The sequence below is a fragment of the Anomaloglossus baeobatrachus genome, chromosome 2 (genome assembly GCF_048569485.1).
Source record: "Anomaloglossus baeobatrachus isolate aAnoBae1 chromosome 2, aAnoBae1.hap1, whole genome shotgun sequence".
Classification (NCBI taxonomy): Eukaryota; Metazoa; Chordata; class Amphibia; order Anura; family Aromobatidae; genus Anomaloglossus; species Anomaloglossus baeobatrachus.
In genome coordinates this window covers 365,448,068-365,736,425 of record NC_134354.1, presented here as the reverse complement: position 1 = coordinate 365,736,425, position 288,358 = coordinate 365,448,068, and the positions used below count along the sequence as shown (strand labels likewise).

At 48.0% G+C, this 288,358-nt stretch overlaps 1 protein-coding gene across 3 annotated transcripts; it reads left to right on the top strand.

The window, feature by feature from the left end:
* The first annotated feature begins 73,132 nt into the window (after window positions 1–73,132).
* On the top strand, window positions 73,133–270,659 carry ZMYM4 (zinc finger MYM-type containing 4). 3 transcript variants are annotated; one of them, XM_075336019.1, is made up of 27 exons: window positions 73,287–73,371; window positions 95,602–96,093; window positions 124,022–124,083; window positions 129,005–129,166; window positions 129,357–129,435; window positions 132,904–133,168; window positions 159,011–159,176; window positions 161,045–161,257; window positions 161,493–161,643; window positions 170,208–170,323; window positions 170,441–170,746; window positions 172,459–172,609; window positions 172,728–172,900; window positions 196,197–196,347; window positions 220,027–220,173; window positions 220,360–220,397; window positions 220,531–220,675; window positions 221,113–221,228; window positions 222,043–222,214; window positions 233,002–233,181; window positions 245,040–245,131; window positions 245,297–245,468; window positions 245,544–245,695; window positions 259,046–259,157; window positions 259,259–259,507; window positions 265,389–265,515; window positions 269,001–270,659. In XM_075336019.1, the coding sequence occupies exons 2-27, from the start codon at window positions 95,610–95,612 to the stop codon at window positions 269,203–269,205; spliced, it is 4,386 nt and encodes a 1,461-aa protein (XP_075192134.1). In that variant the 5' UTR covers window positions 73,287–73,371; window positions 95,602–95,609; the 3' UTR covers window positions 269,206–270,659. The 3 variants fall into 3 exon arrangements, with proteins under 3 accessions (XP_075192133.1, XP_075192134.1, XP_075192132.1); XM_075336018.1 differs by lacking the exon at window positions 73,287–73,371 and adding an exon at window positions 73,133–73,151 and having other exon boundaries at window positions 245,297–245,695; XM_075336017.1 differs by having other exon boundaries at window positions 245,297–245,695.
* Window positions 270,660–288,358: the final 17,699 nt, after the last annotated feature.

The following is a 288,358-nucleotide window of genomic DNA, read 5'->3' as shown; positions in this document are numbered from 1 at the left end:
AGTTCATACAATTAAATTGAGTCTAACCAGAAATATTTGTGTTTATATATATATATATATATATATATATATATATATATATATAAAAACTGTGTGCATACTAAATTATTTATCACAGAACAGATCGATCACTGACAAGGATATATATATTATTAAATAATTTATTAAAATCTATTTATATTTGTAATTAATATATATTTCTTATTAACCCCTCGTGTCCCTTGTTGTATTAAAGTGGAACTCCTTTGGAAATTTTATTATTGTATGTATTAATATTTTTTGATATTTGAAATTAAAATTATTTTAATGATTTATTGATTTCTATAGCTTCTTTTGGTTTGGGAATTGGTTTTAACCAAACCACAGTGTTTTGTTTTAAATTACTCAAGGAGTCTAATTTCCAGGTGTTTTTGTTTTTTTTTAACTTCATTTATTAACAATTTCAAACATGGTACAACTGACATTTGCCATATAAAGATAGCTCAGTATATAGATAGTGATATTTAAATATAACAATAAACAGTCATATAAAGTCCATATCTTTAGCAGTTAAGATAGAACAATGTTATTATCCATACTACTTATCATTTGCATATATATCTAATTTTATATTGAGCATAAGAACAGCTCTAACTATCATGACCATATTTTGAAAACAAGATAGAAAGAGGAATAGAAAAAGGAAGAAAGAAAGAACAACAACAGCCACATTACATTATTATACCTCAATATACCATTGGACAGTGTTTCATATCCCAACATCTAACGGGAACCACCATTATCCGCATAATCTCCCTCAAACCTCCGCAAGTGTGAGAGAAACCAAGGAAAAAATTGTGAAAAAATACCCTGCTGTAACTAAATAAAAGCATAGTGCATATAAACATAGGGTACTTAGTAAACACTGTTTTTGATCAAAAAAAGCATAAAGCTATCCCACCAACGCCAAGGTGTACCCAGTTGGGATAGTACCTACACTCTCTAATATTAAAACCTTACCATGGGTCTAAAATAGGCCTCAATGTGGCTAAGGGCTGAGAGCGACCGGGTCCCAACAGGACACACACAGTCAGGGGGATTCACAGAATGAAATGTCCAGCTCGCTGAGAAGGGGGCCACTCCCTGTTTGTACTGAATACAAAAAAACTACATAAAAACAAAAAAGTGAGCCGGAGTATGAGATGGTATACATGGTACTTGTGAGACCATGTTCACACTGGCCATGAGACAAAGAGAAACCAAGGAAAAAATTGTGAAAAAATACCCTGCTGTAACTAAATAAAAGCATAGTGCATATAAACATAGGGTACTTAGTAAACACTGTTTTTGATCAAAAAAAGCATAAAGCTATCCCACCAACGCCAAGGTGTACCCAGTTGGGATAGTACCTACACTCTCTAATATTAAAACCTTACCATGGGTCTAAAATAGGCCTCAATGTGGCTAAGGGCTGAGAGCGACCGGGTCCCAACAGGACACACACAGTCAGGGGGATTCACAGAATGAAATGTCCAGCTCGCTGAGAAGGGGGCCACTCCCTGTTTGTACTGAATACAAAAAAACTACATAAAAACAAAAAAGTGAGCCGGAGTATGAGATGGTATACATGGTACTTGTGAGACCATGTTCACACTGGCCATGAGACAAAGAGAAACCAAGGAAAAAATTGTGAAAAAATACCCTGCTGTAACTAAATAAAAGCATAGTGCATATAAACATAGGGTACTTAGTAAACACTGTTTTTGATCAAAAAAAGCATAAAGCTATCCCACCAACGCCAAGGTGTACCCAGTTGGGATAGCACCTACACTCTCTAATATTAAAACCTTACCATGGGTCTAAAATAGGCCTCAATGTGGCTAAGGGCTGAGAGCGACCGGGTCCCAACAGGACACACACAGTCAGGGGGATTCACAGAATGAAATGTCCAGCTCGCTGAGAAGGGGGCCACTCCCTGTTTGTACTGAATACAAAAAAACTACATAAAAACAAAAAAGTGAGCCGGAGTATGAGATGGTATACATGGTACTTGTGAGACCATGTTCACACTGGCCATGAGACAAAGAGAAACCAAGGAAAAAATTGTGAAAAAATACCCTGCTGTAACTAAATAAAAGCATAGTGCATATAAACATAGGGTACTTGGTAAACACTGTTTTTGATCAAAAAAAGCATAAAGGTATCCCACCAACGCCAAGGTGTACCCAGTTGGGATAGTACCTACACTCTCTAATATTAAAACCTCCGCAAGTGTGTCTGGAGAAGAATTCCACAAACCCCAGATTTTGTTAAATTTTCCCAGGCACCCCCTATTATAATATACCACCCACTCATAGACTATGGTTGCATTGACTAGTTTAACCCAGGACCGCACAGTTGGATTCGAATCTCCCATCCACCTCAGAGCTATTAATTTCCTAGCCAGAAACAATGCCTCTCTGAGGAATATTGTCATGTAATGATCCCAGGACTCTTCCTCCACCACCCCAAACAGGCATATCAAAGGGTCACACAAAACAGGAATCGACACAATCGATGTCAGCAGAGATGTCACTCCCCGCCAGTACGAAGATATATTGGGACAGCTCCAGATCATATGTATGAAATTTGCCCCTGAGAGATGACACCTCGGGCACTCCGATGTACGAGAACGGCCCATACTAAATAATCGAGTTGGAGTAAGGTATGCCTGGTGGACAATGTAGCATTGAATCAACTTATTATTAACCGAAGGGGATACCGCAGTCGGAGATTCCAATATCTCTTCCCATTCCTCTCCCTGTAGAGAGGGAATTAGAGATTTCCATCTATCCTGGGCTGGCAAGGGGTCCGACTCCACCCCCACCGACAACAGGTAAGTATATATAGCTGAGATGAGGCCTCGAGGTCCTTGTGATTTTAGAATACCTATCATAGGAAGTGATGATATCAATTTCCTCACTCCAATTTTCTGTATGTGGGATTGAATCGCTGTGCGAATCTGCAGGTATCTAAAAAACTGTGATCTTGGAACATTATATTCAATCTGGACTTGTTCAAAGGACTTGAAGGTTGTGGTTCCCGGGACAAAAAGATCACCTAATGCACTGACGCTGTGAGTGGCCCAGAATTGCGCCGAGGGGTGATCTCTCAGAGTATGGAAGTAGCTATTCCCCCATAATGGGAGTTCCGCCACCACCCCTTCGAAGTGTACCACCCTCTTGGCTTGTCGCCAGACTAATCTTGCCAACCTGAGGAGGGGTAATTGCCGTGGTGTTCTCAGTCCTTCTGATTCGAGAAAACCCACTAAACAATCAGTCCCAGCCGCGTGTGCCAAGTGACTCTCAGAGTTTGGCAGCTGACATCCAGGCATCCAAGTCTCTAGTGCCCTAAGCTGTCCCGCGAGGTAGTAGAGGAAGAACTCCGGTAAAGCCATCCCTCCCAGTCTTTTGGATCTCTGTAAAATGGATAACCGTAGTTTGGGTCTGGATTTCCCCCATATGAAAGAGGTAGTAAGCGAGTTCAACATTGAGAAGAAGGATTTGGGTACTGATACTGCACTATGTTGTAGTGTACAACTAAGCTTTGGAAGTAATATCATTTTGATTAAATTTATTCTGCCAACCACTGACAGAGGTAGCTTGCTCCACAAGTTATATTTAAGTTTAACGTGCTCCAGAAGTGGTGTTATACTCGTCTGCAGGTCTAGTGTATGGTCTTTCTGTATGTGTATTCCCAGGTATTTAAAGCTAGTTACCACTTGCAAAGGTGACCTACCCTCCATTGAAATTCCAGACCCATGCATTAATGGCATCAAAGCCGACTTATCCCAGTTGATGCGTAGTCCCGAAAACTCCCCAAATGTATCTATAGTATCTATAACCACCGGTAGAGTCTCTTGCACTCGATCTAAGAAGACAACCATGTCATCCGCAATCCTATTTGATCTGTTCGGTCGGCTATAGTGATTCCAGTGATCTGTGGATGAGAGCGGATTCTAATTGCCAAAGCTTCAATAACTAGTGCAAACAATGCTGGAGACAGAGGGCATCCCTGTCTTGTGCCCCGATTCAATGCGAAGGGTGTAGACATAGCACCATTGACTAGTATCCTGGCTGTCGGGGACCTATACAACATATGAATCCAGTTACTGAATTTAGGCCCAAAAGCGAATCTCTGGAGGCAGGCAAATAAAAATGGCAATTCTACCGAGTCAAATACCTTGGCCGCGTCCAGCGAGGCCAAGGCCCACTCGCTCTCTTGGACCAGTGTGCTATATTGCACTATGGACTGGACCCGTCTTATATTTATAGAGGTGTTTTTCCCAGGCATAAATCCGGTTTGATCTTGGTGAACTATACTCAATATGACTGAATTAAGCCTGGACGCCAGTATTTTGGTAAAGATCTTGTAATCCACGTTAACTAGGGATATAGGACGATATGAACCGCAGTCTAGTGGGTCTTTACCCTCCTTCCTCAGCACAACTATATGTGCTTCGTACAAGGAGGCAGGTAGAGAGTCGCCGGCTGAAAATTGTGAGAAAACCTCTAAAAGAATCGGGGCCAATACGTCACAATATTTACTATAGAATTCTATGGGAAGGCCATCTGGACCCGGAGATTTCCCTCTAGCCATATCCGAGATGGCAGTAATCACTTCATCCAGTGTGATGTCCGCCTCCAGAGACTCCCGTTGTGATTCACTCAAAGTGGGAAACTCCAAATCCGACAAATATGTCACACAACTTTGAACTCCATGAGGATTTCTAGATGTGTATAGGGTTTTATAGTATTCACAAAAGCACTCTAAAATATCCTCAGGGGATGTAGCTATTGAGCCATCCATCCTTCGTATACCCAATATTGTATTTGAAGTGTTGTGTTGCCTAACCATATATGCCAATAATTTACTCGATTGATTTCCAAGCTCAAAATATGATTGTCGGGTAAAGAACAATTTGCGTTTGGACTTGGTCTCAGAGTGCTGCATATATAACCTATATGATTGCATCCAGGCCGCTCTATTTCCATCGGTTGGGGCTGATATATATATTGCCTCTAAGTCCCTAAGTCTCCCCTCTACTATATCATCCTCAGTTTTAGTCACTCTTTTAAGATATGTTATGGTTGAAGACAAACACCCTCTAAGGTAGGCTTTAAGAGTGTCCCACACCAAGTTAATATTCCAGGGTTTAGGGTGTGCTTCCAGGAAATCCTCTATTTGGGACAGAGTTCTATCACTCTGATCTATTAGTTTCAGCCAAAAGGGGTTTAACCTCCAAAAGGGTTTACCAACACCTTGGTTAGTCTTCATAGTAAGAATCACTGGGCTGTGATCTGATATGCCCCTGACCCCGTGTACCACGTCATCCACCCAGGTTGCGATATTGCTCGACCCAAAAATATAATCTAGTCGGGACAGCGTGCGTCTAGTAGAAGAATGACATGTATATTCTCGGGTGTTAGGATGCCGGAGTCGCCTAAGGTCAATCCACCCACCTCCCTCCGCGCATTGCTGCAAATCAGTCAAGTGTGTGGCCGAATGTTGTCCCCCTCCATCCATCCGAAACCTGTCCTGCTCCTCATTCATCACAAGATTAAAATCCCCCACACATAACACATACGCATCTGGATAATTGAGGGCAAAGCTCATTGCTTGTTTAAGAATGGAGATGCGAGCTGGCGGGGGGTTGTAAATACATAACAGCACATAATCTCTAGAGTTTATAGACGCATATATAAACACAAATCGCCCCTCCGGGTCACGCCTCACCACCTTCACTTCCCAACGGATATGTCTATGGACCAATAGAGAGACACCCCTGGAGTAGCTGGTGTGGAACGCATGTGCCGACCATTGTACCCACGGTTTGTTTACTAGTCTGGCTGTGTCCCATGTGAGGTGAGTCTCTACCAGTACCACCAGTTGGGCCTTGACTTGCTTAATTTGGGAGAATACCTTAATACGTTTTTTGGGCGATTTAAGGCCTCTGACATTCCAGGTCATAAATATTAGCTCTGACCCCATATCACATAGATCTTTTTATAGAACCAGGATCCCAGGTATAAGACGCTTTCTGCCCTGCAATTAAGTGTGGTTAACCCTCCAACAGTAATAAGCCTGTCCCTGCAAAGAAATAAAGTTAATGCAATTGCAGCTGTAAACATATAGAACCAATATCGAACTTCAGGACCTTTCCGATAAGTTCTGTAAAACATTTCAAACATCAATGGGGATACCACCACTGAATACAGTGTCCTGGTATAGGTGGTATAAGGGTGCACAAGATAGGGCTCCCATTTCACAAGAACCAATTCCTGGCCAATTCCTCCATCACTCTAGGCACGGGGAAGTCCCATCTGTCTCCAAAGGGGTCTTCAAACAACCATGGAAGAAGAGGGTCGCCAGGGGGCACAGAAAATGTCACTTAGGAAAGTAATCTCATGGCTTCTGCCCCTTAGGTTTCGGGTGTACCTGTAGCCAGTCCTCAGCCTCAGCAGGTGTAGTAAAAAACAGAGTCGAACCTTCATGCACTATGCGGAGCCGGGCAGGGTACAGCATAGAGTAGATGATGTTCCGCTCCCTTAATTTCTTCTTCACCTCCATGAAGTGGGCCCTCTGTCTCTGGAGGTCCACCGAAAAGTCCGGAAAGATCGAGAGGGCAGCATTATTGAACTTGAGTGGGCTCTTCTGTCGGGCCAGACGGAGTGCTGTGTCTCTATCTCTGTAGTTGAGCATCTTTGCTAAAAAGGGACGTGGTGGCGCGCCTGGAATAGGAGGCCTTGTTGGAACTCTGTGCGCCCTCTCCACCGCAAATGTCGAGGAGAACTCATCTCCGAGATTACATTTCAGCCACTCCTCCAGGAATTGTTCCGGATGCTGACCTTCCGAGCGCTCTGGCAGTCCTATGATTCGTATATTGTTTCGACGCATGTGGTTCTCCAGATCGTCTGCTTTCTGGCGCCATGCATTTGCCGATCCGGCCATTGTGGTCATTTTTGTTTTGAGTGTTACAGTTTGATCCTCAAGTTCAGACACTCGCGTCTCGACTTCCGCTGTTCGGGCCCTCAAGGATTGCATGTCCTGACGCAGGAGGCCCACCTCTGAATGTACCTGCTCAATTTTCCCTGTGAGGGAGCTGTTGCTTGTAGAAATTGCTTGTAGAAGCTGTTCATACACCTGCCTCAGGGTTAAATCATCTTTATCCTCTGACCCGTCATCCAATAGTGCCTGACCTTTTGGGGTGGCATTTCTCTTGGCTTTAGGGGCATCTGCCTGACCACCCCTTGCGAACTCCTTAAGTTTGTCAATAGCTCCACTTTGTTTAGGGGGACTCATATTGATACACTAGGGATTTGCTGATTCTGCACCCCTCTCTTATCGTGCCCCCGTGCGTCTGAATCTGTGCCTTTATAATGTATATTTAGTAATATGTCTGTCTCCACTTCCTCACCACGTCCAGAGAGCCAGAAAACAGCCACTTATATGGTGGATAATAAGAATCAAGGGAGTCCCAGGGCAGCACAGCACTCAGGGTGTATTTATCAGGATGATGCAGGCCTGTGCAGCGTGGGGACTTCAATATGTGTCACTTATTTGTTTTCATGTGTCAGGAAAAATCTGCAAGGCCCGTTTTTCAAGGCACACACTCCAGACCCTCCAGCACTCTATGGGTTAAAGTCTTCCACACTGCAGCCGGCCCCACTAATGTGCTGCACACTGACTGCCAGTTACACAGCTAAGGGAGAATTAACTTCCCTGTGCTCACCACTCCTGGGTCTTCACCTCTGGCCATAAATCTGTCACTCCTCACTGCTCTCCGGAGTCATGCTCTGCTGCTCACTGTGGAAATGCATGCTGTAGGGAAGATGGCTGCTGCTCCACACTCTCCAGCCTCAGGAGATCCAGCAACGCCGTGCAGGAGTCAGAGAATAGCTCCAGTGGGAATCTGCAGCCTCCAGATGGTGTCTCCTGTCACAGCAGCAGGTCAGTGAGTAAATGGATCAGGTAACCGGGTGTAAATGGCCAGGATAAGATCAGGATTATAGGAGCTCTCTTCCCATGCGTCCTCTCTGGTTGGCTACATCGCCCCGCCCCCTAATTTCCAGGTGTTTTGCTAATTTTTTGCATGAATCTGTAGTGTACCCAGTTGAATAATGTTGCTCATGAAGTAGTTGCCAGTTACATTGTAAATGAGACTTCCGGATCAGGCATACAGTGAGAGGTTCAAAGAGTCTGAAGAGCAGTGATGTCACTGAGAATAGGAGCAGAATGAAGCTGGATCCGGGAGAAGATGATGGCAGGTGAGTATATTAACACATACACACTACATTATATACACATGTACACAAATTTATTAAAAAAAAAACTTAATAGGAGTGCTTCTTTAATAGTTGCCGTCATTGGCTGTTTCCAGGTGTGTTCCGGCATCACAAGATTCTATTTTGTGACTTACCAAATCACATAGCATCTGCTGTGTGGAGCATATGTTACTTTTTACATTTTCTCAATGCAAGTCTAAGAAACTCAGAATAAAGCTCTGTAGCATCATTCTGCATCTCACAGACTTACACTGAGATAGGGAGTTCCTTACCATACAGCAAACGGTGTGATTCGACAGGTCAAAATGGCGGCCACGTGACGTTGGACGCTCTGAAAATGGCCACTAAATATTGCAATACACTCTCTGCATTCACATTACTATATGATCAAAAATGGGAAAATAATAAAAATCAACGAAGTGCTCCTTTTTAAGGAGTAAATGTCTCCAGACTTTATGTTTGCTTGGCATTGGTACATTGACAGTTTGGACCAACACCATCTTTCCGTTGCTAGACTGCCATGAAGCTTTTAAATCACAAATAAATTCATGTCACCACTGAAATAGGAGTCAAAATATATATGTGAATGTTATAACTTCTCAGAATCTGGGCTAAAATTTCTTTATGTAGACCTGCCCTAAATCTTGTCTTCATGACCTGTCCCTCTTTTCACCTCCATTTTTCACGTATGCATTCTACCCATTGAAACAAAACATAGCCATTGTAGTCTATATTTCTGCTCACGTCTATGCTTTTCTGCAGACCGTGTGTCCGCAACAAAAAACATTACGGAGACTTGTTCATTTTTTTTATCAATGTCATGGATAAAAATCACCCTTAAAAGTCTATGGGTCCATGAAAATCACCGATACCATCAGTGTGCAGTCCATATGCTGTCCATGATTAACACTACAAAGTGAAAAAGAATATTTGCAAATTATTTATTCATTTTTCCATAAGTGAAAATCACTGGTGAATAAGAGACAAGTAAAAAAAATGACTTGATGGCACATCCAAACTTTCTAATGTGAACAGGTGCAAACTAAATATGAAACATAGTAACAAAAAGGAGATAGTTGCACTCTGTAGTGCTAAGATATGTAGAACAATGAATATAGGAATATAGACATGCATTAATGCTATGAAAAACATGTACATTTTCAAAAACCAAAAAAAGGGGGGGTTTGTCATTCCCAAAACCAAGCATGCCACAATTCTAATATCATCCTTCAATCTAGAAATTGGTTCAAAGACAGTAAGAAACCTAGCTGGGTAAATATGGAAGGGAACTTTATTGGACATACCCCATTACCCTCATTGATCCTAGTCCATCTGCTTGATCCCTCCCTCCCTATACCTACCCACCCAACCATAAACGCTACAGTTTTAGCTTAGAACAAATTATATAAACTAACTCAACATAATATGAATTTCAGCTGGAAAAGATTCCTATCTCGATTTTCCAGATCGCCCTCCCCAATTTTCCAGTATCCAAATGGGAAAAATTAGGTATCAATAACTGTTCCAAAAAAACTTATTTGCTACAAATGGAAATCAACAGAAATTTCTTTAATCACTAACATTATAGAAGTTGTTTATACTCATAATTTATTTGAACTGGTCATCGCCTTAAAGAATAATATTAAAAAATACCATGCTAGGTGGGCTTCTTGGAACTCAATTTTCCCATTGAATATTCCATGTTAGTAATAAACCTCAGTTTTTGGGGTTTTTTTTGTTTGCTATTTTATCAACCACTGTGCATATATTTAAAATCTTTTGATTTTAGTGACTTTTTGGACTTAGATGATCTTTTATTCTCTCAAAGTTCCCCCCTTCTTCGCCTTGTTTCTTCCCCCTTTTGCCCTTTCTTTCCTTATCTTTCTCCCTTGTTGTCTAGACCTTCCCTTTTTCCTTTTAGGTAGTTATTGCTATATGAATTGTTATATTTAGACACTTGGAAAGGGTATTAATACTGTTGGTATTTTTTTACTTTTTATTTTCCCATGTTCCCAGTATCCCCCTTTCCCAGTTATTGTTTAAAATCCTTCAATAAAAATACTTCTGAAAAAACATGTAAAAATTGAGATACTTAGCAAAAAATTGGCCAGATTTTATGTGAGCCCAACAGCCAGCGGCAAGACGACTTCATTGTTGGGTTCCTATCAAATGAAAGCCTCTTTTTGGGTTAAAAAACCCCTACAATTTATGGGCGGACAGGAACCTGCAAATGGAGAATTAAAATTGCCTGAATACCATTTTTTGTGTTCGTAAAAAATCACCGATGTCTTAATGAAGTTTTAAGCTGCATTTACAAAGAACAATTGTTCGAAACACCAACAGTTAAAGTAGTTACTTTGTTTAGAAAGTTAAATCTATATTTGTAATTGCTGAACTAAAGTATCACAGTTGAACATGAAGGAATTGTAGCAATAATTGGACACAGTAAACAGGCCTTTATATCTAATACGAGATCTTCTTCAACAGCTTCATTTTTTCTTTCTCTCGGTCTCAAACACACAAAAGCAGCATCTGCTATTTTGTGAACTTCGGCTGACCTTCAAAATGAACAGTCTTTGTGTGAAGGCTAAAAGGATACACAATCCCATATGCCACTTTCCTGTCTTCTAACCAGCATCATTTTATAGTTTGTTGATGTTCTTTGTAGATCCAAATGTTTAATGTGAAGAAAGTGGTTCCCATAAACCTAGATTGCACATTTCTTTACACATTTCTATGCATACACAATAGATTCACATATATTCATATGGAACTCATATGCACCAATTTATTATTTGCTTTTTAAGTCCCTTTATATTTTGTCTTGTGGTATTAGTTACAGTTTATGCCCCAAACATTTTCATAATGGCGCATGTAATTCATAAATTATGCGCAAAGTAAAAAATGGTCTTTATTTTTATCTTTACAGTGAACCTGTCAGGTGGAATATGAACCCAGAACCACAAGCACGTCTGGGTACATACTGTATTTCTTCTTCCTACCTAACCGTCCCTGTATACACTATCATAGATAAAGAGATCTTTAGAAAAAGTATTTCTAAAGATCTTTTATTGTATGCTAATGAGTGAGGGGACTAGTCCCCTGGGCATTAGTTCCCCTGGCTAGTCGGCCCCATTAGCATGTTAGTACACCCCTGTGGGCATGCTAACATGCTGAAGAATGCGCAGCTTCAGAGGATGGTCGCGCTCACCTATCCGCTGCCATCGTGTCCGAGTCCTGGATTTCAGCTCAGTGCGCATGACCCTGGGGTTTCGGTCATGCGCTCTACATGGGTTTGAAGACAGGACTCGTACACCCGGCTTCATAGTGCGCATGCCCGCTGGGTATATGAGAAACCTAAACTCTACTGACAATGGAAAACTACAAAAAAAAAAAAACACACAAAAAGCTGAAAGCAGACGAAAAACACTCAAAACTAGACATAAAGAAAAGGTAGAAAAGTAATAAATCAGCCCCATTATTCTCTCATATTTCCTATGCTTTGAGAGATGAGTTTTCCTATGTTAGGCCACATGAACGCATTAAATATCTGGTGAGTTTCTTACCTCAGTATTTGTAAGACAAAACCAGGATTGGGTGTAAAAAGGAAGTGGTTGTCGTGTTTCTATCATACTTTCTATTATACTTTTCCTCTGATTATTCCTCTCCTGGGTTTGGCCTTACAATTACGGAGGTAAAAATTTCACCAAATACTCAACATGCACACATGGCCTTACAAATACTGAGGTAAATACTCACCAAATACTCAGCGTGTGCAGGTTCCCTCTTTCAGAAAAGCCTTTGCTTTTTATACTACCTGTAATTTAATTTCTGTTTTAACTGACACATATACAATTTCAGGCTTATGCAACAGGAGGAGGGTTCGGCGATCTGCAGGGAATAGATCTGGAGTGACAGATACTTAAGATCTATAGACTCATTTGTATATGAATTCAATTGCTGATTTCCCAGTAACAGAGGAACAGACTGGTGTAAGGTCCTGGTGGTGGAAACGCTGGGCCGTGAACCGGACTCCTCCAACGGAGCAACCCAGAGCTAACCCCTATACAGGGACTGTCCGGTCACCCCGTCAGAGGACCTTGATGCACGGTAGCCGAAGCACTAGCTGTGTGGGCACAGTCCGTTCCGGAAGGAGGAAGGAAGATGTCCCTGAGGTCACAAGGCTCCAGATGGTAGTCCCAACAACAAGGCTCTGGTTCCGGTGCCGGGTGGAGATGACAGGTGGAACCGGATCCAGCTGGACGAGAGGACGGGGGTCACCATGTGGTGTTGGGGATCGGAGCCGGGTCCGGACTGAAGAAGATGGTGGAGTCCTCAGCCGACAACCCCCGACACGAATTACGCAGCAGTCGTGGTTAGGACCAGATGGCGTGGCAGGACGGGCTCTGCGAGACAGACAAGGGTTAATACGGAATAAGGCAAAGGGGGACCTGAACTCCAAGCCTACTAAACACGTAGAACAGGCCCCGCCCACCTAGAAGAAGAATCCTCTTATACCCTGTACCTGCAAGCCAATATCCTGTTTCTGGACACTGGCCCTTTAAGAAAGGGTCAATGACCGCACGCACCCTAACGTGCATGCGCGAGGCCTGAGTGCCTGAGACCAGGGAAGGAAGCGGCGCCAAGGAAGCAGGAGTGCCGGGCAGAGTGTCCTGCGATGCAGAGGGGCGCCTGGAGCGGGAACGCCTGGAGGATACCGGCGAGAGAGAGGGAGCAGGAGGACTGGGAGCAGGAGTGGTGAGCGGAGCACGCCGTCGGGAACCGGGGAGCGTGCCACGGGAACCAGGGAGCGCAGCACGGGAACCGGGGGGCGCAGCACTGGGACCGGGGAGCGCAGCACGGGGACCGGGGAGCGCAGCACGGGGACCGGGGAGCGTGTCAACTGGTCATATAAAGATGTTGATGGACTTATCTTTGAAAGAGTTACATAAGCATTTGGGGGGAAAAAATCTTGCTGACAGCTTCTCTTTAATGACTACTGCAGTCTCAGAATTATTCAATTCCTTGGTTTGGCTTGGTGTCAGAAGAACTCCTGGAAGAGTCCGGAGTGGCTGTCAGTCATCTGACTTGAACTCCATGGAAAATCTTTGAAGGGATTTGAAGAAGGCAGTTGCAGTACATAAATCCCAAAATATTAGTGAACTGGAAGCTATTGTTCATGACGAATAAGTTAAGATTTCTCAGGAATGCTGTCTGAAGCTGGTGTCTTGCTGTGCATCACGTATGTGGAAATTCATAACAGTCAGAAACTTGCCATGATGTGGATGTATCATTTGCAAACTGCTATAATCATTAAAAGTCTTATTTTGTGTGGAATTTGGAGAAACTACTTGTTATTAGTTGTATACAATAAAAAAACCTTTTTTTCTGATATTTCCTTAGAATTTCTTTCTAATGGGAACCTGTCAGGTCCAATATGCATCCAGAACCATGAGCTGTGGGTGCATAGTACTAATCCCTGCCTAACCGTCCCTGTATACACTAGCATAGATAAAGAGATCTTTAGTTAAAGTATTTCTAAAGATCTTTTATCATATGCTAATGAGCGAGGGGACTAGTCCCCTGCGCGTTAGTTCCCCTGGCTAGTCGTTAATATGTCCCTGTGGGTGTGCTAACATGCTAATAAATGCACAGCATCACAGGATGATCTCTCACCTCTCCACTACCATCGCATCCAAAGCTGGATTTCGGCTCCTTGCGCATGACCCCAGAGTTTCGGTCATGCGCACTACTTCAGTTTGAAGCCAGGACGCGTACACCCGGCTTCAGAGTGCACATGACCGAAACTCCGGGGTCATGCGCACTGAGCCAAAATCCAGTGTCGGGCGGTGATGGCAGTGGAGAGGTGAGTGAAACCATCCTCTGACGCTGCACATTCATTAGCATGTTAGCCCGCCCACAGGGGCATACTAACATGCTAATGGGACCGACTAGCCAGGGGAAGTAACACTCAGGGGACTAGTACCCTCGCATGTTAGCATACGATAAAAGATCTTTAGAAATACTTTTTTTTAAAGATCTCTTTATCTATGCTACTGTATACAGGGACAGTTAGGCAGGGATTAGCAATATGCACCCACAACTGCTCGTGGTTCTAGGTGCATATTGGACTTGACAGGTTCCCTTTAATTGTTCAATAGAATTCCATTAAAATATATTTGTCAAGATGAGTGAACAATTCATATTAACGTGTTTCAACTGACATGACTTAATCGTAACATGATCTGCTCATACAATGAAATGTTTAAAAATTATAAGAGCCTCCCATTTCATGATGTCATAAACGGTATCACATGATAATAAAAGGAATTACATCAAAATCTGAAAACAAAATCTCTGGACATTTCAATGTATAGGAAGCCATGGTCAGGTAATGCCATATTGGGAGCTGACAGTTCTCACCCGAAACATATTGTAAATTCGATACCATATGGTGAAATGGTGAGAGCCAGCTGGATCTGTTCCATCCCGGATTCTTTCTCTGATCAGTGTTTGTATAATCAAGTGTAGACTACACCAAATGGGTTATAAGAATAAACTGATTGAAGAGGCTGAGAACAAGGTACTTGAAATCCCTAGAAAATAATTTTTATATTGGGATAAACGTAAAAAGGAATCTTAGATTTTATTTAAAAATAAAATTAATTTTGTCACAGCTTATAGTGATCAGTTCAATAATATCAAGGGGATTATCCTTTTTTTAAAAAAAATTCTTTATCTAATCGTAAACATGGAAACTTTCCAAACTGAATCAATTGCAATGCATTTCACATCCATTGTATGACAACCAATAACAGACTAACTGTGTCACATGAAAATTTCAACACTTTGACCCCTCCATGTTTACCTGAAAATTTTTGTAATACGGGAATACCAGGGTAAATTAAGAATAAGAGAAGAAAGAAATGAGTAAGACAAGAAAGATTTGACAAGTGACGAGTAAGAGAGGGAAGACACAAAAGGAAGAAGGGGAAGGGAAGAGGGAAACACTGGGACTCAAACAGACACAAAGCAGGGATCCACCTTCTAAGAACACCTCCGTCCCACGGCATCAGTAGGCCCACCTCAATCAGAGGGTATCCAAGTGCCGTAGTCATTAGAGTATTTAAACTCGATCCAGGAGAACCATGTCCCGTGAAAGACCTCATGTCTGTCATGAAGAGACGCCGTCAAGTCCTCCATGTACAACAGTTAAATTCACCCTGTTTACCCATATTGATAACGTCGGCGGGGAGGAGGATCTCCACTTCAGAGGGAAGCACGTCCTGGCGGCCAACACCAGAAAGCTTACCAGAGACCCTTTGTATGCACGGACAGAGGACTCATATAATTGGAGCAGGAAGAGTTCCGGGCCCAGGGTCTGCGTATATCCAGTCACATGCCTCATCACTCCCCGTACCCCCTCCCAAAACTGCTGTAACACTGGGCACTCCCAAAATATATGCAAGAAGTCTTTCTCCCCTGCAGCACATCTCCAACAACCAGAGTCTACTGCTGGGAACATCATGTGGAGTTTTGTTGGGACCCTATACCACCGAGAGATGCATTTGTAGTTGGCTTCTTGAAGTTTTGAACTAATAAATGCTTTGTGAGCGAGTGACAGCACCTTGTTTCTCTCCGTGGCCGAAAGCGTGAGGCCCAGGTCCGACTCCCACTTCAAGAGGAACCTAGGAGGAGGCAGATCCATGGAGTTGTTTAGCATGGTATGTGAGATGGCCAATGAGTGTCTAAGGATCCCCCCTCCATGCATAACTTCTCGAATTCGGTGAGGGGTCTGTCAAACTGACTATAGTCTGGTAGAGAACAGAAAAAATGTCAAAGCTGCATAGAACGCCACAGGCCCAGAGGTCCGCGGACCCGGTAATTCCGAAGTTCCTCTGTCGTTGGCCAATGCCCCCCAACTCCAATTTGGTGTGACCGAAATCTATTTCGAGAAATCCACAAGCGAAACACCGGGTCAGATAGACCCGGGGAGAAATCTGGGGTGACAACTATCGAGGAAAGGGGAGAGGGTAAAGGAATTAGGGATCTCCGGACCACCTCTTGAGAACAACAAGATAGCGTGGCGCCAATCGTGGGATGGGTTCTGAGTTCTGTGCCTATTGGGGAAATCACCCATGGGAGCGCCGCCAGTGGAATATCAGTGAAGCTCTGCTCCACCGTCACCCATGGTTTGGCCTTAGAGTGCCTGCAGCAGTCCACCACTCTGGCTAAGTGAGTGGCTACGTAGTTTGTCTTGAGATCCGGGAGACCCAAACCACCCCGGATTCTAGGTCTACACAACAGCGACCGCGCCAATCTCGCCAGCTTGTTTGCCCACAGGAACCTCGTTTGCATGTAAGAAACTTCTTTAAAGAAGGGCTTGGGGATCACAATGGGCAGGGTCTGGAGGAGGTACAACAATCTTGGGAAGATATTCATCTTAAGGATCGCGGACCGTCCAAACCACATATACGTGCCTTTTGACCAGGTCTTACAATCTTCTTCAATTTTTTGGAGAAGATGAGCAAAGTTCAACTTGAATAAGGAGTTCACATCAGCCGACAATTTGAGTCCCAGATATTGCAGATACTGCGGGGCCCATTGGAGATCAAAGGCTCCCCGCAGCTGCGAGACTACCCCCGAGGGGAGGTTAACGCTTAGTGCCTGCGACTTAGACAAGTTGATCTTAAAATTAGAGAGTAGGGAATAACGTTTAAATTCCTGCATTAGCGCTGGGAGCGAAGTGATTGGGTTTGTAATGAAAAATAGTAGATCGCCCGCAAAGGCCGCTATCTTGTGAGTCGCGCTACCTATATTCGGCCCTCTAATGCCTGAATTCTTCCGAATGTGTCGCAGCAGGGGCTCTAATGTAAGTATAAAAATTAGTGGGGAAAGAGGACAGCCCTGCCGTGTGCCATTGGCGATAGGAAATCTCTCCGACAACACCCAATTAACCCGTATGCATGCCGACGGTGAACTAAAGAGAGATCCTATCCATCTGAGCATGTTTTCCCCCAACCCCAGAGAGGCAAGGACCCCGTCTAGAAACATCCAACCGACTCGGTCGAACGCCTTTTCGGCGTCCATTGACAACAACATAAGAGATCCACCATCTGTCCTAGCCCTATGAATCAGGTTAATGGCCTTCGTGGTGTTATCCCTAGCCTCCCTGCCCAACATGAAACCAGCCTGATCAGAATGCACTATGCCCCCTAACATAGGGGATAGCCGATCAGCTAGAATCTTAGCGAACAACTTTAGGTCCACATTGAGCAGGGAGATTGGACAATAATTGGCACAGCAGGTGGGATCCCTCCCCTCCTTGGGAATGACCACAATGTTAGCCATTAGTGAGTCCCTGGGCAGTGGAGAGGATGTACATGCTGGAATCTTATTGCGGCCAGGAAGTGGGGGGATAATATAGGACCCAACTTCTTGTAATAGGACAGCAGACCATCCGGGCCCGGTACCTTACCCGTGGGGGAGTTCTTTAGAACCGAGGCGAGTTCCATTTCAGATATCAGCGCCTCCAATGTTTCTATATCTTCCGGTTTGAGCCTCGGGAGGCCTGAGGATCTTTTGTAGTCCTGAATACGTTCCCTAGCTGTCTTCCTATCGTCCTCCATCAGGCTGTCGTCAATCGAGTAAAGGGCAGAGTAAAAGTCCCTAAATGCTGAGACTATGTCGCTCGGAAGTGAGGCCCTCTCCCCCGGTTGCTTCTGTATGTAGGGTATGTATCCCTTTAACCTCTGGGTCCACAATGCCTTAGCCAAGGTCCTACTATTTTTGTTTCCGAATTCGTAGAAATGCCTCCGCACTTGCTAGCGAGGCCTTAGCTTTATTAGAGAGCAGCGATTTCAGCTTCTCTCTTTTTTGAATGAGAAGGGTTTTGGCACCGTCATCTAACCGGTCTTTGTGAATCCTCTCCAGGGCGTGTATGTCAGCTAATAGAGATTCCATCTCCGCATTCCTCTCCCGCTTTAGACGAGATCCATGTTTAATAAACAGGCCTCTCACTACACATTTATGGGCTTCCCACGTTACAGCGGGCAAGGTGTCTCCCCCCGCGCAGAGGTTGAAATATTCTTTTACCGCCACCTGCACCTCCTGCATAGTCCCCTGATCACCCAGAAGCGAGGTATTCAATATCCACTGGCCTTGTTTGACAATCGGGCGCAACAGGGATACATTAAGGATTATCAAGGCGTGGTCAGAGAATACAATCTCATCTATTTCAGTATCCAGCAGACAGTGGAGGTCTCTGTGTTTGATAAAGAAGTGGTCCAGCCTTGAGTACGAATCATGGACTGCGGAATAGAAGGAGGAGTCCCTGTCTGCCGGATGCTGCACCCTCCATGTATCTACTAGCTGGTGTTCGTGTAGTCCACGTTTGATCCGGCTATGGGCGGTCCTGGGCATGTTAGAGACCCCCCTCGAAGTATCTACCTCTGGATCCATTACAAAAGTAAAGTCCCCTCCCAGTATCAATGTGCCCTTTGAAAACTCAACCAGGATGTTCAGAAATCGCAGCAGGGCAGTACACTGTCCCATGTTGGGCAAGTAGAGGACCGCGAAAGTGAAGACCTGGGACTGGACCCGACCCTTTATCATAATCAGTCTCCCCTCCTTGTCCGTGCGGGTCTCTATCAGCTCCCATGGCAAAGAGTTCGCAATTAGGATGTTAGTCCCTCTGGACTGTGGATCAAGAGATGGGGAATGGTAGACCGTCGAGTATCTCCGATCAGAAAGCTTGTAAGGTTTGTCTAAACAATAATGGGTTTCCTGTAAAAAGATTACCTGAATTCGCCTTCTCCACAACAGATTCAAGAGGATCTAGCGTTTCTCTGGGCTGTGAAGGCCCTTGACATTCAGGGACCCCACCTTTAGGTCAGGATTGGATACGTGCTTCATGAAGATGATGAGGACCTACAGGTAAACGACAAGGACAAAACAGACAAACACACCACCAGGGGAAACTCGGAGGAAAGTGGGAAGAGGGAGAAGGAAGGAGTGAAACTGAAAGGGTTGTGAAAGAAAGGGAGAATAGAGAAAGGAGAAAAAAGGACGGACGAGATCAAAGAATGGGAGAAGGGGTGGAAAAGCCCCCCTCCCTAGATGAAATGCAGCTAGGAAAGTTTAAGAAATGATAGCACAGCGGGAAAATTAAGAACGAGAAGAAAAGAGGAAAACAGAGAAACAGAAAGGAAAAGCGGAGAAGATAGACAGCTCACGAGGAGCTTGCAGACCTATGGACCAGCCCTAGGCCTACTAGGACACTATCGACGAGGGCGGGTATAGACACTCATATGGAGTCCCCCCACCCACTCACCCTTAGATTAACTTACTACCGCCCCTTCGCACATGCCAGAGGCGATACTTATTTTAAACTCTAACGGCCTCTCCCCCGACACCCCCCCAAACCATGAACCTTCCCATCCCCCCCCACACGTGAGGCAAAGAGGGATACAATCACACAAGCCCCTCTCCCAAATGGTAGACCGGGGGCCCTCTCTAACGCAAATGGACACATTTTAACCTCCCCTGTATCTGGAATCAATGCCGAGCCGACTTTTCAGCCCCATCCCCCAGATGACGCCAAAGCTGGATCCTTTCCTCTCCTCTGCATCGGAGGACCCATGGACTCCCATGATAGCCAATCAGGAATGGTAAGGTCAGGCAGTTCCAGAAATTTGCACAGTCCCGGTATCTCTGCAGGGTGTCTCAGCGCAAATGTGGATGACCCCTTCCAGACAATGAGGTGAAACGGGTGCCCCCAGCGATACGAGGCGTTAACCTCTTTGATTTTGACCAATAGCGGGTGAAGCTGGCGCCTCATGTAGAGTGTGTGACTGGAAACGTCTGGAAAAAGCTTGATAACCGCACCATCCATCTTCACCAGACCGAACTCCCAGGCCTTCCTCAGGATCTGTTCCTTGTCCGTAAAAAAATGTAAGCGGCAAAGAACATCTCTTGCAATGGAGGAATTGGCCCCTTGATTTGCTCTGGCAACTCTATGTACTCTGTCGCATAGGTATGTGGCATCCAATGGTCTGGCGGTGACTTTATTGAAAATTTCTTGCACTTTAAAACGGAGTCACTCTGCGAGCCAGTCCTCTGGGATACCCTTTAACCTTATATTGTTGCGACGACCTCTGTTCTCTTGATCATCCAGCAACAGTGCCATGTCCTTGAACCTGATGTTATAAACCTCACAGTCCTTTTCCAGCCGTGATACTCTGCATTCCAAGAACTCCTGGTCTTGATCACTAGGGCACCTATCTCCTCCCTCACTGAGGAGATGGCCTGTTGGTGAGACTGTTCAATTCTGCAAACCAGTGCATCCAGGTTACTGTTGCTTGGAAGGTCCAGTATAAGCTCCCTCAGTGCCTGAAGGTCAGATGCAGCATGTGAGTGGACCGTTTACAATGAGGAGATGGCTGGGCTGCTCAGGCCCCCCCACCCACAGGGAGGAAGATAGCTGGGATGTCTCTGTCTGGAGACCCCTCGGGCGAGGGCGGGGGCTGCACTCCTTCTCTGGGCTCTGGTGTGGGAGGGACAGTGGCCCTGATAGTGACCCTCCATTCGGGGCCCCCCCTCTGCTCCTCCGGATCCTCTCACCCTCCTCCACGTGGAGCTGCACCTCCCCATCACCATCTTGTGTGCACCGCTGTGGACCTTCTCCATGTCGCTGCCTCTCCCCGTCGGCGGGATCCTCCTCACAGCTTCAGCCCATGGCCTCGCTTCCTCCTGCGGTCTCCCTCCAGCAGCTGCCGGCTTCTGCAGACACGCTGCGTCTGGGGATTCCCCTCCAAGAGGACGCAGCATGGGGGTCTGCGCCATCTTGCCGCTGCTGCCCGCCGCTTGCTTCACAACAGGAGAGGGCCCGCTGAGGAACCGCTCCATTCTCCCTCCTGTTTTCTGGGTCGCTGGTCCGGGCCCCGCGGTGAGTACCCCCTGGGGCTTCTTTTTGGGTGGCATAAGTCGGCGGAGAGGCCGGATTATAGATGTTTTTAGGCAGTGGGTGCAGGAGCTCTGCAAGGAAGCTTCCTTACACCACCATGTCTAGGCCACGCCCCAAGGGGATTATACTTAAATACCTACCCATATTGAACCAGAATGAAATATTTGCCAAGTCCTCAAAAGAGATTGCGTTTTTTCTGCGCATAGAGGCAAATCCTTGGCGGATTTGCTTTCTCTTAGTCTTTTTGTTTTAGAGTAAGAATACTAAAGCTAGGATGTGGCTTTCTTGCACGGGTTTCCACAAGTGTGGTGGAAACAAGTGCACAATATGTTCCTTTTGCATTAAGACTAATACCATCTCATATAGGGATTCCAAGCCTTGTATAGTCTGCTCATTTTGTTAATTGTGACACTTCTTATGTTGTGTACATGATTAAATATGAGGATTACACATTGACATACATAGGCTGCACCACTAGAAAGCTGAAGAGTAGAATTGCAGAGCGCATAGCCAGCATTAGGAAAAAGAAAGTGAGTATAGCACCTCAGGTGCAGCTAAGCATTTTTCCCTGCAGCATAATGATGAGCTGAAAGGCTTTAGATTTGTTGGATTTTTAATGGTTAATAAGCCTAAATGTGGTGCAATTGGAGAAAGGCTCTACTCAAGGCTGAAGCACTTTAGATATTAAACTTTAATACAATGATTACTTTTGGTTTAATTTTTCGTAATGACTTAATGTTTATATGTTGATTGAGTTGTGTTATAATGTATTTGTAATGTATTTGTAACGTCAGAGATTCTTTTTTCTGATTTTGATGTAATTAATTTTGTTATCATGTGATGAAATTTATGATATCATGAAATGGGACTGTCTTATTGTCTTTAAACATTTCATTGTATGAGCAGATCATGTTATGATTAAGGCCGGTCAGTCGAAACGCATTTGATTATATTTGTTGTAACGCCTAATGTTCAAAATGTCATAAAAAAAAATATAAAAATTAGGGGAACTTTTGAAGTCAACAAAGAATAGGTCTGGACAGCGTATGTGACAACCATTAATATCCTGCTAGCAGGGACGTAATGTTCGCGACCATGAGAAGGCTCAGGGACCGCTGATTTCAATACCTGCTTCAGCTGGATGTGTGCCCGAGGGCACAAATACAGCTAAACTGCATCGCAGTGCAGAGACCCATTGGGTCCCTGCATCACAATACATGGTGCGGGCAGAACAGTGGCCGGCAGGTGATGTTAGCGTTACTGTGACTATGGGCACATGACAGTGACATCATGCATTGCTCTAGAACGGACACCGATGTTCGCTGCCGGCCACTGCAGGCTGACAATAGAGGAGGACGCAGCACTATTTGGGAGGCAGGGAAGGTGAGCACAATCGTTTTTTTTTTTCTTGCATTAGAGACAGAATAGAGACATACCAGGAAGGGGACATATTTATTAATGTCGAATGACAGTCGAATCGAATGACAGTCGAAGGTCACAGCATTTGGCTGCGCAAAATACTCCCTGACTTTCTGTTGTTCCTGCTGTTAGTATTCAGTGTACTAGGTAGCTTCCCTGCTGGATTTTCATCTATTCCCCTTTAGGGCCCAAAGTAGCTAAACTTCTGTCCAGCTGCTGATTATCAGTATTCCTCTTGTGCTTAAATACTCCCATCTTCCCTGGACTTGTGCTGGTGATATTATTCAGTTTATTCAAGCTCTGGTTACAAGCAGGTGGCTTGTACTCATCTGTGGTATCATTGCAGAGGCTTTGCTGAACTTCTGCATGAGTCATCTGTGGATAAGTAGTTCATGCATTGCCCCCCATGTATCCTTGTGTCTTCCTTTAGCATTTAGTGGGATTGAAGAAAAGCTCATCTCACCCGTTCCCTATTTAGGGTCCAGAACTAGGGATACCTGAAGTCAGGTATTTGGCTTGGCGCATAGGTGCAGAACCTATCTAGATAGTCAGGGACTAGCAGTAGGTTTGGTCAGGGGTCACCATCTCCCCCTTCCCTAAACATAGGGGTCCCCCTTCCCTTATCTTTTTCTGCTCGCTTGGTACTTCCCTTACCTAGCGCAACACTTTTATACCAGGAGGCGCCCAGGATGGGGACATATATACCAGGATAGGGACATATTCAACAGGATGGGTCATTTTTTACCATGAGGGGCACAGGATGGTGACATATTCACCAGGATAGGGACATATAAAACAGGATGGGGACATATATACTAGGAGGGGCCCAGGATGGGAACATATATACCAGGATGGGGACATATATACCAGGAAGAGGACATAATCACGAGGTTGAGGCTTTTTATACCAGGAGGTGCCCAGGATGGGGACATATATACCAGGATGGGGACATATATACCAGGAAGAGGACATATTTACCAGGACCAGGATGAGGCTTTTTATACCAGGAGGGGAAGAACTTTTATTTCTTTTAACCCCTTAATGATTCGGAAACCGTGAAGCCATTAAGAGAAGTAACCTGTTATTGCAGCATTCATTTGAAGGCTACTCGCCAGTTATAGTTTAAAATCTAAAAAAAAAATGTGCAAGAGGCAGAATTCCTGCAAAAATAATAGCAAATCTGACAGCAAAGTATTTCAGGGAAAAGACTGCATGGATATCTAAGCTACTGCAATATCCTGCACATGAAGTAAGCAATATAGCTAATTAGGAGAACTATACTACATTTCTAATTGAAGGTACGGTACTTCCTTTGCAACAAAACTTTTGATGGTTCTATAATCACGCCCCAATATCTTAGCAATTTCAAGAGTGCTGCATACCTCTGCAAGAACTTTAAAACATTTTTACTGTGCAGTTAGTTGAGTACCTTTTTTGGCCCATTTTAATTGAGGAAGACAAACTGCCAAATAATTCTTCACACCTTGATAGAGTGCTGATATGCTTGAGCCTCACTGTCCGTCATTACATAAATACACATCATCTGATAAGCTTTAAACCAATATGTATTTAAGTTTATATAGTTTTGAGTTGGAAAATGTGCATATAAATGATGACATGATCAAAATACTCACTTGCCTAATAAATGTGCCAACTGTATAAGGCTATGTGAGCACGTTGCGTTCTATTCCGCAGCGTGTAAGTCACTGAGTGCGTCTCAGAACGTAGCCGAAAAAGCTGCGTTCTGAGACGCATTCGGCAGAACGCAACGTGCGCACATTCCTGGAGAGTTAATGCGTTCTGGATGCTTGCTCTGCCATACACAGAGTAGAAAAAGCATCCAGAACGCATATTTTTGACAGTGCGGTCCCACTCGGCTCTGCAGCATCCCCATAGACTTGCAGCAGAGCCTAGTGGGACCACACTGTCAAAAAGAGCATGGCTGGCTGCGAGACTGTGCCGCGCGAACCGAATGAACTCGGATGAACTTCACCCGACTTCATTGTGATTGTGCGGCTCTGTGCGTGTACCGCGGCTTGATTTGCGGTCACACGTGAAGGACTCACTTGTGATCGCAAATCCCCTGAGTGACTGCAGTGAGCCGCGCGATCAGCTGTGCTTTCACTCAGGTTACTCGCGGCCACAGCAGCAGTCCTCCACCTGAGAGCGGTGGCCGCGAGTAACCTCAGTGACAGCACAGCTGATCACGCGACTCACTTCAGTTGCTGCATGGAACTCACAGGAGCAGTGGTGTTCTACTGCCGCTCCTGTCAGCTTCCGATTTAGCAGAGCTGGAAGCGTCGTGGGACCTTATGTGGATTACGTCGGACCTGGAGGTGTTTTTGAGGGATTAATAAAGTGGTGAAAGAGGGTGTTTTTTTGTCTTTCATTACAAATAAAGGATTTTTTGGATGTGTGTGTTTATTTTCTTTAACTTACAGGTTAATAATGGAAGGTATCAAGGGGAGACGCCTGCCATGATTAACCTAGGACTTAGTGGCAGCTATGGGCTGCTGCCACTAACTCCTTATTACCTCGATTGCCACCGCACCAGGGCAAATCGTGATGAGCCGGGTAGAGTCCCGGGACTGTCGCATCTAATGGATGTGGCAATTCCGGGCGGCTGATATTGTTGGGCTGGGGGCTCCCCATAACGTGGATCTCCCCATCCTGAGAATGCCAGCCTTCAGCCGTGTGGCTTTACCCTGACTGGTAACCAAATTGGGGGGGGGGACAGCACGTCGGTTTTTTTTAAAATTATTTATATATTTTTTTTTACTATTTGATATAGACACGCCCACCGGCGGCTGTAATTGGTTGCAGTGAGACAGCTATCACTCAGCGTGGGGGAGTGTCCGACTGCAACCAATCACAGGCGCCGGTGGGCGGAGGAAGCAGTGAATACTAGATGGATTAATGAGAAGAGGAGAAGCCGCCACAGTGTGAATGCCGTGCATCGCCATGCCGGTGATCATGGATCGGTGAGTATGAGAGAGGGGGTGGGGGGGAGAGACCGACATGGACAGAGATAGAGACAGAGAGAGAGACCGACCGACAGACTGACCGGACAGAGAGAGAGACCGAAAGACCTGCATTTGTTATGTTAAAAACACATAAAGATCGCTAGTAAAAAGCAAGTGAAACGCATTCTTTCTAGAAAAATATGCGTTTTGACATTTCTCATTGACTTCAATGTTATTAAAACGCTGCCAAAATGACAAAAACAATTGACATGTTGCTTCTTCAAATGCAGTTTTTGACAAAGTTTAAGCAACTAAAACGCTGCGTTTGTAAAAGCATCGTGCACACAAGAAAGCCCTATTTCCCATAGACTTTGCCAGGAAATCAAAACGCATGCAATTTTGCATTAAAACGCTGCAGCTCAAAATGCTGCAGAAACGCATGAAAAAAAGCAAAGTACGCACATAGCCTAACAGTGGTCGCTCCCATGTGGAAGCTATCATAAGAATTAACTGGTCACTTTTAGCTGCTTTACAGCTTTAGGCCCCCTTCACACGCACGTGCCTCCGGTACGTGTTAGGTCTGTTCCTGCACGTACCGGAGAAACGGGCACACGTACTCCAATGTTAATCAATGTACTGAGTTACACGTTCATTTTTCCATACGGAGCTTGTGTCTGTGTGTGTGATACGTTTATTTGTGCGTTAAACATGGTATCATGTCCGTTTTTCTAACGGAACACGCACACGCACCCATTAGACTCAATGAGTCCGTGAGCACACGTACGTGACACGGATGCATCTCCGTATGGTCCATGTCCGTTTTTTGCAAATATGGCAATGATTGTATCATTTTGGAACAAGTGCATGTGTACCGCCCCGCGGCTGCGACCGCCATGCCGCTCGGGTCCGTGCTCGTACTGCGGGCGGTGGCTCGAGCCTCTCACGGACCCGGGGGTCACTTCGCTCTGCAAGGGGGGGTTGGCGCTACGCGCGGGGGAATGCGGGTGTTCGGTTTTGGGATGATTATTCATGACGCCACCCACGGGTTGGTGATGGTGGGCACCACCGCTGTGGTGAAGGTACGGGGACTCCCGGGAGCGGTGTAGTGGCGCAGCTAGGTGTTGACCCCTCCGTGGGTAGGGGGATGTTGGTCCCGGGGCCCGGTTGTGCGAGGGCCGGGGTACAGGGCGCAGGGTTGCGGTGCGGTGCGGTTCCGGATGGCACTGGTGTACTCACGATTAAACCACACAGAGTCACTGGTAAACCAAACAGAGGGATGGACGGGGCCTGCAGCCGGCTGCAGCTTCCTAGTCGGGTTGACAATGTCCGCCTTTCTCCTGCACCTGTGTTTGTAGTGTGACCATTGTGCCTGGGCACTGGTAGTCCGCTCCCTGGCGTGTATGTGTCGTAGGAGCCCCTTTTGCCCGCAGGCGCTGGCCCTTGGATCTCTGGCCTCCGGCGGTGGCTACTATCCGGACGGGTTGGGCTGTTGCCTTCAATCGGGACTTTGGTGGGAATGAACCCCTGTGGTCCAGACTGCAATCAGTTAATTCGACTATGGTGGTGGCGTATAGCCTAGTTTTGGGGTCTGAGTACCCTGCCTGGTGCTCCGGTATCCTGTTGGCTCCCCGGTTCGGTTCCGGCGGGCCACTACCCTGTCCCGGTCCCTCACGGTTCCACCGGTCTCCTGCAGGCGGCCACTGCCGTCTGCCTGCCTGACTGATCTGGGGTCCTAGGTTCCAACCCAGGCCCCGCGCAGAACCGTACTCCACTGCTCTCCACTCCACTGTACTGCACTGAACTCCTTTGTGCACTGCACTATGTTCCTGCCATAGGCCAGCAGCCTCCTCGGGGGGCGTGTCTTTCTGCCTGACTCTGCCCACCTGGTGTGCCTGTCTGACTCTGAGGGAGGCAATCAGGTCTTTGTGGTTGACGGGTGGTACCTTTCTAGTGTGGGGGTGTGCGGTGAGTGTAATAACCTGTGACCCCTGGGGTCCAGGGCGTCACATTCCCCCTTGGTTTAATGCAGACCGTCCGCGGGCTGCCCGTCTACACCGGTTTTTATTATTTTTTTTTCTGAAAGATAAATAACAGGTACAACATTCAACAGCATTTTTTTCATTTCTTCCCTTGCGGGAGGCACATTACTTGAACCGTTGCAAACGGGAAAACATTTTTTTAATAATATTAACAGGAACGGGTCCATCCGCTTTCCCACCCAAGCAACCTGAACCTTGATGCTGCCCCTAAGAAACAGGCAGCACCCCTTTTCCCCAGTCTGGAAAACGGGAACTGGCCCAGGCCACTCAAGCGGGAATGGGTACGGTGATACGCATCCGGCAGTCACTCAGAGGCCCCACGTCCAAGGGGACCCCTGACCCGGAGGATGGTAACCGTTCCTGATGGTGACCGGACCCCAGCCTGCTCTGCTGCGGGTCCTTCCTCCAACCAGCCTCTCCGGGGACTGGCACTTGCGGGAAGGGGCACTTGGGGACGATTTACAAACCCAAAAGTTTTTGGGTGGCTTGCAAGTTCTCAACCTTGTCTTTGGGGGGGGGGGGAAAGGGGACAACATCAGTCCCAAAGGGGACGGGCACTTCAGTAGCCAACGGGCTACCACAAACACTTTAGGTCCCAACGGGGACTGTAACTGTCGACAACGGGAGTCCGCTGCCTTACTTTAGGTCACCTTCCTCACTCCTCCTCCAGCTCCACATCGGGGCTGTATGGCGGGGGAGGAGACTGGGGCCGTCCATGAATGCCACGGCTCGCCCTCCTTCTGACATCAAGGGCGAACCAGCCCCTCTCCCCGCAGTAGCGGGTGTAGGTGACCAACTCCCCGGCCTTCAGGTCACAATCCGGGTGACCCAGGGGCAGGTGATGATAAACGTCCCTCCTGGAGAAAAAGACTTCGGCCTCCAGGTCCGGTTAGTAAATAAACTCCCATCCACGCCGGGGGCAAAACTGCCGGACCTGGCCCTCGTAGGTCTGGCCCTGCACCCGGTATGTTGCATTCCGGAGATTCTCCTTCTCCCGAATGGTGCGGGCCAGTACCGCGGCCTTCTCCTTTTCACGAGCCTCAATCTCCCGGCCCGTCTGGTTCAGCTGCCGCTCCCAGAATGGGGTTTCCACACGCTCCTCCTGCGCGGGGGTCGGGCCCAGTCGGCACTCCCCGATGCTGGCTACGACTGGCACCATCTGTGTTGGGGATCCCCACTGTGGCGCGGCCTGTCTTGCTGCCTTGCAGCGACAACCCTCCGCTGCCTCAGCCGAGGCCTGGAGCTTGGGAGCGGCCAGCCTTACCTTCCGGTCGGCGTCCATCATTCTTCTGGCCAGGCGGACTGCCGGGGCCTCTTCGGGCGTGGTCCCTTCCAGGACCAGCGGTTCCCCACGGGGAACGGGCACCTTCCAGGGCAACGGGACCGGTGCCGACCGAGCAAGCGGCCGTCCGCGGGCCGCGACTACAGACCTGTCCTCGCGGGCAGGTACGGTGGAATCTGCTGCCGGTGTCGGGGGCAACGGACCGATCGGCGGGGCAGCAGCACGGTGAGCGGGAGCAGACCGGGCCCCTCGGCAGCAGTAGCCGTTCCCTCTGGGACATAGGGACGTGGGTCGCCTACCCGCTCCTCTAACACTGCTTCCAACTCACGTGCCCGCACGGCCGCAGCCACCTCCTCCATCTCAGCCACCCACCCCTCCACGAGGAGCTAGACTTGGGCCTGCAGACGGCGACTCATCTGCACTGTCCGGGCTTCTACCCGCGCCGCTGTTCCAGGCGCGGACTCCGGGGCTTCGGGCTTGCTGGACGGGGCGGACATGTTTCTTGCTTGGGATCCAGGAACAAGACGGGTGCAGAGTCCTGGCGTCCCTGCTTCTTATCCCCAGGATCACATGAGGCCAGCTCCTCGCCCGCCCCTCTTGGTTTTTCTACAGCACTTCTCTCTTTGGGGGTGGGGCTTCACTTTCGCGCCTCCACTGCTCGGGGAAGACGACTCGAGCGGGAAACTTTCGCGCCCAAGATGGCGGATCTTCAGATTTTTCAGCGGAACGCCGCTGACGGGAACCACAAGGCGCACTTCTACTGGTAAGTAGACTGGGTCGATCCTGTTCATGACGCCAGAAGAGTCGATGTGTACCGCCCCTCGGCCACGGCTGCGACCGCCGAGCCGCTCGGGTCCGTTCTCGTACTGCGGGCGGTGGCTTGAGCCTCTCATGGACCCGGGGGTCACTTCGCTCTGCAAGGGGGGGTTGGCGCTACGCGCGTGGGAATGCGGGTGTTCGGTTTTGGGATGATTATTCGTGACGCCACCCACGAGATGTGGTGATGGTGGGCAACACCGCTGCAGTGAAAGTACGGGGACTCCCGGGAGCGGTGTAGTGGCGCAGCTAGGTGTTGATCCCTCCGTGGGTAGGGGGATGTTGGTCCCGAGACCCGGTTGTGCGAGGGCCGGGGTACAGGGCACAGGGTTGCGGTGCGGCGCGGTGCCGGATGGCACTGGTGTATTCACGATTAAACCACACAGAGTCACTGGTAAACCAAACAGAGGGATGGACGGGGCCCGCAGCCGGCTGCAGCTTCCTAGTCAGGTTGACAATGTCCGCCTTTCTCCTGCACCTGTGTTTGTAGTGTGACCACTGTGCCTGGGCACTGGTAGTCCGCTCCCCGGCGTGTATGTGTCATAGGAGCCCCTTTTGCCCGCAGGTGCTGGCCCTTGGATCTCTGGCCTCTGGTGGTGGCTACTATCCGGACGGGTTGGGCTGTTGCCTTCAATCGGGACTTTGGTGGGAATGAACCCCTGAGGTCCAGACCACAATCAGTTAATTCGACTATGGTGGTGGCGTATAGCCTAGTTCGGGGTCTGAGTACCCTGCCTGATGCTCCGGTATCCTGTTGGCTCCCCGGTTCGGTTCCGGCAGGCCACTACCGTGTCCCGGTCCCTCACGATTCCACCGGTCGTATTCCCAGTCTCCTGCAGGCGGCCACTGCCGTCTGCCTGCCTGACTGATCTGGGGTCCTAGGTTCCAACCCAGGCCCCGCGCAGAACCGTACTCCACTGCTCTCCACTCCACTGTACTGCACTGAAATCCTTTGTGCACTGCACTATGTTTCTGCCTCAGGCCAGCAGCCTCCTCGGGGGGCATGTCTTTCCGCCTGACTCCGCCCACCTGGTGTGCCTGTCTGACTCTGAGGGAGGCAATCAGGTCTTTGTGGTTGACTGGTGGTACCTTTCTAGTGTGGGGGTGTGCGGTGAGTGTAATAACCTGTGACCCCTGGGGTCCAGGGCGTCACACATGTGATTAGAAAAGGTCCCTAGGAAATTGCATTTATCTTGCAGGACACAGTGATGGTAAGTGAATTGAACACACTAGCAACATATTATCCCATTCATTCCATGACTTTTTCCAGCTACACGTACTAGCAAATCGGATGGCATACGGATGGAATATGGATTACATACGGACCACAAACACGGACACACGCACATCTCATACGAACATACGGATGACACACGCATCACACACAGAGCCAGAAAACGGACGTTAAAAACGCAGCACGGACATGAAATACGGTACGCATAATACGTACGTGATTTACACGCACATGTGAAGGGGGCCTTAGGCTATGTGCGCACGTTGTGTCGTGTCCCTGCAGAAATTTCTGCAGGGATTTGACAGCACATGTGTGCGTCAAATCGCTGCAGAAACACTGCATAATGGATGCAGTGTTTCTGCACAAAAAAAGCCGATTTCATGTGCTCGGGATGCTGCCCCACCATAGACAAAGCGGGACCTGCATCCAAAGCGCACGGAAAAAGTGACATGTTGCTTTTTAGAGCGCAGCGATTTTGAACAAAATTTTGGCATCCAAATCGCTGCGCTCTCAAACGCAACGTGCACATGGATTATGCACAATCTTCATAGATTGTGCTGGGGATGCAGGTTGCATGCATTTACGCTGCGGTGCAATACGTAGCGTAAATGCATGAAATTCGGCAACATGCGCATGAGCCCTTAGACTTCTGAAGCCATTAAAATGAGTTTGTATTTGGTATGACTTGTATTGCAAATTTTTCTCAGGCCAAAAACATACTTCCGCATAAAAAACGTACGTGTCTCACGTTCCGTTTTTCGGGTCCGTGTTCCGTTTTTTAGGGGCGTTTCTCCTGTACGTATGACATCTGTGTGATGGCGTATGCTCTCCGTGTGTACGTGTGGAATGTCCGTATTGGCATAAAATACGTACGTATGCAATCCGTGTGCCGTCCGTTTTTAGAGGTCCACATTCTTACCCAAATAACATTGTTAATCCTTCATCATAAGATCCTGGTGTTGTTAATTGGTCAATTTCCGTACCTCATCGGTGGATAAGGTTTAAAAACATTTCAAATCATTGTTTTTAGGCTCTTCCACTCATTAGACTGACTCCAAAATGTCTCTCTCCAATGAAGCAACCATGTATTTGCTATGGTTGATATCTAGGAGATTTGGGGTTAGGAGACATATGCTTGAATATGAACCACCTATTGAAAAAAGGATGTGGATCCACCCCCTTGTCAAGCTAAGGAGACGCATGGCCATTTTAATATTCTTTATGGAGAAATGTGCAAATTTCCACCTAAATTTCAAGCTTACTGCCATATCACCATCACGTCCTTTGACAACATCCTTGGCCTAGTGCATCACCAATTGAAGCATCAAGACACCTGTATGCGTCTCAGCATCTCCCCTGAGGAACGCTTGTTGGTTACTTTACGGTAAGTGTTAAAATGTCTACTCAGACATTAATTTGTTGGTTTGAAATGTGTTTCTATTTTAACCCATGCTGTAAATACCCATATGTAAACACATATCTCTATGTATGCTTGTTTAAACCTTTAATATCCCATAATAGCACTTTTTAGTCACATGACATGGTCAGAGTGCTTAAACATCCCATTCTACCATGTAATAGAAAAATGAAACGAGATTCAAAATTCAAACAATCTTGTTTATTAAACAGAAATATAATTAAATTTCCAATATGGAAATAAACGTCTTTTCTTTCTGATTTACCAAAAAAAGCATACAAAATTTGTTACACATTGTATGTATCCAGCCATTGTATTAAACATTAGTTACAAAAACATATACCCCTATAATAAATATACATAGTAATGTCATGTCCTTCTTATTTTTAGTTACCTTGCAACTGGCCAATCCATCAGCAGTCTACATTTTGAATTTTTATTGGAAAGATCGACCATTGGCATGATAACACTGTATACCTGCACTGTGCTATGGGAAACCCTTAAGCATCATGTCATGAAGCAGCCAACAACACAGGATTGGATGCGCATTTCTGAAGAATATTTTGAGAAGACATCATTTCCGAACTGTATTGGCGCCATAGACGGAAAGCACATTAGAGTGAAGAAACCACCTAACTGGTTCTAGATATTTTAATTTCCATAAGTTTTTTTCTGTAATTATTTTGGCTTTGGTAGACACTAACTACTGTTTCCTGTTTGCTGATATTGGTGCCTATGGCAATGCCTCTGATGCTAGAGTTTTCAGAAGCTCACATTTAGCAAGACGATTAATGTCTGACAACCTAAATTTGTCTGCACCCAGACCTTTACCTGGTACTAATGGCCCTAATGCACCATTTGTCGTGGTTGCAGATCAGGGGTTTGCCTTGTCGAGGCATTTGTTGCGTCCTTATCCAAGACGAGGACTGGACAGATCAAAAGCCCAATTTAATAGCACCTTGGCCAGAGCACGTTGCTATGTGGAACGAGCCTTTGGCATTTGGCTTACAGCCATGGATTGTTACTGAACAGGACCCGCTGCCGTCTCCCCTTAGCCTCCTGATGAACCTCTGAAGGGAGAGGAGAAACGCGTTGAGGCCTGGCAGGCCTGGATTCCTATTTCTCAGGGAAGTAATTCATCTTTTCTCCCTGTTATACTATATTATATAGAATATGATTGGAACAACCTTTTCTATTTTGCAGTGTTTGGCAGGGGTGTTTGTATCCCATTTTTCTTTCAGCTCCTGGGGTATAATGGGGAAATTATCTGAGCCCCTTGTGATATGACTCTAGGTGACTGTAATATACTTTTGGGGTATACCACCCTGTAACATATGTGGTTGTAAATAACTCTTATGGATCACTACCTTGCATAAAGATAATCTATTAGGAATAGAAGTCTATACGTCTTGTACAGTGCTAGTATCATGAATAGGAATTCCTGGTTATAGATCAGTAAATTGATACCTTCTTGATCTAAGAAAAACAATATAGGGAGGAGTATTACCATTTGGGAACTCATATATATTGTACTGTGCAAGCACCACTATAGGGCTTTCCATCCCATCCCTATATCAGGGTCAGGGAGAGGGAGAGCCGACGCGGATGCGACGCGGACTCTGTTGTTAGGTAGAGATACACTACCCTTATAGGGCTATATTAGTTTCCCTTCCCTTTCCTAAAGTGAGTGTGTATATAAAACTCCTTGGTTATTTACAAGGATAACGTGATCCATTCTCATTTATATGTTAGTGTGTCTGTTTGTGGGTACATTTTAATGAATATTAATAAAAATTGCACATTTTAAAATAGGGTTGAGATTACATGTTAGTCCCAGATGGCGCATTTATCAAACCACCATCCAGCTCCAACCAACCACCGTCAAGGCTGTCATGAAAGCTACAGTAATATTACATACCGTATTTTTCGGACCATAAGACGCACTTTTTTCCCCCCAAATGTTGGGGGAAAGTTGGGGGTGCGTCTTATGGTCTGACTATAGGGCTGCGGCTGGGAATGAGGGTGCTGCGGGTCATCGGGGGCACGAGCAGGCAGCAGCAGCGCTTGCTCGTGACCACGTGGGCTCGCTCATTACATATGCACGCCCATCCTCCCGCCCATCTCTCAGCCGGCGCTGACAGGTGGGCGGGAGGATGAGCGGGGACGCGCGCATAGTAAAGAGCCGGCATGATCACCCCTGGCAATTACAGCCTGGAGTGATCATGTGCGGCTGTATTCACTGCTCCCCGCGCGTCATTACCAGCGCGGGGTGCAGTGAATCAGTACACTCACCCGTCCCCGTGTGTGGAGCCGCCCCCCTGCTGCACGCGATGACTTCCTGTATGTGCCGGTCAGCTGATCTGTGCTGAGCTGGTCAGCTGATCGGCACATACAGGAAGACATCGCGATGCAGCAGGGGAACGGCTCCACACACACACACACAGATCAGCGTGCCAGAGAGGAAGATGATCGGTGCTGCAGGGAGTGAGGAAAAGGTGAGTATAAACGTTTATTTTTTTCTCTGTGCTATAGGATACAGGCCATATACCAGGATGGTATATGAGCACGATGGGAGTATATGAGCAGGCAGGATGGGGGGGTATGTGAACAGGCTGGATGGGGGGGCATGTGAACAGGCTGGATGGGGGGGCATGTGAACAGGCTGGATGGGGGGGCATGTGAACAGGCTGGATGGGGGGGCATGTGAACAGGCTGGATGGGGGGGCATGTGAACAGGCTGGATGGGGGGGCATGTGAACAGGCTGGATGGGGGGGCATGTGAACAGGCTGGATGGGGGGGCATGTGAACAGGCTGGATGGGGGGGCATGTGAACAGGCTGGATGGGGGGGCATGTGAACAGGCTGGATGGGGGGGCATGTGAACAGGCTGGATGGGGGGGCATGTGAACAGGCTGGATGGGGGGGCATGTGAACAGGCTGCATGGGGGGGCATGTGAACAGGCTGCATGGGGGGGCATGTGAACAGGCTGGATGGGGGGGCATGTGAACAGGCTGGATGGGGGGGGCATGTGAACAGGCTGGATGGGGGGCATGTGAACAGGCTGGATGGGGGGGGGCATGTGAACAGGCTGGATGGGGGGGCATGTGAACAGGCTGGATGGGGGGCATGTGAACAGGCTGGATGGGGGGGCATGTGAACAGGCTGGATGGGGGGGCATGTGAACAGGCTGGATGGGGGGGCATGTGAACAGGCTGGATGGGGGGGCATGTGAACAGGCTGGATGGGGGGGCATGTGAACAGGCTGGATGGGGGGGCATGTGAACAGGCTGGATGGGGGGGCATGTGAACAGGCTGGATGGGGGGGGCATGTGAACAGGCTGGATGGGGGGGGCATGTGAACAGGCTGGATGGGGGGCATGTGAACAGGCTGGATGGGGGGGCATGTGAACAGGCTGGATGGGGGGGCATGTGAACAGGCTGGATGGGGGGGCATGTGAACAGGCTGGATGGGGGGGCATGTGAACAGGCTGGATGGGGGGGCATGTGAACAGGCTGGATGGGGGGGGCATGTGAACAGGCTGGATGGGGGGGCATGTGAACAGGCTGGATGGGGGGGCATGTGAACAGGCTGGATGGGGGGGCATGTGAACAGGCTGGATGGGGGGGCATGTGAACAGGCTGGATGGGGGGGCATGTGAACAGGCTGGATGGGGGGGCATGTGAACAGGCTGGATGGGGGGGCATGTGAACAGGCTGGATGGGGGGGGCATGTGAACAGGCTGGATGGGGGGGCATGTGAACAGGCTGGATGGGGGGGCATGTGAACAGGCTGGATGGGGGGGCATGTGAACAGGCTGGATGGGGGGGGCATGTGAACAGGCTGGATGGGGGGGGCATGTGAACAGGCTGGATGGGGGGGCATGTGAACAGGCTGGATGGGGGGGCATGTGAACAGGCTGGATGGGGGGGGTATGTGAACAGGCTGGATGGGGGGGGGTGTAAACAGGATGGATGGGGGTTTATAGCAGGATCATATACAAGGCAGGAGGATCATTACCAGGATGGGGTACCTTAGTAGAGAATTTGGGGACATTACCCCCATAACAGTGTCAGCAGCAGATCCTCGCCCTATAACAGTGTGTCATGACCACATTTTTTGCTTAAAGTTTTATTTTCCCATTTTCCTCCTCTAAAACCAGGGTGCGTCTTATAGTCCGGTGCGTCTTATAGTCCGAAAAATACGGTAATTACTGTAGATTACATGAAAGAATTGACGATGACATTGACGATGTGCCACCTCTAAATGCCCCATTAGTAGGTAATGGTAGTGGAAGGACCAATTTGGTCACTTCTGTTCTACAAGTGAGGAATCAGTTTAAAGATTATTTTAGTTTAAATCTGCCTAATACTGTCTAATTAGGACATTGTCCTTTAGTTATATCACTCTTTTACATAATCACAAACACATATGTTTCACAAAAGAGAAAATGCCCATACATAGGTATATATTTTTGTTTTTTTGGATTACTTGTATTTTTGTTGTTAAAAAAATAATTTTGAGTTATTGTATTCCCAATTATTACCAAATTATGGGTTTTTGTGTTTGCCAAATTAGTAATGATAAAGAATTATTTTTTTTGTTCAAATATTGTCACAAAACAAAGATTACTGTTTTGCTTATTAACCCCTATGTATGCCTGTTATCTTTTGCAAGACACCCTGTATTCTTTTTATTTTTATACAAAATTTGTTCTGAGACATTATCCCAGACAAACAATATGAAAAACTTTCAGCTCACTCATTCCATGTGCTCAGAATTCCCTCTGCTGCTCGGGCTGCAGGTGCTGTTACCTAAGTATAATGAAGAGGAAAGAGTTCTGCCCAGCGCAAGGAGGAGAGATACGTCAGTAAATTTCCAGGTGCTTTATTTTACTTGGTTTCCAATAAAACGATCATATAAACATATGAACAGTTAAGACATAGTCCTCCGTGGATGTTGACACAACAACCTCTTCATTATCCCAGACAAACCACCATACTGTATTATGCAATAATGTCACGCAAACATAATTTGTTTGACACTATTGGAATACAAGTATGGGACCAGACCATATGCAGATACTGCATATTGGCGGGATTTTTCAATATAGATAAAGGTGTTTGAATGTAAATGTAGTTGGTTATGTGCGTGCATATTTTCCCAGAACACAGTTGTTATAAATGGATGGTCATAACCTCATGTCCACAGCAAGGCAATATTACAACATGCATGTACTGTTTTGAAAGTGATAGAGTAATGTTCTTTAGCATTTTGACCCATTATGAACAAAAAAAACTACACATATGGGCTATGTAATATGTAACATTTTGGAATGTTTTGAGAACAGCCCTAACCAAAAAAAATTCCAAAATGTTATTCTTACAATAACTATATCAAATTATGTGTCAACTAAATCATCTAGGCTAGTGATGCTTTCCTGAGTAGTCTCCATGGCATTGTCACATACTGAATATGTTGGCTGCACAACACTAGATGTTGTAGTAAGTGCCTGAACAGTGTTTACATTAGTGACATTTGTTGTGCTTGGAACAAACATTGCTATAGTTGTTTGGCCAGATGGAAGACCAAGTGTAGGTGGAACATATTGATGTGATGGTAGAGGCTGAGTATGTGGGTATGTGAAGTCGGTAGGGTAAGGCTGACTTTGAAAGTATTGTTGCTGTAGATTAGGTTGCATATGGTAGGATGCTGGTTGATGTACCATTTGTGGTAGTCTATGAACATTACTTACATTACTTGGATAGTTAATAGAGGGTTGCATAGGTGTCTGTTGGGGGCCTTGGTAAAAAGATGGTTGTTGTGATGGCATTTGTGTAAATAACGGACCTGTTTGGTGTGGGATAGTTGTTGGTCTATTTTGTGAATCATTACCCAAAGAAGTAGAGGGCCACTGTATATGTGTTTGTTGAACTACTGTATTTAGTTGAGAATTAGATGTCTGTTCATCAGTTTGGGTTTCAACAGTTAGTTGTGTCATGTGTGTGTGGGCCACATGGATTTGCTCTCCATTGCTCTATCACGTCGAAAACATATATGGGCTCAGGCTGACGTTGGGTATCAGAAATCAGTGTGATTAAGGATGCCCTCAATCTGTCCTGCGTATCAGGTGCAACCAATGCAAGAGAGGGAGTGACAAAATTTCTCTCCATCACTCTCTGGTATCAGTGAATTCATCATGTGTATTATTCTGGTATCAATGATATCTGGCAAGGAACGTAAATCCTCATAACGCCTATGTCTGCGTCCACGGATAGATTGAGCTATTGTGCGCAGGGTATTTGTTGTTGGTCTTGGCTGTGTGCCTACATGTTGTTGTGGACTACTCACTGCAAGAACTGGTGATGGGCCACTTTGATTGCCCTGTAGACTGGCCTGTGATTGGAATAGTGGATTGACTTGTTCCCAAACCCAAATCAGATGACACTTCGTCTGCTTCTGGCTGGATGAAGTTCTGGGTTGTGGTTGTTGATAGGAGGTTGGCTACATCTCGGATGCTGATGTTGCTGTTGCAGTTACGACTGTGGACTGGGCCTCCTCACTGTCTTCTAGATTATCCTTGGAACTATGTGATGAAATGACAATATTAATGTGGGTATAAATAAAAACAATAAATCCATGTGATCACAAACTCTAAACTTACTTTGTAACCTCCATAATTGGCATAAGGTAGCTGAGTCTGTCATAATGGACATATTTTTTCTTCTTGAAAGCTGCAGCTGTGGTAGCCACTGGGTTAAATTTGCAACGAAATTGGTCGCGTGCAGACCGCCAACGCCGTTTAACCATATTCACTGTAACAAATCAACAACAGAATATTTGTAACAAACATAAAATTAACAAATCTATGCCACTAAGTTCTTGTAATGTTCATAAAAAATATATGTCGTTTACAAATCCAGATGAAAACTAAACCATCACCCATGTCTAGCATATAGTGTCATTTTAGACACATAAGCAAGCCATAATAACCCAGTTACCATGCCAATACAAATTTAAAATGTAAAAAAACAGCTTTTCTTTTGTATCTCAAAATCAACTGTTAAGGCATGAATAAACCTTGGCAAAAAGCCATGGTCAAAAAAACAGACATTGCCATATGTGTAATATTTATGTACACAAATCCAACAAAAAGGAAATGAACATTTATATAAACGGTTTGCAAAAAAAAAACAACAAGCAGTCCTATGCAGGTGAAGCAATGAGTATAGGGATGTTGCACAACAACAATGTACTATCTAGGTATGTCATTTTTAAGGCCTGTTGCTTTACCAACATGCTATGTATTTAGCAAATGCATGAAATGCTTTTACAGGCCAAATATCCATTTGTCCAGTCTTACAAAAGCAAAGACTCCACCAAAACCAACAAGATGCACACTTTCCAGTATGTGTGTCACTAGTGTAGCTCAAAATGAGTCAGGCCCATTAATAAATGCCTAATATACTATGAAAATATGAATATAATCTGGCAACAGAATGAGCACATGTAGGTAATGACAGAATCCATGAAAATATCTGTACTCACCATATCTATTTTTCCTGCCAGGGGTGCTTTGAGACCATCCATTTCTGGGGTAGACTTGTTCAGCCACAGACATCCATGCTCTCTCCACCATCAACCTGTCATGGTAGCCATCAACACGTGTGTCCCACAGCTCTGGATGCCTCTCTACTTCTCCAATCAGCCTCTCTGTATCGATCCTAGGCGCCATGATCAGTACCTGTGGTGTTGTCTTAGCTCAGTGTTCCCCTGCAGTGAGAGGACAGGTGCCCAGCTGCCGTCTGGCTTGCAAATGAGACAGGGTATGAGTGTTTGGCGCCAGAATTAATGGCCATCAATTGACCTGATAGATTGGAAACAAGTGTTGCTGATGTTTGGATTAAAAACGCACACGGACGATACGTGCTGAACACGGACATGCTACGTGTGCCGTCCGTGCAGGCACGGACCCATAGACTTTAGCGGGTCCGTGCCTGCGTGTTGTCGGCCAAAAAGGGACATGTCATCCGTGCGGGAAAACGCACACACATACTTATCACACGGACACACGTTCCGTGTGATTTTATGCGTGTGTGCCATCACCCATAGGGTAACATTGGTCAACGTGTCTCCGTGTCTCCGGTACGTGAAAAAACGTACCAAACACGTACCGGAGGCACGGAGGTGTGTTGCGGGTCTCACTTGGGGGGTTTAGATAAGGGAATAGTGGGATGGGGGGAGGGGGTAAAAGGGATGGGCTGTTTTTAGTTATATAAAGAATATTGTGAACTTTGATATATATTGCATTTTAATGATGCCAGAATCTGTTGACAATACTGTGCCTAATAAAATTATAAAATTTGTTTAATTTAAAAAAAAATAAAATAAAAATAAGTAGTTACGAAAGATGGACAAATGCACAGCAAATCGTTAAACTTTGCTGTGCATATGTTCATTTTTTTTGGTGTTTGTTTAGTGTTTTTTTTTTTCAGTCAGAATCAACCTGAAAAACATGTTGAGTGCACAAACCCTTAGGCTATGTCCCCACGGGACTACAGTATGTACCCGTAGATATTTCCGCAGATTTCCCGCAGCAGCTCCCCGGAATCCGCAGCTATCCAATGCTGTGGGATTCCAGCGAAATATCTGCTGTAAACCTGCGGACATTCATGCGACTTACCTGTGGAAGTCCCGGCCTCTATCTCCATAGTGGAGGGCCGGTAATTCCGCAGGTATTTCCGCAGGAATAATTGACATGCAGTTACGTGCGGCTGTGGGACATCCTCAGCATATTCCGCTGCTGCACATACCGCAGCATGGGCAGACACTCCCCATGTCCCATAGGATAACATGGGGAGTGTCTGTACTTGCTAAAACCTGCGGATTTATCTACAAAATCCAGATAAATCTGCAGGTTTTCCGTGGGTACATTGTCCCGTGGGCACATAGCCTTAGGGTATGTGCGCACGTTGCTTTTTACCTGCTTTTTACCTGCTTTTTTGCTGCTTTTTCTTCTGCGCTGTTTAATGCCAAAATGGATGTGTTCTTCTATTCAAGCAAAGTCTATGGGAATTTGGGTTTCTTGTTCACACTATGTTGTTCAAAATGCTGCCTTTTTGTGGCAGAACTTTGGTCAAAAACTCAGCTTTTCAAAGAAGCAACATGTCAATTGTTTTTGCCATTTGGGTTTTGCACTGCAAAGCTGAGTTTTTGACCAAAGTTCTGCCACAAAAAGGCAGCATTTTGAACAACATAGTGTGAACAAGAAACCCAAATTCCCATAGACTTTGCTTGAATAGAAGAACACATCCATTTTGGCATTAAACAGCGCAGAAGAAAAAGCAGCAAAAAAGCAGGTAAAAAGCAGGTAAAAAGCAACGTGCGCACATACCCTTAGACTTCTTACTGGTTGTACTTCATGTATAAAAAATCCATGTGAAACCACTTTGAATCAAACCAAAACTGTTGCAAAAATACCCAAAATATTAAAGAATTTGAATTGCCCGACCAATTTGCAAGCCTAAATATTTATAACTATATGTGGACTTATCTAAACTTAAAGGGGTATTCTCCCATCTCAAAGATCCTATCCCAATATGTAGTAGGTATAATAATAATAATAATAATAATAATAATAATATTAGCAAATATCTCGAGTTAGAAATGTAGTATAGTTCTCCTGATATAGCCATGTCTCTTACTTCATGTGCAGGGCATTGCAACTTAATCCAGCTTTACACGCTGCAATGTATCTTACAATGTGTCGGCGGAGTCACGTCGTAAGTAATACCTTTAGTAACCCTCACGATAACAAGAATCATGCCCTCACGGGCTATATAAACTGCAAAACACGGAATGTGATTTACTGTTTGATATGCCCATGTAATCTGGTATATGTGGGACAGACCACGCAAGAACTCCGCAAGAGAATCCAAAAGCACTTCTCAACTATTAATCTTGCTCCATCAGACATAAAGAAGGGCAAATCCATCACCCCAGTGGCTTCTCACTTTATGATGTACCATCGGAGCAAGGTGTCAGGCACACGTATCTTTGGGCTGCAGAAATACTTTGGAAACGGTAGGGGTGGATCATGTCATAAATGGTTACTCCAACAGGAATCTAAATGGATTTTTAATTTACATTCTGTTTCCCCAGCAGGCCTGAATGAGGAGTTGCTGTTCACAGGATTCCTGGGTTGACATCTCGAATGATGTCCCCTGTGTTATCTTGGATGTCCTGTTTGCACGAACCTGCCACCTATAATATTACGCTTGGACTCTTGTCTGAAATGGACTTCTGGGAGCCACCAAGAATATTACTGCTATAGGAGTACTGACCTAAAGATTTCCTAGGTGGCTGTGGTCACTGCTGCAATTCTCCTCTACAGGCAATTGGTTTGCCAGTTTGCTCATATGCCTTGTTGGATATATGTTCCGGAGTTTACGATGATGGGCTAGCCTTATGGAGTCCCCTTTATAAGTTGGAACTCTGATATTGATGGCCGGACTGTTTCCAATTCTCGACGGCATTTCCCCTACTAAAAGATGGATTCTTCTGGAGACCCTCTGAATGGACTCTATCTTCCTTTTGAATTTGGAACTAATTCTGATACGTTTCTGAGATTCATCTCAGATGCTCCAATAGAATGGGCACCCCAAGACTCATCATACTCGCATTAAAAGACATTGGATGTGTCTATACCATTTCTAAATATGCCTTATTGGTTGTGGGTATGTGACATGGATGTGATATTTTTCATTGGGGGTGGCCCCTAGGCTATTAATCCTTTGGGGGCACATGTACAGGGTCATATGAGATGTGTCCCCATAGAGATATTTGCCGACTTGGCTGTGGATGACACTGTATTAATGGGTTCTTTGCATTGGGAGGGATTGACTGGGGTCTGGTTTAGGGATTCATCCTTGTTCTTGTTATATCCTGTAAAATACATAATATGGCAATACATGAATTTGTGGTGGCATATGTGGCATAGGTACTTGCAGGGCGATTGCACCGAGTCTAATGGGTCTGTCGGGCAGATCGCCTGCATTGGGAATGGGGCTCCCTATCCCACTGGGTGTTGATTCTGGCATTGCCTTTTTGTGGATATGCACTCAGTGGGGGTAATTGCCCTGTATTATATTATATTTTGTTACAATGCATGCTTAGTATGCCGCCACAACGTGTTATTGGGACGGTATCATGATATGGCACACTGCACAACAGGATGTACATATATCCTGAAGGCGCACTCAGCAGGGGCAACCGCCCTGTGTTGGATTGTGTCATAACGCATGCCTAGTATGTTACCATAACGTGCAATCGGGATAGCACTGCGTTAGGGTATAGGGCATAATATGCTGCCACAATGTGCAATTGGGATGGCACTGCATTGCGGCACATTGCATGTTATGCCACCATAATATACAATTGGGATGGCATTGTGTTGCGACATAGTGCTTAGCGGAATGCACATATATATACATAAAATTACTGTTTTGTGTGCGGGTGATCATAATATATTGCTTACTATGCGTGCCTGTGATGTGCGTGTCGCCCACATTTAATTATTTATTAAAGTCGCAAACAGGATACTTCCTATAAGGTATGGGTGAGTGTGAGCGCTTGTGGTTGCGGTTTACTCACACTGACATGCACGCATGCGCCGAGAAATGCAACGCGGTGTCTAACATATGAACTCCTGACTCGCCGTCCAACTCCTCCTGCGCATGCGCCTTGACTCATTATGACGCACATGGTCCGGACCGCGCTGGCGTCATGACTCAGGTGACTGTTTTTACCTTTAAAAACCTGTTAGACTCAATGCACTGCACTAACCTTTCCCTGACGAAGCCGCAGCGGCGGCGATACGCGTGGGGTTCCTGGGCACCCACAATTGCGCCTATGGTTTGTGTCCCACTAATTATCCCATGATCCATGGGTCTTGATGCCAATTTGTTTGGAGCCATTGGTGAGACAGCACTATTGCTTATGCTGGTGGGGGTGAGCGGTTACTTCGCAATTTTGTAGGGGTGGCCAATTGGCTACACTGGCCGCTCTCCCCGCTTCGGGGAAAAACCTTCCTCGATATATAATTTTCCACCTGAAAAAAATCCTGTCTGGTTACATGTCCTTTTTGGAGATTTTGGGTATTGTTATATCTAATTGTACCTTGCACATGTATTCTTGGTCCCTTGGTGACTTGGATAAATAGATACTTTTGGACATATTTTCGTCCCTGAGCAGGGTGCATATATGGTCATGACATGAATTATTGGGGATTGTGGCTGGAATTGTTCAGCTAGGTGACACATGCCTCCCGTAATTGGGTATTGTATAATCCTATTGTATGGATATCCATTGATTGTAGTGCAATATTGTGGGTGCCAGGTTGTTGGAGTTTTCATTTTAATTGGTTTTAATATGTATAAGTGCATTGAATAAAGGTTTTTCTACATTACTATTGGGTTGTGCGGTTATATGCAATGTCTTTTTCCTTTTCGCAATTGTATTCTAGTTCCGTTGCAATTCCAGCACCCCTTGAAGATAATATATATATGTATGCCGCGGTGGTGCACTCTTTCCCTCCCCCTCTTTTCATATATACATGAATTGCCCCTGTTCCAGGGTCTCTTAGAGTTGCACACCATCTATTGTGGTGGCATTGCTATTAGATATTGATTAAATTAACATTATCAGTCACCTGGTTGTGACGCGGCGGTTGATTGCCCATGGATTGGGACTCCCGAGAGGCGGCGTGGCAGGCGCAGTCGGGCAGTGTGTTCCTTGCAGGGGGGCTCTCTCACCAACCCTCAGATGAATTTTCTATCTTGACCTCAGATTTAACCTCGGCCCACAGAACGGGTGTGAGACTATGGTGGAATATACGTAGTTTGGAGGAATATCTAAGAGCCGGCATAGTCCCACGAGGGTTACGGGTTTCTATTTTCCCAGCATGGGAGCCCTCCTTGGCCTTCCAAGATACTTGGGAGCAGGGTCTCCTTAAGTGTTCGGGTATTCTTATAAACATGTTGTTAGAGCATGACAGGACCCTTTTGGCCACTACAAAGACCAATATTAAAGATTTAGAGACAAAGCTGAATAAATTAGACAACCAAACGGCGGTGTTGGAGTTCCAGGGTAAACTCAAGGAGACCATAGACCGCTACGAACAAGAAATCATTGATAAAAAACGAAAGAAGTTCCAAAGGGATCGCACGGACTTCGACAATAAAACCATTTTTAAATGGAAGCACAGGGGTAATGCCCGAAACACCAAATCCTTTAGGCCCTATTCCAACAATCAAGATGATCGTAGGGCTTCCAGGGACACGAGCTCCAGTGATTTTTTGTCAGCTACCGGCAGCGACCTGGATACAGGACCAGAAGAGGGGGCCGTAGGAGGGGTGTTCACAAGAAGAACGACCAGAACTCGCAAACAAACAAACCATTACAGATTGGGTGCGAGACCGAAGGTACGGAACTAAGGTCACCGACGACCACTCAGGAAAACCATGATACCCTACAGGTAATTAATCTATCTGATTATGCTTTATCCCCACATGAAACTTCTGTCTTGAGGAAAGGGCTCACTTTTTCACCCACACATAAGTTGGATAAATTCATATTGATTAAGGACCTGTACCTCTTTTGTAGGAGACTAACGCTTCAAGTTCTCTTCAAGAGACCAGATGCCATAGATTCACTGGAACCAGATGAACAACAGGTGTTTCGTGATCTATTGGAATTATTACAAGAGAATGACAATGATACCAGTAGGGGTAAGTTTCCTTACAAAAATAAATCTAGTGTTACCCCCTCATTCTCGATTGCACCCTCAATCAAATTATTTTTTGAGTTGGCAAAAAATGATTTCTTGAAATTTCCGACTGCCAATCCTAGAGCCCCTAACCTGACTCCATCAGAGAAAAAGGCCATCAACAACCTCAAAGCAAATAGCCAACTAGTCATCAAGGAAGCAGATAAAGGGGGCAATGTGGTGATCTGGCCTATCGATATGTATGTACAGGAGGCCCACAGGCAACTCAGTAATATAGCTTATTATAGCAGGTTGCCATCTGATCCCACTGCCCCCTTCATGGCCAAGCTCCATCGCTTACTAAATAGGGCACAACAGGTTGGCATCATTTCCATGGACGAGAAAAAATTCATGTGGGTGGAGCATCCTATTATTCCAACTTTCTACATGCTGCCAAAAATTCACAAATCTGTTACTCGGCCACCGGGAAGACCTATAGTGGCGAGTATAGGCAGTTTGTGTGAAAAGGCCAGTATCTACATAGATTTTTTCTTGCAGCCCATGACCACCCGCTTGCCTTCTTTTGTGCAGGACACTTCCAATTTTATAGATATCTGTAGGAAAATCATACTCCCACCGCAGGCATTGCTGGTAACCGGCGATGTGGAATCCCTATATTCCAACATAGGGCATGAGGATGGCATGCATGCGGTCTCTTACTTTTTGGACAATCAGACACGTTCAGACCGCATGCATGATTCTTTTCTCATAGATTTATTGGACTTTGTACTTAAGCACAATTACTTCCTATTTGATAGGAATTTTTATAGGCAAATTTCGGGCGTTGCTATGGGGGTTCGCTGTGCTCTGGCCTTCGCAAATCTATTTTTAGGTTGGTGGGAGGCCACACAGGTTTTCCCACTGGACACTTTCCGCAACAAGATTAGTCATTGGTACAGATATATCGATGATATATTTTTTGTATGGTCTGGGTCAAAGGAAGAGTGTGATGAGTTCATCACAACTTTGAATGTGAACTCCTATAATATCTTTTTGACCCATCAGGTCTCAGCTTCCAGAGTGCCCTTTTTGGATTTGTTGATTTCAATTAAAGAAAGCCATCTGTCGACGACCCTATACAGGAAGCAAACCGCCACCAACAGTCTGTTGGAATTCCACAGTTTTCACCCACATCATGTGAAGAGTGGGGTACCAATGGGTCAGTACCTACGCATAAGACGCAATTGTACAGATGAGCAAGACTTTAACCAACAAGCGGCTTTACTCACTAACAGGTTCCGTGCCCGAGGATATCCCAGGAGAGTGCTATCTAGAGCATACCAACGGGCCGCATCTGAGACACAGGCATCCCTGACCAAAACCTCTTCGAAACGCATGGACGGCAAGGTGAGGTTTATTACCACCTTTAATGATCAGTGGGGAGAAATAAGGAGTGTTTTGCAGAATCATTGGTCGGTGTTAACCTTAGACTCACAAACATCAGATATGGTGCATCAGTATCCCCAAACCACAGCCCGACGGGCCCCCAACTTAAGGGATCTTATCACAAGAAGCCATTTGGTGAGACCCTTGACTCGGCTTAACCGTGGTGTGGCTTTGAGAGGGTCGTTTCCATGTGGGGAATGCAATATCTGCAGCTATATGCTTCCCACCTCTAATACTTTTAGTAACCCTCACGATAACAAGAATCATGCCCTCACGGGCTATATAAACTGCAAAACACGGAATGTGATTTACTGTTTGATATGCCCATGTAATCTGGTATATGTGGGACAGACCACGCAAGAACTCCGCAAGAGAATCCAAAAGCACTTCTCAACTATTAATCTTGCTCCATCAGACATAAAGAAGGGCAAATCCATCACCCCAGTGGCTTCTCACTTTATGATGTACCATCGGAGCAAGGTGTCAGGCACACGTATCTTTGGGCTGCAGAAATACTTTGGAAACGGTAGGGGTGGATCATGTCATAAATGGTTACTCCAACAGGAATCTAAATGGATTTTTAATTTACATTCTGTTTCCCCAGCAGGCCTGAATGAGGAGTTGCTGTTCACAGGATTCCTGGGTTGACATCTCGAATGATGTCCCCTGTGTTATCTTGGATGTCCTGTTTGCACGAACCTGCCACCTATAATATTACGCTTGGACTCTTGTCTGAAATGGACTTCTGGGAGCCAGCAAGAATATTACTGCTATAGGAGTACTGACCTAAAGATTTCCTAGGTGGCTGTGGTCACTGCTGCAATTCTCCTCTACAGGCAATTGGTTTGCCAGTTTGCTCATATGCCTTGTTGGATATATGTTCCGGAGTTTACGATGATGGGCTAGCCTTATGGAGTCCCCTTTATAAGTTGGAACTCTGATATTGATGGCCGGACTGTTTCCAATTCTCGACGGCATTTCCCCTACTAAAAGATGGATTCTTCTGGAGACCCTCTGAATGGACTCTATCTTCCTTTTGAATTTGGAACTAATTCTGATACGTTTCTGAGATTCATCTCAGATGCTCCAATAGAATGGGCACCCCAAGACTCATCATACTCGCATTAAAAGACATTGGATGTGTCTATACCATTTCTAAATATGCCTTATTGGTTGTGGGTATGTGACATGGATGTGATATTTTTCATTGGGGGTGGCCCCTAGGCTATTAATCCTTTGGGGGCACATGTACAGGGTCATATGAGATGTGTCCCCATAGAGATATTTGCCGACTTGGCTGTGGATGACACTGTATTAATGGGTTCTTTGCATTGGGAGGGATTGACTGGGGTCTGGTTTAGGGATTCATCCTTGTTCTTGTTATATCCTGTAAAATACATAATATGGCAATACATGAATTTGTGGTGGCATATGTGGCATAGGTACTTGCAGGGCGATTGCACCGAGTCTAATGGGTCTGTCGGGCAGATCGCCTGCATTGGGAATGGGGCTCCCTATCCCACTGGGTGTTGATTCTGGCATTGCCTTTTTGTGGATATGCACTCAGTGGGGGTAATTGCCCTGTATTATATTATATTTTGTTACAATGCATGCTTAGTATGCCGCCACAACGTGTTATTGGGACGGTATCATGATATGGCACACTGCACAACAGGATGTACATATATCCTGAAGGCGCACTCAGCAGGGGCAACCGCCCTGTGTTGGATTGTGTCATAACGCATGCCTAGTATGTTACCATAACGTGCAATCGGGATAGCACTGCGTTAGGGTATAGGGCATAATATGCTGCCACAATGTGCAATTGGGATGGCACTGCATTGCGGCACATTGCATGTTATGCCACCATAATATACAATTGGGATGGCATTGTGTTGCGACATAGTGCTTAGCGGAATGCACATATATATACATAAAATTACTGTTTTGTGTGCGGGTGATCATAATATATTGCTTACTATGCATGCCTGTGATGTGCGTGTCGCCCACATTTAATTATTTATTAAAGTCGCAAACAGGATACTTCCTATAAGGTATGGGTGAGTGTGAGCGCTTGTGGTTGCGGTTTACTCACACTGACATGCACGCATGCGCCGAGAAATGCAACGCGGTGTCTAACATATGAACTCCTGACTCGCCGTCCAACTCCTCCTGCGCATGCGCCTTGACTCATTATGACGCACATGGTCCGGACCGCGCTGGCGTCATGACTCAGGTGACTGTTTTTACCTTTAAAAACCTGTTAGACTCAATGCACTGCACTAACCTTTCCCTGACGAAGCCGCAGCGGCGGCGATACGCGTGGGGTTCCTGGGCACCCACAATTGCGCCTATGGTTTGTGTCCCACTAATTATCCCATGATCCATGGGTCTTGATGCCAATTTGTTTGGAGCCATTGGTGAGACAGCACTATTGCTTATGCTGGTGGGGGTGAGCGGTTACTTCGCAATTTTGTAGGGGTGGCCAATTGGCTACACTGGCCGCTCTCCCCGCTTCGGGGAAAAACCTTCCTCGATATATAATTTTCCACCTGAAAAAAATCCTGTCTGGTTACATGTCCTTTTTGGAGATTTTGGGTATTGTTATATCTAATTGTACCTTGCACATGTATTCTTGGTCCCTTGGTGACTTGGATAAATAGATACTTTTGGACATATTTTCGTCCCTGAGCAGGGTGCATATATGGTCATGACATGAATTATTGGGGATTGTGGCTGGAATTGTTCAGCTAGGTGACACATGCCTCCCGTAATTGGGTATTGTATAATCCTATTGTATGGATATCCATTGATTGTAGTGCAATATTGTGGGTGCCAGGTTGTTGGAGTTTTCATTTTAATTGGTTTTAATATGTATAAGTGCATTGAATAAAGGTTTTTCTACATTACTATTGGGTTGTGCGGTTATATGCAATGTCTTTTTCCTTTTCGCAATTGGGTCACGTCGTAAGTGACGCACATCCGGCATCGTAAGGTACATTGCAGTGTGTAACAGCTACATGCGATTGCGATTGAACGGTAAAACGTTCATCGCATGCACGTCGTTCTTTCCTCATGGATTGAACGTCAGATTGTTCATCGTACCCGGGGTAGCACACATCGCAGTGTGTGACACCCCGGGAACGATGAACAGATCTTACGTCCTGCGGCTCCCGGCCAGCAATGCGGAAGGAAGGAGGTGGGCGGGATGTTTACGTCCCGCTCAGCTCCGCCCCTCCACTTCAATTGGCCGTGGCAGCGTGACGTCGCTGTGACGTCGAACGTCCCTCCCACTCCAGGAAGTGGACGTTCGCCTCCCACATCGAGGTCATATGGACGGGTAAGTACGTGTGACGGGGGTTAATCGTTTGTGCGGCACGTTCAACAAATTGAACGTGCCGCACATACGATGGGGGCGTTGCGAATCGCATACGATATCATATGCGAAATTGCACCGTGTAAAGCAGGCTTTAGGTATCCATGGTTACAACCACTCATATAGTGACAGTTAGTTGCTCGTGGTCATAATCATGGATACCTAAGCTGTAATGTCCTGCACATAAGGTAAGAGACATCACTATATCAGAAGAACTAATTTCTAATTGGAGGTATTTGCTAACATTATTAGTACACCTACTACATATTGGGATAAGATCTTGGATATGGAATACCTCTTTACCAATAGCCTGTAATTCATACCAGCTAAAAAAAAAAAATGAAGAGTGAGAGAAAATTCAAAAGCAAAAACATGAGTAGTGTATCTCACCCAACAACAGATTTTGGCAAGTTGGACCAATGCCTCAGGTGCAGGATGCTGATTTTATAAAATAAATATAATGGGGCACTTCTATTAATGTTGCACAATCAGCAACCGTCTCTTTGTCCTTCTATTGTTCCCACTGCACTGTGCCTAATACTTATACTAATGCCTAATATAGATAGCAGAGATGAATAAAATATTTTCACATCCAAATTTCCCATCTTTGCAGAAATTCTTCTTCAGTTGGTGTGTAGAGATGTGTCTAACATTCAGAGGTCTCCTGGGACTTTATATAAGCGTTCAAACTCTGAAGCAAAAACAGCTTTAGTCATGCCAAAGTGACATATATGGCTATAGGTAAACAGCTGGTAACTAGTCATAATAAATTCCTGTAATAACAACCTGCACAGATAGACATTTTATGCTTTTTAAAATCTAAAAAATGATTTCACCCTTTCTCCCTGGGCGATTTTCCGTTACGTTTTTTGCTTTTATTTACCATGTTCACTATATGGAAAAACTGTCCTAGCATTATGATTCCCCAGGTCAGTATGAGTTTGTAGATACCAAACTTGTATAGTTTTACTTTTATCTAAGTGGTGAAAAAATTAAGAAGTTTGTTTTAAAAAAAAAAAAAAATAGCGCTTTTGGTGCCATTTTTCGAGACCCGTAGAATTCTAATTTTTCGTTATCTGGGGCTTAGCCATGGCTTATGTTTTGTAGCTTGAGCTGAGATTTTTAATTATACCATTTTTGCGGAGATGTGACATTTTGATCGCCTGTTATTGAATTTAATGAATGTTGCGTCAACCAAAAAAACGTAATTCTGGTGTTTCAATTTTTTTTCACACGAAGCAATTTATCGATCAGATGAATTTATTTTATATTTTGATAGATCGGACATTTCTGATATCAGCGATACCAAATGTGTGTATTTTTTAATTGTTTTATTTTCAATGGGGCAAAATGGGGTTGATTTGAACTTTTAGGGGTTTTTTTCCATATTTTTAAAAACTTTTGTTTTTACATTTTTTATTGATTGAATTTATGCCTGTACAGTCTAATTGCTTTGCTGATCAGAATGAAGGGAGTCATGACAGTGGTCATAAGCTGACCCCACGCTGTCATGAGATCCCATTGGCACTCCGTGATCACATCACGGCATCGCCAATGGTGGTTGGGAACAGGGTGATTCCCTTCGGGAGTGTTAGAGCTCACTATCAGAGTTAGACAGCATGATCTAAGGGGTTAACATGCACTGGTGGATCAGAGATCCATTCGCGCCTGTCAGCTGCCCATGTCTGCTGATCAAATCTGCAGACATGTGCAGGGAATAATGCAGGCCCGACGCGCTAGTCCACAAAAAAGGGCCTTACATGAAGAGGTTAAAGATGAACCCTTTCTGCGAACAGATTCCTTTCATAGCACTATCTATATACAGTATATGTGACTTATACAATAGGAGCCATGGCTTCTGACAAGTGGAGGTCCAAAAATTATACCTCTGTGAGGAGCACCAATTGGATTGCTGTTTGGAAGGTGAAAAAACAATGACATTTTAACAAGGCATCCAAAAATTATCTTTTTTTAGATCAACAACAGGTTTGCTGGTAGGAAAATGAAGAAGCAATGTATTTTTAACAAGCAATCTAACAATATTCCTTATTTTGGGATCAGCGGCAGTCTTCCTCTTTTAGAAATGAAGAGCCATCAGCTGTTTAATAAGATGTCCAAAAATTGCCTTTTTAGGGGGAAAAGAAGCAGATTTACTGTTTAGAAAATGAAGAAACAATGGCTTTATAAAAAGAAATAAACAACTGTCTCTTTTCAGAAGCAGTTTCAGCTTTATTTACACAGTGCAGGGTAAAGGTACCATCACACTAAGCGACGCTCCAGCGATCCCACCAACAACATGACCTGGCAGGGATCGCTGGAGCGTCGCTACACAGGTTGCTGGTGAGCTGTCACACAGGCAGATCTCACCAGCAACCAATGACCAGCCCCCAGCCAGCAGCGACGCGTGGAAGCGATGCTGCGCTTGGTAACTAAGGTAAATATCGGGTAACCAACACGATATTTACCTTGGTTACCAGCGCACACCGCTTAGCGCTGGCTCCCTGCACTCCTAGCCAGAGTACACATTGGGTTAATTACTCGATGTGTAGTCTGGCTATGTGTGCAGGGAGCAGGGAGCCGGCACTAACAGCTGAGAGCGGCGGACACTGGTAACTACGGTAAATATCGGGTAACCAAGGAAAGGGCTTCTTGGTTACCCGATATTTACATTGGTTACCAGCGTCCGCAGAAGCCGGCTCCCTGCTCACTGCACATTCAGTTGTTGCTCTCTCGCTGTCACACACAGCGATGTGTGCTTCACAGCGGGAGAGCAACAACTAAAAAATGGTCCAGGACATTCAGCAACAACCAGCGACCTCACAGCAGGGGCCAGGTTGTTGCTGGATGTCACACACAGCAACATCGCTAGCAACATCACTGTTGCGTCACAAAAGTCATGCCTCAGCAGCGATGTTGATAGCGATGTTGCTTAGTGAGACGTGGCCTTAAGATTCCAAGCAATAGTACAGTATATACTGTATCTAACACAATGGACAGGCAGGATATGTGTGGCTGTTAATTGGCAGTTGCAGTAAAATCACAGTATACAACATGGAAGGCAGTAGATATAATGCGGTATAAGGGGCTAGATGGGCAGGCAAGACTGCATATTTCTATTTACAGATGTGCATTGGGTTGCCTAAGTGGCTAATAAAACATCTGGTCCAGCATGTCTTATTTATTGTAATTTCTACTGCCTCAACACCATTGGCGGAAAAGTATTGGCTTTGTGTGTAGAGTATAGGGATTTCCTGGTCAGACATGTGGTCGGCAGGTGTCTGCTCGGTGACAGGATCACTGAGCCAGAAAGACAGTTTATCCTGTTTTTGACTTCCTTTCAGTAGCTGGGAGAAAAAAAGACTTTATTTTGTGATCAAATTGTATTTTAACCCCATGGCGACGGCCTAACGTCTCAAGACGTCGGAAAAACAGGGTACTTATTCTGTTCCGACGTCTTGAGACGTCAGGCCGGAAAAAGCTTGTAGCGCCCCCCAGTGACGAAAAATCTCGGGGGTTTCAGCTACCGGAGGTAGCTGAGACCCCCAAGATTATGAATCGGGGTGTTTTTTTTGGACCCCGTTAATGCGATCGCCGGTATACACCGTATACCGGCGACAACATTAAAAAAAAAAAAATGGCCGGTAAAATTGATTTATTTCTCATCTGACGTGATCAAACATGTCAGATGAGAAATAAATATAATCCTCCAGTGCCCCCAAAGCCCCCGGTATCGGAGAGTCCCCCCACCACCCCTACCCCCCCTCCGGAAAATCCAAGATGGCGCCGACGCGCGCTGAAAACTGCCGCCGCCGTCGGCTCTGCATTCATTTCCCTCCGATCTGAAATGATCAAACATTTCAGATCGGAGGGAAATGTCCTCCCCCTGACCCCTCCTCCGGTACACCGGAGATCTCTGGTCCCCGGAGCCCCCTCCGGTTCTCCAGAGCCGCCTCCCCCCTCTCCCCTCCGGAGCGTGGAAAATGGCGGCCGCATTCATCCTACTCTTTCTGCCGCATGTGACACGTCACATGCGGCAGAAAGTTGTCCCCAGGTCCCCCCGTCACCCCCCGTCACCCCCCCCCCAGCCCCCGGTCATACGTTACCTGGCTGCTGGTGCTCCGGCCCCGCGATCACGCCGCCTCCTTCTCTTGAATGCTGGCGGCGCATGCGCAGACAGCGGCTGTCAGCTGGATCCCTGCAAGCAGGGACGCTGACGTCGCTGCTGCAGTAGGCTGCTTCACTGTGGACCGGGGGAGGGTGAGTGCAGTAATCTGCAGACACACTCCTCACATGGAGAGCCTGCTGTTCTAGAAAATGGGGGTACGTTCTGTGAGCGTGCCCCTCATATTCTAGAATGAGGTTACTGCAGGTCACTCTGCCCTAGGTTGGACCGGGGCAGTGTGAGTGCAGTATTCTCAGATTACTGCACCCACACTGCTCATGGAGAGCTTGCTCTTCCAAAAAATGGGGGATACGTTCCCTGAACGTGCCCCCCATATTCTAGAAGATCCAGAGACGGCGTGGGACCTCAAAAATGGATTACAGCGACCGAAATTTATTTATTTACAATAAATTGGTAAAAGAGGAATGTTTCGGGGAGTTTTTTTTCAAATAAATTTTTTTTTTGTCTTTATTTTTTTCTATTTCTTGACTGGGTTAGTGATGTCGGGTATCTGTTCAGATGCCGTGACATCACTAACCCCAGGGCTTGATGCCAGGTGACATTACAGCTGGTATCAACCCCATATATTACCCCGTCTGCCACCGCACCAGGGCGCGGGATGAGCTGGAGCGAAGCGCCAGGATTGGCGCATCTAATGGATGCGCCACTTCTGGGGCGGCTGCGGCCTGCTATTTTTAGGCTGGGAAGAGTCCAATAACCATGGCTCTTCCCACCCTGAGAATACCAGACCCCAGCTGTCTGCTTCACCTTGGCTGGTGATCTAATTTGGGGGGACCCCACGTTTTGTTTTTTTTTTAAAAAACGCCTGGGGAGCCCTCCAAATTGATCACCAGCCAAGGTGAAGCTGTCAGCTGTGGTTTGCAGGCTACAGCTGTCTGCTTTACCCTAGCTGGCTATCAAAAATAGGGGGGACCCCACGTCGTTTATTTTAATTATTAATTTTTTGGGGGGCTAAATACAAGGCAAGGCACCCTTTAGTGCCACATGAAAGGCACTAAAGGGCGCCAGCTTAGAATGTGCAGGGGGTGGGACGTTATATTTGTTTGACATCTATCCATTCATCCATTGTAGCATTTTAGGCTGTGCGCCCACAATCGGGATTTGCAGCGTTTTGGGCGCAGAGTGTTTTCCCTGCGTCCATAACGCTGCATTGTGCAGTAGAAGCACAGTGGAAGGATTTTTAGAAATCCCATGCCCAATGTGCTTGCCCAATGTACTTCTCTTCTCCGCAGCATAAACCGACCTGTGGCGGCAGCTTCCCGAGCCTCAGCATGTCAATTTATGCTGCGGAGACAAGAGTGTTCTCTACAGGTAGCATAGAGCTCCACAGCAGCCTGAACCCAAATCGTGGGCATGGGCAGCTGCGTTCTCCCGTGGACAACACTCACATCTCTGCAGGAGGCTGACACTGTGTACTAGACGCCGTGTCGCTGGATCATGGCCACATAGCCTAAAAGTGAGACATTTGTTGCTACAGCAACATTTTTGTGAAGTACCTGTGGATTCAAAATGCTTACTATACTCCTGAATAAAATCCAGTTTCCAAAATGGAGTCACTTGTGGGGGGTTTCTAATGTATAGGTACCCAAGGGGCCCTGCAAATGTGACATGGTGCCCGCAATTTATCTCAACTTTTCCAGAATTCAAATGGTGCTCCTTCCATTCCAAGCCCTCCCATTTATCCAAACAGAGGTTTTTGGCCACATGTGGGGTATCCCTGTGCTCATAAGACATTGGATAACAACCTGTTGGGTCCACGGTTTGTTGTTGTCTCTTGAAAAAGTGAGAAATTTGATGCTGAAGCAACATTTTTGTGAAAAAAATGAAAATTTTCAATATGGCAACCTAAGCTTATCAAAATCTGTGAAGTATTCGTGGATTCAAACTGCTCACTATACACCTAGATAAAAGCCTTGAGGTGTCTTGTTTCCAGAATGGAGTCACTTGTGGGGGACAGCCACTGTTTAGGCACCTCAGGGGCTCTCCAAATGCAACCTGGCGTCCGCTATTGATTCCAGCCAATTTTGCAGTCAAATGGCACTCCTTCCCTTCCGAGCCCTGCTGTGCACCCAAACAGTTGATTTCCACCACATATAAGGTATCGCCAAACTCAGGAGAAATTGCACAATAAATGTTATGCTGAATATTTTCCTTTTACTCTTGTAAAAAAAAAAGCTACCTGGTTGAAATAACAATTTTGTGGTAAAATTTTTTTTTTTTTTTTTCATGGCTCAACGTTATAAAATTCTGTGAAGCACCTGGGGGTTCAGGGTACTCACCAAACATCTAAATAAATTCCTTGAGGGGCCTAGTTTCCAAAATGGGGTCACTTGTGCGGGGTTTCTGCTGTTTAGGTACCTTAGGGGTCCTCCAAATGTGACATGGTGCCCGCAATCTTTTTCAGCCAAATTTCCTTTCCAAAGTTCAAATATTGCCCCTTTCGTTCCAAGCCCTCCCATTTGTCCAAACAAAGGTTTCAGATTACATGTGAGGTATCACCGCGCTCATAAAAAAGTGGTTAACAAACCTTGAGGTCAAATTTTTGGAATTACCTCTTGAAAAAGTGAGAAAATTGATGCTAAAGCAACATTTTTGAGAAAATTATTAAAATTTTCAATATGACAACGTAACGTTAACAAAATCTGTGAAGTACCTGTGGATCTAAAATGCTCACTATACCCCTAGATAGAATCCTTGAGGGGTCTAGTTTCCAAAATGGTGTCACTTGTGAGGGATTTCTTCTGTTTAGGTACCTTAGCGGACCTGTAAATGCAACATGGTGCCCGCAATCTATTTCAGCCAAATTTGCTTTCAAAAAATTCAAATATTGCTCCTTCTGTTCCGAGCCCTCCCATTTGTCCAAACAGAGGTTTCTGATCACATGTGGGGTATCAGCGTGCTCATAAGAAAGTGGGGAACAAGTTTTGGGGTCCATTTTGTTGTGTTATTTCTTCTAAAAGTGAATAAATTTGGGTTAGAGCAACATTTTTAGGTAAAATTTAATTTTTGCTTTTTTTCATTCCACATTGCTTTTGTTCATGTGAAGCACCTGAAGGGTTAATAAACTTCTTGAACGTGGTTTTGAGTACTTTGGGGGGTGCAGTTTTTAGAATGGTGTCACTTTTGGGTATTTTCTATCATCTAGGCCTCTCAAAGTCACTTCAAATGTGATGTGGTCCCTAAAAAAATGGTTTTGTAAATTTTGATGTAAAAATGAGAAATCGCTGATAAACTTTGAACCCCTCTAACTTCCTAACAAAAAAAAATTTTGTTTCCAAAATTGGTCTGATGTAAAGTAGATAAGTGGGAAATGTTATTTATTAACTATTTTGTGTCACAGAAATCTCTGGTTTAACGGTATAAAAATTCAAAAGTTGAAAATTGCAAAATTTTCAAAATTTTTGCCAATATTCAATTTTTTTCATAAATAAACGCAAAAAATATTGTCCTAAATTTGGTACTAACATGCAGTCCAATATGTGACAAAAAAACAATCTCAGAATCACCGGGATCCGTTGAAGCGTTCTAGAGTTATAACCTCATAAAGTGACACTGGTCAGAATTGCAAAATTTGGTCTGGTCATTAAGGTGAAAATTAGCTCCGTCACTAAGGGGTTAATGGCACTTATTAATGTACTATTTAATTTAAATAAAACTGAACAAAAATATTTTCCTATTGTTTTTTTGGTTTGCTGAACAGTAAAAATATCTTTATTCTGCAAGTCAGTATTATTAAGGAGATACTAAATTTAGATAGATTTTATGCTTATGTATAATCTTTCTTTATTATAAAACATACCGTACAGAAGAACAAGAAAAAGACTTAGATTTGAATGTTGCATACAAATTTCGCAATAATAAACCAATTCCTTAATAATAATTTAAAATAATCATACTGTATAGAAAAGCCATTTTCTTGTGAATAGTAAAGAAGCAAAAAAATAAAGGGGAAGAAAAGAAGAAGATAAGAGTGTAACATGCCCTGTAATACGCAATTTTATCTACCCCGCACCCTCCCCCTCCCCCCAATCAATATTTGTTTGACTCTACACCACTCCCTCCACATGAGAGAGGGCATTATTTCGGTGAGGAGATGAGAGGGGATCTACACTATTGCCTAACACAAGATCTCATACAATAAGCATGAAGAATGGGAGCTTGTGCCCCCAACCAATGGACAGGGCAACTTAAGACCAAAGTGCTAGATAGTAAAGGGGGGAAAAGAGCTGGATAGCAAAGGTAGAAGCAGCAGAGAGGAAGGGGGGGAAAGGCAGGTTAGGTTTTATGTGTAAATACTTTTACAAAACTAAAAAAAACTTCATACTTTTTAAGGTTCAAAGTAAACTTAAAGGGAATCTGTCACCAGATTTGGCTCCTATAAGCTGTGACCACCACCAGTAAGCCCCTATATAAAGCATTCTAGAATAAAGTATATAAGTGTCCAGGCACCTTTATTATACTCACCTGAAGGGCTGTCGGGTCTGATGGGCATCGCTGGTCTTTGTCCGGTACCTTCTCTCTTCCTTCCATCGCTGTCCTTCTTCCCAGCTCCGTGTGGATGACATTTCCTACGTCATCCACACAGAGGCCTCCACTGTGGTCCTGTGCTTGCATACTTTCTCTGCCCTGCTGAGGGGAGATCAAAGTATTTTAGTGCGCATGTGAGGGCCATCTTTGACCTTTCTCCATGCCTGCACATTACAGTACTTTGCTTTGCCCTCAGCAGGGCAGAGAAAAGAGTGCATGCACAGGAGACCTTTATGTAGATGATTTAGGACGCGTCATCTGCTAGGAGCTATGAAGGAGGACAACGATGGACCGAAAACAGCGACACCAATTAGACCAGGCTGTCCAGCAGGTGAGTATTACAAATTTTGTTTTTTACATTATACAGATCGGCCTGGGCACTTATAGACAACATTCTAGAATGATGTATATAAGTGCTTACTGGTGGTGGCCACAGCTTGTAATGGACAAATCTGGTGACAGGTTCCCTTTAAGTCCATCATCATGTTCAACCCGTAGCCTAACATGTTGATCCAGAGGAAGGTCAAAACCACATGAGGCAGACACCAACCTCCATATTAGGGGAAAAATTCCTTCTCAACTCCACATACAGCAATCAGACTAGTTCCTTGGATCAACACTCAATCACAGAATCTAGTGCACATAACAAGTAATATATTTTTCAAGAAAGTCATCCAGGCCTCTCTTAAATTTTAGTATAGAATCAAACATTAGATTATGTGTCAGAGAGTTTCATAGACTCAATACTATTACAGTATAGCATCTGCGTCTGTGAATATGATTAAACCTTCTTTCCTCTAGACGTAGTGGATGCCCCTTTCTCCCCGTTGCAGGCCTAACTGTAAAAAAAAAATATTAGAAAGTTCTCTGTACTGTCTGTTCATATATTTGTACACTGTAATAAGATCACCCCTAAGCCTTTCTTTTTCCAAACTGAATAACCTAAAGTTTAATAACCTGTCTTTGTATTGCATTCCACTCATTCCCTTAATAACCTTGGTTGATCTTCTCTGCTCCAGCTCTAGTTCGTCCTTCTTATACACTGGAGACCAAAATTGTACATAGTATTCTAAGTGTGGTCGCTCTGGTCACTTGTATAAGAGTAAAACTATATTCTTCTCATGAGCATCTATGCGGCTTTTAACGCATCCCATTATTTTATTAGCCTTGGCAGCAGCTGCCCGACACTGGTCAGTAAAGTTGAGTTTGCCTTTGTAACGCCTGCCTGCATCCACAGACTCAGACAGGCTGTTATGGACAGGCTAGAGGGAAGCCACTCACCAAGCAGGACCCCTAGAACCCTGAAACCCTTAAATCCCTATACAGGGATTTGGAATTACACAGGGCCCAAGGTGATCACTTCCTGTGGAAGGCTGCAGTCCGATGAGAGTAGTAGGCAGGCAGGATTGAACCGGGAAATGCAAAACAGGGACAGAATCAGCAGGCAAAGACGTAATCCGCAAACAAAGCAGAGGTCAAATCCGGATAGGGCAGCGAGGTACATAAACAGCAGGCAGGAGGGTAGTCAGAGAACAGGCAGAAGTCAGAACACAAGAATCACTAAACAGAACAGCGTGGAACAGGAACCAGGAATTCAGAACTATCTCTGGCAGTGGTCAACAGACAGTAGGGGAATTAAGAAGGGTGTGGTGCTTTCCCATTGGTTGTAGCTTAATGATGGTAACTCAAGCTGGAAGAGACATGCCACCTAAAGTCAGCCAGTGGTACTGCAGATCCCAAGGAAACCCGGCCCAGTGGATGAGCGGAGCCTGCGCCCACCGGCGCCGCTGGCATCGACTCCTCTTCTATCACCAGCACTATCCATTGCAGAAACACAGCGTTGCCTGGTGATCGAAGTAGACGTCGCTGGAGCGGACTCCGGTGGTGACGTAACAGCCATCCACCCATACACCCAAGTCTTTTTCAGTGACAGTTTAACCCAGTGTTTTATAATTGAGTACATAGTTATACATTTTATTTCCCCTGCCCAAGTGCATGACCTTACGTTTATCCACATTAAACTTTAATTGCCATTTCTCAGCCCAAGCCGCTAGCCTACACAAATGCCTGAGCAATATTAAATTATTGTCGTCTATATTAATTAGCTTGCTTAGTTTAGTATCATCTGCAAATATTGAAATTCTACTTTCAATGTCCCTACAAGTTTATTATTAAATATGTTAAAAAGAAGACGGCCCAATACGGATCCCTGTGGTACTCTGACCCAGTCCAAGTGTGTTCCAATAATAACCACCCTTTGTTTCCTATCACTGAGACAGTTCTTAACCCAGTTATATATATTTCCCCTATTCCCATTAATAATCTCATTTTATGTATCAGCCTTTTGTATGGCACTGTATCAAACACCTTTGCAAAATGCATATAGACGACACACACTGCATTTCCCTGGTCCAGTCTGGAAGTTACATCCTCATAAAAGCTGATCAAATTAGTTTGATAGGACCGATCCTTTATAAATCCATGTTGATACTGGATCATGAGGTTATTCATCTTGAGATACTCCAAGATGGTATCTCTTGGAAACCCTCAAGGATTGTACCCACAGTAGAGGTTAAACTTTAAGGTCTATAATTACCAGGCTCAGATTTTGTCCCCGTTTTGAATATTGACACCACATTTTCTATGCGCCACTCATGCGATACAGTTCCTGTTATTATGGAATCTGTGAAGATTAAAAATAATGGACTGTCTATCACCGTACTTAATTCCTGCAGTACTTGGGGTGTATGTCATCCATGCCTGGAGCTTTATCTAGTTTAGTGATTTTGAGGCGTCGCCCTACTTCTTGTTGGGTTAAGCAGGGACATTTAATGGGGAATTTGTGGTATTATTGATCATGTCATCTATCATGGGATGTTCTTATATAAATACTGTAAAGAAAAAGGCGTTTAGCAGATTGGCCTTTCCCTCATCTTCTTCCACCATTTCACTTAAATATTTTTTTGCAGGATTCGGTGGCCCATAATTTGTTTTTGTTTTTTTTTGTCAGTGATGAAGCTTTGTCAGCTGAGGTTCCATTTTGGCTGAGGTTTTGGCATACATACAAATTTTTGATAACTTATTTTTAAAGGTGAGGCGAGTAAAAGGCATTAATTCTATCCTGTTTATTTTATTGTGTGTGATACTGTGTTTTCCCAAAAATAAGACATACCACAAAAATAAACCCTAGCAGGATTTTGAGACCTTTTTGGAGTACTCTTCTAGTCCTACTCCAAAAATAATCCCTAGTTACGTACTATACTATAATAGTATCCTGAAAAAGGGCTTGGGCAGCCCTTTGAGGATATGTAACTTTTATTGATGTACATTGCTGTAAGATCCTGAATTTTAAAGTCATATGCCGGCTAGTTAATGGGAAATGAACATTCACCCCTTCCCCCGCCCAACCCTCTGTGCCGATGTCAGTGATTGAAATGTGTGTTAATTGCAAATGAATATTCACCCCATTCCCCCATCCACCCCTCTATGCTGGCATCAGTGATTCAGTCAAACGGTTGTAATACTGCCTGAGGATCGCATCATAATACTCTGACTAACCGGCAGCTCTTCTCATCTGAGAGTTAAAGCTGCATAGAAATACATGCTGACATGCTCTGGTCAGAATAGCCAGTCCGAGAATTGCGATGCGATCCCCGGGCAGTATTACGACAGTGTGACTGAATCACTGATGCCAGCATTGAAGGGTGGGTGAGATTAAGTGTAGGGGAAGTGGATGACTATTAATTTCCATTAACACACATTCCAATCATTGAGGCCAGCACAGAGTGGTAGGCAGAGGAAAGGAGTGAATATTCATTTTCCATTAACGGGTGACCCAATCACAGATGCCAATATAAAATGACATCCTCTGAAAATAAGCCCTAGCGCATCTTTTAGAGCTAATAGTATTATAAGACCCTGTCTTATTTTTGGGGAAACATGGTATATGGCATAATATTTTATTAATATAGACTGTTATGAATGTGGAGATTCGAATCATATTTAGCTTTTCTTGTTAAGATTCTTTATGCAAAAAAATTAGAATAGTGCAATGAATTAAACAATTTAATTTTGTGTTTTAAGAATATTTGAATTTTCTTTAAACTTTGTATACCTTTTTCTTTTCACTTGGGAACATATACCCAGGGCCGGATTATAGGCGGGGCAGATGGGGCTCCCGCCCAGGGGCCCCCACCACAAGAGCTTCTGAGGGGGCCCCCACCACCATCAGTGTGGGCGCCATTTTATTAACGCCGCAGTGTGGTTCAGAACCGCACTGTACCTTTAAAGAATTTCAATCCCGGCCGTCACTTTTCTGCAGACACGCCCACTGCACGCTCTGTGGGCTGCGTCTGCTAGGATGACGTCACCGCGCACCTGTTGCTGCTTCTAAGTTCCTGCCGTAGAGGAGCTTGTGGGAGGACCGGAGGTCTCAGTGGATCCCGGTAAGTATGAGGTCATTAATCATGGTGCCGGCCGGGCAGGAGGCTGCAGTGAGGAGGGAGCAGGACTCCGCTGATAACTCCAGACCGGTTCCATAGTGTCAGCGGCAGCTCTGCCCGGGATCATTGTGAGTTATTGCCGGAGTCTGAACTGCTGCAGATCAGGTCGGGCTGTCAGTGCCGGGTCATCGGCTGCAGCCTCATCTCTCCCTTGCAATAACTCACACTGATCTCCAGCACAGACAGCACTACACAGAATCCTGCACTGATCACATCTGAGCCTGCAGCACACATTACACTATATGGCCCATATTACATATAGAATATGTTACATCCTGTCCTGTAGGCCCAGGTGTGATCAGTGCAGAGGATTGTATATCTGTGTACATGGTATACCGCATCCACTGTGTACAGAGTAGTGTGATATACTGTGTACACACATCAGATGGTATATAATAATGTGTATATTGTATAACATCTGGTGTCTGTATCACAGTAAACCCGGTCAAATTTCAGGGGGCCCACTCGCGGTGGCAGGAGTGGCGTAGCGCTAGTAAGGGGGGCCCGGTGCCCGCGCTGCCTCCCCCCGCCGAGGATCGCGCTTTCAATTGTATCGGCATCGCAGCTGCCGATACAATTGAGAGCAATGATGAGATGGAGCGGCGCGCTCTCTCTCATGATTCTCGCTGTGTCTGTCGGCATTCTGACAGCTCTGCAGCAGAGCGTGGTGACGTGATCACTGCGCGCCTGCTGAGAGGTCAGAGAAAGCGACAGCAGTGGACACGCTGAGGAGACCAGAGGAGCGGGGGAACGAGGAGAAGTGAGTATGTACAATCACTGTGGCCAGACGACCATGGGGGTGCATTAAATGATATGGGGGCTGTATACTACATGAGGGTGCCTAATGCTATCTGGTTCTGCACTGTGCTATATATGGACTGTATACTACATGAAGGTGCCTAATGCTATCTGGTTCTGCACTGTGCTATATAGGGGCTGTACACTATATGAGGATGCCTAATGCTATCTGGGTCTGCTTTTTGCTATATACGGGCTGTATACTACGTGAGGATGCCTAATGCTATCTGGCTCTGCACTGTGCTATATAGGGGATGTATACTACGTGAGGATGCCTAATGCTATCTGGCTCTGCACTGTGCTATATAGGGGCTGTGAACTACGTGAGTGTCTAATGCTATCTGGCTCTGCACTGTGCTATATAGGGGCTGTGTACTATGTGAAGGTGCTTAATATTATTTGGTCTGCTCTGTGCTATATAGGGGCTGTGTACTATGTGAGGATGTCTAATGCTATCTGGGTCTGCACTGTGCTATATAGGGGCTGTGTACTACATGAGGGTGCCTAATGCTATATGGGTGTGCATTGTACTATATGGGGGGCTGCATAGTGCCATGTGGGGGCTGCATAGTGCCATATGGGGGCTGCATAGTGCCATATGGGGGCTGCATAGTGCCATATGGGTGCTGCATAGTGCCATATGGGGGCTGCATAGTGCCATATGGGGGCTGCATAATGCCATATGGGGGCTGCATAGTGCCATATGGGGGCTGCATAGTGCTACATGGGGGCTGCATAATACTATATGGAGGACTATGGGAGCTTCATAACACTATATGGAGGAATATGGGGGCTGCATAATACTATACCCCCAGAGTTGTATGTCCTCTACACCACAGAGCTGTATATCCCCAGAGCTGCATGTCATCCCCCACCTCAGAGCTCTTTGTCCCCCCACCTCAGAGCCACTGCCCCCCTCTAGAGCTGTATGCCCCCCATTGCTATGTACCCCTTTCCTCAGTAATATGGATGTCCCCAGTAATGTGTATGTCCCCAGCCTCTCTTGTGATGTATATACAGCAGTGTTAGTGTTCTCTGTGCGGCCATGTCTGTTAGTGTCAGCCACCAATCAGCGTGGCACAGACACGTGCCCAGGAGGAGCTGGATGGAGACAAGCGGGGAGGTGAATGAGGCTGTTGCCGGCTTCCCAATATTAAAAATTAGATAAAAATATAAAAATTTGTCTGTGTGTGCATGTGTGATGCGTATCTATGTGTCATCTATGTATGTCGGTGTGTATGACTGTGTCTAGATTTATGTCTGTTTATATGTGTTTTTGTGAATTTGTCTTTAAATATATACTGTATGTGTACGTATGCCTGTATGTGTATGTACAGTATCTGTGCATGTCTATGTGTGGATGGGGCCCACTGAGACTTTTTCGCCCAGGACCTACAAAAACATGGAGCCGGCCCTGCGTGTACCAGTCATGTATTTTCCTGTACACTGTGCAGGGGCGTACCTTTGGGGGGCATGCGGCATATTTGTCCCTGCACAGCAATCAGGGGGGCACCATTGGAAAATGTGAGGCAGCAGTATGGTGGGAGAAAATTGTAAGTGGACAGTATTGGGAAAGAAAAGTGTGCGGGGCATAGAATGGAGACTGGGTAGTGGGGGAGGGGGGATAAGCAGTATAGAGAAGGGGCAGTATGGTGGCCAGTGTGAGGACACAGTATGGAGGGCACAGTATGCTGAGGAGAGGGAATGTGAGACTGAGGTGCAGTATAGTGACTGTATAGTGAAGGAGGTAGGTAGTATAGAGAAGGGGCGGCATGGTGGCCAGTGTGAGGGCACAGTATGGAGGGCACAGTATGCTGAGAAGAGGGAATGTGAGACTGAGGTACAGTATAGTGACTGGATAGTGAAGGACATAGGCAGTATAGAGAAGGGGCAGCATGGTGGCCAGTGTGAGGCCACAGTATGGAGGGCACAGTATGCTGAGGAGAGGGAATGTGAGACGGAGGTACAGTATAGTGACTGGATAGTGAAGGAGATAGGCAGTATAGAGAAGGGGCAGCATGGTGGCCAGTGTGAGGGCACAGTATGGAGGGCACAGTATGCTGAGGAGGGGGAATGTGAGACTGAGGTGCAGTATAGTGACTGGATAGTGAAGGAGGTAGGCAGTATAGAGAAGGGGCGGCATGGTGGCCAGTGTGAGGGCACAGTATGGAGGGCATAGGATGCTGAGAAGGGGGAAAGTGAGACGGAGATACAGTATAGTGACTGGATAATGAAGCAGGTAGGCAGTATAGAGAAGGGGCGGCATGGTGGCCAGTGTGAGGACACAGTATACTGAGGAGGGGGAATGTGAGACTGAGGTGCAGTATGGTGACTGGATAGTGAAGGAGGTAGGCAGTATAGAGAAGGAGCAGCATGGTGGCCAGTGTGAGGACACAGTATGGAGGTCACAGTATGCTGCAGAGGGGAATGCAAGACTAAGGTGCAGTATAGTGACTGGGTAGTGAAGGAGATCGGCAGTATAGAGAAGGGGCAGCATGGTGGCCAGTGTGAGGGCACAGTATGGAGGACACAGTATGCTGCGGAGGGGAATGCAAGACTAAGGTGCAGTATAGTGACTGGATAGTGAAGGAGGTAGGCAGTATAGAGAAGGGGCAGCATGGTGGCCAGTGTGAGGGCACAGTATGGAGGACACAGTATGCTGCGGAGGGGAATGCAAGACTAAGGTGCAGTATAGTGACTGGATAGTGAAGGAGGTAGGCAGTATAGAGAAGGGGCAGCATGGGGGCCAGTGTGAGGGCACAGTATGGAGGGCACAGTATGCTGCGGAGGGGAATGCAAGGCTAAGGTGCAGTATAGTGACTGGATAGTGAAGGAGGTAGGCAGTATAGAGAAGGGGCAGCATGGGGGCCAGTGTGAGGGCACAGTATGGAGGGCACAGTATGCTGAGGAGGGGGAATGTGAGACTGAGGTGCAGTATTTATATCTAAATGCTACAGTTCGTGCTCTACTGTTATGGTTAAAATGTTAACGTTATTGGGCCCCCACCAGATTTTCTGCCCAGGGGCCCCCACCAACCTTAATCCGGCCCTGCATATACCTATGATCATTCAGTGACTGGTGCAATATTTTGTAATATTACTGTATTGCAGCCTATTGTCTTGAGAGCATTCTTGTATTAAACGTGTTGTCTGGTGTTGATGACGTCGCGTCTGCACATACTTGCTAGGAAGTGTGGCAATTAGCTGGTATTGTGCACTATTCTACTGAAGGGACAACTTTAAAAAAGTGTTCCCAATAACTTTTTTATTAACTAAGCATGTGTAAAGATGTGTCTTCTGTAGTGTAAGTACGGTCATACTGTATATTCACCGATCACCGTTTTCCCCAATTTCCAACGCAGAATCAGTCTTCTCACTCATGTGACTTATATTCCAACTTGCCTGATCACACTGAGGTGTACATGTGAAGCAGAAGTAGTTTTCACAATGTATGTCTATGGTGTCTCAGACTAAAGCTCCATAGACTTCAAATGTAAATGTCACTTTCGCCTCACATATACGCTGAAGATTAAATTTAAACAACAATGTATAATCACTTTCTTTTTTTCAGAAATAATATAATCTAAATTGATCAACATTTGAAGGTTGTTTGTAAGGGGTGCACCATGCCACTAGAACAGTGTTTTACAAAAGAATCAAAGTTTATCAACATAAAACCTTTATTTTGCCCAAAATGTGATGATCATAATTAGAGAACAGCAATGACTGTAGCACAGAGAAAGATTATAAGTAAATATTCTGAAGGTAACAACAGTCATCAATCAGTAGGAAGTGTACTTTGCTTTGAATGACTTCAGCATATTTGCAACCACAGGACATCACTAGTCTCTCACACTGCTCTGGTGTTATTTTGGACCACTCTTCTTCCAGGTTCTTCCACAGTTTTTTTACTTTTGTGGGTTTCTTGGCTATGAAGTGATGGCCCAGGGGCACCTCTGGCTGTGTAGTCGTGGCACTGGTACTGAGGCAGACCCCTGGTTCCACCACTTCTTTAACTTCGGGGGCTGACTTGAATGTGCAGTGTGGGACGTCTCTTTCACCGGCCGATGCACAAAGAGTCTTCAGGCAAAAGTTGAAATGCATAAAAACTGACATTTATTCAAACACAAAATAACACTCCGGTCAGCAGATTCCGGCAATATTGGTGGAGCTGGGGACAACCTGCCCAAACGCGCCCTCTGGTGGGGATATGCCCTAGATACTCTTCTTCTCCGGGCTCCCACTCTCCGGTCAAGCACGCACTGGACCCACACCAGCGGAATAGACCCTGAGGTTGCGTCCACCTCCTTTGCTCCGGCGTCCCCTGGTGTTCCGCTCACACACTCACACTTGCCGCTGCAGATGTTCACTGCCTGCTGTCCCGGATCCTTCTCTTTCCACACACACACAGACCTTCCCTAGATATCCGGCCGACTCCTCCTCCCCGGTGGGACGGCTGTTGCCACTAGGGGGTGCCCTAATACACAAGATCACATAATAAAACAACACATTTTTATTATTTACAATACCGGGTTTAACTGTACTAGTAGGGGGTAGGCCCACCCACTACAGCTATATGTTTGTTACCAAGGATTTTCCAGAGGTTTTCTATTGGGTTTAGATCAGGACTTTGGGCCTGCCATTTTATTGTTTCAATGTTTTCTGTTTCAAGGAACTGCTTAACCCATTTTGCTGTGTGACAGGGGACATTTTCCTGCATGAAAATTGAGTGATGAACACAAGTAAGGAACCACATGTTGTTGAGGAACATTCTGATACACACTTGCATTCACTCTGACATGTAGCTGTCTGAGAGATCCAACTCCTGCTGCAGAAAACATTCCCCAAACCATGACTTCTCGTCCACCACCTTTCATTGACTTCTTAACACACTTTGTTTCAGTCTTTCCCGAGTTTGTCAATGAACACAATGTTTCCCATCAGACCCAAATAAATTAGACTTGCTTTCATCACTAAACTAAACTGTGGACCACTTCTCCTCTGTCCACACAACATGTTCCTCACCAAAGGTGAGTCTACAGTTTTGATTCTTTCTGCTAATGAGAGGTTTGGTCACTGCAGAATAGGCTTTCAGTCTAAATGCTCTTAAACGTCGTGACACTGTATGACAAGACCAATTCATACCCTGATCAGTGCTGAACTGGCGAGCAATTCCAGCTGCAGTGTTGAAATGATTACCCATTGAGATTTTCTGCATTATCCTGTCCTCTCTTGCATTTGTCTTTCGAGGGCGACCAGCCTTCTTGGGGGACTTGAAAGAGTTTGTGATGTTGTAAAGATGCAATATTATTGAAATCACAGACTTGGAACCACCAACTTCTCTTGCTATGGCTGATAGGGTCACCCCTTTGGCCTTCATCTGGACAACCTGCTGCTGGAGGGTTTCAGTCACTTTGGAATGGCACACCATTTTTGCAAAGTCAGTGCAAACTGGAAAGTTAGGCTGCCAGCTACATAGGGTTTATTAGATAATTAAAGAAATTAGCACCAGGTCCCATATTAACACCAATAACTTTCAGGTATGTGAACGTGTTCTCTAATTTTGATCCGTTTTCTTTTATCTCATTTACAATTTTATTATGTGCTTTAGAATAAATGCAATGTATGAAATATGTTTAAAATACTGCTAGCTTACTCATGTTAGGATTAAATCCCATAGGACTACACTATGACCTTAACATTTAGGAAATTGTGTGTTGTTCTCTAATGTTGACCACCAATGTATACCCCAGTGTGACCAGGCATATTGGATTAGAAGTCACATCAGTCAGAAGAAGACCGGCTCTGCTCTGGAAACTGGGGAAGACGGCAATCGGTGAGTATATGACCGCACTTTCACTATGCTACATACAGTATATATTTAAACCGGTATAGGCAATAAAACGTTTCCTGGGGGAGCTTCTTTAATCCCTTGGGAAAGTGCTAATATGGAAGGCTACCTAACCACGCAGATGCAGTTGAGATAAATTGCTCTGATCTGGTGAGCTGCTGGAGTCAACTGTATGAGGGGCTGCTGATAAGTCTTTGGCTTTGTGATCTTTTTTTTCTATGGTAATGAATGTCACATCACATGAAAGCCTTATGTGTCTAATATATGTTTTCAAAATGCTGTTTGTTGCTTATGGCAACAGTGTTGTACGCACGCGGGAAAACAAAATGGCAGAGTCTAATGCGATATTCACAGCAACTGAGAGCAGGGGAGTGATAAAATTCTGTTTCTGCAAGGAAAGTCCGTGAAGGATATTCATGGTGATATGTCGCAAACATTGGGGGATTAACGCCCTTTATATTCCACAGTTAAGAACTGGGTTGCCAAATTTAAAACGGGCCACTTCAGAACCAATGATGAGGAACGTCCTGGACGACCAAGAGTGGTTGTTGTTCCGGAGATCATCGATGCTGTGCACAACCTCATACTGGAGAATCGATGAATTTTAGCTAAAGCAATAGCAGTCATCATGACGTGTTTGTGTCATTATCCATGAGCATTTGGACATGAGGAAGCTATCTGCAAAGTGGGTCCCCAGATGTTTAACAACAGATCAGAGAAGCATGCGAGTGAAAACTTCCCAATGCATTTGTCAGCGTTTCCGGACTGATAAGAACTTCCTGGATCGACTGGTCACTATGGACAAGACCTGTCTTTTTTTGTATGACCCTGAAGACAAGCAGCAGTCAAAAGAGTGGAGGCACAGTGGTTCTCCTCGGCCAAAGAAGTTCAGAGTGCAAAAATCAGCCATTAAGGTGATGGCGTCTGTGTTTAGGGATAAGGAGGGTGTGCTGCTAGTGGACTACCTTCAAAAGGGTTCCACCATCAATGCAAGGTATTACATTGAACTTTTGGACCAATTGAATGCAGCTCTGAAGGCCAAAAGGTGCAGCAAGCTGTCCAAAAGAATCTTGTTCCTGCAAGACAACGCCACCACTCACACTGCACAAGCGACCACGGCAAAACTGACAGAGCTGGGCTTCCTGCTCGTTGACTGCCCACCTTATTCACCAGATCTAGCTCATTCCGACTATCAGCTCCTTCCAAACCTGAAGAAACACCTCAAGAGTACCAAATTTCACACCATTTCTGATGCCATGGCTGCTATGGATGCCTGATTGGAGGCACAACTGAAATCCTTCTTTTTGCTAGGCTTACAGAGCTTGGAATACCGATGTAAGAAGTGAGGTGACATCAGTGGAGAGTATGTGGAATAAATGTAAAGTTTCATCATCCTATCTTGTTTCTTTCTGGGTAAAGCCCCTCATATAACATACACTCCCGCATGTTGGGAAGGGCCTAGTGTTTACTGATGATGACGACTACCTGATGATCCCACAGGTGTGGGAATTATTAAGGTAAAGTGCTCTCCTCCTTATAAGTTGGAACTCAAGTCACATGACCAGGACAGATTCTAGTATTTTCCTCTCTGGAGGCCTCTGGTTTGTTGCCTGCAAAGATTCTATAAGGAATTTCCATAGAAAGTATGCGATTTAACGTTTTTTCTCCATTGCGGGTGCTGTGAAATGTGACAGAAAAAATGGCGCTATGTGCCGGACTACTCAGTACAGTCCTGTGCCCCGGCAGTGCGCTGTGCTGTTAGTCACACCATGACACCTGCAGATGTTCCTAATGACACACCATCTCCTTGTATTCCATGTTAGTCCCTATCTCCATGTGGTACACTATGCTTTCCTTTATGTCTGTACATTTTGTGCCATACATGAGCAGAAGCTTGTAGCTTCACAATGCAGGCCTCTGAGTCTATGTATCTCTTCTGGGCTGTGAATTACAAATGGCCTGTGACATTAGTAAGGCCGTGTACTTTTAGGGGAGCAAACAAAATGGAAGCAATGAAAATGTGCTGCTGTCTCTTTAAGAGTATGTTGCTGCGAAAATGATGGCACCCAGCGCGCATGTGCAGAACCCACCTCCCCACGCATGCTTATCGCCTTAGTTCCCGCCCTTCACGTGTGCGCCTGCGTCCTTTCCCGGGTCTACGGACTGAACCATCCCATCAATTGGACTGGGGAGATTCAGACCGAGTTTATAAGTGCATGCCATGTTCGCTTGCTTCCGTCTGCCATTTCCTGCATGATTTCTGCGCAGGTAATGTCGTCGACCGACTCCGATGATGACGTTGTGTGGTCATCTTGTCTAAACCGACAGGTGTGTGAGTGAAAGCAAGGAAGTGTACTGTTCCCCTCTCACTGCCGTGGAACTGTCTTGACCCGCCCACCTCTCACCCCCCCTGCGGAGTGTTGCAGTTGGACGGGTCCGGGGCCGACATGGCGGAGCGGCGGGACACAGAACCCGGGTTGGCCGGGGGGTAAGGACCGGTTTCTAGGGAGTGGCCTACCGGGAGGGAATTGGGGCGGTAAAAAGGCGGGGAAGGAAGCCGGGCTCACGTGTGTGACCCCCTCTGCACCCCCACACGCGTGGATTCGGTGCAGTGCTGAGCTCAATGAGTGCTGTGCATGCAGAGTGCCGTGACCACCAGCACACATGGACATGGCTGCCCCTCAGCATTGTCCTCCGGCTGCCTCCGTGTCCGGAGCGCACACATGCAGGACAGCTATCTATTGTGCGGCATAGTCAGGAACTTCGTGTCCTGCTGACCTGGCTACCATTGCTGCTATTGTGGCTACTACTGGGAAGCCTCCATTATTCCTTCCTGATTTCATCTGGTAAACACAATAGGCAAACATTAGCCTGGATATAGCCCAAACTTTGCCCTGGCCTGCAGGAGCCCTCCATCTCTCCATGTTGGGGATTTGTGGCTGACCCCCCCAATGTGGCACAAGTGACTGTATAGTACATGTGGGGGTGACGCTGTCCACATGGCATACATGATATATCCCACGCTGTGCTGGGGGGATTCACACAAAAATCCACCTGAATTTTGTCTAGAATTGATGCCCATTTATGATGATTTCACCACATCTAGACTTGGGCAGTTACATGGTCACCCCCCACCTCTCACGTAGCCGCAAGAGACAGCGGTCAGCCAAACACTCGTTTGTCTGAGGGAGAGCGCCCTCAGAACACAGCACTCGACTCTCAGAACTCCGCCATTAGAACACAGCACTCGACTCTCAGAACTCCGCCATTAGAACACAGCACTCGACTCTCAGAACTCCACCATTAGAACACAGCACTCGACTCTCAGAACTCCACCATTAGAACACAGCACTCGACTCTCAGAACTCCGCCATTAGAACACAGCACTCGACTCTCAGAACTCCGCCATTAGAACACAGCACTCGACTCTCAGAACTCCGCCATTAGAACACAGCACTCGACTCCTAGAACTCCGCCATTAGAACAGAGCACTCAACTCTCACTCTGCCATTAGAACACCGCACTCAACTATCAGAACTCCGCCATTAGAACAAAGCACTCGACTCTCAGAACTCCGCCATTAGAACACAGCACTCGACTCTCAGAAATCTGCCATTAGAACACAGCACTCGACTCTCAGAACTCTGCCATTAGAACACAGCACTCGACTCTCAGAACTCCGCCATTAGAACACAGCACTCGACTCCTAGAACTCTGCCATTAGAACAGAGCACTCAACTATCAGAACTCCGCCATTAGAACAAAACACTCGACTCTCCGAACCTCGCCATTAGAACACAGCACTCGACTCTCAGAACTCCGCTTTTAGCACACTGCACTCAACTATCAGAACTCCGCCATTAGAACACAGCACTCGACTCTCAGAACTCCGCCATTAGAACACAGCACTCGACTCTCAGAACTCCGCCATTAGAACACAGCACTCGACTCTCAGAGCTCCGCCATTAGAACACAGCAATCAACTCTCAGAACCCCGTCATTAGAACACCGTACTCAACTCTCAGAGCTCTGCCATTAAAACACAGCACTCGACTCTCAGAACCCCGCCATTAGAACACAGCAATCGACTCCCAGAACCCCGCCATTAGAACACAGCAATCGACTCTCAAAACTCCGCCATTAGAACACAGCACTCGACTCTCAAAACCCCGCCATTAGAACACAGCACTCGACTCTCAGAACTCCGCCATTAGAACACAGCACTCGACTCTCAGAACCCCGCCATTAGAACACAGCACTCGACTCTCAGAACTCCGCCATTAGAACACAGCACTCGACTCTCAGAACCCCGCCATTAGAACACAGCACTCGACTCTCAGAACTCCGCCATTAGAACACAGCACTCAACTCTCAGAACTCCGCCATTAGAACACAGCACTCGACTCTCAGAACTCCGCCATTAGAACAGAGCACTTAACTCTCACTCTGCCATTAGAACACCGCACTCAACTATCAGAACCCCGTCATTAGAACACCGTACTCAACTCTCAGAGCTCTGCCATTAAAACACAGCACTCGACTCTCAGAACCCCGCCATTAGAACACAGCAATCGACTCCCAGAACCCCGCCATTAGAACACAGCAATCGACTCTCAAAACTCCGCCATTAGAACACAGCACTCGACTCTCAAAACCCCGCCATTAGAAGACAGCACTCGACTCTCAGAACTCCGCCATTAGAACACAGCACTCGACTCTCAGAACCCCGCCATTAGAACACAGCACTCGACTCTCAGAACTCCGCCATTAGAACACAGCACTCGACTCTCAGAACCCCGCCATTAGAACACAGCACTCGACTCTCAGAACTCCGCCATTAGAACACAGCACTCAACTCTCAGAACTCCGCCATTAGAACAAAACACTCGACTCTTAGAACTCCGCCATTAGAACACAGCACTCGACTCTCAGAACTCCGCCATTAGAACAAAACACTCGACTCTTAGAACTCCGCCATTAGAACACAGCACTCGACTCTCAGAACTCCGCCATTAGAACACAGCACTTAATTATCAGAACTCCGCCATTAGAACACAGCACTCGACTCTCAGAACTCCGCCATTAGAACAAAACACTCGACTCTTAGAACTCCGCCATTAGAACACAGCACTCGACTCTCAGAACTCCGCCATTAGAACAGAGCACTCAATTATCAGAACTCCGCCATTAGAACACAGCACTCGACTCTCAGAAATCCGCCATTAGAACACAGCACTCGACTCTCAGAACTCCGCCATTAGAACACAGCACTCAATTATCAGAACTCCGCCATTAGAACACAGCACTCGACTCTCAGAAATCCGCCATTAGAACACAGCACTCGACTCTCAGAAATCCGCCATTAGAACACAGCACTCGACTCTCAAACTCCGCCATTAGAACATAGCATTCAACTCTCAGAACTCTGCCATTAGAACACAGCACTCAACTCTCAGAACTTTGCCATTAGAGCACAGCACTCGACTCTCAGAACTCCGCCATTAGAACAGAGCACTCAATTATCAGAACTCCGCCATTAGAACACAGCACTCGACTCTCAGAACTCCGCCATTAGAACAGAGCACTCAATTATCAGAACTCCGCCATTAGAACACAGCACTCGACTCTCAGAACTCCGCCATTAGAACACAGCACTCAATTATCAGAACTCCGCCATTAGAACACAGCACTCGACTCTCAGAACTCCGCCATTAGAACACAGCACTCAATTATCAGAACTCCGCCATTAGAACACAGCACTCGACTCTCATAAATCCGCCATTAGAACACAGCACTCGACTCTCAGAACTCCGCCATTAGAACATAGCATTCAACTCTCAGAACTTTGCCATTAGAGCACAGCACTCGACTCTCAGAACTCCGCCATTAGAACATAGCACTCAACTATCAGAACTCCGCCATTAGAACACAGCACTCAACTGTCAGCGCTCAGCTACCACAACGATGCGCTCAGCCAGCAGTGCATGCAGTCAGCCATCAGAACATAGCACTTGGCTATCACAACACAGCACTCAGTCATCAGAACTTAGCGCTTGGGCCATCGGAACGCAGCGCTCTGCCTTCAGAACATTGCGTTCAGCCATAGGAATGCAGCGCCTGGCCATCAGATCACAACTCTCAATTATCACAATGCGTCACTCAGCCATCACAATGCAGCATTCAACTATCAGTACACAGCGCTTTGCCATCAGAATGCAGAGCTCAGCTATCAGTACACAGTGCTCTGCCACCATAATGCAGCACTTCGCCATCAGAACGCAGAGCTCAGTCATCAGAACGTAGCTTTCAACCGTCAGTACACAGCACTCTACCATCATAATGCAGTGCTTCACCATCAGAACACAGCTTTCAACCATTAGTACACAGCACGCTACCATCATAATGCAGCGCTTCACCATCAGGACACCACTTTCAACTATCAGTACACAGCGCTCTGCCATCATAATGCAGTGCTTTGCCATCAGAACACAGCTTTCAACCATCAGTACACAGCGCTCCGCCATCAGAACGCAGCATTCAGAACACAGCATTCAATCATAATGCAGCGCTCCGCCATCAGTAGGCAGCGTTCTGCCATCAGAATGCAGCGCTCCACCATCAGAGCGCAGCACTTGGCCAACAAAACCTTCTTGACCTGAACCTTTCCTCCAACATTGGTGCTTTGTCTCCCATCAGTCACTGACCTTTGCAGCTGATCAGTTGCCACCATGTCGCCTTAATGCTGGAACACACAGTGCCAACATTGGAGGAATGGCTCATGTCTAGAAGGTAAGAATCTTGTGGACAATCCCTTTAATGTGTGGGGCTGCTTTTTCATAACACAATTTTAGATGAGATGGCTCTTAAGTGCTACTTTTTGCATTAAAAGGAACGTGTCACCATTTTTTCGGCCTATAAGCTGCGGCCGTCACCAGTGGGCTCTTATATACAGGAGTCTAACATGCTGTATAAGAGCCCAAGCCGCTGTGTAGAATGTAAAAATCACTTTATAATACCCACCTAACAGTCGCGCTGCGGTGGATTCTAGTCAGTTAGGTGTCTTCGTTGACCGGTGCCGGCACCGCCTCTTTCGGTCATCTTTGTCGTTCTTCTGTAGCTGGGGTGCATGACGCGCCCTACGTCATCCACACTTGCCGCCATTGAGGTCCTGCGCAGTGTGTATGATATAGGACGCGTCATGCACACAGGCTTCAGAAGGAGGACGAAGATGGCCGAAAGAGAATGCACCGCAACGGAGAATGGAGATGCCCATATGACTCAACTCCACCACAGCGACCGTTTTTGGTAAGTATTATAAAGTGATTTTTACGTTCTACACAGCGGCCTGGGCTCTTATACAGCATGTTAGACTCCTGTATATAAGAGCTCACTGGTGGTGGCCGCAGCTTATAGGCCTAAAAAATGGTGACAGCTTCCCTTTAAAGGTGTATTTTCAAGATCCTATCCTATATATGTGGTAGGTGTAATAAATTATCAAATACCTTTAATTAGAAATGTAGTATAGTTCTCCTGATTCACTATGTAGCTTACCACATGTTCAAGGCATTGCAGGACCTTATGAATCCATGGTTACAACCACTAGCAACTAACTTACTAGCTGTGACTATATGCATGATCGAAACCATATATACCTAAGGTTCTGCAATGCCTTGAACATGAGGTGAGAGACAGTGAGTCAGTAGAACTATACTACATTTCTAATTGGAGGTATTTGCTAATATTATTATTATTATTATTATTACACCTGCTATATATTAGGATAGGAGCTTGCAAATGGGAATTCCCCTTTAAGCAATGCTGTAGATAATGTGGATGCCAGAGCCATGTGCAAAGAGGTTTTGTATAGTGCAGGGGTCTCAAACTTGGCTGGGTATAAGGGCTGCACAGAAAAAAAAAATCATTTGGGAGGTCGCATTCATTTCATGAGAAAGTGACATTTTTATTGGTGCTAAAAATATAATTTTTTTTTCTTTTTATACAGTTTATACAGTTGTTGAACATCTTCCGTTCGTTTGTTATAACAAATGTGCACTTTTTTTTGTTTAAATATAAAAAAAAACAGCAAAAGAAAACATTTTTGATGGTAAAAAAAATGTCATGCTTTTATTTTGATTTGAAATTTTTTTTTTTTACATTTTATCCCTTTTTAAGTAATACAGTTTTACAATTAGCACCATATGGTAATTTTGGCCAACATCTTGTAGTAATGTGCCCATCCTTGTCCCATTGTAGTAATATGCCCACCTTTGTCCCCATCCTGTAGTAATGTGCCCCATCCTTGTCCCCTTCTTGTAGTAATATCCCCATCGTGTAGTAATGTGCCCATCCTTGTACCCTTTCTGTAGTAATGTGCCCATCTTTGTACCCATCCTGTAGTAATGTGCCCCATCCTCATCCTTGTCCCCATCCAGAAGTAATATGCCCATCCTTGTGCCCATCTTGTAGTAATGTGCCCATCCTTTTCCCCTTCCTGTAGTAATGTGCCCATCCTTCTCCCCATCTTGTAGTAATGTGCCTATCCTTGTCCCATTCTGAAGTAATATGCCCATCCTGTAGTAATATGCCCATCCTTTTGCCCATCTTGTAGTAGTGTGCCCCATCCTTGTCCCATTTTCTTTAGTAATGTGCCCCATCCTTGTCCCCATCCTGTAATAATGTGCCCCATCCTTGTCCCCATCCTGTAGTAATGTGCCCCATCCTTGTCCCCTTCTTGTAGTAATGTGACCATTCTTCTCCCTTTCCTGAAGTAATATGCCCATCTGTTGCCCATCCTGTAGTAATATGCCCATCCTTGTCACCATACTGTAGTAATGTACCGATTCTAGTCCCCATACTGTAGTAATGGGCCCATCCTTGTCCCCATCCTGTAATAATATGCCCATCCTTGTCCCCATCCTGTAATAATATGCCCATCCTTGTCCTTTTCCCATAGTAATGTGCCCATACTTGTCCCCATCCTGTAGTAATGTGCCATCCTTGTCTCCAATGGGCCCATGGAGATCCTCTTCTTGTATTAATGTCCCATATACTGGTCCAACACACACACACACACACACACACACACACACACACACACACACACGCAAAACAAACAACATTCTTCTCACCTGTCCTCTGTTACCTCGGTGTCCTCTTCCCTGCTTCTTGTGGCCTGCAGGCACATGGATCCGGTAACAGCCGCAGCTGTCCGTGCTTCATCTGAAATTCAGATGAACGTTTTGCTGACGCTGAACAGAGTGTAGTTCTCTCTGCACAACTCTTCCAATGACAGCCGCTGGCCAATCAGAGGCAAGCAGCTGAGGTCATACACGTTAGCTGTTGCCTCTGATTGGCCGGCGGCTGCCATTGGAATAGATGTGCAGAGAGATCCAGCAAAATGTTCATCTCATCTGAAATAAAGCGCAGACGGCTGTGGCCCCTGCATCGGCTACGATCGTTACTGGGTCCATGTGCCTGCGTGCCGCAAGAAGCAGCCTGAGGGACCGCGTGTTTGAGACCCCTGGTCTAGTGTCTAGTATTTATATTCTATTCTGCATGCCAAAGTGCAGCAAGAGGAGATTAGCCACAATTTGATTTTTCAAATTTAAGCAAAAACAAATATGAAATTTAATCAGTCATGCAGAGTTAAAGTAAAGTTTTTTTTAAAAGGGGTTGTCCACTACTATTCCCAATTACAATATTCACCCACATAGAAGAAAAACACCTTCTACTCCCCTCCAGTTCTGGATACGGGTCTCCCGGGGCTTGTGAAATGTTAGACCAACATAAGCTCTACAACCAATCAGTGGCGGCTAATGGGCCACTTCATACTCCCTTCCTTACACAAAACTGACATTCGGAGGAAGTGGGAGAGCAACAACAGCTCCCAATTTTTCTGCTTGTTCGTTTCGGCAAAAGGAAATGAGAGTGAAGTGGCCCATGGTCCACTGATTGGCTATGGTGTTCATGTTGGTAACAACATCTCACAAGCCCCAAGAGACCCGTTGCCAGAACTAGGGTTGTTTTTATTCTGTTTGATGGAATATTGTAATTTAGAAGGGGTTGTCTGACTGGTGGACAATCCCTTCAAAATCCTTGAAGTGCCATATTTTGTTAACCCCTTAACGACCCATGACGTACTGGCTACGGGATCGTGTGCAGTTAATCCCCGCCCCCTGCCGCGGGCAGGCGACGGCGATCCGCGCACATATCAGCTGTTTTCAACAGCTGACGTGTGCCTGCTAATCACCCGCCGCCATTAACCCCTTACATCTCGCTGCCAAAATCTGGCAGCGACATGTATATGTGCGCCGCCATGATGGTGACTTACCCCGCCCCCATTGGAAGTCACGTGACATGATCACGTGCCTTTCGGTGGTTGCCATGGTAGCACAGGGTCATGTGATGACGCCTGTAGCTAACATGAGTCACTTCCTCTCAAGGCCGGAATACAGCCGGCATTGAAAGTAAAGCACCAAATCTGCAGTTCTCAGCTCTGTAGCTGTGATCTGCAGATAGGGCAGAGCGATCGGATTGCTGATCGCTATAGCCCCCTGGGGGACTAGTAAAATAAAAAAAAAAGTTAAAAAAAGTTTAAAAAATTATAAAAAAAAAAATAAACCTAAAAGTTCAAATCACCCCCCTTTCGCCCCATTGAAAAATAAAGGGTTAAAAAAATAAAAAATATACACATATTTGGTATCACCGCGTTCAGAAATGCCCGATCTATCAAAATATAAAATCAATTAATCTGATCAGTGAACGGCGTAGCGGCAAAAAATTCCAAACGCCAAAATTACGTTTTTTGGTTGCCGCAAATTTTGCGCAAAATGCAATAACAGGCGATCAAAACGTAGCATCTACGCAAAAATGGTACCGTTAGAAACGTCAGCTCGAGACGCAATAAATAAGCCGTCACTGAGCCATAGATCCCGAAAAATAAGAACGCTACGGGTTTTGGAAAATGGCGCAAAACGTGCACCACTTTTATTGGACAAGCTTGTGAATTTATTTTAACCCCTTAAATACAAGTAAACCTATACATGTTTGGTGTCTACAAACTCGCACCGACCTGAGGCATCACATAGACATATCAGTTTTACCATAAAGTGAACACTGTGAATAAAATATCCGAAAAACTATTGTGCGATCACACTTTTTTTTTGCAATTTTTCCGCACTAGGAATTTTTTTGCCGTTTTCCAGTATACTATATGGTAAAACTTATGGTTTCATTTAATAGTACAACTCGTCCCGTAAACAACAAGCCCTTACAATGCAAGATTGACAGAAAAATAAAAAAAGTTACGGCTCTCGGAAGAAAGAGAGGAAAAAAACAAAACGGAAAATCACAAAATGCCTGGGGTCTGAAGGGGTTAATATTCCAAATTATGGTGACTGTCTCAATTTATTAAATTTATAACATTGCAAAATGCTTGTAAAATCAAGCAACTTTTCAATTTATTTCTTACTCAAAATCCTCTCTGTTCTCCAGAACAACTGTATAGCCCACTACCTAGATTGCTGGCCACTCGGCCGCGGTTACATGAGCTTATGAATCGGATGTGTGCGATGTGAGAAAATCTCTCCTTGCGCTCTGACCAATGTTATTCAACGAGGCAGGGCAGATCTGCAAATATTTTTTACGGCGCGCATAGAGATTGACGTTATAAACCCCCTTTTAAGTACGGTATCTGTTGGACATTTAAATTCTAATGATAATCTTATTAACCCATTACTTGCCAAATTAGACATTTTCATTTTTTTTTTATTAAATGACAGATTTTTAATGAAAAAAAAAATTAAAAATTAAAATGAAATTTAAGCAAAATTAATGAATGTAATGTATAAATTAAATGAATTAATGATTAATTAATTTAATGAATTTTAAGCAAAAGATTAGGAAAAAAAAGGACATTGGTAGATAATAGGTTAATGTCGCTTTTTTCAAATACAAGCTCAATTGTAACGGTATTGTAATTGTAGGATAAGCAACATTTACTGACACCTGTTTTTCATTCCAAAATAGTCTTATCTACTTGTGCATTAAATGGGTTGTCTCATATTCATTAATGATTGCATTTGCTAAGTGCATGTAAAAACAGGTAACTTTTCAATTTCTTTTGATTACAAATCCTCTTGGTTATCAAGAATTAAGGTATATTTAATTTAATAGTTTACTGTTTTCTTTGCCAAGGTTACCGGCCACCACAGAGTGGCTAGTTTTCTAGGCAAGGAGAGCTTGCTTGCAAGTCATTTGATAGTCAGCTTGAAAGCTCCACTGTGAGGCTGACTGGATCCGTGCATCTTGTCCCCCTGCAGCTTTAGTCCCTCTGGGATTCTCCCATACTTTCAAGACTAAGCTGCTGCCTCTGCTGGCATCCTGGAAGATTGCACAGGTAAGACCAGTAGTGCCACCACACCACTAGTCTGAATCTTCAGGTGTGCATCCCTCACACAGCAAGCAGGATACCTGGAGGCAGAAAAGTGGTATGCTCTTCAAGATAAGAGGAGCACACCCATTTAATGGCAGCTCTGTAGAGATTTTTCAGTAGTTCTCTGATTTACATCATGTGCAGCATTACAATGACTGGTAACGCACACACACGCACGTGTATATGCAGTACAGACCAAAAGTTTGGACACACCTTCTCATGCAAAGAGTTTTCTTTATTTTCATGACTCTGAAAATTTTAGATTCACATTGAAGGCATCAAAACTTTGAATTAACACATGTGGAATGAAATACTTAACAAAAAAGTGTGAAACAACTGAAAATATGTCTTATATTCTAGGTTCTTCAAAGTAGCCCCCTTTTGCTTTGATTACTGCTTTGCACACTCTTGGCATTCTCTTGATTAGCTTCAAGAGGTAGTCACCGGAAATGGTCTTCCAACAGTCTTGAAGGAGTTCCCAGAGATGCTTAGCACTTGTTTGCCCTTTTGCCTTCACTCTGCGGTCCAGCTCACCCCAAACCATCTCGATTGGGTTCAGGTCTGGTGACTGTGGAGGCCAAGTCATTTGGCGTAGCACCTCATCATTCTCCTTCTTAGTGAAATAGCCCTTACACAGCCTGGAGGTGTGTTTGCGGTTATTGTCCTGTTGAAAAATAAATGATGGTCAAACTAAACGCAAACCGGATGTAATAGCATGCTGCTGTAAGATGCTGTGGTAGCCATGCTGGTTCAGTATGCCTTCAATTTTGAATAAATCCCCAACAGTGTCACCAGCAAAGCACCCCCACACCATCACACCTCCTCCTCCATGCTTCACGGTGGGAACCAGGCATGTAGAGTCCATGCGTTCACCTTTTCTGCGTCGCACAAAGACATGGTGGTTGGATCCAAAGATCTCAAATTTGGACTCATTAGACCAAAGCACAGATTTCCACTGGTCTAATGTCCATTCCTTGTGTTCTTTAGCCCAAAAAAGTCTCTTCTGCTTGTTGCCTGTCCTTAGCAGTGGTTTCCTAGCAGATATTTTACCATGAAGGCCTGCTGCACAAAGTCTCCTCTTAACAGTTCTTCTAGAGATGTGTCTGCTGCTAGAACTCTGTGTGGCATTGACCTGGTCTCTCATCTTAGCTGCTGTTAATCTGCGATTTCTGAGGCTGATGACTCGGATAAACTTATCCTCCGCAGCAGAGGTGACTCTTGGTCTTCCTTTCCTGGGGCAGTCCTCATATGAGCCAGTTTCTTTATAGCGTTTGATGGTTTTTGCCACTGCACTTGGGGATACTTTTAAAGTTTTCCTAATTTTTCAGACTGACTGACTGACCTTCATTTCTTAAAGTAATGATGGCCACTTGTTTTTCTCTACTTAGCTGCTTTTTTCTCACCATAATACAAATTCTAACAGTCTATTCAGTAGGACTATCAGCTGTGTATCCACCAGACTTCTGGACAACACAACTGATGGTCCCAACCCCATTTATCAGGCAAGAAATCTAACTTATTAAACCTGACAGGGCACACCTGTGAAGTGAAAACTATTTCCGGTGACTAATCAAAGCAAAAGGTGGCTACTTTGAAGAACCTAGAATATAAGACAAATCTTCAGTTGTTTCACACTTTTTTGTTAAGTATTTCATTCCACGTGTTTTAATTCATAGTTTTGATGCCTTCAATGTGAATCTACAATTTTCAGTCATGAAAATATTGCAAACTCTTTGAATGAGAAGGTGTGTCCAAACCTTTGGTCCGTCCTGTATATATGTGTGTGTGTGTATATATATATATATATAATATATATATATAATATATATATCGGCCTAAAATTCAAAGGAAATGTGCAATCTTTAACTGTATGCCTTTTTGAGATCAGTTCATCCTCAATTTGCTTAACTGTTCACAATTACGGTAATTTTGACCAGGGGTTCCAAAACTTTTGCATGCCACTGTAGACCAGTAATATCAAAACATTTGTATGTCCAGAATAAAATCTGAAACATAGGCTGAGTAAGACCTTTAATAGTATAGTGAGCACAAGGCAATGGTGGTTCTTATATGTATAGTAAGCCTGACTAGTGATGGGTGAACTCGCAGATATCTGGCATTGGCAGGACTAATTGGAAAATCAGTTCCTGCCCAGAATTAATCCTGGATGTCTAGCCAGACGCCGGTCCCCATATAAGTCTATGGGGACCAGAATCCGGCCATTAAAAATGGTAGTAGAAAGGATAGGGGATAGGAGCAGGCACCCTATACTTAGCGAGGCTATGGCACAGCTGTACATTGCTCTCGTGGCCACCTATTTACTCCAGGGCGGTTCATTAGGCTAATGCAATGCACTGCTTTCCCCACCCACCTGGGGTCTGTGATTAGTTGCAGTCAGACGCACCCCTACGCTGAGAGTCAGTGTCAGCTGACTGCTTTCAATTACAGGCGCTATGTGCATTTATCGATGCATAAAAATAAATGAAAAAAAAAAAAAAAATTGGCATAGGGTCCCCCTGTATTATGATACCCAGTACAGATAACGCGTACTACTACAGGCTGCAGCCCCCAGCCGTGTGCTTATCTTGGCTGTGTATCAAAATAAGAGGAACCACATGCATGTTTTTTTTTTTTTTAATATTTAAATAAATAATTTAAAAAAAAGATGTGCGGTCCCCCACAATTTTGATACCCAGCTATGATAAAGCCCGACCGCGGGGGCTGGTATTCTCAGGCTGGGGAGACACATTGTAATTGGAAGCCACCCAGTCTAAAATTAGCAGCCTGCAGCCACCATTAGATGTGACAATCCCAGAACTTTACCCAGCTCTTCCCGATTGCCCTGGTGCGGTGGAAATTGGGGGGTAAGAAGGGGTTAATCGCAGCTCACAGCTGCCACTAAGCCCTAGATTAGTAATGGGGAGGGTCTGTGAGACACCCCATTGCTAATCTGTAAGTGAAAGTAACTAAACACAAACACCAAAAAAGCCTTTGTCTGAAATAAGACAAAAAGCACCCTCTTTCACCAATTTATTAATCCCCAAAACATCACTGAATGCCCAACGTAATTCACACGAGGTCCCATTACAATTTCAGCTCTACTACATTACTGAAGGCACAGCTTGTGATTATAGAACATTAGGTTCAGGCAGAGACTGAGCCGGGGTCAGCGGTGACGTCACTCAGGTTAGTTGCAGTCACAGCTGGAGGTTTGCACAGCCCTCCACCTGTGATCGCAGGTAATCTGACTGCAGATGATCTCAATGAACTTTCATTGAGTTCACAGACCTACATCTCTTGGCAGAAAACGGCAATTATTTTTTTTTTTTTTTTTTTTTTTTACTAAGAGATACAGATCTGGTGTTGAAATTTTTACAGCATACCCCTGAACCCAATCTACACCTCCTGGCAAAAAAATAAACCAAACCACATCACTAGCACATGTGGTATGATTACAACACTAAATAGGCCAGATAAATATAAACTCTCAATCAGACAGCACTGAAACCTACAACATATGCCAAATTTAGCCAAATAATAGCTAAAAAGGTGGAGTGATGCCTAAATATTAAAATAAATTATTTTATTTATAACAATTAAAAACAGGAATTGATGCTTCATTCAATGACTAATAAGTAAGGGGACATAAACCCAAAAAAATCTAACCCCCTTCAGCCCCCGGGCACTTTCCGTTTTTGCGTTTTTTGTTTTTTGTTTGCTCCCCTTCTTCCGAGAGGCGTAACTTTTTTATTTTTCCATCAATCTTGCCATATGAGGGCTTGTTTTTTGCGGGACGAGTTGTACTTTTAAATGAAACCATAGGTTTTACCATATAGTGTCCTGCAAAACGGCAACAAAATTCCAAGTGCGGAAAAATTGCAAATAAAGTGTGATCGTACAATAGTTTTTGGGATATTTTATTCACTGTGTTCACTATATGGTAAAACTGAGATATCTATGTGATGCCTCAGGTCAGTGCGAGTTTGTAGACACCAAACATGTATAGGTTTACTTGTATCTAAGGGGTTAAAAAAAAATTCACAAGCTTGTCCAAAAAACGTGGCACACGTTTTGCCCCATTTTCCATAACCCGTAGCGTTCTCATGTTTCAGGATCTGAGGCTCAGTGATGGCTTATTTTTTGCATCTCGACCTGACGTTTTTAACGGTACCATTTTTGCGCAGATGCTACGTTTTGATCGCCTGTTATTGCATTTTCCGCAAAATTTGCGGCGACCAAAAAACGTAATTTTGGTGTTTGGAATTCTTTTACCGCTACGCCGTTTACTGATCAGATTCATTGATTTTATATTTTGATAGATCGGGCATTTCTGAACGTGGCGATACCAAATATGTGTGTATTTTGTATTTTTTTAACCCTTTAATTTTCAATGGTGTGAGAAGGGGGGTGATTTCAGTTTTTTTATTTTTTTAATTTTTTAAATCTTTTTTTTACTTTTTTTTTTTATTTTACTAGTCCCCCTAGGGGGCTATAGCGATCAGCAATCCGATCGCTCTGCACTATCTGCAGATCTCAGCTACAGAGCTGAGAACTGCAGATTTGCTGCTTTACTTTCAATGCCGGCTGTATTCCGGCATTGAGAGGAAGTGAGTCATGTTAGCCACAGGCGTCATCACATGACCCTGTGCTACCATGGCAACCACCGAAAGTCACGTGATCATGTCACGTGACTTCCAGTGGGGGCGGGGTAAGTGACTGTCATGGCGGCGCCCATATACATATCGCTGCCAGATTTTGGCAGCGAAATGTAAGGGGTTAATGGCCGCGGGTGGAAGCGATTCCACCCGCGGCTAGCAGGCACACATGTCAGCTGTTGATAACAGCTGATATGTGCGCGGATCGCGGCCGGCGGCGGGGCTTACTGGCACACGATCCATGACGTACCCAGTACGTCATGGGTCGTTAAGGGGCTAAACTAATCCTTTATTCATTATAAATGGGCTGTGCCCTGTATAAAAGTGTGAAAAGGTAGATTGCACCACTACTAGCTTCCTTAACACATTTATGTGCACAGGTAAAAAGTAGCACGTCCCATCAATATCATGTGATCTAGACATGAGTGAGTTGACACTAACTCAGTTTACCATCTTCCACCACCACTTCTAATTAAAGGTAAAAACCTTGTATTTATTGGTACTCTGGGGATATAAAGTGTATATCTAGTTCTCATTACACTGTTTTCTGATATACCAGACACTAGGCACCTTTTTTTGTTATAAACTGTGGTTCTCTATCTATGCATTCTATATAAAGTAAAACCTTGGATTTACTACAGTAAATCCATCACAAACATGAGTCATGTATGAGGGAGGTGGAGTCAGACTCAGGGAAATTGAGGAGTTGAAGCACTGTTTTTTCCCCAGGAGGGAGATTGCATGCAGGAATATGATGTGAAAATGTCAGCACACAAATCTGCATGACTTGGCAAAAAAGGCACAAAAATGGTATTCACACCGTTTGGGTGCAGTTTTCTACCAGGAGGTGTAAATTTTTTGCCGAAATCTGGTTGAGACATTTCAGCACAAAATTTGCACTTTCTGGAAGAAAACTAGACCCAAACGGCATCAAAACCGTTTTTGTGCATTTTTTTGCCAAGAGATGCAGATCTGGTGCTTTAATTTTTACACCATATTACTGCACCCAATCTACCCCTCCTGGGAAAAAAAAGCTCATCACTACCACATCATACCGCATGCGGTAGTGATATGTTTTTTTGCCAGGAAGTGTAGATTGGGTGCAGGAATGTGGTGTAAAAATTTCAGCACCAAATATGCTTCTTTTGGCAAAAACCCCCCACAGTTTTCTGCCAGGAGATGCAGGTCTGTGGAATCAATGACAATTCATTTAGGTTAACAAACTATGGAAAAAAACAGGTAAAAGACCAAGGGAACTTCAGGCTGTGACTGCAACTAACTTGAGTCACTACTCATTACGGCTCAGTCTCTACCTGGAGCTTACAGTAGGAAGTCATGTACTATGGCGCTCGCTGTGATCTTCAGATGTAGCAGAGCTGGGATCGTCGTGGCACCTCATGTGGATTACATTGGACCTGCAGGGGTGTTTTGGGGGTTAATAAAGTGGTGAAAGAGGGTTTTTTTGTCTTGTATTTCAGTAAAGTATTTTTTTGGTGTTTGTCTTTATTTACTTTGACTTACAGATTAGTAATGGGGGCGGTCACATGGACGTATCTCATTACTAATTTAGGGCTTAGTGGCAGCTGTGGGCTGCCATTAACTCATTATTACCCCGATTGCCACCGCACCAGGGCAATCGGAAAGAGCCAGGTAAAGTGCTGGGATTGTCGCATCTAATGGATGCGGCAATTCTGGGTAGCTGCAGGCTGCTATTTTTAGGCTGGGGGTCTCCCAATAATCATGGGTCTCCCCAGCCAGAGAATACCAGCCCCCAGCAGTCAGGCTTTATCATGCTTTGGTATCAAAATTGTGGGGGACCGCACACTTTGTTTTTCTTTATTTTAATTATTTAATTAAATAATAAAGGAAAAAAAAAAGCCGCATGTGGTTCCTCTTATTTTGATGCAGAGCTAAGATAAACACAAAATGTGCTGGATATCATAATATGGGGAAACTACCCCAATTTTTTTCATTTATTTTTACTGTACTCTATAGACCAGCAGACAGTGTCTGTGATTGGAAGCGTCAGGCTGTCACACAAGCTGGGGGCGCTGTCTGCAACCAATCACATGTGAGTTGATACACACGACACTTCTGGGGTGGGGCTCAAGTAGGGTCCAAAGCCATCTTAAGTAGATGTATAAACTTGGCACTCAAGATAAATGTGAATAGTGTTTTTATTGAAAAGAACTTGTAGAACCAGCATAAGCACAGACGTTTCAGTTAAAGACCTTCATCAGTGTGCATGCAGGGGGTCCTCAAAAAGGTGTAGAAACTGGCGTAGTCAAGTATGATGTGGTGTCCACACTGATGAAGGTCTTTGACCGAAACGTCTGTGTTTGTGCTGGTCCTACAAATTCTTCTCAGTAAAAGACTACTATCCACATTTATCTTGACTGCCAAGTTTCTACATCTATCTGCAACCAATCACAGACTCTTGTCAGCGGGGAAAGCAGTGCATATTCATGAGCCTAATGCGCCGCCCCGGAAGTGAAAGGGCGGCCGCCGGAGCAGTTACAGCTGCGCCGGAGGTTCTGTAAGTATGAAGCGCTGCTTGCTTTATTTTTTTTTCTTTTTCATTTTTTTTGTATTACCCGAATGCCGGACCCCGATCATTAGCTGGAATTCCCTGAGCATTCCAGGCCCAGGTCCAGCACCCAGATACTTTTGAAACCGCGCGGATCTGGACTTCCACCCATCACTAATCCTGACGTCTTTTGAACAAGGGACATCACATTCAATTCAGAATTATTGTTCAAACCAAGTACAGGCGCTCTATGCAATCTGATATCTTCTTCGTTTTTAAGGTTAAAGGTAAGTCTATCAAGTTCAGCCTAACATGTTCATCCAGAAGGCAAAAACTCCATGGGGCAAATGTTACTTTCTGTTACACTAGTTCTTTGGATCAACATCCCATCATAGAATCAACGGTAGTACTTTGTAATATTTTTTTTTTTTCTTTTTTCAAGAAAATCATCTAGGCTTTTTGTAGCAAATCAACCAATGCAACATCATGTGTGAGAGAGGCTTAGCCAAGCATTTAAAAGACCTCTGTCAGCATGGAGTGACTGTTCAAACCAAGTACAGGAGCTTGGTGCACCATGGCGTGGCCAAACATTTAAATGCACCTTACATGTTTTCCCTTTATCTCCATCCCCCTTTTCTTTGATTTACAGCTCTGGCTTCATAGAGCCAGAGAAGGGAGGAGATAGATGAAGAACTAGCAGGTGGGAAGGTATATTTAAATATTTGGCCACACCATGATTCATCAATTTTTTGTCTTATTCCAGTTTTCGAGAGGTGCATTGTAAAGCAGTAGTCCTGGTTCTTTTAAAGGGAACCTGTCAGCAGAAATTTTACACTAAACCTAAAAGATTCCCCCTCTGCAGCTCCTGGGCTGTATTCTGGAGAGGTTCCTGTTGTTTATGTGCCCCCTTTCCGACCAAAATAAAGACTTTATAAAATGGTACATTTTTGTATTCAGATCTTGATAATGGTACACGGGGGCGGGCTCTCTGGTGTCCGTTAGTCTCCCTCCCTGTTGCTTTAGGCCGTCCCACATCGCGCAATTTCAAAGAGGTGACGTGAGGTAAGCTGGCCAGCGCTTGCGCAGAACGGTGGTGGAGGCGGCGGTGAAAGCGCGACCATGAGATAAAGTGGAAAGGTACCACTTTATAAAGTCTTTATTTTGGTCAGAAAGGGGGCACAAGATAAACAGGAACATTGTTAGAATGCAGCCCAGGAGCTGCAGAGGGGGAATCTTTTAGGTTTAGTGCAAAATTTCTGCTGACAGGTTCCCTTTAAGGCATTTTCCATGTGTGATATTTTATTCGGAGTGTTATTTCATTTATTTTTATATATATATTTTTTTTTTTTTATTTGTAACTCCTTTTCAAAATGGAAATTTTTAATGTTTTATGGTCTGTGCGCACTGGGAAATTTGTGGGTTTTTTTTTTTAAAAAAAATCTGCACCCTCTGGCAGAATTCCGCACCCGCGGCAGAAAACGCACCCAAAATCCGCATGTGGTTTTACCACGTTTTGCTGCAGTTTTGGTGAGGTTTTTCTGCGGGTTGGTCCCTGCGTTTTTTTTACCATTATCTATGGCAAAACCGCTGCTTCTTTTTGCTGCAGGGCCTTACAGTTCTAGCAAAGGGGATGGTATTTATACATCATCTCATACCCACTGTGCTTCTTTTTAACTCTTTGTAAACGCACTTGCAGTACTTGTTTCAGATCCACAATAATTTCTCTTGCTGGTACGCTGAATTTCATGTGCAGATTTTTTCCATAGAATTACATAAGATGCAGAAAATCCACAGGAAAAAAATTGCATGTGCGTTTCCGCTGCAGCAATGCACTAAAAACATAGTGTCTTGTGTTTCTTCTGGTACGTGTCACACTGATGTCTCACAGGTCACATCAGTGTGCAATCTGTGTGACATCCTTGCTGCCAGCCAGAAACGGACGTGTCACCGTGTGGAGCACATGGACACTCCACACGGCAGTTTGCGGGCATGGTAACATGCTAAGGCTATGTGCGCACGTTGCGTCGGTGTACCTGCAGTTTATTCTGCACGTTTTCCTTCCCTTGGTTTTTGACCAAATGGCTTTTGACAATTTTTTAGCGCTAAAAACGCATGCGTTTTTACCGCATTTTTAGTGCGTTTTTAGCGCTTTTTACCTGCGTTTTCACCTGCGTTTCTGCAGATGCGTTTTTGAGATCAAGACACTGAGAAATAAAGTTGAATTAGTCAAAAAGAATGAAAAAAGAGAAAAAAAGTATAAAATTAACTTTTAATAAAATTATATGGGAAATTATCAATTTTAACGTAATAATAGTGGTTATGCACATTTTAACAGAAAAATAGCTAAAGTTTATTATTTTTTAACATTTAAATTTTCGGTTATTGTGTGTGTGTAAAGGAACATTAGAACCCATTAATTTTTGGCCAGAAAAGCATGCGTTTTTGGAGCCAAAAACGCAGTTTAAAAGCAGGTAAAAAGCATGAAAAACGCAGGAATTGTGATTTTGGTTGCTTTTTGCCATTTCTCATTGACTCCAATGTTAAGGAAACGCTGCAGAAATGGCAAAAACAACTGACATGCTGCTTCTTTTTCAGCATGGTTTTTGACCACAAATATGCAAATTAAACGCTGCTGAACAAAAAGCAAAGTGCAGACAGGATTTCTGCTTTTCCCATAGACTTTGCTGGAAATCAAAAACGCATGCGTTTTTGCGCAAAAACGCTGCTGCCAAAAACGCTGCAGAAACGCGGTAAAAAACGCAACGTGCGAACATAGCCTAAGAGGGCGAAATGAGCTAAAGAGGGTAACGCCCAGGGAACTAGTCCCTGACCTCATAAACATATCATGAAGGATCTTTAGAAATAGTTTTTCTCTTTATCTATACTAGTATATACAGGGACAGTTAGGCAGAGAATAGTAATATGTACCCAGAATTGCTCATGGTTCTGGGTGCATATTGCACCTGACAGGCTCCCTTTAAATTATTTTATATTTTGATAAATCAGACTTTTTATTTCATTTTGTTTCAAACGACGTCATTTTTTAACATTTCATTTAATATTTTTAAATACTTTTTTTTTTTTTCCCTTCTACTTTTCACTTTATTTTGTAGTCCCTCTATGAGACATAACCCCCGAGCGATTTTCCATTTTTAATTTTTGTTTGTCCTTTCTGCCGAGAGCCGTAACTTTTTTATTTTGCCATTAATATAGCCATATGAGGACTTATTTGTTACTGGGTGAGTTGTACTTTTGAACTACATCATTGATTCTGCCACATACTGTACTGGAAAATGGGGAAAAAAAAAATCAGTGTAGTGAAATTGCAAAAAAAAAGTGCAATTCCACATTTTTACATATTTTTTTTTTTTTTATTTATGCTCACTATATGGTAAAACTAACCTGGCATTATGATTCTCCGGGTCAGAATGAGTTTTGAGATGCCAATTGTATAGTTTTACTTTTATCTAAGTGGTGGAAAAAAATTAAAATTTAAAAAAAATTAAAAAAATTGCACTTTTGTCACCATTTTTCCAGATCGGTAGTGTTCTCATTTTTCAGGATCTGGAGCTCAGTGATGGCTTATTTGTTGCATTGCACCAGATCCCAAAAATACATTATAAAGCCAGCAGAATTTTGTATGTTACTCAAAATTGTACCTCTATAAACCACAGGTGGGCATGCAAAAAGTAAGCCGCCCTCGCAGTGCTCCATTAAGAGAAAAATATGGCAATAAGCATGTAAAATGGAGACAAACAATATTTTTTTATTTTTGTAAAATTTAGACTTTTTTTTTAAGCCATAAAATGATGAAAAAAGAAAAAGATCTGATTGCTTTGGTATTTCCTACTCATCGTACTGACCAGGAGAATCCTGTTGCGAAGACTTTTCTATTGCTGCTGTTAGAATAATAATTGTGTGTGTGTGTGTTACCATTTTATCTCACTAATCTTTTTTCCCCCAATTATATGGTAAAGTGAATAGTGTCATTGAAATCTACGATTTGTCCTGCAATAAACAAGTCCTCATACATTTATATGGACAAAAAAAAATAGAAAGAAACTAATGGCTCTTGGAAGATGGGGAGGAAAAAATGAAAGCACAAAAGTGAAAATTGGCTGCTTCCTTAAAAAGGGTTAAAGGTGTTAAGCCTTGATCACATGGGGACTGTTCAGTGGCATTAGAAGATCAAAAATCGAATGGCACAGGGCATAATAAAGAAGTATTCTCCCCGACCTTATAGGGTACGTGCCCACGATCAGTGTTTGCTGCGTTTTGGATGCATAGTGCTTCTGCTGCATCCAAAATGTTGCGTTGTACAGTACAAGCACAGTGGATGGGATTTCTTGAAATCCCGTGCCCACTGTGGTTGTTTTTTCTGCAGTAAACCCTGACCTGCAGTTCGTCTTTTCAGAACGCAGAATGTCAATTGTTTGCTGTGGATTCGCATGCGTCCTCCGTAGGGAGAACACAAGCGAGAGACCACAACGCACTGAGCCCTGATCATGGGTACAAGCAGCTGCAGTCTACCGTGTTCCCCTGCAGAGGAGACTCGCGGCCCCGCATCAGGACACAGTGAGTCCTGATCGTGGGCACATACCCTTATACGCTATCCTGATCGTGGGCACATACCCTTATACGCTATATGATGAAACATGATGCAGTATTATTACGGACACCCACACACTCCTTTCTAGAACAAAGAAGTCCAAGCGCAGTTATCGGTCATCACCTTCTAGCGTTTTTTGTCTTCAGGAAGCTCACAACATTTTGGGCTACCAGCTGTCTAAAGATGAGCCATCTCTGCAAGTAAAGGCAACCTGTGAAGTGATGACCATCCAAAATTACATGTAAAAAGTGTTATATAAGAGCATCTGTCACAAGAAATTGGGTCTGGATAAAAGGGTGGTCTTCTCAAGGAGGTGGTCTTTTGTAGAGGCTTCACTATATATTGCTTTTTGTTGTAATGTTATAGCAGATTCTAAAGTGACAAAGTAAGACACAAAGCGCAACAAATCTACACTCTGCAATGTACTAGTTACTCGTGTTGGTGTGAACGCAAACATTTCTATCTACTAAGGGTCTATTTTTTCCCTCCTACAGGTTAAAGTATGGATGCTAACATTAATAATGGAGAAGAGCCTGTGATTTTAGGAAACTTTTACAAGAAGCAGACTACAAAGGTACCAGAAGAATCTCTGTTGGATGAAAATTATTTCATGAACTCGGAGGTGCTGACGGGAATTCCAGGTATTGCTATTGAGGATGAGCAGGATTATTTGCTGACGGGCAGCACTTCCTCCCCACTTCATTTCCTACAGAGTATGGAAAAAGATAGGACTACTACTACTACAGAGCCCAAAACAGAAGGTGAAAGGGACATTCAGATCAGTAACTTGAGGCTAACAGATTTCCTCCCTCAACTAAGCAAAGAGTCCATGCTACAGACAGTCGGAAAAGATTTAGGTGCATCCAGAGAAAGAGCTGTCCAGGAACCATACACATCCAAGGAATCACCCCGCGCAGGGATATTCCAAGGCACGTTTTCTAGAGACTCAGATTTCGGCTTAAAAGGATATTTTGAGACAAACCAAGGTAAATGACATTAAGTTTTTAAAGACAAACATTTTTTAGGTATAAAAATGTCACAGGATTATTTTTAAAGGTTTTTACAATATACACAATGATTTAGCTGTGACCTTCCAATCCAGTATTGTATTTAGCAGTGGGATTCCCAATGATGAGACCCTCTCAACATGCCATTGATTAATGTTCATGAAGAAAAATCTGTCAGTAGTATCAATCCTTCTAAGGCCATGTGCGCACGTTGCGTTTTTTCTTGCGTTTTGGTTGCGTTTTAAACTGCACCGTGTCAATGACAAACTGCATGCATTTTGCTTCCCCAACAAAGTCTGAGAAGTCAAAATTTCCATCTGCACTTTGCTTTTATGTAGACAGTGTTTTGCTTCACAAATATTTGCCAAAAGCATTGCAAAAAAAAGCAGCATGTCACTTCTTCATAGCGTTTTGTGAAAATGTTCCACCCATTTAAATGAGTGAGGTGTGTCAAAACGCAACCAAAATGTTTGCACAGTGTTTTGGTTGCATTTTGGATCCGTTCTGGTCAACAAAAATACAGGTCTCTGTCTGTCTTTCTGTCTCCTTCATACTCTCCGATCACCGGCACAGCACAGCTGTCACACTGCTCCCGTGGCCTCTCCTGCTTCTGAAAGTGCCGGCCACTCATTAGGCTCTTCTCATATTCACTGCTTCCCCCGCCCACCGGCGCCTATGATTGGTTCCAGTCGGATGTGCTGCCACGCTGAGTGACAGCTATCTTGCTGCAACCAATCACAGCCGCCGGTGGGCAGGTCTAAATCAGGCAGTACAATAAATAATTAAAAAAAAAAAAAATGGCATGCGGTCCCCTTCAATTTTGATACCCAGCAAATATAAAAGCCACACAGTTGAGGGCTGGTATTCTCAGATTAGGGAGACCCACGTTATTGGGAGCCCCCCAGCCTAAAAATATCAGCCAGCAGCCCCAAGCAATTGCCGCATCTATTAGATGCGACAGTCCCGGGACTTTACCCGGCTCATCCTGAATGCCCTGGTTCGGTGGCAATCTGGGTAATAAGGAATTAATGGCAGCTTATAGCTGCCACTAAGTCCTAGCTTAGTGATGGCAGGCATCAATGAGACACCCCCAATCACTAAACTGTAAATGAAAGTAAATAAACAGGAACACCGAAAAATCCTTTATTTGAAATAAAAGACAAAAAAACACCCTCTTTCACCACTTTATTAACCCCAACACAACCCTCCAGGTCCGACGTAATCCACACGAGGTCCCATGACTCTTCCAGCACTGCTACATCTGACATGTACAGCGAGGGGCCATAGAGCACAACTGGTCGCTGTGAGCTCCATGCAGCAACTGAAGTGAGTCACACTATCAGCGGTGACGTCACTCAGGTTACCCGTGGCCACTGCTGTAGTCCACCACCTGGACAGCAAATCACCCGAGTGACTGAAGTGAGCCTTGTGATCAGCGGTGTCCCCACTCAGGTGATTTGCGGTCACAGCTGGAGTCCATCACCTGTGATTGCAAATCAGGCCGCGACACAGAGACAGAGCTGCGCACTGAGAATGCACTCAGGTGTACCTCTGATGTCACAGCTGTGGGCCCCGCACTACTGCCTGAGTACATTCTCATCGCTCGGCTCTGTTTGTCTGCTGTCAGCGGTCAGTCATGCTCCATGGTGCTGCTTTGACAGAACAGGGATGTAGCAGAGCTGAATCGCCGTGGGAGCGCACTGTCAAAAAGGCATTCAAAACGCATGCGTTTTGGATGCATTTTCTTTGTCAAAAGCAGTATTTACAGTTGTCCAAGTCTGCCAGTGGGTGCATTTTTTTTTTTTTGTCGTCAAATCAAGAACGCAGCGTGCGGAAATACCCTTGGCCTTCTATACTAGCATTTTTTGTCGTATAATCTGCGAGCCAATGTATTATTCCAGAGAAATCCACATTTTTCTTTATGCATACATGAGCTGTTAAGATCTTTGGACCGAACAGACTTCTATGAGAATCTGCCTCCAGAGCTTATTCTAAATGAAAGGGCACATTAGCAGTGTGAGACATGTAGATCAGAAGGGTGGACTGTCAGTCATTACATGTCTCCCACTGGAAATACCCACTTTCATTTAAAATAAGCTGTGGAGGCAGATTCTTAGGGAAAGAAGTGTGGCCCAAAGTTCTTAACCGCTCATTTCCATATTAAGAAAAATGCGGATTTCTCTGGAATAAGACATCAGATCACAGATGCCAAAATATCATTTTATTCAGCTTCCTAGGACCTGCATGGCCCTATAGACGGCTTAGGAGGACTAATCCTACTGACAGATTCTCTTTACTTTCAGTTAGTCCATGTGCTGCTTTACTGTTCCCTAAAAAGCCTGTATAATCTTTTCCCTTGCCCTCATCATCAGTCATTAAGATTTACTCATAAGTTAGCTTACACTTCAGTTGTGGTTTTTTTTTTTTTGGTTTTTTTTTTTGGTTGTTTTTTTTTTATAAATCAAATACTTCTACTGCCTATTAAATAATGATTTAGGAACATCTTTTCTTATAAACTTGCACTGGTATTCCTATGATATCCCTTCTAGAGATGATATGGATATAGTGACATCTGGGTGTATCCCTATACTCTTGGCACATATTGGACGGTGACTGTGGAGGGACACATCTGGTAACACCCAGCTGCTAATTTCAGTCTTAACCTTTAATTTAATAACAAGAACCGTACAAGGAGGACTTGTAATAAAAGTTGCTCCTGGATTGTTAAAGGAATACGTTTATTTAATGAAACAAAAATGACTGAAGAGCTGCTAGATCCACATGGGACAGAAAAGCAGCCGATGTTACCTATGGATTTGTATGTGTAAAATCAGCAGCAGATTACAGTAGCAGATAAGTGCATGACATCTTATCAATCTCCTCCTAGTGTTCAGATGAGAGGCCAACTGGTTTGTGAATAAAAACAAACTTATCCTATGCCTAAATTCATATGGTTAAAAAGCAGACAGATCTCAGACTAACGTTACACTTAAAGGGAACCCAACATCAGGATTTTGGTATATAAGGTGCAGCCAGTGCAGTACTGGCACTATCAGGCACAGGCGGTACATACCATTAGGGGGCAGCTCGGATGTTTAGGCTGTGAAATCCAAGTTTGTGTAGTTTGAAAATTCTTCCACTTTTTGACTGACATGATTCCCAACCCCCCCTCTCTTTCCGCCGCCTGCTCCTCCCTCTCTCTGGCTGTATGCAAAATTTCTCTCTTCAGTAACACGGCGTCGGAGTTGGCGCCTGCGCATGGCGCTTAGCTCCGGCGCCATGTTTTTGAAGCCCGCATTACCCAGTTTTGTGTCTGAGAGGGCGGCGCATGCGCCCTCGCTTCTTCAGATCTTGTTATGACCGCGGTCACTACAGGACTGGAGAACAGCGGATCTTACCGATTAGCTGCAGCAGACGATATCGTAGCTGCAGCTAATCGGGGTATTGCGTGCATATCGGGAATCGCGTGCATAACCCGCCCGGATATTATCTGGAGAAGTGCAAATGTCAGTCAAAAAGTGGCTGAATTTTCAGACTTCATAAACTTGGATTTTCACAACCTAAAAAGACACATGCATGTGCATAAATATAATACAATAAACCTTTCCCGTTTTAGGTCCGTTAGGAACCAAATATATGTATATTTACCAGATGCCAGAATAATGAGAGAGAGGGAGAATGTATTAAGGTATTATTACTTTCTGCAAACTCAAAAGTTTCCATACATTTCATTAATATTTGGTACCATTGCCCTTAAACTGTATGACTTGGGTAAAACATTTTTGATCTCCTTCCACAAGCTTCTCACAATAGCTGGTAGGAATTTGGGCCCATCCTCCTGACAGAACTGGTGTAACTGAGCCGTGTTTGTAGATCGCCTTGCTCACACCTGCCTTTTCAGCTTTGCCCAGAAGTTTTCACTAGGATTGAATTCAGGGTTTTGTGATGGCCACTCCAAAAATTGACTTTGTTATCCTTAAGCCACTTTGTAACCAGTTTGGACATATGCCTCAGTTCATTGTCCATGTGGAAGACCCATTTCCGCCCAAACTTTAACTTCCTGGCTGATGTCTTGAGATGTTGCTTCAATATTGCCACATACCGTATTTTTCGGACCATAAGACGCACTTTTTTTCCTCCAAATTTGGGAGGAAAGTGTGGGGTGCGTCTTATGGTCTGAAGCTGCGGGGTATGGAGCTGTGGGGAGTCAGCGCTATGCAGTGGGATACCAGGAGGCAGGGAGGGTCGCTGCTGCAGGATGCCGGCTGCTGGAGAAACCACGTGTACCCGCTGCTTAAAGTCAGTGAATATTCATTAGCTGCTCCCCGCCCACCTCTCTCTGCAGTCAGACTCAGCGGGTGTGAGGAGCAGCTAATGAATACTTGTTTAATGTAAACAGCGGACACACATGGGAGCTCCAGATGCCGGCTTCCTGCAGCGGCTGGGGAGACTGTTGGGGAGACTGTGTCCGCTGTTTAGGAGGCAGGAGCAGGGTGCTGCTGCAGTCATGTCTCGCCCGGAGGATGTGCAGATCACTGCAGTGTCCGGGCCAGAGCACGGCATACCTTCACAGCACAGCCGCAGTCTCTGTGCTGAGGGCTCAAATTACTTTCACTTTGCTCCTGCTGCCTCTGCTCAGTCTCCCGTAGCTGACAAGGACCTACAGTGATGTAATGCAGAGGGGTGGCCAGAGCAGCACAGAACAGCACAGTGCCCTGCCTCTTCATTACATCACTTCAGGTCCTCTTCAGATATGGCAGACTTTGTTTGTAATGCCAGGACCAAACTGAAGCATGGTGATCAGCACATCAGTAAAAGTAAGGCAATAAATAATATAGTATAGGCATTACTGTACACCTGGATGGGGTTGGATTATATATAATATATATATACATATTATATATATATATATATATATATATTATATATCTCTATCACACACACACACGCTATATAACTATATACACACACAAACACACACACACGCACAGTATATAACTATATATATATATATATAGATATATATAGATATATATCTATATATATATATATATATAGATATATATATATATATATAGATATATATCTATATAGATATATCTATATATATATATATATATATATATATATATATATATATATATATATATATAAAAATATATATACACACACACACACACACACACTATATACACACAACCACACACACACACAGTATATAACTCATATACACACATATATATATATATCACACACACACATCAGATTGGAGGATCACACATATAATGATGGGGAACATACATATTCCACAATAGGGGCCATATATACCTGGAAGGTACCCAGAATGGGGGATAGGAGGACAGAATTTGGGGATATTATTACCTCAGTAACACTGTTAGCAGTAAAATAACAGTGTGTCATGACCACATTCTTTTACTTTAATTTTATTTTTTTTTCTATTTTTTTCTCCTGTAAAACAAGGGTGCGTCTTATATTCCGGTGCGTCTTATAGTCCGAAAAATACGGTAATCTTCTTTCCTCATGATGCCATCTATTTTGTGAAGTGCACCAGTCCTTACGGCAGCAAAACAACCCCACAACATGATGCTGCCACCCCGTGTTTCACTGTTGGGATGTTTTTATTAGGCTTCAAAGCTTCACCATTTTTTCTCCAAATGTAACAATGGACATTATGGCCAAACAGTTCAATTTTAGTTTTGTCAGACCACAGGACATGTCTCCAAAATTTAAGGTCTTTGTTCCTGTGTGCATTTACAAACAATCTGGCTTTTTTATGTTTCTTTTGGAGTAATGGCTTCTTCCTGGCAGAGTTGCCTTTCAGCCCATGATGATACAGTACTTATTTCACTGTGGATAATGACATAATCTTACCAGCTTCCGCCAGCATCTTCCTAAGGTCTTTTGCTTTTGTCCTTGGGTTGATGTGCACATATCTGACCAAAGCACACTCATCTCTGGTACACAGAACCCGTCTCCTTCCTGAGCGGTACGATGGCTGGATATTCCCATCTTGTTTGTAGTTGCGTATAATTGTTTGCACAGATGAATGAGGCCCTTCAGGTATCTGGAAATTGCACCCAAGGATGAACCAGACTTGTGCAAGTCCACAATTTTGTTCCTAAGATCTTGGCTGATTTCTGTTGACTTTCACATGACCCTACACAAAGAAGCAGTGTGTTTCAGGTGTGCATTAAAATTATTATTTTTTATTTATAGAGCACCATTGATTCCATGGTGCTGTACATGAGAAGGGGGTAACATACAGAATACATATAAAAGTTACAGTAGACAGACTAGTACAGAGGGAAGAGGGCCCTGCCCTTGCGGGCTTACATTCTAAAGGAATAATACATCCACAAATGTTTTGAATTAACTCAGATGTTGCCAATAAACCTATCGGAAGCTTCCAAAGACATGACCTCATCACTTGGGCTGTCCCATATTGTTTAAAGGCATAGTACTCTTAGTGTATGTAAATGTTTGACTTTGCAGAAAGTAATAAAAATGCCATAAAACATTCTCTCTCATTATTCTGGCATTTGGCAAATATAAATAATTTTGATTCCTAATTGACCTAAAACGGGAAAGGTTTATTCTGATTTCATGTCAGATAGTGAGAAAAACATGCAGATGTGTCTTTTTAGATAATGTATGTAAACTTCTGGTTTCAACTGTATGTAGGGGACTGTTTTCTTTTCACAAATCGAATTTCCACACTTTTATAAAGTCACAGCATGGACTAGTCATCTCTGTAGCTTCAATGAGATTTGCCTACACTTGTCTATAGGTGCATAAATTTCAACTAACAGATAACCTTGCAGTTCTTTAGAGGAAATATGTCAACAGATTTTTGCTATGTAATGTGCAGACAGCAGCTAGTATAGAGGATGCGTCACACACAGATTTCAGCGACGTGTCACTTAACAGGCTGTGTGCTGTTGTTTTCATACAATGATTGTTTGTATCACCAGTAGGTGTCAATATACAATGTACATACAGAGCCTGGTGTGGGCGCAGTTAAGTTTCTGAGCTCTGCTATTTGCTACATCTAAAATCTTTGATTGTGGCTCAACTGCTGCACCCAATAAACTAAGTAGTACATTGTTGGAATAAGGGTCTCTTCCTAAGTTATACTGCTCTCAGATAAGGTAGCAGAAACCTGGTGACCGTGTCCCTATGAATTCTGTTTAGTGCTTACTGCAAGTTAAAACAGCCAATGTATAAAAAGGGATGACTATACAAATGAAAAATCATCCATTTTTTCTTAATGACTATTGCGCGGTGTACGTGTTTGTGTTTTATATTATATACCCTCATGTCAATATAGCATACCACTGATGGGTGATTTTTTGGACATGGCTTGAACGATTATGCTTCTTTTGGCCCTTAGGCTACTACGTTCCCACAATGAGCTGTCAGTGAGTTTTGGTGTTGCAGCACTTCTGCACCTATTTTGTACATTAAGTTACTTGCCTTTTTCGAGTGAGTTTTTTTTACATATATAATATATATATAAAAAAATCTCTAATATATAAAGCTGAATGTATGTGTGTATGTCCGGGATTGGCATCTGCACCGTCGTAGCTACAGCCACAAAATTTTGCACACTCCTACTTCTGGACTCCGAGAGCGTCATAGGTTATGTTTCGAGGGGAAATTTTAACCCCGCACTTCACAGTTATTCGCCAAAAAACCTGCCTCCATTAAAGCGAATGGATCTGGGAGCCACAGTGCAGCCAGAACTTCAGAAGAATGCGCAGCCACGCCCTTATATGGAATGTTGGTGTGTCACAATGCAGCCAGGGAAAGAGGCAGACACAGACAGGGTAAGAAACAGACATAGGGTAAGAGACAGACACAGACAAAGAGACAGACTGACAGGGAAAGAGAGACCGGTTAAGAGACAGACACAGACAGGTAAAGAGACAGGGAAAGAGGAAAAGAGACAGACGGGGAAAGAGACAGACGGGGAAAGAGACAGACGGGGAAAGAGACAAAGAGATAGAGAGATATATACAGAGGGGAAGACAGACAGAGAATGGGAGAGATATATACAGAGGGGGAGACAGACAGAAAATGGGAGAGAAACAGAGACAGTTACTATCCCGGGCAGCGGATATTGTGTGCAGAATAAATTTTTGTTAATACATTCTATTTTGTTAACAGTTATTAACCCGGGTAGTACAGCTTGTGTGTATGTGTGTGTATATAATATATATATATATATATATATAATATATATATATATATATATATATATATACACAGTATATACACATATATAATATAATGTGTGTGTGTGTATGTATGTGTGTGTGTGTATATATATATATATATATATATATATATGTATGTGTATATATATATACATGTGTGTGTGTGTGTGTATAGATATATATATATATATATATATATATATATATATATATATATATAATATAATATTATAATATAATTTTTATTGCGTTTTTTTGAAGCTGTGTTTTTTTTGTTTTTCGGCTATGTCATGCTTCAAATAAAGCTGCTTTGCTTTTGATACTTTGTTATTTTAGCATTGACAAAACTTTGACATATCAAAACTCATGTAACTCTCACATGACTGTGTGTCTCTGCAGCGGAAACGCACTTAAAACGCCTATGCATTTTTTTCCTGCGGATTCTTCTCCACTAATGCAAGTCTTTGGGGAAAATCTGCACATAAAAACAGCATACAGTTGAGAAATTAACATGCTATGAATTTGAAACATGCACCGTAGGTCAATTTACTCAGAGTAAAAAAAAAAAGAAAAAGCACAGCGGACATAAGCTTTCAATAAAGCCACCCACTTTGCTGGAACTGTAAGATGCTATAGTTTTGGCGCAGCAAAAATATGCAGCCTCATCTGAGAGCAGCATAATGTAGAGACAGAGACCCTGATTCCAGCGATGTGTCACTTACTGAGGTGTTTGCTGTCATTTTGATAAAATCAATGTTTTCTCTGCTGGAGATCTAGTAGTTATACAGAAATCATGAATATGCTGGACTACCTGCAGGACGCCTAGTAGTCCTCTAATGATAATCTACTACTCATTAATTAGTAATTTTAGCAAAACTACACTAAGCAGCCTAGTTAGTTTAACAACCCTGGAATCAGAGTCTCTGCCCCTACTTTCTGCTGTTTTTATCAAGTATGCACAGTAGTTGCATACCACGACAAAAGGGAATGTATCCTCAAAAAAAAGTAACAATTGAAATAATTAACTGTTAAAGTTACAATATTTGTAAAAGAATTAAACTTTATTATGTTATAAAAGATGAGTAATGATTGAAAACGTTTAGATATTATCAGCTTTTAAACACTAGGGGGAGCAGCTGTTCACATTTTGACATGAAAACAAAGTGTAAGGCCGGGGTCACACAAGCGTATGAATCGGACTCGAGCAATGTCAGAAAATCTCTCCACGCACTCTGACCAATGTTATTCAATGAGGCAGAGCAGATCTGCGTGTTTTTTTTTTCATGCCACGTCGGCATGAGAGAAAAATCCCAGCATGTCGCGTTTGGCAGCATGTCTCCCGATAATGCTCACCCGTACAAGTCTTTGGATACTTGTGAAGCATCGGACTGCACTCAGATGTCATCAGATATACGCAGACAGGCAATGGAGAAGATTGGGAGATTAATCTCTCCATCTACTCCATACTTGTGTGTCGATAATCGCATGTGAGAAGATTGCATCACGGTACACTCGGGTCATGCTCTCAGCAGAACGTAAGCCGAGTGTCATTAGCATATCACATCCCATGCTATACAACAATGTGGCTCCATGCTAGCTCACATTACCACTGTAGTAAATGTGGGCAGGATCTCCGGACGTGTGTGACATCGCTCTTCCCCCTCCACATTTGGGTGTTTTCAAAAACAATGGGAGGATAAAGTTTGGGATAACAGTGCAGTGGCATTTTTAATTTTATATTTTCATGGGTCAGATTTTATTTTTTTTTTTGCATGTCCGGTGTTAGGGAAGGGGTATGAATGCAAACACTTTCCGCCTCTGCTCTCTTCCCCCTCCTATGTTTTTAGGCTCTTGGGAAAGCTTGCCACACAGCTTCCAAGGAAAAGGTCCAGCTTTTACCGTGGCTGAAGACCTAATAACATAGGAGTGGTTGTAGGGGGTGTGTAGTGTGTCCTGGTCACCACTCATTGCTTATTACCATATGTTATCCGATTCTTCATCGGTTTTTGGGTCCTTGGGTAAGTTGTTCCTGGGAATGCTTCCCTAAGGGTATGCTCACACACTCAGAATTTGCAACAGAATACTCTGCCGCAAATCCTGATGTGTTGGCAGGAAAAAACGCCTCAAATACACGCGTTTTTGTTGCACTTTATATGCGTTTTGTTGCTGATTTATCCTTACTCATTAGTATGAGTGAAATCTGCTCTAAATGGTGCAAGAATGGACATGCTGCAGATATGAATGTGCTGCAAAACGGCAAGGAAAAAATGAGCAACTTGTGCATGAACCTTCAGGAAGCTTATTAACTTTGCTTCTACTAGGAAATCCTTCAGCTTTTGTCACCAAAACGCAACAAAAACCCAATGTGTGCACATAACCTAATGCTGGATCTGATCACCGCTCAACACTACTTACAGTACTGAGCGTAGCAGTCAAATCATTGCCAGCTGCTGCAACCTGAACACAGTAATTAGCAGTGACCAGGGCCGCCATTTGGGTGGCACCATATACACCGCCACCTTTTAATGCCTTCTCCTATGTTATTAGGTTCTTCAACTGCTGTAAGGCTGGTTTCACACTACGTCTTTTTAACATCCGTTGAAAACGTTATTTTAACGGAAGTACGGATCCTGTGCAAATCCGTTTTCACTTCAATGCATTTTCAATGGACTCGCGTCCACCTGCGTTCGCATGCGTTTGCGTCCGTTAGACGCAGGATCCGTCCTTTTGCGTTATTTTAACATGTTTCAAAAACGCAACATGTAGCGTTTTTTTGCTTTGTCAAAATAACGCATCTCACAGGATCCTTCACATTGCGCCGCGAGCTGCAATGCATTTCAATGAGTGCTGGATCCTGCCTAGCAGAATGCGTTCAGTTGCGTTGTAACAGGATCCTGCTTTTGTACTGAGCATGCCCAGAAAGTACTGAGCATGCCCAGAACCAGTCTCCAGTGATCTGTCTATCTCTCTACTCCCTCCCTCACCCCCTCTCTCTCTATCTCTGTCTTTCCCCCTTCCTCTCTCTCCCACCTGAGAGCTGCGGACACTCGTAACCAAGGTAAATATCGCGTAACCACTTCTCTTAGTTACCCGATGTTTACGTTGGTTACGCGTGCAGGCAGCCCTGCTCCTAGCAGCTGCAGACACTCGTAACCAAGATAAATATCGGGTATCCAAGGCCGATGTTTACCTTGGTTACCAGCGTCTGCAGCTGTCAGAAGCCTCCTCCCAGTCTAGCTCCCCTCACTCCCGATCACATGACTCCAATGCCCGCCCCTAAATATCCAGTGCAGGATCCTGCAAAATAACATGTGCGTTTGCATACGTTATTTGCTGTAAAAGCAGGATCCGTACTTCCGCTAAAAAAACGTTTTCAGCGGATGTTAAAAAGACGTAGTGTGAAACTAGCCTAAGTTGTATCTGTTACAGAGAATGCTGGGTCCGAGAGGAAGCTGTTCCTGGGAAAGCTTGCCACCCGGCTTTTGCCGGAACAAATACAATTAACACCAGTTGAAAATGACATAGGAGGAGGCTTTGGAGGGGAGGCAGTTAACCGGCCCTAGTCCCTGCTCATCGGTACTTGGTGGAGCAGTCAAATCTTTGATGGCTTGAGCCCTCTGATCCAGCCGTTAGAGGTGGGCAGAGGTTTGGGCACCAGGGTTGTGGCTGAGACTTCATCCAGTGACCAGTTCTCACCGCTGTCCTAAGTCACCAATTCAGCCCTGTTGCCCAGATTTGTGCTCACCACTAATTGCGCCTGGTGCTCTGCTCTGATAACAGTAACTGTAACAGAAGGAAATTTTAGTCCAGCATGGGCTCTACCGACAGCTATTTACTGTACATGACAGGAGTGCATAGTTCACAGCTGAGGCAGCTACAGCGAGGTAGGGTCTAACACCTACTGCAGTTTTCTCATGTTACTGCCATATTTTCTGTGTGTGTCATACTCTGACACTTGCACAACCAGGAAAAAAAAATTGCAGCCCCCAGTGGCAACAGTAAATAGCAAATATTATTATAAGATACAGTGGAACCTTGGTTAACGAGAACAATCCGTTCTGGGAGTGTGCTTTTGTTAACCAAGTTACTCGTTCAGCAAAGCAAGATGTCCCATAGGAAATCATTGCAATGCAGACAATTCGTTCTACAACTTGTTAAATGTCCAATCCTGGTCGCCTATTGTGTCATTCCACACACGTACAAACACGTACAAATACGTACAAACACGCACAAACACACAAGCACGCACGTACACACACACATATTATGCTCACCTTACCTTTCGTTCCATCGCCGGTCTCCTGGGACTTGCTGTTCGCTAGTACGGGCTGTGTATCTGGTTACCATCACGAGGAAGGAGGAACTCTGCACCCAGAGCGCTGACCTCAAAAGCAGGAGCCCTGGCTTCCATTGCCGGCCTCCTGGATCTTGTAGTTGACCGCGAGGATTTCTCTCTCATCGCGATGTGCCGTGGAACTACAAGAACCATGAGGCCAGCGATGGAACGGAAGGTAAGGTGAGCAATAATGCTGTATGTGTGTGTGTGTTTGTGCGGACTGCAAGAGCGGGTTAGAGCGCGGTGGATGTACGGAACCGGAAGTGTGTGCGGTGAGGATTTTGCTCGTACAGCAAAGCTTTCTCGTAAACAGAGTTACAAATTTACAGAAAGTTTTGCTTGTTAAGAGAAATTCTCGTTAACTGGGTTACTCGTTAAGCGAGGTTCCACTGTACCCTTTATATAGTTATAAATAAACTTTTCTTCAGAACTATAAGAAAATATTTGAGACCTTCCCTTGAACTCCTAAGATTCCAGTCAGCTGTCTGAAGCCCATTGATTTCTTTACAGCAGTTAGCAGCCCACCTCCCTCTCCCTCCCTGTCAACTCCTGACAGTGCTGCTATTATCAGTCCTGCATAATCACAATACCTGAGCTCCACAGTCTCTACTTCCACCATAGGTCTCCTAACCACTGTTCGAAGTTTCCTGAGCTGTGTAATTGTTCAAATGCACTGTTAGCTCTTTATGTAAATATAATGGTAATGCTGTAGGTTTCAGAAAAATGACAGTAGTTAAAGGAAACTGGCCAGTACTGTCACTTTTGGAGGAGGGCTTGCTCTGCCCATCCCCACAAGAACTAAGTTGGCTGCAGACACTTGTGCTGCTCAAGAAAAAAATTGAGAATGCTTCTTTAATTGATGAAAAAAATATTCTGAATATTGAAAAAAAAAAAATGCTTTATGCCACAATTTTCCAAGACCCATTACATTAGTTTTTCAGTTAATATCGCTGAGTGAGGTCTTGTTTTTTGTGCAGTGAGCTGATGTTTTAATTGATTTCCATATTCTTGTAAATATGATGCTTTGATTGCATATTGTTACATTTTTGGGGGGACTGTGATTTTAGGGAGGTGCAGTTCTGCCAATTTTTTTTTTCTCTTTACAGTCTTTTCCTTAGAGGTTAATTGATTCCAAATTTTAATAGATTAAACTTTTAAGAATACAGCATATATTTCTATATTTGTTTCATTCTTTTTAACCCCTTCACGACCTTGCACAGATCTATCCGTCAAGGATCGTGTCCCGTTAAGCCCCGCCCCCTGCCGCGGGCAGGCGGCGACGGTCGGCACACATATCAGCTGTTTTCAACAGCAGACATGTGTGCCTGCATGTTGCGAGTGGAATCGCTTCCACTCGCAACATTTAACCCCTTAAGGCTATGTGCGCACTTACCGGATTTTGCCGCGGATTTTTTGCGGTTTTGCTGCATGTTTCGCTGCAGAAAATGTTCATAACATCTCTGCAGTGAATCACCAGCAAAACCTATGGGCAAAAAAAATCCTGTGCGCACTAGGCGGAATTTGACAGCTGCATGTTTTGCTGCGGGATTCCCACAGCAAAAACAATTGCATGCCAATTCTTTTCCGCACGTCGCTGCGGGATTTCACTACATTGACTCCAATGTTAATCGTGAAATCCCGCAGGGAATAACACAGGAAGCAAATTCTGTGCGGTTCACTGCGTTTTCCTGCGTTATTCCCTGCGGTATTTCGCGGTTTACCTCCGGTAATGTGCATCTCTTGTCTGCGGTTTTGCAGGGAAGTGATGTCATTACAGGAAGAGGAAGCGGAGCAGAGAGTAAACACACACACATCACAGACACAGACATCACAGACATAGATCACATACACAGGACACATAGAACACACATAGAAAGCAAACGGAAATATAGAAAACAAAGCACGTGGGCTCCGCTGTATATTTACCTTCCAGCCGAGGTAAGCACACAGCGGCGGCCCAGTATTCTCAGGCTGGGGAGGGAGAGGGGCAGGGTTAATGTCCCCCGCCTCACTCCCACCTCCCGCAGCCGAGAATATCAGCCGCAGCTGCCCCGGGACTGTTGCATGCATTATGCGGCAGCACCGGCGTGTCCCCGGCTCTTCCTGCCGCCGTGTAGCAGTGGCAGTCAGGGTAATACAAGGCGTTAATGGTGGTGCATCACCGCCATTAACTCCAGGCTTGATCATGGCAGCGTCTATGAGACAGCTGACATGATCAACCCGTAAGTAAAGTGAAAAAACAGACACCGAAAAATCCTTTATTTTAAATAAAACAAACAAGCCTCGTTCACCATTTTATTAACCCCTCCCGCACCAAAGCTCCGGCGTAATCCACAGGTCCTGCGCTGCTCACATCCAGCCGCGACTGTCACAGACACAGCGCTGAATGAATGCAGCAGACAGCAGAGGTAATTACCGGTCATTTCCCACGGCCGGTAATGTGAACTCACTGCCGACCGTGTGAAATGCAGCGATCTGTCCTCTGTCTGTCTGTCTGTCTGTCTGTCTGTCTGTCTGTCTGTCTGTCTGTCTGTCTGTCTGTCTGTCTGTCTATCTATCTATCCCTCTATCTGTCTGTCTATCTATCTATCCCTCTGTCTATCTATCTACTATCTCAGAATTAAATGACTTTTTTTTTTTTTCTTTTTCAATGTGCCTTATTGCATTGAATGCAATAAAGCACATCCCAACCCGCACGCGGCAATACCGCGAACAATACCGCAGTGAAACCGCGGCAAACCGCATGCGGTTTTCAGGTGCGGTTTGCCACGGTTTTTTTTACCGCAGGTGCGGTAATATTTGAGAGCATGCGGAATTTTCTCAAGAAAATTCCATTTCCCAGTGCGCACATAGCCTAAATCTCGCTGCTAAAGTCTGGCAGCGAGATCTATATGCGCGCGGCCATGTTTTTTACTTACCGCCGCCCCCACCGGAAGTCACGTGAGTGATCACGTGACGTTCGGTGGTTGCCATCGTAGCACAGGGTCATGTGATGACGCCTGTTTCACTTTCGTTTTTCCTTGGCACGGAGCAGAGGGAAACCGGAAGTGACTGAATCTGCTGTTTACAGCTGTATAGCTGTGATCAGCAGATAGATAACAGCGATCGGATTGCTGATCGCTATTGCCCCCTAGGGGGACTAGTAAAGTAAAAAAAAAAGTAAGAAAAAAGAAAAGTTTTAAACAATAAAAAAAAACAAAACCTAAAAGTTCAAATCACCCCCCTTTCACCCCATTGAAAATTAAAGGGTTAAAAATAAATAAATATAAACATATTTGGTATCGCTGCGTTCAGAAATGCCCAATCTATCAAAATATAAAATCAATTAATCTGATTGGTAAACGTCGTAGTGGCAAAAAAATTCCAAACGCCAAAATTACGTTTTTTGGTCGCTGCATGTTTTACCCAAAATGCAATAACAGGCGATCAAAACGTAGCATCTGCGCAAAAATGGTACCATTAAAAATGCCAGCTCGAGACGCAAAAAATAAGCCGTCACTGAGCCATAGATCCCGAAAAATGATAACGCTACGTGTTTCGGAAAATGGCGCAAAACGTACGCCACTTTTATTGGACAAACTTGTGATTTTTTTTTTAACCCCTTAGATACAAGTAAACCTATACATGTTTGGTGTCTACAAACTCGCACCGACCTGAGGCATCACAACAACACATCAGTTTTACCATATAGTGAACACCGTGAATAAAACATCCCAAAAACTATTGGGCGATCACACTTTTTTTGCAGTTTTTCCACACTTGGAATTTTTTTGCTGTTTTCCAGTACAATATATGGTAAAACCTATGGTTTCATTTAAAAGTACAACTCGTCCTGCAAAAAACAAGCCCTCATATGGCAAGATTGACGGAATAATAAAAAAGTTACGGCTCTCGGAAGAAAAGGAGCAAAAAACAAAAACGGAAAGTGCCCGGGGGCTGAAGGGGTTAAAGGGGGGGAAAAATAAATTTTTTTTATATATTGAATCTTTTATTGGGTATATTTTTTTTAAAACTTTTTCCCATTATTTATTAGTCCCCTTAGGCTACATAAACCTTTGATCGCTTACACTATACAGAAAAAATGTCAGTTGTAAGTCAAAATATACAACTCTAGCAAAAATTTAGAGACCACTACAAAATTGTCAGTTTTTCAGATTTTTCTCTTTATATTTTTGAGTAAAATGTAAATTGTTCTTTTATTCTATAAACTACTGACAACGTCTCTGAATTTCCAAGCAATACATTTTCTATTTATTTTCTGAAAATGAGAAATGGTCAAAACAACAAATAAAATGTATTGCTTTCAGACCTCAAATAATGCAAAGAAAACAACTTCATAATCATTTAGAAACAACAATACTAATGTTTTAACTCAGGAAGAGTTCAGAAATCAATATTTTGTGGAATAACCATGATTTTTAATCACAGCTTTCATGCGTCTTGGCATGCTTTCCACCAGTCTTTCACACTGCTTTTGGGTGACCTTATGTCACTCCTGGTGCAAAAATGTAAGCAGAGGTTCTTTGTTTGATGGCTTGTGACTATCCATCTTCCTCTTGATTACATTCCAGAGGTTTTCAATGGGGTTCAGGTCTGGAGATTGGGCTGGCCATGACTGGGTTTTGATGTGGTGGTCCTTTATCCACACATTGATTGACCTAGCTGTGTGGCATGGAACATTGTCCTGCTGGAAAAACAGTCCTCAGAGTTGGGGAACATTGCCTGAACAGAAGGAAGCAACTGTTTTTCCAGGATAACCTTGTATGCGGCTTGATGCATACGTCGTTCACAAAGTTTAATCTGCCCAATTCCAACCTTGCTGAAGGATCCCTAGATCATCATCGATCCTCCACCAGATGTCACAGTGGGTGCAAGACACTGTGGCTCGTACGCCTCTCCAGGTCTCTGTCTAACCATTAGACGACTAGGTGTTAGGCAAAGCTGAAAACTAGACTCATCTGAAAAGATTACCTTACTCTAGAAATTGGGCAGATTAAACTTTGTGAAGGACGTATGAATCAAGCCGCATACAAGGTTATCCTGGAAAAACATTTGTCATACGTACCCCAGTATGGTATAAATAAAAATATTATATCGATGCTTAAAAAAAATCAAGCCTTCACCTTGCTACAAAGACTGAAAAGTAGAAAAAAAGTACAGGTCTCCGAAAATGTCTACATAGAGTATATCACAAAAAGACCCTTCATATTTTTGTAAATATTTTATTACATCTTTCCATTGGACAACACTGAAGATGTGACACTTTGATACAATGTGAAGTAGTCAGTATAGAGCTTATATAACAGTGTAAATTTGGTGCCCTCTAAATACCTCACCACAGCCATTAATCTCTATACATCTGGCAACAAAAGTGAGTACCGTATTTTTCGCTTTATAAGACGCACTTTTCCTCCCAAAAATTTGGGAGGAAAATGGGGGGTGCGTCTTATACAGCGGTACCTGGGGGGGGGTCCTGTCTGAGGCGATCGGGCGGCCGGGTGCCTGTGGCTGCATGCAAGCAGCCGGGTACCCGTGGCTGTGTGCGGGCGGCAGCCGGGTGCTGTGTGGGGTCGGCAGCCGGGTACCTGTGCTTGTGTGCGGGCGGCAGCCGGGTGCTGTGTGCGAGCGGCAGTCAGGTGCCCGTGCGGGCGGCAGCCGGCTGCCGCCCTCACACAGGCACCCGGCTGCCGCCCTCACACAGTCACCCAGCTGCCGCCCGCACACAGCCATGGGCACCCGGCTGCCACCGCACGCAAGCACAGGTACCCGGCGGCTTGTACGCAGGGTGGGCGGGCAGCCTGCTGGCTGCCACTCTGTGCATGCGGGGCGGGCGGCTGTGCAGCATGTTACCAGTTGTCCGCGGTCCCACTTTCAAATTATGGCGCCGGTGGAGCTCTTGGATGAGAGCTCCATCTGCGCATGCGTCGCTCCGGGCGCCATTACTTGAATCGGGACCGCGGACACACTGGGAAAACACTGCATCCGTCTGCTCCACCACTGAGCAGTCCCCGCCGCTCCCACCACTGAGCCGTCGCCGCCGCCACTGCCACCACTGAACCGGGAGTGCGGACACTCACTGCACCAGCCTGCTGCACGGCTCACCCGCCACCGCTGCTGCCGCCACCACGGACCCCACGGCTCCTGCCATCACGGACGCCACCGAGCCTGCAACCACGGACGCCACGGCACTTGCAACCACGGACCCCGCTGCCACTGACCCGCCGCGCCTGCCAGCACAACCTGTGCCTCCTGTGACCCCGCTTCACCACCACTGCTGCCCCCCTCCGGTAAGAGAACACCGGAGTATAAGACGGACCCCATTTTTCTTTTTTTTATGTCTAAGTTTGGGGTGCGCCTTATATTCCGGTGCGTCTTATAAAGCGAAAAATACGGTACATCCATAAGGAAAAATGGCAAAGTTGTGCCTAATTAGCCTTTTTCCCCTCCCTGGTGTCATTTGACTCATTAGTGTTACAAGATTTCAGGTCAAATTGAGGTATCAAAAATGGTTCCAATAAAAACAGCTCGCCACACATTTCGACGAAAGATTAAAAAAAATTATGGGTCTCATAAAATAGTGGCACAAATAAATTGTTAGGTTTTTTTTGTTTGTTTTGGTTATAAAATATCTGTTTTTCAGTAGATTGTATGGAAAAAAATAATTAGTACAATTCCCCCAAAAAAACAAGCACACATTTGAATATGTAGATGCAAAAATAAAAAAAAATGTATGACTCTTGGAAAAATTGAAGGAAAAATCTAAGTGAAAAAAGGACAATTTGTTAATCAGGAACAGGATAAGCCTCAATTCGGAGCAATTTTAACATTTTTAATCTGGATTTTTGGCCTAATTTACACGTCTGTTTTTCACGAACCACTTATATTCGTATTTTCAAACCAAAGAGAACACATATCCATCATAGTCTTATGTGGCAGCTCACACGCCTGTGTTTTTTTTTTTGTTTTTTTTTTTGTTTTTTTTTTTGTGGTCTAAATATTCCTTCTTGATACAAGTCGTGGCTCAAGCTCCGTTATTCATGTTTAAGGCTATGTGCGCACTAGAAAAAGGATTTTTCTCAAGAAATTTCTTAAGAAATTTCTTGAGTGAAGAATTAGCGCACCTGTGTTAAAAAACCGCACCAACAACACACCGAAAAACGCATGCGTTTTTACCGTGTTTTGTTGCTTTTTTTGCAGGTTGGTCCCTGCGTTTTTTAATGCTTCAACCCTAGAACGCGCAAGCAATTCAATCTACCATAGAAAACAAATGACCTAGCAGGCCTGCGAGGCCCCAGGTATGCGTTCTAGGGTTAACAGCAATAAATAATATAGATAATAGATAGATGGATAGATGAATGGATAGATGAATGGATAGATGAATGGATAGATGAATGGATAGATGAATGGATAGATGAATGGATAGATGAATGGATAGATGAATGGATAGATGAATGGATTGATGAATGGATAGATGAATGGATAGATGAATGGATAGATGAATGGATAGATGAATGGATAGATGAATGGATAGATGAATGGATAGATGAATGGATAGATGAATGGATAGATGAATAGATAGATGAATAGATAGATGAATAGATAGATGAATAGATAGATGAATAGATAGATGAATAGATAGATGAATAGATAGATGAATAGATAGATGAATAGATAGATAGATGAATAGATAGATAGATGAATAGATAGATAGATGGATAGATAGATAGATGGATAGATAGATAGATGGATAGATAGATGGATAGATAGATGGATAGATAGATGGATAGATAGATGGATAGATAGATGGATAGATAGATGGATAGATAGATGGATAGATAGATAGATGGATAAATAATGGATAGATGGATAGATAATGGATACATAGAGGGATAGATAAATAGATAATGAATAGGTAGATGGATAGACCGATAAATAGAAAGATGGATAGATGAATAAATAGATAGAGAACAAATCAATCAATCGATAGAGTACCTGTGAGGACACACTGCAGTTCTCGTGAGCGGTAATGTGTTCACATTACCGACTGTGAGAAATGACTTATAGTGACCTCTGCAGCATCGCACACTGAACGAGGCTGCATTGAGTACTGTCAGACGCGGCTGGATGCAAGCGTCGTGGGACCTCGGTGGATTACGCCGGAGCTGTGTGTTGGGGGGTAATAAAGTGGTGAAAGAGGGGCTTTTTTGTTTTATTTCAAATAAAAGATTTTTCAGTGTGTGTGTTCACTTTACTTACGGGTTAATTATGTAAGCTGTCTCATAGACGCTGCCATTATTAAGCTAGGACTTAGTGGCAGCGATGCACTGCCATGAACTCGTTATTACCCTGATTGCCACCACATTACGGCAATCCGGAAGAGGCGGTAACGCGCCAGGGCTGTCGCATAATGGATGCGACATTCTCGGGGCAGCGGCGGGCTGATATTCTTGGCTGCGGGGGGGGGGGGGGGGGGGGCGGTAATAACCCTGGCCCTCGCCCTCGCCCTCCCCAGCCTGAGAATACCGGGCCGCCGCTGTGTATTTACCTCGGCTGGACGGTAAAAATACAGCTGAGCCCACTTCTTCTTTTTTTTTGTCTTCGTTTTTTATTTTTAATATGTCCGTTTGATTTCTATGTGTATTATATATGTCTGTGAGTGTGATCTGTGTGTTTACTCTCTGCTCCGCTTCCTCTTCCTGTCATAATGACATCACTTCCCTGCAAACCGCAGGCAGTGATGAACATTATGTCCCGAAAACGCGACATACCGGAGGGAATAACGCAGGAAAACACAATGAACCGCACAGAATTTGCTGCCTGCGTTATTCCCGGCGTGATTTCATGATTACATTACAGTCAATGGAGTGAATAGCGCAGTTAGCTGCAGAAAAGAAGTGACATGCTCATTCTTTTTCTCAAGAAAATCTACAGAAAGAATTTTCTTGAGAAAAAAACGCATTGTGCGCACAGCTAATTTCTTTGTCGCTCCTAATTGGGAGACCCAGACAATTGGGTGTATAGCTACTGCCTCCGGAGGCCACACAAAGTACTACACTTAAAAGTGTAAGGCCCCTCCCCTTCTGGCTATACACCCCCCCGTGGGATCACGGGCTCCCCAGTTTTATGCTTTGTGCGAAGGAGGCCAGACATCCACGCATAGCTCCACTGTTTAGTCAGCAGCAGCTGCTGACTATGTCGGATGGAAGAAAAGAGGGCCCATACGAGGGCCCCCAGCATGCTCCCTTCTCACCCCACTTTATGTCGGCGGTGTTTGTTAAGGTTGAGGTACCCATTGCGGGTACGGAGGCTGGAGCCCACATGCTGATTCCTTCCCCATCCCCATTAGGGCTCTGGGTGAAGTGGGACTTTACCGGTCTCCGGGCACTGAGGCCGTGCTCCATCCACAGCCCCTGGAGGATCTGCTGGATTCGGAGCGGAGTTTCCTCAGGGACAGGACCCTGCTCCATCAAGGTACTCCGTGTCCCCGTGCTTATCGCACGCACACTGCAGCATTGCTGGGTGTGTTAGTGCGCCGGGGTAAACAGCGCTGCTGCGCTTGTGCCGTTACTCACTACAGCTCTGCTGAGTGAGGTGACTTAGTACGATCGGCCGATCCGGCCGCGGGGGTCAGTTTTTACTGCGTCGCGGCTGGGATTTGTGGTGCGCCGGGGACTTCCGCGCTGGCCGTGCATATATGACGGCCGCGCTAGATTACTACAGTCCCCGGCTTTTGCGGCCTAGTTCGTATCGTTCCCGCCCCCAGACCTGCCAGTCAGGAGGAGGGCGGGACGCTGTACAGACCAGCAGCGCTAAGAGCTGGAGTCTGTTTTACATACTCCAGCCCTCACACTAGGCACAGTGGGACGCAGTTTCCCGCACTTTTGTTTGTGACGCCCACGGTCCGCCCCTCTTCACAGGACGCCGGCAGCCATTCCTGCCTGCACGCTGAGCTGCAGAGGGGAGACGGGGAGACTCAGACAAGGGATTCTACGACCTCACACCCGCTTTCAGCGGGCGGTAAGCAGCCCTCAAGGGCTCTCCCCCACTGGTGCCATAGTGTACTTTGTATTTTGTGCTGGCAATACTTTGCACTGTACAGTCGCTGGTGATTTTCTGCTATATACCCTCCTTAGATTTCTCAAGGAGACAACAGCATGTCGTCCGCAAAAAGCAAAAGTGCCAAGGCACGGACTTTATATGCTGCTTGTACCGCATGTGGGGCTACTCTACCGGCAGGTTCCACTGACCCCCATTGTGTGCAGTGCTCGGCCCCTGTGGCAATTGCTCAGCCGGGGCCGCTGCTAGAGGTGACCCAGGGAGAACCACCTGTGAATGCTGTCCAGGTGACAGGGACGGAGTTTGCAGCTTTTGCTGACAGATTGTCTATGACTATGTCTAAAATTCTTGAAACATTGCAGTCTAGACCAGTAACTCAGACCATGGGCACTGTTGATTCATTGCCAACTTGTCCCCCTCAGCTGGACCACTTCCTAGCTCCGGGGGTGTCACATGCACCCCAGGGTGACGGCTCTGACTCGGACGACAGTCCCAGACAACCTAAGCGGGCTCGCTATGAGCGACCCTCAACTTCATCACACTGGTCAGGGTCCCAGCGGGACGACTCTCTGTGTGATGAGGCGGATGTAACTGATCAGGAGTCTGATGCTTTGGCCGCTCTCAATCTAGATACCCCGGATGGTGACGCCATAGTGAATGATCTTATAGCGTCCATCAATAAGATGTTAGATATTTCTCCACCAGCTCCTCCTGCGGAGGAGGCAGCTTCACAGCAGGAGAAATTCCATTTCGGGTATCCCAAGCGTAAATTAAGCACTTTTCTGGACCACTCTGACTTTAGAGACGCAATCCAGAAACACCACGCTTATCCAGATAAGCGTTTTTCCAAACGGCTTAAAGATACACGCTATCCTTTTCCCCCTGACGTGGTCAAGGGCTGGACACAGTGTCCCAAGGTGGACCCTCCAATCTCCAGGCTTGCAGCCAGATCTCTAGTTGCAGTGGAAGATGGGGCGGCACTTAAAGATGCCACTGACAGACAGATGGAGCTCTGGTTAAAATCCATCTATGAAGCGATTGGAGCGTCGTTGGCGCCAGCATTCGCTGCCGTATGGGCACTCCAAGCTATTTCAGCTGGGCTTACACAGGTCGACACGGTCACACGTACATCTGCTCCGCAGGTGGCACCCTTGACCTCTCAAATGTCTGCATTCGCGTCTTACGCGATTAATGCTGTCCTAGACTCTACGAGCCGTACGGCGGTGGCGTCAGCCAACTCTGTGGTTTTACGCAGAGCCCTGTGGTTGAGAGAATGGAAGGCAGATTCTTCTTCCAAGAAGTGCTTAACCAGTTTGCCTTTTTCTCGTGACCGATTGTTTGGTGAGCGTTTGGATGAAATCATTAAACACTCCAAGGGTAAGGATTCATCCTTACCTCAGCCCAGACAAAACAAACCCCAACAGAGGAGGGGACAGTCTGGTTTTCGGTCCTTTCGAGGCTCAGGCAGGTCCCAATTCTACTCGTCCAAAAGGACTCAAAAGGATCAGAGGGGCTCAGATTCTTGGCGGACTCAATCACGCCCAAAAAAGCCAGCCGGAAGAACCGTTACCAAGACGGCTTCCTCATGACTCTCAGCCTCCTCTCTCCGCATCCTTGGTCGGTGGCAGGCTCTCCCGCTTTGGCGACATTTGGCTGTCACAGGTCAAAGACCGTTGGGTGAGAGACATTCTGTCTCACGGGTACAGGATAGAGTTCAGCTCTTGTCCTCCAACTCGCTTCTTCAGAACTTCTCCACCGCCCGACCGAGCCGATGCTCTGCTACAAGCGGTGTCCGCTCTAAAGGCGGAAGGAGTGGTGACTTCTGTTCCTCTTCAGGAACAAGGTCACGGTTTTTACTCCAATTTGTTTGTGGTGCCAAAGAAAGACGGGTCGTTCCGTCCCGTCCTGGATCTAAAGCTGCTCAACAAACACGTAAAAACCAGGAGGTTCCGGATGGAATCTCTCCGCTCCGTTATCGCCTCAATGTCTCAAGGAGATTTCCTAGCATCAATAGACATCAAGGATGCTTATCTCCACGTGCCAATTGCGCCAGAGCATCAGCGTTTTCTACGCTTCGTTATAGGAAGCGAACACCTGCAGTTCGTAGCTCTACCTTTCGGGCTGGCAACAGCCCCTCGGGTCTTCACCAAGGTCATGGCAGCAGTAGTAGCAGTCCTGCACTCGCAAGGTCACTCCGTGATCCCGTATTTGGACGATCTACTTATCAAGGCACCCTCTCAAGAGGCATGCCAACACAGCCTGAACGTGGCACTGAAGACTCTCCAGAGTTTCGGGTGGATTATCAACTTTTCAAAGTCAAATCTAACCCCGACCCAATCACTAACATATCTTGGCATGGAGTTTCATACTCTCTCAGCGATAGTGAAACTTCCACTGGACAAACAGTGCTCGCTACAGATAGGGGTGCAATCTCTCCTTCAGGGCCAGTCGCACCCCTTGAGGTGCCTCATGCACTTCCTAGGGAAGATGGTAGCAGCAATGGAAGCAGTTCCTTTTGCGCAGTTTCATCTGCGTCCACTACAATGGGACATTCTCCGCCAATGGGACGGGAAGTCGACGTCCCTCGACAGGGAGGTTTCCCTCTCTCAGGCAGCCAAGGAATCTCTCCGGTGGTGGCTTCTTCCCACCTCATTGTCAAAAGGAAAGTCGTTCCTACCCCCATCCTGGGCGGTGGTCACGACAGATGCGAGTCTATCAGGGTGGGGAGCAGTGTTTCTCCACCACAGGGCTCAAGGTACGTGGACTCGGAAAGAGTCCACCCTTCAGATCAATGTTCTGGAGATCAGAGCAGTCTATCTTGCCCTACAAGCCTTCCAACAGTGGCTGGAAGGCAAGCAGATCCGAATTCAGTCGGACAACTCCACAGCGGTGGCATACATCAACCACCAAGGGGGAACACGCAGTCGGCAAGCCTTCCAGGAAGTCCGGCGGATTCTGACGTGGGTGGAAGACACAGCATCCACCATATCCGCAGTTCACATCCCAGGCGTAGAAAACTGGGAAGCAGACTTTCTCAGTCGCCAGGGCATGGACGCAGGGGAATGGTCTCTTCACCCGGACGTGTTTCAGGAGATCTGTCGCCGCTGGGGGATGCCGGATGTCGACCTGATGGCGTCACTGCACAACAACAAGGTCCCGGGTTTCATGGCACGGTCTCACGATCACCGAGCTCTGGCGGCAGACGCCTTAGTTCAAGATTGGTCGCAGTTCCGGCTACCGTATGTGTTCCCACCTCTGGCATTGTTGCCCAGAGTGCTCCGCAAAATCAGGTCCAACTGCCGCCGCGCCATTCTCGTCGCTCCAGACTGGCCAAGGAGGTCGTGGTACCCGGATCTGTGGCACCTCACGGTAGGCCATCCGTGGGCACTACCAGACCGTCCAGACTTGCTGTCTCAAGGGCCGTTTTTCCATCTGAATTCTGCGGCCCTGAACCTGACTGTGTGGCCATTGAGTCCTGGATCCTAGAGGCCTCAGGTTTATCTCATGAAGTGGTTGCCACCATGAGACAGGCTAGGAAGCCATCCTCCGCCAAGATCTACCACAGGACGTGGAGGATATTCCTATCTTGGTGCTCTGCTCAGGGAGTTTCTCCCTGGCCTTTTGCATTGCCTACTTTTCTTTCCTTCCTGCAGTCTGGGTTGGAAAAAGGTTTGTCGCTTGGCTCCCTTAAGGGTCAAGTCTCCGCGCTATCCGTATTTTTTCAGAAACGCCTGGCGCGACTTCCTCAGGTACGCACGTTCCTGCAAGGGGTTTGTCATATCGTCCCCCCTTACAAGCGGCCGTTGGAGCCCTGGGACCTGAACAAGGTTCTAATTGCTCTCCAGAAGCCGCCTTTCGAGCCTATGAAGGAGGTTTCCCTTTCTCGTCTTTCACAGAAAGTGGCCTTTCTAGTGGCGGTCACGTCTCTTCGGAGAGTGTCCGAGCTGGCGGCGTTATCATGCAGATCTCCATTCCTGGTGTTTCACCAGGACAAGGTAGTTCTGCGTCCAATTCCAGAATTTCTTCCCAAGGTGGTATCTTCCTTTCATCTCAATCAAGATATCACTTTACCGTCTTTGTGTCCGCATCCAGTTCACCAATTTGAAAAAGGTTTGCATTTATTGGATCTGGTGAGAGCACTCAGGATCTACATTTCCCGCACGGCGCCTCTGCGCCGCTCGGATGCACTCTTTGTCCTTGTCGCTGGTCAGCGTAAAGGGTCACAAGCTTCCAAATCCACCCTTGCGCGTTGGATCAAGGAACCAATTCTTCACACCTACCGTTCTGCTGGGCTTCCGATTCCATCAGGACTGAAGGCCCATTCTACCAGAGCCGTGGGTGCGTCCTGGGCATTACGGCACCAGGCTACGGCTCAGCAGGTGTGCCAGGCGGCTACCTGGTCGAGTCTGCACACTTTTACCAAGCATTATCAGGTGCATACCTACGCTTCGGCGGATGCCGGCCTAGGTAGACAAGTCCTTCAGGCGGCGGTGGCTCACCTGTAGGAAAGGGCTGTTTGACGGCCCTATCACGAGGTATTCTTTTACCCACCCAGGGACTGCTTTTGGACGTCCCAATTGTCTGGGTCTCCCAATTAGGAGCGACAAAGAAGAAGGGAATTTTGTTTACTTACCGTAAATTCCTTTTCTTCTAGCTCCAATTGGGAGACCCAGCACCCGCCCCTGTTTTCTTAGGAAGTTTGTTTTTTTCGGGTGCACATGTTGTTCATGTTGAACAGTTCAGTTCTCCGAGGTTGTTTCTCGGGTTGAATTTGTATTTAAAACAGTTATTGGCTTTCCTCCTTCTTGCTTTTGCACTAAAACTGAGGAGCCCGTGATCCCACGGGGGGGTGTATAGCCAGAAGGGGAGGGGCCTTACACTTTTAAGTGTAGTACTTTGTGTGGCCTCCGGAGGCAGTAGCTATACACCCAATTGTCTGGGTCTCCCAATTGGAGCTAGAAGAAAAGGAATTTACGGTAAGTAAACAAAATTCCCTTCTTTTTTTCCATAGCTTTTGCTGGGGATTGTCTGCAGAAAGGTTACAACATTTTCTCTAGAAATTTCTGCAGCAAAAACGCAAAAAAACGCAGTGTGCGCACAGGGCCTAAAAACGTCTTTCCTTTGATTGCTTCAGCCAGGTGATGTCAGTGCCGATGTGATTGAAATCTAGCACATATGCTTACATGATCCAGGCCCAGAATGTTTAGATGTGTACATCGCATTACATCATCAAGGACATTGACCATGGTCTATGAAGATTTTATTTATTCTCTTTCAGATCAAATGGAGGATTCCTCGCATGGACAGTTGGCGGCACAAGCCCCAGATAGCAATTTTAGGGTAAGATGCTGCAGTGTATGTGTGCTTAATGGATACTACAGTGAATAGGACATAATCGTCATTAGGTTTGTCAACTACTGTATCTGAGCCATCCAGAAGAGATGGAGAACTGTTTTTCTTTCCTAAGAATCTTGTCTTTGTTTGCTGTTGATGTCCTCCTTTACAATAAAGTTAAGTGAGTTACAATGCAATAAATGACAGCCAATTGTGTTGGCTCCAATGGCTTGTGTTTAAAAAGAAATACAAAAAGTATTCTTTTTAGTTGTCTTATAAATATATATTTATAGGTGCTTGACAAGGATCCTTCCTTTACCTGGTAGAGAGAGATTGGTCAGTAACCTCTACCAGTAGCCCCAATGGCATCTCTCCCTCTAAATAAATTGGTACCACTTACATCACTTACAGTTATGACAAGTGGCTGGGGCTCTAACTTTTATGGCTGCCCACTGTGCACCATTGTGCCAGTTAAGGATTTTCCCTCTCGATGCACAGGCAGTTCCGGCATTGGGAGTTTTTTTTTTTTACCCTTCCGACCTCTGCATTGTCTTGTATTCCAGTTTAATAATTTACACTATATAAACATGAAAGCCCTTATTGTTACATACAAAAATAAGAAGAACCATAAAAGGGGGAACCCCGTTAAAATTTAACTTTTAATAATATAATTAAAAGGTCAAGTGACCAAAAAAACACACACAAGAAAAATGATAGCGTATATACTGACAATAACCAGGTGGGAGGTAAACAATAGACGAACACTGGCCCTAATTGGCCCTAAAGTGTCTCTCCCTACCTGGCAATGGAGGGTATGACGTCCTAGGGTTGTGACGCTCCCATTCAACGACTGGAAGCCCTCACTAGCCCTATTAAACCCTAACACAAGACACCAAATAAACACATAATATCAATATCCCCCATTGCAATGCAGTGGTGGATAATAGAGTACTTATCTGAGATGTAGTTCAGAGGCGCAGTCCCGACGCGTTTCCTCCTAAAGATACCAGGGATTCCTCAGGGGACACAGACCATGGGGTCGATAATAAATATAAAAGTCTTCCCGGAGTATCAGATATATGGTGTAGAGGGGTGGTACCCGGGGAGGCTTTTATATTTATAATCGACCCCATGATCTGTGTCCCCTGAGGAATAATAATGCCCCTTGTCCTGTAATAATGGTCCTACATCATTTACCAATGTTACCCGTACTGGTTCTTGTATTAATGTCCCCATCCTGGTCCACTAGTTGTAGTAATGTCCCCATCCTGGTCCACTACTTGTAGTAATGTCCCCCATCTTGGTCCACTTCTTGTAGTAATGTCCGCATCTTGGTCCACTTCTTGTAGTAATGTCCCCATCTTGGTCCACTTCTTGTAGTAATGTCCCCATCTTCGTCCACTACTTGTAATAATGTCCCCCACTTGGCAGCTCTTTACATACTCATAGAAAAAAAAAAGATTCTTCTCACCTAATTCCACCCTCACTCCCTTGGCGAATAGTGTCCTCTTATCCTCTAAGTCTTGGCAGTGCAAAGCAGTGATGACATCAGCTGCTGGCCTCTGATGGGCCAGTAATTGGTATGGGTATTGTGCAGAGAGCTGATCTCTATGCTGCAATACATTTCAGTTAAATGTGCGTCTGAGGACAAACATTCAGCAAAAAGAAGCGCTGGTATGGGCAGGCCCCTGACTCAGTGTATGCGATTGTCTCATGGTCCTACATTGCAGCCTCGGGGACTGCATGCTGTTCACTGTTTCTGAGTATGAGACCCCTGGACTAGACAGTCTACAGATGTGCCAAATAAACCTAAGTGAGTCACGAAAAAATCCTGTGTATTTTAAGGGGTTGTCCCTTCCAGGAAAATCCCAGTGTCTAAACCCAGTTAAACTTCTTTATTGATATCCTCAGGTCCACTGCTGAGTCTCCGCTGCTCCAAATGTCTGTTATCCCATAGCTGATGTCCGATCCACAGCGTGGCCACCAGTCAGTTGGCTCAGCAGGTCAATCTACGCATGACATCAGCCCCTGCAGCCAATAACTGACACTGAAAGCAACTGCCAAGACTCAGCGCTAGACCTGAGATGTATGAGATGGGTTTTTTAATAACAAATTGCTTCTGGGGACCGGAATTTTCTGAAACTAGACAACCCTTATAAAAGTGTAGTATAAGCTTACACTGACTATAAGTTAAACCGTAAGTTGAGTAACACTGCTCCGATACCATGGTGGCTGCCATGCGTGTACACCAATATTTTACAATGCAAAATGATGCACATCTTCTATAATTGATATATATTATGATTTTTAAAAACTATTAGTCCAGTCAAAATACGAAAAAAAACCCTTTACCCTGAACAAATTCCAAGAAAGCATTTTATTGTTTGTTTTTTTTGGTAGTATTACATGTAGGGAAAAACATACTAAACGTTTACCAAGATAGGGTTACCACAAAGGGTCCAAATGTGACGTCAAAGAATATGGCTGCCAAAGCTGTAAAATGTTAAAGCAAGTACTTTGCAGACCTGTTGCAAGAACTTGAGCAGTTGTATGCTCGGACACTGACAGGGTAGAGTGACTTGAATTCGATCGATTGCTCTCAGTGAGAGAAACAAAATTAAAATTTTGTAGTTGTAATACCTTTTAATGGCTAACTAATTATAGTTAATAGTAAATATTTTAGTTAGCCATTAAAAGGTATCACAACTACAAAATTTTAATTTTGTTTCTCTCACTGAGAGCAATCAATCATTTTTCAACTGGCTAACACGTTACCAAAACCTGTTTCTTTTAACATGAATTCGGTCATCACTTCTACCTGCCTTAGTGAAATTGTCCACCTCTTGTTCACCTAAAGAAACGGATTATCCGCTCACTCTCGCACCAGTAAACTATGGCTGAATTACCAACAGATGGTAGGAATTGCAAGGGAGCTTATCGAGGCCGATCGTACAGGATCCTGGCTGATGCACCTTCATGCTGTAGCCGAATGTTTGCCCATTCTTGCAGCTGCTGGGCATGGGAACCAGGTGAAGGCCGCCTACCTTTTACCTCCAGTCTATAACCACTCTGGAGGATGATATGACATCAGTCTTCCATAGATTTATGAATGGCTTGCATGTTGTAAGGCGTACTGGGCAGGCCTGGGTTGCGACCTAGTCATCGAGCAAGCTCTGATGCGCTCCCTAAAAACTGCAGGAGGACTCACCAGAGGAAATGGAATGTCCGAACATCAGAGGGCCTTGTGGACTCTGTCTGTGCCAGTATCCTCTTCCTACAGTGATGCAATCCAGGGTTTCACTCGCCAGAGCTTTGTCACCAGTGAACAACACAAGGAGGCAAGAACGTCAAGGACGAGAAGAGATCGTGAAGACCTGGAGAAAGTTGCAGATAAACTCGATCTTTTCACCTTTCTCTGATGAAGTGTCTCTTCGCAACATTATCACCGGTGTCAATGCAAATAAGGATGTGAATGTCCATAACCTGTTCACCATTGGCAGAGAAATAGTGGCAACAATGGAGGGTCGGTCACGGTTTTCAGTTAAGTACAAGCGGTCAATGAAAGCCAAGACCCTGGCATCCAGTGAGGAAATGGATGTTGCTAAGGACAAAACAATAGACCCTGCTCTTTTGTTCTGGTGTCTCAAACTGCTAATCTTTCCCTTCATGAGGTGATGGCCTATGAACTTTCACCATACCCACCATTTTCTTCTTTTATTCTTTGAGGCAAAATATCTCTTACGCAAACCAAACAAAGCACAACTGATGGCTGAAAGAACAGAGTTTAAGATGACGCAGTACTCAACGATGTACCAGAAGTGGAACATTATGTTCTTGACGGAGGTTCTCTTCTCCATCGACTAAAGTGGTCAGAAGGAAAGACATATTGTTCAATCGCTGAAGACTATGCATCTTTCACAGTAAAGCACTATGGTAAGGCTACGATAGTATTTGATCATCATCAGCGACGGTGCAAAAATTGAACAAGTAACAAAGATTGCCGAAGGAACGAAATTTGTTGGGGAAAAAGAAGGACTTCCTTTCGAATGTGGAGAACAAACAGTCTCTTATCAATCTTGTTTCACAGCGCATGAATGACAGAGGTTGCCACGTAATACAATCAGAGGGGGATGCAGATGTGAAGATTAAGGCATCAATGTCAATGTCAGCCAACAAAAACACCAGAAACACTTCTGAAAAGAATTCACTGCAATTGTTCTCGTGATTGTAGTACACTTTGGTGCACTTGCAAAAGACTCGGACTTACCTGTTCACGGGTATGCAGACCATGTCAAGAAGGGCATTGTGACAATGAGTGAGAAAGCAGTGTCTGATGATGAAAATAGTGACTATTGACCTGACACGGTTATTCAGTGATGAAGTAGGTCTTAAAATGCACTGTGTATTCTATAATTTCTAGAAATGTACATGGATGTCATGACGTCATTGATGATGTCATGACCTCGCCTGTCCATGTAGTTAGTATAAAACTTTGTATAAAAATTGTTATATGAAAATATATAGTATAAAAAATGCAAACCCTTCTGTAACCTACAGCTACAGCTTTGAAATAGGGAAATATTCGTTATTTTTAGTGCGATGGCTGTCATCGTCTTATGACATCATAGTTAGGACCTTTGTAATGATCAATTTTTGGAAAACTTTTATTATGTTGTTCACCACATATAATAGTAATAAAAAAAAATCATAACGCTTTTTTGGAATTTGTTCCGCGTCAAACTGTATTTTGACTGGACTATATAGGTGTGAAAATTGTCAGGTTTTGATGAAGTGTTTTGCACTTTGCTTAGTATTCTTTCGCCATCGCTGCCCGTCCTGTATTTTCATGGTAAAGACGGCATGAAGTGGACACACAAGAGTCGGGTTATTATGGATTTGTGTCGACTGTTATATTGTTCGGTTTCAGGAGCCTGGTTACAATTACAGCAGCAAGTCACCAATGCGTGAAAGTTTGGGAAACTCATATACTTCAAATGTCAGGATTAAGGAGGAGCCAATGGATGAGGATTATGATCGGGCCCTGGCACCCGCACCCGGCTTTGTCAAAGATGAACCCGACAACTCTGAGGTAAGCAAGTCCTTCCATGATCTCCTTTTCCTCCTTAAATAACATAGTATATGTGGTTACAAAACCGCTTTTTCTGTTGCCCCTCCATCTTTTCCATCTATTCTTACTTTTGTCTCAAGCTGTTCCTATAATTCAGTATCAGTACGTGGCAGCATTATTCAACAACTGCAAATTGCTTTTTACTTTTTAGGAATATTCCCAGCAACCAAAAACTTCTGAAGGGGAGCTGAAGATCAGTGCAGTGTTCTCAGTCAGTGGCAGTCCTTTGGGTAAGTAGTATTATTATTTTTTATGTCCGGACATATTATGCAGAAACTGAAATTTAAACCCTTTCCAATATGACGATTTTTCTCTTCTGTGCTTTTGCTGTTCCCAAAGCCATAGCTTTATTTCTCCATCAATGCAGCCATATGAGGGCATATTTGCTGGATGGATTGTATTTTTGAATGACACCATTCATTTTACCATACAATTTACTTTGAAAAAATTCTATGTGCAAAGAAACACAATCCGCAAATGTTTTCATTTTTACTGCTTTTACTGTTCTGTAAAAATCACCTGACAACCTGAATTTCCAGGTCAGTAAAATTACAGCGATAGATTTCTTTTTTTTTTTTTTTTGCGTAAGTGGTAAAAATAAATACGTAAACATTATTTTTTTTAGTTGTGTCTCCATTTTCCAAGACACACAGCATTTTCATTTTTCCATCAATTGTGTGATGGCTTGTTTTTGCGCCCTGAGCTTACCTTTCTATTCACATGGTTTTGATGGTAAAGATGCCTTTTTGATGGCTTCTTGCATTAATTTTACTCTGTTCTAGCAAAAAGTAACAAAAAAAACAGCAAAATTGAGGCGCTTCGATTTTTTTTTTTTTTCTTCTTTTCTTTTATGGTGTTTACCAATCTGTTTAATTTTAGATTTACATTTAGAGGACTTGTAGCAATACTCTTTATATATGTTTGCAGCATTCAATTATACACAAAAGGTTAACAGGATTGAGCTGTTCAGAAGTAGGTTGGTCTTTTAAGAGAAATCTGTCACGAGTTTGTGCTCCCCCATTTGAGAGTAACGTGTGTAGGGGCAAAAACCCGAATACCAGCGATGTGTCACGCAGTTTTGATAAAATCACTGTTTCATTTGCTGCAGATCTACCAGTTCTCTGAATGCTGAGCTCTATATAACTCTGCCCACACTACTGATTGATTGGCAGCTTTCTATGTACACTGTGCATAGGCAGAAAACTGCCAATCACTGGTGTGGGCGAGGTTATGAACCTCATGAATATTGATGACTACATTGCAGCAGGTTTACTTGTCTTGTAGTGATAATCTACAGTTGAAAACATTGATTTTATCCAAACTACAGGCAGCAGCCCACTAAGTGACAAATCGCTGTAATCCGGGTCTCTGTTTCTACATCATGCCACTCTAAAATTGGGGCAAAAACTTGTTGACAGAGTCCCTTTAATGGAGAAAAAGAGGATAATTTCAATATCTATCTATGTACATATTATATAAATATTTTATAAAACTTATTTTACTTTTAGTGTTATATCTTAAATGTATTTAAAGAAAAGTTTAATCACATTTTTCTTTCCTTTCATTTCAATATCTATATGTTAAAATTATTTTTACACTCGCCTCTGAGATTAATTTAAAGCGTAATCGTTGTTTACATTTTTATTTCAATAGAACACATGAAAATAAGTAACTGTAATGGATCTTATCAGAGAAATCTGCTTCTTTCTCCTCCAGGATTGATCAGTCATTATCAACATTCTCACTTGTTAGGTAAAATCCGTATTCAGTAAAGACTTTTCCATTACTGGGATAGGAGATGGGAGCTGCTACTGATGAGATGCTCTGCCTCTAGCTCCTCCCTCTGCCTCTAGCTCCTCCCTCTGCATCTAGCTCCTCCCTCTAGCCCCTCCCTCTGCCTCTAGCCCCTCCCTCTGCCTCTAGCTCCTCCCTCTGCCTCTAGCTCCTCCCTCTGCCTCTAGCTCCTCCCTCTTCCTCTAGCTCCTCCCTCTTCCTCTAGCTCCTCCCTCTGCCTCTAGCTCCTCCCTCTGCCTCTAGCTCCTCCCTCTGCCTCTAGCCCCTCCCCTCATCCATCATAGAATCTCCTCCGTAACATCTTTCATCTCCTATCTCAGTTATGGGAAAGTCCTCACTGAATACAGATGTTACCTTAAAATAGAGAATTTTGATAATGACTGATCAGTACTGGAGGAGAAAGAAGCAGATTTCATTGATAAGATCAATTACAGTTACTTATTTTCATGTGTACTATTGATTTATGAAATAAAGGGTAACCGTCGTTATAATGTTTAAGTTTCCCACTTCCTGTTGGGCACATCATTTTTTGTATATATGCCTCCTGAGTTTCTAATCTGGTGGTGGGAGCTGTAATATAACCTATTGTGAATTATGGATCCTGTGTGATCTACTGTATTACAGAGATGTGATATTTCATTGTAATCCTCTGTCATAATAATGAGACAACTGAAAAGTCTTCCATACAGATTAGTAGCTGTAAGTCTAGTTTGAGGCCTTAAATTAATAGTGTAAAAATTGCTAGATTTCAGTTTGTTTGTTTTTTTAATATAACAATATGGAAAATTGAAAACAACATCAAATAATTTTAAAAAATACATTTAATATAAAAACCTCATTTTCTGATGACACATTAACTTTAACCCCTTAGCACAATATCCATGCACTTGTATGTGATTGTGTTGGTGATTTTGTGTTGTGAGTGCTCAGTAGCAGTTATTAGTGGCCTATCAAAAGGATAGGTCCTCAGTATTAGGCCGGGGCCACATGGGGACTACTGTGATCCTCGCATGCCAGCTCACGCTGGCAGCACAGCAGGAGCAGAGTGTCATGCGAGTGTCCCCGCCACAGAGGTCCGATCATGCGATTGGACCTCAGCTGCGGGTGCTGGGCCAGTGCTGCAGGGCGCGGGCCGGTGCTGCAGGGGGCGGGCCAACACTGAGGAGGGGAGGGAGGGATCTATCTCCCTATCTCCTCCGTTGCCGGATATTGCGAATCTCGCACTGCAGTCTTGGTACACTGGTGTACCGCGAGTGCAGTGCGATCTTTCTCTCGCCCCATACACTTGATTGGGTGCGATTAGGGCTGAGAAAATAATCGCTCATGGGTGCTGGCACATAATATTGGTCCGAGTGGAATGGCTCCGATTTTCATGCCGAGTGTCTTAGGCCTTAAAGTCTTTGACAATCCCTTTAACCTTACTATTTACAATTAACTGTTCTGTGATCCTTAAGACTGTACAATGCTGTTCATACCTAAAGAATGTTTTCATGGTATTTTTTCCAACTGAATTCTGAATGACAAACCCCGACTCTACCATTCACAGTTTTTGTTTTTTTTGGGGGAGTGGGGGGGTAACAAATTCAACAACCATGTGATATCTTCAAGAACCAATGAACTAGTGAAGCGTTGCGCACATCGGCCTCCGTAAAACTTCCCTGGAGTGCGAAATAAAGGCTATATATATATATATAATATAATATAATATAATATAATATATATATAGAGAGAGAGAGAGAGATAATAAATATATATATATATATAATATAAAATTTCTGTATTGGCTTTTAGATGCAGGCATTAATTGTTAATTTGTTGTATATTTGAACATTTCTGTTTATAGGAAAACCAATTATTGCCACTTTTGAGCTAACCAGTATACTGATTCATGTCTTCTTCAATAGCTCCCCAGCTCACCAGTGGAGTTCAGACACCTGTGAGCTCTACAGGGGCAAGCAAATCTGTCCCAGCAGTTCCTGCTGTCCCTGCACCCTCTGTCAGAGTGTCCTGTTCAGGCTGCAAAAAAGTTCTCCAGAAGGGACAGACGGCATACCAGCGAAAAGGATCTACGCAGCTCTTCTGCTCCACCCTTTGCCTTACTGGCTACTCTGTACCTCCCGCCCCCCAGCCAGTTCCTGCTGCTAAGAAAACCTGCTCCAGCTGCTCAAAGTAGGCTTTAACTGTTATTAATATGTCACAAAGTTTTCTCCACTTTGATCACACCTTTAGTTGCTATCAAAGAAGTTTTCTCATTTTGGTAACAATATTATTAAAGAGGATCTTTCATTAAATTTCTCTTGTTGAAGAAAACATACATTGCAATAGTGGCTACAGAGCTGAATAAACCTTTTTTATTTTGCCTCCATTGCAGAGATATTAGCTATCAAAAGTATTTGGCAGTTAAGGAGTTAACTTTTTCCTTTTAACTTCCAAGTGGGTGTTATCAGAGTTTTCACTGGGGGCGTGTACTTCTACCTGTGTGACCCTGGACAATCATAAGCAGGTAGCATCAGTCAAAGGAAAGAACACACCCTCAACTGGAGCTTAGAGCAGATTTCTCAGTGTGTGAGATGTATGAGAGACAGTTCTAATCTGGTGTAACTTCTGGATGCTTCAAATGTACAAATAACTAAAACCTTTCAGATAAGGTCCCTGAGGGGGAGGGGCAGCACAGCTGAGTTTAGCTGCTCACCTTACAAACCCTATCAGCTCTGCTGGTCACCTCTACTGCACTGCCCCTCCTCCTTACTTCCTGTCTGAGCTGAGTGTCAGTTTCACACTTATATCTGTTGTGCTCTGCTTGTAATTGCTCTGCAGTGTGATCCAAGCAGGGTCTCCTCATATCTCACACAGGATTAGCCCAGAAGACCATTTAATCCTGTGTGAGACATAAGTGCCCTGATCTAACTGTAGAGCAATTACAAGCTGCTAGAGCAAAGCAGGCAGAAGTGTGATTGATGCACTCATTTATAAGAAAAGTTGATAGAATGGTTTGTAATGAGGTACAGCTAAACTCAGTTGCGCTTCCCCTTCCCCCCACACTGACTCATGCAGGAGGTTAGACCAGGATATCAGGCTGTTTGTCACTATACATCCACATGTTGGGAAATCGGCTCTAAGCTATGATGGGGGCGTGTTATTGTTTCCTTTGTTTGCTTATGATTGGTCAGCATCATACAGGTAGGACACGCCCCCAGTGAAAACTGATTTGTAACACCACTTTGATTTGCTAGAAAGTTAACTCATTAGCTACCAAAAACTTTGATTACTAGTATCTCTATAACAGAGAGGCAAAAAAAAGAAAAAAAAGGCTTTGTTCAGGCTTGCAGCAACTATTACTTTGTCTTTCCAGTTTAACATGAAAAATTTGGTGAACGGTCCTTTTAAGACATTTGTTTATACACTCCGTGACATTGAAATTGCAGCACCAAAATGCAAACATTGTTGATTTATGGAAATCACTGGATTGATAGACTGTTAGCTTGCAAGGACTAAAGGACACTTAACATGCTAAGATATCGATATCGCTAGCATGCATACCCGCCCCCGTCGGTTGTGCGTCCCGGGCAAATCGCTGCCCATGGCGCACAACATCGCTAGGAACAGTCACACTGACTTACCTGCCTAGCGACGTTGCTGGCGAACCGCCTCCTTTTAAAGGGGCGGTTCGTTCGGCGTCATAGCGACGTCACTAAGCGGCCACCCAATAGAAGCGGAGGGGCGGAGATGAGCGGCCGGAACATCCCGCCCACCTCCTTCCTTCCTCATTGCCAGTGGACGCAGGTAAGGAGATGTTCGTCGTTCCTGCGGTGTCACACGTAGCGATGTGTGCTGCCGCAGGAGCGACGAACAACCAGCGGCATGCACCACTAACGATATTATGAAAAGGAGCGACGTGTCAACAATCAACGATTTTTGACGTTTTTGCGATCGTTGATCGTCGCTCCTAGCTGTCACACGCTGCGATGTCGCTAACGACGCCGGATGTGCGTCAAACACCGTGACCCCGACGATATATTGTTAGCGATGTCGCAGCGTGTAAAGCCCCCTAAAGTCCTCTCCCCTCTGTATCGGTCTGTCACTGTTATTTTATTGATTGTAATTTTACATATATATTTTTATGTGAACCCTTTTTACATGTACAGCACCATGGAATCAAGGGTGCTCTAAAAACAAATATTATTGTTAATATTCAATTGATGAAAAAATAGAAACAACATTTTTTAAACATTTCAATTTGTTATAAACTATGAACGGCACACACAGAAATACGCATACACATTTTGGCATACAATCAGTGAAGGCATTAATGGTTGTTTGATGAATGTTCTGTCATAAGTGCACTGTGGCTTGCAAATTATCAATATCTGCTACTGACAGCTCCTTTTGCAAATTGCCAACCAATGACGTCTTATGTAAGCATGTGTAAATGTATATATAATGTAGTGTAAGTGCATTAATATACTCACCGATCGCCGTTTTCCAGGGCTTCCAGCTTAGTCGGTGGTCTTCTCACTGACGATGTCTGTTCCCAGTTCACACATAAACCCTAGTGTGATCTGGTAAGCAGAAGTCTCTTTAACAATGTGAGTATTTGGAGTCTTAAGGGTGCTTTACACGCTGCGACATAGCTAATGATATATCGTCAAGTCGTTAGTGACACACATCAGGCGCCGTTAGCGACATCGCAGCATGTGACACCAAGGAGCGACGATCAGCGATTGCAAAAACTTTGCTCGTTGACACTTCGCTCCTTTCCCAAATATCGTTGCTGCTGCAGGTACGATGTTGTTCGTCGTTACTGCGGCACCACACATCGCTATGTGTGACACCGCAGGAACGACGAACATCTACCTCCGGCCAACGGAAAAGAATGAAGGAAGGAGGTGGGCGGATCTTCCGCCCGCTCATCTCCGCCCCTTCGCTTGTATTGGATGGCTGCCGTGTGACGTCGCTGTGACGCCACACGGACCGCCCCCTTATAAAGGAGGCGGTTAGCCGGCCAGAGCGACGTCGCAGGGAAGGTAAGTCCGTATGACGGGTGTAAGTGATGTTGTGCGCCACGGGCAGCGGTTTGCCCGTGTCTCACAACAGGCGGGGGCAGGTACGCTCGCTAGCGATATCGATACCGATATCGCAGCGTGTAAAGTACATTTTAAGGGTGCTTAACACGCTGCGACATCGCTAGCGATAGCACCCGCCCCCGTCGCTCGTGTGACATTTGGTGATCGCTGCCGTAGCGAACATTATCGCTATGGCAGGGTCACACGCACATACCTTTACAGCGACGTCGCTGTGACCGCCGAACAATCCCTCCTTCAAGGGGGAGATGCGTTCGGCGTCATAGCGATGTCACTGCGGCGTCACTAAGTGGCCGCCCAATAGCAGAGGAGGGGTGGAGATGAGCGGCCGGAGCATGTCGCCCACCTCCTTCCTTCCTTCCTCATTGCCGGTGGACGCAGGTAAGGAGATGTTCGTCGTTCCTGCGGTGTCACACATAGCGATGTGTGATGCCGCAGGAACGATGAACAACATCGTACCTGCAGCAGCAACGATATGAAAATGAGCGATGTGTCAACGATCAGCGATTTTTGGCGTTTTTGCGATCGTTGATCGTCGCTCCTTGGTGTCACACGCTGCGATGTCGCTAACGGCGCCGGATGTGCATCACTAACGACGTGACCCCGATAATATATCATTAGCGATGTCGCAGCGTGTAAAGCACCCTTTAGAACGTGGCTCCGTAGGCTTGTATTACAAAAGTGACTTCCACGTCACACATTAAACCCCAGTGCGAGTCAAAATTTCAGTCAAGTGAGTGAGGAAAGGACCGGTGCCCTCAAATCTGCAAAGACTGCAATCAGTGAGTGTATTAAGGCACTTATACTTAATTACATAGACATTTACAGAGGTTTAGGGGATAAAAGTGTGGGATTGTTTTTTTACCTTATCTATTAATCCCTCTCATTTCCATAGTTCTATGACTTTGCATTCTTGGTGTGCAAATTTTAATGTTGAGGAGTGTATATTATATACATATTATATAATACATTATTATCTCATGATGTATAATATTAATACATTAGATTAATAGATCTCATGCAAAAAAATCCATCAAGCGTTCAACATTTTTCTTTATCGTTCCTTTGGGAGACCCAGACCATGGGTGTTTAGCTTCTGCCTCCGGAGGACACACAAAGTACTACACTAAAAAGTGTAGCTCCTCCCTCTGAGCTTATACACCCCCTGGTGAGCAGACCCAGCCAGTTTTATCGCTTTGTGTTCAGGAGGCATACATCCACACATGCATTCTCATATGATTTTTTTCCTTTTGGAATGAGTTTGAAGAACTGTGGGTCCACGTCTGGACCCCCGGCATGTCCCTTCTCACCCCACTGTGTCGGAGGTGTTGTAAGGTTGATTTCCTAGGCTGGAGCCTTACATGCCGTGCTCCTTCACCATCCCTCCTGGGCTCTGGCTTGAAGTGGGAGCCAGCACGGTCTCCATGCCTGGCAGGAGACCGGTCTCCATCCGCAGCCCTTCAGGACCCTGCTGGACCGGAGCACTCATCCCCAGGGACATGGCCCTGCGTCTCAGCAGCTAAGTACCTGAGACGTTTATATTTGGGGGTCCCTGTACTTTATTGTTGGGGGAGAGTGTGCTTATTGTATTTTCTGACATTTCCGGCGGGTTCTCTAGCTGTCGCCCGAGAACCACGCCGATGGTGCCTGCGCGTCGGCCTCGCCGCTCAAATTTAGGCCCCGGCTTCGCCGGAGGCCTAGTTTCCTTTCACTGCCCTAGCATGTCACTCATGCAGAGGGACAGCGCGGCTCCTCCCGGCGGCCGTTCTGCACAGGGGAGGGACACTCCCCACTGCTGTGCGTGTCTCCTCCCCTGTAGGTCTCTATGGCTCTCCAGATCCCGCTCTTTATGCAAGTCCCGCCCCCTCTCTTCGCTCCGGCGGCCATTTTCTCAGAGTTCTCTCAGCGTTGGTCTGCGTTCTGCATCCCTGCTGAGGTGCTGTGTTTGGGGGTCCGGGCTTCGGGATCTGGAGGGCACACAACACCGCTCTGCACAGCACAGCGGTCTGGTAAGCCACAACCGGCTCTGGTTGTGGACCTCTGATATACTCTCTGGGGTTCATTCTCTGGCAGAGCCCCCACTCCAGCAGCATGTCTCACACGAGGAGCAAGGCTCCAAAGCTTTACTCTGTATGCGCTGCATGTAAGCTCCTGCTGCCTGAACCGAGCACCTATCCACATTGTGATGCCTGCTCTACCTTTTTTTAAATCAGATACTTTTTTATTAAAACAGAGTACATACAACAGAATAACAAATCGGCATCCAAATTAAATTTATCACATCTATTACCCCTTTAACTCCCTCTCCCGCCCCCTCCCCCACCCCGGCAGCAACACTTCTCCCCGATACTACATCCCATATAGTACACACTTATAATACCCTTCAACTGTAGTATAGCAACCATCCCGTTGTGCAGGAGGAACAACTAGTAACACAAATAAAACAAAACATACACATCAGAGGTCTCAGACGGCTATCCCCGTCCCATATCAGTTTACTGGTCCATCACTCGTCCTATCCGCATTGTAGCCAAGGAGACCAGAGCTTCTCAAACATTTTAACATTCCCCCTTCTTTCATACACTCCCCGTTCCAGCTGAAGAATACATTTCACCCTTTTAATGTACTCTCCCCTGGTCGGGGGGTCTTTTTTAATCCAGGACCTGGCGATTAGCTTTCTTGCCGCATACAGCAGCCTAGCAATGACAATTTTCATAGTATTTTCCACCTCAAGCTCCTCAACATATCCCAATAGGCAGATCACTGGTTCCCTGGGGAGAACACACCCATATGTTCTTCCTATCTTGTGGATAACCTTAGTCCAAAAGGAGACCAGTCTCGGACAAGACCACATCATGTGAAAAATACCTGCGTCAGATCCCTGACACCTTGGACACTCCGAATTCCTTTTCAACCCCATTTTAAACATCAGTAAGGGAGACCTATATACCCGGTGAATCACGTATAGGTGAGACAGTCTGGCCGGTTCGCTCATGGAAAGTTTAGGGACATACGCCAGGATACTCTCCCACACCTCCTCCGTTATCGGCCCAACTTCCTCCTCCCATTTAGATTTAGTTTTAATTGGGTATTCTAACAGAAAGGTATGTAGTATATCTTTATACGTGCCAGAAATGATCCCTTTAGTGCTTCCTCCGCCCTTACACACATACTCCAGTACCAGGTCAGTCTGTATGGCCACACTTTGTTTAGCCGCTTGGGCTGCAATCGCATGTTTTAATTGTCTGTAGTGGAGCCAGCCGGACGCCGGTAACTGAAACTCACTCTGTAACTGCGGGAACGATTTCACAATTCCTCCATCCAATATCTGATGCATGTATATCACACCCTTGCGTCTCCACTCCTCAATATTCCCCATTTTCTGAATCTCCGGGAGATTACTGTTATCCCAGATAGGTGTAAACTTAGTTAACCGGGTCACCCCTCTCACCCTTTTCAGCCTATCCCAGGTCTTATTTATAAGTGCCATTGTAGGAGATGTTCTACCCAGGAGCCCCACCGCACCATCCTCTAGTCCCATTACCAATGGACTTCTACCCACTATGTATTCCAGTACTTCTTTAATGCCCCCATCTTTCTCTCGATCAGACCAACCCCTGAGGTGTTGACATTGCGCCGCTATATAATACAATTCCGGATTTGGGATTGCTAGACCCCCCTCATCCTTCGGCCTTTGTAAAGTCTCTAATCGCACCCTAGGCTGCTTTTTACCCCACACCAGGTCCCTAAACAGCGAATTTATCCCTTTAAATCTTTTCCTTGAAATACAAACAGAGGCATTGTGCAGTATGTATAGGAGTTTAGGCATTACTACCATCTTTAGTAAATTAACCCTTCCAACAACTGACAAATGTAGCTTGTTCCAGGCATCCACCTTGGTTCTCAATTTTTTAAGGAGCGGCCATAAGTTCACCTGTATGTATTTTTCTACTGGCAGAGATATCTGGATACCTAGATATTTAAATTCGTCCACATTCTTCAATTTGTTAGCCCCAGTATCCTGATTTGTCCAGGCTACTTCCCCATCCACCTTAAAGAGGCTCGATTTAGACCAATTAATGGTCAGTCCCGAAACTTCTCCAAATTTCTCTATTATCTGCATGGCATGATCCAATGAGGCTGATGGATCCCCCAAGAAAAGTAATAAATCGTCAGCATAAAGAGCTATTTTCTCCTCTAAATGCCCATACTTAAATCCATGGATCTCCTTTGTTTTCCTAATGGCCGCCGCCAGAGGCTCTATTGCAATAGCAAATAGGAGCGGCGATAGTGGGCAGCCCTGCCTCGTTCCCCGGTGCAACTCAAACGCTGAGGAGGTCATACCGTTAACTCTAACTTTAGCAGTAGGCCTATTATACAACAGCTGCACCCACTTTACAAACCGTGGGCCAAAACCCATATGCTGCAACATGCCTGCTCTACCTTGGCGGTGCCACAGCCTGGAGTCTCACCCCCAGTGGTCTCTCAGGCTGCTCCTGCTCCTGTGGCTGAACCCCCGGCCTGGGTAGAATCCTTTTCTAGGTCTATCTCCCAGTCTTTTGCTGAGTCCATGGGACTTCTGTCTGTTACGCTCACCGAGGAGCGGCGAACGTCCGGAGGTGGACCCACTGGACCGTGCACCGGACTCCCCTGAGAAGACGGCCAGCAGCGAACCCCTATACAGGGACTGTGCGGCGCCTCCCCAGAAGGCCTAAATGCACGGCAGCCAGGGACCGGAGGTACTAGTCTCTGTACGGCCAGGCGTGGCTCGGGTACGATGTCCGCGACAGGCGGAACACGGAAGTGGCACCGGAGATGTTTCACAGCAGGTGACGTCCACAGCCGGTACGGTACAGATAGTGTCCACAGCAGGTATGGCACGGTGACGTCCACGGTAGGAATGGGTGGTGACGTCCACAGCCGGTACGGTACAGATAGTGTCCACAGCAGGTATGGCACGGTGACGTCCACGGTAGGAATGGGTGGTGACGTCCACAGCCGGTACGGTACAGATGGCACTACGGTGAGACACAGGATTAGAATCAGGTAACAAATGTACGGATCATAAACAATAGCATAGACAGATTAGGACACTGGCAATGCACTAATAGAGGCGTTGCTCGGGCGCCTGCTGCCGGGGGAAGTGAACTTAAATACCTATTAGGCAGCAGGTGACCTCTGAGATCACTTCCAGGATTTGGGGCATGCCACTTTAAGAAAGGGGGCGTGGCCTCGCATGCAGCCTAGAATCACCTACAGCAATTCTGTGTGAGGAGGAAACTGCAGCAGGCCTTGGAGTGGGAGCAACGTCTGCAGAGCCCTGGGGCCGGTAAGTGGAAGGCCTTCTCTGCCTGGGAGTGGGGGCAGGAATGCATGTGGGAGCCATGCTGGGACTGGGCAGATGTGAGGGAGAGCTCCCCCCCCGGGGTCTGGTGGGACCAGGCGTTACACTGTCCAGGACTTTGCTGAATATGCATCAGCCCCCCTCACAGGGTGCCTCTGCTGCTAGGGCTCTCTCAGGACCGGAGCTCACAGAGGATTCATCATCAGGCCCCAGACCCCGTCCTCCTAAGAAGAGACGTAGGGATCCCTCTCCCTCCTCCTCCCGCGGCTCTGATTCAAGAGCGGACTCGCAGGATGAGGAGGATGCCTTTACAGGGGGCTCGGAGGCTAACTCCATGTACCCCATTGATCTGTCCAAAAGTGACTCAGATCTTAGTGACTTGATTGCTTCCATTAATTCTGTTCTGGATCTTAATCCACCAGTATCAGAGGAGCAACCCTCTCTGGCAGAAAAGCACCAGTTTACCTCGCCTAAGAGGGCAAAGAGTGTGTTCTTTAACCACTCCAGTTTTCAGGCCGCTGTGTCCAAGCCCAGGGCCTGTCCTGACAAACGCTTCCCAAAGCGTGGTTCTGATGACCGTTTTCCCTTTCCACCTGAGGTGGTCAAGGAGTGGGCTCAGTCCCCAAAGGTAGACCCCCCGGTGTCTAGGCTCTCAGCCCGGACTGTTGTTGGTGGCTGATGGCACCTCCCTTAAGGATTCCACTGACCGCCAGATTGATCTTCTGGCCAAATCCGTATATGAAGCGGCAGGGGCCTCGTTTTCCCCGACTTTTGCAGCAGTGTGGGCTCTCAAAGCCATATCTGCTTCTCTAGAGGAGATGCATTCCCTCTCCAGGGAATCTCTGCCCGAAATGGTTGCCTTGACTTCCCAAGCTTCAGCTTTTTCATCCTATGCCATGTCTGCCATGCTGGAGGCTTCTCACCGCACTGCGGTGGCTTCGGCTAATTCCCTCGCTATCCGCAGGATCTTGTGGGTTCGAGAGTGGAAGGCAGATGCTTCTTCTAAGAAGTACCTTGCTGGGCTCCCTTTTGCTGGGTCCCGGCTGTTCTGAGAACAGCTGGATGAAATTATTAAGGAAGCTACTGGCGGGAAGAGTACTTCCATGCCACAAACCAAACCCAGGAAACCTGCCCAGGGTAGGAATCAGTCAAGGTTTCGCTCCTTTCGTTCCTCCAACTGGTCATCCTCTAAGCCTTCGGCCTCGTCCACTAACTCAGCCAAGGACCAGAGATCCAACTGGCGCCCAAAAGCGCGTCCACAGAAAACGGCAGGAGGTGCTACCACTAAGGCAGCCTCCTCGTGACTATCTGCCCGCTCCAGCAACGTCCTTGGTCGGTGGCAGGCTCTCCCACTTTGGCGACGCTTGGTTTCAACACGTCTCCGATCAGTGGGTGAGAGATATCATCTCCCACGGCTACAGGATAGAATTTTCTTCCAGTCCGCCAAACAGATTTTTTTCTCTCAACCCCCCTGCTCCAAGGCCGCCGCCTTCTCACAGGCCGTGGCATCCTTGCAGGCCAACGGAGTAATTGTACCGGTGCCCACCCGGGAACGGTTCAGAGGTTTCTACTCAAATCTCTTCCTAGTCCCCAAAAAGGACGGTACTTTCCAGCCCATCCTGGATCTCCAGCTTCTCAACAAGCATGTTCAGGTGTGGCACTTTCGCATGGAGTCTCTGCGATCAGTCATTGCCTCAATGACCCAAGGGGATTTCCTGGCGTCCATCGACATCAGAGACGCCTATCTGCATGTGCCAATTGCAGTCTCACACCAGCGTTGGTTACGTTTTGCAATCGGAGAAGATCATTTCCAATTTGTGGCTCTCCCCTTCGGGTTGGCCACAGCCCCTCGGGTATTCACCAAGGTCATGGCAGCAGTGATTGCGGTTCTGCACCTACAGGGGTTGGCAGTGATCCCTTACCTGGACGACCTTCTAGTCAAGGCTTCATCCAGCACAGACTGTCAGCGGAGTGTCTCGCTCACTCTCGCCACTCTAGCCCAATTCGGGTGGCTGGTCAATCTTCCCAAATCCACCCTGACTCCGACCCAGAGTCTCACGTACCTAGGGATGCAGTTCGAGACTTTGCCGGCACTTGTGAAGTTGCCCTTAGTCAAACAGCAGTCCCTCCAACTGGTAGTGCGCTCTCTGCTGAGGCCCCGCCATTATACCCTCAGGCGTCTGATGCAGGTGCTGGGTCAAATGGTGGCGTCAATGGAAGCTGTCCCCTTTGCCCAGTTCCATCTGCGTCCCCTGCAGCTGGACATTCTCCGCTGTTGGGACAAGCGGCCTTCTTCCTTACACAGGCTGGTGGCTCTGTCGCCACAGACCAGGAGCTCTCTTCAGTGGTGGCTTCGGCCCCTCTCTCTGTCCCAGGGGCGCTCCTTCCTGGCCCCGTCCTGGGTGATCCTCACCACGGATGCCAGTCTATCCGGCTGGGGAGCGGTATGTCTCCACCACAGAGCGCAGGGCACTTGGTCTCCGTCCGAGTCAGCCCTTTCAATCAATGTGCTGGAAACCAGAGCCGTGCTTCTAGCTCTTCTAGCTTTTCACCACCTGTTGGCGGGCAAGCACATTTGAGTCCAGTCAGACAACGCGACAGCGGTTGCCTACATCAATCACCAAGGCGGGACACGCAGCCGCCTGGCAATGTTGGAGGTACAACGCATCCTTCAATGGGTGGAGGACTCCAAGTCCACCATATCCGCAGTCCACATCCCAGGCATGGAAAACTGGGAGGCAGATTATCTCAGCCGTCAAACCGTGGACGGCGGCGAGTGGTCCCTGCACCCGGCAGTGTTTCAGTCAATCTGCCGCAAATGGGGCACTCCGGACGTGGACCTAATGGCATCCCGTCACAACAACAAGGTTCCTGTTTACGTGGCTCGCTCCCACGATCCTCAGGCATTCGCCGCGGACGCTCTGGTTCAAGACTGGTCCCAGTTTCGTCTGTCCTACGTGTTTCCCCCTCTAGCTCTCTTGCCCAGAGTCCTGCGCAAGATCAGAATGGAGGGCCGTCGAGTCATCCTCATTGCACCGGACTGGCCCAGGCGAGCTTGGTATCCAGACCTGCTCCATCTGTCCGTAGAGATGCCGTGGCATCTCCCGGACCGTCCAGACCTTCTCTCGCAAGGTCCGTTTTTCCGCCTGAATCCTGCGGCTCTCAAATTGACGGCGTGGCTCTTGAGTCCTGGATTTTGACGGCTTCTGGTATTCCTCCTGAAGTCATCTCCACTATGACTCGGGCCCGTAAGTCTTCCTCCGCTAAGATCTATCACAGGACTTGGAGAATTTTCCTATCCTGGTGTCGCTCTACCGACCATCCTCCTTGGCCTTTCTCCTTGCCGACCCTTCTGTCTTTTCTACAGTCCGGTCTGCGGCTAGGTCTGTCCCTCAACTCTCTCATGGGACAAGTCTCAGCTCTGTCTGTTCTGTTAAACGTCTCGCTTGGCTGGCTCAGGTTCGCACCTTCATGCAGGGCGCGTCTCACATCATTCCGCCTTACCAGCGGCCCTTGGATCCCTGGGACCTTAATTTGGTCCTCACGGTTTTGCAGAAACCCCCCTTTGAGCCTCTTAGGGAAGTTTCCTTGTATCGTCTTTCACAGAAAGTGGCCTTTCTGGTGGCCATAACTTCCCTCAGGAGAGTCTCTGATTTGGCTGCGCTCTCTTCGGAGTCACCTTTTTTGTTTTTTCATCAAGACAAGGTGGTTCTCCGTCCGACTCCGGACTTTCTTCCTAAGGTGGTCTCTCCTTTCCACCTTAACCAGGACATTACCCTACCTTCCTTTTGTCCGGCTCCTGTTCATCGCTTTGAAAAAGCGCTGCATACTCTGGATCTGGTGCGTGCTCTCCGGATCTATGTGTCTCGCACCGCTGCACTTAGGCGGTGCACTTCTCTTTTTGTGCTAACCACAGGTCGGCGCAAGGGTCTCTCTGCTTCTAAGCCGACCTTAGCCCGTTGGATTAGATCGACCATTTCAGACGCCTACCAGAGTACTCAGGTGCCTCCCCCGCCGGGGATCAAGGCACATTCGACCAGAGCTGTCGGTGCCTCTTGGGCTTTTAGGCACCAGGCTACGGCTCAACAAGTCTGTCAGGCTGCCACTTGGACTAGCCTGCATACCTTTTCGAAGCACTACCAAGTGCATGCTCATGCTTTGGCAGATGCGAGCTTGGGCAGGCGGCTGTCGCTCATTTGTGAAATTAGGTTCTGCCTACTTCTTAGTTTATTCTGTTTATTTCCCACCCAGGGACAGCTTTGGAACGTCCCATGGTCTGGGTCTCCCAAAGGAACGATAAAGAAAAAGAGAATTTTGTTTACTTACCGTAAATTCTTTTTCTTATAGTTCCGTATTGGGAGACCCAGCACCCTCCCTGTTGCCTGTTGGCAATTTTTTCTTGTTCCGCGTGTTCTCACCGGCTGTTGTCGTGGACAGAGTCTCCGGTTGTTCCGGCTCTTGCTCTGTTCTACTTGTGGGTGGCTATTCTCCTTCAGCTTTTGCACTAAACTGGCTGGGTCTGCTCACCAGGGGGTGTATAAGCTCAGAGGGAGGAGCTACACTTTTTAGTGTAGTACTTTGTGTGTCCTCCGGAGGCAGAAGCTAAACACCCATGGTCTGGGTCTCCCAATACGGAACTATAAGAAAAAGAATTTACGGTAAGTAAACAAAATTCTCTTTTTTTAAATGGCATTTTATGTTGTTTTCTTTGTGTTTATGTCAATATTTTCTACTGTGTGAAGGTTCTATGTTTGAGAATGTGGACCACTTGAGTACCTACTGTTTATTACTTAAAATGGCTGTTCTTAGTTCACACGTACTGAGGATTTTCAGTTTACGTTTGCGCACAGAAAACATGCAATGTATTAAAAAGGCGCAAACTGAATGACAGTCTTTCTTTGTCGCTCCATTGGGAGACCCAGACAATTGGGTGTATAGGCTATGCCTCCGGAGGCCGCACAAAGTATTACACTAAAAGTGTAAAGCCCCTCCCCTTCTGCCTATACACCCCCTGTGCTCCCACGGGCTCCTCAGTTTTTTGCTTTGTGCGAAGGAGGCAGACATGCACGCACAGCTCCACAGATTGGTCAGCAGCAGCTGCTGACTATATCGGATGGAAGAAAAGTGGGCCCATATAGGGCCCCCAGCATGCTCCCTTCTCACCCCACTCTTGTCGGCGGTGTGGTTAAGGTTGAGGTATCCATTGCGGGTACGGAGGCTGGAGCCCACATGCTGTTTTCCTTCCCCATCCCCCTTAGGGCTCTGGGTGAAGTGGGATCCTATCGGTCTCCAGGCACTGAGACCGTGCTTCATCCACAACTCCTGTGGAGCCTGCTGGATAGGAGCCGGGTATCGTTCAGGGACATGGCCCTGCTACTTGGAGGTACTCTGTATCCCTGTGGGGACAGCGCACAGCAACACTCCAGCTTTGCTGGGTGTGCTAGTGCACCGGGGACCGCGGCGCTGACCGGGTTAATATGTGCCATTACACACTCAGCGTTGCTGAGTGTGTTTATGCATAGGGACTGCCGCACTGACCGCCGCTGCCATGGAAACACCGCGGCGCGGCTGGGACTTGTAGTGCGCCGGGGACTTCCACGCCGGCCGCGCTTTTACGGCGGCCGCGTTTATTACTAGAGTCCCCGGCTTTTTGCGGCCTAGTTTCTTTTCTTCCCACCCCCAGCCCTGACAGGCAGGGGAAGGGCGGGACGCTGCATAGAACGAGCAGCACTGAGGGCTGGAGCATGCTTTGCATACTCCACCCCCCTCACTGTGCACAGTGCGGGCACCAGTTCCCGCACTTTCTGGGTCACGCCCACGGCTCCCTCCTCTCCTCAGGACGCCGGCAGCCATTCCTGTCAGCTCCTCGGACGCTGCAGAGGGGGACAAAGTCTGGGAGACCCAGGCAGGGACTCTGGTGGCCTCACAACCGCTTTAAGCGGGTGGTAAGCAGCACCTGTGGTGCTAGCCCCATTGTGCAGTAGTGTAACATTATATGTTTATGGTATATATATTTTACACTGTATGGTGCACAGTTGATTTCTGGCTATATACCCTATTGTGTTGCTCAGGGAAGATAATAGCATGGCGCCCACGAAAGGCAGGGGTGCCAAAACACAGGCTTTTTATGCTGCCTGCGCCGCATGTACGACCCCGCTACCGGCAGGTTCCACTGACCCTCATTGTGTGCACTGTTCGGCCCCTGTGGCACTTACTCAGCCAGAGCCTCTGCTAAGAGGGGCCCAGGGGGAGCCACCTGCTGACACTGTCCAGGTGACGGGGACGGAGTTTGCAAAACTCTCTGAGACTATGGCTAAGATACTAGAAGCCTTGCAGTCCAGGCCGGTATCTCAGCACAGGGACTCTGTTGAATCTTTGTTCCCTGGCCCACCTCAGTTGGACCAACAATGTCCTCCCGGGGTATCTCATGGGTCCCAGGCTGAGGGTTCTGACACAGACCCCAGCCCCAGACCGACTAAGCGAGCTCGCTTAGAATTTCCCTCGACATCATCATATTGTGCAGGGTCTCAGAGGGGGGAATCTCTGGTTGATGAAGCGGAGACAGTTGATCAGGATTCTGATCCTGAGGCCGCTCTCAATCTTGATACTCCTGACGGGGACGCCATAGTGAACGATCTTATTGCGTCCATCAATCTAATGCTGGATATTTCTCCCTCAGCTCCTCCGGCGGAGGAGTCGGCTTCTCAGCAGGAGAAATTCCGTTTCAGGTTTCCCAAGCGTACACAGAGTATGTTTCTGGACCACTCTGATTTCAGGGAGGCAGTCCAGAATCACCATGCTTGTCCAGATAAGCGTTTTTCTAAGCGCCTTAAGGATACACGTTATCCCTTTCTTCAGCGCTCTATTGGGAGACCCAGACGATTGGGGTATAGCTACTGCCCTCCGGAGGCCACACAAAGCACTACACTAAAAAGTGCAAGGCCCCTCCCCTTCTGGCTATACCCCCCCGTGGTGTCACGGGTTCTCCAGTTTTCAAGCTTTGTGCGAAGGAGGTCAGACATCCATGCATAGCTCCACAGATTTTAGTCAGCAGTAGCTGCTGACTATTTCGGATGGAAGAAAAGAGGGCCCATATAGGGCCCCCAGCATGCTCCCTTCTCACCCGTTGATGGTGTTGTAAGGTTGAGGTACCTATTGCTGGTACGGAGGCTGGAGCCCACATGCTGCTTTCCTTCCACATCCCCCTGAGGGGCTCTGTGGAAGTGGGATCCTGCCGGCCTCAAAGCTCTGACGCCGGGCTCCATCCACAGACCCATTTGAACCTGCTGGATACGGAGCTGGAGTACCGTTCAGGGACATGGCCCTGCACCATTACAGGTACTCTGTGTCCCCGTACACACAGGCACAGCACACTCCAGACTTGCTGGGTGTGCTAGTGCGCCGGGGACAGTAATGGGTTACAGTCACTGCAGCTTTGCTGAGTGACTTTGTGTTTTGGGAACTACCGCGCCGGACGCTCCGGGAGCGGCGGCGCGGCTGGGACTTGTAGTTCGCCGGGGACTGGGCGCCGACCGCGCTTTTACGGCGTCGGCGCTTATAAATCCAGTCCCCGGCTTCTGCGGCCTAGTGCCGCTTCGTTCCCGCCCCCTCCCTGTCACTCAGGGAAGGGGACAGGCGCTGAGCAATCAGCAGCGCCGAGGGCTGGAGCCTTTTTACATGCTCCAGCCCTCTCACTGCACACTGTCGGACGCCGGATTCCCGCTCTGCCTTGGGGGCACGCCCACGGCCCGCCCCTCCTCACATGAGCTGGGGAAGAAGCCGGCAGCCATTACTGCAGTCCGAGCTCGGACTTTCGGCAACCAGGCAGGACGGTGGCGATCATACACCCGCTTATAGGCGGGCGGTAAGCGGCACACATAGTGCTGACCACATATAACTGCAGTGTGTACATGTGTTGTTTTTAACTGCATAGGTCGCTATATGCCCGCTTGGGGAGCGACACATCAGCAGCAGGAAAGCAGGTGTGCTAAGGCACAGGCTTTCTAGGCTGCTTGTATTGCACGACTGAGGTGTTCATTTGTGTTTATGCTTATGTGCTATACATTGCACTGTACAGTCGCTAGTCTTAGCTATATTCTCCTGGAATGGCTAGACTACAGCAGCAGAAAACCAAGGGTGCTGGGGCACAGGTTTTTTTCTATGCTGCTTGTATTGCATGGGCTGCAGTGTGCATTTGTACTTGTGCTTGTATGCTATACATTGCACTGTATGGTCACTCTTCTGGGCCATATTCCCCTAGATGACTAGTCTACAGCAGCAGAAGAGCTGGGGTGCCAGGGCACAGGCTTCTATGCTGCTTGTATTGCATGTGCTGCAGTGTTCATTTGTACTTGTGCTTGTATGCTATACATTGCACTGTAGGGTCACTCTTGGCTATATTCCCCTAGATGACTAGTATACAGCAGCAGAAGAGCAGGGGTGCCAGGGCACAGGCTTCTATGCTGCTTGTATTGCTTGTGCTGCAGTGGTCATTTGTACTTTATGCCTGTATGCTATACATTGCACTGTACGGTCACCAATCTTGGCTATATACTTCTAGATAGCTAGTCGGTAGCGGCAAAAAAGCAACACAGATTTTCAGTGCTGTTTTTACTACATGGGATGCTGTTCATGACACCGTCCCATTGTGTGCATGCTCCCCTGTAGCACGTCGTCTGCCGGGGTCTCTAGCACTTCGTCTGCCGGGGTCTCTACTAGTTGTGGCCAAAGAAACCACCTGTCAACCCTGTCCATGGACAGGGACGGAGTAGTCATAATATAGAGACTTGCAGTCCAGACAGGCCATGGGCAATCTACTTGACCAAAAGGCAGCTCTTCAGGGCTTTGATACTGACATCGCTATCGATCCGGATACACCGGGTGGTAACGCCATACGGAATGATCCTATACCGTCCATCAATGGAAGGTTGGATCTTTCTCCCTCAGCTCCCCCAGTGGAGATAGGAGACGAACAGGAGAAGTCCCTTTTCAGTATCTCACACAGATATTGAGTATTTTTCTGGCCACGCTGACTTCAGAGAAGCAGTCCAGGAACACCACGCTTACCAGATAAGCGTCTTCTCCAAACGTTTTTAGGATACACGTTATCCCTTTTCTCCTGACGTGGTCAGCGCTGGACCCAGGGTCCAAAGGTGGATTCTCCAATCTCCAGGCTTGCATCTAGAGCCATAGTTGCACTGGGGATGGGGCTTCACTTAAAGATGCCAGTCACAGACAGATGGACTCTGGTTGAAATCTGTCTAGGAAGCTATCGGCGTGTCGGTTGCTCCGGCATCCACAGCCGTATAGGCAACCTAACCTTTTCAGCTGTTCTTGCGCAGCTGGCCTTGAGCACAGGGACATCTGTACCGCAGAGGCGTCCGTAACCCGCAATGTCTGCACTGCGACTTACCCTGTTAATACTGTCCTAAAAGTACAGTCGAGGTTTCGGTCCTTCCCAAGCTCCGGTAGGTCCCAATTGTCCTCGTGCAAAAGGGCTACAAAACCTCAGACGGGCTCAGATTCCGGCCGGGCTCAATCACGCCCAAGGAAGGCAGTCGGAGGAACCGCTACCAAGGCGGTCTCCTCAGGACTCTCAGCTCTCTCTCTCTCTCCGCATCCGCGGTTGATGGCAGACTCCCCCGCCTTTGGCGACATTTAGCTGCCACAGGTCACAGACCGGTGGGTGACGGACATTGTGCTCACGTGCACAGGACAGTGTTCTGTTCTCGTCCTCCGACTCCATTTCCCTGCTGCAGGCGGTGGATGCTCTAAGAGCAGAAGGAGTGGTGATCCCTGTCCCCCCTCAGGAACGAGGGCGAGGGTTTGTACTCCAATCTCTTTGTGGCTCCAAAAAAGGACGGTTCCTTCCGTCCCGTTCTGGTCCTGACACTGCTCAACGAGCATGCGAACGCCAGGCGGTTCCGGATGGGATCCCTCCGATCCGTCATTACCTCAATGTCTCGAGGAGACTTCCTTGCCTCAACAGACATCAAAGATGCCTATCTCCACGTGCCAATTGCTACGGAGCACCTACGTTTTCTACGTTTTGTGATAGGAGACGAACATCTTCAGTTCGTAGCTCTGCCATTCAGTCTGGCGACAGCCCCACGGGTGTTCACCAAGGTCATGGCAGCAGTGGTAGCAGTCTTGCACTTTCAGGGACACCCGGTGATCCCGTACTTGGACGATCTACTCGTCAAAGCACCCTCCCTCGAGGCATGCCAACGCAGCCTGAATGTTACGCTGGAGACTCTCCAGACTTTCGGGTGGATCATCAATTTGGCAAGGTCAAATCTGTCTCCGACTCAATCACTAACGTATCTCGGCATGGAGTTTCATACTCTATCAGCAATAGTGAAGCTTCCGCTGAACAAGCAGCGTTCACTGCAGACAGAGGTGCAGTCTCTCCTTCAAGGCCAGTCGCACCCCTTAAGGTGCCTCATGCACTTCCTAAGGAAGATGGTGGCAGCCATCGAGGCAGTTCTCTTTGCGCAGTTTCATCTGCGCCAACGGCAATGGGACATTCTCCGCCAATGGGACGGGCAGTCAACCTCCCTGGACAGGGAAGTCTCCCTTTCCCAGACGGCCGAGGACTCTCTGCTATAGTGGCTTATTCCCACCTCATTGTCATAGCCCCCATCCTGGGCAGTGGTCACGACAGATACGAGTCTGTCAGGGTGGGGAGCAGTTTGTCTCCGCCACATGGCTCAGGGGACGTGGACTCAGCAGGAGTCCACCCTTCAGCGATGTTCTGGAAATCGGGGCAGGGTATCTTACCCTATTAGCCTTCCAGAAGTGGCTAGAAAGAGAGCAGATCCTCATGTGGGTGGAGGACACAGCATCCACCATATCCGCAGTTCACATCCCGGGCGTAGAAAACTGGGAAGCAGACTTCCTCAGTCGCCAGGGTATGGACGCGGGGGAATGGTCCCTTCACTCGGACGTGTTTCAGGAAATCTGTTGCCGCTAGGGGGTGCCGGACGTCGACCTAATGGCGTCTCGGCACACCAACAAGGTCCCGGCATTTATGGCACGATCGCGCGATCACAGAGCTCTGGCGGCAGACGCCTTAGTGCAAGATTGGTCGCAGTTCCGGCTCACATATGTGTTTCCACCTCTGGCACTCTTGCCCAGAGTACTGCGCAAAAATCAGATCCGATTGCAGCCGCGTCATACTCGTCGCACCAGACTGGCCGAGGAGATCGTGGTACCCGGATCTGTGGCATCTCACGGTCGGCCGACCGTGGTCACTACCAGACCGACCAGACTTACTGTCCCAAGGGCCGTTTTCTCCATCGGAATTCTGCGGCCCTGAACCTGACTGGGTGGCCTTTGTGTCCTGGATCCTAGCGTCTTCAGGATTATCCCAAGGGGTCGTTGCCACCATGAGACAGGCTAGGAAGCCCACGTCTGCTAAGATCTACCACAGAACGTGGAAGATTTTCTTAATCTGGTGCTCTACTCAGGGAGTGTCTCCCTGGCCATTTGCATTGCCTACTTTTCTTTCCTTCCTACAATAGGAGTTAGAAAAGGGCTTGTCGCTCGACTCCCTCAAAGGGCAAGTCTCAGCACTATCCGTGTTTTTTTCAGAAGCGTCTTGCACGTCTTTCTAAGGTGTGCACGTTCCCGCAGGGGGTTTGTCATATCGTACCCCCGTACAAGCGGCCGTTAGATCCATGGGATCTGAACAGGGTTCTAGTTGCTCTCCAGAAGCCGTCTTTCGAGCCTCTGAAGGAAGTTTCTTTTTCTCGCCTGTCACAGAAGGTGGCGTTTCTCGTTGCGATCACATCGCTTCGGCGAGTGTCTGAGCTGGCAGCTCTGTCATCCAAGGCTCCCTTCCTGGTGTTTCACCAGGACAAGGTAGTGCTGCGCCCCATTCCGGTGTTTCGCCCTAAGGTCGTATCCTCGTTTCATCTTAATCAGGATATCTCCTTACCGTCCTTTTGCACTCATCCGGTTCACCGGTATGAGAATGATTTACGTTTGCTAGATCTGGTGAGAGCACTCAGAATCTACATTTCCCGCACGGCGCCCATACGCCGTTCCGATGCACTTTTTTTGTCCTTGTCGCTGGTACGCGCAAGAGGTTGCAGGCTTCTAAAGCCACCCTGGCTCGATGGATCACAGAACCAATTCTGGAAGCCTACCGTTCTGCAGGGCTTCCGGTTCTTTCAGGGCTGAAAGCCCATTCAACCAGAGCCGTGGGTGCGTCCTGGGCACTACGACACCAGGCTTCGGCTCAACAGGTGTGCCAGGCAGCTACCTGGTTGAGTCTGCACATTTTCACCAAACATTCTCAGGTGCATACCTATGCTTCGGCGGATGCCAGCTTAGGTAGAAGAGTCCTGCAGGCGGCAGTGATTTCCCCGTAGGGGAGGGCTGTCTTGCAGCTCTAACATGAGGTATTTATTTACCCACCCAGGGACAGCTTTTGGACGTCCCAATCGTCTGGGTCTCCCAATAGAGCGCTGAAGAAGAAGGGAATTTTGTTACTTACCGTAAATTCCTTTTCTTCTAGCTCTTATTGGGAGACCCAGCACCCGCCCTGTTGTCCTTCGGGATTTTTTTGTTGTTTGCGGGTACACATGTTGTTCATGTTGAACGGTTTTTCAGTTCTCCGATGTTACTCGGAGTTAATTTGTTTAAACCAGTTATTGGCTTTCCTCCTTCTTGCTTTGGCACTAAAACTGGAGAACCCGTGACACCACGGGGGGGTATAGCCAGAAGGGGAGGGGCCTTGCACTTTTTAGTGTAGTGCTTTGTGTGGCCTCCGGAGGGCAGTAGCTATACCCCAATCGTCTGGGTCTCCCAATAAGAGCTAGAAGAAAAGGAATTTACGGTAAGTAACAAAATTCCCTTCTTCCCCCTGACGTGGTCAAAAGTTGGGCTCAGTGTCCCAAAGTGGATCCTCCAATCTCCAGACTGGCAGCTAGATCCATACTTGCAGTGGAAGATGGGGCTTCACTCAAGGATGCCACTGACAGGCAGATGGAGCTCTGGTTGAAATCCGTCTATGAAGCTATCGGCGCTTCTTTTGCCCCAGCATTCGCAGCCGTATGGGCGCTACAAGCTATCTCAGCAGGTCAAGCCCAAATTGACGCAGCCACACGCACGTCCGCGCCACATGTGGCGTCCATAACCACTCAGACGTCGGCATTTGCGTCTTACGCTATTAATGCTGTCCTGGACTCTGCGAGCCGTACGGCGGTTGCAGCCGCCAATTCGGTGGTACTACGCAGGGCCTTGTGGATACGGGAATGGAAGGCAGATTCTGCTTCCAAAAAGCGCTTAACCAGTTTGCCAATTTCTGGCGACCGATTGTTTGGCGAGCGTTTGGATGAAATCATCAAACAATCCAAGGGAAAGGATACATCCTTACCCCAGCCCAAACCGAACATACCCCAACAGAGGAGGGGGCAGTCGAGGTTTCGGTCCTTTCGGGGCGCGGGCAGGTCCCAATTCTCCTCGTCCAAAAGGCCTCAGAAAGATCAAAGGAACTCTGATGCATGGCGGTCTAAGTCACGTCCTAAAAAGGCCACTGGAGGTGCCGCTACCAAAGCGGCTTCCTCATGACTTTCGGCCTCCTCACTCCGCATCCTCGGTCGGTGGCAGGCTCTCCCGCTTTTGCGACACCTGGCTGCCACGGGTAAAAGACCGTTGGGTGAGAGACATTCTGTCTCACGGTTACAAGATAGAGTTCACCTCTCGTCCCCCGACTCGATTCTTCAGGTCATCCCCGCCTCCCGAGCGAGCCGAGGCTCTTCTGCAGGCGCTGGGCACTCTGAAGGCAGAAGGAGTGGTGGTCCCTGTTCCTCTTCAGCAACAGGGCCACGGTTTTTACTCCAACTTGTTTGTGGTCCCAAAGAAGGACGGGTCTTTCCGTCCTGTCCTGGACCTGAAACTTCTCAACAAACACGTAAAGACCAGGCGGTTCCGGATGGAATCCCTCCGCTCCGTCATCGCCTCAATGTCCCAAGGAGATTTCCTTGCATCGATCGATATCAAGGATGCTTATCTCCACGTACCGATTGCTCCAGAGCACCAGCGCTTCTTGCGCTTCGCCATAGAAAACGAACACCTGCAGTTCGTGGCACTGCCGTTCGGCCTGGCAACAGCCCCACGGGTTTTCACCAAGGTTATGGCTACTGTAGTAGCGGTCCTCCACTCTCAGGGTCACTCGGTGATCCCGTACTTGGACGATCTGTTGATCAAGGCACCCTCTCAAGAGGCATGCCAACACAGCCTCGACGCTACCCTGGAGACTCTCCAGAGTTTCGGGTGGATCATCAATTTTCCAAAGTCAAATCTGACACCGGCCCAATCGCTGACATACCTTGGCATGGAGTTTCATACCCTCTCAGCGATAGTGAAGCTTCCGCTGATCAAGCAGCGGTCACTACAGAAAGGGGTACAATCTCTCCTTCAAGGCCAGTCACACCCCTTGAGGCGCCTCATGCACTTCCTGGGGAAGATGGTGGCAGCAATGGAGGCAGTCCCTTTCGCGCAGTTTCACCTGCGTCCTCTTCAATGGGACATCCTACGCAAATGGGACAGGAAGCCGACGTCCCTCGACAGGAACGTCTCCCTCTCTCAGGCGACCAAAGCTTCCCTTCGGTGGTGGCTTCTTCCTACTTCATTATCGAAGGGGAAATCCTTCCTACCCCCATCCTGGGAGGTGGTCACGACTGACGCGAGTCTGTCAGGGTGGGGAGCGGTTTTTCTCCACCACAGGGCTCAGGGTACGTGGACCCAGCAAGAGTCCTCGCTTCAGATCAATGTTCTGGAAATACGGGCAGTGTATCTTGCCCTGAAAGCGTTCCAGCAGTGGCTGGAAGGCAAGCAGATCCGAATTCAGTCGGACAATTCCACAGCGGTGGCATACATCAACCACCAAGGCGGCACACGCAGTCGGCAAGCCTTCCAGGAAGTCCGGCGGATTTTGATGTGGGTGGAAGCCACGGCCTCCACCATCTCTGCAGTTCACATCCCAGGCGTGGAAAACTGGGAAGCAGATTATCTCAGTCGCCAGGGCATGGACGCAGGGGAATGGTCCCTTCACCCGGACGTGTTTCAGGAGATCTGTTGCCGCTGGGGGGTGCCGGACGTCGACCTCATGGCGTCCCGGCACAACAACAAGGTACCGACGTTCATGGCACGGTCTCAAGATCCCAGAGCTCTGGCGGCAGACGCCTTAGTTCAGGATTGGTCGCAGTTTCAGCTCCCTTATGTGTTTCCTCCGTTGGCACTGTTGCCCAGAGTGTTACGCAAGATCAGGGCCGACTGCCGCCGCGTCATCCTCGTCGCTCCAGACTGGCCGAGGCGGTCGTGGTACCCGGATCTGTGGCATCTCACGGTCGGCCAACCGTGGGCACTACCAGACCGACCAGACTTGCTATCTCAAGGGCCGTTTTTCCATCTGAATTCTGCGGCCCTCAACCTGACTGTGTGGCCATTGAGTCCTGGATCCTAGCGTCTTCAGGGTTATCTCAAGACGTCATTGCCACTATGAGACAGGCTAGGAAACCAACGTCCGCCAAGATCTACCACAGGACGTGGAAAATTTTCCTGTCGTGGTGCTCTGCTCAGGGTTTTTCTCCCTGGCCTTTTGCCTTGCCCACTTTTCTGTCCTTCCTTCAATCTGGACTGGAAAAGGGTTTGTCGCTCGGCTCCCTTAAGGGACAAGTCTCAGCGCTCTCTGTGTTTTTCCAGAAGCGCCCAGCCAGACTTCCACAGGTACGCACGTTCCTGCAGGGGGTTTGTCACATCGTTCCTCCTTACAAGCGGCCGTTAGAACCCTGGGATCTGAACAGGGTGCTGATGGTTCTTCAGAAACCACCATTCGAGCCAATGAGAGATATTTCTCTCTCACGCCTTTCGCAGAAAGTGGTTTTTCTAGTAGCAGTCACTTCACTTCGGAGAGTGTCTGAGCTAGCAGCGCTGTCATGCAAAGCCCCTTTCCTGGTGTTTCACCAGGACAAGGTGGTTCTGCGCCCGGTTCCGGAATTTCTCCCTAAAATGGTATCCCCGTTTCATCTCAATCAGGATATCTCCTTACCTTCTTTTTGTCCTCATCCGGTTCACCAATGTGAAAAGGATTTGCACTTGTTAGATCTGGTGAGAGCACTCAGGCTCTACATTTCTCGGACGGCGCCCCTGCGCCGCTCGGATGCACTCTTTGTCCTTGTCGCTGGCCAGCGTAAAGGGTCACAGGCTTCCAAATCAACCCTGGCTCGGTGGATCAAGGAACCAATTCTCGAAGCTTACCGTTCTGCTGGGCTTCCGGTTCCCTCAGGGCTGAAGGCCCATTCTACCAGAGCCGTGGGCGCGTCCTGGGCTTTGACGCACCAGGCTACGGCTCAGCAGGTGTGTCAGGCAGCTACCTGGTCGAGCCTGCACACTTTCACGAAACACTATCAGGTGCATACCTATGCTTCGGCGGATGCCAGCCTAGGTAGACGAGTCCTTCAGGCGGCGGTTGCCCACCTGTAGGAAGGGGCCGTTTTACGGCTCTATCACGAGGTATTATTTTACCCACCCAGGGACTGCTTTTGGACGTCCCAATTGTCTGGGTCTCCCAATGGAGCGACAAAGAAGAAGGGAATTTTGTTTACTTACCGTAAATTCCTTTTCTTCTAGCTCCAATTGGGAGACCCAGCACCCGCCCCTGTTTTTTTGTGTGTACACATGTTGTTCATGTTGAATGGTTTCAGTTCTCCGATATTCCTTCGGATTGAATTTACTTTAAACCAGTTTATAATTCTTTTCCTCCTTCTTGCTTTTGCACCAAAACTGAGGAGCCCGTGGGAGCACGGGGGGTGTATAGGCAGAAGGGGAGGGGCTTTACACTTTTAGTGTAATACTTTGTGCGGCCTCCGGAGGCATAGCCTATACACCCAATTGTCTGGGTCTCCCAATTGGAGCTAGAAGAAAAGGAATTTACGGTAAGTAAATAAAATTCCCTTCTTTTTCAAGTGCTGCAGAAAAAAAATGGTGTAGTTTAAAAGGGAGCCTGTCACCTGAATAAACAATGTTTACCTGCAGATATAAGATTAATCTGCGGGTAAATAGCGTTGAACTCCTATGTAGCTTTCTGCAAGCGCAGCAGCTGCAGGGAGAAAATGAAGTTCTATTCTCCCTGAAGCTGCTTGCTTTTGGATTCTGAGCCCCAATGGGGCAGTGATGATGTCTAAAGCACTGTGGTAATTTCGCTTTATATAAGCAAGCAAAATAAATGAAATTAATCAGGACTTTAGAGGGAATGATTACAGTCACCACTCACTGAGCGCAGCTGTAATCACTCCCAGAACACTGGTTGTCAGTCTGCTCTGCAGTGTTGGGCAAGGGATCCACAGAAGCGCTCATGTTTAGTGAACTTAGTGAGTTGTTATTTTGCCTTATCGGCAGCTGAAAATCTGCAGACATATTTGTGACAAAATGTGTGTTATTTAGTGAGGATTTGCTGCTTCAGATGTTTGCACTTTCTGCCTTGTGCAGAATTTCTATCCATGTGATCATTCTCTTTGATTTTGGCCATGTCTGCCCTGTCACATGACCTCATATTGTTCTATTTGTGTCCTTTTATAGAGTTATTGCAGAACCCAAGGATGTCATTACCGCCCAGTTTGACAACCCCAGTGGCAGTAAGGACTTCTGCAGCCAACCCTGTCTGTCATCTTATGGGAAGGCAACAATTACCATTCACACCAATAGCATTTCTACAAAGTGCAGCGTGTGTCTGAAAAATGCAGTGGTAAGTAGGTGACACCATAAGCCTTACCTAACACTTATGTGTAACTATACATGGTGCTTTAAAATGGGAAAATAACTTCTACTGACTAACTAGAAGTGCTGCTAGTAGTAAAGTTCACCTTCGATATACGCCCTGCTAGATGTAAACAAGCAGACCATAACTAGCTCAGCCGATGTGTAGAATATATCATTTGCCTTAAAGGGAACCTGTCAGCACTGTGTACATATGGGAGTAGTGGTATAGCTGTGAAGATGCTTGCCCCCAATAAAATGGATCCCTTTTTTGTATAGATCCGATGTGTCAGCCTATTCTGCCTGCTTCTTCCAGTTACATTGACAAGCCAGCAATGCACTTCCAACCTGATTTGCATTTGGCTGCTATGCTAGAATTCTCATAAGCAGCATGTCAGATCTCTATAAAAAAAAAGTATCCTGTTTATTGGAGGACGTTCACCCTGCAGCCATGCCACTACTTTCATATGTAACAAGTGCCCTACACAATATCATGTATTTGTATGTGATTCCTGCGGTGATCTCATCTGGAGAGGGCTCAGGAGCTGAACTGTCCACGCAACAGATATTGGATATATTAGATACATGGCATCTGTTTCAGCTAGCCTCCAGCCTAGGCTGTTAACCATTTAAACCCTGCTGTAAATCTCTGGCAGCGGAGTTCAATTGGAATGTGTATCGGCGCTCACACTAACTAGTTCCTTGTGACTTGATCGTGGGATGCCTTCATCAGGTCCCCCCTTCCCCCCTTTCCATCTTGGTACGCCTCTGAAGCTCAGCTGTCTGCTGAGCTTCAATATAGACTGGTTTTCACGATCTACTGCAATACTATGGTGTTGTAGTATATAGTACAAGCGACCAGAAGAATGCAGGTCAAGTCCTCCTAGGGGGACTGAAAAGTAAAGTGTTTAAAAAAAAAAAAAAAATTACCCACTTCCATTAACTAGAATGTAAAAAATGTATTATTGGAGTTTTGAATAAAAAAGTCTGATCTATCAAAATATAAAAATGATTCCCCCATAAAGAGATGATATAACGAGATAAAAAAATCAACAACACAATTATTTTTTTCTGGCCACCGCTTTTCCCTCAAAAAATGCTAAAGTTCATATACATCCCCAAATGGTATCCGTAAAACCGCTAGCTCATTCCGAAAAAATAAACCCTCATACAGCTCAATTGATGGAAAATGAAATATGTTACTTGTCTTGGAATATAGCGACACAAATGAAAGGGGTTTTTTCTCAGTGTGTTTTTTTTTTTCTCAATCTTTTTTATACATAATTACTTAGGTTGAAAAAAAGACCTAGGTCCATCTAGTTCAACCTTCTTTTCAATTATTTTACTTTTTACGTTCAATGAAATATTTTCTATAGGTTTGATACTGCTGGAAAATCCTGATTCAGTAATATTTACCACAAAATGTACTCTGTAGAAATCAAACCCTTAAAACCATGGCAGAATAGCATATCTTCACAAGTCCAGCGCACTTGGAATTTTTTCCCGTTTTCCAGTACATTGAATATTAAAACAAATGGCGTCATTCCAAACTTCATCAGCCTGCAAAAACCAAGCCCTCGTATGGCTATGTCGCCACATAAATAAAAAAAGTTATGGCTGTATGAAGAAAGGACGAAAAAATGTAAAGTTCAAATCTGAAAATTAGTTGTGAAGGGATTAAAGGATTTGCTTGTGATTAGAAACCTTCGTATTGCACCTCGGCTCCTTTATTTTCAGTGGGACTGGGCTGCAATACTTAAACATAGGTCCAGTTCAGAAGCAGCCTACTTTCATACGGGCCGTAAAAGGTGATGATAAGCTTTAACCATTGCCATGACCCCAAACTTTTCTTTTTAGATCCGGCATGAAGTAAACTACCAGAATGTGGTTCACAAGCTCTGCAGCGATGTCTGCTTCTCTAAATTTCGCTCTGCCAACAACCTGACTATGAACTGCTGTGAAAATTGTGGGGGGTATTGCTATAGTGGTTCTGGACAGTGTCACATGATGAACATTGATGGCCAGTGCAAGAAGTTCTGCAGCTCTACCTGTGTGACCGCCTTCAAGCAGGTGAGCGCAACATTCCCCCTACAGCTTTTTATGCTGCCCTGTTTAGTGTCATATAAAGAGTAGGTATCATGAATAATGATTGTAAGCTGTTTGTTTTGTATCTTTCTTTATTTTATTTCTTTTTTTTTTTATTAAATCCCGATACATGATTGATGCTTGTTTGGATGTAGTAAACACATGCCATAAAACTGTTATTTACACTGCTTTTATTATGAGATTTTTTTTTTTTCCCCAGAAATCCGCTAAGATCACACCATGTGCACTGTGTAAAACATTACGGTCCTCAGCAGAAATGATAGAGAACACCAACAACGTTGGCCGCACTGAGCTGTATTGTTCTGTAAATTGCTTGTCTGCCTACAGAGTCCAGAGTGTCACATCATCAGGTAACGTTTTTACAGTCCAAAGGACATGTTTAACAATGAAAGCTTAAAAAATTAATTCTAACAGTAACTTTTGTATGTAGACTTATTTTTTTCACTGACTGGTGGAAGACATTTAGAAAACTTTCTTAAAGAGATTGTCCACTACCCGGACAACTCCTTGTTAATCACCATGGTAAAATGACAACGCGTATACTCCCCTCTGATGTTGGCGCTGTTACAGAAGTGATGGACCTCGCTCTCTAGGGGCTACCGTGACATTGTCACGTCACGCGAGCCCAGCGCCTAATCAGTGCTGGCTTCAGTCTCCCCGCCTTCGGACGTATCAAGCATCAAGAGGCAGTAAGTGGCCAACTGCAGCTCTGACTTCCTCTATATGTTCGATTCTTCCAAAGGAGGGAAGGGTGAGGCCAGCGTGTGATTTAACATCGTCAGAAGAGCCCCGGGGAAAGTGAGTGCCGATGCTGCTGAAATGGCGCCAGTGTAAACATTTACAGTTATTTTAACGGGGCAAACATTGTGATTTGAGAATGGGTTGTCTGAGTAGTGAATAACCCCTTTAACTGCATAGGCTCTGTTCACGTTTGTGTTGGAGTCTCCTAAAAATTAAGCTTGGCACGCTGCTATCGTCTTCACTCAGTGTAACGACATTCTAAGAGGCGTTTTCTGCTCCAGATTATAATGCAGAGACTAAGTATGGACTGGGAAAGAACAATGCTGAGACACTCATGTATCAAGATAGTACTTTCTCCCTCTGAGTTTATTACATCACTTTTTACTTTTTGATACGAGTTGTATTTGCCATTGGTATCTTTTTGAAGTACAGTATATATGTCATATAGTGCCAAGAGACTGTAAGAAAGAATCTAAAACCTTTTACCCCGTTCACGACCGGAACATTTTTTGCTTTCCGTTTTTTTTTCGCCATTCTTCTTCCGAGAGACGTAACTTTTGTTATTTTTCAGTCAATATGGTCATGTGAGGGCTCATTTTTTTAAATTAAACAATAAGTTTTACCATATAGTGTACTGGAGAACGGCAAAAAATTCCAAATGCGGAAAAATTGCAAAAAGAGTGCAATAGCACTATTCTTTTTGAGATATTTTATTCACTGTGTTCACTATATGGTAAAACTGATGTGTGGGTGTGATGCTGGAGATCGGTGCCAGTTCGTACACACCAAACCTGTATAGGTTTACTTTTATCTAAGGGGTTAAAAAAAAATCAGAAGTTTGGCCGAAAAAAGTGGCTCACGTTTTACGCCATATTCCGTGACCCGTAGCGTTCTCATTTTCCGTGATCTATGGCTCCGTGACTGCTTATTTTTTTTCTCGAGCTGACGTTGTTACCGGTACCATTTTCACGCAGATGCTACGGTTTGATCGCTTCTTATTGTATTTAGCGCAAAATTTGTGGCAACCAAAAAACGTAATTTCTTTGTCGCTCCATTGGGAGACCCAGACAATTGGGTGTATAGCTTCTGCCTCTGGAGGCCACACAAAGTATTACACTTTAAAAAGTGTAACCCCTCCCCTCTGCCTATACACCCTCCCGTGGACCACGGGCTCCTCAGTTTTATGCTTTGTGTGGAAGGAGGCACACATCCACTCATGCATTCTCATACATAGTTATGTCGGATGGAAGAAAAGAGGACCCCAATGGGGCCCCCGGCATGTTCCCTTCTCACCCCACTATGTCGGCGGTGTTGTTAAGGTTGAGGTTGCGGCTCTGGGAGAAGTGGGATCCTGAGCGGTCATCCATTTGCTGGGACTGTGCTCCATCCGCAGCCCCTGGTGGAACCTGCCGGACCGGAGCCTCTTCAACCCCAGGGACCGGGCCCTGCAACTTGAAGGTACTCTGTGTCCCCATGGGGGGACTGTACAGGGAGCGCACCTTCTTAGTTGTAAAACTGAGGAGCCCGGCGGACTTCCGCGCCGACCGTGCCTGCTTGTCGGGCGCGGCCTCAAATTTAGTCCCCGGCTTCGCCGCGGCCTAGTCGCGAAAATCCCGCCCCCGGGCCTGCCTGTCAGGGGTAAGGGCGGGATTACCGACATGACGTCGGATGTAAGGGCTGGAGCATCCTGCATGTCTCCCTCCCCCCTCATTGACCACTGTGGGGACCCCAGATTCCCGCTCTTTGCTGGCGCCGCCCTCGGCCCCACTCCTCCCCTGAGAGCTCCGGCGGCCATTTTTTGGCATTCTGCCGGTGGAAGCTTCTCAGTGACACAGCTCTGCAGCTCCGGGGGATCCACGACAATGAATCTGGAGGACACACTCCGCTCGTTAGCGGTCGGTAAGCCACACCGGTCACCCGGTGCTGGTCCCCCTAGGGTGCCGGAATAGATACATATATATATATATATATATATATATATATATATATATATATATATATATATATATAATAGATATATATATCTGTTCGGTCAGGCTGTATACCCTTTTCCCATATACCCTCAGTGGTCACTCTCCTAGGAGACAACAGCTTGTCGTCCACAAGGAGCAAAGCTACTAAGGCACAGGTTTTTTTCGCGGTCTGTACCTCTTGTGGGGCTATGTTGCCTGCGGGTTCCACCTACCCTCACTGTGAGCAATGCTCGACTCCTGCCTCGCTTGCTCAGCCGGAGCCTCGGGCACTTGTGGGCCCCTCGGCTCATGTAGATCCCCCTGCTCCCCCTGAGCAGGCTGCAGGGACAGAGTCACCGGTGTTGGCCTCTTTCGCTGAGAAACTCTCTCAGTCACTTTCTCAATCCATTGCACAGTCTATGGACAAATGGTCATCTAAGCTCCTTGAGGCATTGCAGTCCAGACCGGGCCCTTCACAGGCCCCGGCCCCTGTTAGCTTGTCTCCTCCAGGCCCCTATCGGTCCGCGCCGCAGCGCGCTCCCAGGTTAGCCCCTAGGTCTCAGGCGGAGGACTTCTGCCCGGACCGCAGTCCCAGACCGGCTAAGCGGCCTCGCTGGGACTCTTCCCCGGCCTCCTCACGCTACTCGGGATCCCAGCTTGAGGACTCTCAGGAAGACGAGGCGGACGTGGGAGCTCAGGGCTCTGACCCTGACTTCGCCCTTAACCTTGATACACCTGAGGGGGACGCCTTAGTAAATGATCTTATCTCGTCCATCAACCAGGTGTTGGATCTCTCACCCCCGCCTCCTCCTGTAGAAGAGTCGGCTTCTCAGCAGGAGAAACACCAATTTCGGTTCCCTAAACGTACGCGCAATACGTTTTTTGATCACTCTAACTTCAGGGATGCTGTCCAGAAGCCCAGAGCGGTCCCGGACAAGCGCTTTGCTAAACGGCACACTGACACGCGTTATCCCTTTCCATCTGAAGTCGTTAAGGGCTGGGCACACACTCCCAAGGTGGATCCTCCAGTCTCCAGATTGGCTGCTAGGTCCGTTGTGTCTGTTGCCGATGGCTCATCCCTGAAGGATGCCACTGACAGACAGATAGAGCTCTTGGTGAAGTCTGTCTATGAGGCCACGGGCGCGTCTTTCGCCCCGGCCTTTGCGGCTGTGTGGGCTCTCCAAGCAATCTCGGCTTGTCTGACTGAGATTAATGCTGTCACACGGAATTCTGCTCCGCATGTTTCTTCTTTGACCTCTCAGGCATCAGCCTTTTCGTCCTACGCCATGAACGCCGTCCTGGACTCCACTAGCCGTACGGCTGTAGCATCTGCTAACTCCGTGGCAGTCCGCAGGGCCATGTGGCTGCGCGAATGGAAAGCAGACTCTGCTTCCAAAAGGTTCTTAACTGGTTTGCCTTTTTCTGGCGACTGTTTATTTGGCGAACGATTGGATGAGATTATTAAGGAATCCAAGGGAAAGGACTCCTCCTTACCCCAGTCCAAACCTAAGAGACCTCAGCAGAGAAAAATCCAATCGAGGTTTCGGTCCTTTCGTCCCTCCGCCAAGCCCCAATCCTCTTCGTCCAACAGGCCGGAGAAAGGCCAGAGGAACTCCTATGCGTGGCGGTCCAAGTCACGCCCCCAAAAGGCCGCAGGAGGCACTGCCTCCAAGACGGCCTCCTCATGACTCTCGGCCTCCCCTAGCCACATCCTCGGTCGGTGGCAGGCTCTCCCGCTTTGGCGACGCCTGGTGGCCACATGTTCAAGACCGATGGGTGAGAGACATTCCGTCTCATGGTTACAGGATAGAGTTCAGCTCCCAACCTACGGCTCGTTTCTTCAGAACCTCTCCGCCCCCCGCACAGGCCGACGCACTTTTTCAGGCACTGGACGCTCTAAAGAGCGAAGGAGTTGTGATTCCCGTTCCCCTTCAGGAACGTGGTCGCGGATTTTACTCCAACTTGTTCGTGGTGCCAAAAAAGGACGGGTCATTCCGTCCCGTTCTGGACCTCAAGCTACTCAACAGACATGTGAGAACCAGACGGTTTCGGATGGAATCTCTCCGCTCGGTCATCGCCTCTATGTCACAAGAAGACTTCCTAGCATCGATCAACATCAAGGATGCTTATCTCCATGTGCCGATCGCACCCGAACATCAACGTTTCCTGCGTTTCGCCATCGGGGACGAACACCTCCAGTTCGTGGCATTGCCTTTCGGCCTGGCGACAGCCCCACGGGTTTTCACCAAAGTCATGGCATCCGTCGTGGCGGTCCTGCACTCTCAGGGCCACTCGGTGATCCCCTACTTAGACGATCTCCTAGTCAGGGCCCCTTCTCGGGTGGCGTGTCAACAAAGCCTTACCGTCGCTCTGGCGACTCTCCAGCAGTTCGGGTGGATCATCAATTTCCCGAAATCCAAGTTGACACCGACCCAATCACTGACTTACCTCGGGATGGAGTTTCATACCCAGTCAGCGTTAGTCAAGCTACCGCGGGACAAACAGCTTTCTCTGCAGGCGGGGGTGCAATCACTTCTTCGGAGTCAGTCACACCCCTTAAGGCGCCTCATGCACTTCCTGGGGAAGATGGTTGCAGCTATGGAGGCAGTGCCGTTCGCGCAATTCCATCTACGACCACTCCAATGGGACATTCTTCGCAAATGGGACAAGAGTGCGGCTTCCCTCGACAAGAACATCTCTCTTTCCCTTGCAACCAAAACATCACTTCAGTGGTGGCTCCTACCCACATCTCTGTCTCGGGGAAAATCCTTCCTACCCCCAACCTGGGCCGTGGTCACCACGGACGCGAGCCTGTCAGGTTGGGGAGCGGTTTTTCTCCACCACAGGGCTCAAGGAACCTGGACTCCGATAGAATCGTCCCTTCAGATCAATATCCTGGAGATAAGGGCAGTATATCTAGCCCTATTGGCTTTCCATGGTGGCTGGAGGGCAGGCAGATCCGAATACAGTCGGACAACGCCACTGCCGTCGCCTACATCAACCACCAAGGCGGCACTCGCAGTCGTCAAGCCTTCCAGGAAGTCCGGCGGATTCTGCAGTGGGTGGAAGCCACAGGCTCCACCATCTCCACAGTTCACATCCCGGGCGTAGAAAACTGGGAAGCAGATTTTCTCAGTCGTCGGGGCATGGACGCGGGGGAATGGTCTCTGCACCCAGACGTGTTTCGAGCGATCTGTCGCCGCTGGGGAACGCCGGACGTCGATCTCATGGCGTCACGGCACAACAACAAGGTCCCGGCCTTCATGGCACGGTCTCAGGATCACAGAGCTCTGGCAGCGGACGCTTTAGTCCAGGATTGGTCGCAGTTTCGACTGCCTTATGTGTTTCCCCCTCTGGCGATGCTGCCCAGAGTACTACGCAAGATCAGGTCCGACTGCCGTCGCGCCATTCTCGTCGCTCCAGACTGGCCGAGGCGGTCGTGGTATCCGGATCTGTGGCATCTCACGGTGGGTCAACCGTGGGCACTTCCAGACCGCCCAGACTTGCTGTCACAAGGCCCGTTTTTCCATCTGAATTCTGTGGCCCTCAACCTGACTGTGTGGCCATTGAGTCCTGGCTCCTAGCATCTTCAGGGTTATCTCAGGATGTCATTGCCACCATGAGACAAGCCAGGAAGCTAACGTCCGCCAAGATCTATTACAGGTCTTGGCAAATCTTCCTATCCTGGTGCGCTGATAACGGTTTTCCTCCATGGCCGTTTGCCTTACCCACATTCCTTTCATTCCTACAATCTGGAATGGACAAGGGTTTGTCCCTCGGCTCTCTCAAGGGCCAAGTATCGGCGCTCTCCGTGTTTTTTCAAAAGTGTCTAGCCAGGCTTCCGCAGGTCCGCACGTTCCTGCAGGGGGTCTGCCACATGGTCCCACCTTACAAACGTCCGTTGGAACCCTGGGATCTTAACAGGGTCCTGACGGCTCTTCAAAAACCACCTTTCGAGCCGCTGCAGGATGTCTCTCTCTCACGTCTTTCGCAGAAGGTGGCCTTCCTGGTGGCAGTCACATCACTTCGGAGAGTGTCTGAGCTTGCAGCGCTGTCATGCAAAGCCCCCTTCCTGGTTTTTCACCAGGATAAGGTGGTTCTGCGTCCTGTCCCGGAATTTCTCCCTAAGGTGGTATCCCCTTTTCATCTCAATCAGGATATCTCCTTGCCTTCCTTTTGCCCTAATCCAATTCACCAGTGTGAAAAGGATTTGCACTCTTTGGATCTAGTGAGAGCACTCCGGTTCTACGTGTCTCGCACGGCGCCCCTGCGCCGTTCAGATGCGCTCTTTGTCCTTGTCGCTGGCCAGCGTAAGGGCTCTCAGGCCTCCAAGTCAACCTTGGCTCGGTGGATCAAGGAACTGATTCTCGAGGCCTACCGTTCTTCCGGGCTTCCGCTCCCTTCAGGGCTGAAAGCCCATTCTACCAGAGCCGTAGGTGCGTCCTGGGCATTGCGGCACCGGGCGACGGCTCAGCAGGTGTGTCAGGCAGCTACGTGGTCTAGTCTGCACACTTTCACGAAGCACTATCAAGTGCATACGTATGCGTCGGCAGACGCCAGTCTAGGTAGGCGAGTCCTTCAGGCGGCGGTTACCCACCTGTAAGAGGGGGCCGTTTTCGGCTCTTTTTATTGAGGTATTCTTTTACCCACCCAGGGACTGCTCTTGGACGTCCCAATTGTCTGGGTCTCCCAATGGAGCGACAAAGAAAAAGGGAATTTTGTTTACTTACCGTAAATTCCTTTTCTTCTAGCTCCTATTGGGAGACCCAGCACCCGCCCCTGTGGCCTTTGGGCTGGTTGTTCTTTTGTGTACACATGTTGTTCATGTTGAATTGTTCTTTTGGTTCATGGTCTTCAGTTCTCCGAACATCCTTCGGATTGAATTTACCCTAGACCAATTTATAAGTTTTCTCCTTCCTGCTTTTGCACCAAAACTGAGGAGCCCGTGGTCCACGGGAGGGTGTATAGGCAGAGGGGAGGGGTTACACTTTTTAAAGTGTAATACTTTGTGTGGCCTCCAGAGGCAGAAGCTATACACCCAATTGTCTGGGTCTCCCAATAGGAGCTAGAAGAAAAGGAATTTACGGTAAGTAAACAAAATTCCCTTTTTTGGCGTTTGGATTTTTTTTTTTAACCGCTACTCCATTTACCTATCAGATTAATTGATATCATTTGATAGATTGGGAATTTCTGACCGTGGCGATACCAAATGTGTGTATATTTTTTATTATTTTAACCCTTTAATTTTCAATGGGGCAAAAGGGGGGTGATTTGAACTTTTTAGGGTGTTTTTTTTTGTTGTTTGTTTTATTTATTTATTTTTATTTTTTTTTTTTACTTTTTTTTTTTTTTAATTTTACTAATCCCCTTAGGGGGCTATATGGATCAGCAATGTGATTGCTCTGCCCTTTCTGCTGATCACAGCTACACAGCTGTGAACAACAGATATACTTATTTACTACCCAGTAGTAAACTCACGTGACACGTAACGTCACGTGACTTCCGGTATCGGCCGGTGAGTAAATGTTTGCCGCCGATGCCATTATAATGGCGCTGTCACATATTGACAGCGCCATTTAAGGGGTTAAATGGCACAGGCAGATAATGGTTCTGCTCAAGCCTAGAAGGCACACATCTCAGCTGTGAAAATCAGCTGAGATATGCGCTGATCGCGGCAAGCTGCCGGCAGCAGACCGCGGGCAGTAACACTATGACCGCTAGGACGTAATATTACTGCCCGCGTTAAGGAGTTAAAGGACCACGTCAGTGTTTTTTGTTTTCTTTTTTTTTTTCATTTCACCACTGGGGTGATGCTTTAAATCTAAGTCAGCTGTCACTAGTCTCATTTATCTCCTTTGGCATCTTCATCCGTTATCAGTGTCGCTCCCGTCTGTGTTTTCCAGTTTGTAACCTGCTGCCTGTTGCAGTGTTTCATGGACCCTATGAGATTACAACTTATTAAATCTCGTTGTGGCTCTCATAGAGTTGTATTGAGAGCTGGGGGTAGAATGCTTAGATTTAAAGAACTGCTCCAGTGCCAAAAAAAACCCCTCTGTAGTGGTGATTTAGTATGTTTGTAGTTTTCTTATATGCAGTACACATAAGAGAAAGCACTTGAGAGTATTACACCTTCAGATTCTCTGTGTGATAATCCTTATGTTATGATACATGTGAGACTAATTTGTTCCATGGCGATCACTGATTGTTTTTCTGATTAATAGGCATACAGATACAGTGTAACAGCTGCAAAATGATGGCTGTGCCTCAGTATCATTTGGCAATGTCTGATGGGAGCATCCGAAATTTCTGCACCTACAACTGTGTGGTGTCATTTCAGGTAAGCCATAAGAAATAAAAATATAAAACAGTAATATCTTAAAATGCTGTTCTTTTGATTGTGCTCTAAATCCTTTTTCAGCTTGATCATCATTCTATTTCTCTTTCATCCTAACAGAACCTGTTCAGCAAGCCCTCAGCCATGAATTCATCTGTGGTCCCGCTGTCCCAGGGCCAAGTGATTATGAACATCAATGCTGCAACAGCAACACAAGCTGGGAATACCACGCCATCTGTGGTCTCCGCTACATCGACGTCCTCCTCTGCCACAGTTACCAGTTCAGCAGCCGTTGGTTTGCAGAGACTAGCTGCGGCACAAACACAATCCCAGCAACAAACCGCCTTGTCGCGATTTTCTGTGAAGCTGAGGTGCCTGCAGTGCAGTCGACTATTTGCCAATAAGCCTGAACTTTTAGACTACAAGGTACAAACTAGATCCCAATGACATGGTTATAAGTAAGCTTATAGCCATTGACATTTGTATATTATTTGACATATTGATGAAGGGGGTAGCAATGGCTGCAACCCTTACCACCTCTCATTCCTTTTTGTGGTAGGTAGATTTTTTTTAAACCCCCTCTCACCCCCAACTCATCATTGTGATTTTCTATTTTACTCCAGTACAATTTATTTGTGACATTAATGCATCAGTTCAGTATCGAATAGTCAAAGTTTGAACTCAATATATGGCTGAACACACACACACACACACACACACACACACACACACACACACACACACACACACACACACACACACACACACATATACACACATATACACACATATATATATACTGTTTATGCACACACACACACACATACACTGTATGTGTGTGTGTGTGTGTGTGTGTGTGTGTGTGTGTATATATATATATATATATATATATATATATATACATACACACACACACACACACACACACACACACACACACACACACACACACACACACACACACACACACACACACACACACACACACACACACACACACACACATATATATATATATATATATATATATATATATATATATATATATACACTGTATGTGTGTATACATATGTATATATAAAATATATACTGTATATCTACAGTGTGTATGTATATACATACACACACACACACACACACACACACATATATATATATATATATATATATATATATATATATATATATATATATATACACTCACGCATACACACACACACTGGTAAAGCTACCATTGTCCTTTCTTTTCATCCTCAAGCATACAGACATATTAAATGGTTTAATTTAAAGGAGAACAATGAAGTATTCCAAGAGCATGGATAGGCGATAAGTGCAAGATCTGTAGGGATCTGACTGATAAACTGAAAATTCCTGATTCCCATAGACATGTCCGCCCCAACACCTTTAAACTTGAGAAATCCGGTGAGGAGGAATCTGAATAAATCAGTTGGTTTACCTTACCATTAAAAAAACCTTTAACTTCAGGAAAAAAGAAAAATGTCCTAACAAACCCACATTTTTACTATCACCACATTTGTACCCACCAAATTTTATCTCCCATAGTGAATGCCATAAGAAATGGATAAAATAATGCTGGAATTGCTGTTCTTGTTCTTCCAGCTTCAAACAAACCTGATTTAAAGCAATTAAAAAGTTTCATGTATCCCCAAATATTAGCAATAAAATCTACAGCCCGTCATACAAAAACAAGCTTTTACCCAACTCTGTAAATAAAAAAAGTGATAATGTTATGGCTCCTAGAATATGACGACCAAAAGAAAAAAAAAATCTTTAACGTAATTTCCTTGAATAAAAGCAGTGAAACATAACAAAACATAGATTGGGTAATATTATAATCCTGTTTACCTGCAGAGCAATTCAAAGATGCCCTCCTCTGTGGTGAAGGCTATATAAATATGAAAAGCTATGTCAGAATTGCCGCTTATTGTTCATTCCGATTCTCTAATAACAATAATTAAAATAAAAAAAAAAAGCTGTAAGATTTCCAATTAAAAAAAATAAGAAATGTCGATGGCAGCCAATAAAAGCCTATATAAATTTGGTATTGTCAAAATTTGTTATCGACAGTTATTACAATGTGTTTTGAACCAATTGTATACACTGCATTTATTTTTTAGGGTAAAATGCATCAGTTTTGTGGAAAAGCATGTTGTGATGAGTACAAAAAAGTTAACGTTGTTATGGCCATGTGTGAGTACTGCAAGATCGAGAAGACTATCAAGGAGGTTGTACGCTTCTCAGGGATTGAGAAAGTGTTCTGCAGTGAAGGCGAGTAATAGGTTTACTTTTTTACAGTCAAATCAGGGTTTTTTTTTGCGCTTCTCCCAAATGCCTAGAACAAGGGCTGGAATGTAAAGAATATTGCACCATTTTTCCTTTTCTGCAGGTTGCAAGTTACTATATAAGCATGACCTTTCAAAGAAGTGGGGCAATTACTGCAAAATGTGTAGTTATTGCTGCCAGACCTCATCTAAGTTGGTGCGGAATCATTTTGGAGGGAAATTGGAAGAATTCTGTGGGGAAGAGTGCATGTCAAAGTATACAGTGTTGTTTTACCAGGTAAGAGTTAAATTAGGACGCTCATTGGGGGGAACAAAGAAACTATGGGTGTTAACTGTTAACACTTTGAAATAAAGAAAAAAAAGTTGTCTCTTCCCCCAAAGATTACAGCTACCTATTGGCACCAAGCTAACACCACTTTAATTTAGTGTTACGTTCGAGGCAGACATAGATCTGGGGTACCCAGCTCTGTTTCTAAATAGGTTTTTATTTTGTTAATTGTTCCTTTTTTTCCTTACTCTATGGGGTTATAGAGCAGTATGAGCCACTCTGTTACCCCTTTGCAGATAGTTGGGGATTATTGCTGAATCAGTCACACTGCCACCCTTCTATCTCAGATGGTAGAACCGTGTGACTTGATTCCACAGACTCCATCATCACAGGCAGTCAGTCCTTGCTTCTAATCTTGCCGCCCACCTCCCCAGAGCATGGCATGTAGCAGTGAGGGAAGACAAAAAACAGCCAACATTCTGCACTTCATGACAGACATTTCTACTCCCCAGATCTGCTGTACTTTTGCTTCCCGAATTCTGCTATGGCACTGCTTTTGCTTCTCATGGCAGTTTCCCAGGCTCATTTTTTCTATTCTGTAATGACGAGAGCATTGCCACTGGACCTCAGCCAGAGATTTAGTCCCAAGCTTTATGGCCTACACGGACCACTGACATACAACCCTTTTTTCTTTAATGACCTTACTTACCAGAGTGCTGGCTTACACTGTGCTCTTTTCTATTATCTACTCATTTTTCTCCTGCTAGTTTTTCCCCATCTTCTTGATGAGAATGTTCTTCTTCAACTTTTCGCACCATAAAGGTTGATAGCTCTTTAGCTAATTCCTCCCACGGTTCTTGCATAGTGATACCTGTAGAGCCTGCATCCATTCAACTGCCCGAAGTACAAATAACAGCAGCCAGAGTCTCAGCTGATCATTACTCTAATTTGACTTCCACCCCGAAGGTGGAACCTCTTGTTTCACCTATCCAAGTCCATCACTTTATCTTTGGTCAACACAGCTTCTCTAAAGAATCTGATTGACAGAAGTACTAAGGGTACCGTCACACTTTAGCAACGCTCCAGCGATCCCACCAGCGATCTGACCTGGTCAGGATCGCTGGTGCGTCGCTACATGGTCACTGGTGAGCTGTCAATCAGGCAGATCTCACCAGTGACCAGCCACCAGCGAGGCGTGGAAGCGACGCTGCGCTTGGTAACCAAGGTAAATATCGGATAACCAAGCAAAGCTCTTCACTTGGTTACCCGATATTTACCTTGGTTACAGCTTACCGCAGGCTATCAGAAGCCTGCTGCCTGCACATTCAGATTGTTGCTTTCTCGCTTTCAAACACAGCGATGTGTGCTTCACAGCGGGAGAGCAACGCCCAAAAAATGAACCAGAGTAGTGTGTAACAAGCAGCGATTTCACAGCAGAGGCCAGATCGCTGTTCAGTGTCACACAGAGCGAGATCGCTAATCAGGTCACTGGTGCGTCACAAAAACCGTGACTCAGCAGCGATCTTGCTAGCGATCTCGCTATGTGAGAACTACCCCTAAGTCTTTAGCAAAACTTTGCCCACAAGGCAGTTAAGTAGCTCTTACACTCATCTTTTGCGGCCAGGTGAATCTCGAGATGATTTCAGCTTGGTCTAAGCAACTACACCTTGGTATGCTTTGCCCATTTGCACTCCAGGTCTCTCCAGATCTCCTTTTCAAATGGAACAAGTCTCCTCTCTCTGGATTTTCTAATTCCCCTATTTTGTCTTGGCTGGCAGTCCCGCTTTTGGTGTCTCTTCTCTCCTCTAATTAGCAGGGCCCCTCCTTCATTCCTATTCACTGGCAAATAGTGTTCACAGATGCCGGACTCATAGGTCAGGGAGACGTTTTTTCTTCAGTTCACAGTCAAGAATTCTTGGACCATCAAGAAGCCTACCTGCTCTTCCATCAACATTCTGGAGATCAGAGCCATTCGGCTTTCATTTCACTACCAATCTACTTTGCCTTTGTGTGCTCTTACCCTGGTTCTAAATGCTCTGTTGTCTTGTCCCTATAAGCTCTTTATGGAATATTTTCTGCAGCTGATCTATATGGTCGTTTTTTATTCTTGTGGTCACATCAGAAGGGTTGAAAAAAGAAAAACCCACCAAGATGCTCATATTGCCGCACCCGCATAAGCGAACCACTTGAAAGACCGTCAGTCACAAGCGAACAAAGTATTCAAAAAGATATTTCTTCGGCGCTCCATTGGGAGACCCAGACGATTGGGTGTATAGCACTGCCTCCGGAGGCCACACAAAGCAATTACACTAAAAAGTGTAAGGCCCCTCCCCTTCTGGCTATACACCCCCAGTGGGATCACTGGCTCACCAGTTTTCTGCTTTGTGCGAAGGAGGTCAGACATCCACGCATAGCTCCACTGTTTAGTCAGCAGTAGCTGCTGACTATATCGGATGGAAGAAAAGAGGGCCCATATGGGGCCCCCAGCATGCTCCCTTCTTACCCCACTTGTGGTTTGTAAGGTTGAGGTACCCATTGCGGGTACGGAGGCTGGAGCCCACATGCTGTTTTCCTTCCCCATCCCCCTGGGGGGCTCTGAGGAAGTGGGATCTTACCGGCCACCAAGCCCTGAGGCCGGGCTCCATCCACAGACCCATAGAACCTGCTGGATGTGGAGCGGGAGTGCCGTTCAGGGACAAGGCCCTGCAACTTTCAGGTACTCTGTGTCCCCGTATGGAAGGCCACGCACACCCCAGGCTTGCTGGGTGTGCTAGTGCGCCGGGGACTGTAGCGCTGTGCGCTGGGCTTATAGTCCCCGCAGATTACTGGGGGACTTTATGTGTGTGGATCGCCGCGCCGACCGCCCCTGGAGCGGCGGCGCAGCTGCGACTTGTAGTGCGCCGGGGACGCGCCGACCGCGCTTTTACGGCGGCGGCGCTTCTAACTTTAGTCCCCGGTTTTTCTGCGGCCTAGCTCCGCTTCGTTAACGCCCCCCACCCTGTCAATCAGGGTAGGGGAGAGACGTTGTTCAATCGGCAGCGCCGAGGGCTGGAGCACGATTTACATGCTCCAGCCCTCTCACTGAGCACAGTAGGACACAGGCTTCGCGCTTTTTCTCTGTGCACGCCCTAGGCCCGCCCCCAGGCTTGCAGCTCCCCAGGACGCCGGCAGCCATTATACACATGCAGTCTGGCTGGAGAACGGACGCAGGCTCTGAGGGACCCAGGCTAGGGGTTTCTGGCGACCACACACCCGCGCTAAGCGGGCGGTAAGCAGCACATACGTGCGGCCCCACTAGTGCCACAGTGTTATATTTGTGTACTGCACTGTAAGGTCGCTTCTTGGCTGTACACCCTATATTGCTTTGAGGAGACAACAGCATGTCATCCGCAAAACGCAAGGGTGCCAAGGCACGGGCTGTATACACTGCTTGTACAGCATGTGGGGCTAATCTACCAGCAGGCTCCAACGACTCTCATTGTGTGCAATGTTCAGTCCCAGTGGCACTTCGTCAGCCAGAGCCTATTGTGGTGGTAGCCCAGGCAGAGACGCCTGTGAACCCTACCCCGGTGACGGGGACAGAATTTGCAGTCTTTGCTGATAAAATGTCTGTGACTATGACAAAAATCCTGGAGACCTTGCAGTCCAGGCCAGTTGCTCAGACCATGGACACCGCTGTGTCTATGTTCCCCGGCCCCCCTCAGCTGGAATTAATCCGTAATTCAAGGGGGTCCCAGGCATCACAGGCTGAGGGCTCTGACTCCTATGACAGTCCCAGTCCGCCTAAGCGAGCTCGCTGGGAGAGACCCTCCACGTCATCACGCGGATCAGGGTCTCAGCGAGAAGGGTCTCTATATGATGGCTCAGAGGTGGGTGATCAGGAGTCTTGTCCTGACGCCGCACTCAATTTGGATACGCCAGATGGTGACGCCATGGTAAATGACCTTATAGCGGCCATCAATAGGCTGTTGGATATTTCTCCCCCAGCCCCTTCTGCAGAGGAGGCAGCTGCACAGCAGGAGAAATTCCATTTCCTGTATCCCAAGCGTAAATTGAGTACTTTTCTGGACCACTCTGACTTCAGAGAATCCATCCAGAAACACAATACTTATCCGGACAAGCGTTTTTCTAAACGCCTTAAGGATACACGTTATCCTTTTCCCCCTGACGTGGTCAAACGCTGGACCCAGTGTCCAAAAGTGGACCCTCCAATATCCAGGCTTGCAGCTAGATCCATAGTTGCAGTGGAGGATGGGGCTTCACTTAAAGATGCCAATGACAGACAGATGGACCTTTGGTTGAAATCTGTCTATGAGCTATCGGCGCGTCGTTTGCTCCAGCATTCGCGGCCGTGTGGGCGCTCCAAGCTATTTCAGCTGGTCTGGCACAGGTGGACTCTCTCATACGTCCAGCAGTGCCGCAAGTGGCGTCCCTAACTACGCAAATGTCTGCGTTTGCGACCTACGCTATCAATGCGGTACTGGACTCTACGAGCCGTACCTCAATGGCATCCGCCAACTCTGTAGTTTTGCGCAGAGCCTTGTGGTTAAAGGAATGGAAAGCAGATTCTGCTTCTAAAAAATGTTTAACCAGCTTGCCATTGTCTGGAGACAGACTGTTTGGTGAGCAATTGGCGGAAATCATTAAACAGTCCAAAGGTAAGGACTCCTCCTTACCCCAGCCCAGATCAAGCAAACCTCCACAGAGGAAGTGGCAGTCAAAGTTTCGGTCCTTTCGAGGCTCGGGCAAGCCCCAATTCTCCTCGTCCAAAGGGACTCAGAAAGAGCAAAGGAGCTCTGATTCCTGGCGGGCTCACTCACGCCCCAAGAAAGCAACCGGAGGTACCGCTTCCAAGGCGGCTGCCTCATGACTTTCGGCCGCCTCCCTCCGCATCCTCGGTCGGTGGCAGGCTCTCCCGCTTTTGCGACATTTGGCTGCCACAGGTCAAAGACCGGTGGGTAACAGACATTTTGTCTCACGGGTACAGGATAGAGTTCAGTTCTCGTCCTCCGCCTCGGTTCTTCAGAACTTCCCCACATCCCGACCGAGCAGATGCCCTTCTGCAGGCGGTGAATTCTCTAAGAGCAGAAGGAGTGGTGGTCCCTGTTCCTCTTCAGGAACGAGGTCAAGGTTTTTACTCCAATCTCTTTGTGGTGCCAAAAAAGGACGGCTCATTCCGTCCTGTTCTGGACCTAAAACTGCTCAACAAGCATGTGAACGCCAGGCGGTTCCGGATGGAATCCCTCCGCTCAGTCATTGCCTCAATGTCTCAAGGAGATTTCCTAGCATCAATAGACATCAAGGATGCTTATCTCCACGTGCCGATTGCTACAGAGCACCAACGCTTTCTCCGCTTCGTGATAGGAGACGACCATCTTCAGTTCGTAGCTCTGCCATTTGGTCTGGCGACAGCCCCACGGGTGTTCACCAAGATCATGGCGGCAGTGGTAGCAGTCTTGCACTCTCAGGGACACTCTGTGATCCCTTACTTGGACGATCTACTGGTCAAGGCACCCTCTCAAGAGGCATGCCAACTCAGCTTGACTGTTGCACTGGAGACTCTCCAGACGTTCGGGTGGATCATCAACTTCTCAAAGTCAAATCTGTCACCGACCCAATCACTAACGTATCTTGGCATGGAGTTTCATACTCTCTCAGCGATAGTGAAGCTTCCGCTGGACAAGCAGCGGTCTCTACAGACTGGGGTGCAGGCTCTCCTTCAAAGTCAGTCGCACTCCTTAAGACGCCTCATGCACTTCCTCGGGAAGATGGTGGCGGCAATGGAGGCGGTTCCGTTTGCGCAGTTTCATCTGCGCCCACTTCAATGGGACATTCTCCGCCAATGGGACGGGAAGTCAAAATCCCTGGACAGGAAAGTCTCCCTTTCCCAGACGGCCAAGGACTCTCTGCAGTGGTGGCTTCTTCCCACCTCATTATCACAGGGAAGATCCTTCCTACCACCGTCTTGGGCGGTGGTCACGACAGACGCGAGTCTGTCAGGGTGGGGAGCAGTTTTTCTCCACCACAGGGCTCAGGGTACGTGGACTCAGCAGGAGTCCACCCTTCAGATCAATGTTCTGGAAATCAGAGCAGTGTATCTTGCCCTACTAGCCTTCCAGCAGTGGCTGGAAGGGAGGCAGATCCGAATTCAGTCGGACAACTCCACAGCGGTGGCATACATCAACCACCAAGGGGGGACACGCAGTCGGCAAGCCTTCCAGGAAGTCCGGCGGATTCTGATGTGGGTGGAAGCCACGGCCTCCACCATATCCGCAGTTCACATCCCCGGCGTAGAAAACTGGGAAGCAGACTTCCTCAGTCGCCAGGGCATGGACGCAGGGGAATGGTCCCTTCACCCAGACGTGTTTCAGGAAATCTGTCGCCGATGGGGAAGGCCGGGCGTCGACCTCATGGCGTCCCGGCACAACAACAAGGTCCCAACCTTCATGGCACGGTCTCGCGATCAAAGAGCGCTGGCGGCAGACGCCCTAGTGCAAGATTGGTCGCAGTTCCGGCTCCCTTATGTGTTTCCACCTCTGGCACTCTTGCCCAGAGTGCTACGCAAGATCAGATCCGATTGCAGCCGCGTCATACTCGTCGCCCCAGACTGGCCGAGGAGGGCGTGGTATCCGGATCTGTGGCAGCTCACGGTCGGCCAACCGTGGGCACTACCAGACCGACCAGACTTACTGTCCCAAGGGCCGTTTTTCCATCGGAATTCTGCGGCCCTGAACCTGACTGTGTGGCCATTGAGTCCTGGATCCTAGCGTCTTCAGGATTATCCCAAGGGGTCGTTGCCACCATGAGACAGGCTAGGAAGCCCACGTCCGCTAAGATCTACCACAGAACGTGGAGGATATTCTTATCCTGGTGCTCTGCTCAGGGAGTGTCTCCCTGGCCATTTGCATTGCCTACCTTTCTTTCTTTCCTGCAATCTGGGTTAGAAAAAGGTTTGTCGCTCGGCTCCCTTAAAGGTCAGGTCTCGGCGCTATCCGTCTTTTTTCAGAGGCGTTTGGCACGCCTTCCTAAGGTGCGCACGTTCCTACAGGGGGTTTGCCATATCGTACCCCCGTACAAGCGGCCGTTAGATCCATGGGATCTGAACAGGGTACTAGTTGCCCTCCAGAAGCCGCCCTTCGAGCCTCTGAGGGAGGTTTCACTTTCTAGACTATCACAGAAAGTGGCTTTTCTGGTAGCGATCACATCTCTTCGGAGAGTGTCTGAGCTGGCAGCGCTATCATCCAAGGCTCCCTTCCTGGTCTTCCACCAGGACAAGGTAGTGCTGCGCCCCATTCAGGAGTTTCTCCCGAAGGTGGTATCCTCTTTTCATCTTAATCAGGATATCTCTTTGCCTTCGTTTTGTCCTCATGCAGTTCATCGGTATGAGAAGGATTTACATTTGTTAGATCTGGTGAGAGCACTCAGAATCTACATTTCCCGCACGGCGCCCTTGCGCCGTTCGGATGCACTCTTTGTCCTTGTCGCTGGTAAGCGCAAAGGGTCGCAGGCTTCTAAGGCCACCCTGGCTCGATGGATCAAAGAACCAATTCTTGAAGCCTACCGTTCTGCTGGGCTTCCGGTTCCATCAGGGCTGAAGGCCCATTTTACCAGAGCCGTGGGTGCGTCCTGGGCATTGCGACACCAGGCTACGGCTCAACAGGTGTGCCAGGCAGCTACCTGGTCGAGTCTGCACACTTTCACCAAACATTATCAGGTGCATACCTATGCTTCGGCGGACGCCAGCCTAGGTAGAAGAGTCCTGCAGGCGGCAGTTGCCTCCCTATAGGGGAGGGCTGTCTTGCAGCTCTAACATGAGGTATTCTTTACCCACCCAGGGACAGCTTTTGGACGTCCCAATCGTCTGGGTCTCCCAATGGAGCGCCGAAGAAGAAGGGAATTTTGTTACTTACCGTAAATTCCTTTTCTTCTAGCTCCTATTGGGAGACCCAGCACCCGCCCTGTTGTCCTTCGGGATTTTTGGTTGTTTTTCGGGTACACATGTTGTTCATGTTGAACGGTTTTCAGTTCTCCGACGTTACTTCGGAGTGAATTTGTTTAAACCAGTTATTGGCTTTCCTCCTTCTTGCTTTTGCACTAAAACTGGTGAGCCAGTGATCCCACTGGGGGTGTATAGCCAGAAGGGGAGGGGCCTTACACTTTTTAGTGTAATTGCTTTGTGTGGCCTCCGGAGGCAGTGCTATACACCCAATCGTCTGGGTCTCCCAATAGGAGCTAGAAGAAAAGGAATTTACGGTAAGTAACAAAATTCCCTTCTTTTCAGTGGTTCCATAAAATAAAAAGTTTCTTTATTAGTTCCAATTCATAAAATAAATCGTCAGTGTGGGGACAAGCCCTGTTAGCCCGCACGCTTTTTATTTTATGGAGCAACTGAAAAATCTCATCTTCTTCAAAACATCAGAAGGGTCTTGAAGCTGGCCGCTCTTCTGACTGCTTTCCTTTTCTCGTTCTCCACAAAGACAAAGTGGTCTTGCGACCATGACCCTTTTTCCTTCCCAAGATGGTCACCTTCATTCTCGATGAAGAGGTAGATCTTTCTTATGTTTTCCCTTCCCCCTTCTAATTCCAAAGAAGAATACATCCACCGGAAGGAGGTAGTGAGAGCCATTCGTCTCTATTTGACCATTACTGTTTCCATCACAGATGTTCGGATTCACCATTTGACTTTCCTGACAGTTCTCACATAAGTCTACCTGCCTCAAATGTGACTTTTTTTTTTTCTGGATCTGATTTGTCATTCTAGAGGTTTATCTGGCCAGGATTTATCCTATTCCACATTGTTGTAAAGTCCACACCTTTGCCTCTGTGGATACGGGCCCTAGCAGAAAGGTGCTCCAGACTGCAATAGTTCAGCCTTTAATCTGAGAACCTGCTTTGTTTTCCTTTATTATAGTTTATCCCGTGTTACCCGCCGTAGCGCCTGAGAGAAGAGGATTGTTACCTACAGTAACATCTTTCATTGAGCCTTTATAGGGGGGGACAAAGCTCCCTTCCATGGGTGCCCTTACAGACATTTTCTTTGTGGCAGTCTGTTTGGTTTCCTCAGTTTCCTCTATTCTCTTACTGCTTTTTCACTATTGTGTGTTAGCTTCGTGCCTGTAAAGGAAGGTGCAGACATCTGTCTTTATACAAAAACGGAGAACAAAGAGTATCTTGTGCAATGAGTAAATTTTTATTAAATGACAAACAGGCAAAACAGCAATGTTGCAAATATAAAAACAACTACCATAAAGTCAAAGGGGCATGGAATGATAGTGCAGAGATGGTTTCCAGTAGCCGTGGGAGAGGTGGAGATTGTTAAGGCTGGTTTCACACTACGTCTTTTTAACATCCGTTGAAAACGTTATTTTAGCGGAAGTACGGATCCAGTGCAAATGCGTTTTCATTTCAATGCATTTGCAATGGACTCGCGTCCACCTGCGTTCACCTGCGTTTGCGTGCGTTATAGTGCGGATCCGGTGACTTGCAGTTTTTTAACATGTTTCAAAAACGCTACTTGTAGCGTTTTTGAGCTGCGTCAAAATACTGCAAGTCACCGGATCCGCACTATAACGCACGCGAACGCAGGTGAACGCTGGCGTGCTGATAGACAGGATCCTGCTTTTGTACTGAGCATGCCCAGAAAGTACTGAGCATGCCCAGAACCAGTCTCGCTTGATCTGTCTCTCTCTCCTCCTCCCTCCCTCACCCTCTCTCTCTCTATCTGTCTTTCCCCCTTCCTCCCTCCCTCCCTCTCCCCCACCTGAGAGCTGCGGACACTCGTAACCAAGGTAAATATCGCGTAACCACTTCTCTTAGTTACCCGATGTTTACGTTGGTTACGCGTGCAGGCAGCCCTGCTCCTAGCAGCTGCAGACACTCGTAACCAAGATAAATATCGGGTATCCAAGGCCGATGTTTACCTTGGTTACCAGCGTCTGCAGCTGTCAGAAGCCGGCTCCCAGTCTAGCTCCCCTCACTCCCGATCACATGACTCCAATGCCCGCCCCTAAATATCCAGTGCAGGATCCTGCAAAATAACATGTGCGTTTGCATACGTTATTTGCTGTAAAAGCAGGATCCGTACTTCCACTAAAAAAACGTTTTCAACGGATGTTAAAAAGACGTAGTGTGAAACCAGCCTTACATAGTACACTAAAAATGTTCAAAGATGAATGAACAATACCACCTTCAATAGCCGTGGGAGAGGACAAAAATGTACATAAAACCTAAGCCAGTACATATATGGTGCACACAATGGAACACAATGACCAGTGTATAGCCGTGGAGGAGGTGACCAAAAATATACGATTGCAAAAATAGCCGTGTGAGAGGTGACAAAAATCACCAAAGGACTAACGAATATAATGGTCACAGATGGAAAATATAAATACTACAATGAAGACACTGTGGTGCCCCAAAATGTGATCACTAACACTGTTCAGAAGTATGTATCATGGTAGTAGGGGATGCCTAACCATATATAGCATAATTCTCTTTATAAAGTGCAAATGCAAAAAGATAAAAGGTCCGGCACCCAGAACTACCATGGCAAGGCAGAAAAAAACCCACAGAACCCCATGGCTAGAGGCATAAAAGAGTCAAGACATAATGCACATACCCGAGTAAGAGGGATCACCACCTTGGTGGTGGTCCCTCTTACTCGGGTATGTGCATTATGTCTTGTGCCGGCCCTTTTATCTTTTTGCATTTGCACTTTATAAAGAGAATTATGCTATATATGGTTAGGCATCCCCTACTACCATGATACATACTTCTGAACAGTGTTAGTGATCACATTTTGGGGCACCACAGTGTCTTCATTGTAGTATTTATATTTTCCATCTGTGACCATTATATTCCTTAGTCCTTTGGTGATTTTTGTCACCTCTCACACGGCTATTTTTGCAATCGTATATGTCTTTGTCGCTCCATTGGGAGACCCAGACAATTGGGTGTATAGCTTCTGCCTCCGGAGGCCACACAAAGTATTACACTTTAAAAGTGTAACCCCTCCCCTCTGCCTATACACCCTCCCGTGCATCACGGGCTCCTCAGTTTTATGCTTTGTGTGGAAGGAGGCACACATCCACTCATGCATTCTCAGATTAGTTATATCGGTTGGAAGAAAAGTGGGCCCCCACGGGGCCCCCGGCATGTTCCCTTCTCACCCCACTAAGTCGGCGGTGCTGTTAAGGTTGAGGTACCTATTGCGGGTACAAAGGTCGGAGCCTCATGCCGTCTCCTTCACCATCCCTTAGCAGCTCTGGGAGAAGTGGGATCCTGACCGGTCATCCATTCACTGGTACCGTGCTCCCTCCGCAGCCCCTGTGGGAATCTGTCGGACAGGAGTTTATTTATTCTCAGGGACCGGGCCCTGCATCACTAAGGTACTCTGTATACCCATGGGGGATGTGCATGGAGCGCCTTCATCCCGGACGCTGCAGCAGCTGCTTATTTGTGACGGCCGGCGGACTTCCGCGCCGACCGCGCCTGTTTGTCGGCCGCGGTCTTAAATTTAGTCCCCGGCTTCAATTGCGGCCTAGTAGCAAAACTCCCGCCCCCGGGCCTGTCTATCAGGGGTAAGGGCGGGACGACCGGCCTGACGTCGGCTGTGAGGGCCGGAGCATCCTGTATGTTTCCTTCCCCCTCACTGATCACTGTGGGGACTCCAGATTCCCGCACTTTTCTAACGCCGCCCACGGCTCCACTCCTCCCCTGATAGCTCCGGCAGCCATTTCCTCGGCATTCTGCCTGTGGAGGATTTCCTGGAAAGAGCTCTGCAACGCTGGGAGACCTAAGGCAGGGAATCTGGAGGACACACACTCCGCTTTTTAGCGGTCGGTAAGCCACACCGGTCACCCGGTGCTGGTCCCCTTAGGGTGCCGGAATAGATACTATATATATAGTTATATATTTCTGTTCGGTCGGGCTGTATACCCTTCCCATATACCCTCAGTGATCACTCTCCTAGGAGACAACAGCATGTCGTCCACAAGGAGCAAGGGTGCCAAGGCACAGGGTTATTTTGCGACCCGTACCTCTTGTGCGGCTAAGTTACCTGCGGGTTCCACCTACCCTCTCTGTGAGCAATGCTCAACCCCTGTTGTGCTTCCTCAACCCGAGCCTCGGTCACTAGTGGGCCCCTCGGCTCAGGTAGAATCCCTTGCTCCCCCTGTCCAGGCGGCAGGGACAGAGTTTGCAGTTTTTGCTGAAAAACTCTCTGAGTCACTTTCACAATCCATGGCTCAGTCTATGGACAAATGGTCTGCCAAGCTGCTTGAAGCTTTGCAGTCCAGACCGATCCTTACACAAGCCCCGGGCCCTGTTGGATCTTCTCCTCCAGGCCCCTCTCTGTCCGCGCCGCAGCACGTTCCCAGGGGGGCCCTAGGTCTCACGTGGAGGACTCCGGCCCGGACCACAGTCCCAGACCGGCTAAGCGGGCCCGCTGGGAATCTTCCCCGACTTCTTCACGCCGCTCGGGTTCCCAGCGTGAGGACTCTCTGGAGGACGAGGCGGACGTCGCAGCTCAGGGCTCTGACACTGACATTGCTCTCAATCTTGATACACCTGAAGGGGACGCCATAGTAAATGACCTTATCTCGTCCATCAACCAGGTGTTAGATATCTCTCCCCCGCCGCCACCTGTAGAGGAGTCGACTTCTCAGCAGGAGAAACACCAGTTTCGGTTCCCTAAACGTACACGGAGTGCGTTTTTCGATCACTCTAACTTCAGAGATGCTGTCCAGAAGCCCAGAGCGGTTCCGGACAAGCGCTTTACTAAGCGCCTTACTGACACACGTTACCCCTTTCCCTCTGACGTTGTCAAGGGTTGGGCTCAATGTCCCAAGGTGGATCCCCCAGTCTCCAGATTGGCGGCTAGATCTGTGGTATCGGTTGCAGATGGATCATCGCTAAAGGATGCCACTGACAGGCAGATAGAGCTCCTGGTGAAATCCGTCTATGAAGCCACGGGCGCGTCTTTTGCCCCGGCATTTGCAGCCGTGTGGGCACTACAAGCTATCTCAGCTTGTCTGGCTGAGATTAATGCGGTCACACGTAATTCTGCTCCGCAGGTTGCGTCTTTGACTTCTCAGGCGTCAGCCTTTTCTTCCTACGCCATGAACGCAGTTTTAGACTCTGCTAGCCGTACAGCGGTGGCATCCGCTAACTCTGTGGCAGTCCGCAGGGCCATGTGGCTGCGCGAATGGAAGGCAGACTCGGCTTCCAAGAGTTTCTTAACCGGTTTGCCGTTTGCTGGCGACCGCTTGTTTGGCGAACGATTGGATGAGATTATTAAGGAATCCAAGGGAAAGGACTCCTCCTTACCCCAGTCCAAACCAAAGAGACCTCAGCAACGGAAAATACAATCGAGGTTTCGGTCCTTTCGTCCCTCCGCCAAGCCCCAATCCTCTTCGTCCAGCAGGCCGGAGAAAGGCCAGAGGAACTCCTATGCGTGGCGGTCCAAGTCACGCCCCCAAAAGGCCGCAGGAGGCACTGCTTCCAAGGCGGCCTCCTCATGACTCTCGGCATCCCCGAACCGCATCCTCGGTCGGTGGCAGGCTCTCCCGCTTTTGCGACGCCTGGTGGCCACATGTTCAAGACCGATGGGTGAGAGACATTTTGTCTCAGGGTTACAGGATAGAGTTCAGCTCTCGTCCCCCGACTCGTTTCTTCAGAACATCTCCGCCCCCCGAGCGAGCCGATGCACTTCCTTTGTCGCTCCATTGGGAGACCCAGACAATTGGGTGTATAGCTTCTGCCTCCGGAGGCCACACAAAGTATTACACTTAAAAGTGTAAACCCCTCCCCTCTGCCTATACACCCCCCCCGTGCATCACGGGCTCCTCAGTTTTTATGCTTTGTGTTGAAGGAGGCACACATGCACGCAAGCTCCACAATTTAGTCAGCAGCAGCTGCTGACTTTATCGGATGGAAGAAAAGAGGGCCCATAACAGGGCCCCCGGCATGCTCCCTTCTCACCCCACTCTGGTCGGCGGTGTTGTTAAGGTTGAGGTACCTATTGCGGGTACAAAGGCGGGAGCCACATGCTGTTTTCCTTCCCCATCCCTTAGGGGCTCTGGGTGAAGTGGGATCCTAACCGGTCACCAGGCACTGGGACCGTGCTACCTCCGCAGCCCCTGGGGGAATCTGCTGGACAGGAGACCGGGTATCGTCAGGGACAGGCCCTGCTCCTCTGAGGTACTCTGTGTCCCCTTGGGGACGGCGCATAGAGCGCCTGTGTAATGGACGCTGCAGCAGCTGCTGGGTGTGTTTGTGCGCCGGGACTACCGCGCTGACCGCGCTTGTTTGCCGGCCGCGCTTATAACTTTACTCCCCGGCTTTTGCGGCCTAGTACCGCATACTCCCGCCCCCGAGCCTGCCAGTCAGGGGTAAGGGCGGGACGCTGCACTGGACGTCAGCGCTGAGGGCTGGAGCATACTTAGTATCCTCCTCCCCCCTCACTGAGCACCGTGGGGCACCAGATTCCCGCACTTTCTGAGGCACGCCCACGGCTCCCTCCTCCTCTCAGAACGCTGGCAGCCATTCCTATCAGCACTTCTGACGCTGGAGAACCTCAGAGACGAGCTCCACAGCTCTGGGAGGCCCAGGCAGGGAATCTGGTGGTCACACAACCGCTGAGGGCGGTCGGTAAGCCGCACCTGTTACTAGGTGCTGGCCCCCCTGGGTGCCGAAGTGTATATTTATATGCTTATATTGTATACATTTACTCTGTACGGCCGCACTATTGCTTTTGGCTATATACCCTCACTGATTGCTCTAGAGGAGACAACAGCATGTCGTCCACAAAAAGCAAGGGTGCCAAGGCACAGGCTTACTTTGCAACCTGTACCTCATGTGCGGCTATGCTACCTGCAGGTTCCACCTACCCTCATTGTGTGCAATGCTCGGCCCCGGTGACACTCACTCAGCAGGAGCCTCAGCCACTGGTGGGACCCTCGGCCCAGTTGGAACCACCGGCTGCCACTGTCCAGGTGACAGGGACAGAGTTTGCAGTATTTGCTGACAAACTTTCTGAGTCTATGGATAGATGGTCTGCTAAGATACTAGAAGCTTTGCAGTCCAGACCGGTAACACAGGCCCCACGCACTGTTGATTCATTGCCCCCAGGCCCCCCTCGGTTGGAGCAGCAAAGTGCTCCTGGGGCGACTCATAGGTCCCACGGTGAGGACTCCGACACGGACCGCAGTCCCAGACCGGCTAAGCGGGCTCGCTGGGAGATTCCCTCGACTTCATCTCACTGTTCAGGGTCTCAGCATGAGGACTCTCTAGAGGATGAAGCGGACGTGGCAGATCAGGGCTCTGATCCTGACACTGCTCTCAACCTTGATACACCTGAGGGGGACGCCATAGTAAACGACCTTATAGCGTCCATCAATCAGGTGTTAGAACTTTCTCCTCCAGCTCCTCCGATTGAGGAGTCAGTTTCTCAGCAGGAGAAATTCCGCTTTAGGTTTCCCAAACGTACACGGAGTGCGTTTCTTGATCACTCCGACTTCAGAGATACAGTCGAGAAACACCGAGCTTTTCCGGATAAGCGCTTTACTAAGCGCCTTAATGACACACGTTACCCCTTCCCCCCTGACGTAGTCAAGGGTTGGGCTCAGTGTCCCAAGGTGGATCCTCCAGTCTCTAGACTGGCGGCTAGATCCATAGTTGCAGTGGCAGATGGTGCATCACTCAAGAATGCCACTGACAGGCAGATAGAGCTCTGGATGAAATCCATCTATGAAGCTATAGGCGCGTCCTTTGCTCCGGCATTCGCAGCCGTCTGGGCACTCCAAGCTATCTCAGCTTGTCAGTCTGAGATTAATGCAGTCACACGTGCCTCTACTCCGCAGGTTGTGTCCTTAACCTCTCAGGCGTCGGCGTTTGCGTCCTACGCCATGAATGCTGTCCTGGACTCTGCGAGCCGTACGGCGGTAGCATCCGCCAATTCAGTGGCAGTCCGCAGGGCCATGTGGCTACGTGAATGGATGGCAGACTCTGCTTCCAAAAAGTTCTTAACCGGTTTGCCATTTTCTGGCGACCGCCTGTTTGGCGAGCGATTGGATGAAATCATTAAACAATCCAAGGGAAAGGATTCGTCCTTACCCCAGTCCAAACCAAACAGACCTCAACAACGGAAGGTACAATCGAGGTTTCGGTCCTTTCGGCCCTCAGCCAGGTCTCAATTCTCCTCGTCCAACAGGCCACAGAAGGGTCAGAGGAACTCTGATTCATGGCGGTCTAAGTCACGTCCTAAAAAGACCGCCGGAGGAACCGCTCCCAAAGCGGCCTCCTCATGACTTTCGGCCTCCCCAAACCGCATCCTCGGTCGGTGGCAGGCTCTCCCGCTTTTGCGACGCCTGGTTGCCACATGTCCAAGACCGATGGGTGAGAGACATTCTGTCTCACGGTTACAGGATAGAGTTCAGCTCTCGTCCTCCGACTCGTTTCTTCAGAACATCTCCGCCCCCCGAGCGAGCCGATGCTCTTCTTCAGGCGGTAAACACTCTGAAGGCAGAAGGAGTGGTGATCCCGGTTCCCCTTCAGCAATGGGGTCACGGTTTTTACTCCAACTTGTTTGTGGTGCCAAAAAAGGACGGATCTTTCCGTCCCGTTCTGGACCTCAAACTGCTCAACAGACACGTGAAAACCAGGCGGTTCCGGATGGAATCTCTCCGCTCCGTCATCGCCTCGATGTCCCAAGGAGACTTCCTATCATCAATCGACATCAGGGATGCTTATCTCCACGTGCCGATTGCACCAGAGCATCAGCGCTTCCTGCGTTTCGCCATTGGGGACGAACATCTTCAGTTCGTGGCACTGCCTTTCGGCCTGGCGACAGCCCCACGGGTCTTCACCAAGGTCATGGCAACAGTGGTAGCAGTCCTACACTCTCAGGGACACTCGGTGATCCCTTACTTAGACGATCTTCTTGTCAAGGCCCCCTCTCGGGTGGCATGCCAACACAGCCTGAACATTGCTCTGGAGACTCTCCAGAGATTCGGGTGGATCATCAATTTCCCAAAGTCAAAATTGACACCGACCCAATCGCTGACATATCTCGGGATGGAGTGTCATACTCTCTCAGCGATAGTGAAACTTCCGCTGGACAAACAGCGTTCACTACGGACAGGGGTGCAATCTCTCCTTCGAGACCAGTCGCACCCCTTGAGGCGCCTCATGCACTTCCTAGGGAAGATGGTGGCAGCAATGGAGGCAGTTCCATTTGCGCAGTTTCATCTGCGTCCACTTCAATGGGACATTCTCCGCAAATGGGACAGGAAGTCGACGTCCCTCGACAGGAACGTCTCCCTTTCTCGGGCGACCAAGGCCTCCCTTCAGTGGTGGCTTCTTCCCACTTCCTTGTCGAAGGGGAAATCATTCCTGCCCCCATCCTGGGCTCTGGTCACGACGGACGCGAGTCTGTCAGGGTGGGGAGCGGTCTTCCTCCACCACAGGGCTCAGGGTACCTGGACTCCCTTCAGATCAATGTTCTGGAGATAAGGGCAGTGTAGCTAGCCCTAAAGGCGTTCCAGCCGTGGCTGGAGGGCATGCAGATCCGAATTCAGTCGGACAACGCCACGGCGGTGGCATACATCAACCACCAAGGCGGCACACGCAGTCGGCAAGCCTTCCAGGAAGTTCGGCGGATTCTGCTGTGGGTGGAAGCCACAGCCTCCACCATCTCCGCAGTTCACATCCCGTGCGTAGAAAACTGGGAAGCAGACTTTCTCAGTCGTCAGGGCATGGACGCAGGGGAATGGTCTCTTCACCCGGACGTGTTTAAAGAGATCTGTTGCCGCTGGGGGAAGCCGGACATCGACCTAATGGCGTCCCGGCACAACAACAAGGTCCCGGCATTCATGGCACGGTCTCAAGATCACAGAGCTCTGGCAACAGACGCATTAGTTCAGGATTGGTCGCAGTTTCGACTGCCTTATGTATTTCCTCCTCTGGCACTGCTGCCCAGAGTGTTACGCAAGATCAGGTCCGACTGCCGCCGCGCCATCCTCATCGCCCCAGACTGGCCGAGGAGGTCGTGGTACCCGGATCTGTGGCATCTCACGGTGGGTCAACCGTGGGCACTACCAGACCGACCAGACTTGCTGTCTCAAGGGCCATTTTTCCATCTGAATTCTGCGGCCCTCAACCTGACTGTGTGGCCATTGAGTCCTGGATCCTAGCGTCTTCAGGGTTATCTCAAGAGGTCATTGCCACTATGAGACAGGCCAGGAAACCAACGTCCGCCAAGATCTACCACAGGACGTGGAGGATCTTCTTATCCTGGTGCTCTGATCAGGGTTTTACTCCCTGGCCATTTGCCTTACCCACTTTTCTGTCCTTCCTTCAATCCGGAATGGAAAAGGGTTTGTCTCTCGGCTCTCTTAAGGGACAAGTCTCGGCGCTCTCTGTGTTCTTTCGCAGAAGGTGGTCTTCCTAGTGGCAGTCACATCACTTCGGAGAGTGTCTGAGCTAGCTGCACTGTCATGCAAAGCCCCCTTCCTGGTGTTTCACCAGGACAAGGTGGTTCTGCGTCCGGTTCCGGAATTTCTCCCTAAGGTGGTATCCCCTTTTCATCTCAATCAGGATATCTCTTTACCTTCTTTTTGCCCTCATCCAGTTCACCAATGTGAAAAGGATTTGCACTTGTTAGATCTAGTGAGAGCACTCCGGCTCTACATTTCCCGCACGGCGCCCCTGCGCCTCTCGGATGCGCTCTTTGTCCTTGTCGCTGGCCAGCGTAAAGGGTCGCAGGCTTCCAAGTCAACCTTGGCCCGATGGATCAAGGAACCAATTCTTGAAGCCTATCGTTCTTCTGGGCTTCAGGTTCCTTCAGGGCTGAAAGCCCATTCTACCAGAGCCGTGGGTGCGTCCTGGGCATTGCGGCACCAGGCTACGGCTCAGCAGGTGTGTCAGGCGGCTACCTGGTCGAGTCTGCACACTTTCACAAAACACTATCAGGTGCATACCTACGCTTCGGCAGATGCCAGCCTAGGTAGGCGAGTCCTTCAGGCGGCGGTTGCCCACCTGTAGGAAGGGGCCGTTTTACGGCCCTTTTAACGAGGTATTCTTTTACCCACCCAGGGACTGCTTTTGGACGTCCCAATTGTCTGGGTCTCCCAATGGAGCGACAAAGAAGAAGGGAATTTTGTTTACTTACCATAAATTCCTTTTCTTCTAGCTCCTATTGGGAGACCCAGCACCCGCCCCTGTTCCCTTCGGGCTGTTGTTCTTTTGTGTACACATGTTGTTCATGTTGAATTGTTCTTGGTTCATGGTTTTTAGTTCTCCGAACATCCTTCGGATTGAATTTACCTTAGACCAATTTATAAGTTTCCTCCTTCCTGCTTTTGCACCAAAACTGAGGAGCCCGTGATGCACGGGGGGGTGTATAGGCAGAGGGGAGGGGCTTTACACTTTTAAGTGTAATACTTTGTGTGGCCTCCGGAGGCAGAAGCTATACACCCAATTGTCTGGGTCTCCCAATAGGAGCTAGAAGAAAAGGAATTTACGGTAAGTAAACAAAATTCCCTTCTTTTCAGGCGGTGAACGCTCTGAAGACAGAAGGAGTTGTGATCCCGGTTCCCCTCCAGGAACATGGTCGCGGCTTTTACTCCAACTTGTTCGTGGTGCCAAAGAAGGACGGTTCATTCCATCCCGTCCTGGACCTCAAACTGCTCAACAGACATGTGAGCACCAGACGGTTTCGGATGGAATCTCTCCGCTCTGTCATCGCTTCGATGTCACAAGGAGACTTCCTAGCATCGATCGACATCAAGGATGCTTATCTCCATGTGCCGATCGCACCCGAACATCAACGCTTTTTGCGTTTCGCCATCGGGGACGAACACCTTCAGTTCGTGGCATTGCCTTTCGGCCTGGCGACAGCCCCACGGGTGTTCACCAAGGTCATGGCATCTGTTGTGGCGGTCCTACACTCTCAGGGCCACTCGGTGATTCCCTACTTAGACGATCTTCTGGTCAGGGCACCCTCTCAGATGGCGTGTCAAAACAGCCTTTCCGTCGCTCTGGCGACTCTCCAGCAGTTCGGGTGGATCATCAACTTCCCAAAATCCAAGTTGACACCGACCCAATCACTGACGTACCTTGGGATGGAGTTTCATACTCAGTCAGCAGTAGTCATGCTACCGCTGGACAAACAGCTTTCTCTGCAGGCAGGGGTGCAATCTCTTCTTTGGGGTCAGTCACACCCCTTGAGGCGCCTCATGCACTTCCTAGGGAAGATGGTGGCAGCGATGGAGGCAGTGCCCTTCGCGCAATTCCATCTGCGGCCACTCCAGTGGGACATTCTCCGCAAATGGGACAGGAGGTCGACTTCACTCGACAGGAACGTCTCTCTTTCCCTTGCAACCAAGACGTCACTTCAGTGGTGGCTCCTTCCCAACTCTCTATCGCAGGGAAAATCCTTCCTACCCCCCACCTGGGCTGTGGTCACGACGGACGCGAGCCTGTCAGGGTGGGGGGCGGTTTTTCTCCACCACAGGGCTCAGGGAACCTTGACTCCGATAATCATCCCTTCAGATCAATATTCTGGAGATAAGGGCAGTGTATCTAGCCCTATTGGCCTTTCATCGGTGGCTGGAGGGCAGGCAGATCCGGATCCAGTCGGACAACGCCACTGCCGTCGCATACATCAACCACCAGGGCGGCACTCGCAGTCGTCAAGCCTTCCAGGAAGTCCGACGAATTCTGCAGTGGGTGGAAGCCACAGCTTCCACCATCTCCGCAGTTCACATCCCGGGCGTAGAAAACTGGGAAGCAGATTTTCTCAGCCGACAGGGCATGGACGCGGGGGAATGGTCTCTGCACCCAGACGTGTTTCGAGAGATCTGTCGCCGCTGGGGAACGCCGGACGTCGATCTCATGGCGTCACGGCACAACAACAAGGTCCCGGCATCCATGGCCCGGTCTCAAGATCACAGAGCTCTGGCGGCGGACGCATTAGTTCAGGATTGGTCGCAGTTTCGACTGCCCTATGTATTTCCTCCTCCGGCGATGCTGCCCAGAGTGCTGCGCAAAATCAGGTCCGACTGTCGTCGCGCCATTCTCGTCACCCCAGATTGTCCGAGGCGGTCGTGGTACCCGGATCTGTGGCACCTCACGGTGGGTCAACCGTGGGCGCTCCCAGACCGCCCAGACTTGCTGTCTCAAGGGCCGTTTTTCCATCTGAATTCTGTGGCCCTCAACCTGACTGTGTGGCCATTGAGTCCTGGCTCCTAGCGTCCTCAGGGTTATCTCAAGATGTCATTGCCACTATGAGACAGGCCAGGAAACCAACGTCCGCCAAGATCTATCACAGGTCTTGGAGGATCTTCTTATCCTGGTGCTCTGATAAGGGTTTTACCAGGTCCGCATGTTCCTACAAGGAGTTTGCCACATAGTCCCACCTTACAAGCGTCCGCTGGAACCCTGGGATCTTAACAGGGTGCTAACGGCTCTTCAGAAACCACCTTTCGAGCCGCTGCGGGATGTCTCTTTATCACGTCTTTCGCAGAAGGTGGCATTTCTAGTGGCAGTTACATCGCCCCGTAGAGTGTCGGAGCTGGCAGCGCTGTCATGCAAAGCCCCCTTCCTGGTTTTTCACCAGGATAAGGTGGTTCTGCGTCCGGTCCCGGAATTTCTCCCTAAGGTGGTATCCCCTTTTCATCTCAATCAGGATATCTCCTTACCTTCATTTTGCCCTCATCCAGTTCACCAATGTGAAAAGGATTTGCACTCGTTAGATCTGGTGAGAGCACTCCGGCTCTACGTGTCTCGCACGGCGCCCCTGCGCCGTTCAGATGCGCTCTTTGTCCTTGTCGCTGGCCAGCGTAAGGGTTCGCAGGCTTCCAAGTCAACCTTGGCTCGGTGGATCAAGGAACCGATTCTTGAAGCCTACCGTTCTTCTGGGCTTCCGCTTCCTTTGGGGCTGAAAGCCCATTCTACCAGAGCCGTGGGTGCGTCCTGGGCATTGCGGCACCGGGCTACGGCTCAGCAGGTGTGTCAGGCAGCTACCTGGTCTAGTCTGCACACTTTCACGAAACACTATCAGGTGTATACCTATGCTTCAGCAGACACCAGTCTAGGTAGGCGAGTCCTTCAGGCGGCGGTTGCCCACCTGTAAGAGGGGGTCGTTTTCGGCTCTTTTTTATCGAGGTATTCTTTTACCCACCCAGGGACTGCTTTTGGACGTCCCAATTGTCTGGGTCTCCCAATGGAGCGACAAAGAAGAAGGGAATTTTGTTTACTTACCGTAAATTCCTTTTCTTCTAGCTCCTATTGGGAGACCCAGCACCCGTCCCTGTTCCCTTCGGGCTGTTTGTTCTTTTGTGTACACATGTTGTTCATGTTGAATTGTTCTTTTGGTTCATGGTTTTCAGTTCTCCGAACATCCTTCGGATTGAATTTACCTTAGACCAATTTATAAGTTTCCTCCTTCCTGCTTTTGCACCAAAACTAAGGAGCCTGTGATGCACGGGAGGGTGTATAGGCAGAGGGGAGGGGTTACACTTTTTAAAGTGTAATACTTTGTGTGGCCTCCGGAGGCAGAAGCTATACACCCAATTGTCTGGGTCTCACAATAGGAGCTAGAAGAAAAGGAATTTACGGTAAGTAAACAAAATTCCCTTCTTTTGGTCACCTCCTCCACGGCTATACACTGGTCATTGTGTTCCATTGTGTGCACCATATATGTACTGGCTTAGGTTTATGTACATTTTTGTCCTCTCCCACGGCTATTGAAGGTGGTATTGTTCATTCATCTTTGAACATTTTTAGTGTACTATGTTAACAATCTCCACCTCTCCCACGGCTACTGGAAACCATCTCTGCACTATCATTCCATGCCCCTTTGACTTTATGGTAGTTGTTTTTATATTTGCAACATTGCTGTTTTGCCTGTTTGTCATTTAATAAAAATGTACTCCTTGCACAAGATACTCTTTGTTCTCCGTTTTTGCATTTATTGTGAGTAGTGCATACATGCTTCCAGGATATTACTGTTGGCTGCATGTTCACCGTATGGCTCATGTATTGGGATTTTTTCTCATCTTTCTTTATACAGTATATATCTCATTGTATCAGCCACCTGGGGTAGCATACAACAGCCATGGTTTCTGTGTCCCCCAATGATGGCTATGAGAATGAGATTTTTTTATGGTAAATATTAAAATTCTCTTTTTAAAAAAAAAAACAAAAAAGATAAAAATAATGATACTTATGGTAACATAAACACTCCTCAAACATTTAGTAGCAACTTGATATTTCAAAACAAGTCTAATGCGTGTGTCTTCCATAGATGGGGAAATGTGAAAGCTGCAAGAGACAAGGCAAGCTTTGTGAATCTCTGAAATGGAGAGGCGAGATTAAACACTTTTGTAATCTGATGTGTATACTAGTCTTCTGCAATCAGCAAAGCGTAGCAGAATCTTTACCAGTCAATAATACAGGTTGGTATGCCAAGCACGGAGAACGTTTATTGGCTCAAATATGGCACAAAGGTTTTATTGGTATGCATCATAATTGTGTTCCTCCTTCGCTGTTCTCTAAACCTAACATTTCCCAACAAATGGCACAAGATGTTAAATAAGTAAATTGATAAAAAAAAAAAAAAACACACAACCCCCGCACCCCTGAAAAAAAAAGAAACAAAAAGAAGTATACCATCCGCCAGCTAGACTACAACATTTGGGTGCATGATTTATTTATTATAGAAAGATGCATATCACATGCTATCTGCTACCCATAGGCTCTTATCAAGAAAAATAATAAATGTATGTTTAAAGCACTACTCCAGCATATTTTTTTTTTAATTTCACCTATGGAGTGACACTTTACATCTAAGTACTCTGCCCCTACTGTTATACTCACCCACTGGCATCTTAAGTTGTTTTCACCACTGCTTCTGTCTGTCTCCAGCAATTTGTGACCGAACAGCTGTTCCATTGTGTGCTGGAGTGCGCTGGGGGGTCACAACTCAATGCAAGTCTATGAGAGCCTCCCTCTGGCTCTCATAGACGTGTATGGAGAGCTTGTGACGTAACTTCTGACATACGGGGAGTCAGAGGTTACCGGCACAAGATTGGCACCGTGGGATCGGAGCAACACCGAAAATAGGTGAAGACGCCGGATGGTGCAAGGGGACTAGGATTTAAAGCACAGATCCCAATGTGAAAAAACAAACAAGCAAATAGGGAAGATCTGCAGCATTTTTGCAACGCCGGAACATAGCTTTCAATTTTGTCTATTTTAACATCTATTTGCTTTGTCGTCTTTGAGTATGGTATATGACTCTTTTTTATATATATATATATATATATATATATATATATATATATATATATATATATATATATATATATATATATATATATATATATATATTATAAACGAGGAGAAAAGAAGAACAATGGCACCAAAACGTAATGCAAAAAAGTATTAAATTTTATTCACATAAAATTACAACGATATGGGATATCAGCTTGTTATGAGAATAAATAGTACAATGTCAAAATGAGACAAATGAATGGACAAAAATTTGGGAAAAGGAATGAAGTCATCTGGGGATGGAGGATGTAAGTATATGTAGAACACAAAAAGGGGGGAATGTAGGGTCCAACCCGTCGCCGTAAAGGAACCCTGAGGGGGGGGGGGGGCCCTAAAGAAAATATATAAGAATGGTATTAAAAAATAGTAGTATATCCCTGGGATGTGTGAATCCAGGGATGGGCCCCCCCCCCCCCTCAGGGTTCCTTTACGGCGACGGGTTGGACCCTACATTCCCCCCTTTTTGTGTTCTACATATACTTACATCCTCCATCCCCAGATGACTTCATTCCTTTTCCCAAATTTTTGTCCATTCATTTGTCTCATTTTGACATTGTACTATTTATTCTCATAACAAGCTGATATCCCATATCGTTGTAATTTTATGTGAATAAAATTTAATACTTTTTTGCATTACGTTTTGGTGCCATTGTTCTTCTTTTCTCCTCGTTTATAATGTTTTTTGAAGTAGGCACCCCTTCCTGTGGGAACCCTATGCTGTGTTTCCCTCAGTGATTATTTAATTTAGCCATGCATATGTTGTTACTAATATATATATATATGTGTGTGTGTGTGTGTGTGTGTGTGTATATGTATGTGTGTATATATATATATAATTAGAAGGTGGCCCGATTCTACGCATCGGGTATTCTCGAATTTACGTATTGTGTAGTTCATGTATGATTTTTGTTATATATATATATATATATATATATATATATATATATATATATATATATATATATAGATGTTGTTGTGTGTAGTTACCAAGTGTTTGTGTAGGGCGCTGTACATGTTCTGGGTGTTGTCTGGGTGTGATGGGGGGTGAGAGCGGTGTTGTTTGTGTGTTGCGTTGTTTGTGGAGCGCTGTGTGTCTGTAGCGTTGTGTGTGTGTTGCGCGGTTTGTGTGTGTGTGGTGTGTTTTGGGGGGAGGTATGTTTTGTGCAATGTGTGTGTTGTGCGGTATGTGCGTATATTTGTGTGTGCAGCGTTGTGTGTGTGGGTGTCTGTGTAGGGCAGTTGTTTGTGGTTCCCAGTGTGTGTGTGTGGTGTGTTGTGCAGTGCGCGCACGCGTGTGTGTGTGTTGGGGGGGAGGTGTGCACTTCCCATCGTGCTCCATCCCCCATGCAGCGCACTTCCCATCGTGCTCCATCCCCCATGCAGCGCACTCCCCATCGTGCTCCATCCCCCATGCAGCGCACCCCCCATCGTGCTCCATCCGCCATGCTGCGCACTCCCAAACGTGCTCCATCCGCCATGCTGCGCACTCCCAAACGTGCTCCATCCGCCATGCTGCGCATTCCCTATCGTGCTCCATCCCCCATGCTGCGCACTCCCCATCGTGCTCCATCCCCCATGCTGCGCACTCCCCATCGTGCTCCATCCCCCATGCAGCGCACCCCCATCGTGCTCCATCCGCCATGCTGCGCACTCCCAAACGTGCTCCATCCGCCATGCTGCGCACTCCCTATCGTGCTCCATCTCCCATGCTGCGCACTCCCAAACGTGCTCCATCCGCCATGCTGCGCACTCCCAAACGTGCTCCATCCGCCATGCTGCGCACTCCCAAACTTGCTCCATCCCCTATGCTGCACACCCCCCATCGTGCTCCATCTCCCATCCTGCGCACTCCCAAACGTGCTCCATTCGCCATGCTGCGCACTCCCAAACGTGCTCTATTCGCCATGCTGCGCACTCCCAAACGTGCTCCATCTCCCATGCTGCGCACTCCCAAACGTGCTCCATCCGCCATGCTGCGCACTCCGAAACGTGCTCCATCCGCCATACTCCGCACTCCCCATCGTGCTGCATCCCCCATGCTGCGCACTCCCAAACGTGCTCCATCCGCCATGCTGCGCACTCCCAAACGTGCTCCATCCCCTATGCTGCGCACCCCCCATCGTGCTCCATCTCCCATCCTGCGCACTCCCAAACGTGCTCCATTCGCCATGCTGCGCACTCCCAAACGTGCTCTATTCGCCATGCTGCGCACTCCCAAACGTTCTCCATCCGCCATGCTGCGCACTCCCCATCGTGCTCCATCTCCCATGCTGCGCACTCCCAAACGTGCTCCATCCGCCATGCTGCGCACTCCCAAACGTGGTCCATCCGCCATGCTGCGCACTCCCAAACGTGCTCCATCCGCCATACTCCGCACTCCCCATCGTGCTGCATCCCCCATGCTGCGCACTCCCAAACGTGCTCCATCCGCCATGCTGCGCATTCCCAAACGTGCTCCATCCGCCATGCTGCGCACTCCCAAACGTGCTCCATCCGCCATGCTGCGCACTCCCAAACGTGCTCCATCCGCCATGCTGCGCACTCCCAAACGTGCTCCATCCGCCATGCTGCGCACTCCCAAACGTGCTCCATCCGCCATGCTGCGCACTCCCAAACGTGCTCCATCCGCCATGCTGCGCACTCCCAAACGTGCTCCATCCGCCATGCTGCGCCAGCATCAGCCTCTCTACCCGCAGCATCAGCCTCTCTCCTCCCAGCATCAGCCTCTCTCCTCCCAGCATCAGCCTCTCTGTCCCCAGCATCAGCCTCTCTGTCCCCAGCATCAGCCTCTCTGTCTCCAGCATCAGCCTCTCTGTTTCCAGCATCAGCCTCTCTGTCTCCAGCATCAGCCTCTCTCCTCAGCATCAGCCTCTCTGTCCCCAGCATCAGCCTCTCTGTCCCCAGCATCAGCCTCTCTGTCCCCAGCATCAGCCTCTCTGTCCCCAGCATCAGCCTCTCTGTCCCCAGCATCAGCCTCTCTGTCCCCAGCATCAGCCTCTCTGTCCCCAGCATCAGCCTCTCTGTCCCCAGCATCAGCCTCTCTGTCCCCAGCATCAGCCTCTCTGTCCCCAGCATCAGCCTCTCTGTCTCCAGCCTCTCTGTCTCCAGCATCAGCCTCTCTGTCCCCAGCATCAGCCTCTCTGTCCCCAGCATCAGCCTCTCTGTCCCCAGCATCAGCCTCTCTGTCCCCAGCATCAGCCTCTCTGTCCCCAGCATCAGCCTCTCTGTCCCCAGCATCAGCCTCTCTGTCTCCAGCATCAGCCTCTCTGTCTCCAGCATCAGCCTCTCTGTCTCCAGCATCAGCCTCTCTGTCTCCAGCATCAGCCTCTCTGTCTCCAGCATCAGCCTCTCTGTCCCCAGCATCAGCCTCTCTGTCCCCAGCATCAGCCTCTCTGTCCCCAGCATCAGCCTCTCTGTCCCCAGCATCAGCCTCTCTGTCCCCAGCATCAGCCTCTCTGTCCCCAGCATCAGCCTCTCTGTCCCCAGCATCAGCCTCTCTGTCCCCAGCATCAGCCTCTCTCATCCCAGCATCAGCCTCTCTCATCCCAGCATCAGCCTCTCTGTCCCCAGCATCAGCCTCCCCATCCCAGCCTTCCCCAGGATCAGCCTCTCTCCTCCCAGCCTCCTCCAGCACGCCATGCTCCTCTGCCGACACTCACAGATCCGATTGCATACACTCACACACACCCGATCGCATACACTCACACACACCCGATCGCATACACTCACACACACCCGATCGCATACACTCACTCACACACACACACACACTGACGATATTGCACATACGCGCTCATACTCACAACATCCGGAGATACCACATGCTTCTGGCCATGTGATCCTCCGGCAGGTCCTGGAAGCTCACAGCACAGTATCGCCGCCGAGAAGCAAGCGATATCCCAGGATCTTGTGAGTATGTGGATGCGATGTGATGTGTGTGTGAGAGTGAGTGTGATCTGATTTGTGTGTATGTGTGTGTGCTGTAATGTGTGTGCGTGTGTGTATGTTCCGCCGCTGCAGGACCTTGATGTGTGGATGTGATGTGATGTGTGTGTGTGAGGTGTGTATGAGAGTGAGTGTGAGCCGGTGTACACTGGTAACTATGATACACATCGGGTAACTAAGGGACCTTAGTTACCCGATGTGTATAATGGTTACCAGCTTTCACGGCCTCCGTCAAGATCCCAGCATCGCAAGGTTATGTCTGGCGCTGCTGGGATCCTGACGGAGCCGGTGTAGAAGCAAGCGATATCCCAGGATGTTGTGAGTGTGTGGATGTGATGTGTGAGGTGTGTGTGAGAGTGAGTGTGATCTGATGTGTGTGTGTGTACTCACCTGGGAATCGGAGCTCCGTGTCAGTTGGGCCAGAGCGAGCGTGCATTGCGTGAGGGGGGCGGGGCCTGCAGAGAGCCGGGGCGAGAGGCCAATCCGTGTGGGGGGCGGGGCCATGGCGAGCCCAGCGGCCAATCAGCTTTGTGTCACCGTAAGGACACAATTTCGGAGCATGACAGACAGACACACAGACAGACAGACAGACAGAATAAGGCAATTATATATATAGATATATCTCTAATATATAAAGCTCAGTGTATGTGTGTATGTCCGCTAAAGGAATCCGCACCGTCACATTTACAATCACGAACTTTTGCACAGACACCCCATGTGACCCGGGAAGCGTTGTAGACTGTGTTTTGACAGAAAAATTTAACCCTGTGCTTTACAGTTAGTCTCTAAAATCCTGCTTCCATTATACTGATTGGAGGTGGGAGCTATATGTTATTAATAGCAACTGTCAGTGGTTGCTATAGGAACAAAATAAGCTGTTAGTTGAAGCTTATGCATGAGGTTATATGATGTCGGTGGAGAGATGGATAGAGAGACAGAAAAAGACAGACAGACAGAGACACAGACAGAGACAGCCCTGGAAAAGAGACAGCCCTGGAAAAGAGACAGCCCTGGAAAAGAGACAGCCCTGGAAAAGAGACAGCCCTGGAAAAGAGACAGCCCTGGAAAAGAGACAGCCCTGGAAAAGAGACAGCCCTGGAAAAGAGACAGCCCTGGAACAGAGACAGACGGGGGCAGAGACAGACCTGGAACGAGACTGACAGACAGACACAGAGAAAGAGAGAGACAGACAGAGACTGATACAGATAGAGACAGACAGAAACTCGAAGAGAGACCGTTAGTATCCCGGGCAACGCCTGGGTACTACAGCTAGTGTATGTATCTATATATATAATTGCCTTATTCTGTCTGTCTGTCTGTCTGTCTGTCTGTCTGTCTGTCTGTCTATCTGTCTGTCTGTCATGCTCCGAAATTGTGTCCTTACGGTGACACAAAGCTGATTGGCCGCTGGGCTCGCCATGGCCCCGCCCCCCCACACGGATTGGCCTCTCGCCCCGGCTCTCTGCAGGCCCCGCCCCCCTCACGCAATGCACGCTCGCTCTGGCCCAACTGACACGGAGTTGCGACTCCCAGGTGAGTACACACACACATCAGATCACACTCACTCTCACACTCACTCTCACACATCACATCCACACACTCACAACATCCTGGGATATCGCTTGCTTCTACACCGGCTCCGTCAGGATCCCAGCAGCGCCACACATAACCTTGCGAAGCTGGCATCTTGACGGAGGCCGTGAAAGCTGGTAACCATTATACACATCGGGTAACTAAGGTCCCTTAGTTACCCGATGTGTATCATAGTTACCAGTGTACACCGGCTCACACTCACTCTCATACACACCTAACACACACATCACATCGCATCCACACATCAAGGTCCTGCAGCGGCGGAAAATACAGACACATAACAGCACACACACATACACACACACACACATACACACACACACAAATCAGATCACACTCACTCTCACACACACATCGCATCCACATACTCACAACATCCTAGGATATCGCTTGCTTCTCGGCGGCGATACTGTGCTGTTGTGAGCTTCCAGGACCTGCGGGAGGATCACATGGCCAGAAGCATGTGATATCCCCGGATGTTGTGAGTATAAGCGCGTATGTGCGATATCGTCAGTGTCTGTGTGTGTGAGTGTATGCGATCGGGTGTGTGTGAGTGGATGCGATCGGGTGTGTGTGAGTGTATGCGATCGGGTGTGTGTGAGTGGATGCGATCGGGTGTGTGTGAGTGGATGCGATCGGGTGTGTGAGTGTCGGCAGAGGAGCACGGCGTGCTGGAGGAGGCTGGGAGCAGAGAGGCTGATCATGGGGAAGGCTGGGAGGAGAGAGGCTGATGCTGCGGGAGGCTGGGAGGGGGAGGCTGGGACGAGGGAGGCTGATGCTGGTGGAGGCTGATGCTTGGGGAGGCTGATGCTAGGGGAGGCTGGAAGGAGAGAGGCTAATGCTGGTGGAGGCTGATGCTTGGGGAGGCTGATGCTGGGGGAGACTGGGAGGGGAAGGCTGATGCTGAGGGAGGCTGGGAGGAAGGAGGCTGGGAGGAGAGAGGCTGATCCTGGGGAAGGCTGGGAACGGGAGGCTGATGCTGAGGGAGGCTGGAAGGAGAGAGGCTGATGCTGGGGGAGGCTGGAAGGAGAGAGGCTGATGCTGGTGGAGGCTGATGCTTGGGGAGGCTGATGCTGGGGGAGACTGGGAGCGGAAGGCTGATGCTGAGGGAGGCTGGGAGGAAGGAGGCTGGGAGGAGAGAGGCTGATCCTGGGGAAGGCTGGGAAGGGGAGGCTGATGCTGGGGGAGGCTGGAAGGAGAGAGGCTGATGCTGGTGGAGGCTGATGCATGGGGAGGCTGATGCTGGGGGAGACTGGGAGCGGGAGGCTGGGAGGGGGAGGCTGGGAGGAAGGAGGCTGGGAGGAGAGAGGCTGATCCTGGGGAAGGCTGGGAAGGGGAGGCTGATGCTGAGGGAAGCTGGAAGGAGAGAGGCTGATGCTGGGGGAGGCTGGAAGGAGAGAGGCTGAGGCTGGGAGGAGAGAGGCTGATGCTGGGGAAGGCTGATGCTGAGGGAGGCTGGGAGGGGAAAGCTGATGCTGGGGAAGGCTGGGAGGACGGAGGCTGGGAGGAGAGAGGCTGATCCTGGGGAAGGCTGGGAGAGGGAGGCTGATGCTGTCGGAGGCTGATGCTGGGGGAGGCTGGAAGGAGAGAGGCTGATGCTGGTGGAGGCTGATGCTTGGGGAGGCTGGGAGAGGGAGGCTGATGCTGAGGGAGGCTGGGAGAGGTAGGCTGAGAGAAGAGAGGCTGATGCACACACACACACACACACACACACACACACACACACACACACACGCGCGCGCGCGCACTGCACAACACACCACACACACACACACACACTGGGAACCACAAACAACTGCCCTACACAGACACCCACACACACAGACAACGCTGCACACACACAACACGCAACACACAAACACCGCGGCACACACAAATATACGCACATACCGCACAACACACACATTGCACAAAACATACCTCCCCCCAAAACACACCACACACACACAAACCGCGCAACACACACACACAACGCTACAGACACACAGCGCTCCACAAACAACGCAACACACGCAACACACATACAACACCGCTCTCACCCCCCGTCACACCCAGACAACACCCAGAACATGTACAGCGCCTACACAAACACTTGGTAACTACACACAACAACATCTCTATATATATATATATATATAACAAAAATCATACATGAACTACACAATACGTAAATTCTAGAATACCCTATGCGTAGAATCGGGCCACCTTCTAGTGTATATATATATATATATATATATATATATGTATATATATATATATATATATATATATATATATATATATATATATATATATATATATATATATATATATATATATATATATATATATATATATATATATATATATATATACCGTATTTCTTTGTCGCTCCATTGGGAGACCCAGACAATTGGGTGTATAGCTTCTGCCTCTGGAGGCCACACAAAGTATTACACTTTAAAAAGTGTAACCCCTCCCCTCTGCCTATGCACCCTCCCGTGGATCACGGGCTCCTCAGTTTTATGCTTTGTGTGGAAGGAGGCACACATCCACTCATGCATTCTCATATTAGTTATGTCGGTTGGAAGAAAAGAGGGCCCCCACGGGGCCCCCGGCATGTTCCCTTCTCACCCCACTACGTCGGCGGTGTTGTTAAGGTTGAAGTACCCATTGCGGGTACAGAGGCTGGAGCCACATGCCGTCTCCTTCACCATCCCTTATGCGGCTCTGGGAGAAGTGGGATCCTGAGCGGTCATCCACGTGCTGGGACCGTGCTCCATCCGCAGCCCCTGTGGGAACCTGCCGGACCGGAGCCTCTTCAACCTCAGGGACCGGGCCCTGCAACTCAAAGGTACTCTGTGTCCCCATAGGGGACTGTGCAGGGAGCGCACCTTCTTCCCGGAAACCGCGGCAGCTGTTGAATTGAGGAGGCCGGTGGACTTCCGCGCCGACCGTGCCTGCTTGTCGGGCGCGGTCTCAAATTTAGTCCCCGGCTTCATCGCGGCCTAGTCGCAAAAATCCCGCCCCCGGGTCTGCCTTTCAGGGGTAAGGGCGGGATTACCGACCTGACGTCGGATGTGAGGGCTGGAGCATCCTGCATGTTTTCCTCCCCCCTCACTGATCTCTGTGGGGACCCCAGATTCCCGCACTTTACTGGCGCCGCCCACGGCTCCACTCCTCCCCTGAGAGCTCCGGCAGCCATTTTTTGGCATTCTGCCGGTGGAGGATTCTCAGTGAACAGTTCTGCAGCTCCGGGGGATCCAAGGCAGGGAATCTGGAGGACACACTCCGCTCGTTAGCGGTCGGTAAGCCACACCGGTCATCCGGTGCTGGTCCCCCTAGGGTGCCGGAATAGATACGTATATTTATATATATATCTGTTCGGTCGGGCTGTGAACCCCTTGCCCATATACCCTCAGTGATCTCTCTCCTAGGAGACAACAGCATGTCGTCCACAAGGCGCAAAGCTGTTAAGGCACAGGGTTTTTTTGCGGCCTGTACCTCTTGTGGGGCTATGTTACCTGCGGGTTCCACCTACCCTCACTGTGAGCACTGCTCGACCCCTGTTTCGCTTGCTCAGCCGGAGCCTCGGACACTGGTGGGCCCCTCGGCTCATGTAGACCCCCCTGCTCCCCCTGACCAGGCTGCAGGGACAGAGTTCGCCTCTTTTGCTGAGAAACTCTCTGACTCACTTTCTCAATCCATTGCACAGTCTATGGACAAATGGTCTTCTAAGCTGCTAGAGGCTTTGCAGTCCAGACCGGACCTTTCACAGGCCCCGACCCCTGTTAGCTCGTCGCCTCCAGGCCCCTCTCGGTCCGCGCCACAGCGCGCTCCCAGGTTGGCCCCTCGGTCTCAGGCGGAGGACTCCTGCCCGGACCGCAGTCCTAGACCGGCTAAGCGGGCTCGCTGGGACTCTTCCCCGACTTCCTCTCGCTGCTCGGGATCCCAGCTTGAGGACTCTCTGGAGGACGAGGCGGACATCGCAGCTCAGGGCTCTGACCCTGACGTCGCCCTTAACCTTTATACACCTGAGGGGGACGCCTTAGTAAATGATCTTATCTCGTCCATCAACCAGGTGTTGGATCTCTCGCCCCCTCCTGTAGAGGAGTCGGCGTCTCAGCAAGAGAAACACCAGTTTCGGTTCCCCAAACGTACACGCAATACGTTTTTTGATCACTCTAACTTCAGGGATGCTGTCCAGAAGCCCAGAGCGGTCCCGGACAAGCGCTTTGCTAAACGCCTCACTGACACGCGTTACCCCTTCCCATCTGAAGTCGTTAAGGGTTGGGCTCACTGTCCCAAGGTGGATCCTCCAGTCTCCAGATTGGCGGCTAGATCCGTGGTGTCGGTTGCAGATGGCTCATCCCTAAAGGATGCCACTGACAGACAGAGCTCCTGGTGAAGTCCATCTATGAGGCCACGGGCGCGTCTTTTGCCCCGGCCTTTGCAGCCGTGTGGGCACTCCAAGCTATCTTCTTTTCCCTCCATCTTCCAACTTTCCTCAACCTGACATCTCCCTCTCTGTGTGTGGCACAACGATAAGTCCTAGGCCGCAAGCCCGCTGCCTGGGGGTTATACTTGACACTGATCTCTCCTTCACCTCCCACATACAATCTCTTGCCCGCACCTGCCGCTTGCACCTCAAGAACATCTCTAGAATCCGCCCCTTTCTCACAATGGAAACGACAAAAACCCTCACCGTGGCCCTGATCCACTCTCGCTTGGACTACTGTAACTCTCTATTAATTGGTCTCCCCCTAACTAGACTCTCTCCTCTACAGTCAATCCTTAATGCAGCAGCCCGGGTCACCTATCTGGCTAACCGCTACTCGGATGCCTCTGCTCTGTGCCAGTCATTGCACTGGCTGCCCATATATCATAGGATCCAATTCAAACTGCTTGTTCTCACCCACAAAGCTCTCCACAGTGCAGCACCCCCCTACATCTCCACCCTCCTCTCTGTCTATCAGTCCACCCGTTCTCTACGCTCTGCAAGCGACTTTCGACTAACATCCACACTAATTCGAACCTCCCACTCCCGGATCCAAGACTTCTTCCGAGCTGCACCAACCCTCTGGAACGCTCTACCCCAAGAAGTTAGGACAAATCACAACTTACTCAGCTTCAGACGCACCCTAAAGACGCATCTTTTTAGGGCGGCCTATCACACTCCCTAATCAGATTCGATTCACATAGTCCCTCTACAACCTCTCACAACATAGCTCCACATCAAACTCCATGGCACCCAAAGGCATCTCAAGGCTCGGGCCCACTGGTCCAGGAAACCATTATCCAGCCCCATTTCCGTGAGATGGTTGGATTGTCATTGTAAATAAGCACTTGAACCTTGCCTCTTCCCCCATCTCATTGTAGATTGTAAGCTCTCACGAGCAGGGTTGTATTTTTTTTTCCCCTCTAAATATTGTATTTCTATAACTGTTACTTGTTTGTATATGATCCTCCTGAATTGTAAAGCGCTACGGAATATGTTGGCGCTATAGAAATAAAGATTATTATTATTATTATTATCTCGGCTTGTCTGACTGAGATTAATGCTGTCACACGTAATTCTGCTCCGCAAGTTGCGTCTTTGACCTCTCAGGCGTCAGCCTTTTTGTCCTACGCCATGAACGCCGTCCTGGACTCGGCTAGCCGTACGGCTGTAGCATCCGCTAACTTTGTGGCAGTCCGCAGGGCTATGTGGCTGCGCGAATGGAAGGCAGACTCGGCTTCCAAGAGGTTCTTAACCGGTTTGCCGTTTTCTGGCGACCGTTTGTTTGGCGAACGATTGTATGAGATTATTAAGGAATCCAAAGGAAAGGATTCCTCCTTACCCCAGGCCAAACCTAAGAGACCTCAACAGAGAAAAATTCAACCTAGATTTCGGTCCTTTCGTCCCTCCGCCAAGTCCCAATCCTCTTCGTCCAACAGGCCGGAGAAAGGCCAGAGGAACTCCTATGCGTGGCGATCCAAGTCTCGCCCACAAAAGGCCGCAGGAGGCACTGCCTCCAAGACGGCTTCCTCATGACTCTCGGCCTCCCCTGGCCGCATCCTCGGTCGGTGGCAGGCTCTCCCGCTTTGGCGACGCCTGGTGGCCACATGTTCAAGACCGATGGGTGAGAGACATTCTGTCTCATGGTTACAGGATAGAGTTCAGCTCTCGTCCTGCGGCTCGTTTCTTCAGAACCTCTCCGCCCCCCGCTCAGGCCGACGCACTTTTTCAGGCAGTGGCCGCTCTAAAGATGGAAGGAGTTGTGATCCCCGTTCCCCTTCAGGAACGTGGTCGCGGTTTTTACTCCAACTTGTTCGTGGTGCCAAAAAAGGACGGGTCATTCCGTCCCGTTCTGGACCTCAAGCTACTCAACAGACATGTGAGAACCAGACGGTTCCGGATGGAATCTCTCCGCTCGGTCATCGCCTCGATGTCACAAGGAGACTTCCTAGCATCGATCGACATCAAGGATGCTTATCTCCATGTACCGATCGCGCCCGAGCATCAACGTTTCCTCCGTTTCGCCAACGGGGACGAACACCTCCAGTTCGTGGCATTGCCTTTCGGCTTCGTGACAGCCCCACGGGTTTTCACCAAAGTCATGGCATCCGTTGTGGCGGTCCTGCATTCTCAGGGCCACTCGGTGATTCCCTACTTAGACGATCTCCTAGTCAGGGCCCCGTCTCGGGTGGCGTGTCAACAAAGCCTATCTGTCGCTCTGGCGACTCTCCAGCGGTTCGGGTGGATCATCAACTTCCCGAAATCCAAGTTGACACCGACCCAATCACTGACGTACCTTGGGATGGAGTTTCATACCCAGCAAGCGTTAGTCAAGCTTCCGAGCGACAAACAGCTTTCTCTACAGGCAGGGGTGCAATCCCTTCTTCGGAGTCCGTCACACCCCTTAAAGCGCCTCATTCACTTCCTGGGGAAGATGGTGGCAGCTATAGAGGCAGTCCCGTTCGCGCAATTCCATCTTCGGCCACTTCAATGGGACATTCTCCGCAAATGGGACAGGAGTACGGCTTCCCTCGACAGGAAAGTCTCTCTTTCCCCTGCAACCAAGACGTCACTTCAGTGGTGGCTCCTTCCCAATTCTCTGGCGCAGGGAAAATCCTTCCTACCCCCAACCTGGGCTGTGGTCACCACGGACACGAGCCTGTCAGGTTGGGGAGCGGTTTTTCTCCACCACAGGGCTCAGGGAACCTGGACTCAGATAGTCATCCCTCCAGATCAATATTCTGGAGATAAGAACAGTGTATCTAGCCCTATTGGCTTTTCATCGGTGGCTGGAGGGCAGGCAGATCCGTATCCAGTCGGACAACGCCACTGCCGTCGCATACATCAACCACCAAGGCGGCACTCGCAGTCGTCAAGCCTTCCAGGAAGTCCGACGGATTCTGCAGTGGGTGGAGGCCACAGCCTCCACCATCTCCGCAGTTCACATCCCGGGCGTAGAAAACTGGGAAGCAGATTTTCTCAGTCGTCAGGGCATGGACGCGGGGGAATGGTCTCTGCACCCAGACGTGTTTCAAGAGATCTGTCGCCGCTGGGGAACGCCGGAGGTCGATCTCATGGCGTCACGGCACAACAACAAGGTCCCGGCATTCATGGCACGGTCTCAGGATCACAGAGCTCTGGCGGCGGACGCGTTAGTTCAGGATTGGTCGCAGTTTCGACTGCCTTATGTGTTTCCTCCTCTGGCGATGCTGCCCAGAGTGCTACGCAAGATCAGGTCGGACTGCCGTCGCGCCATTCTCGTCGCTCCAGACTGGCCGAGGCGGTCGTGGTACCCGGATCTGTGGCATCTCACGGTGGGTCAACCGTGGGCGCTTCCAGACCGCCCAGACTTGCTGTCACAAGGCCCGTTTTTCCATCTGAATTCTGTGGCCCTCAACCTGACTGTGTGGCCATTGAGTCCTGGCTCCTAGCGTCTTCAGGGTTATCTCAGGATGTCATTGCCACCATGAGACAGGCCAGGAAGCCTACGTCCGCCAAGATCTATTATAGGTCTTGGCAAATCTTCCTATCCTGGTGCGCTAATAACGGTTTTCCTCTATGGCCGTTTGCCTTACCCACTTTTCTTTCATTCCTTCAATCCGGAATGGACAAGGGTTTGTCACTCGGCTCTCTCAAGGGCCAAGTATCGGCGCTCTCCGTGTTTTTTCAAAAGCGTCTAGCCAGGCTTCCGCAGGTCCGCACGTTCCTGCAGGGAGTTTGCCACATTGTCCCACCTTACAAGCGTCCGCTGGAACCCTGGGATCTTAACAGGGTGCTAACGGCTCTTCAGAAACCACCTTGCGAGCCGCTGCGGGATGTCTCTCTATCACGTCTTTCGCAGAAGGTGGCCTTCCTAGTGGCAGTCACATCACTTCGGAGAGTGTCTGAGCTAGCAGCGCTGTCATGCAAAGCCCCCTTCCTGGTGTTTCACCAGGATAAGGTGGTTCTGCGTCCGGTCCCGGAATTTCTCCCTAAGGTGGTATCCCCTTTTCATCTCAATCAGGATATCTCCTTGCCTTCATTTTGTCCTAATCCAATTCACCAGTGTGAAAAGGATTTGCACTCTTTGGATCTTGTGAGAGCACTCCGGCTCTACGTGTCTCGCACGGCGCCCCTGCGTCGTTCAGATGCGCTCTTTGTCCTTGTTGCTGGCCAGCGTAAGGGCTCGCAGGCTTCCAAGTCAACCTTGGCTCAGTGGATCAAGGAACCGATTCTCAAAGCCTACCGTTCTTCTGGGCTTCCGCTTCCTTCAGGGCTGAAAGCCCATTTTACCAGAGCCGTGGGTGCGTCCTGGGCATTGCGGCACCGGGCTACGGCTCAGCAGGTGTGTCAGGCAGCTACGTGGTCGTGTCTGCACACTTTCACGAAACACTATCAAGTGCATACCTATGCTTCGGCAGACGCCAGTCTAGGTAGGCGAGTCCTTCCGGCGGCGGTTGCCCACCTGTAAGAGGGGGCCGTTTTTCGGCTCTTTTTTATTGAGGTATTCTTTTACCCACCCAGGGACTGCTCTTGGACGTCCCAATTGTCTGGGTCTCCCAATGGAGCGACAAAGAAGAAGGGAATTTTGTTTACTTACCGTAAATTCCTTTTCTTCTAGCTCCTATTGGGAGACCCAGCACCCGACCCTGTACCCTTCGGGCTGGTTGTTCTTTTGTGTACACATGTTGTTCATGTTGAATTGTTCTTTTGGTTCATGGTTTTCAGTTCTCCGAACATCCTTCGGATTGCTTTTACCCTAGACCAATTTATAAGTTTTCTCCTTCCTGCTTTTGCACCAAAACTGAGGAGCCCGTGATCCACGGGAGGGTGTATAGGCAGAGGGGAGGGGTTACACTTTTTAAAGTGTAATACTTTGTATGGCCTCCGGAGGCAGAAGCTATACACCCAATTGTCTGGGTCTCCCAATAGGAGCTAGAAGAAAAGGAATTTACGGTAAGTAAACAAAATTCCCTTCTTTCGGACTATAAGACGCACCTGACCATAAGACGCACCCTGGTTTTAGAGGAGGAAAATAGGAAAATAAAATTTTAACCAAAAAATATGGTCATGACACACTGTTATGGGGCGAGGATCTGCTGCTGACACTGTTATGGGGGTAATGTCCCCAAATTCTCTACTAAGGTACCCCATTCTGATAAGGATCCTCCTGCCTTGTATATGATCCTGCTCATATACCCCCCATCCTGCTAATAATATACCCCCCATCCATCCTGCTAATAATATACCTTCCATCCATCCTGCTAATGATATACCTTCCATCCATCCTGCTCATGATATACCCCCATCCATCCTGCTCGTGATATGCCCCCATCCATCCTGCTCATGATATACCCCCATCCATCCTGCTCATGATATACCCCCATCCATCCTGCTCATGATATGCCCCCATCCATCCTGCTCATGATATGCCCCCATCCATCCTGCTCATGACATGCCCCCATCCATCCTGCTCATGATATGCCCCCATCCATCCTGCTCATGATATGCCCCCATCCATCCTGCTCAAGATATGCCCCCATCCATCCTGCTCATGAAATGCCCCCATCCATCCTGCTCATAAAATGCCCCCATTCATCCTGCTCATAAAATGCCCCCATCCATCCTGCTCATGAAATGCCCCCATCCATCCTGCTCATGAAATGCCCCCATCCATCCTGCTCATGAAATGTCCCCATCCATCCTGCTCATGAAATGTCCCCATCCATCCTGCTCATGATATGCCCCCATCCATCCTGCTCATGATATGCCCCCATCCATCCTGCTCATGATATGCCCCCATCCATCCTGCTCATGATATGCCCCCATCCATCCTGCTCATGATATGCCCCCATCCATCCTGCTCATGATATGCCCCCATCCATCCTGCTCATGAAATGCCCCCATCCATCCTGCTCATGATATACCCCCATCCTGGTAAATGGCGTGTATCCTGTGGCACAGGAGAAAAAAAAACAAACGTTTATACTTACCTTTCCTCACTCCCTGAAGCACCGATCTCTGTCTCAGCTGCAGCGCCGCTGTGTGGAGCCGTCACTGTTGTCTGCAGCATCGCGTCTTCCTGTCTGTGCCGGCGGTAAGCTGATGGATTCTGGTGGATACTAGCGGCGCGCACAGCGATGACGTTATCGCGGTGCGCGCCGCTAGTGTCCAGATCAGCTGACCGCTGGCACAGACAGGAAGACGCGATGCTGCAGGGGGGCGGCTCCACACGTGGTGACGGGTGAGTACACTGATTCACTGCACCCCGCGCTGATAATGATGCACGGGGGGCAGTGAATACAGCCGCACATGATCGCTCCAGGCTGTAGTTGCCAGGGGTGATCACGGCCGGCTGCTAATTATGCACGCACCCCACCACCCCCCCCCCCCCCCCCGCCCATCACCCCGCCCACCTGTCAGCGCCGGTTTTGCTGAGAGATGATGGGCGGGAGGATGGGCGTCCATATATAATGAGCGGGCCCACGTGGTCACGGCAGGCTGCTACAGCCTGCTGGTGCCGCCGATGACCCGCTCCACCGCGGCACCCTCATTCCCCGCACCCGCAACCTTATAGTCAGACCATAAGACGCACCCCCCACTTTCCCCCAACATTTGGGGGGAAAAAAGTGCGTCTTATGGTCCGAAAAATACGGTATATATTTCTTTATCGTTCCTATGGGAGACCCAGACATTGGGTGTATAGCTTCTGCCTCCGGAGGACACACAAAGTACTACACTAAAAAGTGTAGCTCCTCCCTCTGAGCATATACACCCCCTGGATAACCAAATATAGCCAGTTCAATGCTTTGTGTTCAGGAGGCACACATCCACACATGCATTCTCATCTGATTTTTGATTTTTGAAAAGAGTTTGAAGAAAAGCGGGTCCAAGCCTGGACTCCCGGCATGTCCCTTATCACCCCACTGTGTCGGCGGTGTTGTTAAGGTTGATTTCAGGGCTGTAGCCTTACATGCCGCGCTCCTTCACCATCCCTCGGGCTCTGGCTTGAAGTGGGAGCCAGCACGGTTCTCCCTGCCTTGCAGGAGACCGGTCTCCATCCGCAGCCCTTCAGGATCCTGCCAGACGGAGCACTCATCCCCAGGGACTTGAAACCTTGCGTCTCACAAGCTAAGTATCTGAGACGTTATTTTCGGGGGGTCCCTTGAACTTTATTGTTGGGGAGAGTGGGCTGTGTATCTGTTCTGACATTTCCGGCCGGTTCTCTGGTTTTCACCTGAGAACCGCGCCGATGGTGCCTGCTCGCCGGCCGCATCGCTTAAATTTAGGCCCCGGCTTCGCCTGAGGCCTAGTTTCGATTTCACTGCCCCTGCATGTCAATCATGCAGAGGGACAGTGCGGCTCCGCCCAGCGGCCGTTCGGCACAGGGGAGGGACACTCCTCTCTGAGTAAATGTCCCCTCCCCTGTAAATCTCCTTGGCCCTCCAGATCCCGCTCTGAGTAGGCCCCGCCCCCTCTCCTCGCTCCGGCGCCATTTTATCAGCGTTCTCACAGCGATCGGCGCTGGCTGCAGCATCTCTGCTAATCTGTCTGGGGGTCCGGGCTGTGGGATCTGGAGGGCACACAAACTGTCTGGTAAGCCACAACCTCCGGTTGTGGACCTGCTTATATACTCTCTGGGGGTCATTCTGGCTCAGAGCCCCCACTTCAGCAGCATGTCTCACACGAGGAGCAAGGCTGTATGCAATATGCACTGCATGTAAGCTCGTGCTGCCTGAACCGAGCACATATCCACATTGTGATGCCTGCTCTAACCTGGCAATGCCTCAGCCTGGTATTGGTCCCTCCGGCTGCTCCGGCTCCGGTGGCTGAACCCCCGGCTTGGGTAGAATCCTTCTCTAGGTCAATCTCCCAGTCTTTTGCCGACTCCATGGGACAGCTGTCCCGGACTTTGCTGACCATGCATCAGCCCCCTTCTCAGGGCGCCTCTGCTGCTAGGGCTCTCTCAGCGGAGCTCACAGAGGATTCTTCATCTGGTCCCAGACCCCGTCCTCCTAAAAGGAGACGCAGGGCTCCCTCTCCTTCCTCGTCCCGTGGCTCTGATTCACGAGCTGACTCGCAGGACGAGGCGGATGCCTTTACTGGGGGCTCGGACGCTACCTCCATGTGCCCCATTGATCTGTCCGAAAGTGACGCAGATGTTAGTGATTTGATTGCGTCCATTAATTCTGTACTGGACCTCAATCCGCCAGTATCAGAGGAGCAACCCTCTCTGGCAGAAAAGCACCAGTTTACCTTGCCTAAGAGGACAAGGAGTGTGTTCTTTAATCACTCCAGTTTTCAGGCCACTGTGACCAAGCCTAGGGCCTGTCCTGACAAACGCTTCCCAAAGCGCGGTTCTGATGACCGTTTTCCCTTTCCACCTGAGGTGGTCAAGGAGTGGGCTCATTCACCAAAGGTAGACCCTCCGGTGTCTAGACTCTCAGCCCGGACCGTTGTATCAGTGGCTGATGGCACCTCTCTTAAGGATGCCACTGACCGCCAGGTTGACCTTCTGGCCAAATCTGTATATGAGGCGGCTGGGGCCTCGTTCTCCCCATCTTTTGCAGCAGTGTGGGCTCTCAAGGCCATCTCTGCTTCTCTGGAGGAGATGCATTCCCTCTCCAGGGAATCTATGCCCGAAATGGTTGCCTTAACGTCCCAAGCTTCAGCTTTTTCATCCTATGCCATGTCTGCCATGCTGGAGGCTTCTCACCGCACTGCGGTGGCTTCGGCTAATTCCCTCGCTATCCGCAGGATCTTGTGGCTTCGAGAGTGGAAGGCAGATGCTTCTTCAAAGAAGTACCTTGCTGGGCTCCGTTTTGCTGGATCCAGGCTATTCGGCGAACAACTGGATGAAATTATTAAGGAAGCTACTGGCGGGAAGAGTACTTCCATGCCACAAACTAAAACCAGGAAACCTGCCCAGGGTAGGAACCAGTCGAGGTTTCGTTCCTTTCGTTCCTCCAACTGGTCATCCTCTAAGCCCTCGGCCTCGTCCACTAACTCAGCCAAGGACCAAAAGCCCAACTGGCGCACGAAGCCGCGTCCTCAGAAGACCGCAGGAGCTGCTGCCACTAAGGCAGCCTCCTCTTGACTATCTGGCCGCGCCAGCAACGTCCTTGGTCGGTGGCAGGCTCTCCCACTTTGGCGACGTGTGGTTTCAACACGTCTCCGATCAGTGGGTGCGGGATATCATCTCCAACGGCTACAGGATCAAATTCTCTTCCAGCCCGCCAAACAGATTTTTTTCTGTCAACTCCCCCCTGCTCCAAGGCCGCCGCCTTCTCTCAGGCCGTGGCATCCTTGCAGGCCAACGGAGTAATTGTACCGGTTCCCGCCCGGGAACGGTTCAGAGGTTTCTACTCAAATCTCTTCCTAGTCCCCAAAAAGGACGGTTCCTTCCGGCCCATCCTGGATCTCAAGCTTCTCAACAAGCATGTTCAGGTGCGGCATTTTCGCATGGAGTCTCTGCGATCAGTCATTGCCTCAATGACCCAAGGAGATTTCCTGGCATCCATCGACATCAGAGACGCCTATCTGCATGTGCCAATTGCAGTTTCACACCAGCGTTGGCTACGTTTTGCAATCGGAGAGGAACATTTCCAATTCGTGGCTCTCCCCTTTGGGTTAGCCACGGCCCCTCGAGTATTCACCAAGGTCATGGCAGCAGTGGTTGCGGTTCTGCATCTCCAGGGGTTGGCAGTGATTCCTTACCTGGACGACCTTCTAGTCAAGGATTCATCCAGCGCAGACTGTCAGCGGAGTGTCTCGCTCACTCTCGCCACTCTAGTCCAATTCGGGTGGCTTGTCAATCTGCCCAAATCCACTCTGACTCCGACCCAGAAGCTCACGTACCTAGGGATGCAATTCGAGACTCTGCCGGCACTTGTGAAGCTGCCCTTAGTCAAACAGCAGTCCCTCCATCTGGCGGTGCGCTCTTTGCTGAGGCCCCGCCGTCATTCCATCAGACACCTAATGCAGGTGCTGGGTCAGATGGTGGCGTCAATGGAGGCGGTTCCCTTTGCCCAGTTCCATCTGCGTCCTCTGCAGCTGGACATTCTCCGCTGTTGGGACAGGCGGACTTCCTCCTTGCACAGGTTAGTGGCTTTGTCGCCACAGACCAGGGGCTCCCTTCAGTGGTGGCTTCGGCCCCTCTCTCTGTCTCAGGGATGCTCCTTCCTGGCCCCGTCCTGGGTGATCCTCACCACGGATGCCAGTCTATCCGGCTGGGGAGCGGTATATCTCCACCACAGAGCGCAGGGCACTTGGACTCCGTCCGAATCAGCCCTCTCGATCAATGTGCTGGAAACCAGAGCTGTGCTTTTAGCTCTCTTAGCCTTTCACCACCTGTTGGCGGGCAAGCACATCCGAGTCCAGTCAGACAACGCGACAGCGGTTGCCTACATCAGTCACCAGGGCGGGACACGCAGCCGCCTGGCAATGTTGAAGGTTCAACGCATCCTTCAGTGGACGGAGGACTCCAAGTCCACCATATCCGCAGTCCACATCCCAGGCGTGGAAAACTGGGAAGCAGATTATCTCAGCCGTCAAACCGTGGACAACGGTGAGTGGTCCCTGCATCCGGCAGTGTTTCGGTCAATCTGCCGCAAGTGGGGCACTCCGGAAGTGGATCTAATGGCATCCCGGCACAACAACAAGGTTCTGGTTTACGTGGCTCGCTCCCACGATCCTCAGGCCTTGGCAGCGGACGCTCTGGTTCAAGATTGGTCCCAGTTTCGTCTGTCCTACAAGTTTCCCCCTCTAGCTCTCTTGCCCAGAGTCCTGCGCAAGATCAGAATGGAGGGCCGTCTGGTCATCCTCATTGCTCCGGACTGGCCCAGGCGAGCTTGGTACCCAGACCTGCTCCATCTGTCCGTAGAGGTGCCGTGGCATCTCCCGGACCGTCCAGACCTTCTCTCACAAGGTCCGTTTTTCCGCCAGAATTCTGCGGCTCTCAGATTGATGGCGTGGCTCTTGAGTCCTGGATCTTGACGACTTCTGGTATTGCTCCTGAAGTCATCTCCACTATGACTCGGGCTCGGAAGTCTTCCTCGGCCAAAATCTATCACAGGACCTGGAGAATTTTCCTGTCCTGGTGTCGCTCTTCCGGCCATGCTCCTTGGCCTTTTTTCTTGCCGACCCTTCTGTCCTTTCTACAGTCCGGTCTGCAGCTAGGACTATCCCTCAATTCACTCAAGGGACAAGTCTCGGCTCTGTCAGTGTTGTTCCAGCGGCGTATCGCCCGGCTGGCTCAGGTGCGCACCTTCATGCAGGGCGCATCTCACATCATTCCGCCTTACCGGCGGCCTTTGGATCCCTGGGACCTCAATCTGGTCCTCACGGCTTTGCAGAAACCCCCCTTTGAGACTCTTAGGGAGGTTTCTTTGTCTCGTCTTTCACAGAAAGTGGTCTTTCTAGTGGCCATCACTTCCCTCAGGAGAGTCTCTGATTTGGCTGCGCTCTCTTCGGAGTCACCTTTTTCGGTTTTTCATCAAGACAAGGTGGTTCTCCGTCCGACTCCGGACTTTCTCCCTAAGGTGGTTTCTCCTTTCCACCTTAACCAGGACATTTCCCTGCCTTCCTGTTGTCCGGCTCCTGTTCATCGCTTTGAAAAAGCGTTGCATACTGTGGATCTGGTGCGGGCACTCCGGATCTATGTGTCTCGCACCGCTGTTCTTAGGCGGTGCACCTCTCTTTTTGTGCTGACCACAGGTCGGCATAAGGGCCTCTCGGCTTCTAAGCCGACCTTAGCTCGTTGGACTAGGTCGGCCATTTCCGATGCCTACCAGTGTACTCAAGTGCCTCCCCCGCCGGGGATCAAGGCACACTCGACCAGAGCTGTCGGTGCCTCTTGGGCTTTCAGGCACCAGGCTACGGCTCAGCAGGTCTGTCAGGCTGCCACTTGGACTAGTCTGCATACCTTTTCGAAGCACTACCAAGTGCATGCTCATGCTTCGGTAGATGCGAGCTTGGGCAGACGCATCCTTCAGGCGGCTGTCGCCCATTTGTGAAGTTAGGTTTCGCCTACTTCTCAGTTTTCTGTTTATTCCCACCCATGGACTGCTTTGAGACGTCCCAATGTCTGGGTCTCCCATAGGAACGATAAAGAAAAAGAGAATTTTGTTTACTTACCGTAAATTCTTTTTCTTATAGTTCCGTATTGGGAGACCCAGTACCCTCCCTGTTGCCTGTTGGCAGTTTCTTGTTCCGCGTGTTATCACCGGCTGTTGTTGTAGACAGAGGCTCCGGTTGTTCCGTTTCTTGCTCTATCTCTACTTGTGGGTGGCTATTCTCCTTCAGCTTTTGCACTAAACTGGCTATATTTGGTTATCCAGGGAGTGTATATGCTCAGAGGGAGGAGCTACACTTTTTAGTGTAGTACTTTGTGTGTCCTCCGGAGGCAGAAGCTATACACCCAATGTCTGGGTCTCTTATATATATATATATATATATATATATATATATATATATATATATATATATATATATATATATATAATATGTGTGTATATATGAAATAATCTATACGTATATAATATATTTATGAAATATGTATTTCATTGTTACTTTCTAATATCTTTTTGGCATATCTACAGAATACGTCATAAATGTCTGATAGATGCAGGTCCTATTTTTAGTAGCCATGCCTATGTAGGAAATGGGAGTCTCCTGTCCCAGATGGTCTGTTGTTTCTGTAACTTGCACAGCACAGACTAGAGTGTTCTGGACACAAATGTACAGCCGCTCCTTGCACGGCACTTAAAACTCCACATATGTTAATACTGTCACATTTTCCTCCTTCCAGCATCTAATGTCCCCATGATCCAAGCAGTCCCAGCTTCCACTGGCTCGTCTGGAGCCAAGGATTCCACTCCAGTTATTGCCAATGTAGTGTCCCTTGCAAGTACCCCTGTAGCTCAACCAACTGCAAACTCCAATAATGTCTTACAAGGTAAGTGCAAAAGATCATCTTGTACTAGTAATTCACAACTTGGTATAGTAGAATACATTTTTTAGATACGGCGTGTTCAGTAGAATGCATATCATCTGGAAATAAAACTCCCAGTTCCCATATAGCAAATATAAAATTCTGATTTCCAAGGACTAACAGTATTTTCATCATTTCACTGTTCTTTAGGTGCGGTCCCAACAGCAACACCAAAAATAATTGGAGATGTAAGTTGTATTTTGTTGTTGCTTAATTTATCTCTTTACATATCTATCATGGAAAAATGTTAATGTTATGTACAGTACGTTGCATATTTTTTGTTCATCCTTAACCTTCTCAACTTTTTTGGGGCTCTTCTAGGCAAGTACTCAGACAGATGCCCTGAAACTTCCCCCTTCACAGCCCCCACGCCTCCTGAAAAATAAGGCCCTACTCTGCAAACCGATTACACAAACCAAGGCAACCTCGTGCAAACCTCACACACAGCACAAGGAGTGTCAAACAGGTACGCTCAGGATGGTAGGGTTCTTTGCAGAGCCCTCAATTACATGTTCAAGATCTAAAAGTTAATCTTTTTTTCCATATGGCCTATTAGCACAAATGAATGTAATAGAGGGGTCTCCTGCAGTTACAACACCTTCAATAATTTTAATATTCAGCGGGTAACAGTTTACTTTTCCTTGTATCAAGAAAAGAGTTAATAAAAAATAAAGACTAGCTGATTTCTTTACTGGTAATAGCTGTAAGGAAGATGTCTAGGGTCTTTTGTTTGTGAAAAAGGGTAGTCTGAAGCAGTTATCTCATTTACTTTATACAGATGGGTTACGTACATACATACAAATATTTTTAACTTCTATATCTCATGTTTACAAAGAATTTTGGGAATATTTGGATGTTTGTTTTTTTTTTAATTAATTCCTATTTATTTTTTTTTACCTATAGAAGACGAAGGAAAGCCACAGATTCTGGTGCTCCCTATACCAGTGCCAGTGTTTATTCCTGTTCCCATGCACTTGTATACTCAGTTTGCCCCAGTTCCTCTAAGTGTACCAGTGCCGGTAAGTTTTTGATATTTCAGTGTATATATTGGGGAGAAACGCGTCGGGAGCAATGGGCGTAATCACGGTCCTGGCAAGATAAGTACTAGGACAGTTGGGCCTATCATACCTTCTGTCAAGACCTTTTTTCATCTCCCCAGAAATTCCTTTTGATATCTCCCTCAACAATATGATGTACTAGCTGAATTAATGATTGAGGGGGGATAGCGTTTGAAACTATATAACTGGAATACTGGTGATGCATATCTGTTTTTGATTTATATAAGGTCTCGACGTAGGACTTTTGACGCATGACCACTTAATCACCCCAACACAATGCACTGGTGGTGGTTATAGGCCAGGAATAGTGACAGGGGCATTTAGGGCTAGCCACCGAGGAACGGGGGCACCCAAAAACTTTAAGGTGTATTCACCTCCGTTGCCAGGTAGGGATAAACATTAGGGAATACTAGGTCCCTCCATCCCATATCGCGATACCCCCTAAAAATCACGAACGGGGGGCGCACGCCCTTGGCCTACTGCCCTATTTTTAGGACCTTATACACTATTCACAATCACGACTTTTTGGCTAGTGTTGAACTACTGGGTATGACCCCAAAGTTTTTATATTGGGAGTATTTTAATGAATATTTAATAAAATTGATTTTTCAGAGGTTTTCATGGTTATATGCCAGGCAGGGTTTATAAGTAGAGTGGCTGGGGAAGAGGTTAACTATGCTTTATTTTATTGTATCACAGGGTTGGCAACTGATTCAATACAAGCGAGTATTCTCTGTGTGTGTTTAAACTCCTGCCTTTCTTTTTTAAATAAAAGGTTCCTGTTCCAATGCTGATTCCCACCACTCTTGATAATGCTGACAAGATCATAGATGCGATTGAGGATCTCAAAGAAAAAATCCCGTCAGATCCCTTTGAGGCAGATATACTTCAAATGGCAGAAATGATTGCGGAAGATGAGGAAAAGGAGAAAACATTATCTCATGGAGGTCAGCAGATGCAGCGGGAGTTTTTTTCTTACAAATAGTAAACACTTTATTATTAGAAATTTATTTTGGAGCTGTAATTAGAAAAATCATTTTTTTTTATTATTGTGTAACTCATTGTTCTCTAATTTACTAATCAGTTTTATGAGGTAGACAGTCATTGCAATAGTTACATTTTATGGTGTATGCTAACTTCTCTAAATGTTCACAATTTAGGTGGAGTTCATTACAGATATATTTACATTTTTCTTTGTCGCTCCATTGGGAGACCCAGACAATTGGGTGTATAGCTTCTGCCTCCGGAGGCCACACAAAGTATTACACTTTAAAAAGTGTAACCCCTCCCCTCTGCCTATACACCCTCCCGTGGATCACGGGCTCCTCAGTTTTATGCTTTGTGTGGAAGGAGGCACACATCCACTCATGCATTCTCATAACTTAGTTGTCGGTTGGAAGAAAAGAGGACCCCCACGGGGTCCCCGGCATGCTCCCTTCTCACCCCACTATGTCGGCGGTGTTGTTAAGGTTGAGGTACCCATTGCGGGTACAAAGGCTGGAGCCACATGCCGTCTCCTTCACCATCCCTTATGCGGCTCTGGGAGAAGTGGGATCCTGAGCGGTCATCCATTTCCTGGGACCGTGCTCCATCCGCAGCCCCTGCCGGACCCGGAGCCTTTTCAACCCCAGGGACCGGGCCCTGCTACTTAAAGGTACTCTGTGTCCCCATTGGGGACTGTACAGGGAGCGCACCTTCTTACCGGAAGCCGCGGTAGTTGTAAAACTGAGGAGGCAGGTGGACTTCCGCGCCGACTGGGCCTGCTGGTCGGGCGCGGCCTCAAATTTAGTCCCCGGCTTCACCGCGGCCTAGTCGCGAAAATCCCGCCCCCGGGCCTGCCTGTCAGGGGTAAGGGCGGGATTACCGACATGACGTCGTATGTGAGGGCTGGAACATCCTGCATGTCTTCCTCCCCCCTCACTGACCACTGTGGGGAACCCAGACTCCCGCTCTTTGCTGGCGCCGCCCTCGGCCCCACTCCTCCCCTGAGAGCTCCGGCGGCCATTTTCTGGCATTCTGCCGGTGGGTGCTTCTCAGGGGAGCTCAGGGTGAACACAGCACCCGGTGCTGGTCCCCCTAGGGTGCCGGATACATATGTATATATAATATATATTTCTTCGGCGCTCCATTGGGAGACCCAGACGATTGGGTGTATAGCTACTGCCTCCGGAGGCCACACAAAGCATTACACTAAAAAGTGTAAGGCCCCTCCCCTTCTGGCTATACACCCCCCGTGGGATCACGGGCTGCTCAGTTTTCAAGCTTTGTGCGAAGGAGGTCAGACATCCACGCATAGCTCCACTGTTTTTAGTCAGCAGCAGCTGCTGACTATGTCGGTTGGAAGAAAAGTGGGCCCATATGGGGCCCCCAGCATGCTCCCTTCTCACCCCACTCTTGTCGGGTGTTTGTTAAGGTTGAGGTACCCATTGCGGGTACGGAGGCTGGAGCCCACATGCTGTTTTCCTTCCCCATCCCCCTCAGGGCTCTGGGTGAAGTGGGATCTTACCGGTCTCCAGGCACTGAGACCAGGCTCCATCCACAGACCCAGAGAACCTGCTGGATATGGAGCTGATTATCGTCAGGGACAGGGCCCTGCTACATCAAGGTACTCTGTGTCCCCATAACATCGCGCACACACACACCAGCATTGCTGGGAGTGTTAGTGCGCCGGGGACAACGGCGCGGAGCGCTTGTGCTATTATTCACTGCAGCTTTGCTGAGTGAATTTATGTATTGGAAACGGCCGTGCCGGCCGCTGCTGGGTGTTTTTACACTGTAAGGCGCGTCTGGGACTTGTGGTGCGCCGGGGACTTCCGCGCTGGCCGTGCACATAGGACGGCCGCGCTTATTACTCGAGTCCCCGGCTTTGCGGCCTAGTTTTCGCTTCGTTCCCGCCCCCAGCCCTGCCAGTCAGGGGAGGGGCGGGACGCTGTACAGAAAGTCAGCGCCGAGAGCTGGAGTCTGCTTTGCATTCTCCAGCCCCCTCACTGAACACAGTGGGACGCCAGCTTTCCCGCTCTTGTCTGGGGCATGCCCACGGCCCGCCCCTCTGCACAGGACGCCGGCAGCCATTACAGTTTGCAGTCTGGGCTGGAGAACGGAGACAAGCTCTGGGCAACCAGTCACAGGATTCTGGCGACTTCACACCCGCTTTTGTGCGGGCGGTAAGCAGTGCTGACCCCACTAATGCCGAAGTGTTCATTTGTACTGTATGCTTGTATGCTATACACTGCACTGTACTGTCGCTATTCTGGGCTATATACTCTCCTGGATGGCTAGACTACAGCAGCAAAAAGCAAGGGTGCTAAGGCACAGGCTTTATATGCTGCTTGTATTGCATGTGCTGAAGTGTTCAGTTGTACTTTATGCTTGTATGCTATACATGGCGCTGTACGGTCGCTATTCCTGGCTATATACTATCCTAGATGGCTAGACGACAGCAGCAAAAAAGCAAGGGTGCCAAGGCACAGGCTTTCTATGCTGCCTGTATTGCATGTGCTGAAGTGTTCATTTGTACTTTATGCTTGTATGCTATACACTGCACTGTACGGTCGCTATTCTTGGCAAGATGGCTAGACAACAGCAGCAAAAAAGGCAAGAGTGCCAAGGCACAGGCTTTCTATGCTGCTTGTACTGCATGTGATACTGTTCCACCGGCAGGTTCCACTGACCCCCAGTGTGTGCAATGCTCCCCTGTGGCACTTGCTCAGCCGGGGTCTCTGCTAGAGGTGGCCAAAGAAACCACCTGTGAACCCTGTCCAGGGACAGGGACGGAGTTGCAGTTTCGGCTGATAGATTGTCTGTGACTATGACTAACATCTTAGAGACTTTGCAGTCCAGACAGACCAGGGGCAATGTTGATTCAATGCTCCCTGGCCACCCTCATTTGGAACAAATCATTGCTCCGGGGGGGTCCCATGCATCTCAGAGTGAAGGCTCTGACACGGACGACAGTCCCAGACAGCCTAAGCGAGCTCGCTGGGAGCGGCACTCGGCTTCATCACTGGTCAGGGTTCCAGCAGGAGGACTCTCTGTATGATGAGGCAGACGTGGCTGATCAGGACTCTGATCCTGAGACCGCTCTCAATCCGGATACACCGGATGGTGACGCCATAGTGAATGATCTTATAGCGTCCATCAAGGGAATGTTGGATATTTCTCCCTCAGCTTCTCCAGTAGAGGAGTCAGCTTCACAGCAGGAGAAATTTCCATTTCAGTATCTCAAGCGTAAATTGAGTACTTTTCTGGCCACCCTGACTTCAGAGAAGCAGTTCAGAAACGCCACGCTTATCCAGTTAAGCGTTTCTCCGAACGTATTAAGGATACACGTTATCCCTTCCACCTGACGTGGTCAAGAGCTGGACCCATTGTCCAAAGGTGGATCCTCCAATCTCCAGGCTTGCGACTCGATCCATAGTTGCAGTGGACGATGGGGCTTCCCTTAAAGATGCCACTGACACAGATGGAGCTCTGGTTGAAATCCATCTATGAAGCTATCGGCGCGTCGTTTGCTCCAGCATTCGCAGCCGTATGGGCACTCCAAGCTATTTCAGCTGGTCTTGCGCAGATGGACACTGTCACGTACATCTGTGCTGCAGGTGGCGTTCTTAATCTCGCATATGTCTGCATTGCGTCTTACGCTATTCATGCTGTCCTGGACTCTACGAGCCGTACTCCGGTGGCGTAAGCCAACTCCGTGGTTTTGCGCAGAGCCTTGGAGTTAAGGGAATGGAAGGCAGATTCTGTTTCCAAAAAAGGGCTTATCCAATTTGCCATTATCTGGTAACAGACTGTTGGGTGACCGATTGCATGAAATCAAACAGTCCAAGGGTAAGGATTCGTCCTTACCCCAGCCCAGATCAAACAGTCGAGGTTTCGGTCCTTTCCAGGCTCGGGCAGGTCCCAATTTCCTAGTCCAAACTGACTCAAAAGGCTCAGAGGTGCTCAGATTCCTGGCGGGCTCACTCACGCCCAAAGACGGCAGCCGGAGGAACCGCTACCAAGACGTTTTTCCTCATGGTTTTCAGCCTCTCTCTATCTCCGCATCCGCGGTCAAGGGCAGACTCTCCCGCTTGGCGGCATTTAGCTGCCACAGGTCAAAGACCGGTGGGTGAGAGACATTTGTCTCACGTGTACAGGATAGAGTTTTCTGCTCGTCCTCTGGCTCGATTTCTTCAAAAACCTCCCGACCGAGCCGCTGCTCTTCTGCAGGCAGAAGGAGTGGTAATCCTTGTTCCACTTCGGGCAATCACGATGCTTATCTCCATGTGCCGATTGCTCCAGAGCACCAGCGTTGCTACTATTCATTATAGAAGACGAGCATCTTCAGTTCGTAGCACTGCCCTTAGGTCTGGCGACAGCCCCACAGGTTTTCACCAAGGTCATGGCAGCAGTGGTAGCAGTCCTGCACTCTCGGGTCACTCTGTGATCCCTTACTTGGACGATCTACTTGTCAAGGCACCCTCTCAAGGGGCATGCCAACGCGGCCTGAACTTTGCGCTGGAGTCGCTCCAGAGTTTCTGGTGGATCATCAACTTTTCAAAGTTAAAGCTGACACCGGCCCAATCACTGACATATCTTGACATAGAGTTTCATACTCTCTCAGCGATAGTGAAGCTTCCGCTGGACAAACAGCGTTCACTACAGACAGGGGTGCGGTCTCTCCTTCAAGGCCAGTCACACCCCTTACGACGCCTCATGCCCTTCCTAGCGAAGATGGTAGCAGCAATGGAGGCAGTCCCTTTCGCGCAGTTTCATCTGCGTCCAATTCAATGGGACATTCTCCGCCAAGGGGATGGGAAGTCGACGTCCCTAGACAAGAACGTCACCCTTTCTCAGACGGTCAAGGACTCTCTTCAGTGGTGGCTTCTTCCCACCTCATGTTTTCACTTTCTCGACTTTCACAGAAAGTGGCCTTTCTGGTAGCGGTCACGTCTCTTCGGAGAATGTCTGAGCTAGCAGCGCTGTCATCCAAAGCTCCCTTCCTGGTGTTCACCAAGGCAAGGGAGTGCTGCGCCCGATTCCGGAGTTTCTCCCTAAGGTGGTATCCCCCTTTCATCACAATCAGGATATCTCCTTACCTTCCCTTTGTCCTTATCCATTTCATCGATATGAAATGGATTTGCATTGTTGGATCTGGTAAGAGCACTCAGAATCTACATTTCCCGCACGGCGCCCCTGCGCCGCTCGGATGCACTGTTTGTACTTGTAGCTGGTCAGCGTAAAAGATCGCAGGCTTCCAAATCCACCTTGGCTAGATGGATCAAGGAACCATTTCTTGAAGCCTACCGTTCTGCTGGGCTTCCGGTTCCTCAGGGCTGAAGGCCCATTCTACCAGAGCCGTGGGTACGTCCTGGGCATTACGGCACCAGGCTACGGCTCAGCAGGTGTGCCAGGCGGCTACCTGGTCGAGTCTGCACACCTTCACCATGCATTAGCAGGTGCATACCTACGCTTAGGCGGATGCCAGCCTAAGTAGAAGAGTCCTACAGGCGGAGGTTGCCTCCATGTAGGGAAGGACTGTTTTACAGTCCAAACTTGAGGTATTAATTTACCCACCCATGGACTGCTTTTGGACGTCCCAATCGTCTGGGTCTCCCAATGGAGCGCCGAAGAAGAAGGGAATTTTGTTACTTACCGTAAATTCCTTTTCTTCTAGCTCCAATTGGGAGACCCAGCACCCGCCCCTGTTTCCTTCGGGATTTTTGGTTGTTCGGGTGCACATGTTGTTCATGTTGAATGGTTTCAGTTCTCCGATGTTCCTTCGGATTGAATTTGTTTAACCAGTTATTGGCTTCCTCCTTCTTGCTTTTGCACTAAAACTGAGCAGCCCGTGATCCCACGGGGGGTGTATAGCCAGAAGGGGAGGGGCCTTACACTTTTTAGTGTAATGCTTTGTGTGGCCTCCGGAGGCAGTAGCTATACACCCAATCGTCTGGGTCTCCCAATTGGAGCTAGAAGAAAAGGAATTTACGGTAAGTAACAAAATTCCCTTCATTTCTGTTCGGACAGACTGTATACCCTTTTCTTCACATTCAGTGGTCACTCTCCTAGGAGACAACAGCATGTCGTCCCAAGGAGCAAAGCTACTAAGGCACAGGTTTTTCTCGCGGTCTTTACCTCTTGTGGGGCTATGTTCCCTGCGGGATCCACCTACCCTCACTGTGAGCTTGCTCGACTCCTGCCTCGCTTGCTCAGCCGGAGCCTCGGGCACTGGTGGGCCCCTCGGCTCATGTAGCCCCCCCTGCTCCCCCTGAGCAGGCTGCAGGGACAGATTCACCGGTGTTGGCCCTCAGTCATTTTCATATGAACAAATGGTCTTCTAAGCTCCTTGAGGCATTGCAGTCCAGACCGGACCTTTCTCAGGCCCTGGCCCTGTTAGCTTGTCTCATCCAGGCCCCGCTTGGTTTGCGCCGCAGCGCGCTCCCAGGTTGAGCCCTAGGTCTCAGGCGGAGGACTCCTGCCCGGACCGCAGTCCAAGACCAGCTAAGAGGTCTCGCTAGGACTCTTCCCCGACTTCCTCACGCTGCTAAGGATCCCAGCTTGAGGACTCTCAGGAAGACGAGGCGGACGGGGGAGCTCAGGGCTCTGGCCCTGACTTCACCCTTAACCTTGATACTCCTGAGGGGGACGCTTTAGTAAATGATCTTATCTCCTCCTGTAGGGGAGTCAGCTTCTCAGCAGGAAAAACACCAGTTTCGGTTCCCCAAACGTACACGCAATACGTTTTTGATCACTCTAACTTCAGGGATGCTGTCCAGAAACCCGGAGCGGTCCCGGACAAGCGCTGGGTTAAACGTCACACTGACACGTGTTACCCCTTTCCATCTGAAGTCGTTTAGAGTTTGGCTCATTCTCCCAAGATGGATCCTCCAGTCTCCAAATTGGCTGCTAGGTCCGTTGTGTCTGTTGCAAATGGCTCATCCCTGAAGGATGCCACTGACAGACAGATAGAGCTCTTGGTGAAGTCCATCTATGAGGCCACGGGCACGTCTTTCGTCCCGGCCTTTGCAGCCGTGTGGGCTCTCCAAGCAATCTAGGCTTGTCTGAAGGAGTTTAATGCTGTCACATGGAATTTTGCTCCGCATGTTCCATCTTTGACTCTCGGGCATCAGCCTTTTCGTCCTGCGCCATGAACACCGTCCTGGACTCCACTAGCCGCACGGCTGTAACATATGCTAACTCTGGCAGTTCGCAGGGCCATGTGGCTGCGCGAATGGGAACCAGACTCGGCTTCAAAAAAGGTTCTTAACTGGTTTGCCTTTTTCTGGCGACCGTTTATTTGGCGAACGATTGGATGATATTATTAAGGAATCCAAGGGAAAGGTCTCCTCCTTACCCCAGTCCAAACCTAAGAGACCTCAGCAAAGAAAGATCCAATCGAGGTTTCGGTCCTTTCGTCCCTCCGCCAAGCCACATTCTTCTTCGTCCAACAGGCCGGAGAAAGGCCAGAGGAACTCATATGCGTGGCGGCCCACGTCACAAACCCAAAAGGTTGCCGCAGGGGGCACTGCCTCCAAAACGGCCTCCTCATGACTCTCGGCCTCCCCTAGCCGCATCCCCGGTCGGTGGCAGGCTCTCCCGCTTTGGCGACGCCTGGTGGCCACAAGTTCAAGACCGATGGGTGAGAGACATTCTGTCTCATGGTTACAGGATAGAGTTCAGTTCTCGTCCGGCGGCTCGTTTCTTCAGAACCTCCGAGCCCCTTCTCAGGGGGCGTGTCAACAAAGCCTTGCCATCGCTCTGGCGACTCTCCAGGGACAAACCGCTTTCTCTGCAGGCGGGGGTGCAATCACTTCTTCGGAGTCAGTCACCATCCCTTAAGGCGCCTCAGGCACTTCCTGGGGAAGATGGTTGCAGCTATGGAGGCAGTGCCGTTCGCGAACCAAGGCGGCACTCGCAGTCGTCAAGCCTTCCAGGAAGTCCGGCGGATTCTGCAGTGGGTGGAAACCACAGGCTCCACCATCTCCGCCGTTCACATCCCGGGCGTAGAAAATCCATCGCCGCTGGGGAACGCAGGACGTCGATCTCTCAAGGTCCCGGCCTTCATGGCACGGTCTCAGGATCACAGACCTCTGGTAGCGGACGCTTTAGTCCAGGATTGGGTCGCAGTTTCGACTGCCTTATGTGTTTCCCCCTCTGCTGATGCTGCCCAGGGTACTACGCAGGCTCAGGTCCGACTGCCGTCGCGCCATTCTCGTCGCTCCAGACTGGCCGAGACTGTCGTGGTATCCGGATCTGTGGCATCTCACGGTGGGTCAACCGGGGGCACTTCCAGACCACCCAGACTTGCCGTCACAAGGCCCGTTTTTTCCATCTGAATTCTGTGGCCCTCAACTTGACTAGGTGGCCATTGGTCCCTGACTCCTAGAGTCTTCAGGGGTATCTCAGGATGTCATTGCCACCATGAGACAAGCCAGGAAGCCTACGTCCGCCAAGATCTATTACAGGTCTTGGCAAGTCTTTCTATCCTGGTGCGCTGATAACGGCTTTCCTCCATGGCCGTTTTGCCTTACCCACATTCCTTTCATTCCTACAATTTGGAATGGACAAGGGGTTGTCGCTCGGCTCTCTCTCTAGGGCCAAGTATCCACGCTCTCCGTGTTTTTTCTTTCAGAAGCGTCTAGCCAGGCTTCCGCAGGTCCGCACGTTCCTGCAGGGTGTCTGCCACATGGTCCCACCTTACAAACGTCCATTGGGACCCTGGGATCTTAGCAGAGTCCTGACGGCTCTTCAAAAGCCGACTTTTTTGAGCTGCTGCGGGATGTCTCTCTCTCTCTCGTCTTTCGCAGAAGGTGGCCTTCCTGGTGACAGTCACATCTCTTCAGAGAGTGTCTGAGCTTGCAGCGCTGTCATGCAAGGCTTCCTTCCTGGTTTTCCACCAGGATAAGGTGTTTCTTCGTCCTGTCCCGGAATTTCTCTCTAAGGTGGTATCTCCTTTTCATCTAAATCAGGATATCTCCTTTCCTTCCTGTTGCCCTAATCCAATTCACCAGTGTGAAAAGGTTTTGCACTCTTTGGATCTAGTGAGAGCACTCCGATTCTACGTGTCTCGCACGGCGCCCCTGCGCCGTTCAGATGCGCTTTTTTGTCCTTGTCGCTGGCCAGCGTATGGACTCTCAGGCCTCCAAGTCGACCTTGGCTCGGTGGATCAAGGAACCTATTCTCGAGGCCTACAGTTATTCGGGGCTTCCACTCCCTTCGGGGCTGAAAGGCCATTCTACCAGAGCTGTAGGTGCGTCCTGGGCATTGCGGCACCGGGCAACGGTTCAGCAGGTGTGTCAGGCACCTACGTGGTCGAGTCTGCACACTTTCACGAAACACTATCAAGTGCATACCTATGCTTCGGCAGACGCCAGTCTAGGTAGGCGAATCCTTCAGGCGGCGGTTGCCCACCTGTAAGAGGGGGCCGTTTTTTTCGGCTTTTTTTTTATTGAGGTATTCTTTTACCCACCCAGGGACTGCTCTTGGACGTCCCAATTGTCTGGGTCTCCCAATGGAGCGACAAAGAAGAAGGGAATTTTGTTTACTTACCATAAATTCCTTTTCTTCTAGCTCCTATTGGGAGACCCAGCACCCGCCCCTGTACCCTTCGGGCTGGTTGTTCTTTTGTGTACACATGTTGTTCATGTTGAATTGTTCTTTTGGTTCATGGTTTTCAGTTCTCTGAACATCCTTCGGATTGCTTTTACCCTAGACCAATTTATAAGTTTTCTCCTTCCTGCTTTTGCACCAAAACTGAGGAGCCCGTGATCCACGGGAGGGTGTATAGGCAGAGGGGAGGGGTTACACTTTTTAAAGTGTAATACTTTGTGTGGCCTCCGGAGGCAGAAGCTATACACCCAATTGTCTGGGTCTCCCAATAGGAGCTAGAAGAAAAGGAATTTACGGTAAGTAAACAAAATTCCCTTCTTTGCATTAGTTTTCCACTTCACCTGGAGCTAAAAGGTTGTTGTGTGTCATCTGATTCTTAAGGCCGCTTTACACGCAGCGACAACGCTAAAGCGATGCCGTTGGGGGTCACGGAATTCATAACGCACATCCGGCCTCTTTAGCGATGTCGCTGCGTGTGACACCTACGTGCGATCGAAAATCGTCGCAAACATGTGCAAAATCGTTAATCGTTGACATGCTCCCCTATTCCCAAATATCGTTGCAGCTGCAGGTACGATGTGCCTCGTTCCTGCGGCAGCACACATCGCCACGTGTGACACCGTAGGAACGAGGAACCTCACCTTACCTGCGGCCGCCGGCAATGAGGAAGGAAGGAGGTGGGCGGGATGTTACATCCCCACTCATCTCCGCCCCTCCGCTTCGATTGGGCGGCCGCTTAGTGACGTCGCTGTGACGCCGAACAAACCGCCCCCCTTAGAAAGGAGGCGGTTCGCCGGTCACAGCGACGCCACTAGGCAGGTAAGTAGTGTGACGGGTCCTAGCGATGTTGTGCGCCACGGGCAGCGATTTGCCCGTGACGCACAAACGATGGGGGCGGGTACGCACGCTAGCGATCTCTCTAGCGAGATCACAGCGTGTAAAGCGGACTTTAGAGCTGTTCTGAACCATGTTATAACTGTCTATATGATCATCAGGATTGATACAGGAGTGGTACACTACTAGATCATGTGTTGTACCCCTCATTGTAGACTGGAGCTATAAAAAAGAGCCTGGTAGTCACTGCTGCTAACTTCTCTATCTTCTTCATGATTGCAGAGTACTAATATGTTTGTTTTTCCAGATCAAGGCAGCACTTACAGTGGCGACCTAGAATCTGAAGCTGTATCCACCCCACACAGTTGGGAAGATGAATTAAACCACTACACCCTTAAATCCAATAACTTGCAAGAGCCAGACACAGAGATCCGGCAGCTGTCCAGAGTGGGAGTTGAGCAAGATCTGGAATTGGACTTCCCGACAGGTTGTTTTTTCAAATACTATTGATCAGTTTGAAATATTGGGTTAAATGGTATACAGTACCAATCAAAAGCAGGGACACACCTGTTCATGCAATGGTTCTGTTTGTTCTTATTAAAATGTGCACGGCAAAGCCATGAAGCACCAGAAACTGGGATTAAAGAGACATAAACCAAGTGTATATTAAACCATAAATTCCTCAGTCGTCCCCCCACCTTTTGCCCTGATGACAGTTTTACACTCTTTGGCATTCTTTCAAGCAGTTTTAGCAAGGTCATCACCTATAATGGCTTCCATTGAAAAGGTATACCTCATCGAGAGTCCATTTCTGTAATTGCTTGGATTCAGAAAGTCTTTCCAACCATCACGTGTGTTTTGCAAAGGCAGTGTTGGTACCCTGTTCAACTCAGCACTTAGTTGAGTGGGTTACAACAGTTGTGGAATAAGACTCAGTAAAGAGGAATGACAATTCATCTACTTTTTTTTTTTTTTTTAACCCCTTCAGCCCCCGGACACTTTCCGTTTTTTGTTTTTTGCTCCCCTTCTTCCGAGAGCCGTAACTTTTTTGTTTTCCATCAATCTTGCCATATAAGGGCTTGTTTTTTGCGGGACGAGTTGTACTTTTAAATGAAACCATAAGTTTTACCATATAGTGTACTGGAAAACGGCAAAAAAATTCCAAGTGCGGAAAAATTGCAAAAAAAGTGTGATCGTACAATAGTTTTTGGGATATTTTATTGTGTTCAATATATGGTAAAACTGATATATCTAAGTGATGCCTGAGGTCAGTGCGAGTTTGTAGACACCAAACATGTATAGGTTTACTTGTATCTAAGGGGTTAAAAAAAAATTCACAAGCTTGTCCAAAAAAGTGGCGCACATTTTGCGCCATTTTCCAAAGCCCGTAGCGTTCTCATTTTTTCGGGATCTGAGACTCAGTGACGGCTTATTTTTTGCGTCTCGACCTGACGTTTTTAACGGTACCATTTATGCACAGATGCTACGTTTTGATTGCCTGTGATTGCATTTTGCGCAAAATTTGCGGCGACCAAAAAACGTAATTTTAGCGTTTGGAATTTTTTTGCCGCTACGCCATTTAGTAATCAGATTAATTGATTTTATATTTTGATAGATCGGGCATTTCTGAACGCGGCGATACCAAATATGTGTATATTTTTTATTTCTTCAGCGCTCTATTGGGAGACCCAGACGATTGGGGTATAGCTACTGCCCTCCGGAGGCCACACAAAGCACTACACTAAAAAGTGCAAGGCCCCTCCCCCTCTGGCTATACCCCCCCGTGGTATCACGGGTTCTCCAGTTTTAGCTTTGTGTGCGAAGGAGGTCAGACATCCACGCATAGCTCCACAGATTTTAGTCAGCAGTAGCTGCTGACTATTTCGGATGGAAGAAAAGAGGACACATATAGTGTCCCCAGCATGCTCCCTTCTCACCCCTGGATGGTGTTGTAAGGTTGAGGTACCTATTGCTGGTACGGAGGCTGGAGCCCACATGCTGCTTTCCTTCCACATCCCCCTGAGGGGCTCTGAGGAAGTGGGATCCTGCCGGCCTCAAAGCTCTGACGCCGGGCTCCATCCACAGACCCATTTGAACCTGCTGGATACGGAGCTGGAGTACCGTTCAGGGACATGGCCCTGCACCATTACAGGTACTCTGTGTCCCCGTACACACAGGCACAGCACACTCCAGACTTGCTGGGTGTGCTAGTGCGCCGGGGACAGTAAAGGGTTACAGTCACTGCAGCTTTGCTGAGTGACTTTGTGTTTTGGGAACTACCGCGCCGGACGCTCCGGGAGCGGCGGCGCGGCTGGGACTTGTAGTTCGCCGGGGACTGGGCGCCGACCGCGCTTTTACGGCGGCGGCGCTTATAACTCCAGTCCCCGGCTTCTGCGGCCTAGTGCCGCTTCGTTCCCGCCCCCTCCCTGTCACTCAGGGAAGGGGACAGGCGCTGAGCAATCAGCAGCGCCGAGGGCTGGAGCCTTTTTACATGCTCCAGCCCTCTCACTGCACTCTGTCGGACGCCGGATTCCCGCTCTGCCTTGGGGCACGCCCACGGCCCGCCCCTCCTCACATGAGCTGGGGAAGAAGCCGGCAGCCATTACTGCAGAGCTCGGGGCACCAAGGCAGGACGGTGGCGATCATACACCCGCTTATAGGCGGGCGGTAAGAGGCACACATGGTGCTGACCACGATATAACTGCAGTGTATACATGTGTTGTTTTTAACTACATAGGTCGCTATATGCCCGCTGTGGGAGCGACACATCAGCAGCAGGAAAGCAGGTGTGCTAAAGCACAGGCTTTCTAGGCTGCTTGTATTGCACGACTGAAGTGTTCATTTGTGTTTATGCTTGTATGCTATACACTGCACTGTACAGTCGCTAGTCTTAGCTATATTCTTCTGGAATGGCTAGACTACAGCAGCAGAAAACCAAGGGTGCTGGGGCACAGGTTTTTTTCTATGCTGCTTGTATTGCATGGGCTGCAGTGTGCATCTGTACTTGTGCTTGTATGCTATACATTGCACTGTATGGTCACTCTTCTGGGCTATATTCCCCTAGATGACCAGTCTACAGCAGCAGAAGAGCAGAGGTGCCAGGGCACAGGCTTCTATGCTGCTTGGATTGCATGTGCTGCAGTGTTCATTTGTACTTGTGCTTGTATGCTATACATTGCACTGTAGGGTCACTCTTCTGGGCTATATTCCCCTAGATGACTAGTATACAGCAGCAGAAGAGCAGGGGTGCCAGGGCACAGGCTTCTATGCTGCTTGTATTGCTTGTGCTGCAGTGGTCATTTGTACTTTATGCCTGTATGCTATACATTGCAATGTACGGTCACCAATCTTGGCTATATACTTCTAGATAGCTAGTCGGCAGCGGCAAAAAAGCAACACAGATTTCAGTGCTGTTTTTACTACATGGGATGACACCGTCCCATTGTGTGCATGCTCCCCTGTAGCACGTCGTCTGCCGGGGTCTCTAGCACTTCGTCTGCCGGGGCTCTACTAGTTGTGGCCAAAGAAACCTCCTGTCAACCCTGTCCATGGACAGGGACGGAGTAGTCATAATATAGAGACTTGCACCCATGGGCAATCTACTTGAACAAAAGGCAGCTCTTCAGGGCTTTGATACTGACATCGCTCTCAATCCGGATACACCGGGTGGTAACGCCATACGGAATGATCCTATACCGTCCATCAATGGAAGGTTGGATCTTTCTCCCTCAGCTCCCCCAGTGGAGATAGGAGACGAACAGGAGAAGTTCCTTTTCAGTGTCTCACGCAGATATTGAGTATTTTTCTGGCCACGCTGACTTCAGAGAAGCAGTCCAGGAACACCACGCTTACCAGATAAGCGTCTTCTCCAAACGTTTTTAGGATACACGTTATCCCTTTTTTCCCCTGACGTGGTCAGCGCTGGACCCAGGGTCCAAAGGTGGATTCTCCAATCTCCAGGCTTGCATATAGAGCCATAGTTGCACTGGAGATGGGGCTTCACTTCAAGATGCCATTCACAGACAGATGGACTCTGGTTGAAATCTGTCTAGGAGGCTATCGGCGTGTCGGTTGCTCCGGCATCCACAGCCGTATTGGCAACCTAACCTTTTCTGCTGTTCTTGCGCAGCTGACCTTGAGCAGGGACATCTGTACCGCAGAGGCGTCCGTAACCCCGCAATGTCTGCACTGCGACTTACCCTGTTAATGCTGTCCTAAAAGTACAGTCGAGGTTTCGGTCCTTCCCAAGCTCCGGCAGGTCCCAATTGTCCTCGTGCAAAAGGGCTACAAAACCTCAGACGGGCTCAGATTCCGGCCGGGCTCAATCTCGCCCAAGGAAGGCAGTCGGAGGAACCGCTACCAAGGCGGTCTCCTCAGGACTCTCAGCTCTCTCTCTCTCTCTCCACATCCGCGGTTGATGGCAGACTCCCCCGCCTTTGGCGACATTTAGCTGCCACAGGTCACAGACCGGTGGGTGACGGACATTGTGCTCACGTGCACAGGACAGTGTTTTGTTCTCGTCCTCCGACTCCATTCTTCAGAACGGCCCCACCTCTCCACCGAGCAGATGCCCTGCTGCAGGCGGTGGACGCTCTAAGAGCAGAAGGAGTGGTGATCCCTGTCCCCCCTCAGGAACGAGGGCGAGGGTTTGTACTCCAATCTCTTTGTGGCTCCAAAAATGGACGGTTCCTTCCGTCCTGTTCTGGTTCTGAAACTGCTCAACGAGCATGCGAACGCCAGGCGGTTCCGGATGGGATCCCTCCGATCCGTCATTGCCTCAATGTCTCGAGGAGACTTCCTTGCCTCAACAGACATCAAAGATGCCTATCTCCACGTGCCAATTGCTACGGAGCACCAACGTTTTCTACGTTTTGTGATAGGAGACGAACATCTTCTGTTCGTAGCTCTGCCATTCAGTCTGGGACAGCCCCACGGGTGGGCACCAAGGTCATGGCAGCAGTGGTAGCAGTCTTGCACTCTCACGGACACCCGGTGATTCCGTACTTGGACGATCTACTCGTCAAAGCAACCTCCCTCGAGGCATGCCAACGCAGCCTGAATGTTACGCTGGAGTCTCTCCAGACTTTCGGGTGGATCATCAATTTGGCAAGGTTAAATCTGTCTCCGACTCAATCACTAACGTATCTCGGCATGGAGTTTCATACTCTATCAGCCATAGTGAAGCTTCCGCTGAACCAGCAGCGTTCACTGCGGACAGAGGTGCAGTCTCTCCTTCAAGGCCAGTCGCACCCCTTAAGGCGCCTCATGCACTTCCTAAGGAAGATGGTGGCAGCCATCGAGGCAGTTCTCTTTGCGCAGTTTCATCTGCGCCAACGGCAATGGGACATTCTCCGCCAATGGGATGGGCAGTCAACCTCCCTGGACGGGAAGTCTCCCTTTCCCTGACGGCCGAGGACTCTCTGCAATAGGGGCTTATTCCCACCTCATTGCCATAGCCCCCATCCTGGGCAGTGGTCACGACAGATACGAGTCTGTCAGGGTGGGGAGCAGTTTGTCTCCGCCACATGGCTCAGGGGACGTGGACTCAGCAGGAGTCCACCCTTCAGTTCGATGTGCTGGAAATCGGGGCAGGGTATCTTACCCTATTAGCTTTCCAAAAGTGGCTAGAAGGGAGCAGATCCGAATCCAGTCGGACATCTCCACAGCGGTGGCATACATCATCCACCAAGGAGGGACACGCAGTCAGCAGCCTTCCAGGAAGTCCGGCGAATCCTCATGTGGGTGGAGGACACAGCATCCACCATATCCGCAGTTCACATCCCGGGCGTAGAAAACTGGGAAGCAGACTTCCTCAGTCGCCAGGGCATGGACGCGGGGGAATGGTCCCTTCACCCGGACGTGTTTCAGGAAATCTGTTGCCGCTGGGGGGGGCCGGACGTCGACCTAATGGCGTCTCGGCACACCAACAAGGTCCCGGCATTTATGGCACGATCGCGCGATCACAGAGCTCTGGCGGCAGACGCCTTAGTGCAAGATTGGTCGCAGTTCCGGCTCACATATGTGTTTCCACCTCTGGCACTCTTGCCCAGAGTACTGCGCAAAAATCAGATCCGATTGCAGCCGCGTCATACTCGTCGCACCAGACTGGCCGAGGAGATCGTGGTACCCGGATCTGTGGCATCTCACGGTCGGCCGACCGGGGTCACTACCAGACCGACCAGACTTACTGTCTCAAGGGCCGTTTTCTCCATCGGAATTCTGCGGCCCTGAACCTGACTGTGTGGCTTGTGTGTCCTGGATCCTAGCGTCTTCAGGATTATCCCAAGGGGTCGTTACCACCATGAGACAGGCTAGGAAGCCCACGTCTGCTAAGATCTACCACAGAACGTGGAAGGTTTTCTTAATCTGGTGCTCTACTCAGGGAGTGTCTCCCTGGCCATTTGCATTGCCTATCTTTCTTTCCTTCCTACAATAGGAGTTATTAAAGGGCTTGTCGCTAGACTCCCTCAAAGGGCAAGTCTCAGCACTATCCGTGTTTTTTCAGAAGCGTCTAGCACGTCTTTCTAAGGTGCGCACGTTCCCGCAGGGGGTTTGTCATATCGTACCCCCGTACAAGCGGCCGTTGGATCCATGGGATCTGAACAGGGTTCTAGTTGCTCTCCAGAAGCCGCCTTTCGAGCCTCTGAAGGAAGTTTCCTTTTCTCGCCTGTCACAGAAGGTGGCGTTTCTCGTTGCGATCACATCGCTTCGGCGAGTGTCTGAGCTGGCAGCTCTGTCATCCAAGGCTCCCTTCCTGGTGTTTCACCAGGACAAGGTAGTGCTGCGCATCATTCCGGAGTTTCTCCCTAAGGTAGTATCCTCGTTTCATCTTAATCAGGATATCTCCTTACCGTCCTTTTGCACTCATCCGGTTCACCGGTATGAGAATGATTTACGTTTGCTAGATCTGGTGAGAGCACTCAGAATCTACATTTCCCGCACGGCGCCCGTACGCCGTTCCGATGCCCTTGTCGCTGGTACGCGCAAGAGGTTGCAGGCTTCTAAAGCCACCCTGGCTCGATGGATCAAAGACCCAATTCTGGAAGCCTACCGTTTTGCAGGGCTTCCGGTTCTTTCAGGGCTGAAAGCCCATTCAACCAGAGCCGTGAGTGCGTCCTGGGCGCTACGACACCAGGCTTCGGCTCAACAGGTGTGCCAGGCAGCTACCTGGTCGAGTCTGCACACTTTCACCAAACATTATCAGGTGCATACCTATGCTTCGGCGGATGCCAGCTTAGGTAGAAGAGTCCTGCAGGCGGCAGTGACATCCCCGTAGGGGAGGGCTGTTTTGCAGCTCTAACATGAGGTATCTCTTTACCCACCCAGGGACAGCTTTTGGACGTCCCAATCGTCTGGGTCTCCCAATAGAGCGCTGAAGAAGAAGGGAATTTTGTTACTTACCGTAAATTCCTTTTCTTCTAGCTCTTATTGGGAGACCCAGCACCCGCCCTGTTGTCCTTCGGGATTTCTTGGTTGTTTGCGGGTACACATGTTGTTCATGTTGAACGGTTTTTCAGTTCTCCGACGTTATTCGGAGTTAATTTGTTTAAACCAGTTATTGGCTTCCTCCTTCTTGCTTTGGCACTAAAACTGGAGAACCCGTGATACCACGGGGGGGTATAGCCAGAGGGGGAGGGGCCTTGCACTTTTTAGTGTAGTGCTTTGTGTGGCCTCCGGAGGGCAGTAGCTATACCCCAATCGTCTGGGTCTCCCAATAAGAGCTAGAAGAAAAGGAATTTACGGTAAGTAACAAAATTCCCTTCTTTTTTTAACCCTATAATTTTCAATGGGGTGAAAGGGGGGTAATTTGAACTTTTAGGTTTTTTATTTTTTAAAACTTTTTTTTTACTTTTTTTTTTTTTTATTTTACTAGTCCCCCTAGGGGGCTATAGCGATCAACAATCCGATCGCTCTTATCTATCTGCTGATCACAGCTATACAGCTGTAAACAGCAGATACAGTCACTTTCTGTTTCACCCTGCTCCGAGCCGGGTGAAAACGAAAGTGAAACTTCGTAGCTGCAGGCGTCATCACAAGACCCTGTGCTACGATGGCAACCACCGAAAGTCACGTGATCATGTCACGTGACTGGGGCGGGGTAAGTAACTGTCATGGCGGCGCCCATATACATATCGCTGCCAGATTTTGGCAGCGAAATGTAAGGGGTTAATGGCCGCGGGTGGAAGCGATTCCACCTGCGGCTAGCAGGCACACATGTCAGCTGTTGAAAACAGCTGATATGTGCGCGGATCGCCACCTGCCCACGGCAGGGGGCGGGGATTAACGGCACACGATCCATGACGTACCCAGTACGTCATGGGTCGTTAAGGGGTTAATATGTTTTAGCAAGTTGAAAAAACCCAAAACAATAAACATAAACGCAGTGAGCTAGACCAAAATGGATATGTAGTCAAATTATCCATCATTACTTTTAGATATGAAGGTAAGTGTGATTTCTGTCAGAAGCCACAGGTCCTAAGAAGCTACCTTGGAACAGACTTGGCACATGCCACTCTGTTTGGCAGATTCCAGAGGAACCTCAGCCATCAACTTTTAACCACTGCATAGCACTGATCTTATAATGGAGTCCACTGGATTGCATCCATAGAAGTGCTGCTGTCCGGAGGAACGAACTAGGCCAAGAGAATGGTCTGGTGGCCGAGTCAAAACCAGGAGGGCAGAGAAAGTGCAAAATCGTAAGGCAGGAGAAACGTCATTAAACAGGATGCGAGCGCTCTGGCTGGCTTCTAACGTCCTGTTAATTACTTATACGTCCGACAGCGGGGACAGTAAAGTCAGCGGTGATTGGGCCCGGGGCTCACATGACTTAACAACTTCAGGTAAGCCCTGGGAGACTAAGTGTTGGCACCGCAGGAACCATATCGGCACGGGAGGGGAGTATAAACTTGTTTTTACTTTAATGGGGCAAAAATGGGGAATGAGAAGGCCTTGTCCTAGTAGTGGACAACCCCTTTAACTCACCCCTAATGGGATGGCTAGAACTGCTGCTCTTTGAGGTGGTTGTGTTAGGTGGTATTGATGATATTGCTGTTTGTAACTGATTTTCCAGATTTGCTTCAGTCTGCTGCGCAGTAGACTCTTTGTGATGACTAGTTTTGTAAAGAACTTACAGGAGTAAGTTGTGTGAACACAGATCTATATTACATTGCATGTCTCCTCAGAATGGGAAATACATCATTGTTAATGTGACATTTATAGAACTCAAGCAGTGGAGGTCTGCAGTATATACATCGCATAGGAGACACCGAGACTCTGCCTTATATACATCGCATAGGGGACATAGAAAGAGCTGTTCACATCCCATAGGAGACATTGGGTATGAAGTGTATACATCACATAGGAGACACTGGGGCTTGTGTATACACATCTTATAGGATACATCGAGACTGGTGTGTATATATATCAAGTAGGGTACACTGAGTCTGTTGTAGATTAATCACATAGGCAACACCGAGACTGCTGTATATACATCACGTTCGAGACACAGAGACTTCCGCATTCATGCTATAGGATACACCAACACTACTGTATACACAATAGAAACTCAACATTCAGTCAGTAAGATGATTGAAACCATAGAAGTGACAAAAACATTGCTAAAAAGGCAACATTTTATTAAGCAATAATATTAAAAGAAAAAATATATACAATAAAATAGACTGCTTCAACAGTTGAATTAATTGTATCGCAACAGAATGAGACACAGGCCTGACCAAAATTGCACTAGTATGCAGCCCATAGGATTACTATATTGCAGTCATAACTACTATTATGGAACGAGGTAGAGCATATAACAAATTTATATATGGTATACATCCAAGTGACCAACTACAAAACATCACTACTAGGATGCATCCAAAACAAGCAAATGGAATGAACTACTTCTAAACCTACAAAAGTGTCAAAGGCTGTAGTGGTTGATTAATAGGATAAGAGATAAAGTATAGCTCATAATTACCTTTGTTCACATAAACTGTACTGGGCATCCCGATTCTCCTCACCCCGACACGTGTTTCGCCCTAGCTTCGTCAAATAGGAGACTGATGTATATACATCACAAAGGACACACAGAGACTGCTTATACATCTCATGGGAAACACACACTGTTGTATACATCACATAGGAGAAACCGAGACTGTTATATACATCACAGAGGAGACACCGACTCTGGAGTATAAAAATCACATAGTATACACTGGGGCTGATGTATATACATAACAAAAAACATTGGGGCTGCAGCATAAATATCACAAAAGGCATGGGAGCTGCAGTATGTACATCACAGGAGATATTGAGACCTGCAGTATATACATCACCGGAGATGCGCAGCTGTTGTTGTTCTCTTCATCTGTGGGCTCTAACTCTGCCCACAGAGTATGTCCTGCCACAAGATTCAGTAGTGAACGCTGCGTGCTCGTGCATAAAGACAAGGGCCGGCGGCCCGAGTACTGTGGTCCCTGGAAATCTGCCCGGGGACCAGAGAAAAAGTAATCATGGGCCGTAAACGGCTGACTGGCTGGATGTTCTCTCCCTCTCCAATGACCGAAAACATAAATCCAGGCTATGTGACCAGGAAGGAGAGGGATGTTCTGCATCAAATAATGGAGCTTCCATAATCACCCGACCTCATGCCAATTCGAGATGGTTTGGGATGAGTTGGACTACAGAGTGAAGATAAAGCAGAGTCAATAACTCCTTGCATTCCAGGTGACTACCTGATGAATCTGCTAAATAAAATGTTAATGGTATAAAGTTTTCATCAGAGTAAAAGAGAACAAGGAGGGGTATTTTGAGGAATTTAAGGGTTTAAAGGCAACCTCTCCCCAGTTTTAGTCTCTTAACAAGTGCAACAATCTTTATCTGCGGCTGTTATGCATTCAACAAATGATTACATTGCCTCCTGACTCCCCTTGTGTAGCCCAAAAATTTGAGTTTTGTCTCACTCTGTATTTAAATGTAAATGGTCCTGTCTGATGGGCTTCAGCGATTTGCCATCAATTCCTCCTCTCTGTTCCTAAAAGCCGTCCTCCGGGTCCGATTGATGTGGGTGACGCATTCTGTGTCAGCCACGTAGCTGAACGAAACCTTTTGCATGCACAGAAGCATCACTGGGTGCACAGGCTCACTTTGCACTGTATAGTGCCAGCGTCTCTGCTCTACTCTGCCTATCTCCAGCAGTCATGCTGATTCACTCACCACAGAGGTCGGACTGCGCCCTGCCTTGCCTCCCCGCGGTCCTCCATGCAGGTCTCTCCTGCGCGCCTATTTCCTGGAGTTTCCCTCAAGCTATGGCTAAAAGGCACTAAGTACTTAAGGTATTGTCTCACTAGGGGAGGTCCTGAGCAACATGGTCAGTTAGTGAGTTAATGTCTGTCTATCTAGTTGTCAGGTCTGATCTGTCACCTACCCATTACCTTCATCCAAGACCACTAACCTGAGCCTTCCCATACCTGTCACTATCTGCTGTGCCATCCATATCTGCCCTCATCTGCTGTCCTGTTTGTACCAGCTATCCTGCCTACACCTGTCAGCTCTGCTTGTCCGTACCTGAGCCCGTTCCTGCCCTGGAGATCAGCATCCACAGTACATTACACTGCACTGGGAGTGGTACCTGGCGTTTATCCTGTAGTCTTTTAGTCAAGTCCATCCCATGTCCGGATAAGCCCGGCCCCCCCTGTGGTCCAGTGGGACCACTCCAACTTGCTGCCTTATCACCAGCATGCGTTACACTCTGCCCTACTTTGGGCACGCACACTGATGTCCTTTCCTCTGCCTGCAGTAAGCCAGAGCAAAGTGCACCTACACAGCTGACAATGCTACTGTACAGGATGCATCATCCACAGCAGTGAGAGCCGCAGGATAGCTTTTAGGAGCAGAGAGGAGGAACATATGTCGCAGCAATGATGCTCATTGGACCACACCATCCTCTTTTTAAATACAGCATGAGACTGGATCAAATGGTATTTTACGAGTGGACAGGAGGAGTCAGGAGACCACGTAATAATTTGTGGTATGCCAACTACAACAATAAAGGTTTTGTCAGTTGTTGTGAAACTAAAAAAACTGCTGCCTCTACAATGTGCACATCCCAATAACAAGGAGAACCATTGCGTGAATAGCTGTGTACTGTAAATATAACCTATCTGCCTGGAACAATTAGGCCATGCAGATGAATAAAATTAACACATTTTGTACCAAAACAGTGTTACAAACCTTGGAAACAAGACACGTTAGTGTGTTCTTTCTGTAATTGATCAGATATTAGTTATTCATTTGTGTGTGATATTATAGATCATATAATCACTTCACTTTTACCAATCACAGAATCATTTGACCCATTAAGTAAAGGTTCGAGTTTTGCTCGAACTCGAGGAAGGCGAAAACACCGTGATGGGTTCCCACAGCCCAAGCGCCGGGTGAGTTTTTGTTATTTAAAGGTAATGGTACATGAAATGCTATGTTCTTACTACTAAACTGTCCATATAATACTCGCAACCTGCTGGCACTGGTTACTGGGAGATTTTTTTCTGTGACTATGTCTCAGACATGTTTCACTTTTTCTGTTTTCTTATTTTTCTAAGGGTCGCAAAAAGTCAGTGGTAGCTGTGGAGCCACGAAACCTTATGCAGGGATCGTATCCTGGATGTTCTGCCTTAGGTTCCACATTAAAATACATATATGGGGTAAATGCCTGGAAGAATTGGGTACGATGGAAAAACTCACAAGAAGAACCAGAAGACATTAAATTTGGAGGTAAATTTATTGTGCAACAGGAACCTCAAATTCTGTTTTGTCTCTGTTTCTGCTCACCACTTTGTTCTCTCATAGTACGGCCTGTAAAATTCAAAGAAGATATCCTGGCATGCACCTTTGCTGAACTTAGTTATGGCTTATGTCAGTTTATCCATGAAGTACGTCGGCCCAATGGAGAGAAATACAATGCAGATAGCATCCTGTACCTGTGCCTTGGAGTTCAGCAGGTACGTGGGAAAGTGTACATGTTCCTCTTGAACACAATTTGACATGTGCAAATATTAATGTCCAATCCATCATGATCATCAATATAAACACTTGGTAACACTCAGACACACACAGTACATGGCACAAAATAATGAATTGTGCGCTCAAACATATATTTGTAATCGAATTCTTTGGAAACTTGGAGTCCTATATCAGGAATTGGCGACCTATGGCAACCCAACTGCAGCATTCCATAGGTTGTCACGGCATGTTGGGAGTTGAAGATTCTCAGCAGTATGCTCTTCATAGCAGATATAGGTGACATCAGTACAGATTACTTTGCTTAGGAATGCCAAGTCTGCATATGGATTTTTGGCCATAGAAAACCAATCCCTAAAACTGTTCTAGTGGCGTTGTTACCTTTTATGGGCAGTTTGGCATTTCCTACTAATGTTTCATACACAATGGTGGGCAGCTATGGCCACAAGCCTGCTTCAGTCACGCTTTTTGTGTCCTGCATCACAGACACTAAATTGTGAAATATTGTTCAGCACAACAGCATATTCATATACAGTGGAGCCTTGGAATACGAGCATAATTGGTTCCGGGACTGTGCTCTCAAAGAAAGTTACTCTTATATCAAAGCAAATTTTCTCATAGGAACTAATTGAAATGCAGATAATTCGTTCCACAACCCAAAAATATTTAATGTATTTATACAAACTATTACAGTAATACAAAATAATGTATTGTATTCATACAAATATTATAGTACACTAATACAAAATACTCTACAGTAAAAAACATAAACAAATTAAACTGCACGTTAGCTTACAATAGAATTGTTTGTGTGCGGGAGGGACACTATAGAGAGAAAAAATGCTGTATTGGTTAGCAGAAAGAAAGTACAATACTGTATCCACAAATGCAAATTGATAGATATCCTATATAGTATATACTGTACTGTACAGTGGTATACTGTATACAGGAGATATGTACAGAAAGTTACCTCCAGAGCAGGTCGGAGCGCAGTGAATAGACAGAAACAGAATTGTGCATGGTGAGTATTTGCTCTTTTCTTTGTCGCTCCATTGGGAGACCCAGACAATTGGGTGTATAGCTTCTGCCTCCGGAGGCCACACAAAGTATTACACTTAAAAGTGTAAACCCCTCCCCTCTGCCTATACACCCCCCCGTGCATCACGGGCTCCTCAGTTTTTATGCTTTGTGTTGAAGGAGGCACACATGCACGCAAGCTCCACAATTTAGTCAGCAGCAGCTGCTGACTTTATCGGATGGAAGAAAAGAGGGCCCATAACAGGGCCCCCGGCATGCTCCCTTCTCACCCCACTCTGGTCGGCGGTGTTGTTAAGGTTGAGGTACCCATTGCGGGTACACAGGCAGGAGCCACATGCTGTTTTCCTTCCCCATCCCTTAGGGGCTCTGGGTGAAGTGGGATCCTAACCGGTCACCAGGCACTGGGACCGGGCTCCATCCGCAGCCCCTGGGGGAAATCTGCTGGACAGGAGACCGGGTATCGTCAGGGACAAGGCCCTGCTCCTCTGAGGTACTCTGTGTCCCCTTGGGGACGGCGCATAGAGCGCCTGTGTAATGGACGCTGCAGCAGCTGCTGGGTGTGTTTGTGCGCCGGGACTACCGCGCTGACCGCGCTTGTTTGCCGGCCGCGCTTATAACTTTACTCCCCGGCTTTTGCGGCCTAGTACCGCATACTCCCGCCCCCGAGCCTGCCAGTCAGGGGTAAGGGCGTGACGCGGCACTGGACGTCAGCGCTGAGGGCTGGAGCATACTTAGTATCCTCCTCCCCCCTCACTGAGCACCGTGGGGCACCAGATTCCCGCACTTTCTGAGGCACGCCCACGGCTCCCTCCTCCTCTCAGAACGCCGGCAGCCATTCCTGTCAGCACCTCTGACGCTGGAGAATTCAGAGACGAGCTCCACAGCTCTGGGAGGCCCAGGCAGGGAATCTGGTGGTCACACAACCGCTGAGGGCGGTCGGTAAGCCGCACCTGTTACTAGGTGCTGGTCCCCCTGAGTGCCGAAGTGTATATTTATATGCTTATATTGTATACATTTACTCTGTACGGGCGCACTATTGTTTTTGGCTATATACCCTCACTGATTGCTCTAGAGGAGACAACAGCATGTCGTCCGCAAAAAGCAAGGGTGCCAAGGCACAGGCTTACTTTGCAACCTGTACCTCATGTGCGGCTATGCTACCTGCAGGTTCCACCTACCCTCATTGTGTGCAATGCTCGGCCCCGGTGACACTCACTCAGCAGGAGCCTCAGCCACTGGTGGGACCCTCGGCCCAGTTGGAACCACCGGCTGCCACTGTCCAGGTGACAGGGACAGAGTTTGCAGTATTTGCTGACAAACTTTCTGAGTCTATGGATAGATGGTCTGCTAAGATACTAGAAGCTTTGCAGTCCAGACCGGTAACACAGGCCCCGGGCACTGTTGAATCATTGCCCCCAGGCCCCCCTCGGTTGGAGCAGCAAAGTGCTCCTGGGGCGACTCATAGGTCCCACGGTGAGGACTCCGACACGGACCGCAGTCCCAGACCGGCTAAGCGGGCTCGCTGGGAGCTTCCCTCGACTTCATCTCACTGTTCAGGGTCTCAGCATGAGGACTCTCTAGAGGATGAAGCGGACGTGGCAGATCAGGGCTCTGATCCTGACACTGCTCTCAACCTTGATACACCTGAGGGGGACGCCATAGTAAACGACCTTATAGCGTCCATCAATCAGGTGTTAGAACTTTCTCCTCCAGCTCCTCCGATTGAGGAGTCAGTTTCTCAGCAGGAGAAATTCCGTTTTAGGTTTCCCAAACGTACAAGGAGTGCGTTTCTTGATCACTCCGACTTCAGAGATAGTCGAGAAACACCGAGCTTTTCCGGATAAGCGCTTTACTAAGCGCCTTAATGACACACGTTACCCCTTCCCCCCTGACGTAGTCAAGGGTTGGGCTCAGTGTCCCAAGGTGGATCCTCCAGTCTCTAGACTGGCGGCTAGATCCATAGTTGCAGTGGCAGATGGTGCATCACTCAAGAATGCCACTGACAGGCAGATAGAGCTCTGGATGAAATCCATCTATGAAGCTATAGGCGCGTCCTTTGCTCCGGCATTCGCAGCCGTCTGGGCACTCCAAGCTATCTCAGCTTGTCAGTCTGAGATTAATGCAGTCACACGTGCCTCTACTCCGCAGGTTGTGTCCTTAACCTCTCAGGCGTCGGCGTTTGCGTCCTACGCCATGAATGCTGTCCTGGACTCTGCGAGCCGTACGGCGGTAGCATCCGCCAATTCAGTGGCAGTCCGCAGGGCCATGTGGCTACGTGAATGGAAGGCAGACTCTGCTTCCAAAAAGTTCTTAACCGGGTTGCCATTTTCTGGCGACCGCCTGTTTGGCGAGCGATTGGATGAAATCATTAAACAATCCAAGGGAAAGGATTCATCCTTACCCCAGTCCAAACCAAACAGACCTCAACAACAGAAGGTACAATCGAGGTTTCGGTCCTTTCGGCCCTCAGCCAGGTCTCAATTCTCCTCGTTCAACAGGCCACAGAAGGGTCAGAGGAACTCTGATTCATGGCGGTCTAAGTCACGTCCTAAAAAGACCGCCGGAGGAACCGCTCCCAAAGCGGCCTCCTCATGACTTTCGGCCTCCCCAAACCGCATCCTCGGTCGGTGGCAGGCTCTCCCGCTTTTGCGACGCCTGGTGGCCACATGTCCAAGACCGATGGGTGAGAGACATTCTGTCTCACGGTTACAGGATAGAGTTCAGCTCTCGTCCTCCGACTCGTTTCTTCAGAAAATCTCTGCCCCCCGAGCGAGCCGATGCTCTTCTTCAGGCGGTAAACACTTTGAAGGCAGAAGGAGTGGTGATCCCGGTTCCCCTTCAGCAACGGGGTCACGGTTTTTACTCCAACTTGTTTGTGGTGCCAAAAAAGGACGGATCTTTCCGTCCCGTTCTGGACCTCAAACTACTCAACAGACACGTGAAAACCAGGCGGTTCCGGATGGAATCTCTCCGCTCCGTCATCGCCTCGATGTCCCAAGGAGACTTCCTATCATCAATCGACATCAGGGATGCTTATCTCCACGTGCTGATTGCACCAGAGCATCAGCGCTTCCTGCGTTTCGCCATTGGGGACGAACATCTTCAGTTCGTGGCACTGCCTTTCGGCCTGGCGACAGCCCCACGGGTCTTCACCAAGGTCATGGCAACAGTGGTAGCAGTCCTACACTCTCAGGGACACTCGGTGATCCCTTACTTAGACGATCTTCTTGTCAAAGCCCCTTCTCGGGTGGCATGCCAACACAGCCTGAACATTGCTCTGGAGACTCTCCAGAGATTCGGGTGGATCATCAATTTCCCAAAGTCAAAATTGTCACCGACCCAATCGCTGACATATCTCGGGATGGAGTTTCATACTCTCTCAGCGATAGTGAAACTTCCGCTGGACAAACAGCGTTCACTACAGACAGGGGTGCAATCTCTCCTTCGAGACCAGTCGCACCCCTTGAGGCGCCTCATGCACTTCCTAGGGAAGATGGTGGCAGCAATGGAGGCAGTTCCATTTGCGCAGTTTCATCTGCGTCCACTTCAATGGGACATTCTCCGCAAATGGGACAGGAAGTCGACGTCCCTCGACAGGAACGTCTCCCTTTCTCGGGCGACCAAGGCCTCCCTTCAGTGGTGGCTTCTTCCCACTTCCTTGTCGAAGGGGAAATCATTCCTGCCCCCATCCTGGGCTGTGGTCACGACGGACGCGAGTCTGTCAGGGTGGGGAGCGGTCTTCCTCCACCACAGGGCTCAGGGTACCTGGACTCAGCCAGAGTCCTCCCTTCAGATCAATGTTCTGGAGATAAGGGCAGTGTATCTAGCCCTAAAGGCGTTCCAGCCGTGGCTGGAGGGCAGGCAGATCCGAATTCAGTCGGACAACGCCACGGCGGTGGCATACATCAACCACCAAGGCGGCACACGCAGTCGGCAAGCCTTCCAGGAAGTTCGGCGGATTCTGCTGTGGGTGGAAGCCACAGCATCCACCATCTCCGCAGTTCACATCCCGGGCGTAGAAAACTGGGAAGCAGACTTTCTCAGTCGTCAGGGCATGGACGCAGGGGAATGGTCTCTTCACCCGGACGTGTTTCAAGAGATCTGTTGCCGCTGGGGGAAGCCGGACGTCGACCTAATGGCGTCCCGGCACAACAACAAGGTCCCGGCATTCATGGCACGGTCTCAAGATCACAGAGCTCTGGCGGCAGACGCATTAGTTCAGGATTGGTCGCAGTTTCGACTGCCTTATGTATTTCCTCCTCTGGCACTGCTGCCCAGAGTGTTACGCAAGATCAGGTCCGACTGCCGCCGCGCCATCCTCATCGCCCCAGACTGGCCGAGGAGGTCGTGGTACCCGGATCTGTGGCATCTCACGGTGGGTCAACCGTGGGCACTACCAGATCGACCAGACTTGCTGTCTCAAGGGCCATTTCTTCAGCGCTCTATTGGGAGACCCAGACGATTGGGGTATAGCTACTGCCCTCTGGAGGCCACACAAAGCACTACATTAAAAGTGCAAGGCCCCTCCCCCTCTGGCTATACCCCCCCGTGGTATCACGGGTTCTCCAGTTTTAGCTTTGTGTGCGAAGGAGGTCAGACATTCCATGCATAGCTCCACAGATTTTAGTCAGCAGTAGCTGCTGACTATGTCGGATGGAAGAAAAGAGGACACATATAGTGTTCCCAGCATGCTCCCTTCTCACCCCTGGATGGTGTTGTAAGGTTGAGGTACCTATTGCTGGTACAGGGCTGGAGCCTGACATGCTGTTTTCCTTCCACATCCCCTTGTAGGGCTCTGTGGAAGTGGGATCCTGCCGGCCTCTCAGCTCTGATGCCGGGCTCCATCCACAGACCCATTAGAACCTGATGGATTCGGAGCAGGAGTACGATCAGGGACAGGGCCCTGCATCTTACAGGTACTCTGTGTCCCCGGCAGGCACAGACACACTCCGGGCTGGCTGGGTGTTATAGTGCGCCGGGGACCGCAACGTGGAGTTGGTGTCCCTACAGATTACTGGGGGATTGTTTGTGTTTGGGAACGCAGCGCCGACCCCCTCTGGACCGGGCGGCGCTGCTGTGACTTGTGGTGCGCCGGGGATCCGCCGTCCGCGCTTTTACGGCGGCGGCGGTTATAACTTTAGTCCCCGGCTTTTTGGGCCTAGGACGCCGGCAGCTCCGTTTCGTTCCCGCCCCCACCCTGTCATTCAGGGTAGGGGAGAGACGCTGTTCGCAAGCAGCGACGAGGGCTGGAGCCTGATTTACATGCTCCAGCCCTCTCACTTGGCACAGAGGGAAGCAGGCTTCCCGCTCTTGGCCAGGAACGCCCAGGGCCCGCCCCCCTTCCTCTCTCGAGACGCCGGCAGCCATTACATGCATGCCTGGCTGGAGGAAGGACGCAAGGCTCTGGGAGACCTGGACTAGGGGCTATCTGGCGACCACACACCCGCTTTTTAAGCGGGCGGTAAGCGATTTTTCTGTGCTGGTCCCTCTAGTGCCTCACTGTGTATCAGTGTACTGGATACAGTTATATAGATATTGTATTTCTTGCACTGTGAGGTGCGCTTCTGGCTGCATATCCCAGATCGCTCTGTGGAAGCAGCAACATGTCATCCTCAAAACGCAAGGCGGCCAAGGCAAAAAGGGCTGTGTATACTGCGTGTGCTGCATGTGGGGCTAATCTACCAGCAGGCTCTGATGACCCCCATTGTGTGCAATGCTCCGACCCGGTGCTGCTTCGCCAGCCGGAGTCAGGAGAGGTAGCGACCCAGGCTGAGACGCTTGTAAGTTCTGCCCCGGTGACAGGGACGGACTTTGCAGTTTTTGCAGATAATATGTCTGTATCTATGGCAAAAATCCTTGAGACCTTGCAATCTATGCATGGGGCTCAGTCTCTGGGCACGGCGAGGCCTCTGTCCTCAGGTCCCCCTTACTTGGAATGTATCCAGCCCACAGGGGGGTCCCCGGCTTCACAGGCCGAGGATTATGACTCAGATGATGGCCCCAGCCACCCTAAGCGAGCTCGCTGGGAAAGACCCTCGACGTCTTCACACTGCTCAGGGTCTCAGCGCAATCAGTCTCCCTGTGATGTGTCTGATGAGAGTGATCAGGAATCCACTCCTGGAACCCCTCTCAACCTGGATACCCCGGATGGGGATGCCATGGTAGACGACCTTATCTCAGCCATCAATAGGCTGTTGGATATTTCTCCCCCAGCCCCTTCAGCAGAAGAGGCGGCTGCGGAGCAGGAAAAGTTTCGTTTCCTTTATCCCAAGCGTAAATTGAGTGCTTTGTTAGATCACTCTGACTTCAGAGAATCAATCCAGAAGCACGACGCTCACCCAGAAAGGCGTTTCTCTAAACGATCTAAAGATACGCGTTTCCCTTTCCCCCCTGAGGTGGTCAAGCGCTGGACACAGTGTCCAAAGGTAGACCCCCCGATTTCCAAACTTGCAGCTAGATCCATAGTTGCAGTGGAGGATGGCGCTTCACTTAAAGATGCCAATGACAGACAGATGGACCTTTGGTTAAAATCTGTCTATGAAGCTATAGGCGCGTCGTTTGCTCCGGCATTCGCAGCCGTATGGGCACTCCAGGCTATTTCAGCTGGCTTAGCAAAAGTGGATGCTATCATGCATCCAGCAGTGCCGCAAGTGGCGCACCTTACCACGCAGATGTCGGCGTTTGCGTCTTACGCTATCAATGCGGTCCTAGAATCTACCAGTCGCACCTCAATGGCGTCCGCCAATTCGGTAGTTTTGCGCAGAGCCTTGTGGTTAAAGGACTGGAAAGCAGATGCTGGTTCCAAAAAATGTTTAACCAGTTTGCCTTTGTCTAGAGAGAGACTGTTTGGCGAGCCATTGGCTGACATCATTAAGCAGTCCAAGGGTAAAGACTCCTCTTTACCACAACCCAGAACACCCAAACCTCAGCAGAAAAAGTGGCAGCAGAGGTTTCAGTCCTTTCGAGGTTCGGGCAAGACACCATTTACCTCGTCCAAAGGGACTCAGAGGACGCAAAGAAACTCAGATTCGTGGCGGACTCACACACGCCCCAAGAAAGCAAATGGAGGTACCGCTTCCAAAGCGGCTACCTCATGACTTCCAGCCCCCCCCCTCCGCATCGCCGGTCGGGGGCAGGCTCTCCCGCTTTTCCGGCATTTGGATGTCACAGGTCAAAGACCGGTGGGTGACGGACATTTTGTCTCGCGGGTACAGAATCGAGTTCCATTCTCGTCCTCCAGCTCGGTTCTTCAGAACCTCCCCACGTCCAGACCGAGCAGATGCTCTGCTGCAGGCGGTGGATTCCCTAAAAGCGGAAGGAGTGGTTATCCCAGTCCCTCCTCAGGAACAAGGGCAAGGGTTTTACTCCAATCTCTTTGTGGTTCCAAAAAAGGACGGCTCGTTCCGTCCTGTTCTGGACCTAAAACGGCTCAACAAACATGTGCACGCCAGGAGGTTCCGGATGGAAACCCTCCGCTCTGTCATTGCCTCAATGTCCAGAGGAGACTTCCTTGCCTCAATAGACATCAAAGATGCTTATCTCCACGTGCCAATTGCTACAGAACATCAATGTTTTCTACGTTTTGTGATAGGAGACGACCATTTTCAGTTCGTAGCTCTTCCATTTGGTCTGGCGACAGCCCCACGGGTCTTCACCAAGGTCATGGCGGCGGTGGTAGCAGTCTTGCACTCTCAGGGACACTCGGTGATTCCTTACCTAGACGACTTATTGGTCAAAGCTCCCTCTCAGGAGGCATGCCAACTCAGCCTGAATGCTACGCTGGAGACTCTACAGTCTTTCGGATGGATCATCAACTTTCCAAAGTCGATCCTATCACCGACTCAGTCACTAACGTATCTTGGCATGGAGTTTCATACTCTAGCAGCGATAGTGAAGCTTCCGCTGGACAAGCAGCGGTCACTACAGACAGGGGTGCAATCTCTCCTGCAGGGCCAGTGGCATCCCTTGCGGCGCCTCATGCATTTCCTAGGGAAGATGGTGGCAGCCATGGAAGCAGTTCCCTTTGCGCAGTTTCATCTGCGCCCACTTCAATGGGACATTCTCCGCCAATGGGACGGGAAGTCAACGTCCCTGGACAGGAAAGTCTCGCTTTCCCAGACGGCCAAAGACTCTCTACAATGGTGGCTCCTTCCCACATCATTGTCTCAGGGAAGATCCTTCCTGCCCCCATCCTGGGCAGTAGTCACGACAGATGCGAGTCTGTCAGGGTGGGGAGCAGTATTTCTCCACCACAGGGCTCAGGGGACGTGGACTCCGCAGGAGTCCACCCTTCAGATCAATGTTCTGGAGATCAGAGCAGTGTATCTTGCTCTACTGGCCTTCCAACAGTGGCTGGAAGGAAAGCAGATCCGAATCCAATCGGACAACTCCACAGCGGTGGCATACATCAACCACCAAGGAGGGACGCGCAGTCGGCAAGCCTTCCAAGAAGTCCGGCGCATTCTAATGTGGGTGGAGGACAGAGCATCCACCATATCCGCGGTTCACATCCCAGGCGTAGAAAACTGGGAAGCAGACTTCCTCAGTCGCCAGGGCATGGACGCAGGGGAATGGTCCCTTCACCCGGACGTGTTTCAGGAAATCTGTCGCCGCTGGGGAGTGCCGGACGTCGACCTAATGGCATCCCGGCACAACAACAAGGTCCCGGCATTCATGGCGAGGTCGCGCGATCAAAGAGCTCTGGCGGCAGACGCCTTGGTTCAAGATTGGTCGCAGTTTCAGCTCCCATACGTGTTTCCGCCTCTGGCGCTCTTGCCCAGAGTGCTACGCAAGATCAGATCCGAGTGCAGCCGCGTCATACTCGTCGCTCCAGACTGGCCGAGGAGGTCGTGGTATCCGGATCTGTGGCATCTCACGATCGGTCGACCGTGGTCACTGCCAGACCGACCAGACTTACTGTCCCAAGGGCCGTTTTTCCATCAGAATTCTGCGGCCCTGAACCTGACTGTGTGGCCATTGAGTCCTGGATCCTAGCATCTGCTGGATTATCTCAGGGAGTCATTGCCACAATGAGACAAGCTAGAAAGTCGAATTCGGCTAAGATCTACCACAGAACGTGGAAGATTTTCTTGTCCTGGTGCTCTGCTCAGGGAGTGTCTCCCTGGCCATTTGCATTGCCCAAGTTTCTTTCCTTCCTGCAATCGGGGTTAGAAAAGGGCTTGTCGCTCAGCTCCCTTAAAGGGCAAGTTTCGGCACTATCCGTGTTTTTTCAGAAGCGTCTAGCACGTCTTCCTAAGGTGCGCACGTTCCTGCAGGGGGTCTGTCATATTGTGCCCCCGTACAAGCGACCGTTAGATCCATGGGATCTGAACAGGGTACTAGTTGCTCTCCAGAAACCGCCCTTCGAGCCTCTGAAGGAAGTTTCCTTTTCTCGGCTGTCGCAGAAAGTGGCGTTTCTTGTTGCAATCACATCGCTTCGGCGAGTGTCTGAGCTGGCAGCTCTGTCATCTAAGGCTCCCTTCCTGGTGTTCCACCAGGACAAGGTTGTGCTGCGCCCCATTCCGGAGTTTCTCCCTAAGGTCGTATCCTCTTTTCATCTTAATCAGGATATTTCCTTGCCTTCTTTTTGCCCTCATCCGGTTCACCGGTATGAAAAGGCCTTACGTTTGCTAGATCTGGTGAGAGCACTCAGAATCTACATTTCCCGCACGGCGCCCATACGCCGTGCCGATGCACTTTTCGTCCTTGTCGCTGGTCCGCGCAAGGGGTTGCAGGCTTCTAAAGCCACCCTGGCTCGATGGATCAAAGAACCAATTCTAGAGGCCTACCGTTCTGCGGGGCTTCCGGTTCCCTCAGGGCTAAAAGCCCACTCCACCAGAGCCGTGGGTGCGTCCTGGGCATTACGTCACCAGGCTTCGGCTCAACAGGTGTGCCAGGCAGCTACCTGGTCCAGTCTGCACACTTTCACCAAGCATTATCAGGTGCATACCTATGCTTCGGCGGATGCCAGCTTAGGTAGAAGAGTCCTGCAGGCGGCAGTGACACCCCCGTAGGGGAGGGCTGTTTTGCAGCTCTAACATGAGGTATTTATTTACCCACCCAGGGACAGCTTTTGGACGTCCCAATCGTCTGGGTCTCCCAATAGAGCGCTGAAGAAGAAGGGAATTTTGTTACTTACCGTAAATTCCTTTTCTTCTAGCTCTTATTGGGAGACCCAGCACCCGCCCTGTTGTCCTTCGGGATGTTTTTTTGTTGTTTGCGGGTACACATGTTGTTCATGTTGAACGGTTTTTCAGTTCTCCGATGTTATTCGGAGTTAATTTGTTTAAACCAGTTATTGGCTTCCTCCTTCTTGCTTTGGCACTAAAACTGGAGAACCCGTGATACCACGGGGGGGTATAGCCAGAGGGGGAGGGGCCTTGCACTTTTAATGTAGTGCTTTGTGTGGCCTCCAGAGGGCAGTAGCTATACCCCAATCGTCTGGGTCTCCCAATAAGAGCTAGAAGAAAAGGAATTTACGGTAAGTAACAAAATTCCCTTCTTTTCCATCTGAATTCTGCGGCCCTCAACCTGACTGTGTGGCCATTGAGTCCTGGATCCTAGCGTCTTCAGGGTTATCTCAAGAGGTCATTGCCACTATGAGACAGGCCAGGAAATCAACGTCCGCCAAGATCTACCACAGGACGTGGAGGATCTTCTTATCCTGGTGCTCTGATCAGGGTTTTACTCCCTGGCCATTTGCCTTACCCACTTTTCTGTCCTTCCTTCAATCCGGAATGGAAAAGGGTTTGTCTCTTGGCTCTCTTAAGGGACAAGTCTCGGCGCTCTCTGTGTTTTTTCAAAAGCGTCTAGCCAGGCTTCCGCAGGTACGCACGTTCCTGCAGGGGGTTTGCCACATAGTCCCTCCTTACAAGCGTCCGCTAGAACCCTGGGATCTGAACAGGGTGCTAACGGCTCTTCAGAAACCACCTTTCGAGCCAATGAGAGATATTTCTCTTTCACGCCTTTCGCAGAAGGTGGTCTTCCTAGTGGCAGTCACATCACTTCGGACAGTGTCTGAGCTAGCTGCACTGTCATGCAAAGCCCCCTTCCTGGTGTTTCACCAGGACAAAGTGGTTCTGCGTCCGGTTCCGGAATTTCTCCCTAAGGTGGTATCCCCTTTTCATCTCAATCAGGATATCTCCTTACCTTCTTTTTGCCCTCATCCAGTTCACCAATGTGAAAAGGATTTGCACTTGTTAGATCTAGTGAGAGTACTCCGGCTCTACATTTCCCGCACGGCGCCCCTGCGCCGCTCGGATGCGCTCTTTGTCCTTGTCGCTGGCCAGCGTAAAGGGTCGCAGGCTTCCAAGTCAACCTTGGCCCGATGGATCAAGGAACCAATTCTTGAAGCCTATCGTTCTTCTGGGCTTCAGGTTCCTTCAGGACTGAAAGCCCATTCTACCAGAGCCGTGGGTGCGTCCTGGGCATTGCGGCACCAGGCTACGGCTCAGCAGGTGTGTCAGGCGGCTACCTGGTCGAGTCTGCACACTTTCACGAAACACTATCAGGTGCATACCTACGCTTCGGCAGATGCTAGCCTAGGTAGGCGAATCCTTCAGGCGGCGGTTGCCCACCTGTAGGAAGGGGCCGTTTTACGGCTCTCTTAACGAGGTATTCTTTTACCCACCCAGGGACTGCTTTTGGACGTCCCAATTGTCTGGGTCTCCCAATGGAGCGACAAAGAAGAAGGGAATTTTGTTTACTTACCGTAAATTCCTTTTCTTCTAGCTCCTATTGGGAGACCCAGCACCCGCCCCTGTTCCCTTCGGGCTGTTGTTCTTTTGTGTACACATGTTGTTCATGTTGAATTGTTCTTGGTTCATGGTTTTTAGTTCTCCGAACATCCTTCGGATTGAATTTACCTTAGACCAATTTATAAGTTTCCTCCTTCCTGCTTTTGCACCAAAACTGAGGAGCCCGTGATGCACGGGGGGGGTGTATAGGCAGAGGGTAGGGGTTTACACTTTTAAGTGTAATACTTTGTGTGGCCTCCGGAGGCAGAAGCTATACACCCAATTGTCTGGGTCTCCCAATAGGAGCTAGAAGAAAAGGAATTTACGGTAAGTAAACAAAATTCCCTTCATTGCAAAGCATTGCTCTTAAACCAAGTTACGAATTTGTAAAAAGCTTTGCTTGTCTTGCAAAACGCTCTCAAACCAAATTACTCTTAATCCAAGGTTCCACTGTATTACCATTACACAAAAGGTTTTGAGCATTCTGCGTGTTCGCTATGTATTTCTGAAGCTGGAATGGTCTTCCATCCATAGGATAACTCTTTCTATTTTTTGTAGTTTCTTTTTGAGAATGGAAGGATTGACAACATTTTTACAGAACCCTACTCCAGATTTATGGTGGAACTTACAAAGCTGTTGAAGAGCTGGCACCTGCCTGTGTTAGCCAATGGTAAATCAGTGGAACAGTTGGCATACATTTGCCATATAGTATGCACTAAATGTATTTTTACAGCATGCTTGCTTTAGCTGACTTGTACAACTCTATTCTAGGTTATATGTTTTCGAGGATTGAGGAGGAACATTTATGGGAGTGCAAGCAGCTTGGTGCTTACTCACCTATTATCCTTCTTAATACCCTGCTTTTCTTCACCACCAAATTCTTCCAACTGAAGACAGTGACTGAGCACCAGCAACTTTCCTTTGCCTATGTCATGAGACGTACAAAAACTCTAAAATACAACACCAAGACCACATATCTGCGTTTCATGCCTCCTTTCCAGAAGTCAGAACTGGAGCATGGTGAGTTTCTGTATTTAGTACAGTGTAGGTGCATTGAAGTCTATTTCTTTTTAATGAGTGCAATTATTTCAAGATCAGAACATCCCAATTAAGGGTACTTCTCACATAGCGAGATCGCTAGCGAGATCGCTCCTGAGTCACATGTTTTGTGACGTACCAGTGACCTCATCATCGCTGATCGTTACACACTGTTCTGGTTCATTTTTTGATCGTCGGGCTCCCGCAGGGCAGGACGCATCGCTGTTTGACGCTGTGTGACAGGGTCCCAATGACTGCCGAGATTGTTATACAGGTCGCTACTGCGACCTCTATCGTTACTGCGTCGTTGGTAAGGTCTGACTGTGTGACATGTCACCAACGACCTCCCAGCGACTTACCAGCGATCCTGACCAGGTCGTATCGTGGTCGGAATCGCTGGTATGTCGTTTAGTGTGACTGTACCCTTATTCATTAGCAGTATCACTGTAAATCTACAGATACTTTACTAGCAAGGTCTTTCAGTACAGGAATGTTATACTTGCATTTTCCTGTAACGCCTGATTCAGGCATCCCAGGTTGATTGCATTTAGGCTATGGTTTACGCTTCAGTATGCTATGGCTAGGATGGAATCTACAACAAAATCCAAATGACCATTCTGTTATTTCAGGCATATTTTCACACATTTACTGTAAATTGTTTTGCCCACAATACAGAGCATCTGGGCAGAATCTAAAGCTACACACTTTATACACTGATCCCCATTAAAAACAATAACCAATGTAACAGTTTTCATAGCCCAAAACCTCATTTGCACCATTAGTAGAATGTCGTTTTATTGGATTATATAAACACTGAGTCTTTGAATCGTTATGCTTAAATGCTGTGTATTATACTAGACAAATGAGAAATTAACCCATTGCTGGCCCCTGGGTATACAGATGAATGTTAAAAGTGTTATGATGTAATAGCCTCAGTCTTATCAGTGATCTCTATATTTTTGTGTTTTACACACTTTGTGTCTTGTCTGACAAGGAGTGTTGTTTGCCAGAAAAGCTGTGGCCCAACATACAACACCTTGTGCCAAAATTTTAGCACAAAGTCAGCTAACTAATAGGTGGGAGAAAATAAGAGTCTTGTCACGTCTCCAGGGCCTGCTCCTGTGACTTCTGCCTCAGTCACCAGGCGCCGCTCTACTGTCACGTCTCCACCAGCGCCTCGGTCACCAGGCGCTGCTGTGCTCACACTGCAGGCTGTGCTGGTGATGGGGGAGAAGTCCGTTCCAGTGGCTCTGGTGGTTGGAGTCGCCGCACATTCAAAAAGCTTGGTCTGGCTGGAACTTGCAGTACTGCTGACTGTAGGGGTGTGTGCCTTCCAGCTAATATCAGCTCCTACTTCAGCCTATGGGAAGGCACCACACCCTTTTTATATCCTTTAGTGTCCCTGGTTCCTTGCCAGAGATAGTCTTGTGTTGCTTTGAGCCACATCCTTCCTAGTACTGTGCACCTTGCTTTATGTCTCATATGAACTAGGCTTTGTTTATTGACGTCCCTCCTGCCTGCTGTTTTGTACCTCGCCTGAGATCTCAGTTTGACCTTGGCCTGTTTTCTGGACATTCCTCCTGCTAGCTGTTTTGTACCTCGCCTGACATCTTGGTTTGACCTCGGCCTGTCGACTATCCCCATCTCTGGACTGCAGCCTACCATAGGCAATGAACCCCTGGACCCTGCAGTATTTCCAGATCCCTGTACAGGGGTTAAAGGGTTTCTGGGTACCTCGGGGTCCTGCTTAGTGGGTGGCTTGCCGTTACAAGCCTTAAAATACCGCCAGATTTCTCAAACAGCATAAGCCACTGTGATCAGACTAGCGCATTTTAGGACAGTCTAGTCTACGTTTCAACTGTCTAAAAATTAGACCATATTTACAATATACCCATTGTGTTTCCTAGATCCTGTTCTTTATGGGAGATCCTATGTCCTATAGTGAAATAAAATGGTAATATGTAGAAATATAATATAAAAAATGTGGAAAAAAAATCCACCCCATTGATAAAAAAGTGCATGTCTCTGTGCACACCAATTTTAGACATTTATGACCAGAATGCTTTTGTCTTGGTCATTAGGCCCTCAGACAATTAACCCCTTCAGCCCCAAGCCTATTTTGACCCTAAAGACCAGGCCATTTTTTGCAATTCTGACCAGTGTCACTTTATGAGGTTATAACTCTGGAACGCTTCAGCGGATCCCGGTGATTCTGAGATTGTTTTTTCGTGACATATTGGGCTTCATGTTAGTGGTAAATTTAGGCCGATATTTTTTGCATTTCTTTGTGAAAAAAACGGAAATTTCGCGAACATTTTGAAAATTTTGTAATTTTCAAACTTTGAATTTTTATGCTCTAAAACCAACGAGACATATGACACAAAATAATTAATAAATAACATTTCCCACATGTCTATTTTACATCAGAACAATTTTGGGAAAAAAAAAAAAATTTAAGGAAGTTATAGGGGTTCAAAGTTTATGAGCAATTTCTCATTTTTACACAAAATTTACAAAGCCACTTTTTTTAGGGACCACATCACATTTGAAGCAATTTTGAAAGGTCTACATGACACAAAACACCCAAAAGTGACACCATTCCAAAAACGGCACCCCTCAGGCTACTCAAAACCACATTCAAGAAGGTTATTAACCCTTCAGGTGCTTCACAGTAACTAAAGCAATGTGGAAGGAAAAAATGAACATTTTACTTTTTGCAACAAAAATGTTAATTTAGCCTCAAATATTGCATATTCACAAGGGTAGCAGGATTAAATGAACCCCCAAAATTTGTTGGGCAATTTCTACTGAACACGCAGATACCTCATATGTGGCGAAAAACCACTGTTTGGGCGCACGGCAGGACTCGGAAGGGAAGGAGCGCCATTTGACTTTTTTGAACAGAAAATTAGCTGGAATCGTTAGCCGCACCATGTTGCGTTTGGAGAGCCCCTGAGGTGCCGAAACAGTGGAGCTCCCCCACATGTGACCCCATTTTGGAAACTAGACCCCTCATGGAATTTATCTAGATGTTTATTGAGCACTTTGAGCCTCTGGGGGCTTCACAAAAGTTAATAGAGTTGAGCTGTGAAAATAAAAAAACATTTTTTTACCACAAAATTGTTACTTCAACCAGGTAGCTTTTTTTTCACAAGGGTATCAGGAAAAATTGCACCATAAAATGTATTGTGCAATTTCTCCTGAGTACGCAGATACCTCATATGTGGTGGAACTCAAATGTTTGGGCGCACAGCAGGGCTCGGAAGGCAAGGAGCGTCATTTGACGTTTCAAACGCAAAATTGTCTGGGATAATTGGCGTATTCCATGTTGCGTTTGGAGACCCCCTGAGGTGCCGAAACAGTGGAGCTCCCCCACATGTGACCCCATTTTGGAAACTAGACCCCCATGGCATAGAAAAAAAAAACAGGGGAAGATGGGGGGGGGCGGCAGATGGGGCGGCAGCAGATGGGGGGGGCAGCGGCATATAAAGGGAGCATCTGTGATTGTGAGACGGCGGCTGGGATAGGGTGGGGGCGGACGGGAGAGGGCGCAGTGGATGCAGGAGCGGCAGAGGATGGGGGGAGGGGGCGGGTGGGGGGGGGTGGGTGGGAAGGGGAGTGGGAGGTGAGATTGGGGATAGTTACCCTACAGGATGGATCTAGGCAGCTGGATCACAGGAGATGAAGGAGGCAGCAGATCGGGGAGGGTGAGAGGTGGGGGAGGGAGCGCAGCGCAGATCACGGAGGAGACAGGTGAGCAGAGCACAGATCACGGAGGAGACAGGTGAGCAGAGCACAGATCACGGGGGTGAGAGGTGAGGGAGAGCGGACAGCAGATCACGGGGGTGACAGGTGAGGGAGCACCGATCACGGGGTGACAGGTGAGGGAGCACAGATCACGGCGGTGACAGGGGAGAGAGCGCATATCACGGCGGTGACAGGGGAGGGAGTGCACATCACGGCGGTGACAGGGGAGGGAGCGCACATCACGGCGGTGACAGGGGAGGGAGCGCACATCACGGCGGTGACAGGGGAGGGAGCGCACATCACGGCGGTGACAGGGGAGGGAGCGCACATCACGGCGGTGACAGGGGAGGGAGCGCACATCACGGCGGTGACAGGGGAGGGAGCGCACATCACGGCGGTGACAGGGGAGGGAGCGCACATCACGGCGGTGACAGGGGAGGGAGCGCACATCACGGCGGTGACAGGGGAGGGGGCGGGTAGCTGACCACGGGGGTGAGAGGTGGGGGGAGCGTGCAGCACATCACGGAGGGGAGGGGGCGAGCAGTACATCACGGAGGGGAGGGGGCGAGCAGCACATCACGGAGGGGAGGGGGCGAGCAGCACATCACGGAGGGGAAGGGGCGAGCAGCACTTCACGGAGGGGAGGGGGCGAGCAGCACATCACGGAGGGGAGGGGGCGAGCAGCACATCACGGAGGGGAGGGGGCGAGCACCGATCACGAGGGGGAGGGGCCGGGCAGCAGATCGGAGGGAGCGGTGGCACTATGACAGATGGAGGAGGACAGGGTGCACGATCCCTGTCCTCCTCCATCTGTCATAGTGCCACCGCTCCCTCCGATCTGCTGCACGGAGGTGAGGGGCCGGGCAGCAGATTGGGGGGAACGATGGCACTGTGGCAGATGGAGGGCGGCAGCGGCAGCGGATCGGGAGGTGTGGGGGTGAGGGTGCGGGCAGGAGATCGGGGAGACAGGTGGCAGATCGCGGAGGGCAGCGGCGGCGGCGGATCGGGACGCTTTTCGCACAGTGCAATGGCAGCGCGGCAACTTCCGGGTCCCATGCTCCGGTCTCATAACAGCATGGGACCGGAGCTTGTCGCCCTGCCATTGCACTGTGTACACTCACTGTGCTGGCGTGCTGCAGGGACGATGACGGGGGCGGTCACCGGCAACAGGTCCACTGTGATTGGAGAAATCGGTCACAAGGCCGATCTCTCCAATCAGAGCATTGGAGCTGGGGGAGGGTGATCCAGTGAGGTCACCCAGCTCCAGCCAATGGCCAGTGCTACAGCTGCACTGGCCAGGGCTGGATTTCAATGTTTCAGTCATTTTAAATGGCTGGAACATTACAGTGGCTGTGATTGGTTGAGCGGCGTTCGTCAGCCAATCACAGCCTCCGTAGGTCCGGGGAGGAGGCACCACCCCTCCTAAGGTCAGGAACAGGTCCCCTCCTCCCCGAATCTGCGGTTTTTGTTAACATATTGCAGTCACCGGAGGCTCCGGTGCCGCGATTCCGCCATGACGGAAAGATCCGTCCTTGGTCGTTAAGGCCCAGGGCACAAGGACGGATCTTTCCGTCCATGGTCGTGAAGGGGTTAAAGGATTTTCCCACTACGCTGGCAATTTCTTCTCACTTGCTATATTTCCCTGTGTAAAATAACAGCCAATACTCCCCGCCGGTGCCGTTCCGGCGATGACAGTAATAATGTTACCAAGCTAGAAAGAAGACTCCTAATCCGTTTACCGCTTCATTGCAGACCTGAATGGTAGCGTGTGCTGTTTGTGCTAGTTGTATGCTTGTTTTTCATACAGGTCAGTGGTGAAAATGGCAGAGAAAGCTGCAGACTGGAAATACTAAAATGTTATTGGAAATTAATTTGGTATTCTTTCTATATATTTGACCAATGTATGTTGTAGCACAGACAATGTTACTAAATCTAATTCTATGCACACGAGCCTTTCTATGGTAACACAAGTCTGTGGTTTAGCAACATATGGCCCTCATTCTGCTTATTATTAGTTTATCACTTGGTCCGGGAAAATAAAGCCATGCCCAAAATGAACATATTAAGCAAACTATTCCAGAAACCGGTATAAATAAATATTTAAAATGTTTTACAGAGAAAGTATTAGGAAAGAGAAAGAGATCAGAGGACGAAGATGGCCAATTTGTAATGGAAATGGCTGAAAATACAGACAACCCACTCAGGTGCCCAGTGAGACTGTATGAATTTTACTTGTCCAAATGGTAAGTGTCTCATCTGTAATATGTGAACTATTTCTGTATGCCAGTCACCTTAGATCCAGTGTCAGGTCCGTTCTCTTGTTAGTCCAAAATGACAATAACAGAAAACTTATTGGATGGAATTACAGAGTTATTTTCATGTTATGACGATGGTATCGTTAGACAGAATATGAGCACGTTAGAATTGAATTGCATTTTCTCTATTATGTAATTTTACTGCTATGAGAGCTTTTATTTTACATAGTGTACAGCTTGTTTTCAAGGAGCTCTGCCACCAGATCCTGACCAAGTGGATACAGTATTCACAGGGGGTTTTTTTTTGTTTTTCCTCTCCTTTAATGGTGGGAAAGTGCACTTTTTATATTTTTATTTATTGATATATTTTTTTTAATTTTACTGTATTTGATAGTCCCCTCTAGGGACTTTAAAGGGAAGCTGTCATGTCACTTTTATTTTTTTATATTAACAATCCTTCACCCCAGGCGATTTTTCCGTTTTTTTCATTTTTGTTTTTTAATCCCCTTCTTCCAAGAGCTACAACTTTTTTTGGTTTTCCGTCAATCTTGCCATATGAGGACTCGATTTTTTGCGGGACAAGTTGTACTTTTGAATAAAACCATTAGTTTTACCAAATAGTGTACCGATAAACGGGAAACAAATTCCAAGTGCGTTGAAATTGCAAACAAAAAGTGCAATTGCATGATTGTTTTTTGGGGGTCTTTTATTCACCGTGTTCACTATATGGTAAAACTAAGATGTCAGTATGATGCCTCAGGTCGGTACGAGTTTGTAGATACCAAATATGTATAGTTTTACTATTATCTAAGAGGTTAAAAAAAATACAGAATTTTGTCCAAAAAAAGACTTGCGTTCTTGTCGCCATTTTCCGAGACACGTAGCGTTCTCATTTGTCGGAATTTGGGGCTCAGTGATGGCTGATTTTTTGCCCCTTTTTTATTTATACCCTTTTTGTGCAGCTGCTACTTTTTGATCTCCTGTTATTACATTTTTAAAAAAATTTGTAGCAACAAAAAAAACCAAAACGTAATTTTGGCATTTGGATTTTTTTTTTCGCCATGCCCGTATATTGATCAGGTTAATTGATTTTATACTTTGATAGATCGGGCATTTCTAATTTCTAAACGCGTCGATACCAAATGTGTGTATATTTTTAATTTTTTTTTATTGTTTTATTTTCAATGGGGCGTGATTTGAACTTGAAGGTGTTTTTGTTTTTAAACTTTTTTTTACACTTTTTTTTTTTAATTTATTTTACTAGCCCCCCTAGGGGACTTTACCACTGCACAGTACGATCACAGAATCACTCTGATCACCAGAAATAGAGAGTTCCTTTGAGAGCCGACGCTTTGTCGGCTCTCACAGTACATACGTCATGCTAGCGTCAGGGGTCATCAGCTGACCCGCACTACCGTGGCAACCCATTGGCACTCTTTGATCACGTCACAAGGCAGCCAATGGTAGCGGGGAACGGCGCGATTCCCGCCGCAGCTATATAAATTGTGCGGTCAGTGTTTGACAGCCTGATCTAAGTGGCAAGCAGGCACGGGTGGATCTCTAATTCACCTGCGCCTGTAGCTCCACATAACAATCAAAAAGACTGCTGGAACACAATTGCAAATGTGAACAGGGTGCTAGCTAAAAAATACACAATTTATATAAAGTGAAAGCTGCACACCAAATTCAGAGAAATATATGAATAAGCATAACTGTTTTATAATGCATAAAGAAATTAAAAATACAATTAGCCATATGAAAAATTGAAAATGCGACATTGCATGACTGTTAAGGATTATTTGAAAAAAAGAGATCTTTTGCTAATGTATTGATCAATTCATTACTGCTTGACAACTACTTCACGGTAAGCTCTTATTTATCGGGTTCCTAACTAAATATTAGCCCCACATGTCTGCTGATCAGATCAGATCTCTGATCCACTCACGCCTGTTAGCCCCACATGTCTGCTAATCAGATCAGATCTCTGATCCACTCACGACTCTGTTAGCCCCACATGACTGCTGATCAGATCAGATCTCTGATCCACTCACGCCTGTTAGCCCCACATGTCTGCTGATCAGATCAGATCTCTGATCTACTCGCGCCTGTTAGCCCCACATGTCTGCTGATCAGATCAGATCTCTGATCCACTCGCGCCTGTTAGCCCCACATGTCTGCTGATCGGATCAGCAGACATGTGCGTGGCTTACCGCGGGCTTGCCGTCGTAGCCCGCGATTACCAAAGGGACACAACCTAGGACGTATATATACATCCAAAGTAATGAATGGGTTAAATGGCCCTCAATGGGTTTTAAAAGATGCAATGTGCATCACCAACACAGTTAAATACATGGATTTTTAATTTTTTTTTTATCTTTAAAAGAAAAAATAAAAAAAAAACTACTTTGATATGCTTTGGTGAATGTAGTCCATACCTTAAGGTTCCATCATGAGGGCAGAGCTTTTGATGGGATCAGTCACAGTCACTCAATTTCAGGCATGATTCTTTTTTTTTTTTTTTTTTTTTTTTTTACTTAGTGACGCCTCCAGTATTGTAATGAATTACACCACATGTCTTTCAACATCATATGTTAAATCTTTGCCAGAGATTGTCAGCGAGATTTAACTGGTTAACCGCCGGTGGATCTCCTATCCACTTGTGGCTGTTAGAGGCACATTGGCTAATCAGATCAGCAATCATGTGCAGGTGAAGATGCGGGCTCAGCGTGTGAGACCACATCAAAGGTAGGGACACAACATATGATGTAAATATACATCTTATGTCGCAAAGGGGTTAATAATATTGAGGAGAATTAATTTCAGCCTATTGGTTAAGTTCTCCACAATGCTCATGGTCTCTCATGTGGCCCTTAGGGAAAAGTAATTGCCCACCCCTGATCTAGATAGTTTAGTATTTCAATAAAGGACCAGAAATAACCCCAGTGTAAGAGGCAAGAAGCCCCCCTCCCTTCTGTATTATAATGAAGGAAATATGAATCCACTAAGAAACATATTGTATATTATAAACAAGTATAAATAACACTGGCAATTAGTTATCCAAATAACTAAGTAAACGTTGGTATGCTAAAATACAGATGGGTACCTAAAAAAAAAATATAGTGATAAATATAATGAGGTCACATACCATAGTTATATAGACCTAAGGGGAGCCCCAAAAAATAGGGATCCCATTTGTGTCTAGAAACAAGCTATGATGTACATATGTAGTGTATGTACCTTGAGTGCCAGGAAAGGAAATAATGAATAAAGGTAATGGGTGTGCAAACGCCTCGATACGTGTTTCACCAGTACTCAGCTTTGTCAGGAGGTATTACATGCTGCACATGTTTTTGTCACGCTGCTTGTCTGAGATTTGTTGTCACGCGGCACGTTGCCTTATAAGCCTGGCAAAAGTTTTCCATTTGTTTGTTACAGCCTTTTCTGATCATCTTTTTTTTCTGTTCCCCATACAGTTCTGAAAGTGTAAAGCAGAGAAGTGACGTCTTCTATCTTCAGCCAGAACGGTCTTGTGTACCTAACAGCCCAATGTGGTTCTCTACACTACCCATTGACCCAGGCACATTGGACAGCATGCTGACTCGTATTCTCATGGTTCGAGAAGTTCACGAAGAGCTGACCAAAGCAAAAGAGGACTCTGAGGGAGAGTTGTCTGATTAAAGTGGCACTAGATGCCCCACTCAGAAACCACAAACAACTTCTAATTAAAATGGGGGCAAGCGCAAAATTGTGAGTGTAACATTTTTTTCACTTTGAACGGGTGCACTACCCTCCTCTGCCCTTAGAGCCCATCCTCGTGTATAATTGGACAAAAAGTCTTGAACTGCAGGGACTGATGGGAACATATAATACACAGTCCAGGATTTCTATGGCAGAAGAATGCGTCCACAGATGAGCAAGTGACTCTTACGATGATACACCTAAAATTAGGTGATAGACTCACATTTCGAAACTGTATTTTCTTTTTAACTGGAGCAAAGAGGGGATCACTTTTAGCTCTTTCTACTGTGTAAATGTCTGATCATTCTATGTAGGAAACGGCAGAAATGGGTTACAATGGAGTAGTTGCATTGAGGTGTCACCTACTTTATATTATTGGAAAGTATGTATAAACCTTGTTGAAAATCCTTCTTCAATTTAGATCATGACAATTTTCGGCTGAAGTGAATCACACATTGCAGCCCTTCCTTTTTTATTTACCAGCCACACAGGACTGAATATAGCTAAACTCACAGGACCCGGATGCCATTTCTTTTAAGGCCACAATAACAGTACCACAACGACGTGTCTTTCAGCCCATAAGCCTGTACTCTTTCAGTAGTTAGCATTATGGGCTAGAAACTTAGCACAGAGAGACAGATGTCAGTTGCAGAGAATTGTTTTAATCATCCTCCCTATGAAATAGTGTGCAGTGTTTGGCCCCACTAGTTACAGCTGCATAAATAGAGCGAATAAAACCCATTTATGTACATTTTGTGTTTTTACCAATATGACAGTTTGAGTAGCGATGAAATAATAGAAGGAAAAAATCCCAAAGTTAACATACATCATCTAGAGTTGATGTGACTGTTAAGGGTGAAACGATCCCACCATGGCGGTTTATTTTCATGCATCGTGATCTGCTTTCCATACAAAAAGGTGAAATCTTCCATCAGAAACCTTAAAAAAGTGTTCGCAAAACCTTACGGTAACACATCTTGTCCTACCAACCACCGAAGAATAAGCAACCTTGACTTGGATCTGTTGTGTAGAACTGAAGGAAAAAACAAAGAATTTATAGTGTTTATAAATCTCAGAAACCTTGGTCACCCAAGCACAGGAAACACGAGACGGATTTGTGGCGGGGTGCAGCAAGAGCTCTGGATGTTACTGTTAATGCATTACACTCTTTTTCTATCAGAGGGGACCCAGACATGTTTGTAGTGTATTATGTTCCTATTCCCTTGTATTTTAAAGGGTAGTAATGATTTTCTCTTTTTATTTGTTCCCTTTTTTTTTGTTTTTTTTTCTCCTTGTTTTAGCGGTTACAGTTTAATATTAAAGACAAAGTAGTCCCATTTTGTGTATTTGTTCTTCTCCTGCTTGTACAATAAATCACTGATTTGTGTTTTTAATGTATGGTGATTTGTGTGGCTGCCATGCACAGGACATCCTCCCTACTGTTTTATAAGCTCCTGTATAGGAAATGAGAAAACATGAGCGGCGGGGCCGAATAGGCTGTGTGTTATTGTAAAACTGACGTACCCATTATACCAGCGATCAAATACTAACTACTATTGGTCCTAAAGTGGTACTAAATGTAAAGGAAAAAATGGTAATCGCCCCATCTCCCATATTATAGGAGAAATAAAACAAAAATGAAAAACTAACCCAAACTTTTAGGCTATGTGCGCACGTGTGCGCTCTGCACCGCACAAAAGGTGCGCTTCAGAGCACAGCTGAAAAGCTCCGTTCTGAAGCGCATGGTGCCGGCAGAGAACGTGTGCTCTGCATGCAGCTCCTGCCATAGACAGAGCAGGGGCTGCCGGCAAAGCGCACGGAAGAAGTGACATGTCACTTCTTAGAACACGTGCTTCGGGCAGCAGCCGAAGCGCTGCGCTCTAAGACGCCACGTGCGCACGGCCCCTGCACAATCTCCATAGATTATTCAGGGGACGCAGGACGCATGCAGTTATGCTGCGCTACAAAGCGCAGCGTAACTGCATGTAATACGCACACGTGCGCACATAGCCTTAGGCTGTGTGCTCACATGTGTTTTAAGCGGTCACTCATTAGTTTCTGGAACATTTTGGGAGTCAATGTTAATTAATATCCATTATTAATGCCTAGAGGGCTGTGGTTTCCAAAATGGGGTCAAATTTCTGAGGGTTTTTTTTTAATCTCTTTTTCACGTTAAGGATCTCCGCAATTGCTGGACAACGTTCGCCTGAGCCCTGTTTGATCAGCTAAAAGATTAAGTCCACACAATGGCTATGTATTAATTAGTGGTTAGCACTGCAGTCTTGCAGCGCTGGGGTCCTGGGTTTGAATCCCACCAAGGACAACATCTGCAAGGAGTTTGTATGTTCTCCCGTGCTTGCGTGGGTTTCCTCTAGATACTCCGGTTTCCTCCCACACTCCAAAGACATACTGATAGGGAATTTGGATTGTGAGCCTCGATGGGGACAATGTTCCTGATGTATGTAAAGCGCTGCGGAATATGTTAGCGCTATATATATATATACAGTGGGACCTCGCTTAACGAGTAACCCAGTTAGCGTGTATTTCGCTTAACAAGCAAAGCTTTCTGTAAATTTGTAACTCAGTGTACAAGCAAGCTTTGCCGTACGAGCAAAATACTCCACTGCACATACCTCCGGTTCCGTACATCCACCGCGCTCTAACCCGCTCTTGCAGTCCGCACAAACATACACAAACAGGCACAAACACACACACACACATATTATGCTCACCTTACCTTCTGTTCCATCGCCAGCCTCCCGGTTCTTGTAGTTCGCCGCTACAGGATGTGTATCGGTAACCATCGTGACAAGGGAGGAACTTCCGCTGTCAGCTGCTACTCAAAAAAAAAATTAAATAAATAAAAATCTAGGAAACACAACATTAGGGTATGCTCACACAAGCGTACGATTCGGACGAGTGCAATGCAAGAAAATCTCCTATTATACTCGGACCAATGTTATTCAATGAGGGAGAGCAAATAGTCAGTTTTCTTTGTCGCTCCTAATTGGGAGACCCAGACAATTGGGTGTATAGCTACTGCCTCCGGAGGCCACACAAAGTACTACACTTAAAAGTGTAAGGCCCCTCCCCTTCTGGCTATACACCCCCCCGTGGGATCACGGGCTCCTCAGTTTTATGCTTTGTGCGAAGGAGGCCAGACATCCACGCATAGCTCCACTGTTTAGTCAGCAACAGCTGCTGACTATGTCGGATGGAAGAAAAGAGGGCCCATACGAGGGCCCCCAGCATGCTCCCTTCTCACCCCACTTTCTGTCGGCGGTGTTTGTTAAGGTTGAGGTACCCATTGCGGGTACGGAGGCTGGAGCCCACATGCTGATTCCTTCCCCATCCCCATTAGGGCTCTGGGTGAAGTGGGACTTTACCGGTCTCCGGGCACTGAGGCCGTGCTCCATCCACAGCCCCTGGAGGATCTGCTGGATACGGAGCGGAGTTTCCTCAGGGACAGGACCCTGCTCCATCAAGGTACTCCGTGTCCCCGTGCTTATCGCACGCACACTGCAGCATTGCTGGGTGTGTTAGTGCGCCGGGGTAAACAGCGCGGCTGCGCTGGTGCCGTTACTCACTACAGCTCTGCTGAGTGAGGTGACTTAGTACGATCGGCCGATCCGGCCGCGGGGGTCAGTTTTTACTGCGTCGCGGCTGGGATTTGTGGTGCGCCGGGGACTTCCGCGCTGGCCGTGCATATATGACGGCCGCGCTAGATTACTACAGTCCCCGGCTTTTGCGGCCTAGTTCGTATCGTTCCCGCCCCCAGACCTGCCAGTCAGGAGGAGGGCGGGACGCTGTACAGACCAGCAGCGTTAAGAGCTGGAGTCTGTTTTACATACTCCAGCCCTCACACTAGGCACAGTGGGACGCAGTTTCCCGCACTTTGGTTTGTGACGCCCACGGTCCGCCCCTCTTCACAGGACGCCGGCAGCCATTCCTGCCTGCACGCTGAGCTGCAGAGGGGAGACGGGGAGACTCAGACAAGGGATTCTACGACCTCACACCCGCTTTTCAGCGGGCGGTAAGCAGCCCTCAAGGGCTCTCCCACACTTGTGCCATAGTGTACTTTGTATTTTGTGCTGGCAATACTTTGCACTGTACAGTCGCTGGTGATTTTCTGCTATATACCCTCCTTAGATTTCTCAAGGAGATAACAGCATGTCGTCCGCTAAAAGCAAAAGTGCCAAGGCACGGACTTTATATGCTGCTTGTACCGCATGTGGGGCTGCTCTACCGGCAGGTTCCACTGACCCCCATTGTGTGCAGTGCTCGGCCCCTGTGGCAATTGCTCAGCCGGGGCCGCTGCTAGAGGTGACCCAGGGAGAACCACCTGTGAATGCTGTCCAGGTGACAGGGACGGAGTTTGCAGCTTTTGCTGACAGATTGTCTATGACTATGTCTAAAATTCTTGAAACATTGCAGTCTAGACCAGTAACTCAGACCATGGGCACTGTTGATTCATTGCCACCTTGTCCCCCTCAGCTGGACCACTTCCTAGCTCCGGGGGTGTCACAGGCACCCCAGGGTGACGGCTCTGACTCGGACGACAGTCCCAGACAACCTAAGCGGGCTCGCTATGAGCGACCCTCAACTTCATCACACTGGTCAGGGTCCCAGCGGGACGACTCTCTGTGTGATGAGGTGGATGTAACTGATCAGGAGTCTGAGGCTGGGGCCGCTCTCAATCTAGATACCCCGGATGGTGACGCCATAGTGAATGATCTTATAGCGTCCATCAATAAGATGTTAGATATTTCTCCACCAGCTCCTCTTGCAGAGGAGGCAGCTTCACAGCAGGAGAAATTCCATTTCAGGTATCCCAAGCGTAAATTAAGCACTTTTCTGGACCACTCTGACTTTAGAGACGCAATCCAGAAACACCACGCTTATCCAGATAAGCGTTTTTCCAAACGGCTTAAAGATACACGCTATCCTTTTCCCCCTGACGTGGTCAAGGGCTGGACACAGTGTCCCAAGGTGGACCCTCCAATCTCCAGGCTTGCAGCCAGATCTCTAGTTGCAGTGGAAGATGGGGCGGCACTTAAAGATGCCACTGACAGACAGATGGAGCTCTGGTTAAAATCCATCTATGAAGCGATTGGGGCGTCGTTGGCGCCAGCATTCGCAGCCGTATGGGCACTCCAAGCTATTTCAGCTGGGCTTACACAGGTCGACACGGTCACACGTACATCTGCTCCGCAGGTGGCACCCTTGACCTCTCAAATGTCTGCATTCGCGTCTTACGCGATTAATGCTGTCCTAGACTCTACGAGCCGTACGGCGGTGGCGTCAGCCAACTCTGTGGTTTTACGCAGAGCCCTGTGGTTGAGAGAATGGAAGGCAGATTCTTCTTCCAAGAAGTGCTTAACCAGTTTGCCTTTTTCTCGTGACCGATTGTTTGGTGAGCGTTTGGATGAAATCATTAAACACTCCAAGGGTAAGGATTCATCCTTACCTCAGCCCAGACAAAACAAACCCCAACAGAGGAGGGGACAGTCTGGTTTTCGGTCCTTTCGAGGCTCAGGCAGGTCCCAATTCTACTCGTCCAAAAGGACTCAAAAGGATCAGAGGGGCTCAGATTCCTGGCGGACTCAATCTCGCCCAAAAAAGCCAGCCGGAAGAACCGTTACCAAGACGGCTTCCTCATGACTCTCAGCCTCCTCTCTCCGCATCCTCGGTCGGTGGCAGGCTCTCCCGCTTTGGCGACATTTGGCTGTCACAGGTCAAAGACCGTTGGGTGAGAGACATTCTGTCTCACGGGTACAGGATAGAGTTCAGCTCTCGTCCTCCAACTCGCTTCTTCAGAACTTCCCCACCGCCCGACCGAGCCGATGCTCTGCTACAAGCGGTGTCCGCTCTAAAGGCGGAAGGAGTGGTGACTTCTGTTCCTCTTCAGGAACAAGGTCACGGTTTTTACTCCAATTTGTTTGTGGTGCCAAAGAAAGACGGGTCGTTCCGTCCCGTCCTGGATCTAAAGCTGCTCAACAAACACGTAAAAACCAGGAGGTTCCGGATGGAATCTCTCCGCTCCGTTATCGCCTCAATGTCTCAAGGAGATTTCCTAGCATCAATAGACATCAAGGATGCTTATCTCCACGTGCCAATTGCGCCAGAGCATCAGCGTTTTCTACGCTTCGTTATAGGAAGCGAACACCTGCAGTTCGTAGCGCTACCTTTCGGGCTGGCGACAGCCCCTCGGGTCTTCACCAAGGTCATGGCAGCAGTAGTAGCAGTCCTGCACTCGCAAGGTCACTCCGTGATCCCGTATTTGGACGATCTACTTATCAAGGCACCCTCTCAAGAGGCATGCCAACACAGCCTGAACGTGGCACTGAAGACTCTCCAGAGTTTCGGGTGGATTATCAACTTTTCAAAGTCAAATCTAACCCCGACCCAATCACTAACATATCTTGGCATGGAGTTTCATACTCTCTCAGCGATAGTGAAACTTCCACTGGACAAACAGTGCTCGCTACAGATAGGGGTGCAATCTCTCCTTCAGGGCCAGTCGCACCCCTTGAGGCGCCTCATGCACTTCCTAGGGAAGATGGTAGCAGCAATGGAAGCAGTTCCTTTTGCGCAGTTTCATCTGCGTCCACTACAATGGGACATTCTCCGCCAATGGGACGGGAAGTCGACGTCCCTCGACAGGGAGGTCTCCCTCTCTCAGGCAGCCAAGGAATCTCTCCGGTGGTGGCTTCTTCCCACCTCATTGTCAAAAGGAAAGTCGTTCCTACCCCCATCCTGGGCGGTGGTCACGACAGATGCGAGCCTATCAGGGTGGGGAGCAGTGTTTCTTTTTCGCTCCTAATTGGGAGACCCAGACAATTGGGTGTATAGCTACTGCCTCCGGAGGCCGCACAAAGTACTACACTTAAAAGTGTAAGGCCCCTCCCCTTCTGGCTATACACCCCCCCGTGGGAGCACGGGTCCTTCAGTTTTTTGCTTTGTGCGAAGGAGGTCAGACACGCACACATAGCTCCACTGTTTAGTCAGCAGCAGCTGCTGACTATGTCGGATGGAAGAAAAGAGGACCCATACAAGGGTCCCCAGCATGCTCCCTTCTCACCCCACTTTCTGTCGGTGGTGCTTGTTAAGGTTGAGGTACCCATTGCGGGTACGGAGGCTGGAGCCCACATGCTGATTCCTTCCCCATCCCCACTGGGGCTCTGGGCGAAGTGGGATTTTACCGGTCTCCAGGCACTGAGACCGTGCTCCATCCGCAGCCCCTGGAGAAGCCGCTGGATATGGAGCTGAGTATCACAGGGACATGGCCCTGCTCCGTCAAGGTACTCTGTGTCCCCGTGCATATGCGCGCACACCGCAGCATTGCTGGGTGTGTTAGTGCGCCGGGGACAACAGCGCTGCTGCGCTTGTGCCATTTCCTCACTTCAGCTTAGCTGAGTGGGTAGACTCAGGGAGAACGGTCGCGCCGGCCGCTGGGACTGCGACACGGCTGGGACTTGTGGTGCGCCGGGGACTTCCGCTCTGGCCGTGCATATATCACGGCCGCGCTTATTACTACAGTCCCCGGCTTTTGCGGCCTAGTTCGTTCGTTCCCGCCTCCGCACCTGCCAGTCAGGAGGAGGGCGGGACGCTGTACGGAGCATCAGCGCTGAGGGCTGGAGTCGTTTTTACATACTCCAGCCCTCACACCAGGCACAGTAGGACGCAGTTTCCCGCTCTTTGTTTGTGGCACGCCCACGGTCCGCCCCTCTTCACAGAACGCCGGCAGCCATTCCTGCCTGCACGCTGAGCTGCAGAGGGGTGACGGGGAGACCCAGACACGGGATTCTACGGCCTCATACCCGCTGTTCAGCGGGCGGTAAGCAGCCTCAAGGGCTCACCCCCACTTGTGCCGTTTGTATACTGAGTATTTTGTGTTTGCAAATACTTTGTACTGTACGGTCGCTGGTGATTCTCGGCTATATACCCTCCTAGATTACAAGGAGGCAACAGCATGTCGTCCGCAAAACGCAAGGGTGCCAAGGCACAGACATTATATGCTGCCTGTACCGCATGTGGGGCTGCTCTACCGGCAGGTTCCACTGACCCCCATTGTAGCAGTGCTCGGCCCCTGTGCAACTTACACAGCCGGGGCCTCTGCTGGACGTGACCCAGGGTGTACCACCTGTGAATGCTGTCCAGGTGACAGGAACGGAGTTTGCAGCTTTTGCTGACAGGTTGTCTATGACCATGTCAAAGATTCTTGAAACATTGCAGTCTAGACCAGTAACTCAGACCATGGACACTGTGGCATCATTGCTCCCTGGTCCCCCTCAGCTGGAACACTTCCAAGCTCCGGGGGTGTCACATGCACCCCAGGGTGACGATTCTGACTCGGACGACAGTCCCAGGCGACCTAAGCGGGCTCGTTATGAGGGGCCCTCAACTTCGTCTCACTGGTCAGGATCCCAGCGGGACGAACCTATGGGTGATGAGGCGGATGTAACTGATCAAGATTCTGATCCTGGGTCCGCTCTCAATCTGGATACACCGGATGGTGACGCCATAGTGAATGATCTTATAGCGTCCATCAATAGGATGCTAGATATTTCTCCGCCAGCTCCTACTGAGGAGGAGGCAGCGTCACAGCAGGAGAAATTCCATTTCAGATATCCCAAGCGTAAATTAAGAGAGATGCAATCCAGAAACACCACGCTTGTCCTGAGAAGCGATTTTCTAAATGGCTTAAAGATACACGCTATCCTTTTCCCCCTGACGTGGTCAAGGGTTGGACCCAGTGTCCCAAGGTGGACCCTCCAATCTCCAGGCTTGCAGCTAGATCCTTAGTTGCAGTAGAAGATGGAGCGGCACTTAAAGATGCCACTGACAGGCAGATGGAGCTCTGGCTGAAATCCATCTATGAAGCTATTGGAGCGTCGTTGGCGCCAGCTTTCGCAGCCGTATGGGCACTCCAAGCTATTTCAGCTGGGCTTATACAAGTCGACTCGGTCACACGTACATCTACCCCGCAGGTGGCACCATTGACCTCTCAAATGTCTGCATTCGCGTCTTACGCGATTAATGCTGTCCTGGACTCTACGAGCCGTACGGCGGTGGCGTCAGCCAACTCCGTGGTTTTGCGCAGAGCCCTGTGGTTGAGAGAATGGAAAGCAGATTCTGCTTCCAAGAAGTGCTTAACCAGTTTGCCCTTTTCTCGTGACCGATTGTTTGGGGAGCGTTTGGATGAAATCATTAAACACTCCAAGGGTAAGGACTCATCCTTACCTCAACACAGACAAAACAAGCCCCAACAAAGGAGGGGTCAGTCTGGTTTTCGGTCCTTTCGAGGCTCAGGCAGGTCCCAATTCTCCTCGTCCAAAAGGACTCAAAAGGATCAGAGAGGCTCAGATTCTTGGCGGACTCAGTCACGCCCAAAAAAGACAGCAGGAAGAACCGTTACCAAGACGGCTTCCTCATGACTTTCAGCCTCCTCTCTCCGCATCCTCGGTCGGTGGCAGGCTCTCCCGCTTTGGCGGCATTTGGCTGTCACAGGTCAAAGACCGTTGGGTGAGGGACATTCTGTCTCACGGGTACAGGATAGAGTTCAGCTCTCGTCCTCCAACTCGTTTCTTCAGAACTTCCCCACCGCCCGACCGAGCAGATGCTCTGCTGCAGGCGGTGGCCGCTCTAAAGGCGGAAGGAGTGGTGACTTCCGTTCCTCTTCAGGAACGAGGTCACGGTTTTTACTCCAATCTGTTTGTGGTGCCAAAGAAGGACGGGTCCTTTCGGCCCGTCCTGGATCTAAAGTTGCTCAACAAACACGTAAAAACCAGGAGGTTCCGGATGGAATCTCTCCGCTCCGTCATAGCCTCAATGTCTCAAGGAGATTTCTTGGCATCAATAGACATCAAAGATGCTTATCTTCACGTGCCGATTGCGCCAGAGCATCAGCGTTTTCTACGCTTCGTTATAGAAAGCGAACACCTGCAGTTCGTAGCGTTACCTTTCGGGCTGGCAACAGCCCCTCGGGTCTTCACCAAGGTCATGGCAGCAGTAGTAGCTGTCCTGCACTCGCAGGGTCACTCCGTGATCCCGTATTTGGACGATCTACTTATAAAGGCACCCTCTCAAGAGGCATGCCAACACAGTCTGAACGTGGCACTGAAGACTCTCCAGAGTTTCGGGTGGATTATCAACTTTTCAAAGTCAAATCTAACCCCGACCCAATCACTAACATATCTTGGCATGGAGTTTCATACTCTCTCAGCGATAGTGAAGCTTCCACTGGACAAGCAGTGCTCTCTGCAGACAGGGGTGCAATCTCTCCTGCAGAACCAGTCCCACTCCTTGAGGCGCCTCATGCATTTCCTAGGGAAGATGGTGGCAGCAATGGAAGCAGTCCCTTTCGCGCAGTTTCATCTGTGCCCTCTACAATGGGACATTCTCCGCCAATGGGACGGGAAGTCGACGTCCCTCGACAGGGATGTCTCCCTCTCTCAGGCAACCAAGGACTCTCTCCGATGGTGGCTTCTTCCCACCTCATTGTCAAAAGGAAAGTCGTTCCTACCCCCATCCTGGGCGGTGGTCACGACAGATGCGAGCCTATCAGGGTGGGGAGCAGTGTTTCTTCACCACAGGGCTCAGGGTACGTGGACTCAGAGAGAGTCCACCCTTCAGATCAATATTCTGGAAATCAGAGCAGTCTATCTTGCTCTGCGAGCCTTCCAACAGTGGCTGGAGGGCAAGCAGATCCGGATTCAGTCGGACAATTCCACGGCGGTGGCGTACATCAACCACCAAGGTGGAACACGCAGTCGACAAGCCTTTCAAGAAGTCCGGCGGATTCTGACGTGGGTGGAAAACACAGCATCCACCATATCCGCAGTTCACATCCCAGGCGTGGAAAACTGGGAAGCAGACTTTCTCAGTCGCCAGGGCATGGACGCAGGGGAATGGTCCCTTCACCCGGACGTGTTTCAGGAGATCTGTCGCCGCTGGGGGATGCCGGACGTCGACCTGATGGCGTCACGGCACAACAACAAGGTCCCGGGTTTCATGGCACGGTCTCACGATCACCGAGCTCTGGCGGCAGACGCCTTAGTTCAGGATTGGTCGCAGTTCCGACTACCTTATGTGTTCCCACCTCTGGCATTGTTGCCCAGAGTGCTCCGCAAAATCAGGTCCGACTGCCGTTGCGCCATTCTCGTCGCTCCAGACTGGCCAAGGAGGTCGTGGTACCCGGATCTGTGGCATCTCACGGTAGGACAACCGTGGGCGCTACCAGGCCGTCCAGACTTACTGTCTCAAGGGCCGTTTTTCCATCTGAATTCTGCGGCCCTGAACCTGACTGTGTGGCCATTGAGTCCTGGATCCTAGGGACCTCAGGTTTATCTCATGATGTTGTTGCCACCATGAGACAGGCTAGGAAACCATCCTCCGCCAAGATCTACCACAGAACGTGGAATATATTCTTATCTTGGTGCTCTGCTCAGGGAGTTTCTCCCTGGCCATTTGCATTGCCTATTTTTCTTTCCTTCCTGCAGTCTGGGTTGGAAAAAGGTTTGTCGCTTAGCTCCCTTAAAGGACAAGTCTCTGCGCTATCCGTATTCTTTCAGAAGCGCCTGGCGCGACTTCCTAAGGTACGCACGTTCCTGCAAGGGGTTTGTCATATCATTCCCCCTTACAAGCGACCATTGGAACCCTGGGATCTGAACAAGGTTCTGATTGCTCTCCAGGAGCCACCTTTCGAGCCTATGAAGGAGATTTCCTTTTCTCGGCTTTCACAGAAAGTGGCTTTTCTGGTGGCGGTCACGTCTCTTCGGAGAGTGTCAGAGCGGGCGGCGTTATCTTGCAAGTCTCCCTTCCTGGTGTTTCACCAAGACAAGGTAGTACTGCGTCCAATTCCAGAGTTTCTTCCCAAGGTGGTATCTTCCTTTCATCTCAATCAGGATATCACTTTACCATCTCTGTGTCCGCATCCAGTTCACCAATTTGAAAAGGGTTTGCATCTGTTGGACCTGGTGAGAGCACTCAGGATCTACATTTCCCGCACGGGGCCTCTGCGCCGTTCGGATGCACGCTTTATCCTGGTCGCTGGTCAGCATAAAGGGTCGCAAGCTTCAAAATCCACCCTTGCGCGGTGGATCAAGGAACCAATTCTTCACGCCTACCGTTCTGCTGGGCTTCCGACTCCTTCTGGACTGAAGGCCCATTCTACCAGAGCCGTGGGTGCGTCCTGGGCATTACGGCATCAGGCTACGGCTCAGCAGGTGTGCCAGGCGGCTACCTGGTCGAGTCTGCACACTTTCACCAAGCATTATCAGGTGCATACCTACGCTTCGGCGGATGCCAGCCTAGGTAGACAAGTCCTGCAGGCGGCGGTGGCCCACCTGTAAGAAAGGGCTGCCTGATAGCCCGATCGCGAGGTATTATTTTACCCACCCAGGGACTGCTTTTGGACGTCCCAATTGTCTGGGTCTCCCAATTAGGAGCGAAAAAGAAGAAGGGAATTTTGTTTACTTACCGTAAATTCCTTTTCTTCTAGCTCCAATTGGGAGACCCAGCACCCGCCCTGCTTTTTCTGAGGGTATTTGTTTTTCGGGTGCACATGTTGTTCATGTTGATAACTTACGTTCTCCGATATTGTTTATCGGATTGAATTTGTTTTTGAAACCGTTATTGGCTTTCCTCCTTCTTGCTTTTGCACTAAAACTGAAGGACCCGTGCTCCCACGGGGGGGTGTATAGCCAGAAGGGGAGGGGCCTTACACTTTTAAGTGTAGTACTTTGTGCGGCCTCCGGAGGCAGTAGCTATACACCCAATTGTCTGGGTCTCCCAATTGGAGCTAGAAGAAAAGGAATTTACGGTAAGTAAACAAAATTCCCTTCTTCTCCACCACAGGGCTCAAGGTACGTGGACTCGGAAAGAGTCCACCCTTCAGATCAATGTTCTGGAGATCAGAGCAGTCTATCTTGCCCTACAAGCCTTCCAACAGTGGCTGGAAGGCAAGCAGATCCGAATTCAGTCGGACAACTCCACAGCGGTGGCATACATCAACCACCAAGGGGGAACACGCAGTCGGCAAGCCTTCCAGGAAGTCCGGCGGATTCTGACGTGGGTGGAAGACACGGCATCCACCATATCCGCCGTTCACATCCCAGGTGTAGAAAACTGGGAAGCAGACTTTCTCAGTCGCCAGGGCATGGACGCAGGGGAATGGTCTCTTCACCCGGACGTGTTTCAGGAGATCTGTCGCCGCTGGGGGATGCCAGACGTCGACCTGATGGCGTCACGGCACAACAACAAGGTCCCGGTTTTCATGGCACGGTCTCACGATCACCGAGCTCTGGCGGCAGACGCCTTAGTTCAAGATTGGTCGCAGTTCCGGCTACCGTATGTGTTCCCACCTCTGGCATTGTTGCCCAGAGTGCTCCGCAAAATCAGGTCCGACTGCCGCCGCGCCATTCTCGTCGCTCCAGACTGGCCAAGGAGGTCGTGGTACCCGGATCTGTGGCACCTCACGGTAGGCCATCCGTGGGCACTACCAGACCGTCCAGACTTGCTGTCTCAAGGGCCGTTTTTCCATCTGAATTCTGCGGCCCTGAACCTGACTGTGTGGCCATTGAGTCCTGGATCCTAGCGGCCTCAGGTTTATCTCATGAAGTGGTTGCCACCATGAGACAGGCTAGGAAGCCATCCTCCGCCAAGATCTACCACAGGACGTGGAGGATATTCTTATCTTGGTGCTCTGCTCAGGGAGTTTCTCCCTGGCCTTTTGCATTGCCTACTTTTCTTTCCTTCCTGCAGTCTGGGTTGGAAAAAGGTTTGTCGCTTGGCTCCCTTAAGGGTCAAGTCTCCGCGCTATCCGTATTTTTTCAGAAACGCCTGGCGCGACTTCCTCAGGTACGCACGTTCCTGCAAGGGGTTTGTCATATCGTCCCCCCTTACAAGCGGCCATTGGAGCCCTGGGACCTGAACAAGGTTCTAATTGCTCTCCAAAAGCCGCCTTTCGAGCCTATGAAGGAGGTTTCCCTTTCTCGTCTTTCACAGAAAGTGGCCTTTCTAGTGGCGGTCACGTCTCTTCGGAGAGTGTCCGAGCTGGCGGCGTTATCATGCAGATCTCCATTCCTGGTGTTTCACCAGGACAAGGTAGTTCTGCGTCCAATTCCAGAATTTCTTCCCAAGGTGGTATCTTCCTTTCATCTCAATCAAGATATCACTTTACCGTCTTTGTGTCCGCATCCAGTTCACCAATTTGAAAAAGGTTTGCATTTATTGGATCTGGTGAGAGCACTCAGGATCTACATTTCCCGCACGGCGCCTCTGCGCCGCTCGGATGCACTCTTTGTCCTTGTCACTGGTCAGCGTAAAGGGTCGCAAGCTTCCAAATCCACCCTTGCGCGTTGGATCAAGGAACCAATTCTTCACACCTACCGTTCTGCTGGGCTTCCGATTCCATCAGGACTGAAAGCCCATTCTACCAGAGCCGTGGGTGCGTCCTGGGCATTACGGCACCAGGCTACGGCTCAGCAGGTGTGCCAGGCGGCTACCTGGTCGAGTCTGCACACTTTTACCAAGCATTATCAGGTGCATACCTACGCTTCGGCGGATGCCGGCCTAGGTAGACAAGTCCTTCAGGCGGCGGTGGCTCACCTGTAGGAAAGGGCTGTTTGACGGCCCTATCACGAGGTATTCTTTTACCCACCCAGGGACTGCTTTTGGACGTCCCAATTGTCTGGGTCTCCCAATTAGGAGCGACAAAGAAGAAGGGAATTTTGTTTACTTACCGTAAATTCCTTTTCTTCTAGCTCCAATTGGGAGACCCAGCACCCGCCCTGTTTTCTCAGGAAGTTTGTTTTTTTCGGGTGCACATGTTGTTCATGTTGAACAGTTCAGTTCTCCGAGGTTGTTTCTCGGGTTGAATTTGTATTTAAAACAGTTATTGGCTTTCCTCCTTCTTGCTTTTGCACTAAAACTGAGGAGCCCGTGATCCCACGGGGGGGTGTATAGCCAGAAGGGGAGGGGCCTTACACTTTTAAGTGTAGTACTTTGTGTGGCCTCCGGAGGCAGTAGCTATACACCCAATTGTCTGGGTCTCCCAATTGGAGCTAGAAGAAAAGGAATTTACGGTAAGTAAACAAAATTCCCTTCTTTTTTCTCGTCCAGATTTTGGATGAGCGAAAAGTCGCTGCATGCTGCTATTGCCAGCGAGAGCCGTGTTACTCACACCCATACAAGTCTACGGGTGCGAGTGAAACATCAGACTGCACTCGGATGACACCCGAGTGCAGTGCGATAATCGCATCAGCTGAAAATGGAGGCGATGGGGAGGATTAACTCCTCCGCAGCTGTGATCTGATCACAGTGGCATGACAGCACAGCGGGATCCGAGGGTGATTAGCATATCACATCTGAAGCACTCATATCTGATGCCATATCATTGTGTGAGTCCAGCCTAAAGGGCCCGTTACACGCTACGATATATCTAACGATATGTCGTCGGGGTCACGTCGTTAGTGACGCACATCCGGCATCGTTTGACATATCGTAGCGTGTGACAGCTACGAGCGACTGTGAATGAGCAAAAATACTCACCTTATCGTTGCTCGTTGACACGTCGCTCATTTTCAAAAAATCGATTGTCCTTCTGTGCTCCGGTTGTTCATTGTTCCCGAGGCAGCCCACATCGCTCTGTGTGACACCCCGGGAACGATGAACTGCAGCTTACCTGCGGCCGCCGGCAATGCGGAAGGAAGAAGGTGGGCGGGATGTTACGTCCCACTCATCTCCACCCCTACGCTTCTATTGGGCGGCCACTGTGTAACGTCGCTGTGACGCTGAACGTCCCGCCACCTTCAGGAAGAGGATGTTCGCTGCCCACAGCGAGGTCGTTCTGTAGGTAAGTACGGGTGATGGGGGTTACCGACTTTGTGCGTCACGGGCAACAAATTGCCCGTAACGCACAAACGATGGGGCGGGTGTGATTGCACATGCAAACGCACGATAAATCGTAGCGTGTAAAGCGGCCTTAAGGCTGGAGTAACACGATCGTATGAAAAATTGGTCCCATTATCTTCCAGAACAGTAGTACAAGTGGTATCCGTGTAGTAGTCCACATGTACTGCGAGTGGGTGATTTTTTTTTTTTCTCGCTTGTCATCCGTGTGCTGTCCGTGAGCAATCCGTTTTTCTTTGTCGCTCCATTGGGAGACCCAGACAATTGGGTGTATAGCTTCTGCCTCCGGAGGCCACACAAAGTATTACACTTTAAAAAGTGTAACCCCTCCCCTCTGCTATACACCCTCCCGTGCATCACGGGCCCATCAGTTTTATGCTTTGTGTTGAAGGAGGCTGACATTCACACAATGCTCCACATTTTAGTCAGCAGTAGCTGCTGACTTTATCGGATGGAAGAAAAGAGGGCCCCTAACAGGGCCCCCGGCATGCTCCCTTCTCACCCCACTCTGGTCGGCGGTGCTGTTAAGGTTGAGGTACCCATTGCGGGTACAAGGGCTGGAGCCACATGCTGTTATCCTTCCCCATCCCTTAGGGGCTCTGGGTGAAGTGGGATCCTAACCGGTCACCATGCACTGGGACCGGGGCTCCATCCGCAGCCCCTGGGGGAATCTGACGGACAGGAGACCGGGTATCGTCAGGGACAGGCCCTGCTACTCTGAGGTACTCTGTGTCCCCTTGGGGACGGCGCATAGAGCGCCTGGGTAACGGACGCTGCAGCACACGCTGGGTGTTTTGTGTCGCCGGGACTACCGCGCCGACCGCGCTTGTTTGCCGGCTGGGTTAATAAATTTAGTCCCCGGCTTTTGCGGCCTAGTACCGCATAATCCCGCCCCCGGCCCTGCCAGTCAGGGATAAGGGCGGGACGCTTGACTGGACGTCAGCGGTGAGGGCTGGAGCATACTAAGGTATCCTCCTCCCCCCTCACTGAGCACTGCGGGGCACCAGATTCCCGCACTTTCTGAGGCACGCCCACGGCTCCCTCCTCCTCTCAGGACGCCGGCAGCCATTGCTATCAGCACTTCTGCCGCTGGAGATCTTCAGACCGAGCTCCATAGCTCTGGGAGGCCCAGGCAGGGAATCTGGTGGTCACACAACCGCTGAGGGCGGTCGGTAAGCCGCACCTGTTACTAGGTGCTGGCCCCCCTGGGTGCCGAAGTGTATATTTATATCCTTATATTGTATACATTTACTCTGTTCGGCCGCACTATTGCTTTTGGCTATATACCCTCACTGATTGCTCTAAGAGGAGACAACAGCATGTCGTCCGCAAAGAGCAAGGGTCCCAAGGCACAGGCTTATTTTGCAACCTGTACCTCTTGTGCGGCTATGTTACCTGCAGGTTCCACCTACCCTCATTGTGTGCAATGCTCGGCCCCCGTGACACTCACTCAGCCGGAGCCTCAGCCACTGGTGGGACCCTCGGCCCACGTAGAACCACCGGCTACCACTGTCCAGGTGGCAGGGACGGAGTTTGCAGTGTTGGCTGAGAAACTTTCTGAGTCACTTTCTCAATCCATGACTCAGTCTATGGATAGATGGTCTGCTAAGATACTAGAAGCTTTGCAGTCCTGACCGGTAACACAGGCCCCGGGCACTGTTGAATCATTGCCCCCAGACCCCCCTCGGTCGGCGCAGCAAACTGCTCCTGGGGTGTCTCCTAGGTCCCACGGTGAGGACTCCGACACGGACCGCAGTCCCAGACCGGCTAAGCGGGCCCGCTGGGAGCTTCCCTCGACTTCATCGCACTGCTCAGGGTCTCAGCATGAGGACTCTCTGGAGGATGAAGCGGAGGTGGCAGATCAGGGCTCTGATCCTGACACCGCTCTCAATCTTGATCCACCTGAAGGGGACGCCATAGTGAATGACCTTATAGCGTCCATCAACCAGGTGCTAGAACTTTCTCCTCCACCTCCACCGATTGAGGAGTCAGCTTCTCAGCAGGAGAAATTCCAATTTAGGTTCCCCAAACGTACGCGGAGTGCATTTCTTGATCACTCCAACTTCAGAGATACAGTCCAGAAGCACCGAGCTTTTCCGGACAAGCGCTTTACTAAGCGCCTTAATGACACACGTTACCCCTTCCCCGCTGACGTAATTAAGGGTTGGGCTCAGTGTCCCAAAGTGGATCCTCCAGTCTCCAGACTGGCGGCTAGATCCATAGTAGCAGTGGCACATGGTTCATCGCTCAAGGATGCCACTGACAGGCAAATAGAGCTCCTGATGAAATCCATCTATGAAGCCATAGGCGCGTCTTTTGCTCCGGCATTCGCAGCCGTATGGGCACTCCAAGCTATCTCAGCTTGTCAGTCTGAGATTAATGCAGTCACACGTGCCTCTACTCCGCAGGTTGTGTCTTTAACCTCTCAGGCGTCGGCTTTTGCGTCTTACGCCATGAATGCCGTCCTGGACTCTGCGAGCCGTACAGCGGTAGCATCCGCCAATTCAGTGGCAGTCCGCAGGGCCATGTGGCTACGCGAATGGAAGGCAGACTCTGCTTCCAAGAAGTTCTTAACCGGTTTGCAATTTTCTGGCGACCGTCTGTTTGGCAAGAAATTGGATGAAATCATTAAACAATCCAAGGGAAAGGACTCGTCCTTACCCCAGTCCAAACCAAACAGACCTCAGCAAAGAAAGATACAATCGAGGTTTCGGTCCTTTCGGCCCTCAGCCAGGTCTCAATTCACGTCCAACAGGCCACAGAAGGGCCAGAGGAACTCTGATTCATGGCGGTCTAAGTCACGTCCTAAAAAGACCGCCGGAGGAACCGCCCCCAAAGCGGCCTCCTCATGACTGTCGGCTTCCCCAAACCGCATCCTCGGTCGGTGGCAGGCTCTCCCGCTTTTGCGACGCCTGGTTGCCACATGTCCAAGACCGATGGGTGAGAGACATTCTGTCGCACGGTTACAGGATAGAGCTCAGCTCTCGTCCTCCGACTCGTTTCTTCAGAACATCTCCGCCCCCCGAGCGAGCCGATGCTCTTTTTCAGGCGGTGAGCACTCTGAAGGCAGAAGGAGTGGTGGTCCCTGTTCCCCTTCAAGAATGTGGTCGCGGTTTTTACTCCAACTTGTTTGTGGTGCCAAAAAAGGACGGTTCTTTCCGTCCCGTTCTGGACCTCAAAC

What these genes read in the sequence shown, in the direction of transcription:
- ZMYM4 (XM_075336018.1), top strand. Translation starts at nt 95,610, where the DNA reads ATGGATGCTAACATTAATAATGGAGAAGAGCCTGTGATTTTAGGAAAC. An exon ending in GTGTGACCGCCTTCAAGCAG is followed by an intron (nt 161,258 to 161,492) that starts GTGAGCGCAACA and finishes TTTTTTCCCCAG; the next exon opens with AAATCCGCTAAGATCACACC. An exon ending in GAAAACATTATCTCATGGAG is followed by an intron (nt 222,215 to 233,001) that starts GTCAGCAGATGC and finishes TTGTTTTTCCAG; the next exon opens with ATCAAGGCAGCACTTACAGT.